General features: G+C 40.5%; 6 protein-coding genes across 13 annotated transcripts in view; 3 read left to right on the forward strand and 3 right to left on the reverse strand.

Annotated features, from left to right (window-relative positions):
* Positions 1-29,031: 29,031 nt before the first annotated feature.
* On the forward strand, positions 29,032-154,030 carry sema6cb (semaphorin 6Cb). Of its 2 annotated transcripts, XM_088998845.1 has the most exons (21): positions 29,032-29,240; positions 50,627-50,706; positions 92,043-92,121; positions 113,434-113,671; positions 118,719-118,833; positions 120,787-120,844; positions 121,633-121,689; positions 121,779-121,880; positions 122,188-122,278; positions 123,834-123,956; positions 124,037-124,125; positions 125,274-125,491; positions 126,586-126,717; positions 126,848-127,003; positions 129,234-129,410; positions 130,211-130,348; positions 134,844-134,921; positions 138,099-138,157; positions 138,784-138,834; positions 141,706-141,846; positions 150,663-154,030. In XM_088998845.1, the coding sequence occupies exons 4-21, from the start codon at positions 113,500-113,502 to the stop codon at positions 151,865-151,867; spliced, it is 3,162 nt and encodes a 1,053-aa protein (XP_088854971.1). In that variant the 5' UTR covers positions 29,032-29,240; positions 50,627-50,706; positions 92,043-92,121; positions 113,434-113,499; the 3' UTR covers positions 151,868-154,030. The 2 variants fall into 2 exon arrangements, with proteins under 2 accessions (XP_088854971.1, XP_088854972.1); XM_088998846.1 differs by lacking the exon at positions 141,706-141,846.
* Positions 154,031-155,402: 1,372 nt separating this feature from the next.
* LOC148896906 (cortexin-3) lies at positions 155,403-162,645 on the forward strand. 2 transcript variants are annotated; one of them, XM_088999488.1, is made up of 3 exons: positions 155,403-155,588; positions 158,421-158,675; positions 160,850-162,645. In XM_088999488.1, exon 3 carries the CDS (start codon positions 160,956-160,958, stop codon positions 161,205-161,207), a length of 252 nt encoding a protein of 83 aa, XP_088855614.1. In that variant the 5' UTR covers positions 155,403-155,588; positions 158,421-158,675; positions 160,850-160,955; the 3' UTR covers positions 161,208-162,645. The 2 variants fall into 2 exon arrangements, with proteins under 2 accessions (XP_088855614.1, XP_088855613.1); XM_088999487.1 differs by lacking the exon at positions 155,403-155,588 and having other exon boundaries at positions 156,733-158,675.
* Positions 162,646-169,678: 7,033 nt separating this feature from the next.
* Positions 169,679-182,861, forward strand: ptpn23a (protein tyrosine phosphatase, non-receptor type 23, a). The gene is made up of 24 exons (XM_088999058.1): positions 169,679-169,885; positions 171,886-171,960; positions 172,043-172,170; positions 173,005-173,081; positions 174,186-174,235; positions 174,398-174,529; positions 174,596-174,676; positions 174,755-174,886; positions 174,957-175,004; positions 175,900-175,956; positions 176,019-176,077; positions 176,160-176,239; positions 176,602-176,716; positions 176,788-176,853; positions 176,926-177,071; positions 177,243-177,554; positions 177,635-177,789; positions 177,920-178,251; positions 178,330-180,850; positions 180,962-181,146; positions 181,223-181,327; positions 181,859-181,997; positions 182,062-182,175; positions 182,317-182,861. Exons 1-24 carry the CDS (start codon positions 169,802-169,804, stop codon positions 182,842-182,844), a joined length of 5,721 nt encoding a protein of 1,906 aa, XP_088855184.1. The 5' UTR covers positions 169,679-169,801; the 3' UTR covers positions 182,845-182,861.
* A 17,094-nt stretch (positions 182,862-199,955) lies between these two features.
* Positions 199,956-224,379, reverse strand: scap (SREBF chaperone). Its single transcript, XM_088998787.1, has 23 exons — positions 224,220-224,379; positions 218,124-218,324; positions 217,898-218,018; positions 215,990-216,147; positions 215,266-215,486; positions 214,122-214,227; positions 212,815-212,987; positions 211,482-211,608; positions 210,795-210,907; positions 208,752-208,846; positions 208,573-208,671; positions 208,295-208,504; positions 207,857-208,227; positions 207,635-207,784; positions 206,192-206,384; positions 205,992-206,107; positions 204,949-205,408; positions 204,787-204,875; positions 204,640-204,722; positions 204,189-204,355; positions 204,024-204,104; positions 203,730-203,936; positions 199,956-202,297 (listed from the first exon to the last, which is right to left on the reverse strand). Exons 2-23 carry the CDS (start codon positions 218,240-218,242, stop codon positions 202,052-202,054), a joined length of 3,705 nt encoding a protein of 1,234 aa, XP_088854913.1. The 5' UTR covers positions 218,243-218,324; positions 224,220-224,379; the 3' UTR covers positions 199,956-202,051.
* A 141-nt stretch (positions 224,380-224,520) lies between these two features.
* On the reverse strand, positions 224,521-229,940 carry elp6 (elongator acetyltransferase complex subunit 6). Its single transcript, XM_088998788.1, has 7 exons — positions 229,665-229,940; positions 229,271-229,349; positions 229,084-229,154; positions 228,767-228,891; positions 227,955-228,156; positions 227,725-227,892; positions 224,521-225,679 (listed from the first exon to the last, which is right to left on the reverse strand). The coding sequence occupies exons 1-7, from the start codon at positions 229,716-229,718 to the stop codon at positions 225,557-225,559; spliced, it is 822 nt and encodes a 273-aa protein (XP_088854914.1). The 5' UTR covers positions 229,719-229,940; the 3' UTR covers positions 224,521-225,556.
* Positions 229,941-233,564: 3,624 nt separating this feature from the next.
* LOC148896910 (chondroitin sulfate proteoglycan 5-like) overlaps positions 233,565-247,500 on the reverse strand; it is a 22,416-nt gene continuing 8,480 nt past the window's right edge. Inside the window, exons 4-7 of one of the 6 annotated variants that reach the window (XM_088998926.1) lie at positions 242,486-242,561; positions 238,766-238,822; positions 237,376-237,465; positions 234,147-234,286 (exon numbers count right to left, since the gene is read on the reverse strand). In XM_088998926.1, coding sequence (XP_088855052.1) covers positions 237,379-237,465; positions 238,766-238,822; positions 242,486-242,561 — 220 coding nt within the window. In that variant the 3' untranslated portion in view covers positions 234,147-234,286; positions 237,376-237,378. Of the gene's footprint in view, positions 234,287-237,375; positions 237,466-238,765; positions 238,823-242,407; positions 242,562-247,500 lie in introns of all 6 variants that reach the window. The other 5 variants (XM_088998924.1, XM_088998923.1, XM_088998921.1 and 2 more) reach the window with 5 other exon arrangements.

Below are 247,500 nucleotides of genomic sequence, written 5' to 3' on the forward strand. Positions count from 1 at the left end.
AATACACAAGGGAGAGAGGGTGAGAGATAGAGAGAGAGAGAGGAAGGGGAGAGAGATGGGAGTGGGATCCTGGAACAGATTAATAGCATTTGAATTCATGTCAATAGAAAAAGATGATTTGGTTTTGGTAACGATGAAATTATGTTTTTTAACCTAAGAAATCACATGAAATAGTCAAAAATAGTGGGTGGGGGGAGAGAGGGGAGAAATAGAGAGAGACAAACAGAGAGAGAGAGAAAGAGAGAGAGCGCGAGAGAGAGCGGGAGAAATAGAGTGAGAGACAAATAGAGAGAGAGAATCCACGATTCTTCCCACGTGCATCTGAACTTGACATTTCTCGACAAAGTCACACTTCTTCCTGACAACAAAAATGCACACTAAACACACACACACACACTACACTCGCGATGAGTTTGGGCACATCTGCGATGAGCAATTATCATGGTGATCTTAATGTGTGTGTATTTATCTTGCTCTAATGAATGTTGTGCTGTGTGCTGATTAATGGCGCATCGAGGAAAACACACGCACACACACACACATAAGAGAGCACACATGCGCACACAATTCATGGACGCTGAGCACAGAGCATTCAGAGCATTCTTGACTAATTTGATTTATTTTCAGCTTGAAAAAGTCTCTCTTGTGTACAGCTAACACATTTCAAAACCGGTTTTGTCACATCCTGTCGACTGAAAATGACATCAGGAATTAGGTAGCAACCCATGACAGTTCATGCGATGTCCGCAAGCTGAGCCGAGATTGGTACCGCAAGAAATTTCTTGACTAGGAAATGTTGTAAGTCAAGACATGTTTTCCATGTAAATGCTCTAATCCGTTCCAAGCCTTCCAGAAATTCAGATATAAATGTTTTCTAAAGCATAAAAATCTCTCAAAATATGCAACAGACACCGTATTTTCCGGTGTATAAGGCATACCCAAAAGCCTTGATTTTCTTCCAAAGATGACCCTGCGTCTTATATGCGGGTGCGCCTTATATGTGAAGTGATATTGAGCCACAACAGGTCTTGCAAATACAGCTAGTACTCCGTTTCTCCCTGTAGAAGTCATGCATAACCCCAGGTTCGACTCTAGTGCCTTAGAATCAGGGTTGTCTTATATATCGAAAACTTTCATACAATAAGTTTGGAAATTTATTTTCAATCATTGAAGGTCCTTGAGAGTTTTGAAAGGCGCTTATGAATTAAATGTATTATTATTATTATTATTATAGCCCGGTGCACCTTATATATTAAAAACTTTAAAAATACACCATTTGTTGGGGGTGCGCCTTGTTCTCCGGTGTGCCTTATACATCGGAAAATACGGTACAGTAAAGTCTCGTTATATCGATATTCATGGGAGTCCGAAAAAATATCGATATAACCGGGACTATCGATATATCCGACCCTGTTTGCATGTAATTTTCTCCGTGCGTGCATAGAAATAGTATCGATATAACCGGGACTATCGATATATCCGATATCGATATAACGAGACTTTACTGTATATGTATTGTCTTTCTCATTGGAAAACAATTAATAAAATGACTTTCAAAAGGTTTTCATAGTTCTTGAACGTTTCGTGACAGACAAAATAATAACTTTTGACAGCTGAAAAATTAGCAACATCCCTTTAGCAACAGTGATACCTTCAGGTGCACCACGGAAAATTAAGATATTGTTTATTTGTGCATTTATATATCAATTATATTCTTGACTTCTGAGATTAGACAGAATAGAAGTTATCATATTTAAAAGTTTCATGCTGTTATAATATAACAGTGTTATATGCTTAGTGTGACTCAAATACACAATTGAAGGACAGACAACCTGGGGTCAATCTGAGGTCAACAGACACAGCAAGTTAAACTGTCATCTTCATCTAGGAGATCTGGCCTTGGACAGAATTTAGGACTTGGGAAACTCCTTTTTCACCGAAGTTATTTATGACTTGAAACTCCTTCACAGGAAGAGCTCATTAGCCAGGTTACAAATTTATCAGCTCATGGAAAAAGACAAAATACCTATATGTTAATGCTTATAGCTGTTGTAGCTCAAAACGTTCCATGGGCGTGGTATTCTAATCAAGGAAACTGTTTTACTAATGTATGACTTAAATTAGCATATACTCTCAATTAATAGCTTCGCAGAGGGCTGCAGAATTCGGGCGTCTGTCATGAATGACTACGTTCCCTGCCGGCAATAAAGACAATCTTCCTGGGTTCGAGTCTTTGTCCATAGTGTCCGATCGACCATCTCTAACAACTTCCTGGTTGAGTCATATGCCCGCACTCTTACCCTAACATTCGCATGAAAGATAGCTAGCGTGCACGATATATATCCTTATGTTAGCATGCTAGTTGGCTACTTGTTTCCCGCCGCGTACAAAAAAACTTTTTGAAGTCCAGGCGCAGAGTAATTGCCACTGCTAATAGTCGCTAACTGCCGCTGCAATTTGCTGAGTCATGCTTTCAGCTGCTGACTCGCTCCACGGCGCCCCGCTGAGGCTGTGGGCGGGGGAGCATCTGTACTCAGCAGGTCACACTGATCTAAAAAAAAAAAAAAAGCCTAATTGCTTTTTGTGTGTGTGTGTGTGTGTGTGTGTGTGTGTGTGTGTGTGTGTGTGTGTGTGTGTGTGTGTGTGTGTGTGTGTGTGTGTGTGTGTGTGTGTGTGTGTGTGTGTGTGTGTGTGTGTGTGTGTGTGTGTGTGTGTGTTCGTTGTTTGATAAAGGCTAATTTACTGTATGACCGTCACTTTGTTCTTCACTGCTGTTTTTTGTTCATGAAGTAAAAATAAAATAAAACAAAAATATGATTTACATTAGAGCACATTCCCATTCCAACACCCACTTGTGATTGTAGATGAGAATATTGAAAAACATGTTCGCCCTCCCAAATACTGTTAAACAAACTCAGATGGAAGATTTGAGTAGCATTTAAACTATCTTAGCAATCAATCACATTCCAAATCAATCCTCACGGGTTCTTCAATGATCAATGTCATAATTTTTGGATTTTATTATTGGTCAACTTTTTAACTCTTACTGCCAGACGATGTACAATAGCTATGTAGCTATCTGGCTAGCTATCTAATAGCTATAAAGCTATCTATCTAGCTATCTAATAGCTATCTAGCTATCAAGCTGGCTCTCTGTTAGCTAGCTCTCTAGCTTTCTTTCTATTTGAGTTACTTCTGGGTTGAGTGAACGCTAGCGCCTGTTGCTGCCGCTGCTCACCCGCAGGAAATGTTATCCTGTGATTGTAAAGTGACCTTGAGAGTTTTGAAAGGCGCTTGTAAATGAAATGTATTATTATTAATACAATACAATACAATACAATAAATACATCCGAACAAAGCGCTTCACATAATAGTCAACACAAAGCAAAATAACAAACACAACAGGAACATATAAACATGGACTGTTGTGCAATCTTAACAACTCTCCCCATGTGCTCTATGATGTTTGAGTACAAGAGAAACACTTTATGACATGAAGCAGTTCTGGAGGAACTTTTTGTGTGCAAAATTGTGTCCATTCCAGTGCAAGGTTTGTTGTCATTTTGACTCAAATTGCAGGACCCACAAAACATTGCGTGTTCGGACTACATAACACTTTCAATTCAGCATAAGAAACCTTAGACTCTTCTTTCATCTGAAGAAAAAGAATTAATTCCCAAGTTACATTGATCTGGAGTTATCTGAGTTTGAAATGGGGGTGACTGTCCAAAATACAATACAATATTGATTTATATAGCGCTTTAACAACAGCGGAAGCTGTAACAAAGCGCTAACATGGACAAAATGCTGCCCCCTTTGTGGAAAAGAAAAAACATTGCCAGAGGCCTTGGCCAGTGCTTTATCGGCACCCAAGCATGAAAAAACAAAACTGGAAATAATTCGGGAATGGCGCTTTATGTCATATTTTTAATTCCCGAATAAATTTGTGAATGGTAGTGACTGAGTTAAATTAAAGGTGCTGGCCATGACATCTGGCCAGCGCTTTATCGGCACCCAAGCATGAAAAAAACAAAACCCGAACAAATTTGAGAATGGCGCTTTACGTCATATTTTCAATTCCCGAATAAATTTGTGAATGGCATTGACTGAGTTAAATAAAGGTTCTGGCCAGTGCTTTATCGACACCCAAGCATGAAAAAACAAAACCCAAACAAATTGAATGAGTTAATGGGAACCAAGACCACTCGCGATAGGCGAAAATCAGGCCAGAGGTCTAACCACCCCCTGAATAATACTACTACTACTACTACTACTACTACTACTACTAATAATAATAATAATAATACATTTCAAGGCCTTCTCTACTGGCCTAAAAATATCTGAATCACAGACTGATGTTAATAATAATAATAATAATAATAATAATAAGAATAATACATTTCATTTATAAGCACCTTTCAAAACTCTCACGGTCACTTTACAGTCACCTGATGAGTTTTTCTGTGGGTGAGTAGCGGCAGCCAGGCGCGCCAGCCACGCTCGCCAGCGTTCACTCAACCCGCAAGTAACTCAAATAGATGGAAAGCTAGCTAACTAGCTAATAAATAGCCAGCTATCTATCCAACCAGCCAGCTAAATAGCCATATAGCTAGACAGCTAATAGATAGCAAGCTATCCATCCAGCGCAAAAAAAACAAAACAAAACAAAACCCGAACAAATTCAGGAATGGCACGACACGTCATGCTTTTGAATTCCCCAATAAAATCGGGAATGACAGTGAATCAATTAATGTTTTGGTACGTTATTAGCTCAATATTGATTTTTGAACGTGCTGTTATATTGAGTTGTCATGTAGCATTGACGTTTTTGAGACTCACGATTTGATAATCGCGGTCGTAAGAGGCGTAAAAGTTCAGATAAGGCCAAACACACACCTCGCCATTGAAAAATCGGAACATAATTCCGACAATGAACCACTTGTTGAGCGTCAAGCTAAATGTCCGGACGATGACATTTATTTCCTCTTCATCTCGCCAGTCTGGTCACATGACGTCTCATTTGTTGAATATCGAGCGGCGTCGCGCATGGAGCGAGACGCAATGAAGTCGCCATCCAATAATTATAATAAGCAACGGCACTTGCTCGACGGAGAATAAATGAACATCTGACAAATTGCCGCAAGTGAAAACAATGCGATCGATGGGCGGAGAGTCCTTCATTCCAGAGAGAGCGCACTATTCGATGTTTTGGTGGTGGGAAACAATGACGTATAAATCATTATTTTTATATTTTAAAAAATATTTTTAGTTATTTATTTTTTGACTACAGCGGTTCCTTAAAGGACAACCGACGCCCCGGACAAGTGGTGTCCATAATTTGTAAAATGGCTTCAAATGTCTTCTACTGAGCATATTTTACAAAGATTCCACCACATATAGCTATAGTTTACATTTTAAGACTCGCGCTGAATATTCCGGAAGTCTTGTTTTTGAGTTGGTGACGAGTCCTCACGTCACGTCACTGAAGGAACGCCCCTAACCGAGAAAGGACACATTGAAGCAGTCCTTTCATCACGTCAATGCATTTTGGGGTACTTTGTTTCGTCTGAAAACTTCATGTTTATCCGTGTTGATGGCGAAATTAGAAGGAAAACACATACATAACGCGGTGGTGAATTGTTGTGTGTTGCACCCAGCATCTATTTGATATTCACTGACAAAAATTCTAAGGAAACAAATCAGCCGGTTTCCGCGGAGCTTTGTCGCCATCTTCTGCCTCTTTTAGGTGCGACATTTCCCCCTAATGTTGCCTCAAAATGACACGGAATAAATTCTTTAATCGATTGCAAACATGTATGCTTTCCTCTTCAGAACTATTTGAATCATATTCATAACTGGATGAGTAACAAGAAAGCATGTTCTCTGAATCTGAACCCATTGTTTTGATTTTCGAGCAAGGCAAGACGTCTTGGCGTGACGAAGAAGGGGGCGTGACCTTCTGAAACTGGCCACTTCCTGTTTCAATTTTATTTGCAGTTACAGCACACTTTAAGTCATTTTTATTGGTGTTTTGCATTTGACTAAAAATATCATACTGCGTGTGTTGGGTATTTTAGATGCTATCAAACCATTTTCTGATGTCAGTTAGGAAACAAAAAAAAGTGATGTCGGTTGTCCTTTAATATGAGCGAATCATTTACCATAAGCAGCAGTGGGGAAATGGTGGCTTCGGTCTTTTTAATGCCACTCTCGGTTCAAGTTTGCTGTCAAACTAAACATCAAACAAAGAGGATTACGTCTCATGTTTACTTGGGTATTTATTCTCCCGGTGGCTTTTTAATTGGATGCCAAGACGGCAGCAAAGTCAACAAAAATCAGTTTTATTTTAGTGTGTTTATATGTGTGTGTGTTTGTATGACTAGTCTTGTGAGGACCACTAATATTTTATACCATACGTAGTGAGGACATTTTTGACAAGTGAGGACCTTTTGGCCGGTCCTCACTAGTTTTTCATTCTAAAGGCTTCTAGAGGGTCTATATATGCATCTGTTAGAGTTTCAGATAGGTTGATGAGTGTGTGTGCGTGGTTAATGAGAGGAAAAAGTTCATACCACAATAAAGTAAAACGATATGTTAACCAAATTCACAATAGGGGTGAGGACTTTGAATGTACCCATTCAGAAACCTCACTCCTGCTATTATTTCAGTATCAAGTCCACTTTTTATTTCTTTGTTTTTAAAGAAGTTGAAGTGGGAAATGGGGTGAGTTTTAGTGTTCAAATATAACACTTCTAAACTTATCAGCAACGGTGATCCTTACATCTTATCTGGAGTTATCCGGACCTCACAAAACCATTGAACCAGGAATATGTGTGTGTGCGTGTGTGTGTGTGTGTGTTTGTGTGTGTGCGCGTGTGTCTGTGTGTGTGTGTGTATATTTCCTAATCTGCACTTTATTGAAGTAATCACATCGGCCTTTTCATATACATTCGTCTTCTGTACTTTGATTCAAGTACTGAGCATGAGCGGGTTTTCTCACCTCCGCGCGGCCACCGCAATCGAACACGCGTAGCACATGTCACATGACCACTTTGATTGACGGATGTCACGTCCACGTACGTGCGAATGTGACACCTGCCGATGACAAAGTGACAACTTCAGCTGACGGGTTAGGACATCGAACTGAGACTTCTTTTCGTTGTCTTAAAAGATGCTATTCTATCATTTTTCAAAAAATGTGTCCAATGTGTGGAGACAATCAACAAATGTCCACCTGTTTGGAACATGTCCCCCTTTGCCACAAACAGCGATGCACTCTTTAAAGCAACTTGTGATGCTAATTGCTAACAATTAGCGACATGTTTATTGAGTCATTAGTGAGGAAGGTGATGAGGTTTTGCTTCCAATTAGCTATCGGCGCAAAAGAGCTGCCCACTAATGACTGCGCCCCCCAGAGGACGATTAAGGCATTGATTGTCTTTTCCTCATTTCAGAAAATACGTGGCTGTTTTTTTTGTGCTTGTTTTTTTTTTTTTTTTTGATAACCAGCTATAGCTTTGACTCTATCCTCCAAGCTCCTTCCATAAAAGTCCACGTAGCCACCTAGCATATTAACATCAGGATATATATTTTGTATGCTAGCCATCTCTCATGCTAATGTTAGGGTTAAGAGTGGAGAGTTGCATATGACTCAACCAGGAAGTCATGATTATAATATATAAATAAATATACAAATAAATAATATCTTAATTTTCCTAGGTGCACCTGAAGGTATCACTGGCGCTAAGGGGTACTGCTAATTTTGTCATTTTTCAGCAGTCAATAGTTATTATTTTGATTGTCATGAAACTTTCAAGAACGATTAAAACCTTCCAAAATTCTTTTTGTCAATATCTGTCAAATGAGAAAGAAAACATGTACACTGTATTTTTCGGTGTATAAGGCACACCGGAGTATAAGGTGCACCCAAAATGAAAAATGTATTTTCAAACGTTTTCCATATATAAGTCACACCGGAGTACAAGGTGCACCTTCAATGAATGATAAAGGTTTTCCAAATATAAGATAGAAATATCTAAAAGTTTCCCATATAAGGCACCGGACTATCAGGCGCATCTTCAATGAATTATTTTTTTCCCCAAATATCTACATACATAAATGTTTTCCAAATATAAGGCACACCACGTTATAAGGCGCTAAAGTCGAAGCTGGAGTTATGCACAACTTCTTCTACAGGGGGAAATGGAGTCGGGGTCTGCTGACAGTAGTTGCAAGACCTGTTGTGGCTTAAAATTACTTCACATATAAGGCGCTGGGTAATCTTCTGAAGAAAATCAAGGCTTTTAGGTGCACCTTATACAGTATAATAGGAAATACGGTATTTATTACATATTTTTGAGAGATTTGTATGCTTTAGAAAACATTTATATCTGAATTTCTGGGGAGCTTGGAACGGATTAGAGCATTTACATGGAAAACACGTCTTGACTTACACATTTTTCTAGTCAAGAAATTTCTAGCAGAATCAATTTTATGAGTCGAGGTACGAATGTATTTTGAATTATGAAACCTGCCACAGAACAATTTAAACTAATATTCGAAGACGCCGTTGTTTACCAACTTGATTAGTTACACCATGTCATGACATCAGCATCAAACATAATTGAGTGAAGATTTAATTGAACAACATTTAAAAGTGTGCTCGTAAAACGACTCTGACCTCACGGAAGGACATGAACCACATCCAAACATTATTAAATGCAATTTTTATTTTTTAATGATTATTAAATGAGTGAGCAGGTGTTCCGAGTAAAGTGCCTGATGTGCGCTTGTGTCTTCACGATTAGCTATTTAGCCTGCGGGGGTGAACTTTTTACAAATATGAAGACTCAGCAGCTAATTATTTGTTAGCGTGATGATGAAGACGCTTCCTCGGGAGAGTTTTCCTTGGGGCCGACAGCGTCCTCGTCGTCTCCGTCGCCGCTGCCGCCTGCATACGAAACAGCCGCCGCCGCCGCCTGAATAATCACATCAGATCATAGCTCACTTTTTATTGCCGCAAATATTAACACCTGCGGGCAACCACATGGAATATTCAAGTACGAGGCGACTGAGGAGAAGCAGGGGGGGGGAGGGGAGGAAAAGGAAAAGTGAACGGGGATAAGAGGGAATAAATTGAAGATGGCGGGGTAGAAAAAAAGTAGCGAAGGAGTGACAAAGAATAAATTACAGACAAGGATCGGAGTGGGGGGGGGGGTTTAACGTATTCACTGCCATTCACTAATTTATTCGAGAATTGAAAATATGACATGGAGCGCCATTCCCCAATTTGTCTGGGTTTTGTTTTTTTAATGCTTGGGTGCTGATAAAGCACTGGCCATGGCCTCTGGCAATGTTTTTTTTCTTTTCCACAAGTGGGCAGCATTTCACTTTTCTCCATGTTCACACTTTGTTACAGCTTCATCAGTTGTTAAAGCGCTATATAAACCAATATGTAAGTATTGCATTGTATTTTGGACAGCCGTCCTCATTTCAAGCTCATATAACTCCAGACCCATATATTTCAGAATCAGAATCAGAATCATCTTTATTGCCAAGTATGTAGAACACACAAGGAATTTGTTTCCGGTAGAACACGCTGCACTAGTATCGTCGTCAAAAAAAAACTGCTAAGTGGCACTATATACTATATACTATATACTATATACTATATACTATATATATACTATATATTTTAGGAATTAACTCTTTTTTCTGATGAAAGAAGAGAGTCTAAGGTTTCTAAGGCTGTATTGAATATTTATGTAGTCCGAAAACTCAACATTGTGTGGGTCCTGGAATTCAAGTGACAATGACAAAACCCCACATTTTTGCTCATCGTCTGGCATTGAATGGGTTAATTTTAATTTTAATTTTAATTTTAATTTTAATTTTAATTTTAATTTTAATTTTAATACATTATTATTTAATTAATTAGTTAATTATTTGTTATTTTAAATAATTGTTGTTTTTTATATTGTTTTATTTCTTGATTTTTTTTTTTTTAGTTCATGAACATAGAAGGGTTCGGAGGATGAGGAATAGAACGACGAGGCGCAGTGGGAGAAGGCAGAAGAACATCAAGATTGATATGAGGAAGAAGGTCAGAGTAGGATGAAGATGTTTGAAGTTGTAAATGTCAAGTCGATTTGAACAAATCATTGTTTGTCTTTGTCAAGTAAAACAAATATTGATCAATAACGCACACTCAGACACATATACACACACACACACACACAGAGACATACACTATGCTGTGATTTCGAACGGATTTTGGTATTTACATGGAAAATGTGTCTCAATTTACAAACATTTCTAATTAAGTCTGTGTAAGCTCTCAGTCGAACAGGAGCGGTCCATTGATAAAAAGGTTTCTTCAGCCGTCATTTGTACAGTGAGACCTTGGCTTACAAACTTAATTGGTTCCCAGACAGAGTGTGTAAGGCGCAAAGTGTGTATCCCAAAAACTGTTTTCCCATAGGAAACCATTAAAATGAGAATAATCCGTTCCCAGGTCTCCGTAAAATATAATTTTCAACTAAATAAGCCTTAAAACTACACACAACATACCTTATTCTGTGTATAATAAATGTGCTATTGTATTGTAATGAAAGAAATACACTGCACTGTATAATAAAGTCACTTTATTTACATTTGTGATGGTCGTTGATGGCTCTTAATTGACACCTGTTGCTTTCTGACTTGAAACTGAGGCATCGCATTATCATTCATCATGTTGATGATTCTCATAGCCACAGTGTTTTCTGGATGGAACTGTTCAATAAAAGCCGGCACATCATTCCACTTAGCAAATCAAATCATGTGTGTTGAGGACCTCATTATGGTCAGCCACAAGCTCCTCGATGTCATCTGGATCCACTTCGCGTCCCATGTTCTGTCCAATGGAAACAATGTCGTCCAAAACAATAGAGTCATGAGGATCAAATCCTTCAAAGTCCCTCGCAAGGATCTATGCGGGCCACAAATTCTTCCATGCTGCTTTCAGGTAACATCCAATTTACGACCGGCTCGACTTGCGACCATTTTTAGACTTTTAATTATACGTATACGAAGAGCTCATTATCCAGGTTACAAATTTATCAGCTCACGGAGAAAGACAAAATACCAGTTTTATTGCTTACAGCTGTTGGGGCTCAGAACGTTCCAGGGGCGTGGCATTCTCATCAAGAAAACTATGTTTTACTAATGTATCACTTACATTTGCATATACAGTGAGACCTCAACTTACAAACACCTTAACTTACAAACTTCGTCTTACAAACGTCACATTTATGAAAATAAAACCTTATAATAAGCACTATTTTCATAATACACACCCACCACGGCTGGCGGAGTGATCTTCGGCCGAAGCACACGACCGAACAGCACCAGAGGTTAAGTTACCAACAGTCCTTATGGAAGGTGACTCTCCTTCCATAAGACATCAACGACCATCAAAAAGGTAAATAAAACTTTATTTTACAGCACAGTTTATTTCTTTAATTACAGTCCTCGTGCAATTCCCTTTGACCTTTGATCTCCAACGCCATTCCATCAAGCCATAAATGACCATCACAAATGTAAATAAAGTGACTTTATGATACAATGCAGTGTATTTCTTTCATTGCAATACAATAGCACATTTATTATAAATAGAATAAGGTATGTTGTGTGTAATTTTAAGGCTTATTTAGTTGAAAAGTATATTTTATGGAAACCCGGGAACGGATTATTCCCATTTTAATGGTTTCCTATGGGGATTTTTTTTTCGAGATACACACTTTTCGCCTTACACACTGTCCGGGAACCAATTAAGTTCGTAAGTTGAGGTCTCACTGTACTCTCAATAAATAGTTTGGCAGATGGCAGCAGAATGCAGGCGTCTGTCATGAATGGCTGCGTCTCCTGCTGGCAGTAAAGACAATCTTTCTGGGTCCGAATCTTCATCCACAGTGTCCGATCGAACATCTCTGACAGGGAGTTTGCGGGTCATTTAGCCTCCGAGTCTCTATTCAACATTTTAAATGGATTTCGACCTACGACCATTTTGACTTACGACTGTTTGGTCGTAACGGAACTCGGCCGTAAGTCGAATGTTATCTGTGCATAGAGCCATAGCTACCGGCACTATTTTTAGTTCGCTGACGAAGCTCCTCGGATGAGGAGCGAAATGTCCGACACCTTCAGAGAATTACAGATGACGGCTGAAGAAACCTTTTTATCGATTTCTAATTCAGGAATTTCTTCTAGAATCAATAAATGTCATCCATCGAGGTACTATTGTCAAGTTGTTGCGGTGGTCTCTTGTTTGCTGCATTCTTTGTCCATTCCAACGAAAGCTGAAGTCATCATGCGATCTTCAGACGCAAGAAAGGCAGTTTGATGTTTGTCCTCGCCGGTCTCATGTCAGTGCAGCACTTTTCCGAGGCAACATCTGATAGCGCCCGCGAGGTTTCTACCCTTCCCCGCTTAATTAAAAGTATGAAGGGTAGATTGAAGGGGTGTGGGGGCGCTATGCTTGGAGTCGGTGGTGGAGGAGGAGGAGGGGAGGGAAGATGGTTTCGCGGCGAGGGGCTGGTTTGGTTTTGTGATGAGAACAACTTTGACTCCCACATTGCCTCACGCCTTTTGACATTCACACAGCCCAGAGAGGACGCGGCGGTGGAACTTCTCAGCAAGCCGTCGCGGCCCGCCCCTGGAGACTCACAAGCACACACACGGGCATACACACGGGCATACACACGAGTTCATTACACCGAGCTTCTCTCTGGTGAGGTAGAGGCTGATCTCTTACCTCCTTTCGCCTCCCTCCTCTCTCATTAATGGGATGCTCAGAGTATTTGGGGGAGTGTGTGTTGAAACGAAAAGAAAAAAAAAACACTCCAAGCAACAAAGATGTCTGCAGAAAAGACCCCTGAGCACAACGGGTGTGTGTGTTGTGTGTACGTATGTGAGCGTGTGCCAAGGTGACCTTCATTTTCCCATGATGATCAACACTGTACTATGCCTGTTACATATGTATGGAGAACTATCAAAATTGTTTCTTTTAAAATCAATAAGTGCATATTTGCAAACATTTCATAACCAATATTTCTTTTTTTTTGCGGGGGGGGGGGGGGTCATTGAAATATTTTTAGATATATATGTGTGTGTGCTCCTTAAATGTTCTTTTGCTCGTGATATATAAATCAATATGTATTGCTATATAGGTATATAGGTGGCTTGCTATCAAGCTTGCTATCTATTAACTGGCTATTAGCGAGCTGGCTTTTCTCTCTATTTGAGTTATTCCGGGTTGTTGGCTATCTATTAGCTATCTACTAGCTGGATAGCTAGCTTTCTGTCTATTTACTTCCGGGTTGAGTGAACGCTGGCGCGTGTGGCTGCCGCTGCTCACCCACAGAATAAAGGTCATACTGTGACTGTAAAGTGACCTTGAAAGTTTTGAAAGGCGCTTATAAATGAAATGTATTATTATTATTGTGTGGTATTGTACTATTAGAATTCAAAAATGCACACCCCGAAAATACATGCTTTGAATGATAAAGTCAAACCTTGCATTGAAATACGAACTTGAAACCCCAATCATGGCATAAAAACAGGGCCCGACCAAAATAATCAATTGTTTTCCCCCAAAAAACAAATAACTAAAAATATAAAAATAAAAATGTTTTCCTCTTATCGTTTACAGCAGTTGTACACACATTTCATTATTTACTACGCATATATTCACAATTTTAAAGGTAATGGTTAATGCTAATATTAGCCTGTAATATTGTAACCTAACAATATATATCTATCTATCTAGCTATCTAGCTGCCTAGCTACCTATTTACCTATTTAGCTAGTTACCTATTTACCTATTTACATATCTACCTAGCTACCTATCTACCTAGCTATCTACCTATCTCGCTGGCTGGCCAGCTACCTCGCAAGCTAGCTAACTATCTAGCTAGCCAGCTAGCTACCTAGGTACCGATTTACCTATTCATCTATTTACCCATTTACCTATGTACCTTCTTACCTAGCTACCTATCTATTTACCTATCTAGCTAGCTGGCTAGATAGCAAGCTAGATAGCTATCTACCTATGTACCTATCAACCTATCTACCTATTTACTTATATTTACTTATACCTAGCTACCTCGCTACCTATTTACCTATCTACCTAGGTACGTAGAGCTACCTATCTATCTTCATATCTTCCTATCTACCTATCTACTTAGCTATCTACCCATCTACCTATTTACTTATATACATATCCATCTATCCATCAATCCAACAATACACACACAATATATGTAAGCTCATTTGTTGATTCTATAGACTTATTATGCAAAACAAAGCATTTTATTTTTATTTTAAATGATCATTTTTCTTCCAATGTCACACAAGTGAGGACAAAGGACAATCTAGATAGAACATGCACCTTAACAAGAAGAATGTCAATGTTGTAAAAAAAAAAAGCTCAAACACCTTTCCAGAGGGCTCTCACTTATTTGACAAGCAGTTGCTAATGCTAGCTTTTTAGCGTTTTGAAGGTGGGCTCACTATTCGGCAAACTAGGTAACTCTTGACTATATGATCATGTCAAGGTGGTTGCTGTTTACTTTGGTGACTCATCAATAGCTTTTGTAAAAGTCTGTTTTGCAACAAATAATTATGATGTTGAAATTGCTTGACGATGCCGCTTGGAATCATACTCCGACATGAGGTGCTGACGTGGCAAATTGTGGACTCATTTCGCTCGCTCGGATTCACACGCCACGAAAACATCGTCAGCTTCAAGGTCGCGTGACATTCACTTGTTTTTTTGTGTGTGTGTCTGTTTGTTTATTCTGTCGTGTCGCCGTGGAGCAGACGGATGAATGGTCGCACCTGGAGAAAAACGGCAACGTAGTGCGCACTGATGTCATTTCACCGCCGTTATGATGCCGAAACTCCCGTCTCTTGTGTGTTATCTTAATTAGTCCTTTCAGTTCATGTGTGTGCAAGTGTGAGGTTTGAGGCTTTCATAAAAGTGCACGTAAGCATGAAGGGCGGCGTGTGACACTGGGCCACAAATGGGGTAGATTAAAATGCTCTGATGAGTTATGGGTCATTAAAGGCTTCTCGGGCTGCTAATCAGCGCCGTATTTCCTCCCACTCACATACACACGAGTGCGCACACCACACACACACACACACACACACACACACACACACACACACATACAGATTCTCACCTCATGACAGCTTCCTTCCACCACCTGTGCTCCCAGTGTCACCTTGTGATTGAAAGACTAGAGTCTCTTTCACGCACAGATCAGCCTAAATTACCACTGCAAGTTGAATAATACCAACTGCTTGCCATAAAGTGAGATCACACTCTCAGATAGGATAAGATACTGTTTGATACTGACTGCCAAATAGTGATCCTAGATGCGAAAATATATTAAAAGTTACTACTTGCAGATTGTTAGGCCCTCTCAACCATGTCATGCAGAAGTTAGCAACTCTGGGAAATAAAAGTCCTCACTCTCAAGTAATAAGAATAAGACGTAAGCGCCTTTCAAAACTCTCAAGGTCACTTTACAGTCACTGGATCCGTTTTTCTATGGGGGAGCAGCGGCAGCCACATGGGCCAGCGTTCACTCAACCTAGCTAGCTAGCTAGCCAGCTAGCTAGCTTTCCTCAATGATAAGACAAGCAAGCCTTCCCAACTGCTAGCTCTCCTGTTAGCTCAAATATAAGTCAGTGAGTTACATCTTTACAAATCGTGGGCCAGCTCTCAAACACAAGACATTCAAAAGATAACTTCTACTTGCCAAATAGTGAGCCAATACTCAAATGTCAGATAAGCAAGTCTTACCGTTTTCCAGATAGTGAGCATACACTCAAAGACAAGACAAGAGAGTCTTATTTACACGCTTGCCAGATAGTGAGCATACACTCAATGATAAGACAAACGAGCCCTAAGGACTATTTGCCAAATAGTGAGTTGGAAATCAAAGATAGAACATGCAAGACATTTTTTCCTATACAAAAATAACTTTTAACGAAAGACTAGAATTTTGCTTCTTATGCTGGAAAAAATCAAATGAGAGGTTTTGTGGCCCGTTTTTTATATACATATACAGTGATACCTTGGCTTACGAACTTAATTGGTTCCCAGACAGAGTGTGTAAGGCGAAAACTGTGTATCCCAAAAATTAATTTCCCATAGAAAACCATTAAAATGAGAAAAATCTGTTCCCATATCCCCATAAAACATCATTTTCTACTTTCTAATTTTCTAAGCCTTAAAACTACACAAAATATACCTTATTTTATGTAGAATAAATGTGATATGGTATTATAATTAAAGAAATAAACTGTACTGTGTAATAAAGTTGTTTTATTTACCTTTGTGATGGTCGTTGATGGCTTGATGGAATGGAGTGGATTTAGTCTTCATCAGCATTAAACACTTGATGAGGAACGTGGCCTTCTTCTTTCACTATCCCTTGTAGGTGCTTTCTCGGCGATAATTGTACCTAGTTCCTCATCAATTGTGTTCTATTTAGCTGGGTTGATAGCTTTTTGCATCAAGTGTACAGATGGCTTGTGCGAGTTATTTATGGAGCCTGATTGATGAGAATTTTAACCTTGCAGTCTACACTCTGCCTTTGAACTATCAAAGTTCAAACAAGTCAAAATTTCATTGTTTTCTATCCATATCGGCACTCTCTCTCTCTGTCGTCTGCCTGTCTCTTTAATGTTTAAACCACCTCCCCTCCCTGCTGCGTTCTTGACCAATCACGTGGCTCTAAACGAAGACTAGGGGCGGGGAATAGAGGACAAAAAATGTTGGCAACCATTTTCTTTTTTGGAGAATGGCTTCACTCGCACTTTGTCTGTAAACCCCCATCCCTCACTGCAGCGTTCTTGACCAATGACGTGGCTTGAACCGACAAATGGGGGCGGGCAATAGAGGACCCAAACAAGTCGGCTGCCATATTCTTTTAGGATAACGGGCTCTTTCGCGAATGACACATCACTCATTGTGGCAGCTCAGTGTGTATCCCGAAAAATAGTTTGTATGCCAAGGTAAAATGTATGTCAATGTCATAAATTTAACGTTCGTAAACCGAAAAGTTCGTAAGCCAAGGGGTTTGTAAACCGAGGTATCACTGTATTTTAGTTATCCAATGCTAGGATGCAGCAAGGTGTACAAAACAGGAGTTTGGCACTTAAATGCTCTTCAGCGGCAGCGATGAATTTCTTTTAGCAGCCGGCAGTGACTTGGAGCTGAATTTTTGGATGTTCGAGGTCATCCCAACGTGAGCTGGCACAAAAAAAAACACGTGGGCGAGGGGGCTAAGGGACCGTTTAGTCAGGCTGCTTTGGCAAATGTACACCAGCCGAAAAAAATCTCCCGCTGTTGCTTTTGTTGCAGACGCAGCCAACAGGGCCGACGTGGGCGTCTTGCTTCACCTTTACACGTATAATTTTGGAGTTTGAACTACACTTCCACAGTAAACGCAGACGTACACAACCCATCGACAACCTGCAGGTGTGCCAAATGCTAGGTTGAGGACTTCAGGCTTGGATGGACAAGGTTGCCTTTGAGTGGGGGTTCAGTTTTTGGCAACTTGTCTTGGAGTCCATTCTTAACTCTCTGGCAAGTGTGGCTTCATATTTAGAAAGCAACTGTTTTTATCTTGAGCGAAGACTCACTATTTGGCAAGTGACGGATAACTCGCTTCATGTTTGAGTACGGGTTCACTATTTGGTAAGCAGGTGTCTTTGCTTTGAGCGTGAGCGCACTTATTGGCAACTACAGTAAAGTCTCGTTATATCGATATTCTCGGGAGTCCGAAAAATATCGATATAACCGGGACTATCGATATATCCGACCCTGCGCGCATGTAATTTTCTCCGTGCGTGCATAGAAATAGTATCGTAATAAGCGGGACTATCGATATAACCGATATCGATATAACAAGACTTTACTGTAATTGTCTTATTGTTCACTCATTCACTGCCAGATGATGTGCACAAATGTGGTCACTCCAGTGCCAGGGTTTTTGTCATTATCACTTGAATTCCAGTAAACACAAAATATTGAGTTTTAGGACTACAGAAACATTCAATAGAGCGTTAGAAACCTTAGACTCTCTTTTTTCAGAGAGTTAATCCCTAAATTATATGGTAATGGAGTTGTATGACCTAGAAATGAGGGCGGATGTCCAAAATACAATTCAACACATACATATTGGTTTATACAGTGAGACCTCAACTTACGAACTTAATTGGTTCCCAGAGAGAGTGTGTAAGTCTAAAAGTGTGTCTCTCAAAAAAGAAAATTCATAGGAAACCATTAAAATGGGAATAATCCGTTCCCGGGTTTCCATAAAATATACTTTTCAACTGAATAAGCCTTAAAACTACACACAACATACCTTATTCTATGTATAATAAATGTGCTATTGTATTGTAATGAAAGAAATACACTGCATTGTATCATAAAGTCACTTTATTTACATTTGTGATGGTCATTTATGGCTTGATGGAATGGCGTTGGAGTTCGAAGGTCAAAGGGAATTGCTGTTTGGAAAGAAAGGCGCATTACATGAGGACTGTAATTAAAGAAATGAACTGTGCTGTAAAATAAAGTTTTATTTACCTTTTTGATGGTCGTTGATGGCTTATGGAAGGAGAGTCACCTTCCATAAGGACTGTTGGTAACTTAACCTCTGGTGCTGTTCGGTCGTGTGCTTCCGCCGAAGGTCACTCCGCCAGCCGTGGTGGGTGTGTATTATGAAAATAGTGCTTATTATAAGGTTTAATTTTCATAAATTTGACGTTTGTAAGACAAAAAGTTTGTAAATTGAGGTGTTTGTAAATTGAGGTCTCACTGTATAGCGCTTTAACAACAGCTGGAGCTGGAACAAAGCGCTAACATGGTAAAGAAGGGAAATGCTCCCCCCTTGTGGAAAAGAAAAACATTACCAGAAGCCATAGCCAGCACTTTATCAGCACCCAAGCATGCAACAAAAAAAAAAACGACAAAATTTGGGAATGGCGCTCTACGTCATATTTTCAATTCCCGAATAAATTCCTGAATGGCAGTGATTGAGTTTATGTTTTCAGTATTTGGCAACTTCACCATTTGGCAATATTTAGCATGTTCTCCTGTTTAAGTGTCGGCTCACTATTTTGCAAGCAGTACATCATTATTACTCTCTTTTTCTTTTAAGTATGGGGCCCTTGTGGCAAAAATTTATTTTACTTGAACGTGGACTCTATTGTGCCCGTGAGCTCACTATTTGGCAAACAACAGTTTATTCTCACTTGACTTTCCTTCAATTGTACATACGCTCACTATTTGGCAATAACTCACTTGCCGTATCATTGAATGTGGGCTTACAAATGCAAGTGTGCACTTCCATTTTTTTTGCAAGCAGTACCTAAAAAAATGCTTATTTTACCCATGATTGTGGGCTCACTTTTTGGCAAGCAGTGGCATTATTGTACACACTTTTTCAAAATTCGTTCATGCGCGAGGCAGCCAGATGTATTGCGAGTTAACGTGATGACTCCGTAAATTTGACTGCGAGCGCCAGAAGTCATCTGAGTGCGATGTGAGCAGCTAGAACGACAATGACTGACAAGCACATGAGCAGCACATCCTCATCGGTGTGAAGGAGTGTCTTTGTTTTATTGTATTTTTTTGCTTTCATCATTGTCAGAATCAACTGACGATATTTTTTTGGTGTTTTTTTTTAGTACAGGGGCTGTGCGCTCGCCGGCAGGAAATTGAGAAAATTGTTCAATGCCTTGAGAGAATTGCTGGGTTAGCCATCCTGGAAAAAAAATATGAAAAATATTGTTCTTTATCGTGAAAAGTAAAAAAAAATACTTGATGGAAGTTGAAAAAGACTCCAGGTACGACAGAGTGGGGTCATTGTTTGTTTCACCCTGTCATGGTTTTGTTTGCTACTTTGGACCTTTCTGTTCTGATGACTTTTTTTTTTGCGATTTTGTTCCTGCTGACGTTATTTAATACAATTTGTCAATTTCACTCTGCTCCTTCCTTCTGCCTTCTTTTTTTTTTAGTACGCCACCACCACGGCCTTGCAAATCGTGACAGCCCTTAGTCAATCTTCAGCCACTTTAGATGTGTTCGGACTCAACAACGAGGCGTTCTAAGGCTAACAAATGCATAATGCCGTTTAAGGGTGACAGTTCACTAAATTGCAAATGGTAATTTCCTTGGTAACTGAGACATTCAAGTTTTTACATAACAGGTGTACCAGTCCAGGGTACAGAGTGAGTCCAACGCACCTGCGTCGAGAACATCTTTGAAGGGGGGGAGGCTTGTCATGCGCCCACCTAAAAGAAAATACATTGATTTTTTTTTTCCAATTTGATGTAAAAAAGCGAATTTTCAAACGGTTTACAGTGCTCGACTTAACGCATTCACTGCCAGACATGTGCAAAAATGTGTCCACTCCCGTGCCAGGGTTTTTGTCATGGTCACTCGAATTCCTGGACCCACAGAATATTTAATTTTAGGACAACATCAATATTCATTCATCTATCTATTTTCTATGTATTTGCTATTTATTAGCTAGCTTCTTAGCTATCTAGCTATTAGCTATCTATTATCTAGCTAGCTTTCTATCTATTTGATTTACTTCCGGGTTGAGTGAACGCTGGCGCGTGTGGCTGCCGCTGCTCACCAACAGGAAAACGTATCCTGTGACTGTAAAGTGACCTTGAGAGTTTTGAAAGGCACTTATAAATGAAATTTATTATTATGATTACTATTTTTATTATTATTATTATTATTATTATTATTATTATTGGATTTGCCTTTATTAGTCTAGCAGTGGAGAAATTTACATTTCACAGCAGCAAAGTTATGAAAGGAATGAAAGTAGAAAAACAAAATACATGAGCTGCTGGAAAGGTATTATTATTTTTAGTATTAGTATTAGTATTAGTAGTAGTATTCGGAGTAGTAGTAGTATTAACAGGAGTATTAGCATTAGTATTAGCATTAGTCTTAGTATTAGTATTAGTGTTAGTGTTAGTATTAGTAGTAGTAATAGTAGTAGTAGTAGTATTCGGAGTAGTAGTAGTAGTAGTAGTATTAGCATTAGTCTTAGCATTAGTATTAGCATTAGTATTAGCGTTAGTGTTAGTGTTAGTATTAGTAGTAGTAGTAGTATTCGGAGTAGTAGTAGTAGTAGTAGTAGTAGTATTAACAGGAGTATTAGCATTAGCATTAGTCTTAGCATTAGTATTATTAGTAGTAGTATTCGGAGTAGTAGTAGTATTAACAGGAGTATTAGCATTAGTCTTAGCATTAGTCTTAGCATTAGTATTAGCATTAGTATTAGTATTAGTATTAGTAGTAGTAGTAGTAGTATTAACAGGAGTATTAGCATTAGTATTAGCATTAGTATTAGTATTAGTATTAGTAGTAGTAGTAGTAGTAGTATTAGCATTAGTCTTAGCATTAGTATTAGCATTAGTATTAGCGTTAGTGTTAGTATTAGTATTAGTAGTAGTAGTAGTAGTAGTATTCGGAGTAGTAGTAGTAGTAGTAGTAGTAGTATTAACAGGAGTATTAGCATTAGCATTAGTCTTAGCATTAGTATTATTAGTAGTAGTATTCGGAGTAGTAGTAGTATTAACAGGAGTATTAGCATTAGTCTTAGCATTAGTCTTAGCATTAGTATTAGCATTAGTATTAGTATTAGTAGTAATAGTAGTAGTATTAACAGGAGTATTAGCATTCGTATTAGCATTAGTATTAGTATTAGTAGTAGTAGTAGTATTAGCATTAGTCTTAGCATTAGTATTAGCATTAGTATTAGCGTTAGTGTTAGTGTTAGTATTAGTATTAGTAGTAGTAGTAGTAGTAGTATTCGAAGTAGTAGTAGTAGTAGTAGTAGTAGTATTAACAGGAGTATTAGCATTAGCATTAGTCTTAGCATTAGTATTATTAGTAGTAGTATTCGGAGTAGTAGTAGTATTAACAGGAGTATTAGCATTAGTCTTAGCATTAGTCTTAGCATTAGTATTAGCATTAGTATTAGTATTAGTAGTAATAGTAGTAGTATTAACAGGAGTATTAGCATTAGTATTAGCATTAGTATTAGTATTAGTAGTAGTAGTAGTATTAGCATTAGTCTTAGCATTAGTATTAGCATTAGTATTAGCGTTAGTGTTAGTGTTAGTATTAGTATTAGTAGTAGTAGTAGTAGTAGTAGTAGTATTCGGAGTAGTAGTAGTAGTAGTAGTATTAACAGGAGTATTAGCATTAGTCTTAGCATTAGTATTATTAGTAGTAGTATTCGGAGTAGTAGTAGTATTAACAGGAGTATTAGCATTAGACTTAGCATTAGGATTCACATTAGTATTAGTATTAGTATTAGTATTAGTATTAGTATTAGTATTAGTATTAGTGCCCGAAGAAAGCTCGGGTAGGCGCCGGCACACCCGCGACCCTCTTGAGGATAAGCTGATTAGAAAATGGTTGGATGAATTCATTTTACAGATCCTCAAGTACATTTCAGAACTCTCAACTCTCAACTTGAGCACAGTGTGAGTACTTTTACAGCCTTTTCTTGTAAACGCATCACTGATGATGAACGGCGCTGTGCAATTTGCGGGTCGACTTCAAACCCCATTTCTTGCTGTTAGCACAACAGCAACCGGGTAAGAAAATGGAAAATTCTGCGTTTCCATCGGCGGTGTGAAAAGGTGGGGGGCGGGGGAGGGGGTTGCGATTAAAAGACTTTCTGCTTGGGCCCTTTTTGAAGGCTTCGCGTCTGTGTGTATATACGGACTGAAGGCATATAAAAAGAAATGCGTTCATGTGGAAGCATCCTGCGGCGTTACACAGCTTTTATTTTAAAAAGTGGACGCATCTGAGCAGAACTTAAAATTCTTCAGGCCCGGTCTGCTGAGCGCAGACACTCACTAAGTCAAACTGTGACTCACTGGATCCGGTCCCAGCTGAGCACTCCGCTAGCTTATTACCATAGCCGTGTCTTTGTGTAGCGTGTGTCGTGTATGTGTATGCGTGAGTGTGTTAAAGTGGCGCCCAAACAAGTGTTGCTAGCGCTGAGCCGCTCCAACAATCTGCTGCGGTAATCGCCTCACTTGTCATTTGGACGACGGCCTTCTCTTTCCCGGAGAGCTTCTAGAGAACACTCTGGTTGCAGATTAGCACACTTTAAGCGGACATCATCTCGGTCCACTTTCACCTTCTTCTCCTCTTCAGCCTGGCTAGCCGCGTAGATGGACACGGTCATCGGTAGCGGAAGGGGACTCGTGAAAAAATCCACGCGTTTGCACAATTATCATTTATTGGACGAAAATCTAATTGTAACATGTATGTCTTAATGTATTTTGATGCTTTTTTTTAAGCTTCGGGAAATATTTATGTCTGAATTTTTGAGGCCCTTTGGAACGGATTAAGGCACTGACATGGAAAACGCGTCTCAACGTACACATTTTCTACCAGAAAACTCATTCGCAAATTTATTCGGGAATTGAAAAGTGTGACATGGAGAGCCATTCACGAATTTGTTCGATTTTTTTTCTTGCGTGGGGTGCCGATCAAGTGTTGGTCAGAGCTTTGGCAATTTACCTTTTGTCTTGGCGCATTGTTGCAAGTTCAGCTGTTAAAGCACTATATAATTCAATATGTATGTATTGCATTGTATTTTGTACAGCCGGCCCGATTTCAACCTCAGATAACTCCAGACGCATATAATTTAGGAATTAACTATTTTTTTAGATAAACGAAGAGAGTAAGGCTTGTAATTCCATAATGAATGTTTATGTCATCCTAAAACTCAATATTCTGTGGGTCCTGCAATTGGAGTGAAAATGACAAAAACCCTGGCACTGGAGTGAACACGTTTGCACATCGTCTGGCAGTGATTGAGTTACATATGTACAGGTCCCAGTGTAATGTACATTATTTCCAGGTTATTATAAAATAAACAACTTATGATTGGTGACTGATATTAATACAGAACTCTTTGTCTGTATTTAAAAAATAAATGTGTTCATTCATATTTATTAATTATTAATTATTTATCAATTATTATTTGATATGTATGTATTACTTATTTGTTATTCAAACTTGCATTCATGGTCTAGTTTAATCTGCTATTTTATTTTATTATTTATAATTGTATTCATGGTTTTATTGTTCTATGTATTGTTTTATTGTAAAGTGTCCTTGGGTCTTCAGAAAGGCGCTTGTAAATTAAATGTATGATGATGATGATTTATTATTATTAATTATTATTAATGACTTAATATTATTAATTATGCATTAGAATAATAGCAATAACTGTAATAATAACAACAACCTTATTATTATTATTAATATTATTATTATTATTATTATTTTTTTTTTTATTAATGACTTAATATTATTATTAATGACTTAATATTATTAATTATGTATAATAATAATAGCAATAATTGTAAGAATAACATTATTATTACTATTATTATTATTATTGTTATTATTATTATTATTATTATTATTATTATTATTATTATTAATTATTATTAGTAGTAGTAGTAGTAGTCATAGTAGTATTATACCCACCCCAGGTCTCTTTGGGCAATAGGCAGGGTACACCCTGAACCGGTTGCCTGCCAAATGGAAAGCACAATAATTTCAATTAGTTTCAATTGCAAAATGTACTTGACGTGAATAACAAATGAAACATGTAAGTCGATGTACCACTCTGTTGGCTGTTTCCCAATGTGTCAATGTTACCACCTTCTCTGCTTCATTCTACTTTCAATGCACCGTTGACAGCTCTTAAATTCATCTTATCCGAGTACACAACACCCGACCGCTCTAACCTTTTATTTGGCGGCGTGACCCATCCGTCCGACCGACATCGATCCGTCTGCCCGCCGTCCCGGAATTGACCTTCATCTTAAGAGAAGGAAGCAAGCTTCCTAATATTGAATCACTTCCTCCCCTCCATTCAATTCTCTTCACCTCTTCCATCACGTCGTTTCCATCACGTCGGATTTTCGATGCTCGGTCTTGATCTCCACGAGTGACACCGACGTCTGTAGATCATCATCACTCATGAAGGTCGGGTAGGGTGTGACTGGGGCGGTTGGCGCTTGCCGATGCGTCACAGTGACAGATGCAGCAAAGTGAAGCATGTCTGCTTTCTAATGCATTGGAGAAATTAAACTAATGGAATGTTTGTCATTCTAATGGACTCCAGCCATTGCATCCAGATATTAGTCAGTGTCCAAATGTGGCCACAGCCAGGCTTTATCTTGACTCTTAAACAGACTTTTTTAAAGGACAACCGACGTCACTTTTTTGTTTTTTAACTGATACCAGAAAAACGTTTTATAGCATCTAAAATACCCAAAAGACGCAGTATGATATTTTTAGTCAAATGCAAAACACCAATAAAAATGACTTAGTGTCCAAAATCTGCAAAAAATTGAGCTGCGAATTGGGCATTTTCAGAAAGTCCCGCCCCCAGTTCGTGACGTCACGCCAAGACGTCTTGCATTGCTGGAGAATCAAAACAATGGCTTCACATTCGGATAATATGCTTTCTTGTTACACATCCAGTTATGAATATGATTCAAATACTTCTGAAGAGGAAAGCATACATGTTTGCAATCGATTAAAGAATGTATTTGTGCCATTTTGAGGCAACATTGGTGGAAAATCTCTCACCCAAAAAAAGAGGCACAAAATGACGACATCCTGTGGCCACCTCCGTTTACACAGGCTGATAAATTCCTTATATGGCGCTTGGACGGCCTCTTCTGGCCTTCTGGCGGCTTTTGGGTGCAACACGAGGTCCCCAGACCAAACAAGTACAGCAAAATACATTGACGTGATGGAAGGACCGCTACAATGCGTCTTTTTTACGGTCAAGGGAGGTCCTTTAGTGACGTCACGTACGGACTCGTCACCAACTCAAAAACAAGACTTCCTGAATATTCAGCGCAAGTCTTAAAACGTAAAATATAGCTATATGCGGTGGAGTATTTGTAAAATACGCTCAGTAGAAGTCATTTGAAGTCATTTTACAAATTATGGACACAACTTGTCCGGAGACGTCGGTTGTCCTTTAAACCTCAATGAGAAGTTACATTAGCCACATCATCCTGAACCCCTGTCCCCCCTAAAAAAATGTACCAAATATTAAATTAAATCATAGAGGGCTTGTGTCTTGTATCGAGACATTTCTTGGGTGACATACCGATTGTGACTGTCGTGATAGTATGGCGTACAATTTGAAAAAAAAATAGTTTACTCATCTCTTCAAGTTTTTTTCTGTTTTATTTTTTTTAACTCATTCACTGACATACAATATGCAAAAATGTGTCTACTCCAGTGCCAGGGTTTTTGTCATTTTCACTCAAATTCCAAGACCCAGAGATTATTGAATTTTAGGACATAATGATTCAATGCAGTGTCAGAAACCTTCAACTCTCTTCTTTCCTCAGAAAAAAAAGTGTTAAGTCCTAAGTTATATGGGTCTGGAGTTATCTGAGCTTGAAATGGGGGTTGCTGTACAAAATAAAATGAAATGCATAGGTATTGGTTTATATAGCACTTTAACAACAGCTGAAGCCCCCTTGTGGAAGGGAAAAACATTGCCAAAGGTCTGACCAGCGCTTTATTGGCACCCCCCGCAAGAAAAAAAAACGAACAAATCCGTGAATGGCACTCCACGTCACACTTTTCAATTCCTGAATAAATTTCGGAATTGCTGCGAAAGAGTTAATTGGTTCTGGAAGAAAATGTGTAAGTTGAGACGCGTTTTCCATGTCAATGCCTTAATCTGTTCCAAATTCCCCAAAAATTCAGGTTGGTTTATATAGCGCTTTAGCAACCGATGAAGCTGTAACAAAACGCGAACATGGACAAAAGGGAAATGTTGACCCCTCGTAGAAGGAGAAAAAAAAACATTGCCAGAGGTCTGACCAGTGCTTTATCGCCACCCAAGCAAGAAAAAACAAACCCGAACAAATTCGGGAATGGCGCTCTAACTCATATTTTCAATTCTCAAATAAAATCTTGAATTTGTAATGTAACCCTTTGAGGAACAAAGGTTAATACATAGGATAGCTTATCACGTTTATCGCTTTACAGGGTGCATAAAATGATTGAAATCAGATGTAAAGCCAACGAGACAGACGTGTGACATTAAATTTGGAAAATTATGAGTTATTGTCATGGATTGATGACTCGCCGCAAAGTCGGAAACTCAAACTCAACCATAAATTAAATTTATTATTACTATTATTATTATGATGATGATGATGATGATGATTATTATTATTATTAGCTATCTATCAGCTAGCTAGCTTGCTATCTATTTGAGTTACTTCCGGGTTGAGTGAACGCTGGCGCCTGTGACTGCCGCTGCTCACCCACAGAAAAACTGATCCTGTGACTGTAAAGAGACATTGAGAGTTTTGAAAGGCGCTTCAAAATGAAATGGATTATTATTACTGTATTATATGAAATTTTACAAAGAGTCACTGGGAACAAATACGATCGTCCCTGTGAGTTTGCAATCAAGTCATTAGAGTGGAAGGTTTGTGTTTTCTTTTTTGTGTACAGAATGACGCGGTGTACCTTTTTTGAGGGGGTGTAGGGGCGATGTGGAAAAAGCTGCAAGCACAAATGACTCCCAGCGTAGCAATATTTCTAAAGTGCGCGCTCCCTTCTCCTCTTGTAATACCAATATTGTTTGTAGTAGCATCCCATAATAACATCCCCATGGCGCGCGCTGCTCTCCAGAGAAGACTGGCAAAGAGAAGCTATGAATACGTTGAAGGAATGAAAGTGGTTTTGTTCTAATGGAGACAAGATCAAATCGAATAAAGTGTTGTATCAATTTGCGTGTTGTGTTTTTCTCCATTTTTTTTTCTCATCTAACGACGGACTGAGTTTTAAAATTAGCGTCTTAGGCTCATTCACATAGAAATGAAATTAGCTTCAAGTGGCGCTTTTCGTAGCTCCATTTACGTCACGAATAGTAGTAGTAACGACGATCTGTAACGCGCGACCAATGGCGTGAACACATAAATGCGAACTGCGACAAATTGGCACGCTTGAACCAATGTGGAAAATGTGCTTTACTGGCATGTATGATGGACAAGACATGTTAGTGATTATGCTAATTCAATTAGATGGAGCTGTAAAAAAAGCGCTTAACATGGACAACTATCATATACAGGAGATAAATCAGTCACAAAGCTAGTGACAGTATTTTTAATAATCCAATCCATCTAATTGTATGTATTTATTTACTTTTTCAAAACAAACCTTATCACATGTTAAGTTTCAGAAATTATAAATCGAAAGATTTTCGTACTCTCGACTCAGTGGTGCGTATTAAAAGAATATGAATATTCCAAAAGTGTAAATTGGAAGTAAATAAAACATAAAAATGCTTTCATTGTTTATTATATATTCAATTACTATAAACAATGTATTTTGTTTTTTACATTTTCTTTTGTTTCACTTTCCAAATTATTGTGGATATTGTGGTCAAAATCCGAAGTCTCCCGACCAAATCGTGAGTCTTTACATGTATGTTATCACGTGACTCAGCTCGTCGGTTCAGGTGTTCGGTCTGAATTTAAAATGTGGCATGCCTTGTCATGTCCCAATGAGTTAAATCTACTGTAATAAAGTTGTGTCGGTTAATTTAATGAGGCATTGACGGTTTTTTAACATGGAGGACCTTAAAAAAACATTTTTAATTCAGGTGTTGTTTTCAAATTTATATCTAGCCGTCCTTGCGCTCTGATTGGCTGGCGTCAATTCAAAAAAAGGCCGACACGTTCCGACATTTAACATCTGGACGTAAAATGAGCGGCGCTAATAAGAACGTGAGGGAGAAACAACTTTAACCAATCAGAAAGGAGAAATTCTATTACCTTCACCACAATTGGCCGTCCCACCTGTCACTCATATGGAAAGGCGTGTTCTCAATGCTTCTTGGTCTTGTCTCAGCCTCGTTCAGCTCGAGTCTCGTCAGAGCGCGAGGACACTTTATGGGATACGCAAGCACCCGTGGAGCACAAACTCAACGAAAGAGCAACAACAAGATAATATAACAGTTCAACGTGACATCACAGCATTTAAAATTGACCAAGTGAGGAGCTAGCGAACAGTTGAATTTTTTACGTGGTCGTCGCGAGCCTCACCGTCACCTACCTCAAGGAAGAAGGTAAGACAAACAGTCCCCACTTCTTCTCTCGTGTCTGTTTCTACTTCAGCTTTGGCTTTATTGTTTTTATTTGGAGCGTGGGGGGTAAGTGGGGGGTGTCTGTGGTCTTCTCAGCTCGTTGGCGTCCACGTCCGCGCTCCGCAACTTTGCGCTCAGAGAGTGTGACGCTAATGAAAAACATCTGACTCGAAAATTTGACCCGCTCTGCATGCCTAATAAGCTTGTAAGACCCCCCCCCCCCCCCGCCCCTTCTTCGAGCGCCCCCCACCCTCCTTCACGTTTATGAATGTTTTCGTGTTTAGCTTCCTGGACCTTACCAGGTCCGGGCGTCTCGATGAGAGCTCATTGTTCCTCACAGCATTGTTATGCTGCTTGCCACACACATAAACACACACGCAGACGATGCTGAGAACACAGGTCAACCAACGAGTCTTTGTGCACTCGCAGTGCGCGTGCACGTCAAGTCACTGTTGATGTCGTTTTAAGTTGTCACCTCATCCCCCCTTGGAGAAATCGTCTGACCTGGCTTCGCTGCCGTCTGCTGCTGCAGTGACATCACGGCGACGACGTTGGCGAACTCGGGTTCTGATCCGAGAGTCCAGTTTTGTTGGCTTGACTGGAAGCGATTTGCGTTTGGCTTTTATCCCATATGTGTCCATCAAGTTGGTTTTTATCGGAGGACGGATCGTGGATTTAGAACCTGGGTTTTCAGTGGGCATCTCATATGATTTAATCTAGCTTTTAAGAACGCCATTATCACGTCACGGTTCTATCTACAAAGCATCGTTATTCAACTAAAAAAAAAAAAAACGCACATATCATGGCACACATACTTTGCTTGGAGAATTTGACAATGATAATCCGATCATCTGTCTAATATAACAGCCGTTTCATCCAAATACATCACCCAATACAATACATATTGATTAATATAGCGCTTTAACAACATCTGAAGCTGTAACAAAGCGCTTAGACGTGCAGGTTTTGTTTAGCTGATCGAAATTTGGCTGTCACAAGTTTTGCTCTGAGCAACCGATCAGAGGAAAGACAAAGGATGACAATGTCGAGGGTCAGCGCTTTGGTTTTGTGAGGGGAAAAACAAATAATTGGATTATTTACGGAACTAGTTGAATTGGTCAGGCAATGAATGAATCCCCACATATTTTAAAATGGGCATTTGTCAATTCATATTTTTGTATTTTAAAAATAATCCTTTGTCGACGTGAGGCAGCGAGTTTAAAAAAATGTCATCCATTTGTTCAAAAAAATATATAAATTTGGCTAAACAATTTATTCATTTACAATAATAATACATTTCATTTTAAGCGCCTTTCAAAGCTCTCAATGACACCTTACAGTCACAGACAAGCATAGGTACTATACTAAATAAAATACAATCACAAATAGAATACAATAAGTAAAAGTCAGTTATAAATAGAAACAAGAGAAAGAGCTGCACAGAAAATGCGATTTTAAATAGGTTGGGTTTTGAGATGGGATTTGAAGGTGGGAAGAGAATCGATAATTGTTATGATTTGCGAGGTGATGGTGGCGGACCCCAAAAAAAGCAGACAGGCGGAGGGCGTATTGGACAAATTGTATGAAATAAAGTCAGCAGGAAAAAAATCACGAACGGAAAGGTCCAAAGTAGCAAACAAAACCATAAGTTAAAATATGACAAGATGAAACAAACCTGATAGGGTGAAACAAACAATGACCCGCCACTGAATAGTCGTGCCGGTAGTCCTTTTAACTGCCACTGATTGAAACGAACAACACCTGAGCAGCAGCAGGCAGGGTGATATAGTGCCACCCGTTGGCCGCAAACCAAAACATGCCAATAATTTTTCCGCTCTCTGAATTATATTAGTGACAAAATCATGTAATTTTATACCAAAAGTATTTCAATTTTGATTGTAAATATATTTTTGGTGGTGTATAGGACTGCAGGAAAAAATGTCCTGACCGTGACTGCTCACCGCTTTGTTGACATGCCATCGGCAATTTTTATTTAACTCATTCACTGCCATTCTCGAATTTTTTCGGTAATTGAAAAGCATGACGTGTAGCACCATTCCCGAATTAGTTCCGGTTGTTTCTTTCAGTTAGTGCGTTTCACGCTTCAGTCAAACCTCTGGCAATGTTTTCCATTCTCACAAGAGGGCAGTATTTACCTTTTGTACAGCCGGAGCCATTTCAAACTCAGATAACTCCAGACCTATATAACTTAGGAATTATTTTTTTTTACTGATGAAAGAAGCAAGTCTAAGGTTTTTACGATGAATTAAATGTTTACGTAGTCCTGAAAGTCACTATTCTGTGGGTCCTGGAATTTGAATGAAAATGACAAAATCCCTGGCACTGAAGTGGACACATTTTTGCACAGCGGCGGGCCGATGATTGGTCGCTATTCTGGCCGGCGCGACCACTGTAGTGTTAATCGCCATGAGTCATTTTAGTTTCCATTTCCATCCCTGGTGTTGTTGTTATTTTCATGAATCAACAGGGTGCGGGGTTAGAACCGGGCGACAGCAATACTGTATGATGATGATGATGGTGAGCTCAGGTTTCACTATCAGCCTTCAGTTTTTGTCCGTTTGACTGAAAGTATCTTTGACCTGCGGTCAGCATCCATTCAGCATTCATCCATGAGGTTGTTTTGCTTTCCAGGATTTTGCTCGCAATGGCTGACAAAAGTGAGCATAGCCCTCGCGTATATGTAAATATTTTCTTTTTTTTTCGTGGAATGAGACTGACAAAACCACACTTTGCTTCAAGGTGGAATGGTTACTGTACTGCTTGTATAACGGAGAGGAGTTACTGTCCTCGTAAAATTCCTCAGTCAAGAGCCATTTAGGTTGAAACATCAAGTAACAAAAGTGAGTGGACGCTTCAGTGAAAAAGGCCCAAATGGTTTTTGTTTGTTTTTTTCTGCCTGGTGTCATACGAGTCAATTGCAGTCCAAAATGTTTTATCGAGGACAGTGGAAGATACAGATGCTCCCCAACTTATGAACGAGATACGTTCCAAAGAGTCGTTCGTAAATTGAATTCGTTTGTAAGTTGAATTCGTTCGTAAGTTGAATTTGTTCGTAAATTCCTTTAGTGCTATAGTTGGTATGGAATGTATGTTTAAGGCTTATATAAGTATGTTTAAGATTGATAGAAGAATGTTTAAGGCTTGTATCAGGTTGTTTGTAAGGTGAATTCGTTCGTAAGTTACTTCAGTGCTATAGTTTGTGTGGATTGTATGTTAGAGGCTTATATAAGTATGTTTAAAGCACAACCGACACCATTTTTTTTGTTTCCTAACTGACATCAGAAAAACGTTTTAGATCATCTAAAATACCCAAAACGCGCAAGCTGACATTTTTCGTCAAATGCAGAACACCAATAAAAATGACTTAAAGTGTGCTAAAACTGCAACAACGTCTTGCCTTGCTCCAGAATCAAAACAAAGGTTTCAGAGAGTTCAGACTTGGAGGAGATGCTTTCTTGCTACTCATCCAGTTATGAATATGATTCAAATAGTTCTGAAGAGGAAAGCATAAATGTTTGCAATAGATGAAAGAAGTTCTTCCGTATCAATTCGAGCACTTTGGACTCCAATATAGTGCCCAGAAAATGCACAAGATGGCGCCCAAGCTCCGTTGGAAAGGGGCTGATTTCTCTGCTGGGAATTTGTGTCAACTTCTGTATGGTGTGACCGCAATTTGTAGTCTTGGTGCAACACACAACGATTCACTACCGCATTATTTATGTGTTTTCCTTCTAATTTCGCCATCAACACGATGTTTTCAGACAAAGTGCTGTCATGTGACTTTCCCCGTTTTTGATTGGTCGGTGTCCAAATCGGCGCAACGAATGGAGTGTTAATCCCTGAATGTAATTTTAGTCTCCATTTGCATTCTCAATGGGGCGGGTAGAGTGTGTGTGTGGGGGTCCTGCGCTACAGATGGCACCCCCTTAACGGCCCTTGGGGTAATGGTGGTTGAAATGAGGCTTCGAAACTGGGAAGACGATTCGGGGAAGGATGTGTATGTCGGGAGTTGGGATCGGATGAAGTAGCATCCAGGTAGGCGTGTGCCGCCTAAACATGGAAGCATTTCAAGCTCGGTAAAACGGGAAGTTGTCGAGCGGCTTTTAAAGGCGCGAGTAAAAATAAACAAAACAGGTTGTTCCGCTAACAGCCCGCCGAGGCGACCAATCAGAGCACATCCGATTTTCAAATTGGTCAAATCCAGGACAAGAAAAGTTGACATATCTTTTTGTGTATTTGACGATTGACGATTCAATTCTATTTTCGCATTGTGCTAGCAGCATTTCATAACCAAGCTACCAAATTACAACATTTGTGTATGTGTCACCAATCTGCAGTTCTTCTTGCGCTTTGCATTTGTCATAACAGTCCGGATGTAATCCCGATCAACTTCTTTTGACCGCTTGTTAGCTCGCGCTCGCTTGGAGTTCAATTAATGGCAGAGCAGGACAAAAGGTCGGCCGGCTTTGCGATTCTAGAACCGAGCCAACTGAACTCTTCTTACTTATTGACGACAGTTGACATTGAAACTGTTGTTTTTGTGGTAACACGCTGATTTTTCGGTAACAATTCTGTTTTTCGGAAGCGGTTTAAAAAATTAAAATGTATAGATGTGATTTTTGGAAGAACAGTGAAATGTCATTGGAAAACAGGAAGTATATGCAATTCAGCCTTTGTTGATGACAATGACTCTGATGTATTTTTTTTTTTTTTTTTTTTTTTTGTGAAATCATTTAAAGGACAACCGACGCCCCGGACAAGTTGTTTCCATAATTTGTAAAATCACTTCAAATGACTTCTACTGAGCGTATTTTACAAAGATTCCACTGCATATAGCTATATTTTACATTTTAAGACTCACGCTGAATATTCAGGAAGTCTTGTTTTCGATTTGATGACGATGCCTGACGTAACGTCACGTCTGCAACACTCCTGACCGAGAAAGCGACACACAATGCATTTTGGGTACTTTGTTTGGTCTGAAAACTACGTGTTGATGGCGACAAGCTTCTTACCCCAAGCCATTAACTCTTTGAACTCTTTCAACAGTAGCCAAAATGGAACTGTATAGTGCCACTTAGCAGTTTTTTTTGACAACGATACTAGTGCAGCGTGTTCTACCGGAAACAAATTCCTTGTGTGTTCTACATACTTGGCAATAAAGATGATTCTGATTCTGAAATTAGAAGTAAAAAACATAAATAACGCGATGGTGAATCGTTGTGTGTTGCACCAACACTACTATTTGATACTAGTTGACACAAATCAGCCCATTTCCAACTGAGCTTGGGCGCCATCTTGTGCATTTTCTGGGACGCTACATTGGAGTGCAGATGGCTCAAAATGAGACGCAAGGACTTCTTTAATCGATTGCAACCATTTACGCTTTCCTCTTCAGAACTGTTTGAATCATATTCATAACTGGATGAGTAACAATTGAAAAGCATGACGTCGAACGCCATTCCCAAATTTGTCCGGGTTTTAGTTTTTCTTGCAGCAGTTGCCTATAAAGCGCTGCTCAGACCTCTGGCAATGTTTTTCCCATTCCACGGGGGGCAGCATTTGCCTTTTGGTCATGTTAATGCTTTTTTACAGCTTCAGCTGTTGTTAAAGCGATATATAAATCCATCTGTATGCATTGCATTGTATTTTGGACAGCCGACCCCATTTCAAGCTCAGATAACTTCAAACCCATATAGCTTAGGAATTAACTCATTTTTTTCTGATGAAACGAGAGTCCAAGGTTTCTTACGACGTATTGAATGTTTAGTAGTCCTAAAACGCAATATTTTGTGGGTCCTGCAATTTGAGTGAAAATGACAAAAACCCTGGCACTGACTTAAAATGGTGGTATATTAAAAATTGTGTTGCTATCTGTTTTTTTTTAAACCAAAAGGAATCACTCGTTGTCAGATTATCAAAGCAACAACATTCTTTCTCTGATATCTGTGAAATTTGAAGCAAGTTGATGCTGACAAAAAACGGCTTTCAAAGCTTGTTTGATTTCAGGATAAAAAAAACACAGAAGGCGGAAAAAAATGTAACAAAACGAATCCATCCATCAGAATTTTCATTTTCACATCGTCGTCAGTCAAAGGTGAAATGCAGCGGCCAAGAATACGACCTTGATATGTCCTCTCGCTCCACCGCTCGTTCTCCTCTCGGCGATTAACGGGAGACGCGGCGTTAGCCAAACGAAAGTCAGCGTGTGAGGAAATAGCCGGCGGCGTGCATACTTGCTTATTGATTTGCTTTGTTGCGCCACATCAAGTTTCCTACTTTGTGCCGCTTTGTCCGCAATACTGAACGGGGGAAAAAAAAATATCCGAAAGGAAAAACCCTCAATAGATTTTGAGGATTTGTTTTCTGAAACTGAACCTTCTTAGGGGTAACTTGGAAGATGGCTGACAGTCTGTCTCGTTGTTTACTTTGTATTAATAATAATGATGCTAATAATAATAATAATAGGGCGGCCCGGTAGCCGAGTGGTTAGCACACCGGCTTCACAGTGCAGAGGTCGCCCTGTGTGAAGTTTGCATGTTCTCCCCGGGCCCGCGTGGGCCCTCTCCGGGTCCTCCGGTTTCCTCCCACACTCCAAAAACATGCATGGCAGGCAGATTGACCACTCCAAATTGTCCTAGGTGTGAGTGTGAGAGTGACTGTTGTACGTCTTTGTGTGCCCTGCCATTGGCTGGCAACCAATTCAGGGTGTCCCCCGCCTCGTGCCCGAAGATAGCTGAGATAGGCTCCAGCACCCCCCGCGACCCTAATGAGGCATAAATATAAATGTGTTGTATTGTATTTATTATTTTTTTTAGATTGATTTAACTCATTCACTGCCATGACTGAATTTATTCGGGAATTGAAAAGCGTGATGTAGAGCGCCATTCTCGAATTTGTTCAGGTTTTTGTTTATTGTTTTTGCGGGAGGTGCTGATAGAGTGCTGGTCAGACCTCTGGCAATGTTTTTACCTCCTACCTACAAAGGGGCAGCACTTGATTTTTGTTCAGCCACCTTCATTTCAAGCTCAAATAACTCCAGATCCATATAACTCCAAATCCAATTAACTGTTGTTTTCTAATGAATGAAGAGAGTCTAGACTTTTTTAGGCTGCATTGAATGTTTATGGCGTCCTAAAATTCAATATTCTATGGGTCCTGCAATTTGAGTGAAAATGACAAAAACCCTGGCACTGGAAACACATTCACATATTCTATGATCCATCCATCCATCCATCCATCTGCCGCTTATCTGGGGTCAAGTCGCGGGAGCAGCAGCTTCAGCAGGGAAGCCCAGACTTCTCTCTCCCCAGCTAGCTAGCTTTCTATCTATTTGAGTTACTTTCAGGTTGAGTGAACGCTGGTGCTTGTGGTTGCCACTGCTCACCTACAGAAAAATTGTAAAGTGACCTTGAGAGTTTCGAAAGACTGTTACAAATGAAATGTATTATTATTATTATTATTATTATTATTATGTTGCTGGCTATCTAGCTGGCTATTTATGAGCTAGCTATCTATTAGCTCGCTAGCTAGCTTTCTATAAATTTAAGTTATTTGGGGTTGAGTGAACGCTGGCGCGTGTGGCTGCCGCTGCTCACCCACAGAATAACTGATCCTGTGATTGCAAAGTGACCTTGAGAGTATTGAAAAACACTTAGAAATCAAATGTATTATTCTTCTAGCACATCCTGGCGGATCCCGAGGCGTTTCCAGGTCAGCTGTGAGACATAGTCTCTCCAGCATGCCCAGAACACCTCACGTCCAGGAGGCGTCCTAATCAGATGCCCAAGCCACTTCACCTGGCTCCTTTCATTGTATGGCAGTGAATTATTTTTTTTTCCTGAAAGTACCTCTCATGAGCTATCCTTCAATATTTGAACAGAAGTGGATTGTGCATATTTTTCCAATTCTGGGCTTTATGACCGCCAAATCATAACAGATCCCTGTGTGATGTCATTCATAAACTATATCCATAAATCGTCATACCCGCCAAAAGGTCATAGCGCACCAGCAGGAATCTTTGGATTCGGTTGATTTGGTTGACAGTTGTCGTGATGGAAGGGGGGGGGGGTGAATTTGTGTGAAAAGCCAGTCGGAAAAGAAAGTTTGAACGTTTGATGAAGACAAAAGCAGTCGTCACATATCTGCTAAAGCAATTAGCATAACAGCGTGAAGGGGAGGAGCCACCATGCCGTCTCGCAAAATGAAGCTTTTTATGGCCCGCAGATGTGAAACCAAGCAAGAAATTAAAAGTCTAAAATGACTTTTCTTTTCTCTGCGCCCCCCTCCCCCGCTCAATCGCCCCCACAACACCCCCTCGGAGCCCAGCCAGCGCTTCCTTGGTCACGTCGTTTTAATGTCATTTTTCACAGATGGCCGCCTTCATGAGGTCTCCTTCCACAAATAGATGCTTTTTTACCTTTGACCTTGACAGTCGTTCATCTTGTTGCATATTTAAAGGAGACATTTAACGATGTTTTCACAATTCGAAACAGATCCCAGGTGTCTTCGTGTCATGTCTTTTGGTATGCTTTTGACCAAAGGGTCGACATTTGTTGACATATTTACAGCATATTTTCCTGCGATGGCCAAAATGACCTATTTTGAGGGCGGGCCTTGGGTGAGTCTGACTTACATTTGATTGGCAAGCAGTGGGCTGGATCCGTCTGTGTAAGCTCTCAGTTGTACAAGAGTGGTCCATCGATGAAAAGGTTTCTTCAGCCGTCATCTGTACTTCTTTGGAGGTGTCGGACGTTTCGCTTCGTCAGCGAACTAAAGTCTTACTGGAAATTAAATTATAGTTATAGGTAGTTAAATATATAGGGCCGAAACTACCAGTATGACTTTAGTTCGCTTACGAAGCTTCTCGCATAAGAAGCGAAACGTCCGACACCTACAAAGAAGTACAGATGACTGGCTGAAGAAACCTTTTCATCAGTGGGCTGGATCGTTCCGAATTCTATCAGTTCAGCTTTCAATTTCCGTTGTTTATTTTGTTGAGTGACAGAAAAAAGCAACTGAACAGGCATAAAGCAAGACTAATAATAATAATACATTTCATTTAAAAGCGCCTTTCAAAACCCTCAAGGTCACTTTACAGTCACACTACCAGCCTTTTGGAACCCGAATCAGTTGGCACATTGTCTTTCAAAATAAAAGCAGATGTTTGCCAATGTCGCATTTCGATGCCCCACATAAGATGAATCGGCCTGCTTTCACGACGGAGGACAGAAATCAGAAGATTATTACTAGTAAAAGGCTAACATCGGAAGATTTTGTCGATTTAATTTGAGAATTGATTAGGTGATTAACTCATTCGCTGCTATTACCGAATTTATTCAGGAAGTGAAAAGCATGATGTGGAGCGCCATTCCCGAATTTGTTCGGGTTTTGGTTTTTCGTGCGGTGGTGCTGATAAAGCGCTGGTCAGACGTCTAGCGATGTTTTTTTCTTTTCCACAAGGGGCAGCATTTCCTTTTATTCATGTTATCGCTTTGTTACAGCTTCAGCTGTTGTTAAAGCGCTATATAAATATTAATATATCATAAATATATATATAATATAAATGTGTTGTATTGTATTTTCTACAGCCGCCCTCATTTCAAGTTCACATAACTCCAGACCCATTTAACATAGGAATTAACTCTTTTTTTTTTAATGAAAAAAGGCAGTTTAAGGTATTTTACGCTGCATTGAATGTTTATGTAGTCCTAAAACTCAATATTCTGTGGGTCCTGGAATTCGCATGACAATGACAAAAACCCTGGCACTGGAGTTAACGCATTTTTGCACATCGTCTGGCAGTGAATGAGTTAACATAAAAGTAGCTAAAAATATAAGAAACACGGCACTCTGATTGTATTAGTTGGGATATATTTTAGGTGTTATATGGTGTGTTTTAACATATGCGGCGAGTGCAAAGTCACCCTCGGCTAATATAACAGCAACCCTCCCACACACGTGCTAAAAGTGGACACGCGTTACCATTAACATGCTGCTTTTCTGAGATGCTAAAACACGCTTATGAATTAATGGAGCGTTGTGGCGAAAAACTTTAAACATGAAAAATACATTAAACAGGCGCCCACATCAACAACATTGAAAATGATTTTTCTCTGAAGCTAATGCTAATTTGTGCTAACAATACTTCAGCTGCCGCATCCAAGTGGTTCTTTTGTTCTGGAATTTTGGACAGCCCATTTTTAAAGCTGTGTGAGGTTCCTTATTCTATTCATAAGCCGAATTGCGACGTCCCCATTGGTCAAAAGAGGGAACGTTCGCTCACAAAAGCATTTTTCGAGCCAATGAGAAAAGCAACGGTCTTACATGATTCTTTAATTTCACCGCCACTCTAGACATGAAGCTAACGGTATAAAATGCATGAAGTAAATTTTATAGTTCGTCCCTTTCTTAAGACGAGCCGCCTTGCCAAAGCGTGGTCGGTGTTGAGAGCGTGTTGTGTGTCATGCTTCATTTTTTTTCATTATACCCGTATTTCTTTAACGCTTGCCATATGTGCGCAATATTTGCCTTGGAAAGCTAGCACGCCCCTTCTCAGTATTCCTGGCTGCTTTCCATACGTCTTGGTCTATTTTTAAACGGATATTTGAAAAGAGGGAGGGACAGTGAGTGTTATGGGGTAGGTGGGCATTGTCTGTGAGAGGGGCAGGGGGTGTCTACGTTCGTTGATGTCACATAATTTCTAAGTAGGCAGTCGTCCAATGAGGTGAAAACAACCCACGCAGATCGCCTTCGCCAACATGTATGACAAAAGTGACAGTGAGAGTCAAATGAACACGAATAACAAAGACTTTTATTTCACTCCTTCACTGCCAGACGATGTGCGAAAATGCGTCCACTCCAGTGCCAGGGTTATTGTCATTGTCAATCAAATTGCAGGACCAACAGAATATTGAGTTTTTAGGACTACATAAACATTCAATACAGCGTTAGAAACTACACTCTCGTATTTCATCAGACAAAAAAGAGTTAATTCCCGAGTTATACGGGTCTGGTGTTATATGAGCTTGAAATGGGGGCAGCTGTACAAAATACAATACAATGCATACAGATGGATTTATATATCGCTTTAACAATAGCAGAAACTAACAAAGCTCTAACATGGACAAAAGGCAAATACTGCAAACTCGTGGAAGGGAAAAACATTGCTAGAGGTCGGGCCAAAACCCGAACAACATTTGGGAATGGCAGCGAATGAGTTAATATTCATCTTCTCTGGATGATTTCCACAGTCATTACTTCTATCTTCGTCGTATTTAGACACATTTTTGTATCCCACAATTGTATTTTAACTGCATTCCGTTTTTTTTTTTTTTTTTTTTTTGTCCATCCTAATATGACGTAGTCCGTACCAGTCAAACATAAGGCGTGTGCGCCAGATCTGGTCCGACGGATCATTTAATGTGGCCCCGGAAAAGCAAATCAACCGGGTCAACTTCTATGACGCAATGGTAAAACATGTACCAAAATTTCAAGTTCTCATGTAAAAAAAAACAGGTTGAACTATAATAAATAATAATAATAATAATAATACATTTCATTTACAAGTACATTTCAAAATTCTCAAGGTCACTTTACAGCGACAGGATATGTTTTTCTGTGGTTGAGCAGCGACAGCCGCATGCGCCAGCGTTCATCCAACCCGGAATAACTCAAACAGATAGAACGTCAGCTAGCTTGCTAATAGATAACTAATATCTATTAGATTACACTAATAGCTATCTATTAGATTGCAACACGAGCATGATAGATTACAACACGACATGCTTTCACTCAACCCGGAATAACCTAAATACAGTAAAGTCTCGTTATATCGATATTCTCGGGAGTCCGAAAAATATCGATATAACCGGGACTATCGATATATCCGACCCTGCGCGCATGTAATTTTCTCAGTGCGTGCATAGAAATAGTATCGTAATAAGCGGGACTATCGATATAACCGATATCGATATAACGAGACTTTACTGTAGATAGAAAGTTAGCTAGCTAACTACCGTATTTTCTGCACTATAAGGCGTACCTAAAAGAAAATATTTTTTTTCAAAAGCTGACCATGTGCCTCATAATGCGGTTCACCTTATGTATGGAAACATTTTTAAATATGTCATTTGTTTGAAGGTGCGCCTTATAGTCCAGAAAATACTGCAATACATAAATTATTATAGCTAGCTAGCGAGATAGCTAATAGTGCAACCATTTTCTTCTTTTAGTTGTAAGTAATAGAGTTTAGATAGTCATGTAATCCAAAACTCACATCAGGATTGAACTCATCTGAAGTGAAATGATCCGCAAAGTGGATCATTCATTTTGTTGACAAAACAATCTGCATTTTAGCATTAGCAACCTGAACACGTTGCTCGGGCGTCTTTTGCTTTGATGAAAGTTAATTCTATCTGCGTGACTCATCTGTTGTTATTTTACATTCATGCATTTGCACACATCAAATATTTGCTGTCAACAATGGAATCACATTATCTTCCCGGCGATTGATTGCCTATTGATTATTTGGCCGTGCGAGGGTCCAGATGACTTTTTTTTTGTCTTCCCCAGGTCGTACCTTCACATTGTAGCGTCTGCCGTCTCCTCCGTTGAATGCAATCACAAAGTGATATCATCGCCCGCTTGTCTTTCTTTGTCTAATCAGCACGTGATTTCCTTACAATTTCATATAAAAGAGCGCATTATTGTTTTTGATAATTGCGGTTTGCTTTGTTGTTGCTCGATGGATTTGATGTCACGAGCGACGTTTGCGCACATGCTGTTACGAGCCTAATTCCTTCCTTCCGATGAAAGGCAGCAAATGCCCAATTGCCGGATGTCTCTCAAGATTAGGGCTGAGCGATTTCGAAAGATAATTTAATTGCAGGAGACTTATTCTCCCCCTTCATCATTGCTATTGTGAGGACCTATTTTGAAAATGATTATATTATTTTTTGGGTTACAGAAAAACAATGAGTGAATCTCTATAACAATAAAGAATATAAGATTGCATTCAAAAAACAATATTAGGGCCGTGCATGCCACTCCTAGGCCTTCAGTTGTACTCCATCTAAATCAATCCACTAGAGGGTGCTGATGGCCAGGAACTAACTTGTGACTTGAAGAAAATTAAGAAATACTGTTATTAAACTGCTCGTATTTTTACTATGAACGTGTGGATTCATGATAACCTCATAAAATTGCAAAGGTTATTTGATATTTTTGCTAGCTTCGGAGCTGTCCAACCTTAATAATGTCCATCTATTATTAAAAAAGTCTGTATTGAAAATGGCTTTATAATCATAATAAATGATAATACATTTCATTTATAAGCACCTTTTAAAACTCTCAAGGACACTTTAAGTCACAGGATATTTTATCTGCAGGTGAGAAGCGGCAGCCACACGCGCCGGCTTTAAGACTATATCTACAACCAAATCAATTTCTTCTCCTACAGCCATTCTGTGTTGACAAAATCGGTATTAAATCAATACAAAAATATATTTGCTTATGCAACTCGTTACAGATACAGTGTGCTAGCTCTGGCCAGTATGCGCTTAACAGGCGGCTAGTGAAACCATAATGGGCCAGTAACTAGCCATTCATGTGACTAGCCATTCATCGTTTGCGAAAACTCTGATGTTTCCAGCGCCTTCCGGCAGGCCTTGGGTTGCCAACTCGAACTCTGATTGGTTAAAGTACCAGTTTGACTGACACATTTGATGCAACAGGCTCTGCAGAAGTGATTGTGAAGGCGTCCAGGTAGATTTCTGACCCATGGCTGAAATGTGTTTGGTTAAATGCTTAAATACGAAAACACGTCGAGAAGCAGCGCAACAGGGGAAAAGTAATGAAAGGAAGCTGAAATGCAATTTGGAATTATGTAATCCGAATTCATGGACAAAATATAATGCACATTAGTCTGTGATTCAGATATTTTTAGGCCATCAGAGAAGGCCCTGACAGCCAAATACGTAAAAAGAATCTATATCCGTCATCATTGTCACAAATGTGTAACATGAATCAAATCCGTGACTGAAACACGGTGATTGGCTGTATTCTCACCCAGTAGTTTTTGCGCCAGTCCTTCCATACATGACTATTCAATCACCGGGACCGTTATCCGTTTTGACGTCATTGAACAATGATGAATCCTGACCGACCCTGATCACATTGACTCATCGTCAAGTTTCATCATCAACTCCTCTAATATCGTCGAAACGATAGTCCACTGGCGCTTCTTTTAACCGAATGACATGAGCAAAGAGGCACAGGTCGCTCATTGACCGACCAGATCTTTTTAATCAGGCGCTGTTCTCTTAATGAACCGAATGTCCGAGTCCATTTGTCTCCCCGCCTGCGAGGTCAACGGCGGGCGGGCCAGCGAGTAATCGGCTAGTCTCTTTGTCTCCACTCCTTTCTCAACCATTTTTTTGTTACTTTGCTCACATTAGCATGATAATGCTCTCCGAAAAGTGTCGGCGAGCCGCCCGTGCTTATTACCACCCCAAACGCACCATCAGTTAAACTAACAGCCTGAATTCCGACATTCATCTTGGCTATCATGGTAGAGGCCGTCACCAGCACGGAATGGGGAAGCTCTGGGCCAAATGACGGTCGGCGTCTTGTAATTACGCTATGCTAATTCTGACCGCCCCCCCACCACCACCCCGCACTCCCTCTCTTACACTTTTCGTGGCGGGAACAAGGCTTCCGACACCTCCTGTGTCACAGCTTACTGAAGGGGAAATGAATAAATGGGTTAGCGCCGCGCCGCTGGGAGGAGGGGAGAGAGTGAGGGAGGGAGGGAGAGGGGTACTGGGGGACTGTTGACGGGATGTCGAGGTTCAGCTGGAGAGACTTCCTGCGAGGTGGTGAATGATCGGGGATGGTGTGGAGGGGCCATCTCGAAACAACTCAAAAAGAAGATTGGTTGTCGCGGGTGGCACAAAATGATGGCTCTGTTAGCTTAGCTAGACTTCTCGATTAGCCAGAGCGAGGGATGCGAAACGTTTGTTTGGACGTTTCCTGGACATCGCCAGGTGATGACATGGTCCGTTGGCTTTATGCCACACACGCTTTTCTGTCGGGTTTTTACGAGCCGACGTTTACAAGAATTCCGCTGACTGGCGTTCTTGGGAAGTGGAACGAAGGGAAGGAACATGAACTAAAAAGACAATAAACTAGAATTTCACGGATTTCCTCTTGTTTTCAACTGCTCACCTCAGTGAACTTTTTTGGAAATTGATTGAAAGGGTGCGGAAAATCCTACTGGACCCTCCGCACCCTGCCCACCACCTTTTCCAGGCGCTAACGATCCATGCGCACCAAATCCACCAGACATTTAAATAGCTTCTTCCCCCGTTTCCATGAACTCTCTCAACAGTAACCCAAATATAACTGTATAGTGCCTCTTTGCAATTTTTTTATGATGATACTAGTGCAGCGTGTTCTACCGGAGACAAATTCCTTGTGTGTTTTTCATACTTGGCCAATGATTCTGATTCTGAGATATTTTTGCAATGGGGATTTCATTGGGGAGGGGGGTCTGGAATGAAATTTGTCATCCGATGGAGAAAGACGTTGTCATTGAATATAAGCGATGTCAAACAAATTCCAGAACTATTGTCAAAAAAGAGATATTTTAATTCCAAACTATCATAGTTTTTGAACCATCAGACTTACCGTATTATCGGGTGAAACATCATTGAATGATTCTATTTTAATACAGTTTTATACACAAGTGTATGAGTCCGTTTTTTTCTGCGAAGCATTTTATGTTAAATAGTTTATTCTAATTGCCCCATATGGTTTATTTGATATGCGCTATTATACTAATTTCAGAGACCGGACATAAAATATCAGGCAGCGCCACACGTCTCACTTGATTTTGTTAGCTGCGCTTGTAGCATCAGAGACGAAGAGAAAAAAATGTTTGAACATTACTTGATTTTTCAGAATCTGAATCATCTTCATTGGCCAAGTGTGTAGAACACACAAGGAATTTGTCTCCGGTAGAACACGCTGCACTAGTATCATCAAAAAATTGCAAAGAGGCACTATGCAGTTGTATGTGGGTTACTTTTTAGAGAGTTAATGGCGACGGGGGAAGATGTTTAAATGTCTGCTGGATTTGGGTGCGCATGGATCGGTAGCGCCCACCTGAAGGGAGTCGCTGGAAAAGGTGGTGGGCAGGGTGCAGAGGGTCCAGTAGGATTTTCCATGCCCTTGTTTGTCTTGGTTCTTACAGTAAGCAAGTCCTCGTGGATGCTAGGGCAGTGCCAATGATTTTTGTCCGCAGTCCTAACTGTCCGTTAGTCGTATTTTGACCATTTTTAGCTAATTTTTGATTGACAGTTTAAAAAATGCTAACAAGTCAACGCGTTCCACACATGTTTTTTGTTTTTCATAAAATGTCATGATTTTAAATGCGCCTTATGGTCTGAATAGCATGATACTAAAGTCCTTCTGTCAGAAGTAAATGTTGCTAGCGTGTAGCGTACGTGTCTCGCAAATGGGTTTCCAACATATCGCTTACAAATTAATGGGATTCACTGTATTCGGTCTGCGATTAAGTAAAAGGCATTAGTGGAATAATGGAATTGTCTCCACAAGGTCCGCCATCAGACCTGCTGCGGGGTTGATCTCACACGATTGTCTTCTAACCGCGATCGCATTTTCGACTACGGATAGCGTGGGAAAGGATTGCGGTAGAAACTGCCTTTTTTCGTACGAGGGACTCCAGCGGGTCCACCGATCAATAGCTGCATTCGTAAAAGTCAGCTGACGAGACCAGGTCACATGACCACAAGCTTCAGAGTAAAACATCCGGATTCAATCAAGCAAATCTCTGCTCCAATTCCACCCTCCTTTGCTACGCTTCCAAGTTGCGGTTTTAGAAGCTTTCTGGCGGGGAATCGGTGGGGGTTGTTGGGGTGGGGGTGTCGACATGACATAGAGCCGAGCCGTGATGGATGAAGAGTGGGAGCGAATCCCCGTGGGTCCGACTCGGCGAAGCGCTTCTTGGTTCAGCTACAAAAGATCCAACGTGTAAAATCGTCTCCATGTGCTTCGTTGTTGCGTGCAAAGTCAAGTCGCCATATCCAGAAGCTTCTTGTCGTTTGGAGGTTGATCCTTGCCACGTTTTTGTCTTCCGATCAATCATCCAACAATAAAATCTTTGAAGACGTTTCATTGGACTATGAGTTTTTTTTTTTTTAGTTAGTTAGGTAGTTAGCTGGTTAACTTGTTAGTTAGCTACTTATCTCACTATTTGGACATTGACCTGGTTAACAAGTTGTTAGTTGGCTAGTCAGAGAGTGTGTGAGTTGGTTAGTTAGTTGGCTAGTTAGTGGGCGGGTGAGTGAATGAGTGAGTGGGTCTATGGGTTGGGTCGGTCGGTCAGCTGGTTAGTCAGTTAGCTGGTTAGCTAGTGTGTCCAAGGGCTTTTTTTCTTGTGGCGTTTCTCCTCTGACATGATTTAATCTTACTTCATAGTGAACCGTAGCCATCTTGATTAAAGTCAAAGCTTCAACGGGACAGAAAAAAAACCTTCTATGCGACGAAATCTAAACACAGTTTATCCAGATTTATTTGAAAACATCAAATACTTAAAAAAAAAAATCAACCCTGACAACCGTGATTGGTTATCATTCGAGTCCCGTGATGTCATTTTCAGTCCACAGCGAAATGGCCGCCTCCTGAGATGTACAAAAAATGGCTGGCTTTGAAACGCAATATTCATCAGAATGGCGTGTTTGGACAAGTCGGGGTGCATGGAAAATAATATTGAAAGAAAAATGTTTGATTTGACTTCTCTTTTAATACCTCGGCTTCATTTTTTTTTGGTCCCTTCTCGACTGCTGCTGCTGCTGCTGCTGTGTTTGCACTGCATGTGCGAAAGCTTGTGGAGCTTTATTCATTTGATGTTTTGTAATGTGGTTCATTCCCTCCAATCAAGCGCCTCTCCTGACCTTTGGACTGATAGATCACATTTTCTAATGAGACTAACACTGTGTTATTTTTTGTTTTTTTATTTTTATTACGAAGATTTGTAATGTCATTAACTCATTCATGATGTGCAAAAATGTGTCCACTCCAGTGCCAGGGTTTTTGTCATTGTCTCTCAAATTCCAGGACCCACAGAATATTGAGTTTTAAGACTACATAAACATTCAATGCAGCGTAAGAAACCTCAGACTCTCTTCTTTCATCAGAAAAAAAGAGTTACTTCCTAAATTATAAGGTGCTGGAGTTATATAAGATTGAAATAAGGGTGGCTATCCAAAATAAAATACAATACTTACGTATTTATGTATATAGCGCTTTAACAACAGCTGAAGCTGTAACAAAGTGCTAATGTGCACAAAAGGCAAATGCTGCCCCCTTGTGGAAGGAAAAAAAAACATTGTCAGAGGCCATGGCCTGCGCTTTATCGGCACCCAAGCAAGAAAAAAACAAAACCCGAACTAATTCGGGAATGGCGCTCTACGCCATATTCTCAATTCCGAATACATTCTTGAATGGCAGTGAATGAGTTAGAGTAAAATACCTTAGGTAGTGAAAGTATCATATTTTCCGGAAGCATTCTGCTTGTAGAAATCAGGCCATGTCGGTTTATAAAAATCTTGCTAAAAAAAAAAAAGAGAGTGCCAACAACTACCGATAACAATGTTCTTTTCTCTGAGAAAGACTCCTTTCAGTAGAAAAAGACGCTACAGCACAGCGGAGTCAGGACGAATAGGCGCAGCAGCAAAATATTTTTTTACAACACCGTTCTTTAAACTATTAAAATAGAGGTTTTATATTTTGTTTCATTCTGTAGTGTGTACAGTTTTGCATTGTGTAAAAAAAAAAAACCTGACGCAATTCACGGATTTCACCTATTGCGGGCTATTTTTGGAATGTATCTCCTGCAATATACGTGGGTTCACTGTATTTTCAAAGGTTTTCCATATATGAGGTGCACCTAACTATAAGGCGCACCTTTAATGAATGAAAAAACGTTTTCCTAATATATAAACATATTAATATGTTCCAAATATAAGGCAAACCACATTCTAAGGTGCTCCAGTTGACGCTGGCGTTCTGCACCACTTCTTCTAAAAGGGGAAATGGAGTAGCGGCTGCTGACAGTAGTTGAGAGACATATTACTTCACATATAAGGCGCACCTGCGTATAAAGCACATCGTCCTCTTTTGAAGAAAATTTTAGTGTGCCTTATACACCGGAAAATACCATAGCCATTTAGGTTAGAAAATGCAACCGTACTTGACAAAATATGGCCTTTTTTAGTTGATGTGTTTTTCTTTTTCCCCCACCATAAAAATACTTTTTTTCTTCAAGGGGAAAAAGGGACTTTAATTGATTTTTTTAATGACTAAAACTGCCCCCCCCCCCCCATATATAGCCCAACCATATTTTGCGGAAGCTACTCCCATCCCCCGTATTGTATAATTGACGTTGCTGTGGTGGCAACTGTAATGTGTTTGTGCGTTTGATGTTCTTATTTATGTTTTCCTCATGTGTGGTTTAGTGATATTTTATAAGCTGTCCGCCCTCCAATCACACATCCCAGCAGGTTGGGCTTTGTCGTTATTTTTCTTTTCTTTATTTTCCCCATCATGAAGCGCGAGTAGCCGGCGCTTGCTAATCGGGACAATGGCGCTCTTCCGGCCGCCGCTACTTGAAATTGGCTCCTGTTGAGGTCAGAACCTCCGAGTGACTCGCTGCTCCCGTCGTCGTTTCCCTCCAAAAGGTTAATGGAAGTTTGTCACCCATGTGTGCCTCCGCTATGGCTGCTGCTCGCATTTTTCAAATGTAACTCCCACCGCTACCCCAAGAAAAAAAAGGAGGAAATAACAGTTGCTCTTAGGGTCTGCAATTTGATTCAAGTACTGTCCATCCATCCATCCATTTTCCGAACCGCTTATTCCTCATTAGAGTGGCGGGGGGTGCTGGAGCCAATCCCAGCTGCCTTCGGGCACGAGGTGGGGGACACCCTGAATTGGTTGCCAGCCAATCACAGATTTAAGTACTGAAATAAAAAAATAAAAACCATTAAAGCAATCGTTTTTTTTATTTTTTCAACAAAATACTAAATTATTGGATTAAATGAAATGTATGCCATGTTAATAATACATAAAATAAACGTTACAGTGCCCCGAAACTGACACCGGGTCGCTTATGTTCTCCTTGGGGCTAATTAGCACTCAGGTGGGACCATTTATTTAGGTATCTATTTATTCATTTCGAACAAAAAAAGACATTTGGTGTCATAGAGGCGGCTTTTTGACTCAACTCTACAAGCGCTCAATTGTATTGAATCCTGCTTCGATTTGCCCTTGAATAAAAAAAAAAAAAACAATGGAGGTGAAAGTCAGTGAGCGATGATTGAAATGTGACTTTTTAAGACCACCGTAAACCAGACAACCAATCCTATAAATAAATAAACAATCAAATAAATACATAAGAATGAATAAATGAACACAATTAACAAATTTGTTTTTTACCTCATTCACTGTCACATAAACATCCAATGCAGCGTTAGAAACCGTAGACTCTCTTCTATCATCAGAAAAAAAATAGTTAATACCTAAATTATAAGGGTCTGGAGTTAGATGAGCTTGAAATGAGGACGGTTGTCCAAAATACAATGCAATACATACATATTGGTTTGTATCGCGCTTTAACAACAGCTGACACTGTAACGAAGCGTTAATATGCACAGAAGGTAAATGCTACCCCCTTGTGGAAGGGAAAAAAATTGACAGAGGTCTGACCAGCGCTTTATCGGCACCCCCGCAAGGAAAAAAAGCAAAGAAAACCCAAACAAATTCTGCAATGGCGCTCCACGTCGCACTTTTCAATTTCCGTATACATTCGGGAATGGCAGCGAATGAGTTAAAGAAAAAAGAACAATTAAAATTAACTAACGGTATTTTTATTTATCTATTCTTTGCTCAGCATTTAAGCCATTGTGATCTGAAAATTTCATTCTAGTATTCCGTGATGTTGATTTGAATTCGATTAATTGTCCAGCCATTGTGTGTGACCAAGAGAAGCCAAATGTATTTGAATTTTATGTATGTATGTGTGTATATGGGTCATATGTATCATTATTATCATTATCATTATTATTATTATTATTATTATTATTATTATTATTAGTATTATTATTAGTATTAGTGTTATTATTAGTGTTTGTGTTTGTTTTTGTAATGGTCACTAAGCTCTTTTCCTACTTCCTGCTTTGCTGTTTCTGTCGATTGACACAACAATAACCACCACAACATCCTCCTGGCAAAGGACACGTTGACCTGAAGTTGTTGTTGTTCCTCCACAGGGTCATTGGAGCTCTTCGTCGCGGAGCCTCTTCACGACGAGACCCACTCAGAGGATGGATGGATGGTGAGGCGAGCTAAGGTACGCTGTGATTGCGTTTTAAAAGCGGATTTTTCAGTCATTAGCGCTGGTGGAATGTTTGATTTGCTGAGCTCGTCTGATCCTCTTTGGGCTCACTAACTAAAATCCATTAAAAAGAAGAGGGGGGACAAAAACAACTCATGTTGCTTTGGAGACACACGATTTGCTGGATGTTTGAATCTGATTAAAAATAAATACATTAAAAAAAACGGGGGAAATTAAAAGGACGCTGAACTCAAAAGAGAAGATCAGCAGAGCCTGATTTGTACTTTTTAACTCATTCGCCGCCATTCCCGAATTTATTTAGGAATTGAAAAGCATGACGTGGACAAATATTTTCGATATGGTTTTTTTTTCTTGGGGGAGGTGCCGATAAAGCGCTGGTCAGACTTCTGGAAATGTTTTTCCCTCCCATGAGGGATGTTAGCGCGTTGTTACAGCTTCAGCTTTTGTTAATGCGCTATATAAATTAATATGTCTATATTGTATTGTATTTTGTACAGCCGCCCCCATTTCAAGCTCAGATAACTCCAGACCCATTTAACTTAGGAATTAACTTTTTTTCTAATGAAAGAAGAGAGTCTAAGGATTCTAACGCTGAATTTAATGTTTATGTAGTCCTAGAACTCAATATTCTCTAAGTCCTGCAATTTAAGTGAAAATGACAAAAACCCTGGCACTGGAGTGGACACATTTTTTGCACATCGTCTTGTAGTGAATGAGTTTAAAAAAACATTATTTTTTTTTCAGTTTGAGTATGTTTGTCCTGGTTTCCTTGTTATCCAGCTCAAAATGGGACTAATACACCATAATTGGTACTATGTCTTACTGGGTAGGGGTACTTGGGGTAATAGCCCACTCGTCCGCGATCCTTAGGATGCATGCCAACAAAGTAGCAACGACCGGCCGGTCCTTACGGCCCATTGACGGGTCAGTGAGCGCCAATGACAGGCCGCCCTGCGGGATGACGGAAAGCAGATGGCAGGGCTGCATACCGCCTGCTGTAACCTTCAGCTTCATTCTGATAACGGGGTCTCACACACACACTCACACAAAACATACACACATGTAAGTAGACGTCCATCTACATACATTTCTGCAACTGGAAGCGAACCGTTATTTTCTGATATAAGGCGCACTGGAGTATAAGGCGCACCCCCAAACCTTTTCTATATACAGGTAGTATCCGACTTCCAGCCGAGTTCCTTACCGACCAAACGGTCGTAAGTCAAAATGGTCTTAAGTCGAAATCCATTCAAAATCTTCAACAGAGACTCAGAGGCTAAATGGCTCGCAAACTCCCCCCTCTGATGCCATCACACGGTCGATTGCTATGCGAGAGTGAGATGCTGGCTGGCTGGTTGGCAAAAATTGTCGGACACGTTACTGGCCTACTAGTGCGTTGCGGTGTCAGTCATATAATTAAAATTTAGAAAATAGGCTCTGGTGGTCGTGGTTGTAAGTACGGGTGGTTGTAAGTTGAGCTGGTCGTAAGTTGGATGTTACCTGAATAAGACGCACCGGACTATAAGGCGCACTTTCAATGAATGAAAAACATTTATACATATACAGGTAACATCCTACTTACGACCAGCTTGCCTTACGACCACCCGTACTTACGACCATGACCTCCAGACCCAATTTTTTATTTTAATTCTATGCCTGTCAAGCCGGCAACGCGTACTACAATTTTGGACAGCCATCATCACACACTTGCACAGCAATGGACCGTGTGATGGCACCAGAGGGGGTGGTTTGGGAGTCATTTAGCCTCCGAGTCTCTATTCAGCATTTTGTATGGATTTCTACTTACGACCATTTCAACTTAGGACCGTTTGGTCGGAACGGACCTAGGTCGTTAGACGGATGTTACCTGTATATAAATATAATATATACAGGTTAGTATATAAAGGTTTTCCAAATATAAAGCACACCAGATTATAAAGCACTACAGTAGAGGCTGGGGCTACGCATGACTTCTTCTACAGGGGAAAATTGAGTCAGTGACTGATGACAGTAGTTGCCAGACCGTACCATGTTTCGATTCCTAGACACATCTTTTGAAGTTGTGCGGGAATGGAAGAGACTACTGAAAATGACATCAAAGCCTAATGGCCAATCATAGTTCAGTGTTTTTCTAGGTTTGGTCATGTGACATTCGCAGTTTGTACTCGCGAGGAGGTTCCTTTGGGAAATCATACTTCAGAATCAGGTGGAGCTGTGATGTTTACGTTTTCATCTCAGAGGTTTCATGTGAATTCGGACACCACGCACTGGAGGTGATATAATACGATACAAAAATGTCGCTTTTGAAGGACCCGGGCGATGAATTTGGATCCGGTCACAGTCTCGTGACTGATTTGGGTACACCTTCGGATTAAGAGCCGGACTCGGTGACTGGTGAGAAGGAAGCCTGGGCGGCTACATAGAAGGAAACGCCTGGATGGATGCGTGTGGCATTTTAATAACGGACTTAAAGATTAAGTGTCGCTCTGCGGGTAATTGAGGCTCTCACTCTCATTTTATAGGATCGGTGGATACCCTGCTCAAAGTTGATACTGCTCACTTTTGACGGACGCTGTCACACAGCTATTAATTAATCTTTTAATTATTGTGACACAATAGCGATGGTGGTGGTGTTGAACTGATGATGATGATCGGAGTTGGGAAGTGGACAGCTGGAAGGAGGATATTGTAGCGGGAGTGACACAGAAGGAGGTGTCACATGTGTAATTGGGGTGAGGCGTATGGCTGGGGGCTTTTTTAAGAAGAGTTGGTTGTTGAGAAGTCACGTGAGCTTTATAACTGCTCATAGTCGTCGTCGTCGTCCTCCCCCTCGAGGTTTGGACTTTGGTGCCCCTTGTTGTGCTCAAAGCTTGTTTACACACAAAACTCGTTTAAAAAGAAACAGTCGCTGAATTTTAAACGGCGAGGTGGTCTTATTTCACCTCAAAAAAAAAGTCCATAGCTCTAGCAGAATTGTTTGTTCCTTTCTTGAGTGCAACACAATCCAAGTGGATGACAATCACGGAGTCGGTGGTGATGAATATGGGTAAACATTAGATTTGGTGTTTGTTAATCTGATCAGAATAATTTGAAGATGTTTTGCTTATGACTCAAAATTCTATATAAATGTTCTATACATTTTATACACATTTCATATAAATTTATATACATTTTGTACAAATTTCGTATAATTTCTGTAGACATTTTGTATACTTTTTATATAAAATGTATATACATTTTATATATATTTTATATGTATTTGATATAAATTTGGTGTCAATTATGTATACATTTCATATAATGTTTGTATACATTTTTAAATAAATTTTATATAAATTTACTATAATTTTTGTATACATTTTGTATCCATTTTATATACATATATATATATATATATATATATATATATATCTAAATTTCATAACATTTTTTGTAAAATTTTGTATAAAATTGATTTTACATAGGTGTTATATACATTTTATATAAATTTAATATACATTTAATATACATTTTTATACATTTGATATCAATTTTGTATGAATTTCACATAATTTTGGTATATTTTTTCTTATAAATTGTATATGAATTTAGTGTAGTTTTTTTATACATTTTGTATAAATTTTATATAAATTTTGAACATATTTTTGGACACATTTTGTACAAAATATATAATTTTAGATGGATGTTATATTCATTTTATATAAATGCAATACATTTGATATACATTTTAAATATATTAAAAATATATACATTTCATATAGTGTACATGATCAAATGTATATCAAATTTGTACTCAAACATCGTAGAGTACGTGGGGAAAGTCGTTAAGATTGCACAACCTTCCATGTTTTTATGTTCCTGTTGTGTTCATTATTTTGCCTTGTGTTGACTACTATGTGAAGTGCTTAGTTACAGCTGCAGCTGTTGTGAAAGCGTGAAATAAATTAGGATGTATTGTTTTCTAAATGTAATATCAATTTTGTATAAATGTCACTTTTTTTTAATAAATGTCATAATTTTTGGATACATTTATATACATTTTGTATGAATTTTCTATACATATTATATACATTTTGTATGTGTTTTGGACACATTTTGTTTAAATTTTATATAAATTTTACACCTGAATGTTGTGGATAAAATTTATTTGTTGGTGGAAAATTCGATTACAATGATTTTTTTTTTGGCACAAAAAATTACTAAAGTAGTTTGGTGTCATGTCAAAGACGACCGCCTTCACATAGTGAGCTACCTTTTTTGGGGGGAGTGGGGTGGTTTCGTGTTTTCAGCAAGGTATAGTAAAGTAAAAGTAAAGGTATAGTAAATGTCTGTGGTGGGGTGATGAAAAAAAAAAGAAAGAAAAAATCGTCTTAATCCGCCGGGCTCGTGACCGCAGCATGACTGCTGACACATTCAAAAACGCTTGTGAAAATGGCGCCCGTCGTCGCGATTCTCTAGAGATGGCGGGGTAGCTGGGCTAATCCAGCGCCGGTCACGGCGGCGAGATTGCGGCGCGCTCAAAAAAACCTCGCCGGGACCACTTCAAAGTGACGCCAAGGACGCGTCTTTGTGAGCTGGATGCTAATGAAGCTTGGAAACGCCACACCGCCGTTCACCTCAGTCCTCCTCCTCTTCCTCTTCTTCTTCTTTTCAAAGGTGACTTTTTGGGGAGAGCTTTTGTGCTCTCTTGAGCTTTATTGACTACGCCGATTGACATGATAGCGCCCTTTGTTCCTCTCAAGATATTGTCTACAAGATATTTCGCAAATCTATGATACCGTCTCCCCCGAACTTTCATTTCCACTTCTTACATTCTCAAACTGAAGGGGAAAAGATGCAAGAATGGACACAAGCATGTATGGAAGTCCCACCTGGACTTCCCATGTACAAAATGACCCCAATGGCGAATTAAAATGAAGTGAAACCTCCACCAAGAATGTGACCTCAGAACTCCTGAGCTACATGCGCTAACGCTAGCCACGCCACCTCATTGTCATCGCACTTTGTGACTCCTATTTAACTTTCACAAATCTTGACTGAAGCAGCAGCTGCGTGGCCAACCTGTCCCGTGTCATATCACAGCTGCGGTTCTTAGCGTTCATTAGCGGCGGCGCTAACTCGAGATGCTTTTAAGATGTCATCGCCGCGCTTTTCTCTCGCAACAACTATTTTTGTTGCTTCAAGTAGCAAAAGAGGCACGGAGCTGGCAGGCAGCGCGGCGCCGAAAAGTGTGTAGGTGGTTAGCAGAGATTGGTTTCTTTCTTTTTAAATCACTCATTGATATTGAGTGTCAACAATTCGCCAGCCTAATGTGATAATTGCCAAAGTTGTTTTTGACTTACTGTTTCCAAATCAACAACAAAAGACTCAATAGAAAGTTAGCTAGCTATCTTATGGATAGCTAATAGATAGCCAGTGAGCCAACAGCTATCCAGCTAGACATCTAATAGCAAGCCAGATAGATAGCAAATAGCTATCCAGACAGATAACTAGCTCGATAGCCAGATAGCTCACTTCATAGTGAACATATTCACTCAAACCAGCAAGACCGAAGCCGAAATTCCGCCTTCCCGATACAAGAACTGTGTGTCAAACATACAATCTACTATCTTACCGCGTTTACTGGTATGGTGATCGCATTTATGTAAAAAAAAAAGCAGCACACGACCACAATGCTGCCAGACAGTCGCTAACGATCGTTAGCGTAGTCTAGTCAAATCCGCGATTGAGTGTTTGCGGTATCCATCGACGCCAGCCCCCCTCCCATAATTCAACCGTCCGCCATGATTGCGAGCGGTCATAAACGGTGTTTACCGTTTCCCCCGGTGAGGCGTTAAAGCCGATTGCCGTGTTAATTGTCCATTTGGAAGCACTAAAATGCAGCGAGAAGACCGATGATGAAATGTGCTCGCTTTGTTTCATTGCAACAACAAACGGAATCCAAAACCAACACGTTTCTGTCGTTGTTTATCCAGAAATTCAGCAAATGTCAATTCATTCAATTCTTTAATCAGATACGAGTTAATTCCTAAAATGTATGGGTCTGGAGTTATATGAGCTTGAAATGGGGGTGGCTGTACAAAATACAGGACAATATATACATGCAGTGATACCTTGGCTTACGAACTTAATTGGTTCCCAGACAGAGTGTGTAAGGCGAAAAGTGTGTATCGCAAACATTAATTTCCTATAGGAAACCATTAATATGAGAATAATCCGTTCCCAGGTCCCCATAAAACCTAATTTTCTACTTTATACTTTTATAAGCCTAAAAACGACACAAAATATACCTTATTTTATGGATAATAAATGTGCTATGGTGTTGTAGTTAAGGAAATAAACTGTACTGTATAATAACGTTGTTTTATTTACCCTTATGATGGTCGTTGATGGCTTGATGGAATGGAGTGGCCAGTTTCTTCAGCATTAAACACTTGATGAGGAACGTAGACTTCTTCCACCATCTTCAGGAATGATTCCTTGTAAGCTTTGGCAGCTTTATCGTCAGAACTGCCTGCCTCACAATGACGAATGACACTATGAATCCCTGTACGACGCTTAAAGTTCTCGAACCATCCGTGGCTAACCTTGAAATTATCAATGGATGATGAAATTCCAGGCTGCCTCTTGGCGATATCCAAGTGATTGATTGATGTGGTTTGATTTATTTTATTTTTCAATAGATTGCATTACCAGAAAACAATTTTACTAACACAAATGTGCCATCGACCAATCCGCGAGCTAGCGATCGATTGTGATCGACGTGATGAGAACAGCGAGAGAAGGTGTGAATTAAAGGCAAAACATTTGATTGTTTGTCAAATACTTTTTCCTTCAGAATTTGTTGAGTAAAAATGGCTAAAATCATGCTGAGCCAGTTGGGCAATTTGATACCAATATCACTCGACAGCAAGGGGCCATCTACCAAAAATGAAAAACCAGTGGGATGGATTGTACTGTTGCATTATTTTTCCAAAAAATGCTATATGAAATTATAATACTATATTCCGACTAGTGGGCATACATTGATCTTTTTTTAATTTTACATCCACTAAATAAGTGGGTCACTTTTTATCTTTCCATGAAGATCCGTATCCGTTCCACATGATGCACAACAACACAAAGTGACAAAAACCTTGCTAGCTATCTGGCTGGCTACCTAGCTAGTTATACAGCTGGCTACCTATCAAGCTGTCTATTTGCTATATTTTAGCTATCTAACTGGCTACCTAGCTATTGATTAGTTATCTTTTAGCTAGCTAGCTAACTTTCTATCTATTTGACTTATTCCGGGTTGAGTGAACGCTGGCGCATGTGGCTGCCCTTGCTCACCCACAGAAAAACTGATCCTGTCACTGTTAAGTGACCATGACACTTTTGAAAGGCGCTTATAAATGAAATGTATTCTTTTTCTTCTTCTTCTTATTGTTATTATTATTAATAAAAATTGCAAATAATATCAACGGCAATCAAATAACAACCTGTAACAAATAGAGCCCTCCATTTTTCCAATAGGCACACTTGTCAAAAGAGATTTGTGCTCCTCATGGTAACGTCGCAGACGACAACGAGAATACAGAACGGCTGGATGGGAAGGGCGGAAACGTTCCTCTTGGGGAAGCTGTCGGACATCAGCTTTGATTTCACGTGGCGTCAGAGATGGCGGCTGGCGAAAAACCTCCAATTTGCACACCGCTCTTCTCCTCTGTCATCTCCTCCTCCTTCCCCCACCCATTGCCAATCACAGCGGCTTAGCCGCAGCAGGATAACGATGCAAGATTGTCAGTAATGACGCTTCCGCCAAACTTTTCGGAGCGTCTTGTTTCGCCGGTAATTATGAGGACGGTGGCGTGAGTACCTGAAAAGAGCCGCTGAGCGGGCTTCTTCTCCTCTGACGGTGACCTTTTCAATGGGAAGGACTTGAAAAGGCGGACGCGAACTGAAGTGAAAGATGAACAAAGGCGAGGTGGAAAAATGGGAGGAGTTGCTAGCAAGGTGAACAGTCGGAGGAAAGGACAAATGATGAGCGCTGATAACAATTAATAATAATAATAATAATAATAATACATGTCATTCATAAGCGCCTTTCAAAACTCTCAAGGTCACTTTGCCGTCACAGTTTTTCTGTGGGTGAGCAGCGGTAGCCACACGCGCCAGCGTTCACTCAACCCAGAAGTAACTCAAATAGATAGAAAGCTAGCTGGCTAGCTAATATACAAAAATAATAATAATACATTTGATTTATAAGCATCTTTCAAAACTCTTCAAGGTCACTTTACAGTCACAGGATACAGTCGGTGACAGCTACCTAGCCAGCTAGATAGCTCGATGGCTAAACGATAGCTAGCTAGATAGCTAGCTATACAGCTAATAGCAAATTGATAGCTAGGTAGATAACTTGATAGCTAGCTAGACTGTCAGAAGTCTTCTCTCATAAGGAATTATGTCAAACGGAAATTCCTTAATCCGAAACAAATTCCTGTGTATGAATTTTTTTACCACGAAATGATATAATGATTATAATCTATTTTCAACAAAAAAAGATATATACTGTATAATTAAATAAATGAATAAAATAATTAAATGATAATTAGTTAATTAATTAATTAATGATCATTAATGATAATTAATAATAAATACAAATAAATATATACATACATAAACCCAGAGAAAAGAATGCCTTAAAAATTCGAGTGACAATGACTAAAATCCTGGCATCAGAGTGGACACATTTTTGCACGTCTGGCAGTGAATGAGTTAAAATTAATTGCACGATTAATCAGTAATCATAACTTTATTCTGCCAGATATCAGTGTTGGTATCAGGCTATTAACAAACAAAAAAACTAAACAAAAAAGACCCAGATAAAAGAATGCCTTAAAAATCTGTGCTACAGCAAATGCTAAATGACAACATCACAATGGTTCTCTGTATTCTTATCAAATTTCCCATCAGGCACCCCTCCTATTTTCCGTCCGCCCTTTGTGACTTTGTTGGATGGTGTAAGGGGGGGGGGGGGGGGGGGGGTCGGTGCTTGGGCCCTGTTCAGCGCATCTCTAATGATTATTATTGACTGCTGTGCGTGTGCATGCGCAGCAGCCTAGTGTTACCCTCAAGGTGAAAAAAACGCCACCAAACGTCAGTGCTTTGACCACAAACGCACTTGAACAAATCAGCTGCCCCCATTCGCCAACCCCCCCAGGCAACACCACCACCCCACCCGCCCCGTTTTTCAAATGCTAATGCAGCAGAAGGTTGCTGCCGCCGGAGCTTGTGATCCGGAGGTGAACTCGCATCTCTGGAAGGACAATTTATGGAAGCTCACGTGGCGTCGGAGACTTTAGCACAGCGGGAAAGCGCCAGCTTCGTCCTTGTGGTCCACTCCTGGAACACATCCTGGAACCTTATCCAATTTTTTAGCCCCCCCCCCCCCCCCCTCCAACTCCCCTCAGTCCAAAACGTCTTCTTAATCATAACAATGATAATAATACAGCAGCTGCCTGGCACGTTACTTTCACGTCTGAGACCCACAAATGGGGGCGTGCACGTTGATGTGCGCGCGTGCGGTCGCCGTGGCGTTCAAGTTGGCTCACGCCGTCTAAAACATTCATCAAAGCGGTGTGACACACATTCACGCAGTGCTTAATCCATTTTTTTCACCCCCCCTCTTCCCCTTCCATCAAATCCCACGAAGCCGCTTAGGAAAACAAAGCAATGATTCTTACTTGGCAGCAGCACCGCGTCTTGGTTAACTGAGCGCTAACTACTTATTTTTTTTATTTTTTTGACATTCCAGTGAAGGGAAAAATAAAGGGCGAAATGCAAGATTAATTCATGCCTTTGCAAATGGCGATTGTCACGGTTTGCGAGGTGGTGATGGCGGGTGCGGATCCCAAAAAGCAGGCAGGAGGGAGCTGGAGGTTGTTTGACAAGTTGTCTTAAAATAAAGGTCAGCAGGAACAAAATGTAAAACATCAAAATCATCTGAACAGAAAAAATACAAAGTATCAAAAGAAAAACAAGTGTTAAAGTCCGCCAAGGTTAAACAAACACATACACAATGCATGCAGCAAACAAGCAGCAAACAATGAACCGACACCGGATGGTCGTGCCGTGAGTCCTTTTAAGTGTCACTGATTAAAACGACCAGCACCTGCGAGGCTGCAGGCAGGACTGACGTCACTACCCGTTGGTCGCCAATCCGAACGTGGCAGTCCGCCACTGATCAGGACGACCAGCACCTGTGCAGGCGGGGCCGACAGCGCCACCCGTTGGCCGCCAACCAGATCATGACAGCGTTGGGTGCGTTCCACCTGTTGGAACAGGATTTCAAAGATTTGATCATTCTTGTACAGTGATACCTTGGTTTACAAAATTAATTGGTTCCCAGACAGTGTGTAAGGCGAAAAGTGTGTATCCCAAAAAATAATTTCGCATAGGAAACCATTGAAATGAGAATAATCCGTTCCCAGGTCCCCATAAAATATAATTTTCTCCAGTCTAATTTTCTAAGCCTCAAAACTACATGACAAATCCCCTATTTTATGTAGAATAAATGTGCTCTGGTATTATAATTAAGGAAATAAACTGTACTGGATAATAAAGTCGTTTTATTTACCGCTGTGATGGTCTTTGATGGATTTGTTAAAAAAATCATCATGATTTTCAATCTGCTAGGTCGGATGAATCTTTACGCTTCTCAGTTTCACTTTTCAAATGCAACGATTGACATCAACGAATGTTTCCTTTCTCCGAGATTGAAATTGAAATGAGATACACCTGTATGTCGGCTTGTAAAATGATCACGTATGTCTGACAAGTGCACAAATTAATCATCCAACAGGAGTATGCGCTACAACGGGTTGATTAGCGCAGCTGCACACTTAAGCATTGCATGTTGATGAGTGGACGTGTATGTGCGAGTAGACACTCGCACATAATCTGCTTCTGCTGCTTCTGCCCAATAATCCGTTCCCAGGTCCATATAAAACATAATTTTCTACTTTCTAATAATTAATCTATTAATTTTCTACTTTCTAATTTTCTAAGCCTTAAAACAACACAAAATATACCTCATTAAATGTGTAATAAATGTGCTATGGTATTGTAAGAAATAAACTGTACTGTATAATTAAGTCATTTTATTTACATTTGTGATGTCGTTGATGGCTTGATCGAATGGAGTGGCCGGTTTCATCAGCATTAAACACTTGATGAGGAACGTAACCTTCTTTCACCATCTTGAGGAATGATCCCTTGTAGGTGCTTTCTCTGTGATAATTTTATCTTGTTCCTCATCAATTGTGTTCTGTTTAGCTGAGTTGATAGCTTTTTGCATCAAGTGTATCGCTTGTGCGGGTTGTTTGTGGAGTGTGATTGATGGGATATTTTAACCTTGCAGTCTACACTCTGCCTTTGAACTATCAAAGTTAAAACTCGCTCACTGTCGTCTGTCTGTCTATTTAATGTTTAAACAACCCCCCCACTGCTGCGTTCTGTGCGTACATCACATGGCTTTAACCGAAGACTGGGGATGGGAAATAGAGGACAAAAACAGACGGCTGCCGTTTTGTTGTTAGAAGGATGGGCTCGTTCGCGAACGACACATCACTCACTGAGGCAGCTCCGTGTATATCCCGAAAAAAGTTTGTATGCCAAGGTAAAATGTTCATAAATTTAACGTTCGTAAACCGAAAGTTTCGTAAGCCAAGGGGTTTGTAAACCAAGGTATCACTGTACAATGCAATGCATACAGATTGGTTTATATAGCGCTTTAATAACAGTTGAAGCTGTAACAAAACGTTCTTTAGTTCATGTTCTCGCTCAGAAGTGGTTTTTGCCCGCCGTTATGGAAAGAACTGATTTTAAGGTTTTCTTTTGTCAGTTTATAACAATCCTTCAAAAATGTCCAAGGTAAACATCGGCATCGTGAGTGATCATCCGTCTGGTGAGCATCTTTTCTGTGTGATTCATTGTGAAGTAAAACTATTGCTCCATTTTTTTCCAGTAAAATTCAGTGCTACCCTGAATCGACTCGACTTAAATCTAAAAGAAATAATCCCCATCCTCCCAAAATTTTTTTGCAATTTAGTAGATGTTCAAAAGATAAGCAGCAATGTCATGTAAGTCCAAAGAATAGAGGGGTGGGGGTCACTGTTGCATCTTATTTCTTTTACTGGATACTGGGTGGGGAATGCTGTACCTAATGATGTGAGCTCCGAGAGTGACCCGGTGGTGCGTCAGTCAGGTTGAGTGACAGGTTGAGTATGAGATGGCATAAACGGTGATTAGGAGCCAATTAGAGCAGGCCAAGATGACGAGTCAATTAGGCCCGATGTGGTTGGAGTGGGAGAAGATGAAAGACGGATTGGAGATTTCCGTGGACGGAAACGTCGTCATGAATTATTCACGAGCTCCGAGGCGGCATTCACGCTGAGGTCACGGCCAATGGGAATTTAGAAGCTTTCCCAACAAACTTTCAAGGAAAGCCATCAAGTCCAGACTGCAAAACAACCACCTAGAGGCTGACAAACCCAAGAATGAGGCTACCTTGTTTGCTGATTGTGAGGCAGTTCTGTCACACCAAGTCGTAAAATGGCCGCCGCTCCTCTGACGGGTAAAATCAGGTGCATTTCCCTGCTTAACACTCATATCCAGTGGTACCTTTACTTTATTTTTTGCTTTTAAAACATTTATCTGTATTTTGGGGGGGCTTGGAACGGATTAGGGCATTTACATGGAAAACACGTCTTGACGTACAACATTTTCTACTTTTTTTCCAAGAACCAATTTTGTAAGTAGAGGCTCCACTGTATTCAAATCAATGCCTCAAGTAATGTCAGAGACGTTTGTTCGGACACTGTGAACAAAGGCTCGAACACAGGAAGATTGTCCTTTACTGCCGGCAGGGCACCCAGCCATTCGTGATCGACGCCCAACTTTTGCAGCCCTCTGCCAAGCTATTTATTGAGCGTATATCCAAATTTAAGTGATACATTAGTAAAACATGGTCTTCTTGATTTTAATACCACATCCCTGGACGTCCCAAGCACCAACATCCATAAATCAACAAAATGTAGACATTTTAATGGGTTGTCTTTCCATGAACTGATAGATTTGTAATTCGCCTAATGAACTCTTCCTGTGAAGGAGTTTACGAAGGCCTAAATTAGTCGAAGGCCAGATCTCCTACATGAAGATGATAGTTTAACAGGCTGTCTGTTCACCTCAGATTGACCCCTAGATTTTTCTGTGCTTCCATTGTGGGCCTTGTGTTACGCCAAGTAAGCATACAACAGCATGAAACTTTTAAATATGATAACTTCTATTCTGTCTATTCTCTATCAAGTGTGAGCATTTCCTCGAACATAAAGACAATTCTTCAATAAGTCAGCAAGCCACCATTTCGCACACTTTTGTAGTTCCCACGCTCTCTTTCGCTTTGTCAGAAAGATGGCTTCTCCCTCGCATTTCTCCCTCGTTTTGTTCCCGCCGGCGTCCCAGACCTGACGTGTCGAATCCCTCGACACTTCCCTTCCACACCCGTAGCGCCTTTCGAAGCGGGATTAGCATGCGCTTCCTGGCGCTTATCAGCTTTCTTTCACGGCTCTCGTCACTTCTTTTTCTGTCTCTTGGAAGACTTCCCGAGTGCCTTCTTGTTGCCTCGCCGGCCTCCCCGCCGCGTTGAATGATGGCGAGCGACCGGCGAGGCCAATCTCCCACACAAAGAAATGTGAAGTAGATGTTACAGTGGCGTAAAAGCCACTTCACTGCCTGCCTTCCCTTCTCGCATGCCTTTTTATAGGTAAAAAACAAATCTGAAATATTTGAACATTTGTAGATGACAAAAAGAAAAACTGTTTTCAACCATTATGATGAAGTCTTTACAACATCTGGCAAACGTCCTTGCGACCTTGACCCAACCCTGTCGAAAAATACACATTATTACCGACGCCGACACTAGCGATGCCTTCCCCCCTTCTTTTGCACACAAGCGGACAATTTGATGTGGCGGAAAGGAAAAATCGAATAAATGTGTGAAATTTGTGGAAAAATACATTGTTTGAAAATGTCCTTTGCATTTATGCGAATATATGCAAAATATTTTTTTTTCGTTCAGAACAGAATTATAATTTTGAAAAAAAACCTGAAACCTCTTTAAAGACACATTAAAAATTGAATCCTATGTGAAAAAAAAAATCACATTTTAGTCAAAATTAGGAATTCGACAAAGTATTTACTGACTCTCCCCTACTTACGAACATTCGAGTTACGAACAACGGTGCATATGAACCTTTTTGTCATAACATATGTAGTATTCTATCCAGTTGTACATGTACATATTTTTATATAGCATATTTTATTAAATGCTTATTTTCCAGTACGAACCAATACAGATTACTTATACAAGTCTTATACATACTTATATCAATATTAAGCTTACTTATATAAGCCTTAAACATACATTCTATACAAAATATCGCACTAAAGCAACTTACGAAACAAATTCACCTGACGAACGACCGTTCGGAACGTATCTTGTTTGTAAGTTGGCGAGCGTCTCTAAAATGCATTGGGAAAAAAAGCATATTTAGAATAATCATAATAATACATTTCATTTCTAAGCGCCTTTCAAAATTCTCAAGGACACTTTACAGTCACAGGATTTGTTTGTGCGGGTGAGCAGCGGCAATTGGATATACAGTAAAGTCTCGTTATATCGATATTCTCGGGAGTCGGAAAAAACATCGATATAACCGGACTATCGATATATCCGATCCTGCGGCATGTAAATTTTCTCCTTGCGTTTATAGAAATAGTATCGTAATAAGCAGTACTATCGATATAACCGAAATCGATGTAACGAGACTTTACTGTAATTGTTGGGGGGACATGAAAAAAAGAAATCAATTTAAAAACTGAATGACCTGGAAGATGTTCATCTTTTTTTGTGGAAAAATACTCATTTAAATAACCCAAGATAATGTTTCACATTGAAAAGAATGGAAATGTGATTAATCTGTTCCACGCTCAAAATTAATCACACGAAAATAGTTTCTAAACAGAGTTAATTTTTCTACAAAAAATGATGTAGTCCTAAAACCCAATTTTCTGTGAGTCCTGAAATTCTAGTGACAATGACAAAAACCCTGGCACTGAATTGGACACATTTGTGCACATCTGGCAATGAATGAGTTCAAAGTGTAATAGTTCAACTATGTGCATCTTAATATTTTTTTGGGGTAGTTGTTACATGATCAGAAGGTAAACGCCCACCATTTAACAGCCAAAACAAAAAAAAAATCTCCTTGAAACTAAAGGAAAAAAAATCAGAAGAGTGATGACTCCTATCTCAAAGCTCTTACGTCAAATCACTCAAAGTAAGATAGCATTACCTTCTAAAATGTATCCCATTTCTGTCAAATAATTATAAAGGTAACGCCACTTTTCACTTTGCCATCACAAAGCAGCACTTTGGACCAAAACAGAAAGCACTCGTCTTATTCCCCCCCGTCCCCTCCCCTTCTCTTCCCATGTTTCCTCCCCCCAACACACTACAACATTATTGCTGTTTGTTTTGACATGTTCCCGCTGAAACGCATTAAAAAAAAAAAAGACAAAGTGGAATCATTCATCACAGACCGAACTCACCGGAGAGATGAGAAAACGCTTGCCAAAAGCAAATGACTACACGGGAAAGGCAATCAAACGTGCACTGCCTCTCCCGGGTTGCCCCTTCATATTTTCTAATCAAGAATCCTATTGATTTTTTTGCAACGTTATTGCCATCTGACACAGATGTTGTTGTGCTGCGAGGTGCAATAAGTTAATTTTCCTCACATCGCACCTCACTATCATTCATCGTTCTCATTCCCGTGTCCGAGCAAAAATTACGATCGCTTTTGAAACGAAACGCTTCCAAGATGGACAGTGGTTGCGGCTTGTTCGCTGCCACTCATCGGCCTTTTCGTTTTGTACACAACCTGGCATACAAATACAGTAAAACCTTGGTTTTCGAACGTCTCAGTTCACCAATTCGGTTTTCGCAACCAAAAATTGGTTCTCGACCAAACTTTATCGCCCCCTCCCTCGTCCCCTGCAAGAAAAACCAAAACCCAGGAATGGCGCTCCACGTCTTATTTTCAATTCCCAAATGAATTCGGGAATGGCAGTGAATGAGAAATTTCTTCAATAGAAAATGTAAGTAGAGACGCAGTTTCCATGTAAATGCCTTAATCCGTTCCAACAGCACCTAAATTTCAGACATACATCTTCCCTAAATCCTAAAAATACATCAAAATATATAACTAATACATTTTACAATTACATTAATAAGGTTTTTTTTTACTAAGAAGAGACATGTTTTGCTGAGATCTCCGCAAATGCTGTAAAATAGTTAAAAGGGCTTTAAAAACTTTTTTTCTAGAATTGGAACGGATTAAAATGTTTTACATTGATTATAATGGGAAGTGCTGTCTCAGTTTTTCAACAAATCTGTTTTCGAACAGGTTTCTGGAACGGATTATGGTCGAGAACCCAGGTTTGGCCGTAGAGCCAAGATGGTGGTTGGCTACTGATCTGTATTCTTTGGCCACCAGGGGCAGTATAATACATGCATGCATACATACATTCACCAAAGAAGAGTTTCATAACTAATAATAATGATAATAATACATTTTATTTTAGGCGCCTTTCAAACTAAGTGACTTAGGAAGCTCTACTTTTATATTCGAAACTACTCATGAGCTACCAACCCCCCCAAAATGGCTGACTAATAAGCATATATGCTAGCAAGAACTGTATATTAAGTGTTTTATGGTTGTTCCTATGTTGGCGATGCAATTGCTGCTCACGTTTTGTTTAGTCAAATGCTGACTCCGCACTTTGCACGTTGTCGATAAAGCAGCCGCCAAGCGGGGAGGGAGTTTAGGGCTTGTTTCTTTTGATCTAAAGTCAAGTCATGGCGGTGTCAGTGATCCTCCCTCCCTCTGGCGGTAAATTCCGGTGACATTTGCTCCTCTTTGATGCTCCTGATGATATTCCCGCCTCAGCCCCAGAAAGAAAAAAAAAAAAAAAAAGCCTCGCTTCTCTGCTGAGCTTTCTGATCTGCGGTGCCGGGAGGGAGTCTTCATCACTCCTTCTCCTCTTCCTCCTCATCCCTAACGAGAAGCTGGGTTCAGCTCACGCCAACCTTCCTCATCCTCCCACGTGGACTTTGAGGCGAGTGATGATGTCACGCCCGCCCACGCCGCAGAGCGATCGCCTTCATCAGCATTTTGCGACTCGCTCGCTGACTCTTGATGGACGCTGGAACACACCTTGGCCCCTTGAAGACGGTTACGCTGAGCGACATGAAATCCGGCACGTGAATGAATCACAATGAGAAAATATCGCAAAGCCATGCCTGACAAAGTCTGCCAGTTTGTTTTGAAGTAAATATTTTGGCCAGCTAGGACCATCTTTATTTTATTGTTTTTTTTTTTTTATTCTGGTCCATTTTTGAGTAGACTCACATCTCAACAACCTGTAAAGACACATAGTCTGTCATTTTCTTTTGAAATTGCCATTTTCGGAACATGTTGACCATTTTAAGCTTTCTCAAAGCCATGCTTGAGAAGACTTGGTCGTCCATTTTGTTTTGAAGCAGATACTTTGGCCACCTTTACTGTATTTATTTATTTGTTCTGGTCCATTTTTGAGTAGACTTGCATCTCAACAGCCTGTAAAGACACAAAGTAATCCATTTTTTGTTTGAAATTGCCAATTTTGGAACATGTTGACCATTTTAAGCTTTCTCAAAGCCATGCTTGAGAAGACTAGGTCATCCATTTTGTTTTGAAGTAGATATTTTGGCCTGCTACAACCACATCTATCTATCTATCTATCTATCTATCTATCTATCTATCTATCTATCTATCTATCTATCTATCTATCTATCTATCTATCTATCTATCTATCTATCTATCTATCTATCTATCTATCTATCTATCTATCTATCTATCTATCTATCTATCTATCTATCCATCTGAGTCCATTTTTGAGTAGACTCACATCTCAACAGCCTGCAAGGACACAAAGTCTGCCATTTTCTTTTGAAATTCCCATCTTCAGAACATCTTGACCATTTCCAGCTGTCCTTTTTGTGAATTTTGTCAGATCGCAAACAAATTTGAACAGCACAAACGAGGACAATCCTTCGCTTGAAACATGAGTCCGTTGATCGAGCATAGCCTTGAAGTTGTATATGATGGGTCCCATCAGAAGGAGCTATTCATCTCGGCTCGTGGAGTGAATTGTTCTCATGAAAGATTCCATGGTTACAAACAAAGGGATTGTCTTTTAAAAGAGGAGAAAAAAGGGAAATTTACGTTACCCTGGGCATAACAAGCTGCGCTTCTGCTTCATGTTGTTTTCCTCAGTTGAAATCATGAATCATCCTTCAAATGTCTCGTAACCGCAAAGCAGCCATTCATTACATCAACTGAACAGCGTTGCAACATTTTCTTTGGAATGGTTTACTAAATACATCAATCAATCAATCAATAAATAAATAAATAAATCTCTGCCAATGTATTTTGTAATTAAAAATATGGCATAGAGCGCGATTCCCAAATTTCTTCGAGTTGTGGTTTTTCTTGCGGGAGTGCGAATAAAGCGCTGACCACACCACTCACAATGTTTTTCCCTTCCACAAGGGGCAGCATTTCCCTTTTTCATGTTAGCGCTTTGTTCCAGCTTCAACTGTTGTTACAGCGCAATATAAACCAATGTGTTGCATTGTATTTTGGACAGTCAGCCTTATTTCAAGCTCATATAACTCCAGAACAATATAATTTAGGAATTAAGTCATTTTTTTCTGATGAAAGAAGTGAGTCTATGGTTTCTTATGCTGCATTGAATGTTTATATAGTCCTAAAACTCAATATTCTGTGAGTCCTGGAATTTGAGTGAAAATGACCAAAACCTTGGCACTGAAGTGGACATATTTTTGCACATCGGCTGGCGGTGAATGAGTTAATCAAGACAAATCAGACAAAACAGTCAAATATAGTAAACATATTGTAGTTTGGCCACCTTTATTTTATACCTTGTCAATTGAAGCAAAGGACTAATATTGTTATTGTCGGTTTACATGTCTTGCCTCACCGAAAGTGCTCAAATATCCATTGCTTTAAGGAATATACATATCGCAAGATGGCTGTGGTTGTTTTTTTGTTAGCGTGTTGTTTTTGTATGATTGTTAGCTTTAAGCTAGCTAGTTGTACATAAATTGTGTGTTTTGGTTAAATACACAATTATCAGTGGTTAATTTCATAAGTCAATCAGTGAGTAAATAAAACCTCACAGTGCCCTCGCAAATGAATGTTACATAAGATCAATAAAGTACACAAAGTATATGAAATACTTTAAAATGTAATTGAATTTTAAATCAAAATGTTCCTAACCTGAGGTAATGTTTCACATTTAAAAAAGAATGGAAATGTGATTAATCAGTTCCAGGCTCGAAACTAATCACATGATAGTTTGTAAATCGATGGAATTTTTTTATATATATAAAAAAATCATAAATAATGGTCCTATGACAAGCTGAGATAGCAATCTCGTATCAATCGATACACAAATTCACTTGAAACACATGCACCGCGAACGCACTTGAAGTGACTTCAAAGCAAGCCAAGGCCTGAGCAATTAGTGAAAAATTTTCGCTCCTTTAAGTTTAACTTGACACAGCATGGTTGGTTACGTGTTAGATTCAAATATTGCAAATTGATAAATATTTGATTAAACACGAGAGCAATGGCCTGAAATGTCTTTGTTCACCCCGCAGATATACTTGCATGTCACACAATGTTTTTCCCCCTTCAGTTTTTTTATGTATTTATTTTTGCATAGTCTAATTTAGCTTTTAGCGACAACAGATTTGGAATTCTAATCAAACCTTGGAACATTTTTACATCTCCGCAGTCTTGATTTTCATATGCGAAGAGTCAGTACGTGTCAGCCTCGTAGCGTCGATGCCAACGCCATCACCGCCGCGGGGGCACAGGGGAGCCGTTGTGTGGCCGCGAGCTGGCCCGTTGGCGCTTGCATGTCAATGATGCCGAGGGGGCATCACGGTGCCAAGAGCAAGCGGGCGTGTTAAAGAAAGACGTGTTTGCTAGCTGTGCTTGTTATTCTGAGGATGAACTGAACACACATTTCGATTGCGACATGCATTCAGATCTCCCTTTTTTATATCCCTGATCGATCCAATGATATGGCCGGCATTGTTGATGAATAGCTGTGTAAATCGAGGGTGTTAGCCAGGGGTCATTTGTGGCCTGTTATCAGGGACCAACTCCAAGTGTTTCAAGTTTGAGGAGCCCTTCACTGTCTTGCAAGAAGTCCCTGGGGAGTTCATCTACTGAAAAAAAATCCCACCCCGGGAGGGAAATCAAAAACCATCATTGTACAACTCTAGCTGGCTATCTAGCTTGCTATCTATTAGCTATTAATACCTGTTAATCTACCTATCTATATAGCTAGCTATCATCTGGCTAGATAAATATCTATCTATCTATTAACTAGCTATTAGCTAGCTAACCAGCTAGCTTTCTATCTATTTGAGTTATTCCGGGTTGAGTGAACGCTGGCGCGTGTGGCTGCCGCTGCTCACCCACAGAGAAAAAACATCCTCTGACTGTAAAGTGACCTTAAGAGTTTTGAAAGGCGCTTATAAATGAAATGATATTGACATAGACCATAATTTTGTCAACCTGATCATTTATTCACGTGCCTGTTGAAACCTAATCCCATGGAACGTTTGTCTGTAATGATTAATCCTAGCAAATGCGAACCTGGAAATTTAATTAAATTCGTCGCAACTCTGCTTACCCTTTTTTCTTTGACCTGCTCGTTTTTCCCACGGTGGTGTCCAGATGTGGCTTGAAAATGGCTGATCTTCACCCAGTCGACCCGTCATAAGCAATGAAATTGTTTTGGGATAGTCAGCGCGTCAATTTCACAGCCTATGTGGGACTGTCGCGGCTTGGAATTGAAGCGGATTTACGTGGGACAGGAGATGTGAGACAATCTCTTTTTATCAATGCTTGGTGTTTGCTTTCAACATTTAGCTTGTGGTAGTCGTGCACATTCGACCATGATGTCCCTGATCCACTGGTGAAAAGGATGCTTTCCTCTTTCATTTATAACTGCTTCATACAACAAAGAGGATTCAGAAAGTGCTTAAGATTGAATGGATGTCTGTGTCTTTTGTGTTAAGTCACATTATTTGTTATTTTTTACTTCAAGATGGCGCCGCTAGAGTGGCTGCCTTTACAGCAGCTCCTTTATTTTTTTTGTATTCTTCCTTTCCTTTGCTATTACTATCATCACTTTGCTACTGTGAAATGTAAATATCTCCAATGCGAGACTATGAAAGGCTAATCCAATCCACAGTGCAGCGGTCATCGGTTCGATCCTCCTTGAAGTTTGCATGTTTGTTGTGGGTTTTCTCTGGGTGCTCCGGTTATAAAGGAGAGTAAAAGAGGCAATTTTTGTTAAACAGCAAAACCCTTCACTCAATCACCATGATGGTTTGTGGGTGGATCGTGCTTGCAACAGACTTCTTAGATCGCTACCACATACCCTTAATCATGATGATGAAGTGATACCAGAGCGAATGGGGCAATCAGAGCCAGTCCTAGAGCATAATCAGACAGAACTAAAGAAATAATCAGATTAGCTTCAGGGAGTAGTCCACTGCTCTCTCTAACATTAGAGCAGGGACATATCAAATGTTTGTTGTGGACCTATCAAATGTTTGTTGTGGGTTTTCTCTGGGTGCTCCGGTTTCCTCCCGCATTTCAAAAATCTGCATGTAAGGCTGCTTGCCTACCCCAAAATTGTGCTGAGGAGTGAGTGTGAGTGCAGATGGTAGCTCGGATCTGTGTGACCTGCAATTGGCTGGGGATCGGTTCAGGGTGCCCCTGCCTACTTCCCAAAAGTAGCGGGAATAGGCCCCAACACCCCCTGTGACTCTTGGGATTTCATGGCAAATTGGAAAATGTATGGATGATTTAAATTCATTGCAGTATTTTGTGTTTTTTTTTTCTCTATGACATCATACAAATGTCTGCATGTATATTTATTACGGTCCCACGGGCCGTCTGTTTGCCCGAGTAGGAAATCCCACTTTTGGGACGTGTGATGATGTATTTTAAAGTTGAGGATGGGAGTCACATGGGAAACTTCTGCTAAAGTTGACAGTTCAATCGTCATTAATGTGAAAATATTCCCGCTGGGAAGCGTCCGTCATTCCGCCATCCGTTCCCTTTGGTAGAGACAGGCGCTCAACAGCGGTGTGTTTGTGAACTTTGAACCGCGTCTCGGCGAGATGAATGCAGTGAGATGATAAATCGTGACGCGTTGGTTCGATTTTTGTGAACGCACCTCACATCCGTCGTCACCAGTAGAGCTCTGTATGGTTTCAATGAAAACAAACTCATCATAAAAGCAGACAATGAAAACTGTACATATCATTCTCACGTCAACAAACGTGGCATCCAACGAACCATCGATGAAAAGGTTTCTTCAGCCGTCGTCTGTACTTTTTTGAACGTGTCCGACGTTTCACTCCTCATCCGAAGAGCTTCGTCAGTCAACTAAATGTAAAATCTTAGCGAAAGAAAATAGATGGTTATAAAGGGGCGTAAAAGAAGCAATTTTTGTTAAACAGCAAAACCACCTTCACTAAATCACCACGGTGGTTTGAGGTTCAATTTGGATCGTGCTTACAACAGACTTCTTAGATCATTACCACATAGGCTTAATTATGATGATGAGGTGATACCAGAGCTTCCTCTTTTCCTTTCGACTTTTCCCTTCGAGGGCTCATCACAGCGAATCAGTGTCCTCTATCTTCAGAGGTTTGATTCGTATGTTTGTTTTGGCCAAGCTTTTACATCGTGTACACTTTCTGACACAACCCTGTGCATTTATCCGGACATGGGACCGGCACAAGAAGACACTCGTTTATGTCCCCTTGTGGCTACAGAACAAGCAACTCTATGAACTTAATAAAGTTGAAGATGCTCAGTAAAAGGCTATGCTATATCTGTTTGAAATAAGTTCACAAAATCTTTATTTGTGCCACAATGGAGAAATTCTCAATTTACAGGTGATACCAGAGCGAATGGGGCAATCAGAGCCGGTAATAGATCATAATATGACAGAACTAAAGAAGTAATCAGATTAGCTTCAGGGAGTAGTCCACTGCTCTCTCTAACCTTAGAGCAGGGACCTATCAAAGCAGAGGTCTGGCACCGCCACCTCTGGACAATAGCAACATTTTAGTTCGCTGACAAAGCTTCTTGGATGAGGAGCGAAACGTCCGACACCTTCAAAGAAGTACAGATGACGGCTGAAGAAACCTTTTCATCGATGAACCGCTCCTGTACGACTGAGAGCTTACACAGACGTAACCAAACAAAACCCTTCACGACATAATTTTGGACACATTTCCATCCTTGGATTACAAAACATGACATTATTTCAAATTGACAGGACAGAAATTCGCATAAATTGTATCCTGCGCAATCAATGCTTTTTTTTCCCCCTGACGAATTTCTGAGCTTTGAAAGTGAACAAACAAACTCTGTAGTTGTTTTTGTGAGTTACATAGCCGTTTGGATGCTAGTAGTGGTGCTAGTTGGCGCTTTTCTGAATTTTCGACCCACCGTTGATCCTCCGCCTGCAGGCCTTTTTGGACAAACCCACACCGCCTGCCTCACCTCGCTCTCGCCACATCTCCATCTGGCCTCGCCCTCCGGGACTTAACCCGTTCTCTCCGGCTAGAAGAACTGCTTTGTTTCTGTTCTTAATAATAATAATAATAATAATAATAATAATAATAATAATAATAATAATAATAATAATAATAGTTTGTGGAGAAGTTTCTGAGGGACACCAAAGAGAAGTGAATTGCAATAGTCAATCCGGGCAGTGACAAGACTATGAACGAGGATAGCAGTGGTGTGAGGAGTGAGAGACGGGCGAAGACGATTGATATTGCGTAGGTGGAAGTACGCAGACCGGGTTAAGTTATTTATATGCGAGTGGAAAGACAGTGTGCTGTCAAGAATGACACCTAGGCTTTTCACCTGATGGGAAGGAGAAACGGTCGAATTGTCAATAGCGAGAGAGAAACTTTTAGCTTTGCTCAAGGTGGATTTGGTACCAACGAGGAGAATGTTAGTGTTTTCACTGTTAAGTTTGAGGAAGTTATGGGTAAACCAAGATTTAATTTCAGAAAGGCAGAGTGAAAAGGAAGAAGGTGGAAGAGAGGCATCGGGTTTGCTGGAGAGATAGAGCTGGTGTCATCCGCAAAGCAATGACATTTCGTTTTCGCGTCATCCATAAAAATGCTAACGAATAAAACAAGTAGCAGCAGGTGCTCTTCAGATCACCAATTCACAAGAGTATTAACATTAGCAACAAATGTGACATTTATTCTATTTTCCTGGTTCTAGAAAAAATGTTTTGGACTGAAGTTGAGTGTCAGCATGCGAATTGTTTTGTATGCCTCATAGTGTTATGAAGGCTAATAGCAAGATAGCAAATCCCCCGAAAAAAAAAAAAAATCAGGGCATCAACATAGCAAAATCTTCTCCTGCCAGAACAACAGCCTTTTATTTTCACCGATATAACTAAACAAAAGCAGATGCAGCCTGAATATTGAGTAGCTTGTGGCTTAGCAATGGTGGCTGTCGTTGTGATGTGGTGTCACGAAGCGGCGGCGACCAAAAGCGAATCCGTTGTCACAGAATGTTTTTTTTTTCCTTTTGTTCTTTCCGTTTTGTCTCCTTTGACTTCACCCTGCCCACTAAGATGGATGACAGAGGGAGTTTGAGGCTAATGGCAGCGGCATCAATCAAGCAGACAAATGACACGAGCAGACTCCGAAAGTCATTAGCGGGACTTACGCTATGGCCGCTTCTTTCCCAAAAATAAAACTTGCTGCCGGGCGTCCATCTTTTGCCGACATCATATATATTTTCTTCATTGATCATTGGACGAATCGGTTGTTTTTAGCTTTAATTAGCATTAGAAATATGTGCTTGTGTTGCCATGAACAAGATTTGGGTCAATATTTAATCATTTCATTTTTGTTTTTCAAGCCCACAGCTTAGTTAGCATTAGCATCGTGTGCTCGTGTTAACATTGAGAGAATGGAGAAACGTTCAAATACAAAGAGGGAACGATATAAACAAGCAAATTTATTTGTAGCAAAAAAGCTAGCATTCCTAATGATAGAAAAAAAGCAAACACATATATAAGTTTCAAAAATCATAAATTGGGACATTTTCGTACTCGCAACTCTGTAGTGCGTGTTAAAATAATGTGTGTTATAAAAGTGTAAATTAGTATGAAATAAAACAGAAAAATGCTTTCATTGTTTATTTATACATTCAATCAGTATACAATTGATTATTATTATTTATTTTTTTTACATTTAGTTTTGTTTCACCTAACAAATTATTGTATTGTGGTCAAAATCGCGAGTTTCCAAATCGTGAGACTATGCGAAAATGTGTTTCTTACAAAGCGAGTTTGAAACAGGCAAAGAAATATGAATGTAGCATTTAGCATTAGCATGATCTACTTGTAGTTAAAAATAAGAAATAAACAACAACAACAAAAACCATAATTCGTTAAATGGGCAAATTAGCTAGCTATCTAGCTAGCTAGCTATTAATTAGTTATTAGCTAGCAGGCTGGCTTTCTATATATTTGAGTTATTCCGGGTTAAGTGAACGCTGGCGCGTGTGGCTGTCGCTGCTCACCCACAGAAAAAAAACATGTCCTTTGACTGTAAAGTGACCTTGAGAGTTTTGAAAGGCACTTATGAAATTAAATGTATTATTATTATTATTATTAAATTATGAACAAGTGTCTGAAATGTTAGCATTAGCATTCTAAGGCCAGCAGCGGAAAGCCGAATCGCTTATTAGCTAGGGCTAACAAAAAGAAAAGATGTATGTATTTTGAATTCTTGTTTGAAATATGTTGTGTTCAACATTTTATTATTCAAAAGGGAGGACACAAGTCTAATGTGTTCAAAAATGGATCATATAAAGACGGCGGGAGGAATGAAAAAATTGCTTATTAAACGCCAATAATCAATCTGTCTCTCAGACGTACTCTTTTAAAAATGGCCGAAGGTGTTTTCAAATCACATTATCATTCAAAATGATCTCAGAGCAGATGTTCACATCATGTTTTGGTGATGTGTGAAAAGAAAAATAAAGGACATTAAATTATGTTGTGGGCCCCTTCTGTTTCCCTCATTACCAAGTAAACATTGTGTGTAAGTGTATGTAGGTGTAATATGACCTACACACATGATGTGTATAATCACATACCGTATGCTAATCGGCTGTTAACCTCGCACCCATGCATCACTGTCCTACTGATTTATTGGCTTTTTTTGCTCACCAGACTTGACGTAGTATCGGCAAATGCGTGTTTCTATTGAAAGTATCAGTGACACGAGTTGCCCTTGGAAGAACCGTTGTCTGTCTCAAACCAATCAGAAAAATCACCTCACTCAAGATGGTAAACAAACCGAGCGTGCGACATGAAGTTCAACACACACAATTGGCACCGGGGGGATGCGACCCGACTCTTTTGAAAATACAGTGATACCTTGGCTTACGAACTTAATTGGTTGCCAGACAGAGTGTGTAAGGTGAAAAATGTGAATCCCAAAAATTAATTTCTCATAGGAAACCATTGAAATGAGAATAATCCGTTCCCAGGTCCCCATAAAACATTATTTTCTATGTTCTAATTTTTTAAGCCTTAAAACTACACAAAATATACCTTATTTTATGTATAATAAATGTGTTATGGGATTATAATTAAATAAATAAACTGTACTTTGTGATAGTCGTTGATGGCTGGATGGAATGGAGTGGCAGGTTTCCTCAGCATTAAACATTTGATGAATGTTACCTTCTTCTTTCACCATCTTGAGGAATGATCCCTTGAAAGTGATTTCTTTGTGATAATTTTATCTAGTTCCTCATCAATTGTGTTCTGTTTAGCTGGGTTGATAGCTTTTTGCATCAAGTGTACAGATCGCTTGTGCGGGTTGTTTGTGGAGCCTGATTGATGGGATTATTTTAACCTTGCAGTCGACACTCTGCCTTTGAACTATCAAAGTTGAAACTCTCTTTCTGTCGTCTGCCTGTCTCTTTAATGTTTAAACCACCTCCCCCTCACTGCTGCGTTCTTGACCAATCACGTGGCTATAACCGAAGACTGGAGGCGGGGAATAGAGGACCAAAACAGTTGGCTGCCATTTTGTCATTCGAAGAACAGGCTAGTTCGCGAATGACTCAATCACTCATTGAGGCAGCTCCGTTTGTATCCCGAAAAAAGTTCGTATGCCAAGGTAAAATTTTCATCAATTTAACGTTCGTAAACCAAGGGGTTCGTAAACCGGGGTATCACTGTATTGCTTCGTGTTTATTCATGAAACTTGAAAATGTGAATGTGAAACATGGGAATACGCCCAGAAAGCCACAAAGCTTTTCAGTTGTTTTTCATCATTTGGACAGTTGCCGTGGCAACGTTGCCTTTTCAAGATGCGAGAACGCTCACACGTACGGGGGCTGGGGGTGGAGGGTGGAGAACCTCTGGTGCTCCCTGGAGGAAAAAAAAACTAATTTCATTTGTAGTTGAGGTAATCATAATAACGCGCATGTATTATGTCAACTTTTGCGTTGTTCATTAACCCAAGCAATATTTGTTCCCAAAATGAGTTTGCAAACATTTTGTTCACTTTGGATAGCATGTAATTCATTCGGAACTCCTCTTTTGAAATAACATTTCGGGGTCTGGCCCACAAAAGCAAATCAAAAACTCTGTGTACGAAGCCGGAAGCCATGTCCGCATGTAATGGATATATATTTTTCAAAAAGTATGTCTTCCTAGCTCCGGGGTCAAAAAAAAGATCTACGACCGCTCACAATGGGATTGAAATAAATAAATAAATAAAATAAGAATATGTACGCAGAAAAAATATCATTTGTCATGTCTGGGTAAAGGAGAAAAAAATTCAGCTGGCTTTCTCGTTGCCATTCTGTTTAAAGGACAACTGACATCACTTTTTTGTTTCCTAACTGACATCAGAAAAACCTTTTATCGCATCTAAAATACCCAAAACACGCAGTATGATATTTTTAGTCAAATGCAAATCACCAATAAAAATGACTTAAAGTGGCCAAAATCGGCAACAAATTGAGCTGTGAATTGGTTATTTTCAGAAAGTCCCGCCCCCTTGTTCGTGGTGTCACCCCAAGACGTCTTGCCTTGCTGGAGAATCAAAACATTGGCTTCATTGGCTTGGAAATGGGGTGATTTGTCTGCTGGGAATTTGTGTCAACTATTATCAAATAGTAGTCTTGGTGCAACACACAACGATTCACCATCGCATTACTTGTGTCTTCCTTCTAATTTCGCCATCAACACGAAATTTTCAGACCAAACAAAGTACCCAAAGTGCATTGTGTCACTTTCTCGGTCATGGGCGTTCCAGATGTCACGTCAGGCATTGTCAGCAAGTCTTTAATTATAATACAATAGCACATTGATTATACATAAAATAAGGTATACTTTGTGTAGAATAAATGTAATAAATAAATAAGGTATATTTTGTGTATAATAAATTAGCTATTGTATTATAATTATATATATATATATATATATATATATATATATATATATATATATATATATATATATATATATATATATATATATATATATATAGTAAAGTCTTGTTATATCGATATTCTCGGGAGTCGGAAAAAAATATCGATATAACCGTACTATCGATATATCCGATCCTGCGGCATGTAAATTTTCTCCTTTCGTTCATAGAAATACAGTAAAGTCTGGTTATATCGATATCGGATATATCGATAGTCCTGGTTATATCGATACTATTTCTATGCATGCACGGAGAAAATTACATGCAAACAGGGTCGGATATATCGATAGTCCCGGTTATATCGATATTTTTTCGGACTCCCTTGAATATCGATATAACGAGACTTTACTGTAGTATCGTAATAACCAGTACTATCGATATAACCGATATCGATGTAACGAGACTTTACTATATATATATATATATATATATATATATATATATATATATATATATATATATATATATATATATATATATATATATTATAATAATTATAATACAATAGCACATTTATTAGACACAAAATATACCTTATTTATTATACATTTATTATATAATTAAAAGTACTATATAATAAAGTTCTTGACCAATTAGGTGGCTTTAACCGACAACTGAGGGCATGGAAACGAGGACTAAAACAAGCCTGCTGCCATTTTGTAGTTAGGAGAACGGGCTCGTTCGCGCATGACACATCACTCATTGTGGCACCTCCGTGTGTATCCCAAAAAATAGTTTGTTAGTTGAATTTAATGTTCATAAACCGAATAGTTTGTAAGCCAAGGGTTTCGTAAACCGAGGTATCACTGTACGAACGGATGGATTTTCCTGTGCTTTGTTTCATATTCGGCAATGTTAATCAGAATGGGTGTGGCCTAGTTGGTGATGTCATGAGACAGCCAGGTTGACCCATTAGAGGAAAAAAAATAATTTCGAAAAATGAAAAAAACAATAGGCTGATTGTGGTTTAAGCATACTGTAAATGTTCGTTTTCTCTTGGCGATGCGTCAAATCTTCCCAGATGAACGCTGAGGGACCGGAACAGACGGCACCTTAAGCGACGGATTGTCACACAAGATGGTCGGGGGGTGGGCGGGGGCTCTGTCTGGCGTTGACACGGCAACGGGATCTGATTATGCGGCGGGCGCTCCATGCCGACGCACGGCTCCTGTAGGAGGCCGGTTGAACGGGAAATGACACGTCAGTCTGGTAATCCCGGATTACCTGCGTGTCCTCGCTCCCCTGCGTTTGTCACACGGATGGCAAAGGACGCCACGCCGCCGCGACCTCGCCTGCTGACTTTGATTTGTCAGGAGACAAATGTCACATACTGTGCCTCCAGACCCCCGACACCTCCCATCGGCGTTCACCCCTCCTCCCCCGTCGCTGAGGCGTCATGTGACTTTTTTTTTGTCGGTTATTGCATTGCTGTCATTGTTCTTACACAATGTCAGAAAATGGCTGAATGGATGAATCAAAGGGTACTTGATGAATTGGCCAGTGAAAATATAGATCTCAATTTTTTAGACATACACACACATGGTCGGTGTGTGTGTTTCATTCTAAAGCACAGGTGTCAAAGTCAAGGCCCGCGGGCCTAATCCGGCCCGCCACATCATTTTTTTTCGGCCCGCGAAAACAAATCAAACTTGTTAAATTCCATGATGATTGCTAAAATCTGAGCCAAAATTTCATATTTTTGGATGTCAACCACAATAAAAGTCATTATTCTTGAGTTCAGATTTGAAAACGAGTTATTCATTAATTTGCTGTGTGCTCTATATGTAATATTTGAAGGGATTTAAACATCCTAATGGGATCCCCAAATTCATAACGGCCCTCGAGAGGAAACCATTACAATGTGGCCCGCGGCAAAAAAAGACATCCCTGTTCTAAAGGCTTCGAGAGCGTCTATGTATGCATCTGTTAAAGTTTCAGAGAGGTCCTCACAAATTCACCGAAAATATATTTTTTGGGGTATTTTAATTTCACTTGGATACACACACTTTTTACTCACTGTGTGTGTTTATGTGTGTGTGTTCGTGTTTAATGTGAGGAAAAAGTTCATGCCACATAAATTAAACCAATATTTTAACCAAATTCACTAAAGGGGTGAGGACTTTGAATGTACCCATTCAGAAACCTCACTCCTGCTGTTATTTCAGTTTCAAGTCCACTTTTGATTGTTTTGTTCTTAAAGAAGTTGACATGGGAAATGGGGTGAAATTTAGTGTTCAAATATAGCACTAGTTGTACTCTAAACTTATCAGCAACGGTGGTCCTCACTCCTTATCTGGATTTATCCGGACCTCACAAAACCTTTGAAACAGGAATCTGTGTGTGTTTGTGTTCTCTATGATTTATGAGCTTTGTTCAGATCTTACACTGTGGGCCAGAGTGCTTCTCTTTCTCCATTACCAAAACAAAGACGCTGTGTGCTTGCGCGGTCGCGTTTATTTGTGTGTGGGGCACGTGCACTCCACAAATTTTTATTGGACGTCACGTGTTAACCAAAAGCAAAATTGTGTTTGTGCTGTTGACTTTATTTTAACTCATGCAGAAATGTGTCCCACTCCAATGCCAGGGTTTTTGGCATCGTCACTCAAATTGCAGATCTTCCTGACAATTGTGCATTTAACCAAAACATTTATGAAATTAGCCACGAACAATTACATGTGCATTTAACCAAAACACACAACTTATGTAGAACTACCTAGCTTAAAGCTGCTTACTGTAATACTATCGGTGAGGCAAGATATGTAAACCGACAATTACAACATTTGTCCTGTGCTTCGATTGACAAGGTCTACAGGTCAAACCGTACAATATTTTACTATACTTGACTTTATAGTCTGATTTGTCTTGATTTACTCATTCACTGCCAGGTGACGTGCAAAAATGTGTCCATTCCTGTGCCAGGGTTTTTGTCATTGTCACTCGAATTCCAAGACCCACAGAATATTGTGTTTTAGGACTACATCAACATTCAATGCAGTGTAAGAAACCTTAGACTATCTTCTTTTCTCAGAAAAAAAAGAGTTAATTCCTAAATTATATGGGTCTGGAGTTATCTGAACTTGAATTGGGGGCAGCTGTACAAAATAAAATGCATATTGGTTTATATAGCGCGTGGAAGGGGGAAAAAAAAACATTGTCAGAGGTCTGACCAGCGCTTTATCGGCACCCAAACATGCAAAAAAAAAAAAAAAAAAAAAATCAGGAATCCACGTCATATTTTCAATTCCCGAACAATTTTTTTAATTGTGGAAAAGAAAAAAAAAAACATTGCCAGAGGTATGACCAGCGCTTTATCAGCACCCCCGCAAAAAAAAAAACACAACCCGAACAAATTCGTAAATGCCGCTTTATGTCATATTTTCAATTCCTGAATAAATTTGTGAATGGCAGTGAATGAGTTAAAAAATTATTTGTGATCTTTCTTGTTGCTTCAGACTACCTTGTCACCAACCCTTTCTCAACCTCGCATTGTTTATATGCCAACGCATCCCCGAGAATGCCACTCCAACAAAAGCCACATTTGTTTTGTATGTTCGTCCTCCCCCGGTTGCACGGAGGAGTCGCAGCCAATGAACCCGATACTGCAACCTACGTCTTTATCCCCGACTCCCTCTTTGTCACATTCCGACATGGAGACTCTGAAGGAGTTGTTGTGCTCATCACGGTGGCGTGACGGAAACATTAACGGCTCGTTTCATTTGGTACGTTGTTTAATCCCAACAAATCTTTTATCACGTTAACACGCATGCGTTGTTGTATTTTACAAGCCTTTTTAGCTACTTTGTGGCCGTTTTCTAGCAGATGATATCGTCACCCGTCCATTCAGCCATTTTTTGATCGGCTTTATCCACACAAGGGTCGCACGGTTCCATCCAAAATGTCTTCCGGGGACATCCTGAACTGGTTGCCGGACAATCGCAGCACACACAGAGACAAACAACCATCCACACGTACACCTCGGGACAACTTTGAGTGTTCAATCAGCCTCCCATGCATGTTTTTGGAATGTGGGAAGAAACCGGAGTACCCGCAAAAAACCCACACAGGCACAGGGAGATCATACAAACTACAGACAGGAAGTTAGAATCGAACCCGATCCGAATTGTGATGTCGACATGCTAAAAGTACTCGATCACCTGGCCACCTGATTTATTCATTACAACTCATTCACAGCCATTCCGGAATTTATTTGGGAATTGAAAAGCATGATGTGCATCATTTACCTTTTGTCCAGCCGCCACCACTTTCAATGCAGATAACTCCAGACCCATATAACTTAGGAATTAACTCTTTTTTTTCCTGATGAAAGAAGAGAGTCTAAGGTTTCTTACACTGCATGTTACGCTGTATGTACTGTATTGTATTTTGTACAGCGGCCCCCACTTTCAATGCAGATAACTCCAGACCCATACAACTTATGAATAAACTATTTTTTTTTTAATGAAAGAAGACAGTCAAAGGTTTCTAATGCCGCATTGAATATTTATGCTGTCCGAACACTCAATATTATATGGGTGAAGTTGTTAATTATCAGCCAATTAATCGATCATCAGAATTTTATTCGTCCAAATATCGGAATGAGCATTTGATGAGAAAAAAAATCTGTCGGTTGGGCGGAGGTTCCAATGTGCTTGCATTACAGTGTGTGTGTGTGTGCGTGTGTGTGTGTGTGTGTGTGTGTGTGTGTGTGTGTGTGTGTGCGTGTGTGCGTGTGTGCGTGTGTGTGTGTGCGTGTGTGTGCGTGTGTGTGTGTGTGTGTGTGTGTGTGTGTGTGTGTGTGTGTGTGTGTGTGTGTGTGTGTGTGTGTGTATGTGTGTTGTGACCCACTTTGGAAACGTTCCAGAGCACTTACAGGATGACAAACAGCAAAAGTACAGCAGCTTCCTGTTCCGACACAAGTCTATTTGTGTACACGTGTGGGCGTCTTCGAGCGACGAGCATGTACATGTATGCCCCCCCCCCCCTCCCTTTCACCTCGTCCAGCTGCCCGCCCGCCTCGCCACTTATTGTCAATTTGGACCTAATCAAGGACACCGCGAGATCATTCCTGTTGGTCTTGTTGTTGTTGCACGAAAGATTTGTCGCGGGCAAATGAGACCACGGTGCCGATCAATATTTTCTTTGTGACCATTTTCATATTCCTGCTTTACATTCATTACAAAGCATGATCGTAATGCTCGCTAATTGATTCTTAAGCTACAAGAAAGGTGTCGTCATCCCCAAAATAAAGCATCCGAGCCCACACTGAGTCACGTCTGGAACGTTCAAGTTGTTTATCTTTGATTTTAAATCCACATCAGTGAAAATAAGCTCACTAGCGCTTCTCGTCCAGGTGGATCCTTCAAAAAGATTCATCACTTTTCGTCTTTATGACAACTGATTAATGTTTGGTAATTAATCTTTCAAATGGGATATATAAAGTGATACCTCGGTTTACGAACCCTTTGGCTTACGAACTTGTCAGTTTACGAACGATACATTTATGAAAAATTTACCTTGGCATACGAACTTTTTTCGTACACGGAGCTGCCTCAATGAGCGATGTGTCGTTCTCGAACGAGCCCGTTCTTCTAACAACAAAATGGCAGCCGACTGTTTTTGTCCTCTATTCCCCGCCCCAGTCTTTGGTTAAATCCACGTGATTGGTCAAGACCCCAGCGGTGAGGGGGGGTGGTTTGAACATTAAAGAGACAGGCAGACGACAGTGAGAGAATTTCAACTGTGATAGTTCAAAGGCAGAGTGTAGACTGCAAGGTTAAAATATCCCATCAATCAGGCTCCACAAACAACCCGCACAAGCCATGTGTACACTTGATGCAAAAAGCTATCAAACCAGCTAAACAGAACACAATTGATGAGTAACTAGATAAAATTAGCACAGAGAAAGCACCTACAAGGGATCATTCCTCAAGATGGTGAAAGAAGGTTACGTTCCTCATCAAGTGTTTAATGCTGATGAAACCGACCACTCCATTCCATCAAGCCATCAACGACCATCACAAAGGTCAATAAAACGACGTTATTATACATACATACATACATATACAGTTTTTTTCTTTAATTATAATATCATAGCACATTTATTATACATGAAATAAGGTATATTTTGTGTAGTTTTAAGGCTTAGAAAAATTAGAAAGTAGAAAATTATGTTTTATCGGGACCTGGGAACGGATTACTCTCATTTTAATGGTTTCCTATGGGAAATTCATTTTTGGGATACACACTTTTCGCCTGACACCAACCAATTAAGTTCGTAAGCTAATGTATCACTGTACTGTATTTAGTGCATACTGTACTGTATTTAGTGCATAGATTCTGTTCCAAGTTTATTGTTTTAAAGTAAAGTTTCAAACCAGGTTTCGGGTTTTTAGGGGTTTCAAGCAAATGTTCGTTTTTTAACTCATTCACTGCCATTCACCAATTTAGTCGGGAATTGAAAATATGACATAGAGCGCCATTCCCGAATGTGTTCGGGTTTTGTTTTTTAATGCTTTAGTGCCGATGAAGCGCTGGCCATGGCCTCTGGCAATGTTTTTCTTTTCCACAAGGGGGCAGGATTTGCCATTTTTTTCCATGTCAGTGCTTTGTTCCAGCTCCAACTGTTGTTAAGGTGCTATATAAACTAATATGGTATTGCATTGGATTTTGGACAGCCGCCCTCATTTCAAGCACATATAACTCCAGACCCATATAATTTAGGAATTAACTATTTTTTTTATGATGACAAAAGAGAGTCGAAGGTTTCTTACGCTGCATTGAATGTTTATGTAGTCCGAAAACTCAACATTGTGTGGGTCCTGGAATTCAAGTGACAATGACAAAAACCCTGGCAGTGGAGTGGACACATTTTTGAACATCTGGCAGTGAATGAGTGAAATAACGTCAGTTATTTGCTTTTTCTATCATACACAAAAAAAAAATGATATAACATAGAAAACCTGTGATTATTGAAGTCACACTGCCAAGTCTGATTTTTTTAGCTGTAAAATAATGAAAATTGTGTGAGTAACAATAGTAACGCAAGAAAATCGGTACAAAAAAAAAAACGTTTTTTTTCTGCCTACACTTTTGATCCAAATATGTAAATGATTGTGCCCTGAAAAGCTTTGGCTGGCCATAGAAAATGTAGCGGAAAAGCAAGAAAATTTCTGATAGCGTTGACTGGGTAATTTTCTAAATGAGAGTTAGCGACATAGCAATTTGACTTAGCGGCAGTGTGGCATATTGATTTTTACCATGCCGAAGAGCGGGTGGGCTTTTCATTGGAAATAATGTCGCATCTTTGCCTGTTTTTTTTTATAACTGTCACTGCCAGCTTTCTAAATGACCAATTGACTGTTTGATGTCAAGGTTGACCAGTGAGGCTTTTAAAGGCATTTCAACGTCAATGAAGTAAGGGGAAAGGGGGATAAAAACAGCAATTGTTTTGGAGACGTTGTTCAACTGTCAATCAAAAACATTCAAAAGTTCCCATTAACGACACAAAGCGCAATCATCACAGTGACCACCCCATCGGACGAAACAACAATTTTATTTATCAGCACCCCAGCAAGAAAAATCCAAATCCCAAACAAATTCAGAAATGGCACTGTACGTCATATTTTTCATTCCAAAATCAATTTGAGAGTGGCAATGAATGTTTTACTTTTTGGTTGTTCTGATGACAAATTTGACACTTTTTGGATCATAGTTTGAAAAAAGGCAGTTTGTAAATTGAGTGAATTGGGAGGTGTCACACATGGCCTTTTTGTGCATGAGGGTAGAGTCCAGTATGGCAAAAAAAAAGTTAATGCATCAGTTACATCTTGACTGATGTCGATTAATCGTCCCACCATTTTAAAGGACAACCGACGTCTCCGGTCAAGTTGTGTCCATAATTTGTAAAATGGCTTGAAATGACTTCGAGTGAGCGTATTTTACAAAGATTCCACCGCATGTAGCTATATTTTACGTTTTAAGACTCACGCTGAATATTCAGGAAGTCTTGTTTTTGAGTTGGTGACGAGTCCGTACGTGACGTCACTAAAGGACCGCCCCATGACCGTAAAAAAGACGCATGGTAGCGGTCCTTCCATCACGTCAATGTATTTTGCTGTACTTGTTTGGTCTGGGGACCTCGTGTTGCACCCAAAAGCCGCCAGAAGGCCAGAAGAGGGCATCCAAGCGCCATATAAGGAATTTCTCAGCCTGTGGAAACGGAGGTGGCCACAGGAGATCGCCATTTTGTGCCTCTTTTTTTTGGGTGAGAGATTTTCCCCCAATGGTGCCTCAAAATGACACAAAATAAATTATTTAATCGGTTACAAAATTGTATACTTTCCTTTTCAGAACTGTTTAAATCATATTTATAACTAGATGTGTAACAAGAAAGCATCTCCGAATCTGAAGCCATTGTTTTGATTCACAAGCAATGCAAGACGTCTTGGCGTGACATCACGAACTGGGGGCGGGACTTTCTGAAAATGCCCAAGTCGCAGCCCATTTTTGTGCAGATTTTGGACACTTTAAGTCATTTTTATTGGTGTTTTGCATTTCACTAAAAATATCATACTGTGTGTTTTGGGTATTTTAGATGCTATAAAACGTTTTTCTGATGTCAGTTAAAAAACAAAAAAGTGACGTCGGTTGTCCTTTGAATGCGTCGGAAAAGTCGCTCAACTAAACTCGCACTTTTCTTTTCACGGCCAAATTGTAAGTGTAAGGACCTCACTTTTACTCTTCGGCATTCAACTCAGCTTGGTTTTACTCCCTCGTCCTTTCTACTATCTTTATGACTGCTTTATTTTTCCTGTACATGATAACTTTCCATGTTAATTGTTTTGTTACCGCTTCAACTGTTCTGAAAGCGCTGAATAAATCAATGTGTTGTAAAATGATACCTCATCTAACAAACCTAATTGGTTCCCAGAAAGTGTGTGTAAGGTGAAAACTTTGTCTTCCAAACATTTATTACCAATAAGAAACCATTAAAAGTAGAATAATCCGTTCCCTGGTCCCCACTACTAACTAAACCTTAAAACTACACAGAATATATTTTATGGATTGGATTGGATTGGATTGGATTTGCCTTTATTAGTCTCACAGTGGAGAAATTTACATTATACCCTATATATATATCCCTACTGTCCAGACATGGCGGTAGGGATATATATATATAGGGCCTAAACTACCAGTAAGACTTTAGTTCGCTGACAGTAACAAACCATGTCTGCACTCAACGAAAGTGGGTGTGGAAAACCAGTCCTGTTCAACCGTGTGGTTTACTGTTCATCCGCCGAAAACTAGTTCGTCAACCAAGAGTTTATGCTCGCGAATTTACTGTTCGTGAGCTAAAGCGTTGGTAAGCTAAGGTATCACTGTATTGTATTGCATGGAAATCCTTGTTAGAGATACCAAATCAGTTCATATGCACGTTCACCAAACTTTTCATTCGTGAAAATCTAGAAATATCCTATGAAAATCGCTTGTGAGCGATCTTAGTTTCCCACACCGATTGGCCCAGCGATGTCATGTGATCATCTCCAGCCAACGAGCACATAACTAATTGACATGTTGATTCAGGGCGGTGTCTTAGCTTCCATGGCGGAGACTCCATTGAATCCCTGAGACTGATTCAATGACCGCCCGAGGGTTCGATCGAACCCATGTTAAGATCGTTTAAAAAAAAAAAACAGCCCGATCAATAAACCAAAATTAAAAGATCATTCCTTGTAAAAAGTGTCCCTTGAACTAAATTGCGTTAATTTCGCTACCTCTCTCAGCACCCCCCCCCCACTATACCCCTCACACCCCCACACACAAAGACTTTAATTAATCTAACTAGTTAATTAATCAACTGTGGACCACCCGCCTTACCCGCGCTAATTCAAGCTATGACAGGTGCAAACCCTGCATTATTAATACCTCAATTCCCAGAGACAGTGCCCGCCTCTAGTTGTACCACCCCTAGCCGTCACACCCCCCACACCAACGGCCAGGGTCCATCGATCAGCCAACGCAGCAAGGCCTTATGGGAAATCTCCAGCAGCGGGAGTGCAAATGGCAAAATGGATCTTGTAGATAGCTCGGAGGTCAATGAATCGAGAAGTTCTGTAAATGGGGGACGCTGGGGGGAGGTCGTTTTTTTTTTTTTTTCCTTCGCAGACTCAGTTGTGATGTGTTCTTAGCCAATCGCCTCTGTATGCCCTCTGCCCGTCTCACCACGATGGGGTGCTGAGCTTTCAGCCACTCTGCTCCCAAACTCTGGAACTCACTTCCACCCAACATCCGTAATATTGACTCCCTTCCTACTTTCAAATCTCACCTCAAAACCCACCTGTTTAAACTTGCTTTCATGGTCTAGTTTATCTAGTTTAATCTGCTATTTTATTATTTATTGTTTTATTCATGCTTTTATTGTTTTATGTATTGTTGTTTTTTATTGTAAAGTGTCCTTGGTTGTTCAGAAAGGCGCTTGTAAATTAAAATTATTATTATTATTATTATCATTATTATTATTATTATTATTATTATTATTACTCGGCTTGCTGCTGTTAAAGCGTTTCATCGGCTTGTTAAATCAACTTGCAGTCGGGGCCTGAATAAGTCCTGTTATCAATCAATGAGCACCGTCAGTCAATTTCCTGCCTGTTTTATAAAAATGTCCATCACTGCACAAAAATACACGATCGGATTAAATGTAGGTTGAAAAATGTATACGATAAAACTGCAGTTTCAACATAAATTTGCTATGGGGAATTAAAAAAATATATACAGTAAAGTCTCGTTATATCGATATCGGATATATCGATAGTCCCGGTTATATCGATACTATTTCTATGCACGCACGGAGAAAATTACATGCAAACAGGGTCGGATATATCGATAGTCCCGGTTATATCGATATTTTTTCGGACTCCCTTGAATATAGATATAACGAGACTTTACTGTATATTCTAAAATGATATCGTCATGACAGAAATGTACATTCATACATTGAAATGAATTTTTAAAAAATGCAGATTAACTCAATCACTGCCATTCAGGGATTTTATTCGGGAATTGAAAATATGACGTAGCGCGCCATTCCCAAATTTATTCGGGTTTTGGTTTTTCATGCTTGGGTGTCGATAAAGTGCTGGAGTGGCATTTTCGGGAATGACTTGGCATATAATCAATGCAAGGTTGAGAAAGGGTCGGTGAGAAGGAAGTCCAAACCAACAAGGATCATCCTCACAAGTCATCTTTTAACTCCTTCACTGCCATTCACTGCCACAATTTTATTCGGGAATTGAAAATATGACTGAGTGCCATTCCTGAATTTATTTGGGTTTTGTTGTTCATTTGCTTTTTTTGTTTTGTTGTTGTTTTTTTGCGGGGGTGCCGATAAAGTGCTGGTCAGACCTCTGGCAATATTTTTTTCCCTTCCACAAGGGGGCAGCATTTCAATTTTTCCCATGTTCGTGCTTTTTTTCCAGCTTTAGTTGTTGTTAAAGCGTGATAGAAACCAATATGTATGTATTGCATTGTATTTTGGACAGCCACCCCCTCATTTCATCCTCATATAACAACAGACCCATATAATTTAGGAATCAATTCTTTTTTTCTGATGAAAGAAGAGAGTCTGATGTTTCTTACACTGCATTGAATGTTTATGTAGTCCTAAGACTCAATATTGGATTGGATTGGATTGGATTGGATTGGATATGCCTTTATTAGTCTCACAGTGGAGAAATTTACATTTCACAGCAGCAAAGTGATGAAAGGAATGAAAGTAGAAAAACAAAATACATGAGCTGCTGGAAAGGCAGCCACTCTCGCGGCGCCGTCTTGAAGTCAAAAGAACAAAAAAAAATAACAAATAATATGACAGCATAGAGACAATATGACAAAACAAAGACACAGAGAGACATTCATTCTTCAGGACTTGCTGTACCCTCTTTGTGATGACATGAAGCAGTCCTAGATGAAAGAGGAGAGGATCAAAGCGTCATATTCTGTGGTTCCTGGAATTTGAGGGACAATGACAAAAACCCTAGCATTGCAATGGACACAAATTTAAATTTTGAAGTGAAATACATACAATGAAACAAAAAAAAATGAAGAAAAATGCATGTTAAACGACTTCAAAATGTACTTTATATTATCTTCCCTCCTTTTTGGCTAATGAGTAAACTTTACTGTAGATTTCCTCTGGCCCTTTGTTGTTTTTTGCAAGCGTGGGCAAAGCTGTGTGAGCACGACGTTAGCACGGCATGGCGGCGGCGTATGTTCGCCGCAAAGATGGCGCAAAACCGGTGTGCACGCCACGCGAAGACAAATTATGTGTGGGCGCAAGATCAGACCCAACGAAACAAAACGATTCCTTTTAACTGCAATATTTTCAACGCTGCTTTTGTTTTGACAGAATTAGTTTTTTTGTGTGTTTTGGGGGCGTGTTGTGACAGCTGAGGTCCCATGGAGGGAGGAGGAAGAGGGGGGGGGGGTTCAAAGAGCCCCTCAGAGCGACTGTCTTTTCCTTTTTACCCGGGTCATGTGTAGTCCTCACACTTATTTTGTTGCTGTTCTTTCTTAGGAAATTTGAAGAGAGGCATCAGCGGCAGATTTGATTTGACGCCGTTGTCATCAGTGAGTGCGTCCAGCCCAACTTGACGGTAAATGATATAATTTTTTTTTGGAACATATTTGATCTTGTTCTGTAGCCACAAAGGGACATAAGTCTTCTTGTGCCGGTCCCAAGCCCGGATAAACACAGAGGGTTGTGTCTGGAAGGGCATCCGACGTAAAAGCTTGGCCAAAACAAACATGCAGATCAAACCTCTAAAGATGGAGGACACTGATTTGCTGCGGCGACCCCTTGAAGGGAAAAGCCGAAAGGAAAAGAAGAGGATTTGATTTTGAGCCTCTTTGAGTCCATACCTGTCAACGTATACGTTTTCCCCGTATTTGATACGTTTTTTTCATCATTTTGAATTGTGTACGCTGTATAACAACTTTTATACGATAAAAGAGAAAAACTCCAGGATCGGGTCGCCGCCAAACAAAATGAGAGACTCCAAGGTGAATACGCTGGATGGATAAGATCGTTGACAAAAGGTCCTTAGTTTTCGTTCGACGTTCCGTGTAAAAAGGACGTAAAAGTTGCTGCAAGTGGATTTAACGATCTACAGAGCCACTTTAAAACTGCCGGACACATGGAAAATGTAGCCAAAAGCAAGAAAAAAAATTACCTCGTTGATCTTGACCTTAAAGGACAACCGACGTCTCTGGACAAGTTGTGTCCATAATTTGTAAAATAGCTTCAAATGACCTCTACTGGGCGTATTTTAATACGATTCCACCGCATATAGCTATATTTTACGTTTTAAGACTCACACTAAATATTCAGGAAGTTTTGTTTTTGAGTTGGTGACGAGTCCATACGTGACGTCACTAAAGGACCGCCCCTGACCGTAAAAAAAGACGCATTGTAGCGGTCCTTCCATCACGTCAATGTATTTTGCTGTACTGTAAACTAAATGTTTGGTCTGGGGACATCATGTTGCACCCAATAGGCGCCAGAAGGCCAGAAGAGGGCGTCCAAGCGCCATATAAGGAAGTTATCAGTAATGGAGGTGGCCACAGGAGGTCGCCATTTTGTGCCTCTTTTTTTGGGTGAGATTTCACCCCAATGTTGCCTCAAAATGGCACAAATAAATTCTTTAATCGATTGCAAACATGTATGCTTTCCTCTTCAGAACTATTTGAATCATATTCATAACTGGATGCGTAACAAGAAAGCATATTCTCCGGATCTGAAGCCATTGTTTTGATTCACTAGCAATGCAAGACTTCTTGGCGTGACGTCACGAACTGGAGGCGGGACCTTCTGAAACTCGCCATTTCCGAGGTCATTTTGAAGTAGTTTTGGGACACTTTCAGTCATTTTATTGGTGTTTTGCATTTGACTAAAAATATAATACTGCGTGTTTTGGGTATTTTAGATGCTATAAAACGTTTTTCTGATGTCAGTTAAAAAACAAAAAAGTGACGTTGGTTGTCCTTTAAATTGCCTTTCAGCATCTTCGACAGTTAAACTCCTGCGACCAAACTTTATGTTCACGCTCAACTTCTTTTTGGCAATGGAACCCCTTCCGACCCGACTGTTAAAACGAATTTTGATACCCGCGATGTTCAACCGCTTAAATCCCGGCTGTAAATTGACATTGAAACTCTTTGATAAAAATGGAAGCGAATGCTTGCTCGGCCATATTGACGATAAATCAGTCGATTGATTGGTGGATGCATAGCGGTGCTCTGCCAGCGGCGTTACCCCACAGAATTCAAAATGTCAACAACGCGAGCGGAGCGATCCTGGCTGCATTCCAAACGCTAATCAATAATCAATTTTCCACCTGGCAGCGCAAATTCCCACTTTTTCACCTTTTCATTGAGAACACAAAAAAAATGTCCATGATTCTCACAACAGATGGCAATCGGTGATTGATTTCGTTTGCATTCCACATGCCAGGAAATATGATTAGATTTGGTAGAATTTCGAAATATAAACTGAAGCAAACATTGCGGCGCCATCGCTTGTCAATCCACTTGAATGCGAAACATGGCTCGCGTGAAGAATGGCAAAACAAAATGGAGTCAAGAATGAAGTAAACGGAATCTAAAGAAGCATAGAGCGGGTCCTAAAGGAAGGAAGACAGAAAAGGAATTGAGGCAGAGGAAGGATTTCTTTTTGTCTCTCAAAAGCATTTTTCACAATGTGTTAGCATTAATCTTGTTGACTTTCGTTTGGAAAAGTGACATTGTTTGTTTTTGTTTTTTTCTAGATACATGTTTGAAAGTACACACTAAAGACTGAGAACTACATAGCTAGCTAGCTAAAACAGATGGCTAAACTGATGTACATGGCAGACGGGCATGAGTCACATTTTTTTATAAATCCATGATATATGTTTGAAAATACATGCTAAAGACTGAGAACTACATAGCGAGCTGTCAGTTAGGAAACAAAAAAATGGTGTCGGTTGTCCTTTAAGCGGCAGGACCAAAGATGCTTGAGTAAAAACAGGTGTGATGGAACGAATAAGAGGACGATGGCGGAAAAAGGAGATTGCAACAAAAGCAGCGTGGAAGCGCGTTTCGGGCTTTCACGCTGGACTTGCCGCTCCATTCACCGCAACTCCCCTCCAATCCCACACGATTGTACAGTCGCCCCTCTTCACGTGTCACTCAAAATGAATAGAAGCCTGGCGTAAGCCTCGACTGGAATGTACCGAGTAGGCTTGGCATGTGTGAAGGCAGAGTTCAGCGCACATGATGACAAAACGGCTCAGAACTAGCCGCTAAGCGTAAACACGAGCGCGAGCGGCGACGAGGACAAAGGTGTCCTTTGCGGGGTTGTTTGTTCAAGTGTAAAACCAGAAGGAGGGTCGCCGTGTCGCTTTTTTTCATTCATTATTATTGTTTGCTCTCCTTGAGACAGAGACGAGGCATTCAAGGCATTTAAAATACACACTTGATATGGTTAAGTGTTAATTACCCCGCTCAGCCCCCGCTAAGGTTTGTTAGGATTCATAGACTAAAATAATAAAAGAAAATAATTGACTTGTCTGTAATGTTGTTGATAAAGCTAATATGTATTTAATATTTACAATGTTACACCTGTTATACACTGTGTAGCTATTAACTTATTCACTGCCAGATGATGTGTAAAAATGTGTCCAATACAGTGCCAGGGTTTTTGTCATTTTCACTCAAATTGCAGGACCCGCAGAATATTGAGTTGTAAGACTACATAAACATTCAATTCAGCGTAAGAAACCCTAGACTCGCCTTGGTGGATGCCCTGATCTTTCCACCCGTACCCACCACCAAAAGCGAACTCATGGCCCGGGCACTCGCACTGGCCTGTGCTCTGACAAATTAGCGGTGGCAAAGAGGTAGATGGCGACAGCGAGGAGACGGCTTGTCAAAGTGTTTTTCGCAAGGCGCCGTCGACACATGTCGTCAATTCTTCTAACTCTGTGCCGAAACACCGGTGACCCCCAACGCATACGGCACCCAGCAGAAAGGCCACATTGACATGAAGCTCACGCCCAACCGTGTCTGCACGTCAAACACGACGCTCGGCTACGTGAGCTTGAATTGTTGACAGTTCTGCTCATTAGGATGCGTCCTCAGAATGTAAACAAGCTCCTTCAAAAAAAAAAAAAATTTAAAATCTTGTTTAGGTTTTAAAAATTCCACTCAAGCACTGTTCTGCTCTCTGTTGTCTCCAGAGGAAGGGAGTGGTAATGCACAGAAAGTTTCACCAACTGAAAAATACCCATGACTAAAAGGTAATTGGGGCAAATTCGAGACCGATTTGTCTTCTTCCATTCCAAGTTCGCAATGTCCCAGTTGTCATATGTCTTTAAAAACTATCCTGAGTCATCATCCTGAGGTGCGGAGATGTCTTGAATCAATTTTCCTCCCCAATCTTCTCAGAGAACAAAAAGACGCATACACACCGATACTGACATTCGGGAATGAATTGACGTTTTTTTCACTTCTTTCTTTGCGGTTAAAGCCGGTAAAACCCCGATTGTCAAATTGTGACTGATTTTGTGACAGACTTCTCAACTCTATTCAAAATTAACTCATTCACAGCTCCTGTATGTATTTTTTTCTACTTATTTCTTTCCTTTCATCTTCCTTTCATACCTTAACTGCTGTGAAATGTAAATTTCTCCACTGCGAAACTAAATCATCCAATCCAATTAACAAATATATTCGGGAATTGAAAATATGACGTAGAGCGCCATTCCCGAATTTGTTCTGGTTTTGTTTTTTCATGCTTGGGTGCCGATAAAGCGCTGGCCATGGCCTATGGTACTGTTTTTACCGTCCACAAGTAATGGGTTAAAAGTGATCGTTCGTTCCTGGTCCATCGCTTCTCAGGGTGTTGATAGCAGAGGATGGTTAAAGGACAACCAACGTCACTTTTTTGTTTCCTAACTGACATCAGAAAAACGTTTTATAGCATCTAAAATACCCAAAACACGCAATATGATAATTTTAGTCAAATGCAAAACACCAATAAAAATGACTTCAAGTGTCCAAAATCTGCCAAAAATTGAGCTGTGAATTGGGCATTTTCAGAAAGTCCCGCCCCCAGTTCATGATGTCATTCCAAGACGTCTTGCATTGCTGGAGAATAAAAACAATGGCTTTAGATTCGGAGAATATGCTTTCTTGTTACACATCCAGTTATGAATATGACTCAAATAGTTCTGAAGAGGAAAGCATACATGTTTGCAATCGATTAAAGAATTTCTTCTGTGTCATTTTGTGGCATCTGGACTGCAATGTAGCGTCCCCGAAAAGAGGCACACAATGGCGACATCCAGTGGCCACCTCCGTTTCCACAAGCTGATAAATTCCTTTTATGGAGTCTGGACGCCCTCTTCTGGCGGCTTTTGGGTGCAACACGAGGTCCCCAGACCAAACAAGTACAGCAAAATACATTGACTTGATGGAAGGACTGCTACAATGTGTCTTTTTTTTCGGTCAGGGGCATTCCTTTCGTGACGTCATGTACGGACCCGTCACCAACTCAAAAACAAGACTTCCTGAATATTCAGCGCGAGTCTTCCGAGGAGGGGCAGAAAGGGGAAAAAAGGGTGAAAGGCATACTAGGAGAGCATTTTATAAGACAAGACAGGGTGCGACGCGAGAGGATGTGACGTAATGGGATGTGACATCATGTAAAGGCAGGCATGATGACGTATCAGGAAGTCACATTTTTGCACATTTTCTGGCAGTGAATGAGTTAAAAATTCTATTCATACATGTATTTGTGTTATTATTGTATCAATGCTTGTATGTGACTGTATTATTATTATTATTATTATTATTATTATTATTATTATTATTATTATTATTATAAAATGCACATTTTACATTTTAGAATGATCTCATCATTGCACAAATTTACATTTTGAAGCGAAATACATACAATAATTTGGACAAAACAATTATTTAGAAAATGCATGTTAAACGACTTTAAAAGGCACTTTACAGTATCTTCCTTCCTTTTCTGGCGATTGAGTAAATCGGCAGTGAAATAGTTAATTGTACAATTTTTTTTTTTCCTCCCTGATCTTCACGAAAAATGTGTAGCTGGCTTTATACATCCCAACCAACCAAGCCAAGTTTAATCATTTACGCCCCCCCCCCCCCCCCCCCCCCCCCCCCCCCCCCCCCCCCCCCCCCCCCCCCCCCCCCCCCCCCCCCCCCTCTCTTTACTTCGGATCAAAGCCAGCAATGGCCCAAATGTCAAATGTCTAAAAAGATAAATCCAAAGTAATTATCCCGTGGTGTCGAGTGTGTTAAGAGTCATCAACCAAGAATCAGGTCTTAACCTGATTCCTCTGTTTTGGTCAGCCAAGGCCCAATTCCCTGACCTCTCTTAAAGGACAACCGACACCTTCGGATAAGTTGAGTCCATAATTTGTAAAATCACTTCAAATTACTTCTACTGAGCGTATTTTACAAAGATTCCACGGCATATAGCTATATTTTACGTTTTAAGACTTGCGCTGAATATTCAGGAAGTCTTGTTTTCGAGTTGATGACAATTCCTGAGTGATGTCACTAAAGGAACGCCCCTGACCGAGAAAGCGACACACAATGCATTTTGGGTACTTTGTTTGGTCTGAAAACTTCGTGGGGATGGCGAAATTAGAAGGAAAACACATAAGTAACGCGATGGTGAATTGTGTGTGGCACCAAGACTACTATTTTGACTAGTTGACACAAATTCCCAGCCGACAATTCAGCCCATTTCCAACGGAGCTTGGGCGCCATCTTGTACATTTTCTGGGCGCTACATTGGAGTCCAGACGCCTCAAAATGATCCGGAAGGACTTCTTTAATTGATTGCAAACATTTACGCTTTCCTCTTCAGAACTATTTGAATCATATCCATAACTGGATGAGTAACAAGAAAGCATCTTCTCCAAATCTGAAGCCATTGTTTTGATTCTAGAGCAAGGCAAAACGTCCTGGCGCGACGTCATGAACAAGGGGGCGGGACCTTCTGAAACTCTGCATCTCCGAGGTCATTTTGAAGTAGTTTTGCGTCACTAACTCATTTTTATTAGTGTTTTGGATTTGACTAAAATATCAGCCTGCGTGTTTTGGGTATTTGAGATGCTATAAAACATTTTTCTGAAGTCAGTCAGGAAACGAAAAAATGGTGTCGGTTGTCCTTTAAGGTTTTCCTGACTGATTATCGTGTGGTGTGGGCTGTATTAACTACATACAAATAATCGAGCTGATTTTAAGCGCCCAACCCTCCAGTTCTGATCAAATTCAGCAAAGTCGCAGTTGTCAGATGTCTCCATCGATGATCCTGAGTGATTATTCTTTGGTGTGCGATCACCGTGGTGTCAAACGGCATCTTAAGGTGTGACATGTAGCTTATCTTGGAATCTTCCAAACACTCCAAGAGCAGTAACAGCACACGCTGTTACTGCGTTTTATATATTTTATTTTTGTTTTTTTTTATCCCATGGCTACGTCATCTCAATAATCACTTAAAAGTGGAAAATTGATGTGCTCCATTGCATCTTGTCATTATTGGGAACTCACTGAACAGTTAGTTAGTTACCTTGGATATTTTGTTTTGTTTGCGTTCGTATTCAGTCGGTTAATGAACTGATGTTTTTGGATTGATATTGTAAGTATTTTGGTATATTTGCAGACTATGAAATGTGTTTGTGAGGGGGAGGGTTACTTTCCCAGGGTGCTTTGACATTTAGTGCAGCAGCAGGAATCCACTTCCTGCCAAATTTCTTGTAAATAACCCAAAAAATAAACATCCTTGGAATTTAAAAAAATGCAGTGAAAGCAAAAAAAAAAAAAGTGAAGAATTGCAACTGAATGTGTCGGTGTTGCCGATCCTGCTCACAATGATGCAACATCGGTCACACCTATTATGGGATGTCGCCATGAGTGGTTGGATGCTGGTTTGTTTGTCAGAGTGCGTAGTACACACTTGATGACACATATAAAAACATATATATATATATATATATATATATATATATATATATATATATATATATATATATATATATTATCCGAGGATATATTGGATGTGCCTTTATTAGTCTCACAGTGGAGAAATTTACATTTCACAGCAGCAAAGTGATGAAAGGAATGAAAGTAGAAAAACAAATACATGAGCTGCTGGAAAGGCACCGTCTTGAAGTCAAAAGAACAATATATATATATACAGTAAAGTCTCGTTATATCGATATTCAAGGGAGTCCGAAAAAATATCGATATAACCGGGACTATCGATATATCCGACCCTGTTTGCATGTAATTTTCTCCGTGCGTGCATCGAAATAGTATCGATATAACCGGGACTATCGATATATCCGATATCGATATAACGAGACTTTACTGTATATATATATATATATATATATATATATATATATATATATGCGTCTCTGTCCGTGAATATGTGTACACGTGTATATGTGTGTGTGTGTGTGTGTGTGTGTGTGTGTGTGTGTGTGTGTGTGTGTGTGTGTGTGTGTGTGTGTGTGTGTGTGTGTGTGTGTGTGTGTGTGTCTGTGTGTATGTATGTATGTGTATTTTTACGTGTTTTTTTTTCCACTGACTACACTTTTACGAGTGGTCATGTTTATTCAAATAAAGTTGTGGCCACTGTTGAGGACATTTTGAGCCAAACCTCAAGCCTGTGTTGTTTTTTTTTTTTTTTGTTTTTTTTTTTCGGTGAGAATCTTCCAGGTCGCCGGTTTTCATCTAAATGTATTTTTTTCCGATGATGTCGACTTTTTGGCAAGACTAGGAGCTGTGCTTTCTGCTTTAATTAACGAGTGCAAGCTCGTCACTGAAAAGTCCCAATTAAACGTCCCCCCGGTCTCTGCTGGAGGGCCGAGACATCTGCAGCCTCACTTCACCAAAGGTTGTGAGACGTCCATTCTGGTTTTTTCATGTCATTCTGAACAATTATTTTGATGAAAATGGTCTTTTACAATCTGTGGTTTGTTTGAAAGCAAACACAGCAGAGCTTCTGCTGCACTTCCATAAACAGATCCAGACTTGAAATGCAAGCGACGATTGGATTGAACAATTTTGAAAAATAACCTCATTATGTCCCCTCCCCCTGCCCCCCCCCCCCATTCAATATTGCGATGGCGGTTAGATGTGCGATTGTTTTTATTGGTCCTCTTTCCATATATTTTCTTTTAAACAAAAACAAACAATAAATTTGTCTGCATTTCAATAAACTGAGATCTATTATCCATAAATGTTTTGCTCGAGTGAGCAGACAATTTCAACGGTACACATCGGCATATATTCTTTGTCCTCCATGAAACATGGAAGAATTCATTTTGATGCACAACGTGCTTAAATCTTTTTGATTAAAGAAACTGGTCCACTATTTTATTTTTATAACATCAAATATTGGCGAGTTTGAGGCGGGGCGTTTTTATTAAGTGGAAGGGGGTGAAAATGAATCAGCGACTGGCTGTCCTTTCCAACATTGCAATGGCATTACAGCATCTAAATTTGTGACGATTTAAGCATTAGTTCAGTCCAACACTCAATGACCACGGTGTGGTTCTTTCGGTCCCCGTCTGATCTTTTAATCTTCTCGCCTTTTGAGCCCCCCCCCCAAAAAAAATATATATCTTGTCACCCACTGGATGTGAGAGACCGTCATTTTCTCCACTGTCAGTCAAGCTCCTCCCACTGGGGGCTTTCTTTTAATGACATTGTTCAAGGTCCTTCCGACGGACACAGAAGAGTCCAAAATTCTTACATGACGAGTCTGCACTGAGTCGCCAAACTTGAAGGTAACAGGAGAGAACAGAAGCTCGTGACACCCTATTGATCACTATTGATCTACTCCGGGGTTCAGAGACGGCTAGAACCGAGCAGCCTGGCTACCTCATCCAGCTCAGTCTCTTCATTCCCATCCGTCCTTTTCATCCTCCATGAAGCAGTTGTCAGCAGAAAAAAATACAAATCTGTTGACAAAAGTAAAGTACAAAAGTACACGCACCGAGGGAATCATGGCATGCAACAGCAAGTTGTATTCGGTGTCTGGTTGGTCTCGTACAAATGGTGCAGTTGTAGTTCCAGTTGCTGGGTCATAACTTCTTTTGGCAGAAACAAGACTTCTTGGTCAGTGGTTCTATATCTTATTGGAGGCATCGAACCCCACCAGTTTCATATGCTCATTCACCAAACTCTTCTTTCAATGACTGTGCCCACTAACTGCAAATGAGACTGAGGGGTGGACCTCTGCGGCGCAGGATCCACCGAACCCCTGAAACCGACTCACCGAACCCCTAGAGTTCGATCGAGAACCACTGGTCTTGGTCATACTTTAGTCTGTTGTGGTCCGTTTCCATCTGGTCCAGTTGTGGTCTTTTTGGAACTTGTGCAATCCGGTGTTGTTTGATTGAGTGGTCCTTGTCTTGTCCGGTTTTGTCCGATTCATCTGTTCTTCGGGTGGTTCAATCTTGTTCGATCCATTCTAGTGTGAGTGTAGTTCAGGCTGGGTTCTGTTTGCGTCTTGTCCCTTCATCTCCACTAGGCTGTAGTCCAATCTGGGTTGTCCCAATCTCACCTGGTAAAGTGCTGTCTGGTTTGATCAAGTCTGCTTCTGTCTTGCGTGATCCAGTATAGGCCAGATGTAGGTCAGTCACCCTTTTTCCAGTTCAGTCTGATCTGTTTTTTTGTGGTCTGACCTGATATTGTCCGTTCTGGTGGGCTTCCGTCTCATTTGGTCACGTCTTATTTTTAGTCTGGTTGTGTTCCGTCCGTGGTTCTCCGTGGCGACTTCATGTTCATTCTGGTCTGGTGTTTATCTTGACTAGTCTGATTTGGTCCAGAGTTGTCCACACTGATTTGGTCCCGCTCTGTCCTGTCTTTCTAAGTACGTTTGGTACCATTTAGAGGGGTCTTTGCTTACATACCGCAAACACAGAAAAAAAATATATCCTCTGACTGTAAATCGATGAAAAGGTTTCTTCAGCCGTCATCTGTACTTCTTTGAAGGTGTCGTACGTTTTGCTTCTTATCCAAGAGTCTTCTTCAGCGAACTAAAGTCTTGCTGGTAGTTTCGGCCCTATATATATCCCTACTGTCCAGCCGTGGCGGTGCCCGACTCTGCTATGATTGGTCCCTGCTCTCAGGTTGGGGGGAGCAGAGGACTACTCCCTGCGGCTTCACTGATTACTTCTATTGTCCTGCCTGAGTATGAGGTCTGTGACTGTCAACTTGAGAGTTTTGAAAAGGTGCTTATAAATGAAATGTAGTATTATTATTAGTATTATTATTATTATTATTATTATTAGTAGTATTATTATTATTATTATTATTATTATTATTATTATTATTATTATTATTATTATGTGATCAATTTCAATCTGTTATTCACTCATGACTGAAATGTTGTGAATGCTTTGATGTGAATTGCCATGGCTAGCCTCACATCCTAACTGCTACATGCTAACAGTTGTTTCCCAAAATAATTTGCGATCAGCGTGAAATTGATTGGTGTGGATTTTTCATCTGTGCCAAATCTGAACTCTTATAAAAGTCAAATGAAAGGCATAATGAGCATCTTTGACAGTCACAATCTCGTTAGCTTGTGGCAGATGCTCATTAACTGCTGGTGTTAACAAGTTACTTGATGAGTGTGTCCGGAAGCAGCAGGCCTTTTAAAGTGGGTATGTAGTAAAGCATCATCAAGTCCCATCTTATTTTTGGACTTAATTAAAGTAACTGACTCCTCACCCACTACATCTTTGGATGATTGGCTGGCCAATTCCATGCCAGAAAAGCTACTGGATGTTGTCCTTCACCACCCTAGTCCCTCCTTGATGTCCCCATTCCTCATTTATCCACACTGCTGCCTGGTGATGTCATCAGCTGGATGCGCGAGAAGGTCATCTTCCGCGGAGCGTCCCTCAAGGAAAATCTGTCCCCTGTTAGACGCCTTCATCCTTCCTCCCGGAACACCGCATGATGCGAGGATGTCTCGTCGGAGCATAATTGGAAGCTTTCGCTGTGTATCGCGGCAGTATGGTGCCCACAGTGCGGCCCTCAGAACAATGATGAAGTGTTCATTCTGAGCAGGGGAGCGCACGCTCGTCATGCCACTGCCGTTATCTTAACGAGGCCTCTTTTACCGCCAAATTGTGCTCTTAGCGTCCACTTGTCTTCTGGACCCAAATTGTTTGTATGTAAGAACAGCATTTTGTCAAATTAGTTCATGCCCGAAAGCTTCTGTGGTGTTGTCATGACAATCGCACCGTTTCTCGGCATTGGCAAGAGCGGCTAAAGATACAAAGTCATTATGTAGTTTTAAGGTTAATGATGGCTTGTGCTTCTTAAAACATGATTCAAGTAATAATAATCATAATAATAATAATAGTAATAATACATTTCATTTACAAGCGCCTTTCAAAACTCTCAAGGTCACCTCACAGTCACAGGGCAAATTTTACTGTGGGTGAGCAGTGGTAGCCATACGCGCCAGCGTTCACTCAACCCGGAAGTAAATCAAATAGAAAGAAAGCTAGCTAGCTAGTTAAGAGATAGCTAGGTGGCCAGCTAGATAGCTAATGGATAGCCAATAGTTAGGTAATAGCTAGCTAGCTAAATAGCCAGACAGCCAATGTCTCCTGGAGGTATAAAAAAATCACAAAGTTGATGATATTCGAGCCAAATTTGATTTGTTTATGCCATAAACAAATACCATACCTTACCATAAACTTTATGGTATGAGGCAAAAGATGGACCTGAGTTGTTATTTCTGTACGTCGTCATGGACATTTGTAGGGTTCTTTTCCCGTTATATGGTCGAAAAACACAAATTGTGGTCAAAACTTCCCGCCAGATTTCAATATTTTCACTTTTTGGAGTACCAGCAGAACCAGAATCACTCTGGTGGTCCGATGGAATCTAACATCACGTCCGGACAATACGTTTGACGTAAATTTCCCAAAACATCAGAAACACATGACGACATGGGATACCACCTGGGCGGCCCTGAACTTTACTTGACTGTCGGCCCAGACACAAATAGAAACTCAGAGAAAGCAATACAAGAAAACATCGATCGCGGTATGACGCCCTTCGGGGGAACATGGCTGCCAAGATTCTCGTGCTTGATACAAGCAAACGGACATATGAGAGGTATCAGGTGGTGCTTTTCACTTGCGGACTGAATTATTAATATGGTGAAGCTAGGGAGGAGGGGTGGGTCGGTAGGTGCAAAAGCAGAGGGAGTAGGGGGGCGAGATGGTCACTGGATGGCGCCCTGAATATTTTAAAGTCTGAGCATTACCAATGGACCAGTACGGATTATGAGTGACGGCGAGCGCGGCAGGTCAGGAATTTTCGGCCCTCTCTTGAGTTCAAACTGAATAATTAACGTGCAATTGTGGGATGAATATGCGTGAAAGGCTTCATCTATCCTGAGCCTCTGATTTTTTTTTTCTTCTTCTGACAAGTAGACCAAAATGATGGATGATGCCTTCACGCTCCATCGCGAAGGCACAATGTTCTGAGAGCCCAGCTCGTACTACGCTATGCTATGCTTCGCTATGCTATGATTCACTATGCTATGATTCGCTATGCTATGATTTGCTATGCTATTGGATTGGATTGGATTTACCTTTATTTGACTCGCAGTGGAGAAATTTAAATTTCATAGAAGCAAAGTTATGAAGGGAAGAGGAAAGGAAAGAAAAAAGTAGAAAAACAAAATGCAGGAGCTGCTGGAAAGGCAGCCACTCACGCGGCGCCATCTTGAAGTCAAAAGAACCAAAAAAAATCTAAATGAAAAATAATATGACATGAAGACACAGAGTTAATCATTCTATGCTTCCCTATGCTATGCTACGATATTCTATGCTACGCCTTGCTACATTACGATATGCTATGCTAAGCGATGCTACATTACGATATGCTAAGCTATGCTATGCATTTCACAGCAGCAAAGTTATGAAAGGAAGAGAAAAGGGAAAGAAAGAAGCAGAAAAACAAAATAGAGGAGCTGCTGGTAAGGCCGTCACTCTTGCGGCGTCATCTTGATGTTTAAAATGAGTTTTGAAAGGCACTTATAAATGAAATGTATTATTATTATTATTATTAATATTATTATTAATAATAATAATAATAATATTAAAAGAACAAAAATGTAAATGACAAATATGACAACATTAGGACACAGGCATTCATTCTATGCTATGCTTCGCTATGCGATGCTATGATATTCTCTGCTACGCTATACTACATTACGATATGCTATGCTAAGCAATGCTACATTTCCATATGCTACGCTAAGTTATGCTATGCATTTCACAGCAGCAAAGTTATGGAAGGAAGAGAAAAGGGAAAGAAAGAAGCAGAAAAACAAAATACAAGAGCTTCTGGAAAGGCAGACACTCTCGCGGCGCCATCTTGATGTTTAAAGTGTCCTTGAGAGTTTTGAAAGGCACTTATAAATGAAATGTATTATTATTATTATAAAAGAACAAAAAATGTAAATGACAACAAAGACACAAAGTCATTCATTGTATGCTATGCTACGCTACGCTATGCTACATTACGATATGCTATGCTAAGCGATGCTACATTATGCTAATCTATGCTATGCTAGCCACAGTGCCTGATGATTCATGTTAGGCGTGATTGCGAAAAATCAGGGGATATGATCACATAAGGATCTCATTTTTGGGATGTCAACAGTGTTTAAAATATCTAAAATAATTCATGTTTAGAGCCCTTATTTTTGTTACAGTGGCAGGCGAATCGGGGCCTATCCCAGTTGACTTTCAGCGACCAAAGTGAATCACATCCTGGACTGCTCGCCACGCAATCGCAGGAACACGTGTAGACAATTAGGGTTTATGTTCGTACCGAAGGACGATTTTGTCTCTTCATTGAAGCGGACATGTTGGAAGGCCAAAACAGACATTATAACCCGTAACCTCTTGACTACATAGCAGACGTGTAAACGAGGCAATGACACCAAGATTCATTTTCATGTTCTGGTGACCTATGATCACGACTTGACGGTCCGGCGTATTAATGTGTGGTTAGCAATAAAAATAATAAGTCAGCGGGAAATTTTATCGTCCACTCTTGGCCAGTAGAACGCAGCCATTAAGACTGCAATCAGAAGCACATTTCATCTGTTTTGTCTTCGATCAGCAATGAACCTCTCCACACAGAACGCGACCCTTTCCGGCTGCGTGACATTAGCATTATGCTAGACTCTTAGCATTTTGGCCCCGCGTTCTTTTACTGATTTGGTTTCATAAAATGCATATGCACCTTAACCTATGAGTTAGTTACATTATTTTCCATGAATAAGCTTGCAAATCAGCTTATTCGTAACATTAACTCATTTTTCTTCCATGCCAACTTGAAAACATTAAAACAAAAACAAAAGGCACCTTAACTCATTCACTGCCAGACGTGCAAAAATGTGTCCACTCCAGTGCCAAGGTTTTTGTCATTGTCACTTGAATTCCAAGACCCGCAGAATATTGAGTTTTAGGTCTACATAAACATTCAATTTGGCGTTTGAAACCTGGGACTCTCTTCTTTCATCAGGAAAAAAAGGTTAATTCTTAAGTTACATGGGTCTGGAGTTATATGAGCTTGAAATGAGGGTGGCTGTCCAAAATACAAAACAATACATACATATTTGTTTATATAGCACTTTAACAACAGCTGAAGCTGGAGCATAGCGCTAACATGGGAAAAAAGGGAAATGCTGCCCCCTTGTGGAAAAGAAAAAACAACATTGCCAGAGGCCATTGCCAGAGGCCATGGCCAGCGCTTTATCGGCACGCAAGCATGAAAAAAAACTGAAATGAAAAAATCAGAAATGGCGCTCTGTCATATTTTCAATTCCCGAATAAATTCGTAAATGAGTTAACTGAAATGCCATTTCAGCCTTTAAAAATGTATTTATTAGCACATTTAATTTTAACTCATCCAAAATCACGTATCTATTGTTATTGTATGCTCAGTCCGACACAATAAAAATGTTTCCAATCGGACCATCTTGGGCCTAGCAAATAATAATAATAATAATAATAATAATACATTTTATTTATAAGCGTCTTTCAAAACTCTCAAGGTCACCTTACAGTCACATGATAAGTTTTTCTGTGGGTGAGCAGCGGCTGCCACACGAGCCAGCGTTCACTCAACCCGGAACTCAAATAGATAGAAAGCTAGCTAGCTAATAGATACATAGCGAAGAGATAGCTCACTAGACAGCTACCAAGCTAGATAGCTTCTTTTTTTCTTTAAATATACATTAGGGAGTATAAATACATACATACATACATACATACATACATACATACATACATACATACATACATACATACATACATACATACATACATACATACATACATACATAGTGTTGAAAGAAATTGAAGAATGTAAAATCCTAATAAATAAATAATAAATAAATAAGTTGTGCTTGGCCACCATCCTATGACATGTTGGGATCATAGTACTAACTTGAAGTGAGATGAGGAGCTTTGTTTAGATAAAAAGTGTTGTTTTGGCAATTCTAAACCTAAGATGACGTCAGTTAATGCACTTTGTGACTTTATGATATGCACCACAGGGCTCTGTCCCGATCCCCCTTGATCCCTTGAATGATGCTGTATGTGACACTTACTCACAATTCAAATTGTGAATCAATAAAAATTGACCCGGAGACGGTTTGCAACTTGAAAAATGCGTAAACGGTATCAGGGTATGTGGAAATTTTATCTTGAGTTTTTAGTTATTCAAATAGCATGTTAGAAAGCGTTTTTTTCTGAAATTCCACATTATTTTTGCTTATTTTGTCACCAACACAAAAATGAACTTGTCTTTCGCCATGACACAGCAGAAAGTCAAAAGTTGCCAGAGGCAGAAAAACAAGCTCATGTGGACGCTAATACCTCAGCAGGAAAACAACCCATGACGAGAACATGGACCATGATGGGACAAACGGTTCATTGTGAGCGCAGCCTTGCGGCGTTCCCTCACAATGGCGTCCGGTGACAGCCGTTCGCCGGCTGCTTGTGTCCGTTAGCTTCCCCTTTCCACCTGCGACGGGAGAAAAGTTTGCTAATTAGATTTCCAGAGGCTGACCACGCTGAGGTCCTTGGAGCAAATTGGAAGTGGGATCAGGGAAGCGGCGGCCAATAATTGGGAGCACAAATCCCTCGCGGGCCACAACGGCGGACCAAAGGGTGTCAGACAGGGGTGTCGCACTTCCAGTCAAGCTCCAATTACCAGGCTTTGAAGGCAGCTGCCGCATATCGACACCTGCAGACTTGCCCGGACTGGGATAACGTTGAACAGTGGGAGCGTTGAAGGTCTTTCAAGCACAATAGCTCAGGGAGTGAGTTGCTCACCTGACTGGTGCTTTTGAAGGCATTGTTGAACCCCAACATCTTCCGGGCCAAGTGTGAAATGGGGAACGCACCGGACGGCCACGGTTTTAACATTGAATTAAAAAATATCCCTTCGGTCCTCCATTTTTTTCCTACTGTTTATATTCATTAGACTAGAGGCATGGAACACACTGACTTTTGATAGGTACAGACACTCCATAACTTAAGAACGAGATACGTTCCGAACGGTCGTTCGTAAGGTGAATTTTTATTCGTAAGTAGCTTCAGTGCTATATTTTGAATCATGAAGATGTGTAAGCGTCAAATTGTCTAAAATTGAATTTGAAAGTGCCGTATCAGATTTCGGCATGCTCTCAACAAATGAACCAGCTGGCGCGAAAAGCTATGCAAGCGCTTCCAAATACAGACACTCCACAACTTAAGAAGGTGATACGTTCTGAACGGTCGTTTGTAAGGTGAATTTGTTCGTAAGTTGCTTCAGTGCTATAACTTGTATGGAATATATAAGGCTTCTAGAAGCCTAAGGTTTATATAAGTATGTTTAAAGGACAACCGACGTCACTTTTTTGTTTTTTAACTGACATCAGAAAAACTTTTTATAGCATCAAAAATACCCAAAACACACACTATGATATTTTTATTCAAATGCAAAACGCCAATAACAATTACAGTAAAGTGTCCAAAATCTGCAAAAAATTGAGCTGCGAATTGGGCATTTTCAGAAAGTCCCGCCCCCAGTTCGTGACGTCACTCCAAGACGTCTTGCCTTTCTAGAATCAAAACAATGGCTTCAGATTTGGAGAATATGCTTTCTTGTTACACATCCAGTTATGAATATGATTCAAATAGTTCTGAAGAGGAAAGCATACATGTTTGCAATCGATTAAAGAATTTATTCCGTGTCATTGAGGGGGTCACCAGATGGTGACCAAGATGACAAGGGTGAGGTTGGGACCCCGCTCGCCATCAGTGCCACTCATGCGGCACTCACGGGAATGTCGCTTAACCTCAAGCTGGCGTGACTGACAGTTGGTCCCGTCTTCATAGAGCTTACGCCGGCCCGAGGTCCCTGTAGCCTTGAGCTCCCGTTTTAAGATCTTACCATGAAAAGCTAAATTTCCTTCCGTGGGAAGTTCAATAAAACGTCAACCTAACGTCGCCGTAACATTAATTCGGGAGAGCCTTGTGACAACGAGAGCTCATTAGTTTGACATTAAATATGTGCCGACTAATCAAATGATGGATTTTGTATTGGGAGCTTGCATGGTGGTGTAGCGGTTCACCTTGTATGGCTTGAAAATTTAATGACAGCCTGCAAAAAAAAACGCTGTGCATAATCAATGGAACAACTACCGTTGACGTTTTTGGGTTTCTTGGTGTGATTATGCCTTTACAATGCAAAAATGAAAAGGGCTTAAATTTGTTGTACAGAGATACCGCGACGTACGAACGCTTTAGCTAACGAACGTTTCGCCTTACGAACGTTAAAGTCACGTCAATATAATCTTGGCATTGGAACTATTTTTCGGGAAACACACGGAACGCCACAATGAGTGATGTGTCATTCGCGAACGACAAGGAGCTAAAAATGGCAGCTGACTTTTTTCCCTCTATTTCCCACCCCCAGTCTTCGGTTAAAGCCACACGTGATTGGTCAAGATCCGTGGTAGAGGAGGGAGGGGACACACGCAGCAGGATACACACAGCAGTGAGCGGGGGGAGGTGTTAGAGTGCTCACAGCGTGCTGTTTTCACGCTGTGAGCACGCTGTGAGCACACGACACAGAAAAGGCAGACGACAGAGCTTAAAACAAAAAAAAACAAAAGTGAAAAAAAATCAAGGGTGAAAGGTGAGGAAATTGATAGAAAACAGTGAAATTTTGACTTGTTTCAACTTTATTGATAGTTCAAAGGCAGAGTGTAGACTGCAAGGTTCAAATATCCCATCAGTCAGGCTCCACAAATAACCCGCAAAAGCCATCAGTTCAATTTGAAATGAAAAGACAAGCAAGGGAACCAGCTGTTAATGAAGTTTGTAGTGTGTCTGCCTGCATCTGTTGCTGTTGCAATATCACAACTTCCAAGATGTACAACCCAGAGCTCCTTGAGACACTTTGCAAAAAGCTATCCATTCCATCAAGCCATCAACGACCATCACAAAGGTAAATAAAATGACTTTATTGTACAGTACAATTTATTTCTTTAATTACAATACCATATACATAAAATAAAGTATATTGGATGTACTTTTAAGCCTATTTTTAAGCGTCCATTTAGTTGAAAATTATGTTTTATGGGGACCTGGGAACGGATTATTCTCATTTTAATGGTTTCTTATGGGAAATTAATGTTTGGAATACACACTTCGCCTTACACACACTTTCTGGGAACCAATTAAGTTCGTAAGCCAAGGTATCACTGTATAAATATCCAGCCTTCACAGTATTCATTCCTTGTACCCTTGTCTTTTTCTGCACATTGACATTTTATATTTGTCTGCAAGCAGCGCAAAGTCGTCTTTTTTTTGGCATGAATTCAACAAAGCAGAATATATCCGACAAAATCTCTTTTGTGGTCTCAAGCTGAAGCGTTTTTGTCTCGTGGGCAGTGAGCAACGTCGGCGGAACAAGCGTGTGCGCCCATGTCAGCACAAGATAAACATTTCTGACAACAGGACAATATCTCAGACGTTTTTTTTTCTTCTTCTTTTTTCTTCCTGAGGGCGAGTTGAAAACATTCCACAAGCACAACATAAAGGTGCCTGTACAGCATCTGCAGCAGTTCCAACTAATGATTGTGTTATTCCGGGCCAGACATTTTCTTGGAAAAGTCATCATGATTTATTTATTTCTTCATTTCTTCATTTGTTTATTTATTTATCTGTTTATTTATCTCACCGATATCCCTAAACGAACAGAACATAGCTATTTATTGAGAGTATATGCAAATTTAAAGGACAACCGACACCATTTTTTTTGTTTCCTAACTGACATCAAAAAAACGTTTTATAGCATCTAAAATACCCAAAACACGCAGGCTGATATTTTTCGTCAAATGCAAAACACCAATAAAAATGACTTAAAGTGTCCCTGAACTACTTCAAAATGACCGCAGAAAGTTTCAGTTTCAGAAAGTCCCGCCTCCTTGTTCGTAACGTCATGCCAGGACGTCTTCGCCTTGCTCTAGAATCAAAACAATGGCTTCAGATTCGGAGAATACGCTTTCTTGTTACTCATCCAGTTATGAATATGATTCAAATAGTTCACACAATCGATTAAAGAAGTCCTTCCATATCATTTTGAGGCGTCTGGACTCCAATATAGCTCCCCGAAAATGCACAAAATGGCGCCCAAGCGCCATTGGAAATGGGCTGATTTGTCTGCTGGGAATTTGTGTCAACTAGTATCAAATAGTAGTCTTGGTGCAACACACAACGATTCACCATCGTGTTATTGATGTGTTTTCCTTCTAATTTCATCATCAACACGACGTTTTTAGACCAAACAAAGTACCCAAAATGCATTCTGTGTCGCTTTCTCGGTCAGGCACCGCCATCAACTCAAAAACAAGACTTGCTGAATATTCAGCACGATTCTTAAAACGTAAAATATAGCTATATGCCGTGGAATCTTTGTAAAATACAAGTCATTTGAAGTGATTTTACAAATTATGGACACAACTTGTCCGGAGACGTCGGTTGTCCTTTAAGTGATATCTTAGTAAAACATAGTCTTCTTGTTTGAATACCACACCCCTGGTCGTCCCAAGCACCAACATCCATAAACCAACATAACATCTACATTTTAATGGATTGTCTTTCTATGAACTGATAGATTTGTAAACTGGCTAATGAGCTCTTCCTGTGAAGCAGTTTACCAAGTCCTAAATTTTGCCCAAGGCCAGATCTCCTACATGAGCATGAGAGTTTAACAGGCTGTGTCTGTTCACCTCAGATTGACCCCAGATTTTTTTGTGCTTCCCTTGTGGGCCTTGTGTTCGTCCAACTAAGCATACAACAGCATGAAACTTTTTAATATGATAATTTCTATCCTGTCTATTCTCATTGGCACCGCCCTACCCACTCTCGAGGACTTGCACACTGCAAGAATCCAAAGTAGGGCGCGGAAAATCCTACTGGACCCTCCGCACCCTGCCCACCACCTTTTCCAGCTACTCCCCTCAGGCAGGCGCTACCGATCCATGCGCACCAAATCCAGCAGACATTTAAACAGCTTCTTCCCCCAAGCCATTAACTCTTTGAACTCTTTCAACAGTAGCCAAAATGGAACTGTATAGTGCCACTTAGCAGTTTTTTTTGACAACGATACTAGTGCAGCGTGTTCTACCGGAAACAAATTCCTTGTGTGTCCTACATACTTGGCAATAAAGATGATTCTGATTCTGATTCTCTATTGTGTATTTATTGTGTTGTTTATTTATTGCAAATTATACAATTTAATATGCATTGTTTGTGTGTGTCTGTGTCTGTCAGGTTGGAGGTGAACAGTGGTGGGCTGAGGTCATGTGTAGCTACTGAGTCGTCACTTGGGGGGCCACCATGAGGCGGACACCGCCTCCTCTCCACTCGCCCAGTTTGCCCCCTTCAGCCCTCCCCTTCTTGCTGCTGCCGCTATTGCTATTGGGCACCGCCGCCTCTTTGCCACCACCCACCGGTGGCTCCGCCCCTTTTCCTCAGGACCTGGAGCCCATCAGCGTGGTCGGAAGAGACTGTGAGTATAGCTTTACTTCCTCGTTTTGAACCATTGACTTATTTGCTGCCATTCCCGAACTTAATCGGGAATGCCATTTTCTTGCGGGAGGGTGCCGATAAAGCGTTGGTCAGACCTCTGGCAATTGTTCTCCCTTTCCATATATATATATATATATATATATATATATATATATATATATAGTAAAGTCTCGTTATATCGATATTCTCGGGAGTCGGAAAAAGATGGACTATCGATATATCCGATCCTGCGGCATGTAAATTTTCTCCTTGCGTTCATAGAAATAGTATCGTAATAAGCAGTACTATCGATATAACCAATATCGATATAACGAGACTTTACTGTATGTGTTTTAAATTGCATTCGCGCATTATTTTCGTATATATTCAATTTTGTCCACTCAATGATAAGTTGGAAGGAGGTAAAAGAAAATGCTGAACCTGCGTTACAGTCATTCAAAACCTTTGGTCATCGAACCCCCATCGCTGCCTGAGGAAGTGATGGGACCTAATGGATGGGTGAGAGATGTCATTCCGGGCGCTCTAATGGATCTCGGTGTAGACGAGGGCCGGACATTAGCGGAAGTAGCCGTGTCGGCACTAATAAAGGCGGCCGACATAATGACAGCCATTTGTCAGCCGAGGGTCCGGCAGGTGATGGCGTTACACCGGCTCCGCCCGATATGGACTCCATAAAAGTGCTCATGGAGTCACTTAAGAGTCAGAGAGGCAATGTTGAGACTGTTTAGTAGATTTGTCTACTTGTAGGGAAAGGAATTGAAACGGCACTCCAGTTGAATGAATAATTACAAAATATGGATGTGAGGAACCCAAACAGTCTTGTGAGTTTAATAGATTCTGTTGGGCAATTTGAATGTTTCTTAGGACTTTTATTTGAATTGACGTGACTCCACCTTAAACAAAATGGCTGTGAAGCGAGAGACGCTAGTTTACAAAAGTAGAGTCAAGTCGATACTACTCACTTAAAGGACAACTGATACCTCCGGACAAGTTGCGTCGATAATTTGTAAAATCACTTCAAATGACTTCTCCTGAGCGCATTTTAGAAAGATTCCACTGCATATGGCTATAGTTTACCTTTTAAGACTTGCGCTGAATATTCAGGAAGTCTTGTTTTGGAGTTGATGACGATGCCCTAAGTGACGTCACGGAGGGAATGCCTGTGACCGAGAAAGCGGCACACAATGCATTTTGGGTACTTTTTTTAGGTCTGACAACATCGTGTTAATCCGTGTTGACGGCGAAATTAGAAGCAAAAAAAACATAAATAATGCGATGGTCAATCGTTATGTGTTGCACCAAGACTACTATTTGATACTAGTTGACACAAATTCCCAGCAGACTAATCAGCCCATTTCCAATGTAGCTTGGGTGCCATCTTGTGCATTTTCTGGGATGCTACATTTCAGTCCAGATGCCTCAAAATGACACAGAATGACTTTTTTAATTGATTGCAAACATTTATGCTTTCCTCTTCAGAACTATTTGAATCATATTCATAACTGGATGTGTAACAAGAAAGCCTCTTCTCCGAATCTGAAGGCATTGTTTTGAGTCTAGAGCAAGGCAAGACGTCCTGGCATGACGTCTCGAACAAGGTGGCGGGACCTTCTGAAAGTCTGCATCTCCGAGGTCATTTTGAAGTAGTTTTGGGACAGTTTAAGTTATTTTTACTGGTGTTTTGCATTTGACTAAAAATATCAGCCTGCGTGTTTTGGATATTTTAGGTCAGGGGTGTCAAAGTCATTTTTTGCCGTGGGCCGTTATGAATTTGGGGAACCCATTAGAATGTTTAAATCCCTTGAAATATTACATATAGAGCACATAGCAAATTAATGAATAACTCGTTTTCAAATCTAAAGTCAAGAATAATGACTTTTATTGTGGTTGACATCCAAAAATGTGAAATTTTGGCTCAGATTTTAGCAATCATCATGGAATTTAACAAGTTTGATTTGCTTTCGCGGGCCGAAAAAAATGATGTGGTGGGCCGGATTTGGCCCGCGGGCCTTGACTTTGACACCTGTGTTTTAGGTGAAACGTCTGTTTTAGATGATATAAAACATTTTTATGATATCAGTTAGGAAACAAAAAAAATATTTCGAATCTAAGTAAAATACGCTCAATTGAAGTCATTTGAAGTGATTTTACAGATTATGGACACAACTTGTCCGCAGGCGTCGGTGGTCCTTTAAATGAGTATGGAGGATTCCCCCCAAAAAGCAAACATGAAAATGTTCGCTTCTCCTAATTACTCTTTGTCATCATGCAGATGAAGAAGTAAAGTTGCACTTCTCATGTTTGTTGCGCTTTGATCAGTCGGAGCGGCATAGCAGGTTCAGGAAAAGGACTCAGGAGGGATTAAAATCCGGATTCAAAAAGCGCCCGAGGAGGGGGAGATGGGGAACACTCGGTGGGTGAGGGTCCGGGGCTTTGGAATGACTTCAATCTTTCCGCAGTCGATTTCAGACGAGCATTTGAACTGAAATCCCTACTGGGACGATCATTTGCGTTGATTCTGTTGTGTTCCCTTTTATGGATCCGCTCGCTCGGGCCCCGATGTGAACGTTTGCAACTTTTGGTACTTTAGGCTTTTCCTCTTCCTGCCAAAAAACACACACACAGGAAATGTGTCCACAAGTTCTAGGACACGTTTGTCCCCTTGATGCTGAAAATTGAATACGGCATCCTAACATGCTGCCCTGGGAATAAGTCAAATAGTGTACTTTTTTTTCCCCTACTTCTTCTTGTTTGTAAATTTTCATTTGGTCCTCAATCGTTCTCCTTGATTTTTGTGTTTTTCTTTGTGCTCTTGGTCTCCTCTCGCCTTTGTGTGTGTTTTTTTTAAAGGACAACCGACGCCGCCGGACAAGTTGTGTCCATAATTTGTAAAATCACTTCAAATGACTTCTACTGAGCGTATTTTACAAAGATTCAGGTTGATGACGATGCCTGATGTGACGTCGCGTCTGGAACGCCCCTGACCGAGAAAGCGACACACAATGCATTTTGGGTACTTTGTTTGGTCTAAAAACTTCGTGTTGATGATGAAATTAGAAGGAAAATCAGAATCAGAATCAGAATACCTTTATTCGTCCCGCAATGGGGAAATTTGCAGTCCACAGCAGCAATTGAAGAGGGATGGGGTTGGGGTGGGAGTGAAAGGATAGAAAACAAGATATTCTAAGCATAACAAAATAAAAATGTCAACTGTATACTGTGCAAATGTAGATGTGCAAAAACCGTTCTATTAACAAGACTGTACATAGTGCAGAATCAAGAAATGCATTACACATAAATAACGCGATGGTGAATCGTGTGTTGCACCAAGACTACTATTTGATACTAGTTGACACAAATTCCCAGCAGACAAATCAGCCCATTTCCAACGGATTTTCTAGGACGCTACATTTGGAGTCCTGGCGGCTCGAATTGATGCAAAAGGACTTCTTTAATCAATTGCAAACATTTATGCTTTCCTCTTCAGAACTATTTGAATCATATTCATAACTGGATGCATAACAAGAAAGAAGACCTTCTGAAACTCGCCATCTCCGAGGTCATTTTGAAGTAGTTTTGGGACACTTTAACTCATTTTTATTGGTGTTTTGCATTTGACTAAAAATATCAGCCTGCGTGTTTTGGGTATTTTAGATGCTATAAAACGTTTTTCTGATGTCAGTTAGGAAACAAAAAAATGTGTCGGTTGTCCTTTAAGTCTTCTTTCTCTGACAGTAATTCCTTGTCTTCTTTGTCGTCGTCTTTTTATTCTTTTTTGTTTTTGTCTTTGTGGGTCATCTCTGTCACTTTTCAGTTTTTTTCTTTTCTGCAATTTCTTGTTCTACAACATTTTTCATGTTTTTATGTGACCATTTCATCTTTAGTTTCCTTCAAAAGTCACTTGTTTCTTTTTCTTCTCTCTGCAGAACGAATGTTACCCCCCCCCCCCCTTTTTTTATTACGAACTAATCCGTGACCCGTTTCTTCTACAATTAAAAAGAAAAACAAATAATAATAATAATAATAACCCATTTCATTTCTCAGGGCCTTTCAAAACTCTCAAGGCCACTTTACAGTCACAAAATCGTTTTTTCTGCGGGTGAGCAGCAGCAGCCACATGCGCCAGCGTTCACTCAACCTGGAAGTACCTCAAATAGATAGAACGCTAGCTAGCAAATAGATAGCCAGATAGACAGTTAGCTAACTAGCTAGATAGCCATATAGCTAATAAATAGCCAGCTACATAGCTAGCTGGCTAGACAGATAGCAAATAGATGGAAAATTGATAAATAGCCAGCTACGTCGCTAGCTAGCTAGACAGATAGCAAATGGATAAATAGCCAGCTACATAGCTAGCTAGCTAGACAGATAGCAAATAGATAGCAAATTGATAAATAGCTAGCTACATAACTAGCTAGCTAGACAGATAACAAGTATATAGCAAATGGATAAATAGCCAGCTACATAGCTAGCTAGCTAGACAGATAGCAAATGGATAAATAGCCAGCTAGATAGCTAGCTAGCTAGCTGCGAGGACGTTCTTTCCGGCGTTCTTCTTGCGAGCTCTCTTCTTGCTTCTTCACCTGCGGCGGGCCATCTCGCCTTCTTCCCCTTTTCCTTTTATTTTAACTCATCTTACTTGTTTAATAAATGCACTTGGAAATTAAAAAAAAAATCTCAGAAAAAAATGGGGATGTACCTTTATTCATCTCGCATTGGAGAAATGTACATTTCACAGCAGCAAAGTTATGAAAGGAAGAGGAAAGGAAAGAAAGAAGTGCTGGAAAGGGAGCCACTCTCACGGCCCCATCTTGCAGTAAAAAAAAAAACTAAATAACATTCATTCTTCAGCAATTGTTGTAACCTCTTTGTGACATGAAGCAGTTCTAGATGAAAGAGGAGTGGATCAAAGTGTCCTTTTCAGCAGTGGATCAAGGACGTCATGGTGGAATGTGCATATAATGTTTTTTTTCAGAGTTGATTACAAATATAAATATACATATTATTTTTTTTTGTCCCCTTCCTAGCTTCCTACTTGTTCCCCAGTTTCCAAGGCTTGACGGAAGACAATGACACGGAGCGTTTGGGTCTGGATTTTCAAAGGATGCTAAGGATCAACCACATGCTCTACGTTGCCGCACGGTCAGTCCATCCTTGAGGGGGATCTGGGGGGGCGGGGTTCTCTTAGTAATGGGCAAAGTCTCTGTTGTTTATCTGCTCGTCGTCGGATCAGATTTCCTCACCACAAATTTTTCCTCAGGTGTTGGCTTATGTTCCCGATTATACCACTTTGGTTACAGATTGCTGCATTGAAAATGCGAGGGCATGGATGTCCCTCCTTTAACCCACTCCCAAAAAAACAATTCCTATATCCAATTAAATGTTTCAAAGCATTTTTAACTCATTTCGCGCCGTTCACAAATTTATTCGGGAATTGAAGATATGAGCGCCATTCCCGAATCTGTTCGGGTTTTGTTTTTTTTTTCTTGTTTGGGTGCCGATAAAGCGCTGGTCAGACCTCAGGCAATGTTTTTCCCTCCCAAAAGGGGCAGCATTTCCCATTTCTCCATGTTAGCGCTTTGTTCCAGCTTTAGCTGTTGTTAAAGCGCTATATTAATCAATGTGTATGTATTACATTGTATTTTGCACAGACGCCCCCATTTCAAGCTCAGATAACTCCAGACCATTATAATTTAGGAATTAACTCTTTTTTTCTGATAAAAGAAGAGAGTCTAAGGCAGGGGTGTCAAAGTCATTTTTTGCGGCGGGCCACATTGTAGTTATGGTTTCCTCTCGAGGGCCGTTATGAATTTGGGGAACCCATTAGAATGTTTAAATCCCTTCAAATATTACATAAAAGACACATAGCAAATTAATGAATAACTCGTTTTCAAATCTGAAGTCAAGATTAATGACTTTTATTGTGGTTGACATCCAAAAATATGAAATTTTGGCTCAGACTTTAGCAATCATCATGGAATTTAACAAGTTTGATTTGCTTTCGCGGGCCGAAAAAAATGATGTGGTGGGCCGGATTTGGCCCGCGGGCCTTGACTTTGACACCTGTGGTCTAAGGTTTCTAAGGCTGCATTAAATGTTTATGTAGTCCTAAAACTCAATATTCTGTGGGTCCTGGAATTCGAGTGACAATGACAAAAACCCTGGCACTTGAGTGCACACATTTTTGCACATCGTCTGGCAGTGAATGAGTTAAGTTAGTCATGCATTTTTTGTTCAGTTTTTTTTTTGTTTGTTTGTTTTGTTTAACTCATTCACTGCCATACCCGAATTTATTCGGGAATTGAAAAGCGACATGGAGCCCCATTCCCAAATTTGTTCGGGTTTTGTTTTTTTTTCTTGCTGGAGGTTGCCGATAAAGGACTGGTTTTCCCTCCCACAAGGAGGCAGCATTTGCCTTTTGTACAGCCGCCCCATTTTAAGATCAAATGACTCCAGACCAATATAATTTAGGAATTAACTATTTTTTTCTGATGGAAGAAGATAGTCTAAGGTTTCTTATGCTGCATTGAATGTTTATGTAGTCCTAAAACTCAATATTTTGTGGGTCCTGCAATTTGAGTGAAAAACCCTGACCCTGGAGTGGACATGTTTTTGCACATTGTCTGACAGTGAATGAGTTAATTTGTTCCTTGGCCAAACTTGTCACCCACATTGCTCAAATCTGTTTTTTGGATTGAAATAACAGCAACACTTCTAGTGCTTCATTGTTTCACGAAGCATTATCACACGTACGGTAAAGAAAAATCACAACTTCTTATGTGATATTGTTTTACACCACTGCTCTACAAGCATTGCTAATTAGCTCACTGTAATGAGAAGTCATGGTTGTAACGTAATATATTATAAGTGTACTGAACCAGGAGTGTCCTTAACAGCCACCTGACCTTATCTCAAAAACCTTCGTGACTCACCAGGAGTGAGCATATTTTTCAAAATGACAAATTCAGCATGTCTGCTTTGCCATTTTATTTTTGATTATGGAACACTCGGAGAACAGAGAATGTCCCGAAACAGATGAATGAGGAACCTATATTCCGCGCTAAGCTAACAGCTAGCATCTCCTCCCCCTTTCAGGGATCATGTTTTTGCCATCAATCTGGCGGCGTCCTCCAAGCAAATCTTCCCGCAGCAGGTAAGAGCGTTGGCCACGCGTCGTCGCGTGATCCCGCCGCACTTGTTTTCCCGATCAACCGTCAGCGTCAGCATGTCGTTATTCCGTCACGGGAGAATTGAAGTGTTTTCCAATCACGGATCCAATCGGCTCGGGGACCCAGGAAACCGGCCTCATTTGTCAAACATGATTGGACTTAAATAAAACCCCGCAAGCGGCGCGCCAACGCTACGCTACGTCTTTGTGTTGCGATGAGCAAGCAAGATGGATGCCACCACCGATTAGTCCGCCTGATCGCATGCGCACGAGTGCCTAATGTTAGGTAGAACTAATCCATCTCACGACGCCCCTGTCTGAAACGTTATGTGGGCTTTTCAGATTGTGCAAATCTTTTGTCTTTCGTCACACATTTGCTAGCTTAGCTTCACGTTCTCCTTTTCTGTTTGCTGTAGTTCTTATAATTTCAGTTTAGCGTCCTTGTTTTTTTTTTTAATAGACCTTTGTTAGTGCCCTCTTCGCTTCGTCTTAGCGTGGCTTCTTCTCAGTTGAGTTTCTTTGTTTAGCTTCATCTGAGCTCAGCGTTTTGCTAGCACCTTCTCAATTTAATGTATTTTTATCTTTTTACTTTTCGTTTTCTCAGCGGCTTTTTATCTGAGCTTCACCTTTGCGGATTAGCTTAGCTGCCTCTAGCATCTCTTTCGTCAAGTCTGTTTTTTTTTTATCTTAGCTTCGTCTTAGCTTGGCTTCTTCCCAGCTTAGCTACTTCGCTTTTCCCCCTCTCACATTTGACGTGTTGTTTATTTCTCCAGAAGCTGACGTGGAAGACGAAGGATGTGGACAAGTGCACGGTGCGAGGGAAGAACAGCGTATGTATCCCATGCCCCCCCTCGCAAACACGTACTCTCGCGCGCATAAACTGACAACAGATTTAGTTTATTTTTTTTGTCTCCGGCAGGATGAATGTTACAATTATATCAAAGTTTTAGTGCCCCGCAACGATGAGACGCTGTTTGCATGCGGTACTAACGCCTTCAACCCCACGTGCCGCAACTACAAGGTACCACCGCGTCATTCTATGAAGATGAGACTAATAGTCTTTCAAAGAGACTATTGGGTAAAATTTGTGTAAATGTTATGATAGAACAATTTGAAATTGAAACTTTGAATTTACAGTATGTACCAATACTTTGTGTTTTTTGAAGATTAGTAATAATCAACTTAAATTCACCTGTTAAGCAGCATCTTGGAGGTTCATCTTGAAAATCATCAAAAAATACATTTTACTTTTTGGTAGTAGCGTACAGTGATTACCTCAATGTAAACAAGGAATTATAGAGTCAGTTTTTGTCGTATGATGTCACCAGATGTCGACTTTGGAGCAGGACGGCGAGGAGATGGTCGGTCAGGCTCGTTGTCCCTTCGAGTCGCATCATTCCAACGTTGGGCTCTTTGCAGGTGCGTTATGTTGACAAGTGTGCCTGTTTTATCCTGGCAAATCCCAGACTGGTACGAAGAATCGCTCAAAAGAACGCTGCAAAGTACTGCAGACATGAGGTTAAAGGGTATCTTAAATACAGATTCTCCCCAACTTGCAAACGGGATATGTTCCGAACGGTCGTTTGTTAGGTGAATTTGTTCATAAATTGATTCAGTGCTATATTTTGTATGGAATGTATGCTTAGGGCTTATATAAGTATGTTTAAGGTTTATATAAATATGTTGTATAAGTAACCTGTCTTGGTTTAGACTGAAAAATAAACATTTAATAAAATATATTGCTCTATAAAGATATACAGTAAAGTCTCGTTATATCGATATTCTCGGGAGTCGGAAAAAATATCGATATAACCGGACTATCGATATATCCGATCCTGCGGCATGTAAATTTTCTCCTTGCGTTCATAGAAATAGTATCGTAATAAGCAGTACTATCGATATAACCGATATCGATATAACGAGACATTACTGTATATATACAGGTAACATCCGACTTACGTTCCGTTCCGAGCAAACGGACGTTTTTCAAAATGGTCGTAAGTGGAAATCCTTTCAAAATGTTGAATAGAGAGTCGGTGGCTAAATTTCTCGCAAACTCCCCCCTCTGGTGCCTTCACACGGTCGATTGCTGTGCGAAAGTGAAATGCTGGCTGGCTGGGCAAAATTGTCATACACGTTGCTGGCCTGCGAGCGTGTTGGGTTGCCAGGCATAGAATTAAAATTTAAAAATGGAAGTCGTGGTCGTAAGTGTGGGTGATCGTAAATCGAGTTGGTCGTAAGTCGGATGTTACCTGTACACCGGGAGAGAATACAAGAATATGTTACCACAAAAATGTTCGTATGTACTGTTGTTTGGAACTCAAATGTTCGTAAGTAGGGGAGCGTCTGTAACAAGATTGATTTTTGAACGAAGGGATAACCGGGAAAAGTTATCAACACAGTCGCATATCGTGGCCCCAAACTCAGTGTTCCCGGAACAAATGATTTTCCATAGGTTCCCAAAAATATATGCCGCTCTGAATTTGTGAGTAGTGAATCACAAAAAGGTGGTGGAACCCTTTATTTTCATAATGTTGTGTTGTACAGTGGTACCTCTATTTACGAAATTAACAGGTTCTGGAAGAAATTTCTTAACTCAACAAGTTTGGAAGCCAAGACGCGTTTTCCATGTAAATGGATTAATCCGTTCTAAATCCCCCTAAAATCCGATGTAAATCTTCTGCAAAGCATCTTTATTGAAAATGACCTATTTAGAGATGTTGTTAGATTAGATTAGATTAGCCTTTATTAAACTCACACTGGAGAATTTTACCTTTCATAGTAGCAAAGTGATGAAAGGAAGAGGGAAAGAAAAGAAGTACAAAAACAAAATACAGGAGCTGCTGTCAAGGCAGCCACTCTCGCTGCGCCATCTTGTAGTAAAACAAAAACAAAATAAATAATATGACAACACAAAAACACAGTAATTCCTAAGTAGATGCACCACAGAATTATGTTTTGTCTTATCCCCCAGGGGGTGACTTCTACTCAGCCACCATGACCGACTTCTTAGCGAGCGACGCGGTGATTTACCGCAGTTTGGGTGAGAGCCGCCCCGTACTACGAACTGTCAAGTATGATTCAAAATGGCTGCGAGGTAAGCACATATAGTCGCTTTTGTTATTTTGTCCACCGCCATGATCAACGTAGCCATGTGTGTTCTTTCCACAATACCAGAACCTCACTTCCTGCACGCCATTGAGTATGGCAACTTTGTGTACTTCTTCTTCAGCGAGATCGCTGTGGAGTACACGTCACTGGGCAAGGTGAGAGGGAAGCTTACCAAAATTGTCTCGTGGCGTGTCGCATGACCTCGAAAAAAAATGTCTCCACTGCGAGCCTAATAAAGGCAAATCCAAAACACAAATACCCATCCAACAATTTCACCAAGCAATCGAGTGCCATTAACTCATTCACTGCCATTCATAAATGTATTCCGGAATTCAAAATATGACATAAAACGGCATTCCCAAATTTTGGGAGGTTTTGTTTTTTTTGTTTGGGTACCTCGTGCCCGAAGACAGCTGAGATAGGCTCCAGCACCCCCCGCGACCCTAATCAGGAATAAGCGATACGGAAAATGGATGGATGTATGCATGGGTACCTATAAAGCGCTGACCAGACCTCTGGCAATGTATTTCCCTTCCACAAGGAGGCACCATTTCCATTTTTTCATTTTAGCGCTTTGTTCCAGCTTCAGCTGTTGTTAAAGTGCTATATAAACCAATATGAATGTATTGCAACCGCCCCCATTTCAAGCTCAGATAACTCCAGACCCATATCATTTAGGAATTAACTTTTTTTCCTCAGTCCAAGATTTATTATGCTGAATTTAATGTTTATGTCGTCCTTTCTGTTGGTTCTGGAATACAAAAACCCTGGCACTAGAGTGGACACATTTTCACACGTCTGACAGTGAATGAGTTAAGAAGCTAATAATGTTATCTCACTTAACGTGGGTATTCATCATGGTTCAATGTTGTCATTGCAGCAGCATTTAATCACCGATCCATCAAATATTTTTCAGGAGAACTCAATTCCACTAACACGCTGAGCAAATCTTTGCTAACACTGCAGGTCTGCTTACCTCCGGGGCTTTGCCATGATAGTTTTTCAACGTAGTTATAGTGCCATGGAGGTTTGTCCAGCCGAGCTAAAATTTTCACAGGTAGAAGAACTACAAATTTAAGGAGGGATTGTTTAATTTAGCTTGCATAGATAGATCACAGTGGTGCAATATTGAGTGTCTCGCTCACAGACCCATTTTCAGTAGCGACCAGCGAACCAAAAGATGAGTTGGCCATCCAATTTCACACATCGGGCAGCTACACCAGACACATAACTATTTGGAACAAGATATTAAAAAGCGTTTGTCATTAACGTAGCATGTCCTGGCTCTCCGGTGCCCTTTTAGGTGGTTTTCTCCAGAGTGGCGCGTGTGTGTAAGAACGACAACGGCGGTTCGCCTCGGGTTCTGGAGCGCTACTGGACATCTTTCCTGAAGGCCCGTCTCAACTGCTCTGTACCCGGAGACTCCTTCTTTTATTTTGACGTTCTGCAGTCGCTCACTAACGTGCTACAGATCAACCGCCGGCCTGCCGTGCTTGGTGTCTTCACTACACAGGCAAACAGGTCAGTACCAACTCATCCATGTTGTGCCCTCCACCAGGTTTCTCTTTCCAAAAGTTAACAGGCATAGACGGCGTCTTAAATGTGACTTATTTTTCGATTTGCGTCTCTATTTGGTCTCGATGTGCCCTGAGTGATGACCAATTCGGATATCTAATAACAGTGATACCTCAGTTTACGAACTTAATTGGTTCACAGAAAGTGTGTGTAAGGCAAAAAGTTCATCTTCCAAACATTTATTTCCCATAAGAAACCATTAAAAATGACAATAATCCGTTTCAAGGTCCCCATAAAACATAATTTTATACTAAATAAGCCTTAAAACTACACAAAATATATCTTATTTTATGGATAATAAATGTGCTATTGGATTGTAATTAAAGAAATAAACTGTACTGTATAATAGTCGTTTTATTTACCTTTGCGATGGTCGTTGATGTAGTTGCCACTTGATGATGTCTGAGTGAAGTTGCCGTGCTTTCTCGGCGATAATACCCTCACTCACACTGTCCCCTGCTACCTGCTTTTCGTTAATCCAAATCAACAGAAGCTTTTCAACCTCTTCTATATATAGACCGTTGCTTAGACATCACAGAAACACCCTTAGCCACACGTAGCAATGGTCGACTTAGCATACTGGTACTGGGACGCTAAGTCACACAAATGCACACCATATTTTTCAATGATCTCCTTCTTCTGCTCGACCGTAATTTTCTTTTGTCCTCTTTGGCTTACCACTAGCCTGTAGTGGTGTCTTTTTCGGTCCCAAAAAACGAAAAGTACTCCACTCAACAAACCATGTTTGCACTGAGTGCACTCAAAAAAGTGGGTGTGGAAAACTAGTCTGCCAGCCACCGTGGCATTGTTCGACCGTATCGTTTAGTGTTCATCTGCTGAAAACTAGTCCACCGGCCACCGTGGCGCTGTGTGGTTTGGTTCGTCAGCCAAAAACTAGTTTGTATGCCAAGATTATATTCTCGCGAATTTAATGTTTGTAAAGTGAAAGGTTCATGGGCTGAAGCGTTCGTAAGTCAAGGTATCACTGTATTTAAATGGCGACTGGTCTCTCCACTGGTCTCTCTGTGATTTACCTGCAGCATCACTGGCTCGGCCGTGTGCGCTTTCTACATGGACGACATCGAGAGGGCCTTTAGCGGGAAGTTCAAGGAACAGAAGAACAGCGAGGCAGCCTGGACGCCTGTCCCTGATGAGCAAGTCCCCAAACCAAGGTGATGCTACTTCTTAGCTCAGCGTCTTCTACACTTAGCTATTTTGTCATTACCTAGCTTTTCCTTAGTTTAGCATAGTCTCTTCTTACATTAGCTTAGCTTCCCCTATCCATGCTTTGTGTTCGCCCAGGCCCGGCTGCTGCGCCGGCGAAGGTTCAGCTGCCGACCTGAAGTCATCCACCGCTTTCCCCGACGAAATGCTGACATTCATCAAGTCCTACCCGCTCATGGATGAGGCCGTACCCTCGGCCAATAACAGGCCGCTCTTCACCAGGACCACCAGCAGGTACACACAGACCCAGAACAAACCCATGAGTTCTTACGTGTGTATTTCAGGCACTTAAACCATCAATGTGGTTGACAGCACATGACATGTATCTGAATGGGCCAATTTAAAATAACTACCCGATCGTACCAGTTAATGTCATACTCACAATAATCAATGCTTTAAACTAGCACTAAGCTAAAATGGCATATTTTATCGTATTTTTCACACTGTGAGGCACTTTGGGGTAGAAGGCAGACCTTCAATGAATGGTGTATCTACTTTTTTCATATACAGGTAACATCTGACATTACGACCACCCGTACTTGCGACCACGACCTCCATTTTTAAAATTCTCCACCTGGCACTGCAATGCGCTATCAGGCCGGCAACGTATTCCACAATTTTCTCCAGCCAGCCAGCATCTCACTCTCGCACAGCAATCGACTGTGTGATGGCACCAGAGGGGGGAGTTTGAGAGTCATTTAGCCTGCGAGTCTCTATTTAACATTTTGAATGGATTTCAATTTACGACCATTTTGACTTACGACCGTTTGGTCGGAACGGAACTCGATCGTAAGGTGGATGTTACCTGTATAGGGCGCACTGCATTACAAGGCGCATAGAACAGACGTTACAATGGTGGCTGCAGTTATGTCACGCATCCACTAGATGGAGCTGCACTCAAGTGAATACAATACAATATACAGTAAAGTCTCGTTATATCGATATTCAAGGGAGTCCGAAAAAATATCGATATAACCGGGACTATCGATATATCCGACCCTGTTTGCATGTAATTTTTTCCGTGCGTGCATAGAAATAGTATCGATATAACCGGGATATCGATATATCCGATATCGATATAACGAGACTTTACTGTAATACAGCTTTATTTATATTGAGCTTTCATAACCGGTTGCAGCTCAAACAAAGCGCTTTACAGAACTTTTAAAATATTATGTGCAATGATTAGAATTTTCACCCATAAATAAGGTGTATCGCGCTTTGAAAAAAAAAGATACCGGTAATGCTAATAATAGAAAACATGGTAATTCTTCGATTGTTTGTTTTATTGGCGACATTGTTTATTTTTAGTTATATTGTTGATTCAAGGACCCCAATTTGAGACCTATTGCTAAAAAACTCCCTTCAACAGAAATGTAGCCCACTCACCAAAGTCGTTGCAGTGTATTCTGGGTAAACACACCAGTAACTGTAGGGCGGGTGATGGCCTGACATTCGTGAAAGCTTTTAAAAACATACCAAAAGAGCATTAAAAGGCTCTCACTTTTCAGCCTCTCACTTCCAAACATGCAGAAGCTGATATTCAAAGGAGTCGCGATCGATGTCGAGTCCTGGAGCGGAGGCATGGATGGATTAACAGGTGAAGGTGAACGAGGGCGTGCTGGTGAGGCGGGGAGATCAGATGATTGATTTCTTCAAGTTAGCGTGGGAATAATCACAATAACAAGATAACAAGAACAAGCCCAACAGGAACAATCCCCGGAAGAAAAACAATCCCAAAAGTGCGAACGATCTGAAGGAAAAAGGATCGATCCCAAGAGCAATCCTCAAACTCACACTGCAAAGGTCACGAGAGCAAGCCTCAGAATTTACAACAATCACCACAACAGTTTTCAAGACCGGCTTTGCAGACAACTAAAACAATCCCACAATGTTTCCAGGAGTAATGTCTAGTGCTGGAACAAGAACACAAATAACACCAAGAATAACTCATTCACTGCCAGACATGTGCAAAAATGTGTCCACTCCGGTGCCAGGGTTTTTGTCATTGTCACTTAAATTCCAAGACCCACAGAATATTGAGTTGTAGGACTACATAAACATGCAATACAGCGTTAGAAACCTTAGACTCTCTTCTTTCATCAGAAAAAAAGAGTTTATTCCTAAATTATATGTGTCTGGAGTTATCTGAGGTTAAAATGGGGATATATGTTCAAAATAAAATATAATACATATCATGTCTGTGTAAGCTCTCAGTCGTACAGGAGTGGTCCATCGATGAAAAGGTTTCTTCAGCCGTCATCTGTACTTCTTTGAAGGTGTCGGACGTTTCGCTTCTTATCCAAGAGGCTTTTTCAGCAAACTAAAGTCTTTTGCTGGTAGTTTCGGCCCTATATATATCCCTACTGTCCAGACGTGGCGGTGCCAGATGATCTCAGTAACAGGAACAAACCTACTCCTGTTTCATCCACGTTGCTGATGGGGACATTTTTTGTCATGGCAGGTTCAAGCTAACTCAGATCGTAGTGGACACGTCTGCAGGTCCAAACAGGAACTTCACAGTGATCTTTTTGGGTTCGGAGGACGGCCGAGTTCTGAAAGTTCTCACCAGCACGGATGGAAATAATCAGACGCTAAGCACCACGCTCCTGGAGGACATCAGTGTCTACAACCATAATAGGTAACAACCATCTGTGCGACTGTGCTTTGAGTGTCTCTTCACTTCCTGTCTTACAAAATTTTCATAGCTTCAATATTATCATTATTTTACACTTCTGTTATTATAAAGAAAAATGTAGCTAAAATATTAAAGTCTGAACCAGCTACAGCGGGTCATTCTATACAATACAATACAATACAATACATATTGATCTATATAAGGCTTTAGCTGAAGCTGTAACAAAGGGCTTAACATGGACAACTGTCATGTACAGGAAATAAAGCAGTCACAAAGATAGTAAAAAAACACCAGGGAGTGAAACCAAGTGTTTTGACCCAAGTGTTCACTGGCATTTCATTCCAGAGAGTGGGACTAACAATGGAAAATCCCCTCTGAGCCTCCGTTTAGATTTTTCTGGCACATCTAGTAATGTCTGGTCAGGAGACCTGAGGCGCGGCAGAGGTAAGGAGGAGCGAGGCCATTTAAAGATTTGAAGACAAATAATAAAATCTTGAAAAGAAATGTATAGGGAGCCAGTAAAGGGATGTCATAGGTGGAGTTATATGCTCCCTCTTATGGGTACCTGTCAAAAGACGAGCAGCAGCATTCTGGACCAGCTGAAGACACTTCATGGAGGATTGGCAGACTGCAAAGTAAAGCGCATTACAGTAATTGAGCCAAGATGTGACAAAAGCATGAATTATTATTATTATTAGTAGTAGTAGTATTATTAGTAGTAGTAGTAGTATTATTATTAGTAGTAGTAGTATTATCTTGTTTTAGTGTAGTTTGTTCAGTCTTTTTGCTGTGTCATCTCCCAGGTGCAACGTGAGGGGTGAGGCGCGTCGGGTTTTGGCAATGGAACTCGATCGAGACCACCACGCCCTCTTCGTGGCCTTCTCCGGGTGCATCATCCGCGTACCCCTCAGCCGCTGCGACGACTACAGCGATTGCAAGACGTGAGTGACATCCCGTCGTGTCCCTGTTACTGTTGCCGATCGGAAAATAGTCATGAGTGGAAAAGACTAAATAACAATGCTGAATAGAATTAGAATCAGAATCATCTTTATTGGCCAAGTATGTAGAACACACAAGGAATTTGTCTCCGGTTGAACACGCTGCTCTAGTATCAATACAGAAAAATTGCATAGAGGCACTATACAGTTATATTTGGATTACTGTTTAGAGAGTTAATGGCGATGGGGGAAGAAGCTGTTTAAATAGCTGTTTTTATTTTTTGTGATTGTATTTTATTTATTATAATACCCATGCTTGTCTATTATGGGTTAAAGGACAACCGACATCTCCGGACAAGTTGTGTCCATAATTTGTAAAATGGATTCAAATGACTTCTACTGAGCGTATTTTACAAAGATTCCACCACATACAGCTATATTTTACGTTGTAAGACTCGTGCTGAATATTCAGGAAGTCTTGTTCTTGAGTTGGTGACGAGTCCGTACGTGACGTCACTAAAGAACCTCCCTTGACCGTAAAAAAGACACATTGTCGCGGTCCTTCCATCACGTCAATGTATTTTGCTGTACATGTTGGTCTGGGGACATCGTGTTGCACCCAAAAGCCGCCAGAAGGCCAGAAGAGGGCGTCCAAGCGCCATACAAGGAATTTATCAGCCTGTGGAAACGGAGGTGGCCACAGGATTTCGCCATTTTGTGCCTCTTTTTTGGGTGAGAGATTTTCCCCCAATGTTGCCTCAAAATGTGCACAAATAAATTCTTTAATCGATTGCAAACATGTATGCTTTCCTCTTCAGAACTATTTGAATCATATTCATAACTGGATGTGTAACAAGAAAGCATCTCCGAATCTGAAGCCATTGTTTTGATTCACTAGCAATGCAAGACGTCTTGGCGTGACGTCACGAACTGGGGGCGGGACTTTCTGAAAATCCCAATTCGCAGCCCATTTTTTTGCAGATTTTGGACACTTTAAGTCATTTTTATTGGTGTTTTGCATTTGACTAAAAATATCATACTGCGTGTTTTGGGTATTTTAGATGCTATAAAACGTTTTTCTGGTGTCAGTTAAAAAACAAAAAAGTGACGTCGGTTGTCCTTTAAGTAATTTATATTATATGCTTGTCTGTGACTGTAAAGTGTCATTGAGAGCTTTCAAAGACGCTTAAAATAAAATGTATTATTATTATTATTATTATTACAAAGAAAACAGATGATTCCTTGACAACAGCCAACAACAAAGCATTTTTTTGCAGAACGTTTTTTGGCGGAGCGGGAAAGTCAAACACAATTAATTTTATTTTAAAATCTGATCAGGAAGCGATTCAATTCCGATCTTTGTTTTTGTTTCTCTTTGCTCCTTTCCACGTTCTCAGCGTCACTTTCTATTTTGGGGAAGGAATGTTCAACTCAGTCACCCCCTATGAGCCCCTTTTTATCCCCCCACACTCCTCCTACCTCCCCACTCCGAGTATGTAAGGGGAAAAATAAGTTTGCCCCTCCTTCCTGGGAATTGATAAAGTCCCATTGCATGCAAACGTCTCGGCAGTGCTCACACTTTCACTGCGAGATTGGATCCAGCTGATTGACCAGAAGCCAGTGTTGGAGGATGTATAGGTGGGGGAGTACAGAGGGGGGTGATAATGGGGTGTTTTTGGATGGGATTCAGGGGGAGGGTAAAATGCATGGAAGCGAGTCATACTTAAGATCCGCAAGCGCTGACTGTAGAGCTAAGACACGTGTCATTTACTCCTTAAATGTCCATTGAGACTACCGCGTTTTACTCAGCCTTGCACGTACCATATATGGACAAAAAATAAAGAGTAATACACACAACACATTCAGTAAATACAGTGAGTTCCAGTCGATTTAAATCAAAGTCAAAGCAGCTTTATTGTCAAATATGCTAATATGCATGACATACAGCACAGATGAAATTACTGTCCTCTCGGACCCAGCATGCAAGGCACTTATGACTTGAACAAACATAATAAACACGAAAACGCCAATTTGCCAGGAGAGAGAGGGGAGCCGCTGCATGTTCACGCGCCGCCATCTTAGGAAAAACAAAAAAATAACAAATAATATCACAACAAAGACATAGAGAGTCATTCATTCTTCAGGACTTGCTGTACCCTCTTTGTGATGACATGAAGCAGTTCTATATGAAAGAGGAGAGGTTCAAAGCATCCTTTTTAGCAGTGGATCAGGGGCATCATGGTGGAATGTGCACGTCTACTACAAGTTAAATGTTGAAAGCAAACCCAAACCTGTAGCATCTATTGATGAAAAAACATTGTCTCACATCTCCTGTCCCACATAAATCCGCTTCAATTCCAAGCCGCGACAGTTGCACATACGCATCGGCGCTCTGCGCTGACGCTCCTTTCTTCTTATCGCGGGCTCCTCAAGCCATGCGTCCATCCAACAGCAGACTGTCCAACAGCACCGACCTTTCTGCTGAACAAAGTGGGGCTGTGAAGATGTGTGTAAATGCAGTTCAAGTTAACAAAACACTGAAACAAACAAACCAAATAACTTCATTTTGTTAGCTTATTGCTAATATACAATTATGTGAAATGCCATAGACAGGCTAATAGGAATTTGAAAATGTACTCAGGGAGTCATCAGCATTTACCAGTTGTTACTTCAATGCATACAGAGCAGCAATGTGTATATTCATAACCATAAATTTGCTACATTCTTTTGGGAATGACTCCTATTTCCCACGTTTTAATTGTGGACCTTCTTTGCCTTTTTTTATTGCTCTTAACTCATTCGCTGCCATTCTCGGATTTATTTAGGAATTGAAAAGTGTGATGTAGAGTTCCATTCGTGCTGTAAAATAGTTAAAAAGTGATTTTAAAGGACAAACGACACCTCCGGGCAATTTGTGTCCATAATTTGTAAAATTGCTTCAAATGGCTTCTACTGAGCGCATTTTACAAAGATTCCACCGCATACAGCTATATTTTACGTTTTAAGACTCGCACTGAATATTCATGAAGTCTTGTTTTCGAGTTGACGACGATGCCCTATGTGACGTCACGGAGGGAACGCCCCTGACCGAGAAAGTGAAACACAATGCATTTTGGGTCCTTTTTTTCATCTGAAAACTCAGTGTTGATTGCGAAATTAGAAGGAAAACTACATGAATAACGCAATGATGAATCGTTGTGTGTCGCAGCCAATTGAGGTAACACGCATAAAGAAGGTGTAATTCCCAGCAGACAAATCAGCCCATTTCCAACGGAGCTTGTGCGCCATCTTGTGCATTTTCTGGGCGCTACAATGGAGTCTTGATGGCTCGAATTGATACGGAAGGACTTCTTTAATCGATTGCAAACATTTATGCTTTCCTCTTCAGAACTATTTGAATCATTCATAACTGGATGAGTAAAAAGAAAGCATCTTCTCCGAATCTGAACTCTCTGGAGCCATTGTTTTGATTCTGGAGCAAGGCAGTGTGTGACCAATAGTGACGTCACGAACAATGGGGCGGGACTTTCTGAATCTCCCCAATTTTCGAGCTCATTTTGTGGCAGTTTTGGGACACTAAGTCATTTTTATTGGCGTTTTGCATTTGACTAAAAATATCAGCCTGTGTGTTTTGTGTATTTCAAATGCTATAAAACGCTTTTCTGATGTCAGTTAGGAAACAAAAAAATGGTGTCGGTTGTCCTTTAAAATTTGTTTTCTAGACTTGGTATGGATTAAACATTTTTACATTGATTATAATAGAAAGTGGTGTTTCGGTTTTCAAACAAATCGTTTTTTGAACAGGTTTCTGGAACAGATTATGGTCAAAAACCAAGGTATCACTGTATTTAACTCATTCACTGCCATTCACACATTTATTCGGGAATTGAAAATATGATCTAGAGCGCCATTCCCGAATTTTTTCGGGTTTTGGTTTTTGTTGCGGGGGGTGCAGACAAAGCACTGGTCAGACCTCTAGCAATGTTTTTCCCTTCCATGAGGGGGCAGCATTTGCCTTTTGTCCATGTTAGCGCTTTGCATCAGCATCAGCTGTTGTTAAAGCGCTATGCAAATCAATATGTATTGTATTGTATTTTGTACAGCTGCCCCCATTTCAAGCTCATATAACGACAGACCCATATAACTTGGGAATTAACTCTTGTTTTCCTGATGAAAGAAGAGAGTTTAAGGTTTCTTACGCTGAATTGAATGTTTATGTAGTCCTAAAACGCAATATTCTCTGGGTCCTGGAATTTGAGTGAAAATGACAAAAACCCTGGCACTGGAATGGACACATTTTTGCACATCGTCTGACGGTGAATGAGTGAATATACGTTGCATCCCTACTGGGAGACCTGTGTGCTACCTGCAAAGTTGACTTGAAAATATACATAGGCCCTAACGGAGCCACAAAGGACGAACTGTGCGTTCGCAGAAGGAACAACGAAGACTCAAATATGTAAAAATGAAATTTACGGTCATTTCTCTTGCCTTGCAGACGTTGCCTATCCTCGAGGGACCCGTACTGCGTGTGGATAAAGACTGGAAAGTGTGTCGCCACCGCACCGGGATTCAAGTAAGTCTCTATAACGTGTCGTCGCCGTTAAGATGTCACAATGACATCGTCGAAAACAAGACGTGGTTAGCAGATAGTTGAAAAAGGCGGGACTAAGAGCTGTTGAGTGACAGGCAAAGGACATGCTTGTGTGTTTGCTACCCTACTGAATTTTCCACTTCATTTCTCAGAAGGCCCCCTTTTTGGAATGGAAAGAGACGAACATTCTGATCCTACATTCCCGAGAAGTTCGCTGAGGTTTTTGATTTACGGGCCGCCGTCCAATGTGCGAGCAGTTAGGAGTGTGGTAGAACCGGGGCCAGAATCTTCATTCCGCAATCCAGAGCAAAAGATCAAGAAAACAAAAAGAGGGTTGAAATTTTGGGAACGTCGGAAAAAATCAGCAAAGACGACGATATGAATTTGATCAGGACATCTGTTTTGGATCGTTTTTTCATTCTTGCCGCTTGTGAGATCCTCAGACAGAGGAGGCGTCCGTCACGTTCTAGTAAATAGATGGATGGAATCCATTTGTTTAATTGTTTGAACTTATTTTCAAATTGTTCCTGAAGGCAAAACCTTTTGGAGATCGGTTCAGATACAGATCGCTTCATAACTTCATCTCATGCGACAAATTCGTTTTGATAGGTTCAAACAATTCCACATGACCATTTTTTTTGTTGTTGTGACGATTGAAAAATACAAAAAGACACCTTAGCCTAGCTTAAATCCCTCCATTTCATCGGGCTATCTATCTATCCATCTATCTATCCATCTATCCATCTATCTATCTATCTATCTATCTATCTATCTATCTATCTATCTATCTATCTATCTATCTATCTATCTATCTAGCTATCTATCTAGCTAGCTAGCTAGCTAGCTAGCTATCCAGCTAGCTAGCTATCCAGATAGATTGATAGCTGGAGCTAGCGTGCACTCTGTACAGCTAGATAGCTAGATAGATACCGAGCTAGCTATCTGTCTAGATTGCTAGCTCGCTCTATCTATTTATTTTTTTGTGTTTGTTTGTTTAGTTTTCTGTTTATTCATTTATTTATCTGGGTGTTTATTTTGTGATATAGTTATTTGTTTGTTTGGTTGGTTGTTTATTTATTTTGGAGGTGATGTCCTCAGATACCTAAACGTAACATGTGGTATGACTCGGGTAATGTTATGTGAAATCGGTGACGCACCTCAAGTGACATCACATCATGTGACCGAGGTGACATGATTTGCAGCATATTGTGACACAGCTAGAAATATTTAACATGTGGCAGCACGGGACATGGGACGCAGGTGTCATCTTGTCAAAGTCAGTTTCCTGAGAAGAGGCGCTCATGTTTACCACGCAAGCTTGATGACAGCTTCTATTGTTTTATTTCGCCTCTTCTTTTTTTTTCAAAGATGTCACACCGAGAGGGAGAAAAACTCAAATGCTTTATTTTTTTGTGAAGGAGGGCGAGCAGGTTGTTGCGATATCAAGATGTGACCGTGACGAAATCTCATCTTTGTCGTGTTCCGCACACGCTGTTCTCATTCACAGCACCTAACAAAAAAAAAAAAGTTTTTTTTTCTTTCCCAGAAACTTTTACCTTGTAGCAGCAGGAACTTTCAACAACAACAACAAAAGACAATGCGTCCTGGTGTCGTGCTTTGGTTTTCATTCCCTACTGGGATGAAATGTGATTTTAGCTGAGCTCATATGATACTAATGAGACCTAAGACGTGTGACATTGCAATCTAACAGGTGACTTTGGTTGTATAATGTAACACGAACATGATTCTTGGCATCATGTGTCATATGCAGACATCCCATGAGGCATCCTGTAACTCATTCACTGCAAGACAATGTGCAAATATATGTCCACTCCAGTGCCAGGGTTTTTGTCATTTTTACTCAAATTGCAGGACCCACAGAATATTGAGTTTTTGGACTATTGATGAACAGATTTCTTCAGCCGTCATCTTTGAAATTGTTGGACGTTTCGCTTCTCATCCGAGAAGCAAAACGTCCGACACCTTCAAAGAAGTGCAGATGATGGCTTAAGAAACCTTTTCATCGATGGACCACTCCTGTACGACTGTATTTTTATTTATTTATTTATTTACTCATGTATTTATATATTTGTGTTTATAAATTATTATTACTCACTGCCAGACGTGCAAAAATGTGTCTACTCCAGTGCCAGGGGTTTTGTCATTGTCACTCGATTTCCAGGACCCACAGAAGATTGAGTTTTAGGACTACATAAACATTCAATTCAGTGTAAGAAACCATAGACTCTCTTTTTTCATCAGAAGAAACAGTTAATTCCTAAATTATATGTGTGTGGAGTTATCTGATCTTAAAATGCGGGCAGCTGTACAAAAGGGAGGGAAAATCATGGCCAGAGGTCTGACCGAAGCTTGAAACGCACCCCCCAGCAAGAAAAAAAACACTAAATCTGGGAATGGCAGTGAATGAGTTCAGCATCTTTGAGCGCTGCATTTATTATTTATAATGTCACATGACTTACACGTATGACATGAGCGACATATGACAGGTGGCATCCTGGAAAATATCTTACATGTGACACACCGTAGGTGTTAGCTAGCGTCACAGATGCCACATGAGACATCACATGCGATGTGGGTGACCAGACACGGGCGGCGGCATCTCACACAGGTGACACGTGGCAACATTTAAGCATCTTTGAGCACCGACACAGCAGTTGTCACATGACTTGAGTGGTACCATGTGACTTCCAACATCATGTGAACTGACATCATAGCATCACATGACATAACTTGGTCTTATTTCACGTGGTATGCTAGTTGCTGGGCAGCCCGGTAGTCAAGTGGTTAGCACAGTGCAGTGGTCGTGAGTTCAAGACCTGGTCCGGCCTCCCTGTGTGGGGTTTGCATGTTCTGCCCGGACCCACGTGGGTTTTCTGCGGGTCCTCCGGTTTCCTCCCACATTCCACAAACGTGGATGGCAGGCTGATTGAACACTCAAAATTGTCTCTGTGTCATTGAGAGAGCCCTGTGATTGGCTGGCAACTAATTCAGGGTGTCCCCCGCCTAGTGCCCGAAGTCACCTGGGATAGTCTCTAGCACCCCCCGTGACCCTATTGAGGATAAAGCGGTCTGGAAAATGGATGAACGGATAGGTGGATGCTAATTGCTAATACTAATTTTCTTTGTGTATGCACCCAGAAGCGCCTTTGAGCAAGACGTGGAGAACGCCGCTCCTCTCCGCCCGAACGCCTGTCACGGTGAGTCCACCACGTTGTCTTCTCACAACATAAACAAAGAAGGCTCGAATCTATCGCCTCCTGTACTATCTCTCATGCTAGCTAGTTAGCACGTACTTGTCTACTGCACCGATGTTGATCTCCTCGTTGAATCCGGGAGTTTATCTTTTTAATTGAGTGAAGCTGACAGACAATCAGTTTGTCGTCAGTCGGCCGTGAAGACAAGATGCTAATTATTCCGTCCGGTGCTCGCACACGTTAAAAAAAAAAAAAACGTGAACAATGTCGGTTTCCTCTGGCAGCTAAAGAGAAAAACAAATGTCAGTCATGCCAGGTTCGCCCCCCCTCCAAATATAAACATTACCATGAAACATTAGCATGTTCCAGTCGTGTCGGGAGAATGCAGAAGAAAATTTATTCCTAACCCCTCCTCTGATCCCCCTCTAGGAAGTGCTTTTAATCTTCCCCGGTTTGGTGAGACGTTTCACGGTTGCCGTTTTTAACCGCTCGTTTGCATAACGCAGACAGCAACAACAAAGGCGACAGACAGCAAGGATATCTCATTGGAGATTAATCACAGTCCAGACGAGGGAATCCTTGACAGGAAAATGTAATTCCAAATATTTTCTTTTGTTTTCCATCTTCAGATATCCCGGCGACCACTCGCAAGCATAACACACCTCTGGACTCGTCATACGGTCAGTTCACACATTTCCCCCCAACCCCCATACTACTTTCTGTCCACAAATGACCACTTGCACCTCTGAATGCCGCCCGGAAGCTTCCGGACTCTTTCATTCAGGCTGTTCGATGACAGCTTAAACATGGCGGCCTTTGTCTTTAATGGTCTTTATCCCGGGGGGAATGCCATCCCTGTCATGTCTCATTTGGCTCACCATCGCCTGTGGCGTGCTGGGAATGAGGTACCGGGACACGGCCGAGCTGGCCGGCACTCCGATACAACCCAGGAGGCCCTGAAGGGGAAAAAAAAGTGTGAACGTTTGTCACCGCCTGCCTTGGCAGACGCTAAGCCACTCTGTGGGCATCCATTTTGTATCTCTCGACTGACCGCCAACAAGACTGAATGGCCGCTAACGCTACTGACCTCTGTAACACGACTGACTCACCGAGCACAAGTGTGGCTAACCGCTAACACAACTGAACAGAACATGACTGGTTGACGGGTAACATGATTGACTGCTAACACGGCTGACTCATTAGGACAACTGGCTAACTACTAACCCAACTGAAGACTAGTACAGACGATCCTCAATTTTTGATCAAGTTACGTTCCGAACGGTCGTTCGTCAGGTGAATTTGTTCGTAAGTTGCTTCAGTGCTATGAAGACTAGTACAGACGCTCCCCAACTTACGAACAAGATACGTTCCGAATGGTCGCTCGTAAGGTGAATTTGTTCGTAAGTTGCTTCAGTGCTATTTTTTTGTACGCAATGTATGTTTAAGGCTTATATAAGTATGTTGAAGGTTTATATAAGTATGTTGAAGGTTTATATAAGTATGTTGAAGGTTTATATAAGTATGTTTAAGGATTGTATCAGTAACCTGTATTGGTTTGTACCGAAAAATAAACATTTAATAAAATGTGCTCTTTAAAGGTATATACATGTACAACTGGAGAGAATACTACATGTTACGACAAAAATGTTCGTATGTATCGTTGTTTGTAACTCTCATCTTTGTAACTGGCGAAGTGTCTGTACTCCCATCAAACAACTAACCGCTATTACAACTCTTAAGACCACTTACTAATTACTAACTCACTAAACGTCAACACGATTGACCGCTAACACAATTATCCAATAACACGACAGATTGCTAGCAGGACAGACAACTAAAACAACTAAACGCCACTCTTTGACCGTTAAACGGATTGACCGACCGCTAACAAGACTGACCTCAAACAAAGGCGACTGACCGTGAACGTGGCTTGACTGCTAACAGCTAACTTCTAACATGGCTGATTGACGACTGACATGACTGACTGTAACCTACACGTGACTGACCAAAGACCACTCAATGACCGACTAAATGACCACTAACAAAGCTTATCAGGGGCACAACTTATTAGCAAACCACCAAACCGAACCAACCAATCATCCAACAAAATAACAGACGACCTACCAAATTGACGAACCGCTAATGCGACTGACTGAGTGACTGTCTGTCTGTCTGACTGACTGACTGACTACTAATAAAACCCAAGATGTTTTTGGAATGACCAATTTGTAGTTCTGTACCGAATGTGTCAGTCTCGGTTGTCGGTGTTCTCAATGAGTATTGTAATGAAATAACTACCATAACTTCACTTCCTTGGGAGTGGGCGGGGGGGCGGAGTAAGCACAAAGCTGATGACTCTTAGTTGAGTATTTGATAACCGGATGCACTCTCATGCTTTCCAATCTTTTGTCCGGTGAAATATTTATCACACTAACAAAGCTGATGCATCGCTAAGCCCCGGACGCCATCTTTCTTCCACTTCCTGTCATCTCAACAATGGTTGCCCGCGGGGAGAAAGGCGGACGATAAACACCCGCCGGCATATCCAATCATATTATCCTCCATCTTTTGCGTTGTAGCCATAGAAACAAAAACTTTCACAATAAATCAAAGAGAGAGGACAGATGGTGACGTGGCAGGGCGCCGTCATCTGGCACGCCACCGGGAAAATGACAAACGGAGGCTATTTTTCCTCCCTTTTAGGGCCATTTAGCATGCTGCTAACAGGAGGGCGCTAATGATGCTATCAAGCATATACTGTGTCAGCAGGATGATATGTCTGCCAATTGATAAACATTCCACGCGCCATCATTTAACTTCCTTTCAGAAACTTAGTGCGAGTGTGACAGACCACCGACACAACTGATGTACCGGTTAGCAAGATAGTGGTAGTTGTGGACCCCCCCCCCCCCCCCCCCCCCCCCCAAAAAAAAAAAAAGCACGCAAGTGGGAGGAGCAGGGTTGATTTGACAAATTGTATTAAATAAAGTCAGCAGAAACAAAATCTCAAACAATAAAGTCATCGGAACAAAAAGGTCCAAAGTGGCAAACAAAACCATGAGTAAAACATGACAAGACAAAACTGACAAGGTCAAACAAACAATGACAACTAATAGCTAACACGACTGACTCAAGCAGCCGACCACTCTTGAAACTGATAGCTAACATGACAGATGAAAATGACCGACTGCTAACACACGCCAATACAACTAACCACTCGCATGACAAACACAATCTGCTATACAAATCAATCATTCACACATTAAACATTCTACTCATTGTAGTTTAGCTTTCTGTCAGTTAGCGACGTCGCTAACGTGAGCCTTTCAACACCTGTGTCACCAATGCAAATTTTTAGATTTTTTTTCTTCTAATCATCACGTCAATCATCCATTCTTGATTGACAGATGACTGCTCACGTTTCACAATGAGGCGTGCGCTGCAGTGATTTTTTTTTTTTCCTTCCCAATCCAGAAGTTGATTGACCGGTCACTAATCAATCACTGTGTTACCCCTCCCCCTCCTCTTCCTTCCTTCCGATGCAACCACAGGGAAGGCCATACCTACAAGTGCCGGCCCATCCAATCATAAGGAGGCAGGTGACCCTGAAAGAGGTCCAGGTCCAGAGGGCCCTCCCTACGAGGGGGATCAAGGGTCACCTGACTCGGAGCCAATCATTGTGGAGATGGAGGGTAAGGGGGAGGAGCTTGTGTCTTCCTTGCACTGCAACCTCTTAAGGATTTGCGCTGCTAGGTCCAATATAGCTGACTAACAAAAGTGACTGCTAACGCAAGTGACCGCTAATGCAAGTGACTACTAACAGGGCTAACGAACATAACTAACTGACTAAACAGAAGACCAACGCAACAAAATAACCACAAATTAATCAACCGCTAACATGACAACAGTAAGAGAGAGCTAATCAGAAATCTCCTCGCCGTGTACGCAGCAATTTAGCGTTAGCTTGCTAACCATTGCGCTAACAGCACAAACCACAACAACACACTAAGCCCAAGTTATCTTCTTGGTAGATGGAGGTCATAAGAACGGGTTTTGGAGGATTTAGCAGGGTGGATAGATGTTAAGGAAGTGGTTTTCCTCGACAACCACCTCACCTTCTCGCTGACGGGAGCTGTCAGAGCAGCGTAAATCCTCGTCAAAGGGCATCGAGATGTGCAGCACATACAATGAGGAAAAGAAATAAAACGACAAGGAAGAAGAATTGTCTCTCACGCGCGTCCACATACACACATCTTTGACCGTGTTAGCATCTAAGTATTGTTACCATTAGCATTGTGATTTTTATTATGGTGAAAGAAGGTTACGTTCTTCATCAAGTGTTTAATGCTGAGGAAACCGGACACTCCATTCCATCAAGTTTTTGTACTTTACAGTTTATTTCTTTAATCATAATACTATAGCACATTTATTATACATAAAATAAGGTCTATTTTGTGTAGATTTAAGGCTTAGAAAATTAGAAAGTAGAAAATTATGTTTTATGGGGACCTGGGAATGGATTATTCTCATTTTAATGATTTCCTATGGGAAATTAATTTTGGGATACACACTTTTCGCCTTACACACTCTGTCTGGGAACCAATTAAGTTCATAAGCCAAGGTCTCACTGTAACTCAAATAGATAGAAAGCTAACTACCCAGCTAATAGATAGCTACTACTATAATACATTGTATTTGTTAGCGCCTTTCAAAACTCTCAAGGACATAGCTAATAGATAACTAGCTAGCTAGATAGCAAATAGCTAGCTAGCTTTATGTGGGAGAGGAGTTGTGAGACAATCTCTTTTCCTCAATGGATGCTCCAGCTGCGTGTTTGCTTTCAACATTTCGCTTGTAGTAGACGTGCACATTCCACCATGCCGTTCCTGATCCACTGCTGAAAAGGACGCTTTGATCATCTCCTCTTTCATCTAGAACTGCTTGTCAATGTTTTCTTGTTTACAAAACCATAGCAATCAACTATCCGGCTAAATTTTGTTGTACTGCAGAGACTAAAAGTCCAGAGAAGTTTGCTATTTGTTCCCAGCAGATGGCCTTCCGACAAAGAAATACTTGTAGAATATTTCATCTTATCTATAAATATTTATAAGTTGAGCGGGTCATAACGTGCACCGCGCAGAAGCGCTGACTTCAGTCTTTAATATGCAAATGTCCATATGGAGTGGATTTCTATTAAATATGACCAATCAGCAATGACGGAACTAGGTCACACTACACCAAAACAACACGGAATATTTGAAGATGTGAGATTTTTTTTATTCAGAAGCCAGCATACTTTGACTTTGAATAACACTGCTGATGATGAGATGTCTCTGTGTTATGTGACCATCAGGCATAGTCAAGAAAATGATCCCAAACACTACACAATATAAGTTTTTTTAAGGATTGTATTGGTCTTTGATTAATCTTGCAGTGGAGACATTTACATTTCACAGTAGCAAAATTATGAAAGGAAGAAGTAAAAAAACAAAATACAGGAGCTGCTGTAAAGGCAGCCACTGTTTCCATGTTGAAGTCATAAGAACAAAAATCTAAATAACAAATAATATAGCAACAAAGACCCAGACAGTCATTCAATCTTAAACACTTTCCTCACCCTCGTTGTTTCATGAAGCAGTTCTAGATGAAAGAGGAGAGGATCAAAATGTCCTTTGCACCAGTGGATCAGGGACGTCATGGTGGAATGTGCATGTCTTGCTACGAGCTAAATGTTGAAAGCAAACGTGAAGCTGTAGCATCCATTGACAAAAAGTCTTACGCCTCCTGTCACACGTAAATCCGCTTCAATTCCAAGCCGCGGCAGTTGCACATCAAAAACAGTGCTGCCATATTGGTGGTTGAAAAACAAAATATGGAGCTGCTGTAAAGGCAGCCACTCTCGCTGTGCCATCTTGAAGTCAAAAAAACAAAATATGACAACACAAAGACAGTCATTCAATATTAAGCACTTTCTGCAACATCTTTGTTGCATGAAGCAGTTCTAGATGAAAGAGGAGAGGATGAAAATGTCCTTTTCACCAGTGGATCAGGGACGTCATGCTACAAAGTAAATGTTGAAAGCAAACACAAAGCTGTAGCATCCAATGACGAAAAGAGATTGTCTCACATCTCCTGTCCCACGTAAATCCGCTTCAATTCCTAGCCGCGGCAGTGCCACATCAAAAACAGTGCTGCCATATTGGTGGTAGAAAAACAAAATACAGAGCTGCTGTAAAGGCAGCCGCTCTCGCTGCGCCATCTTGAAGTAAAAAAAAACAACAAAATATGACAACACAAAGACACAATCATTCTATCTTAAGCACTTTCTGCAACATCTTTGTTGCATGAAGCAGTTCTAAATGAAAGAGGAGAGGATCAAACGGTCCTTTTCGCCAGTGGATCTCATGGATGTCATGGTGGAATTTAGCTACAAGGCAAATGTTGAAAGCAAACACAAAGCTGCCGCATCCATTGACAAAAAGCGATTGTCTCATATCTCCTATCCCACGTAAATCCGTTTCAATTCCAAGCCGCGGCAGTTCCACAGATGCATCAGCGCTTTATTTTGACAACTATGACTGACTGGTCCCCGCGACCAATGTCCCACCTTATGTAGTCTTTCCTGCCTGACTCGCTTGCTTCCTCTTAACACCTATCCCTGAAATGTAATACCCCACCATGAGCCCCCAACAGTCAGAAACCAGTAATTAATGTTCTGGATCTGCTGTTGTAGCGGCGTTGTTGCGCTACGATTGCATGTGCGCATAAACAACGCCTGAGGCGGCGCTGCTGTCAGGATGAAGAAGTCATTACGGAACAATTACACGCCCTCTTGAGCTCACATTCACTCCCGCTAATTACTGAACTCCTTTGAATTTGTTAAAAAGAGCAACTCTTGACTAAAACTTGAAACCATTTTTTTTTTGTGGTATTGTTGCCGGACTTCACACAACATTCCCGCCTTTTAACGTGAAATGTTGATACTTATATAGTGCTCACGGTCTCATGTGAGACCATTTCTTGTTGGCGAGTATTGGATTGTGGTGCTAACAAGCTACTGTCAGGCTACCATTGTATTTTTTGCCTTTTTTTGTTGACACTTGAGCCTTTGTTGTTCGCTATTTGAAGCCTCCTAGGGAAAAAGCAATTGGTGTTACGTTAGCGCCCTCTAGTGGAATCGTGGTGTTGGATTAGTCTTTATTAGTCTCGCAGTAGAGAAATTTACATTTCAAAAAGTAATGAAAGTAAAAGGAAAGAAAAGGAAGAAATAGAAAAACAAAATACAAGACCTGCTTTAAAGGCAGCCATTCTTGCGGCGCCATCTTGGAGTCAAAACAACAACAAAAACCAGAATAACAAGTAGTGTGACACAACACAAAAGACAGTCATTGAATCAAACACTTTCTGCACCCTCTTTGTTGTATGAAGCAGTTCTAGATGAAAGAGGAGAGGATCAAAGCGTCTTTTTCTCAAGTGGATCAGGGACGTCATGGTGAAATGTGCATGTCTGCTAAAAGTTAAATGTTGAAAGCAAACACAAAGTTGTAGCATAATGTAGCTGTGGCCAAAAATGGTGAAAAACTATCCGCATATGTTCTACATGACGCACAACAAGTAGCTATCTATTTGCTTTCTATTCGCTGTCTAACTGGCTGGCTAGCTAGCTATCTATTTGTTATCTGTTAGCTAGCTAGCTAACCTGATCTATTTGAGTTATTCCTAGTTGAACGGGGTCACCGTTGCTGGCTACCTAGCTGGCTATCTATTTGCTATCTAATAGCTGTCTAGCTAGCTATCTATCAGTTATCTATTAGCTAGCTAGCCAACTTGATGTATTTGAGTTATTCCAGGTTGAGTGAACGCTGGCGCGTGTGGCTGCCGCTGCTCACCCACAGAAAAATTATTATTATAACAACTCAAAATGTTGAATAGAGACTCGGAGGCTTAATGACTCGCAAGTATATGTATATATATATATATATATATGTATGTATTTTTTTATATATTATATATATATATATATATATATATATATATACTCCCTTGAATATCGATATAACGAGACTTTACTGTATATATACAGTAAAGTCTCGTTATATTGATATTGATATGACCGGACTATCGATATATCCGATCCTGCGGCATGTAAATTTTCTCCTTGCGTTCATAGAAATAGTATCGTAATAAGCAGTACTATCGATATTACCGATATCGATATAACGAGACTTTACTGTGTATATATATAGATAGATAGATAGATTCATACTGTATATACATTATATACATACACACACGTACATATACAGTATCTATGCATACAGTAAAGTCTCGTTATATCGATATTCAAGGGAGTCCAAAAAAATATCGATATAACCGGGACTATCGATATAGCCGACCCTGTTTGCATGTAATTTTCTCTGTGCGTGCATAGAAATAGTATCGATATAACCGGGACTATCGATATATCCGATATCGATATAACGAGACTTTACTGTATATATACGTCCCCGCATACCTGAAACAGGCTAATTTCTGGGATGATCGCAAGCGCCTCAGTGTCAATTTGTCTCATGAATGGGTGGAAATATGAAATTTTTGTATGGCTGTGTGGTCATTTGACTAATTAATTCATCGAACCTGTCTCGGAAGGATAGAGTGAGGAAGAGGAGGCTTAATAAATAAATAACTCAAAGCGGCTGATGCAGTTCGCTCCGATGTTGCTCTTCCTCGCGCTGTCTTTATCTGTCAGCAGACGTCTGACACTTTGAGGCCTGCAAAGCCTCCTGGGAGTCGACGTCGTCGTTGTCTGCCACGGTTGCCATGACGACTACGTTTTCCTCACACGCGTTACAAACGAGTTACACACGTTTGTCTGTGCACTTTTGGAAAATAGACTTGTGTCTGTCCCTAATTTCTTCGCCACCACACCTTGCTCACTGGTTGAGCGAAAATATTGGGACACAGCTCTCAATCATTTATCACTCAGCGACATATTTTGAACTCATTCACTGCTATCCCCAAATTTATTTGGGAATTGAATATATGAGGTGAAGCGCCATTTCCCTAATTTGTTCGGGGTTTATTTTTTGTCTTGTTTGGGTGCCGATTAATAATAATAATAATACATTTCATTTCTGAGCGCCTTTCAAAACTGTCAGTCACTTTACAGTCACAGGATAAATTTTTGTCTGTGGGTGAGCAGCGGCAGCCATACGCGCCAGCGTTCACTCAACCCTCAAATAGCTACTCAATAGCTGTTTGATTAATTAATTTTTCATATTAATATTAAATAAAATATAAAATTACATAAATTAAATAAATACAATAAAATATAAAATTAATGATCATCATATGAATCGCTATAACTTAAATAGATAGAAAGCTAGATTGGATTGGATTTGCCTTTATTAGTCTTACAGTGGAGAAATTTACATTTCACAGCAGCAAAGTGATGAGAGGAATGAAAGTAGAAAAACATAATACATGAGCTGCCACTTTTGCGGCGCCATCTTGAAATCAAAAGAGAAAAAAAAACGACATAGCAAATAACATGACAACACAAAGACACAGAGAGTAATTCATTCTTAGCCACTTTCTGTACCCTCTTTGTTACACGAAGCAGTTCCAGATAAAAGAGGATAGATAGCTAGCTAGATAACAAGCTAGCTATCTGGCTTCACTCAACCCGGAAGTTACTCAAATAGATCGAAAACTAGCTAGCTAGCATAGTTAGCTAGATAAAAAGCTAGCTAGATGGCTAATAGATAGCTAGCTAGGTAGCCAGCTGGACACCATAAGGCAGGGTCCAAGGACTACTTTGTGGACATGAAGCTCCTCAGCTAATAAAAAAAAAAACCTTCGACTCTCGTCTGTCATCCGAAATAAAGAGTTAAGCGCTGGCCAGACCTCTGGCAATATCCACGTGGGGGCAGCATTTCCCTTTTTTCCATGTTAGCGCTTTTTTTTTCCTGCTTCAGCTATATGAACCAATATGTATGTATTAGGTTGTATTTTGAACAGCTGCCCTCATTTCAAGCTCATATAACTCCAGACCGATATAACTTGGGAATTAACTCTTTTTTTTCTGATGGAAGGAGAGAGGCTAAGGTTTCTTACGCCGCATTCTATGTTTATGTAGTCCTAAAACTCAATATTCTGTTGGTCCTAGAATTCGAGTGAACATGACAAAAACCCTGGCACTGGTTGGACACATTTTTCCACATCGTCTGGCAGTGAATGAGTTAATTGGCCTCAAAGAGATTTTATTTTTTTTGTAAATTGAAGATCTTCTGATGTTAATTTCAGCCCCCCCCCCCCCCCCCCCCCCCCCCAAAAAAATGAAAGTTGTGCTCCGCTGCGTATTGTTAATTATTGATCAGTGAGTGTGATGAGTCATCATCTTAACGATCATCATCCCATTATGATCATTAACATCAGTTGGACGTCATCATTTTCAATCCTCAGCGCAAATTGTAGCCGCATTTCGGTTGCTTTGCACCACCTGCACGTTTACATGTGATTATAAACACACGCACACACACACACACACACACATACGGGGACATATGCTAATGAGGCTAACACACACTTAGCGATGTCTCATGTGGGCTTTTGGGGGGGGCGTAGAGGAGGCGTGACACTACAGATGGTCGACAGTGTGGACCAAGGTCATTTACACACACACACACACACACACAATCACATGTGCATGACACTACACAGACACACACTGTCAATTAACTCCATATTGAATCTTTTGAGTGGCGGCCATTTTCCGTGTTGCTGGGGCTTAAAGGTGTGAAAACAAGAATGATTGACAGGTGTGGATGACTCAATTGTGCTTCCCTCACCGCTCCTTTTTTACCCTCCAGTCATTAGGTTGGTTTTTATCAAGAGCTTTAATTCTCATTTACATCTCAGCGTGGATGAAAATCACTTAAAAGTGCGACCTCAAAGTTGAAAGGTCATGGGGTCAAATGTAGGCTGCTTTTTTTTCCATGTTCTTTTTCTAGAATTCTCATGTTGTATTGTGGCCAAAGGTGGGGATTGCGCTTTTTTTTTAAATCTCTAAATCCTGACTGTGGCGAACTATGACACACGTTTGTTGTCATGACGACCCCTACCATTTATTCTCCTTCCATATCTTCTTCAAGTCATTTTTCTTTATTATCTGTTCTTTCTACTTTCTTTTGATAGTTATTATATTATTATTATATTAATATTGGCACAACCCTGCCATCTCCTGGCCAGCTACCAAAATAAAGTAAAAAATATATATAGTATTCGGGGATGGTGACACTTTAATTTTAACTCATTCACTGCCAGACGATGTGCAAAAATGTGTCCACTCCAGTGCCAGGGTTTTTGTCATTTTCACTTAAATTGCAGGACCCACAGAATATTGATTTTAGGACTACATAAATATTCAATGAAGCGTTAGAAACATAAGACTATTCTTCTTTTCCTTTCGGCTTTTCCCTTCAAGCGTTTGAAGCTTTGGTCAGACCTCTGACAATGGTCTGACCGAAGTGAATGTTTATGTAGTCCTAAAACTCAATATTCTGTGGGTCCTGCAATTTAAGTGAAAATGACAAAAACCCTGGCACTGGAAGACTCTCTTCTTTCATTAAAAAAGTTAATTCCAAAGTTATATGGGTCTGGAGTTATATGAGCTTGAAATGGGGGTGGCTGTACAAAATACAATGCAATACATTGATTTATATGAAAGGCGCTTATAAATGAAATGTATTATTATTATTATTATTATTATTATTATTATTGAGTCAGGAAACATGTTATACACGTTAGCTATCTAACTAGCTATTGGCTAGCTAGCTTTCTATCTATTTGAGTTACTTCCGGGTTGCGTGAACGCTGGCGCGTGTGGTTGCCGCTGCTCACCCACAGAAAAAAAAAAGACTGTTAAGTGACCTTGAGAGTTTTGAAAGGCGCTTAGAAATGAAAAGAATTATTATTATTATTATTTAGTAAGGAAACATGTTAGCTATCTAACTAGCTATTAGCTATCTATTGGCGAGCTAGCTAGCTTTCTATCTATTTGAGTTACTTCCGGGTTGCGTGAACGCTGGCGCGTGTGGCTGCCGCTGCTCACCCACAGAAAAAAAAACTTATCCTGTGACTGTAAGTGACCTTGAGAGTTTTGAAAGGTGCTTAGAAATGAAATTTATTATTATTATTATTATAGCGCTTTAACAACAGCTGAAGCTGTAACAACGTGCTAATATAGAGAAAAGGGGAAATGCTGCCCCCATGTGGAAGGGAAGAAACATTGCCAGAGGTCTGGCCAGCTCTTCATCAGCACCCAATTAAAAAAAAAATCGGGAATGGCGTTCTACGTCATATTTTCAATTCCCGAATAAATGTGTTAATGGCGGTGAATGAGTTTATTGCGTTGCTTTGTCATATTTTTACTTCTTTAATTATTTTTTTTGTTTTTGGTCAATTGCAAAAGAGAAGTAAGTAAGCAATCATTTTGCCTTTCTTCCAGGCGTCCGCCGTCCTTCCGAAGCGGACAAGAGCAACCACAGCGTCCACTACACGCTTCTGATCGCATGCGTCCTGGTGGCCTTTGCGCTGGGCGCCTTCCTGTCGGGTTTTCTTGTATCCTGCTACTGCAACCGGACAGGACACAAGAGCCGCAAGCTCTCCAAGGACCCCGAGGTCCAGATCCCTCACGCGCTGTCCCTGCGCAGCCTGGCCAAGCTCAACGGCCTCCTGGAGGGCGGCGCCGGCAAGGAGGACAAGATGGAGGCCTCTTCCCCGAAGATCTACAGTTCTTTGTTCTCCAAGGAGGCGCCCAGGAGGAGCGCCCACCACGCCATGTCGATGGGGGACCTGGTGCTCCCCCACCACTTACGCTCGTCCTCGGAACTCTCCGGACTCCCCACGCCGGACTCCACGCCCGAGCTGCCCATCAAGAGCATGAAGGCCTTCCGAAACCAGTGGGAGAAGAACCACAACTGCAACAACGCCTCGCGGCCTCCCTCGGCCCACGCGTTCCCTTACGGAGCGTCGCGCCACGCCGACGAGCGCAAAGTCCACAACGCCGATCGCCTCCTGCCGCAACACCCCGGCTACGCCCGCAAGGTGATGGAAGTCACCTCATTGGACGAGCTCCTCAAGCACATCCACGAGGGGGGCGGGACCAAGACGCCGCAGCTCATCAGTCCGTCGGGGGGGCACCACGGCGGCGGGGCGGCGGCCTACGCCGGTCGCGTCCAGCCTCACATTCCCGAAACGGAATCGGCGCCGTATTACAGTTCGTCCACGCTGCCTCGCGACAGCCTCACCCGTCGCATGGACGTCCCCCCGGACCCGCCGCCGCCCCCGCCGCACACGTCCACGCTAGAACGCCGCCAGTCGGCGTCCCAGAGGCATTCGTCGACGGGTGCCGCCGCCTCCGGGGGGGCGGCGCTCCCTCGCCATCACAGCTTCAGCCAACGTTTAGGAGTCGCCGCCCACCAACCGCCGCCGCTCTTGGCGCGCATGAACTCCACAGGAAGTTGCGACGGGCATTTTCCCCTCCTGCCGCCCGGCTACTTGGCACGCTACAACGCCGCCCAGCAGGAAGGCCCTCTCAGGGGCGGCGGAGGGATGCGAAGGGGGCCCCCCCTAAAATCCGACGCCCCGCCCAAGCCGCTCTTTATTCCCGCCTCCTCGCCCGTTAGCCCGCATGCCAACTTCAACTACTGACGCCGTTTCTGACCCGCAGCGGCGACTCAAAGTTGACGTGGGGAATTATCTTTGTACCATATTGGTATTGTTCTCTTGTACGTGACACACTACATTAACCTTGCAACGCGGCGCAGGACGGCTGATGGCGTCCCTCAAAGTGCAACCGCAACGACGTCAGCCGCCAAAAAGCCGCCAAAAACTGAATCGATAATGACAACCTCACTATGTCAACAATTACACCAACCACTACATAGATACTCACCTCGACTGCGTGAATGACTACGACGACATAAACGACTCAAGGCCGCGACTACATTGCAACGACAATGATGACATGTCTACACAACAACTACATTTAAAACTACATTGATTTGCTGTCTATTCGCTATATAACTAATAATAATGATAGTACATTTTATTTCTAAGCGTCTTTCAAAACTCTCATGGGCACTTTACAGTCACGGGATATTTTTCTGCGGGTGAGCAGTGGCAGCTATTCGCGCCAGCCTTCACTCAACCCGGAAGTAACGGTTTTTCAAACTTCTCAAGATGGAAGACACTGAACGAGCTATCTATCTAGCCAGCCAGCTATTTTCTGTTTTTTAGCTATTTAACTAGCTGGCTATCTAGCGAGCTAGCTATTTGCTGTCTATCAGCTGTCTAACTAACTAGCTGGCTATCTATCTCGCTCGCTATTTTCTGTCTATTAGCTATCTAACTAACTAGCCGCTATCTAGCTATCTATCTATCAAGATAGTGATCTATTACCTAGCTAGCTAGCTAGCTATTAACTAGCTATTAGCTAGATAGCTATCTATCTATTTGAGTTATTCAGGGTTGAGTGAACGCTGGCGCGTGTGGCTGTCGCTGCTCACCCACAGAAAAAAGAAGTTATCTTGTGACTGAAAAGTGACCTTGAAAGTTTTGAAAACCAATTATAAATGAAATGTATTATTATTATTATTATTATTATTTCATTGCTAACCACATATCTACAGGAACGACTACCTTAACCACTACATCATCATCATAAACAATGACAACTTCCGTGACCACCTCATCTACAGTATTTCTTCAATGACCGCAACTACGTGGCGTGACCTCCACAAAAATCACAACATCAATTTCAACATGAACAACTACAATAACAATAACTGCTAATAACCACTGAACATCACACAGACACTAATAACACCGTCAACAACTTAAAACAATAACTGCATCTACTTTAACAACTACATCAACAACGACCAGCTCAACGTCTTCTCGCTACATCGCTAGCTACATCGACAAATACAGATTATCTACACAACTATATCAATAACAACAAAAATAAGTGTACATCACATTGTCGACTTTGACAATAACTACATACCAGCTATATGGACGACAAAATTGACAACTACATCGATCGTAACTACGGCAGTGACTCAATTGACGACATCATCGGCGACATTACCCTCAATAACTACTACGTCAGCGAATCTGCAGCAATTGCATTAACGGTGACGCCAAAGTTGCAGTCGAGACTTGGAAACGGCGCAAGGCGCCACGACGCTTGGTTCTTGTTTTCTTTGCGATGTCGTTGTTGCTAACAGAATGTGTTTCTATTATGCATGTGCGCGCGTGTGCGAGCGTGCGTACACCGTATACTGTATGTGTGTGTAGAGACACATACAGTATATACTATCTGCAGTATATATAAATATAGATATATATATATACATATGTGTGCGTCGAGTTGTGATGACATTAGCAAGAAAGTAACTTTTGTCTTTGCCTTATTATACTCAAAAAACACAAAATTCCCTAACCCCGCCCCCCACACCCCCCAAAAAAACTAAAAAATACATTTGAGCCTTATTACAAAAAAAATGTTCCTGAAAGACTGCATTGTCGTTTGGCTGCCCCCCCCCAAAAAAAAAACTGCAATTTTATTGTTGTGTTTCCTATTTTTGCTTTGAGATGAGATTTTTATTTTTGGGCAGGAGGGCAGTGACGTCTTTTTGTTTTTTTCCTGGGAAGAATGTTTTGATTGTTGCTGACATGGACATTTCTCCAGTGGGAAAATTTTGGACCACCAGAGGCCGACATTCCCATACAAACTACGACAATGGAGAAAGCTGCACTTCTTATCGACACATTTTGAGGTTAATGCTTGTAAATAAAAACATACTGACTACACAAGTGTACGTATGTGCCTTATTTCATACTCATGGCAGCGCGGATCAGTAATGGTAGTTAAATCTGCCTCACAGTCGAGTGGTTCTGGGTTACTCAGTCTTAGTCTCAGTATACCTTCATAGGCTCTAATTCTCACGACAAATTGTCAGTTTGTGTGTTTAGTCTATTTTTGGGGGGGTGCTACAACCACCCCTAAAGTGAATCCATGCACCCAGAAAATTTTAGATCTCTGAAGATATTTTCCCCCCATTTTGTCCTTATTGAGTATGCTAGACCAGTGGTCCCCAACCTTTTTTGCGCCACGGACCGTATTAATGTCAGACAATATTTTCACGGACCGGCGGATAAAGAAACTGTCCCAAGATGTTTGTTTTTTTACTCATTTTGCTAGCTTACGATGGGCTAATTTTAGCGGTATGTATCACGTGACATAGACAAGCGTTGTGACATGCGTCAAGAGTAAGTCATAGACGGATGTAATCTGGTAATTTTTCATTTTATGTAAATTATTCATTCTTTTTGCGCGGCCCGGTACCAAATGACCCACGGACTGGTACCGGTCCGCGGCCCGGGGGTTGGGGCCCTCTGTGCTAAACAACGGTTCAAACCATGCGGTACTGGGTTCAAATATAGTATTTTAACACAAAACAACGCTCGTTTTGCTAAAACATGACTTATAAAGGGAAATGCAACACATTTCTTTGCTTTTCGTATTTGTTGTAATTATCATTTATAATAATAATAATACATTTTATTTTATTCGCCTTTCAAAGCTCTCAAGGACATTTCCATGTTTAAATAGGGAAACATTACAGGTGGCCAAACATAGTCCTTTTAGAAATGTCCATGTGTGGGGATTCAACCCAGGATGCTACAAGCTAACTGAGTGCTCACTGCCATCCGATCATGTATTTTTGTGTCTCCTACTTTGCTAAATTGTAATGCAAAGGAACCAAAAATGTAATATAATATTTAAACTATAATTATAAATGTTTTAAATGAGTAGAATAATTCGAAAAGAGTTTATGGCTGAGTAAAATGTACATTGTTTATCTGGCCATTGACAGGAAAGAACCACATCCAAGATGGCCGTCACATCGATGTGAAGGCCGACGTGGTGGCCATATTGAACGTGGCACTCCTAATTATTTTTTGTTAATTTATATTGTATTTATACATGTAAGCGCCTTTCAAAACTCCCAAGGACACTTTACACTCACAAGATAATAATTTTCTCTGCGGGTGAGCAGCGGTACCCTGACGCGCCAGCGGTCACTCAACCCGGAAGTAATGCACACTCACAACAGTTAATCAAACAGCGGAATTTTTGTCGGGGAACACAATGTTTTTGCGAGGGAACACATTTTTTTACCCTTCCATGTCACTTACACACATCTTCTCTTCGCAAGTCGTGTAGTTTTTTTTCGTGTAGCTAGGCCCGTGTCTTCCGATTGCATACGAGTAAGACAACACTAGCGTTAGCATTAAAGCTAACGGCGTCGCTGGATGGAGTTGAATGGATTGACAGATGATTGATTGATCGACACCGTTGCTGGTAAGTGCTTAATGAAGGGAAAATTTTTGAATAACACTTCACATACTGAAGACGTGTGTGTTTTACTTGATCGAGTGGTCGTTTCGGATTGCGCGTGTGTTTTAACTGTCCATTGTTTTGCGTATTTTTGAAGTGCATTACGGCTTTCACAAACACATACAGGAAGACGCAAGAACCGAACCGAATAATAATTAATGTGCATCTAGTACAGCATTAAAAGTGGAAAAATTAGAACTAATTTAAAAACAAACAATAAGTACGTTTTATGCATGTTTTTACTTTTCTCCTGGTGGAACCTTTACCAATCGTCATTATCTATCGTATTCAAAAGCCCCATAAACTGTTATTGTTCGTCTTAATTTTTCTCAATGGCACAATTTCACTTTTGTTTAGATTTAAATTATGTTCGTTATGATTGATTGATGCATGAATACTGACATCTTGTGGTCGTGTATGTGTGATGCCGGAAGTACCATCAGGCACACATTAATAACGTCTATAAATGTATATAAAATGGTACGGACGGCTTTAAAAGAATCATCTTTTTTTTGTCAGGAAGCAACAAAGATTACCAGAATATTTTTTGAGGTGGTGACCATTAATAAAACATTTTTATTTATATTTATTAAGAAACTGCATGTCGTTAATTTGTAAAAAAAAAAAAAAAAAAAAAAAACGGTTTCAATATGAAAAAAAATCGATACAAAGTTTTTTTTTTTCATTAAAAGACAACATTTTCAAGACAGGAATGTTTTTGTCTGAGTAAACCATTTAATAACGTTTTAAAATGGAAATAATATAACTTCTATTATTTCAGAAATCACTTGTGAGAAATAAGTCATTTTTTTACATTTTTAAGTATTTTTTATGGATTTATCTATTTATTTATTTATCCATTTATTTCTTTGTTTATTTTTATGAAGGAAGCATACAACCTTGTTGACTCAGTATCATTTCATTGGCTGAAAAAAATGATGCAATACTCACTGCATACCACCAGAGGGAGACGCAGTACACCACTCACATGGTACTACAACTCTGACTTCAGAGGAAGTCCATAAGTGTGTCATGTCATAATTTCTTCGACATATATATTCTATATATATATTATATATATCATATCATGTGTTAAATATTATATGTGTGTGCATGCTTTGCCCTAACTGCAATTGCAATTAAGACCAATGAAAGATGCATCAGAGGCCATGTCATGCCATAAACCTGCTAAAGTGACATTAACGACACCCCACGTAGCCATCAAAATACATAAACACACTAGGCACCTTAAAGTCAAATGTGAAAGAAAAAAATGTATATCATTTGAAAATGAAAAAAAATCAGATACAATGATACCTTGGCTTATGAACTTCAATGGTTCCTAGACAGTGTGTCTGGCGAAAAGTGTGTATCCCAAAATTTAATTTCCCATAGGAAACCATTAAAATGAGAATAATCCATTCCCAGGTCCCTATAAAACATAATTTTCTACTTTTTAATTTTCCTAACCTTAAAACTACACAAACTATACCTTATTTTATGTATTATAAATGCACTATGGTATTATAATTAAAGAAATAAACTATACAGTATAATAAAGTCGTTTTATTTACCTTTGTGATGGTCATTGATGACTTGATGGAATGGACAGCTTTTTGCATAAAGTGTCTCAAGGAGCTCTGGGTTGTACATCTTGGAAGTTGTGATATTGCAACAACAACAGATGCAGGCAGACACACTAGAAACTTCATTAATAGCTGGTTCCCTAGCTTCTCTTTTCATTTCAAACTGATGGCTAGTGCGGGTTATTTGTGGAGCCTGATGGATGGGAATTTTAACCTTGCAGTTTCCACTCTGCCTTTGAACTATCAAAGTTGAAACGAGTCCAAATTTCACTGTTTTCTATCAATTTTGTCAATCCCTCTCTGTCGTCTGCCTGTCTCTTGAATGTTTAACCCCCCCCCCCCCCCCTCACTGCTGCGTTCTTGACCAATCACGTGGCTTTAACCAAAGACTGGGGGCGGGGAATAGAGGACAAAAACAGTCAGCTGCCATTTTGTTGTTAGAAGAACGGGCTAGTTCGTGAACGACACGTCACTCATTGTGGCAGCTCCGTGTGTATCCCGAAAAATAGTCCGTATGCCAAGGTAAAATTTTCATACATTTAATGTTCGTAAACCGAAAAGTTCATAAGCCAAGGGGTTCGTAAACCGAGGTATCACTGTATGTCAAAAAGCCGTTATTAATCGCAATGACGACCCAGAGATAAATCAAAAAACACATTAAGATTTCATGCTGTGCTTAGCTGTCATTCTATTGAGTTGATCCTGCCTGGATCAAAAACAAATAAAAGCAAAAGACAATGTGATGTGTCTTAACAACATCACAAACACAAAGAAGACAACACCAAAAAGATACAAAAATACATGACAAATGAAAAACATGTCATCTCATGTTACTCTCTGTAGCGGCGCCCGCTTGTATAAAAAACATCCAAGAGACATCAGAAACAAAAAAATAAAGTAAAATAAAAGGCGGAGCAGCGATTATTTGAGTGGTCTGATGTGTCAAGGACCAATTCTAAATCCTTCAAAGTTGTCAATTATTGATATTTACACCATGTGATATTTAGAATGTCATGCTACGTTACGCTAATATATGACTTCATGTTGCAAAAAATAAAATGAAAGACCAAAACACAGATTGATAAATAGATATCTTACATTTACGTAGACGATTCTATCAAATCAAAGATAACTCAGTTGATAGAAAAAAAGTGATTTTACGTGGCCGCACCCTTCCCTCATTGACTTGCGCCACATCAACTTGCTGGAGGATCGCCATGGCAACAAGTTGCCCATAGCGACCGGGTACCGCTCCATCGCCGACAGACAACCGGCGAGCGCGGGGGCGCGCGAAGAGATTCGAGCACGCGGCAGGGTGAGGTCCGCACGCAAACACACTCAGACGCGGCGGCGGCGGCGGCGGCGGCGTCCAGCTCACGCGGACTCTGGGAACGAAGCGGCGGCTGCAGCGGCGGCAGGATGGCAGGCTGACGTGACAACGAAACAACAACCAGAGCAGGAGCAGGTCAGTGACATTCACACTTGACTCTTGATACCAGTGTTGAGAATAGGGATTGAGATACAGTATTTAAAATCACTATTGTTTACAAGGTATATATATATATATATATATATATATATATATATATATATATATATATATATAGTAAAGTCTCGTTATATCGATATTCAAGGGAGTCCGCAAAAATATCGATATAACCGGGACTATCGATATATCCGACCCTGTTTGCATGTAATTTTCTCCGTGCGTGCATAGAAATAGTATCGATATAACCGGGACTATTGATATATCCGATATCGATATAACGAGACTTTACTGTATATACAGTATATAGATATTGGATTGGATTGGATTGGATTTGCCTTTATTAGTCTCGCAGTGGAGAAATTTACATTTCACAGCAGCAAAGTGATGAAAGGAATGAAAGTAGAAAAAAGAAATACATGATATACAGATCGATGAGAAGGTTTCTTCAGCCGTCATCTGTACAAAAGTGAAGGTTTCGGACGTTTCGCCTCCTATCCAAGAGGCTTCGTCAGCGAACTAAAGTCTGACTGGTCGTATCGGCCCCATTTATATATCCCTAATGTCCAGACATGGTGGCGCCGGACACAGCTATGATAGGTCCCTACTCTCAGGTTGGGGGGGGGGGCGGGGGACCCCTCCCTGTGGCCCCACTGATTGTTCCTACATTCCTGACTAACGACTGGCCTATTACCCCCACTGCCCCCGGTATCACCTCATCAGCATAACGACCCTCGTCAGCATTGCGAAAGTTGCCTAACCTGTTTTGCCTAAGCAGGCTATTGTATGAACGATCCAAATTGAACCTCACCCCAACCGATAAACACGTTAAGGCAAAAATTAGTGCATCCAAAAGATAGGCTACCAAATGAAAAACAAAGTAATGTAGTTTATTCCATACATTGTAAGAATGAAAATTGTAAAGAGCAGTACATTGGGGAGACTCAACAAATTCTCAAAAAAAGACTTTATCAACATCGCAGGGATAATACTAGTGGGCCTCAATCGGCAGTACATTTGCACCTAAAAGCTAGCAACCACTCATTTGACGACAATGAGGTTAAAATCTTAGCGAAAGAACATAGATGGTTTGAAAGGGGCGTAAAAGAAGCGATTCTTATAAAACAACTAAATCCTTCATTAAACCGGACTGGTGGGGTGAGGTTCAATTTGGATCGTTCATACAATAGCCTGCTTAGGCAAAACAGGTTAGGCAACTTTCGCAATGCTGACGAGGGTCGTTATGCTGATGAGGTGATACCGGGGGCAGTGGGGGTAATAGGCCAGTCGTTAGTCAGGAATGTAGGAACAATCAGTGGGGCCACAGGGAGGGGTCCCCCGCCCCCCCCCCCCAACCTGAGAGTAGGGACCTATCATAGCTGTGTCCGGCGCCACCATGTCTGGACATTAGGGATATATAAATGGGGCCGATACGACCAGTCAGACTTTAGTTCGCTGACGAAGCCTCTTGGATAGGAGGCGAAACGTCCGAAACCTTCACTTTTGTACAGATGACGGCTGAAGAAACCTTCTCATCGATGGACCACTCCTGTACGACTGAGAGCTTACACAGATGATATACAGATATACAGTGTATATATACAGTCTATCTATATTTATATATATATATATATATATATATATATATATATATATATATATATATATATATATATATATATATATATATATATATATATATATATGTGTGTGTGTGTGTGTATAATATATGTATATATATGTGTATATGTATATATATATTTATATATATATATATATATATGTGTGTGTGTGTGTATATATATATATACATATACATATATATATACACAATATATATATACACATTATATATATATATATATATATATATACAGTAAAGTCTCGTTATATCGATATCCAAGGGAGTCCGAAAAAATATCGATATAACCGGGACTATCGATATATCCGATATCGATATAACGAGACTTTACTGTATATATATATATATATATATATATTATGAGTACTTTCCAATGGACGATCTCAAGCTGTTCTTGTTTACCCAATCATCAAGGCATCCTATATTTTTTTGCATCTCGCTTTCAGTGAATATTTTTAGCTGTGACATTTGTGACCCGCATGCACAAATGATTGATTTGTCTGCTTTGCAGGCGTCTGGCCGCCACCTGCCCCCCCGGACCCCCACTTCCAGCGCCCCTTTGTTCCGTGCGTGGTTACCAAGCGCCGGCCACAGCGCTGGAGCCGCGACGCTCCAGCATGGACGTGCCCAGGATGGCCGAGGGCCTCTTCAGCAGCACGTTGTCGTCATCGGGCGGCGGCTCCCACGCCGCGTCTTACCTGACGCTGGAGCAGAAGGCGGCCTTCGTCTTCGTGCTGCTGCTCTTCATCTTCCTGGCGCTCCTCATCGTGCGCTGTTTCCGCATCCTGCTGGACCCTTACCGCAGCATGCCATCATCCAACTGGACTGACCACACCGAGAAGGACACCTTTGACTATCGCATCGTCTAACCCGGTTCTCAAACTTTGGGGTCCGGTGATGAAATTCGTCCAAATGCATCCAAACCCCAACAACACCCGACTACCATGTATAGCCCGAATAGCCAAGAGATTTAAAGTAAGTGATGAATCAGTTAATCATGGGGGATATGTTACAAAACCACCCGCAGTCAATAAACACATTAAAAAAATCATTCTACCCCCTCCCGCATGCATTAAATCCACATAAAAGTCTTGAGAGGAAAAAAATTCCTTATATTACATTTACATATACTTTTATTTTGTAGGAGCCGGTGGGATGAGAATACATTTTTGAGGCGATTTTAGGAATAAAATCGTACGGGAATAAAATTTTGTGAAATCTAATAAGGCATGATTTTATGGGAATTGTGTAATATTAACAAGATAAAAAGTTTGTATTTTACAAGAAGGATGAGATCGCCAATTGGGGGGGGGGGGGATATGTCATGATATCGTAAGAAAATTCAATTGGATTTGGGGGATAAAAATGTGTTATTTTAGGAGATTTGAATAAGATTTTAACAGGATAAAAAAATGACACTTTTAGAAGACTAAAGTCAGATTGTGAGAAGGTTTTTTTTTATTGCAACAAAACAAGATCAAGTCCAACTTAGTTCGGATAAAAAGTTGCAAAATTAAGTTAGGTCTTGTCAGAATAATGAAATGTATTATTATTATTATTATTATCATCATCATTATTATTATTATTATTATCATCATCATTATTATTATTATAATTATATCTGCCTGGCTATCTATTGGCTATCTATTAGTTAGCTAGCTTTCTATCTATTTAAATTTCGTGTTGAGTGAACGCTGACGCGTGTGGCTGCCGCTGCTCACCCACAGAAAAGCTTATCCTGTGACTATAAAGTGACCTTGAGAGCTTTGAAAGGCGCTTATAAATGAAATGTATTATTATTATTATTTTATGATTATAAAAATTATATATATAAATAAATCACAATAGTTCTTGAATTAAATTGGATTGTATCTGCACGAAGCAAAAAAAGATATTGAGATTAAAATATGTTTTTTTTTTAATAAAAAAAGTTAGAATTATATGATAATTCAGATTTTATCAAGATTTAAAAAAAAAAAAAAAAACATAACATTATGATATTCGCATTTAATGATTTTAACAAAAAAATCCACCTTCATTATCTTGCTCAAAATCATGTTTTTTTTTTAATCATCATAAACCAATGTTGAGAACGGATTCATGCAGACTATACACAATATATTTACATGCTTTGGCATCCTCTTGGTACCAAGGAACTATGTACACATAGGATGAGGCGCTTCATTTCGCCTTTGCCCAAACAAAAAGTCTTTTTTCATGCTTTCAACTGGTGAGCTTTGACTTTTAAAATATTTCTAATGACATCATTGATTGGAAAAAATATTCAGTCAACTGCCCCCCCCCCCCCCCCCCCCCCCCCGCCTTCCTCCCAATTGCAGATTTCGGACCCCCGGTTTGAGAACCCCCGGTCTAAGATCCTGCGATTGTGTGGCGAAAATGGCTTCTCTGAGTGACCCTGAATGAACCCCCCCCCCAGCCTCTGACCCCGCCCCTTCCCCCTTTCTAGTCATCCATTTGTGGACTACCTCGTACCGCCATATTGTGTGTGGACGTCTCAACAGGGTCAAACAGAGTTTACATGCCAGCGTCTTTGCTAGTTTTAGACAATCAATGTTGTTTTGTCCACCTGCGTAGTTGACCTCCTCCAAGGCTTCTTTGCCTTCTTCTTCTTCTTCTTGGAGCGTTCCCTTTAACGTAAACCCTTTGAACATTGGCGTCGGCCACGTGGGACCCAAAGTTGACAGTGCTGTACCGTGTGCCTCCACATGTTGTCCCGTGTGGTTTTTTTCGTCACGTGACATCCGTGTTCCTCAAGCAGGGTCACTGCCGGCCGGCATTTGGTTGGGGGACGGCGGCCGGCGGCTTCTCCGTCCTCCCACCAAAGCCTTCGCCAACCGTCGCCGTGGCTTTTCGCCAATCTGTGCGCCTTACAGCAGAGGTGGGGGAATCGAGTCACATGACTTTGAGTCGAGTCGGTTTTAAGTTAGCGATTTTTTTGGACTTTTAGACGTACAAATCAAGTTTTGACTGTGAGTCTTGACTTCACTTTCACTACAGAGTCACTTAGACTACACTAGCCTTCCTGTTTGGAGTCTTCATGTTCTCTAAATCATTGACGTTAGCTTTTATTTTAAGTTACATTGTTTTTTAAGTGTGAAGGTGAGTGAGAATGATTGTCTAATTGTCAGTGGCTAATGGTTAGCTAAAAAAAGTTAGCTTTCAGTCTCATAAAACCCACAAACACGTTTAAGCTAAGCTGACTTTTCTGTTTAGCTTGCTCTGATATTATCTATTCATTTATTATATTATCTATTTATTATATTATCTGTTTGGCTTTCAGTCTCATGAACACGTTTAAGCTAAGCTAACTTTTCTGTTTAGCTTGCTATTATATTATCTATATTAACAGTTAGCTTTCAGTCTCATAAAACCCACAAACATGTTTAAGTTAAGCTAACTTTTCTGTTTGGCTTGCAATTATACATTCGTCAGTGGCTAATGGTTAGCTTTAAAAAGTTAGCTTTCAGTCTCTGAAAGACGGTTAAGCGAAGCTAACTTTTCTGTTTAGCTTGCTAATATATTATCTATTAGTCAATGGCTAAGGGTTCGCTAAAGAAAAGTTAGCTTTCAGTCTCATAAAACCCACAAACATCTTTAAGTTAAGCTAACTTTTCTGTTTGGCTTGCTATTATACATTCATCAGTGGCTAATGGTTAGCTTTAAAAAGTTAGCTTTCAGTCTCAGAAAGACGGTTAAGCTAAGCTAACTTTTCTGTTTATCTTGCTAATATATTATCTATTCGTCAATGGCTCCTCTTTTCCTTTCGGCTTTTCCCTTCAAGGGGTCGCCACAGCAAATCAGTGTCCTCCATCTTTAGAGGTTTGCTAATGGTTCGCTAAAAAAAAGTTAGCTTTCAGTCTCATAAAACCCACAAACACGTTTAAGTTAAGCTAACTTTTCTGTTTAGCTTGCTATTATATTATCTATTCATCAGTGGCTAATGGTTAAGCTAAAAAAGTTAGCTTTCAGTCTCATAAAACACACAAATACATTTAAGCTAAGATAACTTTTCTGTTTATCTTGATGTTATCTATTCGCTAGTGGCTGATGGTTAGCTAAGAAAAAGTTAGCTTTCAGTCTCAAAACACAAACACGTTTAAGCTAAGCTAACTTTTCTGTTCAGCTTGCGCTAGCTAGTCTAACATCGTGTCTGTTACACACCAAAATAAAATACGCATTTTAGTGAACCACTTCACAAGCTTAACCAAATCTAAATGTTTGTACAGCTAACAAACACGAGTATGGATATCAAGTGCAAAGTGGCTAATGTCCGAACGGCTAAACAAAATTGTTTGAATTCATTCAAAAATCCTGACTTGACTCATGGTGACTTTGAATTAGCTTGAAATGTCGACGTTAAGCCTCGAGACTTTGGAGCCGCACAGATGTGACTTCCTCCCACCTCTGCCTTATAGTGTAGATTGTTTACAGACTTTTCTTGCTGGTGATGTCATGAAAAGAGACATTCCCCTCATCCCCCCCTCCTCTTTCTACTACATGTGCACTTCCTGTTGCAAGAGGAAGTGGACCGCTTGAGCCTTTTTTGCGCCGTACACGGCCAGTCGCACAAGTTTCTTCTCTGGCTTGTTTGTGTGCATGTCGCTGGCCTCTCTGTGCATGTTCTGCGCATTCCCAATGTTTCCTTACAGAGCCTTTACGGTCCTTTTTTATGGTTGTATTTTATTTCCTTCTTTTTTTTAATTAAAAGGTCAGATTGCTCAGCGTCCTTCTTCTTATAATTTATTTTTTACGCCATTTTGGTGCCATGGTGTTTGAGGCGTTACGTGTTGGGATCCGAAATGAAAAATGGATTCCTTCGAGCCATCCGGCAGGTTCTCAGGAGGAGGCGGCGGCGTTTTTGGAGCCCTGAAAACATTTCAATTTCACCTTATCAGCGGCCGCCAGTCCACACCCGCTGGGGGCTCGATTGCTTCTCTTGCGAAGCCAGACAGGAGGGTGAACATCGACACGCGCACAGACACACACATACTTATACATAGACATCCGCACATACTTTGCTGCTGTGAAATGTACATTTCTCCACTGCGAGACTAATAAAGGCAAATCCAATCCAAACAAACACACGCATACACACACACACGCACACATATCCCTGTACATACACGCAAACAAACAAAGACATTCACATAGACGGGCATACAAATGTATCCTTACACATACACTGTCACAGAAATATACACAACATACACACACACAAATATCCACAATCAGTTATACCGAAATATGTAGTACACAAGCATACACACATAAACTCATTGGGGTGGGGGGTGACATAAAAACAGGCGCAAATTTACTGCATCCGTCAAAACATACAGTACATCCTGTACATATCTACACAAACATTTGCATAATACACACGCAGTATCATATACACACAAATATTCACATGGACACACACACGAACGCAGTGGCTCCAGGTTGTTCTTGAGCATCGATTTGGTGTCAATGAAGTTTCATGATAATTACATGTTTTAATAATTTGCCACGACCAACGGATGGCACTGTCGAGCCACGCCTGCAACTGCACAGGTGTTGGGTCGTTTTAATCAGTGGCAGTTAAAAGGACTCCCGGCACGACCATTCAGTGTCGGGTAATTGTTTGTATCACCCTGTCAGGTTTGTTTCATCGTGTCATGGTTTTGTTTACTACTTTGGACCTTTCTGCTCTGATGAGTTTATTTGAGATTTTGTTTAATACAATTTTTCAATTACACACTGCTGCTCCTTCCTGCCTGCTTTGTTGGGGTCCAACACTACCTCCACTTTGCAAATCGTGACATAATTCACCAAGTTATATTTATAAGAATCAAATTACACGACGAGGAATTTCAAAATAAACCTTTTTTTTTACATTCCTATGCACTGGTGAGATGTCAATTAGGCTAATGAATCGATCATACGTCTGCTAATCGACCAAAGTGGATGAGGTGTCGCTCAGTAGTCTGAAACGATACTCCCAAAGAGGTGTTGATTCGAACCGTGAATAAATCAAGGGTGTTGTGAAAGTGTCAATTAGAGCTGGTAATGGATCACGAATGTTGTTGATGTGAGCAACAGGCCTGTTAATCAAGCAGGAGTTTGGATGAAAGCTTTGATCGAGCGTTTGAGTCGTCATGAGGCGTGAAATGAGTCTACGAACAAGCAGGAATCGGCACGTGATTTCTAATTCCTGTCACAATCGGGATGTGCAATGACCAGGAAAACCAAGCGAGGGCAGATTGCACCTATCAGGATCTCACATCTGCGAAAACAGGTCACCTTGGACCAGAGCCAAGCTAATGCTGAGAGATGTTCCTCCAGGCAAAAAACAAGCTAACAACACACATACACACTCAGGTACACACTCATGGAGGGGTTATATAATAAGATCAATACAAAGATGGTTTACATCATGAGAATAAAAATGATGTAAGATCAACTTCCCACAGAAGAGCAAAATGTTCCTCTGCAACATCAGGCTGCGTATCCACGGTAACCAATCACACTCATGCTTGCCTTGCACCACTGACATTCCACGCTCATTTTTCTTATCACAAAAGCCACACATGAACTAGCTGCATGACTTATTCACTGGTACTAATCGGATTACAGATTTGTCATAAATGGTGATTTTTTTTAATGTGGGTAGTCTTCTTCTCGTTGGATTTTTAAAGAGATGATTTAGATTTCAGATGAATTGCTCAACGTTTTAAGAACATGTATGATAATGTAGCATTTTCATACATCTACCGTGAACATTTGTCTATTGTGAAATACAATTCAGAAAGCACAACTGTGTCCGACGTCACCCGACGTCAAAAAAACGTTCATTTTCTACAAAATAACATCAAAATTCAATATCATAATTCAATATCAATTTTAATCAGTCTCTCAAACTCGAATTTTTAAGGCAACAAACCTTCAAGTTAAGACAATTAAACAAAATATTTTAACTTTTGGTTGTGTCAAAATAAAGAACTAGGAGTTAAAAAAATAATTCATTTATCTTGGCCTCCAGTTTAAAGATAGGTTTTTTTGAAAAATAAATCTTTGGGAGGAAACAACTTGCGAGCTTTGTTGGGTAAGAGAAAATACTTTTATTTATTAGCACAATAATTTAGAGGAGACACTCTTGATTCTATTAAAAAATGACCTAAAATAAAGCAATTAAATTATGTTCTATTTTATCCGTGATATGTTTATGGTAGCCTGGAAATATTGGCTCCGTGGCGCTGAGTATCAAGAAAATACCATGATCAAATGTGAATACAGTAAAAGATATGCAATTGTCACTAGGTTACTCTATAAAATACACGGCGGTAGATAGAGTAGAGCGATACATAGATAGCTCTTTAAAGAGTCCGGTAGCTAACTCAATAGATCGCTAGATAGATAGCTAGCAAGAATAGCTATATAGATAGCTAGCAAGAATAGCGAGAGAGATAGATAGATAGCAAGAATAGCCAGATAGATAGCTAGCAAGAATAGTGAGGTTGCAAGCTAGCAAGAATAGTTAGATAGATAGCTATCAGGAATATGTAGATAGCTAGCAAGAATAGCTAGATAGATAGATAGATAGATAGATAGCAATAATAGCTAGATAGATAGATAGCAAGAATGGCTAGAAAGCTAGCTAGCCAGAATAACTAGATAGCTTACAAGCAAGTATAGCTAGTAAGAATGGCTAGATAGACAGCTAACAAGAATAGCTAGAAAGATAGATCGCAGTTAGCCAGGCAGAATAGCTAGATACCTAGCCAGCAAGAATAACTAGATAGCTAGTGAGCAAGAATAACGAGATAGCTAGCTAGCAAGAATTGTTAGATAGCTAGCTTGCATCAATAGCTAAATAGCTAGCTAGCAAGAATAGCTAGATCGCTAGGTAGACAACCCTAAGTGGCTAGGTAAGGTAGGTAGGGAACTGCAATATAAAAAAATGAATAGTATGTTGAAGTGGCCGATATATAATATATACTAATATACTACTATATATATAAATATATACTAAAGTGTCATACATAATATACTATAATTTAATGGTGTGCACTATAATATAGTGTCAATAAAAAGACGAGTGCTTGATCATGTTTTGGTTTATGGGATGCTGTAAATTATCTAGGAAAAAAAACCTTCCAATGCAACATATGCAAATATGAATGAAACACAAATGAATTATGAATGAACTATAAAATAATATTGCAATGGGAAAGGTGCTGTTTGTCTGCGATGATACTGTGAAGAGAATACGTAAACGTCAGTGTGACAGCCAGGAGATCAAGTAACCATGGCAACTGCCCTTTGAAGCATTTCTGCAATGGCTCTTCCTCCATTTTACTCCTTGTCTCTCCTTATCATCTGCAATATTATGAACTGCCTGATTATGAAAAGTCGTTTTGTGTGTCTACCCCCCCCCCCCCACACACACACACTTTTCTTCGTTGTTTTTGTCTCCCTCCATCGTGTGTCTTCCAACTCAGCTGGCCTTCTTCCTCCTACTCTTCAGTCTGTACTGTTTGTGTGTGTGCGCGCGCGCGTGTGCGTTTTTGTGCGCGCGCGTGTCCACCTGTGGCTATATCAGCATCCTGAGCTGTGGTCGCCATGGTGACGTGTCTAATAACGTCTGCCACTGCCTGTACGTCAACACAGCGCACAGCGCCCTCACATTGTAAAGAGAGGATGTAGCTGGCTAATATTTCTTGAGCTCAAGATTAAAAAAAACGTAAAAAATAGACGGGTGGCATAGATGAACGAAGTGCAATTTTGTTTGGGTATTGACACCGAATGATTCAGGTTAGCCATACACAAAAAAATTAATCTCGCCTAAATTTATAAAATTCAAGATTCTGATTGTTTTGTGCGTGTATGTACTGTATCTAATTTTAAAAATACATTTACATACGTTTCCCCCCAATATTAATATTACTTATGGTAACATTACGATTTTTTTTTTAAATTTGGCCCAAAAAATATGCAATTTATTAATCTGTGATTTTTAGTTGACGTAATTTGTTTGAATCGTCATGGCGGGGCAATGGAAAAATGTCAATTTCCTAGTTATGATAAAACATCACGACACACGTCACAGTTATTTCTGAACGACACAGGATGCCTTTTTGAATACTTTAAAAAATAATATAGGAATAAAAATGAGGCTTTCGTATTTGCTTGGCATTCGTGAGCCATTTGCAAATGAATTAATCAGCCAGTGTCATATCGATATGACGCGATGTGGACGCCAGCCGTCATCCGGACAACATATTCCACAATGCAATGGGTGACATGCTCCTCGTGACGTAGTGCCTACGTATTTCCGGTTCAAGCGGGGACGGATCCATGACACTGTCGTTTGGGGAAAAGAACATAGTGCGTTTTACCGAGCCGCCTACTCCCGATACCTCAAGCCGACCCCAAGTGACATCCTCGCGGGCTTGAAGGCGCCGCGATGGAGGCGGTCCCCCGCATGCCGATGATATGGCTGGACCTGAAGGAAGCGGGAGACTTCCAGTTTAACTCGGCCGTCAGGCAGGTGAGCTGGGCGGGGACGCGTAGCAACCAAGTGAGGGGGCAGCAACTCGACCCAAAAGTGACCGTAAACAAGACACCTTTGACCGGAACCGAGCCAAGCACCGCAGCATGTCAAGCTAACCATCCGGGAGAAGTTACCAGAAGGCCGAACTGCTTGGCTAGCATCAGCCTGTCTTTTCTTTGCTATAGTTAGCATCATTTTAGCTCAGCGCTTCGACGGAGCCTTTGGTGTAAATAGCTGACAGTAAACGTAAAAGCTAACGAGCCTAATTAGCGGACACAAGTGGACCGGGTCTAAATCAGGCCTAAAAAACGTCATATGACTTCAAGCCTCGACGCCATGACAGCAGCTAACAAGTGGGCATGAAAATCCAAATTCTCTATGATTTTTTTTGGTGATCAGACCGTGGCAAAAAGTCACTCGCGTCAGAAACAAAAATATTATGAATTCAGCATTTATCTCCGTTCTTTTTCTATTTGTAGGTAGTTCTTTATCTTTTGCTTGCCTCGTTTTGATGATACGCATCAACACGTCATCAGAACTTTTTGAAAATTGACCAAAAGACTGTTAATAATAATAATACATTTTATTTTAAGTGCCTTTCAAAGCTGTCAAGGACACAGACGAGCATAGGTACAATAGTAAATAAAATACAATCACAAATAGAATACAATAAATACAATACAGTTATGAATAGAAACAAGAGAAAGAGCTACACAGAAAATGCGATTTTAAATAGGTGGGTATTGAGATGGGATTTGAAGGTGGGAAGAGAATCGATGTTATGAATGTTGGGAGGAAGTGAGTTCCAGAGTTTCGGGGGCTGAGCAGCTGAAAGCCCTGTCCCCAATCGTGCTTAGACGGGCAGGGGGGCATACAAGAGGGAATAGAAATTTCGTCAGAGCTCATCGTTGCGTTGTAAAAAAAATGTAAACATTGATTTAATTGACCCATCAATCAACCCCAAAGACATTTAATGAGAGTCAGACGAATGAAATGCCCTTCCACTCGATGTCTACTTTTAGTTTTCCTGATATAAAATGTGACTGCGCTATAGAGGTTGTGAAACACTGATTAAGTCAAATGTTGACTGTCAGGGATGTGCAGCTCTTTAATCAAGGACCATTTGATACATATGCATGTCCATGTGTCATATGAAGGATGGTTTGAGTTTGATATTAAAGTGCAAGGGGAAAAAACGTAAAAAATCAAATTTGTTCAAAATTTGGGATCATGTCATTTCCAGAAGATCAAAAAGTACACGGTGTCTACTTCGAAGCATGTTGTTTAATATAAAATAAAATATATTATTATTATTATTAGATAGTTATGTATATTGTGGTAAGACATCTTTCTAATAATTAGTAATAACTCAAGCTGTTGTTTTGATCTGATTTATCGATTTTTCTGTGACATTATTATGAGAATGTCCTGTGAAGTGTTAGTGTGGTGAACTGAGCAGTGCCACAGACTGATATCATCCAAGCCACGCCGCATTGAAGCAGTTATTCAAGCAAATGGGGGCCCAACCAAGTTCTAAGTACACAAAACGATTAAACTTTTATGATGGCTGACATTTTAATTTATTTAAACTCATTTTTCTGTTTATGTCATGTGATATTCTAATTTTTTGAGACTCTGATTTTGTGGTTTTCATAAGCTGTAAGCCATAATCAACATTCTAACAAATAAAATCTTGAAATACAGTAAAGTCTCGTTATATCGATATTCAAGGGAGTCCGAAAAAATATCGATATAACCGGGACTATCGATATATCCGACCCTGTTTGCATGTAATTTTCTTTGTGCGTGCATAGAAATAGTATCGATATAACCGGGACTATCGATATATCCGATATCGATATAACGAGACTTTACTGTAATAGTCTAAATAATATATTTAACCTTTTCAGTTGAATTACTTAAATGAATGAACTTCTCCACAATATTCTAATTTTCTGAGTATTACCTGTATATTGCCTGTGTTATGTGTCTTCTAGTACATCCTCAAAAACTACAATGAGAATCCTGACAACTACAACGAGCAGCTGAAGAAACTCGAGACGCTGCGGCAGGTCGGTTCAAGTTGCCACGTGACGTGCTCATGTATAATGGCGATTGAAAAGACCGATCGAAACGTGTTTGTGTGTTCGTCAGAGTGCCGTGAACGTGACCAGAGACTTTGAAGGCTGCAGCACGTTGAGGAAGTACTTCGGTCAGCTTCATTACCTCCAAAGTCGCATTCCCATGACAACAGGGCAGGAGGCAGCTGTGCCCATTTCATGGTATACACATACCCACATTTTTTTTCTATTTTCCTTTCCGCCCGAGACAACAAGAGACTGTTTCAGTTATAATAATAATAACAATAATAATAATAATAATAATAATAATAATAATAATAATAATAATACATTTCATTTATAAGCGCCTCACAAAACTCGAGGTCAGTTTACAGTCACAGGATATGTTTTTCTGACATTTAATTTATTTAAACATATTTTTGAGTGGGTGAGCAGTGGCAGCTACATATGCCAGCGTTCACTTAAACCAGAATAAGTCAAATAGATAGAAAGCTAGCTAGATGATAGATAGATAGATAGATAGATAGATAGATAGATAGATAGATAGATAGATAGATAGATAGATAGATAGATAGATAGATAGATAGATAGATAGATAGATAGATAGATAGATAGATAGATAGATAGATAGATAGATAGATAGATATCTAATAAATAGGTAGGTCGGTAGCTAGGCAGCGAATAGATAGCTAGCGAATTGGTAGGGAATAGGTAGCAATAGATAGCTAGCGAATTGGTAGCGAATAGGTAGCTAGCAAATAGATAGCTAGCGAATAGGTAGGGAATAGGTAGCGAATAGATAGCAAATAGCTAGGTAGTCAGCTAGATAGCTAATAGATAGCTAGCTAGGTAGTTAGCTAAATAGCCAGATAGATAGCCAGCTAGATAAATAAAAAGAAGTGGAGAGAGGAAACTTTTCAACATACGCACCACTGTTATTTCAGTAAACCAACGCAACAACAGTTGAGTCATTGATAAAACAATGTGAAACATTTCTGTGTGTGTGTCTGTGCGTTCATGGGTGCGTGTGTGCAGGACTGAGATCTTCTCTGGTAAAACAGTGACCCATGATGACATCTGCTATGAGCAGGCGTGTATTTTGTATAATCTAGGTGAGTGAAATACATTTTGGTTGGTTACTTTATATACATTAGATTAAATTAGTTTAGAGGAGCCTTTATTTGTCTCAGAGTGGAGAAATTTACATTTCACAGCAGCAGCAAAAACAAAACAAGGAGCTGCTGTATAGCAGCCACCCTTGCGGTGCCATCTTGAAGTAAACAAGGAATACGTTTTTCAGGAAATGATTGCTAATTTTTGGGTAGTTACATTGAGAATAGCGTCAAAATACTATTTTTTTTTTAAAGATAAGTGTTTTCTTTATTGAAATACTGCATATGAAGTAACTGATTCTTTATATTATAATTATATCATTTTAAAATGCCTGTATCAAATTTGATTGTCCAGTTTTAAAATATGATTTCCCCAAAATTGTCATTTCAAATATAATCTACATTATGCTTACTAAAATACCAACACACACAGGTTTGATGACTCATTCCATCTAATTAATCACTGAAATGCCACCTTAAAAAAAGTGGCCAAAAGTGCCCATGATATCAAATGTGATACTAAAAATATTTCATAAACAACATGATAGACTAAAAAATGTGGATTTTTAAATAACAGTTAATAATAATAATACATTTCATTTACAAGCGCCTTTCAAAACAATAAAGTTCACTTTAAAGTCACAGAATAGGTTTTTGTGTGGGTGAGCAGCGGCAGCCACACACGCCAGCGTTCACTCAACCCCGAAGTAATTCAAATAGATAGAAAGTTAGCTAGCTAGCTAATAGATAGCCAATAGCTAGCTAGCCAGATAGTTAGCCAGCTAGCTATATATAAATATATATAGCTAGATAGCTATATATATTTACCTAATAGATAGCTAGATAGCTAATAGCTAACTAACTAGATAGCTAGCCAGCCAGCTAATAGATAGCAAATAATGTTAAATAACATCTCAGCTGCCAAAAAGATGAATTTTCTGGCTATTCTTTGATGGTTCAGGTCTTAAAGGGTTACTATGGACAGCTATCATATACAAGAAATAAAGCAGTCACAAAGATAGGAGAAAGCACCAGAGAGTAAAATCAAGTCTGAATCATGTTGAGTCATTTAAATAAAAAAACGTCACATGTGTTACCTTGTAGGCGCTTTGCATTCTATGTTGGGAGCCATGGACAACCGCGTGTCGGAGGAGGTATGATGCATCGAAGCACATTCACCACACATGCACACACACACACACACACACACACACACACACACACACACACACACACACACACACACACACACACACACACACACACACGCACACACACACACGTGCGCACACTCATGCACTTTGTTATGATTCCAGGGCATGAAAGTGTCATGCACACACTTCCAGTGCTCGGCGGGCGCCTTCTCCTACCTGAGTGACCATTTCAGTCACAATTTCAGCGTCGACATGTGTCACCAGATTCTCAACCTCAACATCAACCTCATGCTGGTAAGTATACACGTGTGCGTGCACAAGTCCACACGCTCAAGTTTTGTGTGTGAATGTGAATGTCAGGGTCAAGCTCAGGAGTGTCTTCTGGAGAAATCCATGCTGGACAACAGGAAGTGCTACCTGGTGGCCCGTATCAGCGCTCAGGTGAGTGCATCCACCTTCCCTTGGTCACATCATTCCAATATTATGACATCACGGCTAACCGTGACGACCCACCGCCAGGTAGTGGATTACTACAAGGAGGCCTGCAGGGCTCTGGAGAACTCTGAGACGGCCTCCATGCTGGGAAAGATCCAGAAAGACTGGAAAAAACTGGTGCAGATGAAGATCTACTACTTTGCTTCCATCGCGCACGTGAGTGTGAATTGTATTTGCGTGAGACTTCCCGACCTATACGCCAGCTCACTGTTAACTCCTCACACAGTTCCACATGGGCAAACAAGCTGAGGAGCAGCAAAAGTATGGCGAGCAGGTAATCACGCGCACCCACGACACAGTTGAATACCTGCCAACTACTCCGGTTTTGCCGGAATTGGATTGGGTTAGATGTACCCTAATTTGTCTCGCAGTGGAGAAATTTACATTTCACAGCAGCAGTTATAATAATAATAATAATAATAATAATAATAATAATAATAATACGTCTGTGTAAGCTGTCAGTCGTACAGGAGTGGTCCATCGATGAGAAGGTTTCTTCAGCCGTCATCTGTACAAATTTGATTATTGAATAATAATAATAATAATCATAATAATACATTTCATTTATAAGCGCCTCTCAAGGACACTTTACATTCACAGGATATTTGTGTTCACTCAACCCGGAAGTAACAAAGTAAAAAAATAACAAAAAAAATACATAACATTACCTATATGACAACACAAAGACACAGCGAGTCAGTCATTCATTCTTCAGCACTTTCTGTACTCTCTTTATGACATGAAGAAGTCAACCGCTGTCAACTCGCAAGTGACAGGAGCAAAAAGGTGGTTTTCGGTGTTTGAAAAAAATCGCTTTTCGAACAGGGTCCTGGAACGAATTATGTTCGAGAAACGAGGTACCACTGTAGTCCGGAAATTACGGTGTACATATGACCGAACCGGGGCCTGCACCCTCTGGATCCCGGCATGTTACTAGCTAGGCTTTTCTGGTTTCAAAAGTTGGCAGGTATGCAGTTCCAAAGCAAAAACCTTCATCAATTGGTGTTTTCATGTTTATTATGTTTTGTCAAAGTCATTATAAGTGCCTTGCACGCTGGGTCCGAGAGGACAGTAATTTCATATGTTCTGTATGTCATGCATATTCGCATATTTGACAATCAAGCTGACTTTGGCTTTCATATCCTTATTGTGTGCTTGTTTGTGCGCAGCTAGCATACCTTCAGAGCGCCTTGGACAAGCTGACCGAGGCTATCAAGCTGGCAAAGGTACAGAATTTCTCAGACCAGAATCCCGACGTTGGTTTTACAAAACATTTCCGTGTACCCAGGGTCAGCCTGATACCGTGCAGGAAGCTCTGCATTTTACCATGGATGTCATTGGTGGCAAGTAAGAAAAGACGCTTTCCCCAAACTAGTTTTGTCTTATGTTTTTTTTTTCTCCCAGTTTACTTTGACTTCCTTATTTGTAGATACAACTCTGCCAAAAAGGAAAATGACTTCATCTATCACGAGACCATTCCTTCCTTGGAATCGTTGGCATCCGTCAAAGGTAGTAGTAGTCACTTAGCATCACGCGCTAATAGGGCTGGCCGACAAATTGATTTTGTATGCTTTTTCTGTGAAGTGGCAACATTCTGAAGATCAAAAATCTGATTTTTCTGTGAAAAAAGACATTTTCGTTTGATACAATACAATACACAGTGTCTGAAATAACGTCTGCCCGGATTCCGGGGGCGTGCAACTTTTACGTCGCGTACAACTTACAAAACGTCTCCGCCTGGGTGGCCGACAACTTCTTCCAGAAAAAAAAACACATTTTTTTTTTTCAAATCAAACGTTTGCTTTATTCAATCCTCCAAGGTCATTCCAATTGATATTGTCAAACGTGATGAAGTCATTTAACCTGTGCAGGTGCCCCCCTGGTCAAAGCTCTGCCCGTCAATCCCACGGACCCCAGTGTCACCGGACCGGATCTCTTTGCCAAACTGGTCCCCATGGCAGCCCATGAAACTGCCTCCCTCTATAGGTACACAGTGTATCTGTTAGCATACCAGCAGGTTAGCACTCTAGCTAACAACACTGTGTTTGTGTTTACAGCGAGGAGAAAGCGAAGCTGCTGCGAGACGTCATGGCCAAGATCGAAAGCAAGAACGACGTACTGGAGTGAGCAGCATGCACGTGGAAAAAAACTAGAGTGTTGCTAATTGCTAAGCTAACATCTTCCTTCCCCCGCAGACAGTTCATGGACTCTCTGGACGTGGAGGCAGAGTCAGTTGACAATCTCGACATGTACAATCACATTCCGCAGGTCGTGATGGCAAAGTGCGCTGCTCTTAGCGTGCGTCCTGACACCGTCAAAAGTCTTATCCAGTCCATGCAAGGTCCGTTTTGAGCCAGTAAACCAGACGAATAGTGTTTAACAGTGGTTCTCGGAATGGGTCCAGGGGTTTGTAAAGTTTTTAAACCTGACAAAAACAATTTTGTATCGTAAAGCGTTTTTAAACGAAAAAAAAAACCCGACCATATCGAGTTTTCTGTGCTCTATGCCTCAGTCCTCTCAGGCATCTTTACCGAAGTGGAGTCGTCTCTGCGTGAGATCAGAGACATTCTGGAGTCCGACGATGTGGCCGAACGGACCCTTTCGGAATCCGGCGCCCCAGTTGAGGCCCACCCAGCAGCGCATGTTCAGCTTCTAGCAGAGTTCCGTAGGGATCTAGAGAAATATATGGAGGCCCATGAGAAGGCCAGCTTCACCAACACGGAACTCCACCGGGCCATGAACTTGCACATTAGCAACCTCCGTCTGTTGGGGGGACCACTAGAGAGTCTGAGAGACACCCTGCCTCGCCCGCAACTTAGTGAAGGTATCAGTTGTAGTATCGTTTTTTTGGTTTGCGCTTCTTTCTGATCAAAATAAGGAACTCTGTTGTGCTGTGATGAGCAGAGGATATGACCGGGCTGCAGTGCATGAAGCGCATCTTGGGGAAGGTTCAAGAAATGAGGGACCAGAGAGCCACTTTGGAGAAACAACTCCGGGACCTCATAGAGCAGGACGACATCACTTGCACTCTGGTCACCACCGAGAAAGCCGACATAAGGGTATGTATTATAGGGACAATGTTCTCTGAACTGCTGAACCAGAAACAAGGTGTGTGAACCCAGTAGTAAAGTTTCAAATCTCACAGTAACTCCTTACTACAACTTTGCACTTTGCACTTTGTACATTCAGGGTGTGTTTGAGGACCACCTTAAGAAGTATGAACCGTTGAAGGTCTACATTGACCAGAACCTTTCAGCCCAAGAAAACATCTTGAAGGCTCTGACTGAGACCTACGTTCAGTATGCAACGGTTCGTAAAAGCCTGAGTGAGACGGAGCAGCAGTGGACCAGCATGGTCGAGGGCCTGGTGGGCTCATACGAGGCTTATGAGGATCTGATGAAGAAGTCGCAAGAGGGCAAGGACTTCTACGATGACTTAGAGGCCAAAGCCTCACGTCTGCTGGAGAGGGTCAAGACTTTGTGTCAGAGCAGGTTGAAGGCGAGGAAGCACTTCCTTGAAAAGTAGGTTTTCAGTTTTCTCCTTTTCTGTATAGGTTGAAACAATTCAAACTAACATTCTTATCTCTGGTCTCCTTGTAGAGAGATCCACAAGAATCCACCATCTAGACCCACAGCAGCAAAGCCTTCTTTGAAACCAAAATCTCAGGATGAAGACTCCAGTTTGGAGGATCCGGAGCTGGCCCAAATTAATGCCGCCATTCTCGCCTTATCAGAGGACAAGCCGGAGGAGCTTCGCAGCCTCCCACCAGACATTCCTTCTCTCGCCACTTCTGCAGCTCGTCATCTCGGTCCAGAAGCATTCCTTCCCGCGGGTGCCAACATTGGCGCCAGGAGCTCATTGCCCTGGCCTGGTCACTCAGCTGTTGGTCTTCCTCGCTTCCCAGCCAATCTCCCCCCACCGGAACTTCTGGCACGGATTGCCAATTTTCCAACATCTAGCACACTTCCCGTACCAGGACCTTCGGCATGTCGACCTCAGATAGCCCCCCAGATGCCTCCACAACAGGCGGCTTACAGACATCATGCCCCCCAGGTGGGCCCAGTCTGTCCTGCCACAGTCCGGCCCTCCACCACCACCACCGTGAACACCATTGAAGCACCTATACCCAGCTACACGCCAACACCTCACTACCCTATCCCACCCTCTGTTTCTGCTGCCTACACAGGAGCCCCCGTCCCACCTTCAGTTTCTCCTGCCTACACCGGACCTTCACAGATGGGCGCCGCGACCTACCCCCAGTTTGTGCCTCAAATGACACAACAGAAGCAGTTGCAACATCAGTACCCACCCCACTTGGGGCAGCCCCTGTCCTCAGGCTACCAAGCTGGACCGAGAACCCTTCCGACCCCTCAACTTCCCATGCAGCGGTACCCACATGGATACAACACTCCACCGCTAGGTCCCCCTCCCCAGCCTGGCGCACCGCCCCAGCTTGTCACCCCTCCACAGCTTTGCCGCCCTCCACAACTTGGCGGTCCAACGCAGCTTGTTCCCCCTGCACACCCTGGTGCCCCTCCGCAGCAGATTGTTGCTCCTAGGCCCGTCACACCTCCACAGTACCCCCAAATGTTCCCTGGTCATAGGCAACCACAACAAAATGGCTACACAGCTCCCCCACAGCTCCCCCAAGGTTACCAAGCCCAGAACTACGCCCCCCAGCAGCACCCTCAGGTGATGCCAGGCTCCACGCAGAGTCCACCTCAGGGCCTGATGCAACCCAGTAATGCTCCTCTCCAGCTCCCACCTGCATGTCAGATCATCCCACCTGTTTCTCAAGCTTACCTCCCTCACCAACACCTTCCAATGTCCCCCAGTGCCCAGCCACTGGGACCCCATCCACAAATGCAAGGTGGCCCTCGAGGGCCTATTCCTCCGACCAGCCAGACAATCCACCCCGCACATCACCCACAGATGCCTCCTGTGTCACAAGCTCATCTGCTTCCTGGTCCTCAGGGTCATCTTCAAATGGCTCCCATAGGCAACACCCCTACTAACCCTCTTGCCCCGCGGCACCACCTCCACCCTGGACATCCTCCCATTCAAAACATGCCTCAACCGCCCATCTCCATGCCCAGTCACAGCTATCCTGGAGGACCACCCATGATGCCTCTGCAGCCCCTGGCATCACAGTCCGTCACACCCCAACAGCCTCAACCCTCTCATGGTGTTGCCCACTCGCAGCCTTCAATGTACCCATCAACTCCTGGGATTAATGTGCCCACAAGTGCCCCACTACCAGCACCTGCCCTTGGCCCACACAGTTTACACCCTCTCATGCCTCCCCAGCACATGCTCCAACCCTGTCCTGGAGGTCCTCCGGTAGGTCAACCAGGACGGCCAAGCCATCCTCCCTCCCCGTCACCTGCACAGTCTACATCTCCCACACCTGGACCTTCTGCTCTGACACCCCAGCAGATACCCACTGTTTCCCCCAACATGGGTGCAACGCTTCCACCAACGCTTTCATGTCTCTCTGCCATCTGTCCTCCCTCCACTTCTCTTTTCCAACATCAGAGCTCTAGTAACCACGACCTTCTATCTTCCAGTCCGGAAAGCCAACCGGGCGGCACCAAGTCCCCCACCAATGTCCTCCAGCCCACGAAAGCGGACCCCCAGGAAGGGGAGCGTCGCAAGAAAGACTCCCAGGGCATTCTTCTGATCCAAGGTGATCCGTACGAATCGCCGGAGGTCGTTGCTCGCCTCAACACTGAGTTGGAAGACTTCCGAGCGCAGTTCGAGTACCTCGAGGAACCTTCAGACGGTGAAATGGGGATATCAGTTCTCGATGCACACTGGAAAGAGCTCCAGGAGCAGCAGGAGAAGGATGCCCGGCAGCTGTCAATTGCCATCGCCCGCTGCTACACCATGAAGAACCGACATCAGGACGTCATGCCCTACGATCTCAACCGTGTGCTGCTGAAGTCGGGCAAAGACGACTACATCAACGCCAGCTACATCAAAGACTTGTCACCGTTTTGCCCACAAATCATCGCCACGCAGGCACCACTCACCGGCACCGCCGCCGACTTCTGGTTAATGGTCTATGAGCAGAAGGTCTCCTTGGTGATCATGCTGGTTTCGGAACAAGAAGTGGAGAAGGTAACTGCCATAATTACTTCTTAGTTTGCGTTAGTTAGCATCTGGTGGAATCTTGGTGCCAAACATCTCACATGCAAGTTTTGTTTGACAACATGACTTCTGCCCTGGTAGGGAAAAGTGGCACGCTACTTCCCAACCGAGCGTGGCCAACAGTTATCTCAGGGTCCCATCAAGATCAGTCTGACCACACAAAAGACCACGGCGACCCACATAGAGCGGATGATCTGCCTCCAGTACCACGAGCAAAGCCTGAAGCGTACCGTGGTCCACCTGCAGTTTACTTCCTGGCCAGAACTGTGCGAGCACTCAACTTCATTTCCTGTCTTGTTTTAGTTGTTTCTTTTTTACATACTTGTCTTTCATGTCCACTAGGGGACTTCCTGATAGCAAGAGCAACCTACTGCACTTCCTCCAAGAGGTCCATGGACACTACCTGCACCAGAGACCCATGCACATGCCTGTAGTGGTCCACTGCAGGTCAGATTACAAATCTAGTCCAGAACAATAACTCATTTATAGACATACATGATCTTCTAGAGTTGACCCAAGAGCGGAAGGTTTTAGTTCCTAGATGGAAAGTACAAGTCCAGAGTGTCCCGAGTGTCCCGAGTGTCCCGAGTCCCTAGAGCGAAGGCAGCAAGCCAAAGTATGGTTTTGGTCAGTGAATGTGCTCATCCCAAGTCCAGTAATGATGGTTGTCCTCCCAAGAGAACACATTTATATTCCCAAGAGCCTCCAAGACCTAGTAGAGGTTAATAGTACTACCAATGTTCTAGTCTAGTGAATGTAAGTCAGTTTCTAGTCATGAGCAAAACTGTTTGCTGAACAACTACTGCTCTTGAGAAAAGGTATGTGTCCACCGTTTAATGTTCGAGTACCCAGGAATGATCTTGGTCCCAAATTTGATCACATCACTGTTTGTAAACAGGCTACTGGTTTTACTTGAGCAGTCATTACCCAATGTTATCCAGAACCTGCTTTCTTTGTCTGTATCTCACCGTTCTGTAGTTCTGGCGTGGGTCGCACTGGGGCCTTCTGTCTTTTGTATGCCGCGGTTCAGGAGCTGGAGGCTGGGAACGGCATTGCCGACCTACGTGCCCTAGTCAGGAAAATGCGGCAGCAGAGAAAGAACATGCTACAAGAGAAGGTGTGATGCCAACGCCACTGCCCGCTGGCTGCAGTTACCCTTAAGCACCTTTCTTGTCTTTCAGTTGCATCTCAAGTTCTGCTATGAGGCTGTGGCGAAACACGCCGAGCAGATCTTGCTCCAACATGGTGTCTCCGTGGCCACCTTCAGCAGGAATACCGCTTCGACTGTCTCCAAGGTGACCACGATTAAACATTGAGACGAGCAAAATGTCTTACACGGTGATGTTTGTCATGATCTATTCCAAAAAGGAGGTTCTTGTCTGGGTGGCGTGTTTCCAACAATCGTTGCCATGTTGACCCTTGGTCTTTGTTTGCAGTCATACTCCCGCCAGGAGTCCCAACAGGACTTAGTTCTCGGTGGTGACCTGCCCATCAGTTCCATCCAGGCTACCATCGCCAAGCTCAGCGTACCAACCCCAGGTGACCTGGACCTAGATGATGACGATGACCCACCCCTCTCCTTTTCGCCGTCCATCCACTCGCCCACAGATCCCCTCCCTACCATGGAGCCAGTCGCTTTCGCGGCCTCACCCGGGTCACCCTCGTCAGTCCCCAGTTCGCCCACTACCATTCCGTCCCCTCCGCCGCCCAACAGCCTTGATGCGGCCTCACTGCCACCTGAGACGCCCACCCCGCCGCCGACCTCATCTTTGGAGCTGCTTGCCTCGCTGGCCCCTGAAGCCTTCTCCATGGATGGCGGTGGAGGCGGTGGTGCCAAACAACGGGTGACCAAGCAGAGCTTTCTGCAGCCAGTGGAGGGCCAGGGTCTCCATGGGACTTTGGGGGCTGAGAGCACCGACCCACTTAGCGGTCTGGACCCTCTGTGGAGCCTCAACAAACCCTAAAACAAGGACCCCCCCCCCCCCCAAAAAAAAAATGCATGCACCACCATCATTATCCACATGGGGGCGCTTTAATGTGACTAATCACGTGACTGTAAATATTTAAAGGTTTGACTAATAATTATAAATAAACTGATTTAGATGTCATGTCTCATCCAAGCGACTCAGATAATAAATAAAACAGAAATTATGTCATTTATTCTTTCTGCGCGGCCCGGTACCAAATGGCTCACGGACCGGTACCGGTCCGCGGCCCGGGGGTTGGGGACCTCTGGTTTAAAACACCTCTCCTCACTGCTGCGTTCTTGACCAATAGTAAGGCGTTTTTAGCCGAAAAAACGACCATGTATAGTAAGGCGTTTTTAACCGAAAAAAAAACGACGATGTATAGTAAGGCGTTTTTAACCGAAAAAAACCGACCATGTATAGTAAGGCGTTTTTAGCCAAAAAAAACGACCATGTATAGTAAGGCGTTTTTAGCCAAAAAAACGACCATGTATAGTAAGGCGTTTTTAGCCAAAAAAACGACCATGTATAGTAAGGCCTTTTTAGCCGAAAAAACGGCATGTATAGTAAGGCCTTTTTTAGCCGAAAAAACGACCATGTATAATAAGGCGTTTTTAACCGAAATAACGACCATGTATAGTAAGGCGTTTTTAGCCGAAAAAAAAGCATGGGTCGTAAGGCGTTTTTAGGTTAAAAAAACGACCATGTATAGTAAGGCGTTTTTAAGCGGAAAAAACGACCATGTATAGTAAGGCGTTTTTAGCCGAAAAACAACCATCTATAGTGAGGCGTTTTTTGCGCAAAAAATGACGATGTATTTATTGTAAGGTGTTTTTAGCCGAAAAAAAACCGACCATGTATATTAAGGCGTTTTTAACCGAAAGAACGACCATGTATAGTAAGGCCTTTTTAAGCCGAAAAAACCGACCATGTATAGTAAGGCCTTTTTTAGCCGAAAAAACAACCATGTATAGTAAGGTGTTTTTAGCCCAAAAAACGACCATGTATAGTAAGGCGTTTTAGCCGAAAAAACGACCAGGCGTTTTTAGCGCAAAAAACAACCAGGCGTTTTTAGCGCAAAAAATGACGATGTATTTATAGTAAGGCGTTTTTAGCCGAAAAACAACCATGTATAGTAAGGCGTTTTTAGCGCAAAAAATGACTATTTATTGTAAGGTGTTTTTAGCCGAACAAACGACGATGTATAGTAAGGCGTTTTTAACCGAAAAAAAAAGACCATGTATAGTAAGGCCTTTTTAAGCCGAAAAAACCGACCATGTATAGTAAGGCCTTTTTAGACGAAAAAACGACCATGTATAGTAAGGTGTTTTTAACCGAAAAAAACGACCATGTATAGTAAGGCGTTTTTAGCCGAAAAAACGACCATGTATAGTAAGGCGTTTTTAGCCGAAAAAAAAGCATGGGTCGTAAGGCGTTTTTAGCGCAAAAAATGACGATGTATTTATAGTAAGGTGTTTTTAACCGAAAGAACGACCATGTATAGTAAGGCGTTTTTAGCCGAAAAAAACGACCATGTATAGTAAGGCGTTTTTAGCCGAAAAAACGACCATATATAGTAAGGCGTTTTTAGCCGAAAAAAACGACCATGTATAGTAAGGCGTTTTTAGCCGAAAAAACGACCATGTATAGTAAGGCATTTTTAAGCCGAAAAAAACGACCATGTATAGTAAGGCGTTTTTAAGCCGAAAAAAACGACCATGTATAGTAAGGCGTTTTTAAGCCGAAAAAAACGACCATGTATAGTAAGGCGTTTTTAAGCCGAAAAAACGACCATATATAGTAAGGCGTTTTTAGGCTAAAAAAACGACCATGTAGTAAGGCGTTTTTAGCGGAAAACACGACCATGTATAGTAAGGCGTTTTTAGCCGAAAAAAAGCATGGGTCGTAAGGCGTTTTTAGGTTAAAAAAACGACCATGTATAGTAAGGCGTTTTTAAGCCGAAAAAAACGACCATGTATAGTAAGGTGTTTTTAGCCCAAAAAACGACCATGTATAGAAAGGTGTTTTTAGCCGAAAAAAACGACCATGTATAGTAAGGCGTTTTTAGCCGAAAAAACGACCATGTATAGTAAGGTGTTTTTAACCGAAAAAAAATGTATAGAAAGGTGTTTTTAGCACCATGTATAGTAAGGCGTTTTTAGCCGAAAAACAACCATGTATAGTAAGGCGTTTGTGCCGAAAAAACGACCATATATAGTAAGGCGTTTTTAGGCTAAAAAAATGACCATGTATAGTAAGGCGTTTTTAGCCCATGTAAGTAAGGCGTTTTTAGCCGAAAAAACAACCATGTATAGTAAGGCGTTTTAGCCGAAAAAACGACCATGTATAGTAAGGCATTTTTAGGCTAAAAAAACGACCATGTATAGTAAGGTGTTTTAAGCCCAAAAAACGACCATGTATAGTAAGGTGTTTTTAGCCGAAAAACAACCATGTATAGTAAGGCGTTTGTGCCGAAAAAACGACCATATATAGTAAGGCGTTTTTGCCGAGGCTAAAAAAAACGACCATGTATAGTAAGGCGTTTTTAGCCGAAAAAACGACCATGTATAGTAAGGCATTTTTAAGCCGAAAAAAACGACCATGTATAGTAAGGCGTTTTTAAGCCGAAAAAAACGACCATGTATAGTAAGGCGTTTTTAAGCCGAAAAAAACGACCATGTTTATAGTAAGGCGTTTTTAAGCCGAAAAAAACGACCATGTATAGTAAGGCGTTTTTAGGCTAAAAAAACGACCATGTATAGTAAGGTGTTTTTAGCCGAAAAAACGACCATGTATAGTAAGGCGTTTTTAGCCGAAAAAACGCCATGTATAGTAAGGTGTTTTTAACCGAAAAAAAACGACCATGTATAGTAAGGTGTTTTTAGCGGAAAAAAAACGACCATGTATAGTAAGGCGTTTTTAGCTGAAAAAACGACCATGTATAGTAAGGCGTTTTTAAGCTGAAAAAAACGACCATGTATAGTAAGGCGTTTTTAGGCTAAAAAAACGACCATGTATAGTAAGGTGTTTTTAGCCCAAAAAACGAAATAAACGACCATGTATAGTAAGGCGTTTTTAGCCGAAAAAAACGACCATGTATAGTAAGGTGTTTTTAACCGAAAAAAAACGAAAAAAGGTGTTTTTAGCGGAAAAAAAACGACCATGTATAGTAAGGTGTTTTTAGCCCAAAAAACGACCATGTATAGTAAGGTGTTTTTAGCGGAAAAAAAACGACCATGTATAGTAAGGCGTTTTTAGCCGAAAAACAACCATGTATAGTAAGGCGTTTGTGCCGAAAAAACGACCATATATAGTAAGGCGTTTTTAGGCTAAAAAAACGACCATGTATAGTAAGGCGTTTTTAGCCGAAAAACAACCATGTATAGTAAGGTGTTTTAGCCGAAAAAAACGACCATGTATAGTAAGGCATTTTTAGGCTAAAAAAAACGACCATGTATAGTAAGGTGTTTTAAGCCCAAAAAACGACCATGTATAGTAAGGTGTTTTTAGCCCAAAAACGACCATGGAAAGTAAGGTGTTTTTAACCCAAAAAACGACCATGTATAGTAAGGCGTTTTTAGCCGAAAAAAACGACCATGTATAGTAAGGCGTTTTTAAGCCGAAAAAAACAACCATGTATAGTAAGGCGTTTTTAGGCTAAAAAAGCGACCATGTATAGTAAGGTGTTTTTAGCCCAAAAAACGACCATGTATAGTAAGGCGTTTTTAAGCCGAAAAAAACGACCATGTATAGTAAGGTGTTTTTAGCCCAAAAAACGACCATGTATAGAAAGGTGTTTTTAGCCGAAAAAAACGACCATGTATAGTAAGGCGTTTTTAGCCGAAAAAACGACCATGTATAGTAAGGTGTTTTTAACCGAAAAAAAAACACCATGTATAGTAAGGCGTTTTTAGCCGAAAAACAACCATGTATAGTAAGGCGTTTGTGCCGAAAAAACGACCATATATAGTAAGGCGTTTTTAGGCTAAAAAAATGACCATGTATAGTAAGGCGTTTTTAGCCGAAAAACAACCATGTATAGTAAGGCGTTTTAGCCGAAAAAACGACCATGTATAGTAAGGCATTTTTAGGCTAAAAAAACGACCATGTATAGTAAGGTGTTTTAAGCCCAAAAAACGACCATGTATAGTAAGGCCTTTTTAGCCGAAAAAAACGACCATGTATAGTAAGGTGTTTTTAGCCCAAAAAACGACCATGTATCGTAAGGTGTTTTTAACCGAAAGAACGACCATGTATAGTAAGGCGTTTTTAGCCGAAAAAAAACCATGTATAGTAAGGCGTTTGTGCCGAAAAAACGACCATATATAGTAAGGCGTTTTTAGGCTAAAAAAACGACCATGTATAGTAAGGCGTTTTTAGCCGAAAAAACGACCATGTATAGTAAGGCATTTTTAAGCCGAAAAAAACGACCATGTATAGTAAGGCGTTTTTAAGCCGAAAAAAACGACCATGTATAGTAAGGCGTTTTTAAGCCGAAAAAAACGACCATGTATATAGTAAGGCGTTTTTAAGCCGAAAAAAACGACCATGTATAGTAAGGCGTTTTTAAGCCGAAAAAAACGACCATGTATAGTAAGGCATTTTTAGCCGAAAAAACGACCATGTATAGTAAGGTGTTTTTAGCCTAAAAAACGACCATGTATAGTAAGGCGTTTTTAAGCCGAAAAAAACGACCATGTATAGTAAGGCGTTTTTAGGCTAAAAAAACGACCATGTATAGTAAGGTGTTTTTAGCCCAAAAAACGACCATGTATAGAAAGGTGATTTTAGCCGAAAAAAACGACCATGTATAGTAAGGCGTTTTTAGCCGAAAAAACGACCATGTATAGTAAGGTGTTTTTAACCGAAAAAAAACGACCATGTATAGTAAGGTGTTTTTAGCGGAAAAAAAACGACCATGTATAGTAAGGCGTTTTTAGCTGAAAAAAACGACCATGTATAGTAAGGCGTTTTTAGCCGAAAAAACGACCATGTATAGTAAGGTGTTTTTAAGCCAAAAAAAACGACCATGTATAGTAAGGCCTTTTTAGCCGAAAAAAACGACCATGTATAGTAAGGTGTTTTTAGCCCAAAAAACGACCATGTATAGTAAGGTGTTTTTAACCGAAAGAACGACCATGTATAGTAAGGCGTTTTTAGCCGAAAAACAACCATGTATAGTAAGGCGTTTGTGCCGAAAAAACGACCATATATAGTAAGGCGTTTTTAGGCTAAAAAAACGACCATGTATAGTAAGGCGTTTTTAGCCGAAAAACAACCATGTATAGTAAGGTGTTTTAGCCGAAAAAAACGACCATGTATAGTAAGGCATTTTTAGGCTAAAAAAACGACCATGTATAGTAAGGTGTTTTTAGCCCAAAAAACGACCATGTATAGTAAGGTGTTTTTAGCCCAAAAACGACCATGGAAAGTAAGGTGTTTTTAACCCAAAAAACGACCATGTATAGTAAGGCGTTTTTAAGCCGAAAAAAACGACCATGTATAGTAAGGCGTTTTTAAGCCGAAAAAAACGACCATGTATAGTAAGGCGTTTTTAGCCGAAAAAACGACCATGTATAGTAAGGCGTTTTTAAGCCGAAAAAAACGACCATGTATAGTAAGGCGTTTTTAGCCGAAAAAACGACCATGTATAGTAAGGCGTTTTTAGCCCAAAAAACGACCATGTATAGTAAGGCGTTTTTAAGCCGAAAAAACGACCATGTATAGTAAGGCGTTTTTAAGCCGAAAAAAACGACCATGTATAGTAAGGCGTTTTTAGCCGAAAAAACGACCATGTATAGTAAGGTGTTTTTAGCCCAAAAAACGACCATGTATAGTAAGGCGTTTTTAAGCCGAAAAAAACGACCATGTATAGTAAGGCGTTTTTAAGCCGAAAAAAACGACCATGTATAGTAAGGCGTTTTTAAGCCGAAAAAAACGACCATGTATAGTAAGGTGTTTTTAGCCCAAAAACGACCATGTATAGTAAGGCGTTTTTAAGCCGAAAAAAACGACCGTGTATAGTAAGGCGTTTTTAGCCGAAAAAACGACCATGTATAGTAAGGTGTTTTTAGCCCAAAAAAAGACCATGTAAGTAAGAACGACCATGTATAGTAAGGCGTTTTTAAGCCGAAAAAACGACCATGTATAGTAAGCCGAAAAAAACGACCGTTTTTAGGCTATAAAAAACGACCATGTATAGTAAGGCGTTTTTAAGCCGAAAAAAACGACCATGTATAGTAAGGCCTTTTTAGCCGAAAAAAACGACCATGTATAGTAAGGTGTTTTTAACCGAAAGAACGACCATGTATAGTAAGGCGTTTTTAAGCCGAAAAAAACGACCATGTATAGTAAGGCGTTTTTAGGCTAAAAAAACGACCATGTATAGTAAGGTGTTTTTAGCCCAAAAAACGACCATGTATAGAAAGGTGTTTTTAGCCGAAAAAACGACCATGTATAGTAAGGCGTTTTTAGCCGAAAAAACGACCATGTATAGAAAGGTGTTTTTAACCGAAAAAAAACGACCATGTATACTAAGGCGTTTTTAGCCGAAAAACAACCATGTATAGTAAGGCGTTTGTGCCGAAAAAACGACCATATATAGTAAGGCGTTTTTAGGCTAAAAAAACGACCATGTATAGTAAGGTGTTTTTAGCCCAAAAAACGACCATGTATAGAAAGGTGTTTTTAGCCGAAAAAACGACCATGTATAGTAAGGCGTTTTTAGCCGAAAAAACGACCATGTATAGAAAGGTGTTTTTAACCGAAAAAAAAACGACCATGTATAGTAAGGTGTTTTAAGCCCAAAAAACGACCATGTATAGTAAGGCATTTTTAGCCGAAAAAACGACCATGGATAGTAAGGCGTTTTTAAGCCGAAAAAAACGACCATGTATAGTAAGGCGTTTTTAGCCGAAAAAACGACCATGTATAGTAAGGCCTTTTTAACCGAAAAAACGACCATGTATAGTAAGGCGTTTTTAAGCCGAAAAAAACGACCATGTATAGTAAGGCGTTTTTAGGCCGAAAAAAACGACCATGTATAGTAAGGTGTTTTTAGCCCAAAAAACGACCAATAGAAAGGTGTTTTTAGCGACCCATGTATATAGTAAGGCGTTTTTAAGCCGAAAAAAAACGACCATGCATAGTAAGGCATTTTTAAGCCGAAAAAAACGACCATGTATAGTAAGGCGTTTTTAAGCCGAAAAAAACGACCATGTATAGTAAGGTGTTTTTAGCCCAAAAAACGACCATGTATAGTAAGCCGTTTTTAAGCCGAAAAAAACGACCATGTATAGTAAGGCGTTTTTAGCCGAAAAAACGACCATGTATAGTAAGGTGTTTTTAGCCCAAAAAAAGACCATGTATAGTAAGGCGTTTTTAAGCCGAAAAAACGACCATGTATAGTAAGGCGTTTTTAAGCCGAAAAAAACGACCTTGTATAGTAACGTGTTTTTATCCGAAAGAACGACCATGTATAGTAAGGCGTTTTTAAGCCGAAAAAAACGACCATGTATAGTAAGGCGTTTTTAACCGAAAGAACGACCATGTATAGTAAGGCGTTTTTAAGCCGAAAAAAACGACCATGTATAGTAAGGCGTTTTTAGGCTAAAAAAACGACCATGTATAGTAAGGTGTTTTTAGCGGAAAAAAAACGACCATGTATAGTAAGGCGTTTTTAGCTGAAAAAAACGACCATGTATAGTAAGGCGTTTTTAGCTGAAAAAAACGACCATGTATAGTAAGGCGTTTTTAGCCGAAAAAACGACCATGTATAGTAAGGCCTTTTTAGCCGAAAAAAACGACCATGTATAGTAAGGTGTTTTTAGCCCAAAAAACAACCATGTATAGTAAGGTGTTTTTAACCGAAAGAACGACCATGTATAGTAAGGCGTTTTTAGCCGAAAAACAACCATGTATAGTAAGGCGTTTGTGCCGAAAAAACGACCATGTATAGTAAGGCGTTTTTAGGCTAAAAAAACGACCATGTATAGTAAGGCGTTTTTAAGCCGAAAAAAACGACCATGTATAGTAAGGCCTTTTTAGCCGAAAAAACGACCATGTATAGTAAGGTGTTTTTAACCGAAAGAACGACCATGTATAGTAAGGCGTTTTTAGCCGAAAAAACGACCATGTATAGTAAGGCGTTTTTAAGCCGAAAAAAACGACCATGTATAGTAAGGCGTTTTTAGCCGAAAAAACGACCATGTATGTAAGGTGTTTTTAGCCCAAAAAACAACCATGTATATAGTAAGGCGTTTTTAAGCCGAAAAAAACAACCATGTATAGTAAGGCGTTTTTAAGCCGAAAAAAACGACCATGTATAGTAAGGCGTTTTTAAGCCGAAAAAAACGACCATGTATAGTAAGGTGTTTTTAGCCCAAAAACCGACCATGTATAGTAAGGCGTTTTTAGCTGAAAAAAACGACCATGTATAGTAAGGCGTTTTTAAGCCGAAAAAAAACGACCATGTATAGTAAGGCGTTTTTAGGCTAAAAAAACGACCATGTATAGTAAGGTGTTTTTAGCCCAAAAAACGACCATGTATAGAAAGGTGTTTTTAGCCGAAAAAACGACCATGTATAGTAAGGTGTTTTTAGCCGAAAAAACGACCATGTATAGTAAGGTGTTTTTAACCGAAAAAAAACGACCATGTATAGTAAGGTGTTTTTAGCGGAAAAAAAACGACCATGTATAGTAAGGCGTTTTTAGCTGAAAAAAACGACCATGTATAGTAAGGCGTTTTTAAGCCGAAAAAAACGACCATGTATAGTAAGGCGTTTTTAAGCCGAAAAAAACGACCATGTATAGTAAGGTGTTTTTAGCCCAAAAAACGACCATGTATAGTAAGGCGTTTTTAAGCCGAAAAAAACGACCATGTATAGTAAGGTGTTTTTAGCCCAAAAAACGACCATGTATAGTAAGGTGTTTTTAACCGAAAGAACGACCATGTATAGTAAGGCGTTTTTAGCCGAAAAACAACCATGTATAGTAAGGCGTTTGTGCCGAAAAAAAAACGACCATATATAGTAAGGCGTTTTTAGGCTAAAAAAACGACCATGTATAGTAAGGCGTTTTTAGCCGAAAAACAACCATGTATAGTAAGGCATTTTTAGGCTAAAAAAACGACCATGTATAGTAAGGTGTTTTAAGCCCAAAAAACGACCATGTATAGTAAGGTGTTTTTAGCCCAAAAACGACCATGTATAGTAAGGTGTTTTTAACCCAAAAAAGACCATGTATAGTAAGGTGTTTTAAGCCCAAAAAACGACCATGTATAGTAAGGTGTTTTTAGCCCAAAAACGACCATGTATAGTAAGGCGTTTTTAAGCCGAAAAAAACGACCATGTATAGTAAGGCGTTTTTAGCCGAAAAAACGACCATGTATAGTAAGGTATTTTGAAGCCGAAAAAAACGACCATGTATAGTAAGGCGTTTTTAGCCGAAAAAACGACCATGTATAGTAAGGCGTTTTTAGCTGAAAAAAACGACCATGTATAGTAAGGTGTTTTTAGCCCAAAAAACGACCATGTATAGTAAGGTGTTTTTAACCGAAAGAACGACCATGTATAGTAAGGTGTTTTTAGCCCAAAAAACGACCATGTATAGTAAGGCGTTTTTAAGCCGAAAAAAACGACCATGTATAGTAAGGCCTTTTTAGCCGAAAAAACGACCATGTATAGTAAGGCGTTTTTAAGCCGAAAAAAACCACCATGTATAGTAAGGCGTTTTTAGCCGAAAAAACGACCATGTATAGTAAGGTGTTTTTAGCCCAAAAAACGACCATGTATATAGTAAGGCGTTTTTAAGCCGAAAAAAACGACCATGCATAGTAAGGCATTTTTAAGCCGAAAAAAACGACCATGTATAGTAAGGCGTTTTTAAGCCGAAAAAAACGACCATGTATAGTAAGGTGTTTTTAGCCCAAAAAACGACCATGTATAGTAAGCCGTTTTTAAGCTGAAAAAAACGACCATGTATAGTAAGGCGTTTTTAAGCCGAAAAAACGACCATGTATAGTAAGGCGTTTTTAAGCCGAAAAAAACGACCTTGTATAGTAACGTGTTTTTAACCGAAAGAACGACCATGTATAGTAAGGCCTTTTTAGCCGAAAAAACGACCATGTATAGTAAGGCGTTTTTAAGCGGAAAAAACGACCATGTATAGTAAGGCGTTTTTATCCGAAAAACAACCATCTATACTAAGGTGTTTTTAGCCCAAAAAACGACCATGTATAGTAAGGTGTTTTTAACCGAAAGAACGACCATGTATAGTAAGGCGTTTTTAAGCCGAAAAAAACGACCATGTATAGTAAGGCCTTTTTTAGCCGAAAAAACGACCATATATAGTAAGCCGTTTTTAGGCTAAAAAAACGACCATGTATAGTAAGGCGTTTTTTGCCGAAAAACAACCATGTATAGTAAGGCGTTTTAGCCGAAAAAACGACCATGTATAGTAAGGCGTTTTTAGGCTAAAAAAACGACCATGTATAGTAAGGCGTTTTTAAGCCGAAAAAAACGACCATGTATAGTAAGGCCTTTTTAGCCGAAAAAACGACCATGTATAGTAAGGTGTTTTTAACCGAAAGAACGACCATGTATAGTAAGGCGTTTTTAAGCCGAAAAAAACGACCATGTATAGTAAGGCGTTTTTAGGCTAAAAAAACGACCATGTATAGTAAGGTGTTTTTAGCGGAAAAAAAACGACCATGTATAGTAAGGCGTTTTTAGCTGAAAAAAACGACCATGTATAGTAAGGCGTTTTTAGCTGAAAAAAACGACCATGTATAGTAAGGCGTTTTTAGCCGAAAAAACGACCATGTATAGTAAGGCCTTTTTAGCCGAAAAAAACGACCATGTATAGTAAGGTGTTTTTAGCCCAAAAAACAACCATGTATAGTAAGGTGTTTTTAACCGAAAGAACGACCATGTATAGTAAGGCGTTTTTAGCCGAAAAACAACCATGTATAGTAAGGCGTTTGTGCCGAAAAAACGACCATATATAGTAAGGCGTTTTTAGGCTAAAAAAACGACCATGTATAGTAAGGCGTTTTTAGCCGAAAAACAACCATGTATAGTAAGGTGTTTTAGCCGAAAAAACGACCATGTATAGTAAGGCATTTTTAGGCTAAAAAAACGACCATGTATAGTAAGGTGTTTTTAGCCCAAAAACGACCATGTATAGTAAGGTGTTTTTAGCCCAAAAACGACCATGTATAGTAAGGTGTTTTTAACCCAAAAAACGACCATGTATAGTAAGGTGTTTTAAGCCCAAAAAACGACCATGTATAGTGAGGTGTTTTTAGCCCAAAAACGACCATGTATAGTAAGGCGTTTTTAAGCCGAAAAAAACGACCATGTATAGTAAGGCGTTTTTAGCCGAACAAACGACCATGTATAGTAAGGTATTTTTAAGCCGAAAAAAACGACCATGTATAGTAAGGCGTTTTTAGCCGAAAAAACGACCATGTATAGTAAGGCGTTTTTAATCCGAAAAAAACGACCATGTATAGTAAGGCATTTTTAGCCGAAAAAACGACCATGGATAGTAAGGCGTTTTTAAGCCGAAAAAAACGACCATGTATAGTAAGGCGTTTTTAGCCGAAAAAACGACCATGTATAGTAAGGCGTTTTTAAGCCGAAAAAAACGACCATGTATAGTAAGGCGTTTTTAGCCGAAAAAACGACCATGTATAGTAAGGTGTTTTTAGCCCAAAAAACGACCATGTATAGTAAGGCGTTTTTAAGCCGAAAAAAACGACCGTGTATAGTAAGGCGTTTTTAGCCGAAAAAACGACCATGTATAGTAAGGTGTTTTTAGCCCAAAAAAAGACCATGTATAGTAAGGCGTTTTTAAGCCGAAAAAAACGACCATGTATAGTAAGGCGTTTTTAAGCCGAAAAAAACGACCTTGTATAGTAACGTGTTTTTAACCGAAAGAACGACCATGTATAGTAAGGCCTTTTTAGCCGAAAAAACGACCATGTATAGTAAGGCGTTTTTAAGCGGAAAAAACGACCATGTATAGTAAGGCGTTTTTAGCCGAAAAACAACCATCTATACTAAGGTGTTTTTAGCCCAAAAAAACGACCATGTATAGTACGGTGTTTTAACCGAAAGAACGACCATGTATAGTAAGGCGTTTTTAAGCCGAAAAAAACGACCATGTATAGTAAGGCCTTTTTTAGCCGAAAAAACGACCATATATAGTAAGCAGTTTTTAGGCTAAAAAAACGACCATGTATAGTAAGGCGTTTTTAGCCGAAAAACAACCATGTATAGTAAGGCGTTTTAGCCGAAAAAACGACCATGTATAGTAAGGCGTTTTTAGGCTAAAAAAACGACCATGTATAGTAAGGCGTTTTTAAGCCGAAAAAAACGACCATGTATAGTAAGGCCTTTTTAGCCGAAAAAACGACCATGTATAGTAAGGTGTTTTTAACCAAAAGAACGACCATGTATAGTAAGGCGTTTTTAAGCCGAAAAAAAACGACCATGTATAGTAAGGCGTTTTTAGGCTAAAAAAACGACCATGTATAGTAAGGTGTTTTTAGCCCAAAAAACGACCATGTATAGAAAGGTGTTTTTAGCCGAAAAAACGACCATGTATAGTAAGGTGTTTTTAGCCGAAAAAACGACCATGTATAGTAAGGTGTTTTTAACCGAAAAAAAACGACCATGTATAGTAAGGTGTTTTTAGCGGAAAAAAAACGACCATGTATAGTAAGGCGTTTTTAGCTGAAAAAAACGACCATGTATAGTAAGGCGTTTTTAAGCCGAAAAAAACGACCATGTATAGTAAGGTGTTTTTAGCCCAAAAAACGACCATGTATAGTAAGGCGTTTTTAGCTGAAAAAAACGACCATGTATAGTAAGGCGTTTTTAAGCCGAAAAAAACGACCATGTATAGTAAGGTGTTTTTAGCCCAAAAAACGACCATGTATAGTAAGCCGTTTTTAAGCTGAAAAAAACGACCATGTATAGTAAGGCGTTTTTAAGCCGAAAAAACGACCATGTATAGTAAGGCGTTTTTAAGCCGAAAAAAACGACCTTGTATAGTAACGTGTTTTTAACCGAAAGAACGACCATGTATAGTAAGGCCTTTTTAGCCGAAAAAACGACCATGTATAGTAAGGCGTTTTTAAGCGGAAAAAACGACCATGTATAGTAAGGCGTTTTTATCCGAAAAACAACCATCTATACTAAGGTGTTTTTAGCCCAAAAAACGACCATGTATAGTAAGGTGTTTTTAACCGAAAGAACGACCATGTATAGTAAGGCGTTTTTAAGCCGAAAAAAACGACCATGTATAGTAAGGCCTTTTTTAGCCGAAAAAACGACCATATATAGTAAGCCGTTTTTAGGCTAAAAAAACGACCATGTATAGTAAGGCGTTTTTTGCCGAAAAACAACCATGTATAGTAAGGCGTTTTAGCCGAAAAAACGACCATGTATAGTAAGGCGTTTTTAGGCTAAAAAAACGACCATGTATAGTAAGGCGTTTTTAAGCCGAAAAAAACGACCATGTATAGTAAGGCCTTTTTAGCCGAAAAAACGACCATGTATAGTAAGGTGTTTTTAACCGAAAGAACGACCATGTATAGTAAGGCGTTTTTAAGCCGAAAAAAACGACCATGTATAGTAAGGCGTTTTTAGGCTAAAAAAACGACCATGTATAGTAAGGTGTTTTTAGCGGAAAAAAAACGACCATGTATAGTAAGGCGTTTTTAGCTGAAAAAAACGACCATGTATAGTAAGGCGTTTTTAGCTGAAAAAAACGACCATGTATAGTAAGGCGTTTTTAGCCGAAAAAACGACCATGTATAGTAAGGCCTTTTTAGCCGAAAAAAACGACCATGTATAGTAAGGTGTTTTTAGCCCAAAAAACGACCATGTATAGTAAGGTGTTTTTAACCGAAAGAACGACCATGTATAGTAAGGCGTTTTTAGCCGAAAAACAACCATGTATAGTAAGGCGTTTGTGCCGAAAAAAACGACCATATATAGTAAGGCGTTTTTAGGCTAAAAAAACGACCATGTATAGTAAGGCGTTTTTAGCCGAAAAACAACCATGTATAGTAAGGTGTTTTAGCCCAAAAAACGACCATGTATAGTAAGGCATTTTTAGGCTAAAAAAACGACCATGTATAGTAAGGTGTTTTTAGCCCAAAAACGACCATGTATAGTAAGGTGTTTTTAGCCCAAAAACGACCATGTATAGTAAGGTGTTTTTAACCCAAAAAACGACCATGTATAGTAAGGTGTTTTAAGCCCAAAAAACGACCATGTATAGTAAGGTGTTTTTAGCCCAAAAACGACCATGTATAGTAAGGCGTTTTTAAGCCGAAAAAAACGACCATGTATAGTAAGGCGTTTTTAGCCGAACAAACGACCATGTATAGTAAGGTATTTTTAAGCCGAAAAAAACGACCATGTATAGTAAGGCGTTTTTAGCCGAAAAAACGACCATGTATAGTAAGGCGTTTTTAATCCGAAAAAAACGACCATGTATAGTAAGGCATTTTTAGCCGAAAAAACGACCATGGATAGTAAGGCGTTTTTAAGCCGAAAAAAACGACCATGTATAGTAAGGCGTTTTTAGCCGAAAAAAACGACCATGTATAGTAAGGCGTTTTTAAGCCGAAAAAAACGACCATGTATAGTAAGGCGTTTTTAGCCGAAAAAACGACCATGTATAGTAAGGTGTTTTTAGCCCAAAAAACGACCATGTATAGTAAGGCGTTTTTAAGCCGAAAAAAACGACCGTGTATAGTAAGGCGTTTTTAGCCGAAAAAACGACCATGTATAGTAAGGTGTTTTTAGCCCAAAAAAAGACCATGTATAGTAAGGCGTTTTTAAGCCGAAAAAAACGACCATGTATAGTAAGGCGTTTTTAAGCCGAAAAAAACGACCTTGTATAGTAACGTGTTTTTAACCGAAAGAACGACCATGTATAGTAAGGCCTTTTTAGCCGAAAAAACGACCATGTATAGTAAGGCGTTTTTAAGCGGAAAAAACGACCATGTATAGTAAGGCGTTTTTAGCCGAAAAACAACCATCTATACTAAGGTGTTTTTAGCCCAAAAAAACGACCATGTATAGTACGGTGTTTTAACCGAAAGAACGACCATGTATAGTAAGGCGTTTTTAAGCCGAAAAAAACGACCATGTATAGTAAGGCCTTTTTTAGCCGAAAAAACGACCATATATAGTAAGCAGTTTTTAGGCTAAAAAAACGACCATGTATAGTAAGGCGTTTTTAGCCGAAAAACAACCATGTATAGTAAGGCGTTTTAGCCGAAAAAACGACCATGTATAGTAAGGCGTTTTTAGGCTAAAAAAACGACCATGTATAGTAAGGCGTTTTTAAGCCGAAAAAAACGACCATGTATAGTAAGGCCTTTTTAGCCGAAAAAACGACCATGTATAGTAAGGTGTTTTTAACCAAAAGAACGACCATGTATAGTAAGGCGTTTTTAAGCCGAAAAAAAACGACCATGTATAGTAAGGCGTTTTTAGGCTAAAAAAACGACCATGTATAGTAAGGTGTTTTTAGCCCAAAAAACGACCATGTATAGAAAGGTGTTTTTAGCCGAAAAAACGACCATGTATAGTAAGGTGTTTTTAGCCGAAAAAACGACCATGTATAGTAAGGTGTTTTTAACCGAAAAAAAACGACCATGTATAGTAAGGTGTTTTTAGCGGAAAAAAAACGACCATGTATAGTAAGGCGTTTTTAGCTGAAAAAAACGACCATGTATAGTAAGGCGTTTTTAAGCCGAAAAAAACGACCATGTATAGTAAGGCGTTTTTAAGCCGAAAAAAACGACCATGTATAGTAAGGTGTTTTTAGCCCAAAAAACGACCATGTATAGTAAGGCGTTTTTAAGCCGAAAAAAACGACCATGTATAGTAAGGTGTTTTTAGCCCAAAAAACGACCATGTATAGTAAGGTGTTTTTAACCGAAAGAACGACCATGTATAGTAAGGCGTTTTTAGCCGAAAAACAACCATGTATAGTAAGGCGTTTGTGCCGAAAAAAAACGACCATATATAGTAAGGCGTTTTTAGGCTAAAAAAACGACCATGTATAGTAAGGCGTTTTTAGCCGAAAAACAACCATGTATAGTAAGGCATTTTTAGGCTAAAAAAACGACCATGTATAGTAAGGTGTTTTAAGCCCAAAAAACGACCATGTATAGTAAGGTGTTTTTAGCCCAAAAACGACCATGTATAGTAAGGTGTTTTTAACCCAAAAAAGACCATGTATAGTAAGGTGTTTTAAGCCCAAAAAACGACCATGTATAGTAAGGTGTTTTTAGCCCAAAAACGACCATGTATAGTAAGGCGTTTTTAAGCCGAAAAAAACGACCATGTATAGTAAGGCGTTTTTAGCCGAAAAAACGACCATGTATAGTAAGGTATTTTGAAGCCGAAAAAAACGACCATGTATAGTAAGGCGTTTTTAGCCGAAAAAACGACCATGTATAGTAAGGCGTTTTTAGCTGAAAAAAACGACCATGTATAGTAAGGCGTTTTTAGCCGAAAAAACGACCATGTATAGTAAGGCGTTTTTAAGCCGAAAAAAACTACCATGTATAGTAAGGCGTTTTTAAGCGGAAAAAAACGACCATGTATAGTAAGGCGTTTTTAAGCGGAAAAAACGACCATGTATAGTAAGGCGTTTTTAGCCGAAAAACAACCATCTATACTAAGGTGTTTTTAGCCCAAAAAACGACCATGTATAGTAAGGTGTTTTTAACCGAAAGAACGACCATGTATTGTAAGGCGTTTTTAAGCCGAAAAAAACGACCATGTATAGTAAGGCGTTTTTAGGCCAAAAAAACGACCATGTATAGTAAGGCGTTTTTAGCCGAAAAACAACCATGTATAGTAAGGCGTTTTAACCGAAAAAACGACCATGTATAGTAAGGCGTTTTTAGGCTAAAAAAACGACCATGTATAGTAAGGCGTTTTAGCCGAAAAAAACCCGCCATGTATAGTAAGGCGTTTTTAGCCATAAAACAACCATGTTTTGTAAGGTGTTTTTAACCGAACGAACAACCTTGTATAGTAAGGCGTTTTTAACTGAAAAAAACAAGAAAATGAAGTGATCAATCTCATTGTCATATCAAAGTGTCTTTTTTGGAAAATTAGTACAAAGCTTTTCTTACAAAACAGGTCAATAAATTATGTCACTAAGCCAGCCAATGGGGAGGTTTAATGGGTTGGGGGTTTGCTGCCTCTAAACAAACAGTATTTGTTTTCTCTGGTCCCTTCACATGTACAATGGAAGCAAGAAAACAAAAATATTGACAAAATTTGCTAACACAAAAGTGCCTAAAAAGCCAAAAGTTAGCGTGTGACACAAGACCATAAAAATACATTCCTGTTATTCTACATTTGCTTCGTTTGGTCCAAACCACACACTTCAAACAACTTCAGCTGTGTAAATCTTAACGCAGGGGTGGGCAAGTAATTTTTGAAAAGGACATTATGGACTGTCCCATTTTAGTGACATCCATTTAATAAATTATTTAGTTTAAAAATACATAAATGATGAAAAGAAACATTAAAATTGGACTTTAATGCAATAAATACAAAAGAACTTTGCCCACGCCTGCGCTAAAGGGATGAAGAAGCGCAGCGGCCGGTTGGTCTTAGTCATGTGACCTCCCAAGTTTCAACCGCACGTCATTGTCACGTAAACGTTATGTGTGCACTGCAACTTTCAGTTCAGCAACATCCTGTCCTGTCACACCCGCACATTTTGTATCTTCTCCCCAGTTTGTTCTATCATGCAGGCTCATTTTGTGCGTGATACAAAAGATATCCATATTGTCGCTGTTTACGTTCATGGAATACCAAAACACGGTTATCCTATTCATGTAAAAATGTAAAAAAAAATGACAACACCAACATACACCTTTGGTATCTCGGGGTTGCACCTTGCATAGTAAGTTACAGTCCCAAAGACCGAAAGGCATGTGTGAGAGACCCTGCAGGTTTCACACAAGATTCATAAGGTGCAACTTCGAAAGTTGCCTGTGTGCCTCGGCAAATTGCACTTTATGCAATTCCCGAGTAAGTCAAAATGACACTTTTGATATCTCCGACGTTTAACTTGGTAAGCTGCACTGCAAATTCATATCATGCACATACAAGGTTGTAAGTCATTCACCTTATACTTGACTTGGATGTGTAACAAGAAAGCCAACACGTCTTGTATTGCCGGAGAATCAAAACAATGGCTTCAGATTGTGAGAATATGATTTCTTGTTACACACCCAGTTATGAATATGATTCAAATAGTTCTGAAGAAGAATTAAAAAATGTATTCCGTGCCATTTTGAGGCAACATTGGGGGCGGGGGGGGAATGTCTCACCCAAAAAGAGGCAGAAAATGGCCGCCGAGCTCCTGTGAGGAACGAATCAGCCCATTTCCACAGGCTGATAAATTCCTTGCATGGAGCTTGGACGCCCTCGTCTCGCTGTTTCTGGTGCAACACGAGGTTGTCAGACCAAACAAGCATTGATGTCATGGAAGGACTGCTACAATGTGTCCTTTTTTTTGGTCAGGGGCGTTCCTTCAGTGACGTCACGTACGGACTCGTCACCAACTCAAAAACAAGACTTCCGGAATATTCAGCGCGCGTCTTAAAACGTAAAATCTAGCTATATGCGGTGGAATCTTATTAAAATACGCTCAGTAGAAGTCATTTGAAGCCATTTTACAAATTATGGACTTGTCCGGAGACGTCTGTTGTCCTTTAAGTAACGAAGTGCGGAGAGTAAAACCTGTACCGGAAGTGACAACAAAGCAATGTAATGAACGCCGAGAAAATAAAGCACAGCCATCTGCTGGTCAACTATGGGATAGCAGTTATAAACAAATGCATTAGCAACATTTACACCGCATGTATAAGAAAAATTGTCGCCGGTGTGAAAATCGAAGCTTTTAGTTGTGCATGTGTGTATTATTTACACACTTGCACAAGTCTAAGAAGAAAACAAAATATGACGTTCATGTCTCCCAAGTTCCATATAAAGATCTCAAGTACCGCTAATAATGATGTCTACATAAGAGCGCCCCCATGAGGTGTAGATAGTTGGCAGCAGGTCATACGTTCGCACATGATGCGAACAGGCAGCAGGCAGCATAACAGGGCGCGAAATATGAAATCAAAAAGTTCATCACTCAGACTTCAATCCAATTTCTCAAGAACCGACGGAACGAAAACCAGACTGAGCTCGCTGCCAAAGTCGCATACGATGGCGGCATTGTTTAGGACAAGGAGCTGCCTCACGGCTTGACCGTCGCTACTTGGACCCAAGTAGACCGTCTGGATTAAGTCTCCGTAGTTCAAATCCCAGAAGGAGACGCAGCCCAGACCGCCGGTCACCAGAAGGGAATCCGAGATGAGACCCAGGCTGGAACCGCAACCGGCCTCCTGCGATATGAGAGGATGTCAAAAAAAGGAATAGAGATACAGTGATACCTTGGCTTACGAACTCAATTGGTTTCCAGACAGAGTGTGTAAGGCGAAAAGTGTGGATCCCAAAAAATATTTTCCCATAGGAAAGCATTAAAATGAGAATAATCCGTTCACATGTCCCCATAAAACATAATTTTCTACTTTCTAATTTTTTAAGCCTTAAAACTACACACAATACACCTTATTTTATGTATAATTAATGTGCTATGGTATTATAAATAAACAAATAAACTGTACGGTATCATAAAGTCATTTTATTTACCTTTGTGATGGTCGTTGATGGCTTGATGGAATGGAGTGGCCGGTTTCATCAGCATTAAACACTTGATGAGGAACGTAACCTTCTTCTTTCACCATCTTGAGGAATGATGCCTTGTAGGTGCTTTCTCTGCGATAATTTTACCTTGTTCCTCATCAATTGTGTTCTGTTGGCTTTTTGCATCAAGTGTACAGATGGCTTGTGCGGGTTGTTTGTGGAGCCTGATTGATGGGATATTTTAACCTTGCAGTCTACACTCTGCCTTTGAGCTATCAATAAAGTTGAAACGAGATTGAAACAATTGATGAGGAACTCGGTAAAATTATCACAGAGAAAGCATGGCAACTTCAATCGGATATCATCCAATAATAATAATAATACATTTAATTTACAAGCGCCTTTCTGAACACTCAAGGACACTTTACAACAAAGACAACACACAAAACAGTAAAATCATGCATAAAGCAATAAATAATAAAACAGCATAATAAATTAGACCATGTAAGCAAGTTTAAAGAGGTGGGTTTTCAGGTGAGATTTGAAAGTAGGAAGGGAGTCAATGTTGCGGATGTTGGGTGGAAGTGAGTTCCAGAGTTTAGGAGCGGAGCGGCTGAAAGCTCTGCACCCCATCGTTGTGAGACGGGCAGAGGGCGTGTAGAGGTGGAGGGAGGAAGAGGATCTGAGGGCCCGAGTAGGAACGGAGATTTGAATTAGGTCAGACAGATAGGGGGGGGCAAGGTTATGGATGGCTTTAAATGTAAACAGAAGTATCTTCAGAGGCAACCTGGAAGTTTGTCATGCAATGACAACTACCATCACAAAGGTAAATAAAACGACTTTATTATACAGTACAGTTTATTTCTTTAATTACAATACATTAGCACATTTATTATACATAAAATAAGGTATATTTTGTGTAGTTTTAAGGCTTATTTCGTAGAAAATTATGTTTTATGGGGATCTGGTAACGGATTATTCTCATTTTAATGGTTTCTTATGTGAAATAAATGTTTGGAAGATGAACTTTTCACCTCAGACACTTTCTGGGAACCAATTAAGTTCATAAACTGAGGTATCACTGTACAAAGAAAAGTCATAATTCCAACATGGCCACCAGATGACACCTACCTGTTGTATGGAGTACAATTTGATTCCGGTACTGCGATCCCAAACGCAGATGAGTTCATCCAAACCGGAGCTGATGATGCAAAGCGGCGTGCAAACCAGGGAAGTGACGTCGCCGCGGTGACCGTTAACGTGACTGACGCGATTTCCCGTTAAGACGTCCCATAGGAAGATGACGCCGTCCTGGCCGCCGCTCGCCAGGACCATCGTCTGAGGGAACACCAGACAGGTTGAACGCAATCTGAGATGATTAAAAAAACGGTCAAGCACGTGCGTTACAGATAAACAGGAAGTGACCTCATCGATGTAAACAGCGGTGATGCCTGCCGAGTGACCCTGTAGCGTAAAGAGGCAGCAGGAGTCCTCCAGACGGTAAACCTGAACATGTCGAAATAGGTTTCTGCCATCTTTGCGCATTCAGCACATTCTGCCATCTCTGCCTGGTGGGTGGGCGGGGCTTACCCGCACGGTGTGATCATGGCTACCGGTAATCACCCTGCCGGCGGCGGCTTTTAAGACTGTGATGGGCTTCTGGTGGGCACACTGCACCGAGCGTGTTAGATGGCAGCTGATGGCGTCCTCGCTACTGTAGCAGTGCGAAATGGGGACGCCGCCGCGGCATGGCGTGCCTAAAACCAGAAGATGGACAAATCAATAAATCGATCAATCAAATCAATCAATCAATCAATCAATCAATCAATCGCATTTCGTCATGTCTAAAGGCTAAATAGTACTCATAAGCAATTTTTAGGAAATCTATGAAAAGGTTTCTTCAGCCGTCGTCTGTACTTTTGTGAAGGTGTCGGATGTTTCGCTCCTCATCCGAAAAGATTCATCAGTGAACTAATTATTATTATGATTCTTATTATTAACAAAGAGCATTCTTAACAAAATTACCCCTCCGTGCTCTCACCTCGGTACTGAAGAAGCGCGAGAGGTTTGTTGACGTCCACGCTGAAGAAGTCCAGAGAGCCGTTCAGACGCGCCGCCACGATTCTGAGACGAAACGCGAACGACACGTCAGCCGACGGCGCGTTTCAAAAACCGCCACGCCACGCACCTGTTATTGAGGAAGGCCAACGCCGTGATGCCGGATGCACCCGCAGACTCGCTACTGCAGCGCAGCCGCCCGTCGCTGGCGTCCCACAGCTACAAACACACACATGATAACTACACGTGTGTACACACTCGGGGCAAATACAGACGTAGTACACACAAACACCTCCAGTTTCCCGTTGCTCCGCCCGGCAGCGATAAGATTCCCTCTGAGCTCCAGCGCCCACACTGAACCGTCGCCCAAATCCGGGGGGGTCGCGTCAAAAGCGTCCACAAAGTGTCTATGGGACGGCGTGGCAGAGGGCGGCGAGGACGAAGAAGGGGAGAAAAAGTTGGACGGCGAGGGCGGTTTGTGCGCCATGTAGGCGTCCGCCACCAGGTCGCCGTAGTCGAAAGCGTCCCCGGTGGGTTTGGCGGCGCAGGCGCAGGTCGGCGTTGAGGCGAAGTTGGTTTCGATGAGCGGCGTCAGGTCCGGCTGGTCTTTGAAGAGGGGCGGGCGGCTAGGGGTGGTCCGCTGCCTCACCTGGTAGCCCTCGTCCTCCGACAGGCTGTCGCCGCTCAGGGAGGGGTCGGGACCCTCGGAGCTCAGGTTTTCCCAGCAGTCCCTGCTGCTGGTTCGCCTCCGCCTGGAAGTGATACAACTCGCATGTTCAAGCGGCGTTAGCTAAGGCGGCGTTAGCTTAGGCGGCGTTAGCTAAGGCGGTGTTAGCTTAGGCGGCATTAGCTTAGGCGGCGTTAGCTTAGGCGGCGTTAGCTTAGGCGGCGTTAGCTCAGGCGATGTTAGCTCCAGCGGCGTTAGCTCAAGCGATGTTACCTCAAGCGGCGTTAGCCAAAATGGCGTCAGCTCAAGCGGCGTTAGCTCAGGTGGCGTTAGCTCAGGTGGCGTTAGCTCAGGGGCCGTTAGCTCAAGCGGCGTCAGCTCAGGCGGCGTCAGCTCAGGTGGCGTTAGCTCAAGCGGCGTTAGCTCAAGCGGCGTTAGCTCAAGCGATGTTACGTCAAGCAGCGTTAGCCAAAGTGGCGTCAGCTCAAGCGGCGTTAGCTCAGGTGGCGTTAGCTCAGGCGGCGTTAGCTAAAGCGGCGTTAGCTCACGTGGCGTCAGCTCAAGCGGCGTCAGCTAAAGCGGCGTCAGCTAAAGCGGCGTCAGCTCAGGCGGCGTTAGCTCAGGCGCCATTAGCTGAAGCATCGTTAGCTCAAGCGGTCTAGGCTTACCCGTCCTTGGGAATGACGGTCAGGCAGTCTCCCGTTTGGGCGTCCCAAACACGAATCTGTCCGGCCAAGCAGCAGCTGGCCAGAAGCATCCCGTCGTTAGCCAGACACTCGATGTCCTGCGAGGCATTAAAGGGATCAAATCAAACTCGCCAGGGGTGGTTAACGAACGACTTGCCGAGGAAATTCTATTCTTCCCCCACCATGCAGTGACCCCGTAACAAGAGCGGCGAGATTTCGCTGACGGGCGGCCAGTATCCGTAGCCGTCGCATGGCCGGTCCCCTCGGCGGCGTCGCCCGCCGTTTTGGCCGTAGTTTCGTGGGCACAGAAGTCGGTAGAGGCAAAGAAGGAGCAGCACCAAGAGCACGCCGGCCGCTAGGCCCAACGCCGCCACCCTGACGGAAACAAGCCACAAAATGAATTGGTTGTGAAAGAAATTTCTTAACTAGATAGGTTTGTAAGTCAAGATGCGTTTTGCATGTTAATGTCTTAATCTGTTCCAAGACACTGAGTCGACGATTAACTCATTCACAAATGTATTGGGAATTAAACATACGACATAGAGCGCCATTCCAGAATTTGTTCTGTTTTTTTTTTTTTTTTTTCATGCTTGCTTGGGTGCCGAGAAAGCACTGGCCTTTGACAATGTTTTTTTTCTTTTCCACAAGGGGGAAGCATTTTACTTTTGTCAAAGTTAGCGCTATGTTACAACTTCAGCTGTTGTTAAAGCGCAATATCAACCAATATGTACTGCGTTTATTGCATTGTACTTTGTACACCCGTCCCCATTTCAAGCTCATATAACTCCAGACCCATATCATTTAGGAATTAACTATTTGTTTCTGATGCAAGAAGAGAGTGTAAGGTTTCTTACACCGCATTGAATGTTTATGTAGTCCTAAAACTCAATATTCTGTAGGTCCTGGAATTTGAGTGACAATGACAAAAACCCTGGCACTGGAGTGGACACATTTTTACACTTGTGGCAGTGAATCCTCCCTCCATTTCTGTATGCCCCCCCCCCCCCCTGCCCGTCTCGGCACGATAGGGAACAGGGCTTTCAGCTGCTCTGCCCCCAAACTCTGGAACTCACTTCCTCCCAAGATTTGTAACATCGATTCTCTTCCCACCTTCAAATCACATCTCATAACCCACCTATTTAAAATCGCATTTTCTGTGCAGCTCTTTCTCTTGTTTCTATTTACAACTGTATTTTATTTATTGTATTCTATTTGTGATTGTATTTTATTTATTGTAGTACCTGTGCTTGTCTGTGACTGTCAAGTGTCCTTGAGAGCTTTGAAAGGCGCTTAAAATGTTTTAATTATTATTATATATAATATATTTTAAATGTATTATTATTATTATTATTATTATTATTATTATTATTATTATTATTATTATTATTAGTTAATGTGGCAAGAAACAACATTAATGTGATGCAGTGAACTAATTTTAACGTATATTTGTGACATCTTTTCATGCATTTCTATGCTTTATAAAATATTGATGTCTGAATTTTGGGAAGCTTGGAACGGATTAAGACATTAACATGGAAAAGGTGACTTGACTCACAAATATGTTCATGAGGAAGATGCAAGTTGAGTGTGTGTTTTGTGTCGGTTGTGTCAGCGTCATAACTGACTTGTAAAGTGTGAGGTCTGTTTGGAGATCCGCTGCCACCTTGGGAATGGGGGGCAACGGGTGCTGAGTGTCCTGTGGGTGGCGCCCCTCGATGGCTTCTTGAGGGCTCAGGTGAAGGGCAACGGGGATGACGGGCAAGATGCTGATGTACCTGAAACGGGGACCACAGTGAGCTCTGTCGCCCCAAACGAAAGGGGGATGGCATCGGCGCCGAGGTGCACACCTCTTAGCTAACGTGATGTTGTAGTAGCTGAAGAGCGAAGGCCAATGTCTGAATGAGAGTCTCCTCCAACCTTCCTCGTCGTCCGCCCCCCAGGTGATCTGGGGCGGTTCAGGCAAGGAACGGGGCGGCGGTTCCGCCTTGGAGCCCGGCGGGCCTTGCGGTTGGTTGTAAGGTAAAGTCGTCGGGTCCGGCGTCAGGGTGCTGCTCAGATCTCCTCGGCGGAAGACGGGCGCCGCTTCCAGGTGGGGGGTCAGACTTCCAACCCCGTCGTCCCCCAAGGGACTTTGTTCCGAAACTTGGGCGGCCAAGTAGGTGCGCACGCCGGCCGGGTCGGTGTAGACCAGAATGCCGATCCAGATCACCGTGCTGACCTGCAAACCAGGCGGTTAAACGCTTGACCGCGGACTAGAGGTTTGGATTCTGGACCGGTGGTCTTACCATTATGATGCGCTGGGCCAGGCGTCTGCGTGCCAGGAAGTAGACCAGTCGAAGCCTCTTAGGGGGGCGCAGGTTCCTGGCGGAGGTCTGCAACGTGATGGTGTGAGGAAGGGGACGCGGCGGAGGAGGCGCCGAACGCGTTCGCAAAGGGGACGGCTTGGTTGACGGTAGGCTGTCCTCGGTTCGCATGTGACCGTGCAGGTCCGTCAGCTGCAACAGATATTTTTGGAGCCATCACCGATTTGTAACCGCAGACTTCCAGGAAGCGGTCGGCGCACCTCCATGCGGCGGATGTCGATGGACAGCACGGTGGTGAAGAAGAACATCTGAAGGAAGAAGTCGGATACCAAGCCCACCACAGCAAACAGGCAAAACTCCTACGAATATTCCGCACGGTGGGTCACACAAAAATCTCCCATAATTTTGCCGCCGGTTAAATTGTAAAAGGCGGCAAAACCTGAATAGCTGGTACGAGCGTGAAGTATCCGATGAGGATGATGCACAGTTCGGTGGCCATGTTCTTCATGATGGACCAGCTCTCGTTACTCAGGCCTGTACAGAGAAAAAGGTCAAAAAGGTCAAAACTAAGTACAGTTGAAGTATAGTCATTTTTTAAAGGCAATTTTAAAACTAACCTGCAAAAAAAATCTTTAACTTATTCGCTGTCATTTCCTAGCACTGGTAGACCTCTGGCAATGTTTTTCCCTTCCACGAGGGGGAGGGATTTGCATTTTGTCCTTGTTAGCACTTTGGTACAGCTCCAGCTGTTGTTAAAGCCTTATGTAAATCAATTGTGTCGTGCACAGGTGTCAAAGTCAAGGCCCGCGGGCCAAATCCGGCCCGCCACATCATTTTTTTCGGCCCGCGAAAGCAAATCAAACTTGTTAAATTCCATGATGATTGCTAAAATCTGAGCCAAAATTTCATATTTTCGGATGTCAACCACAATAAAAGTCATTATTCTTGACGTCAGATTTGAAAACGAGTTATTCATTAATTTGCTGTGTGCTCTATATGTAATATTTGAAGGGATTTAAACATTCTAATGGGCCCTCGAGAGGAAACCATAACTACAGTGTGGCCCGCGGCAAAAATGACTTTGACACCCCTGGTGTAGTGTATTGTATTTTGTGCATCCACCCCCATTTCAAGCTCAGACAACTCCAAACCCATATAATTTAGGAAAGATCTTTTTTTTTTACAAAAGAGAGTCTGAGGTTTCGGACGCTGTATTGATTGTTTATGTAGTCCTAAAACTCAATATTCTGTAGATTCTGTAATTCAAGTGACAATGACAAAAACCCTGGCACAGGAGTGGACACATTTTTGCATGCAATCGTCTGGAAGCGAATAATAATAATACATTTATTTTTAAAATAATAAATAAATAAACACAAATATATACATAAATCAGTAAAAAAACTACAAATAAATATACAAATAATAAATGTATTTTTAAATCTGTCCAAATTATTTATTTATTAATCCAGTTATCGACTTATTTATTTTATTTATTCATTATATTTTATTTATCTATTTATTCATTCAGTGAAACATTTATTCAATATATTTTATTTATTTATTCATTTTCAGTAGACCTGCTCAAATAAAATGTATTTTAAAAATAAAAAATAAATAAACACATCAATATACATCAATAGATCGATAAATAAATAAAAATACAAATAAAAATAATAATAAATGTATTTTAAAATCCGGCCTATTTATTTATTCATCCAGTTATATACTTATTTATTGTATATATTTATTATATGTTATTGATCTATTTATTCATTATGTTATTGATCTATTTATTTATTTATTCATTCATTCGTTCGTTCGTTCGTTCATTCATTCATTCATTCATTCATGCATTCATTCATTCATGTATTTATTTATTTATTTATTTATTCATGTATTTATTTATTCATTCATTCATGATATTTATTCATTATATTTATTTTCATTTTCAATAGAACTGGTCAAATAAAAAAATATTTTAATAATAAATAAACACAAATATACAAATAGATAAGCATATAAATAAAAAAATATATAAATTAAAATAAAATATAAATAAGTAACCAAGGATTTTGAAGCCGCACATATTTTTATCTTGCCTCATACACGACAAAAAAGACCACAAGAGTGACAGAGGCTTCAGTGCTACTCCTGCACAATCAATATTATTGGATTTTAAATTATTTGCTGGAAAAAAATAATAATAAACGAATGAATACAAAAATACACAAATATTTGTAAATGAAATTAAAATGTATTATTATGATTATGATCATTATTATTATTATTATTATTAGAAATATTGTAATAATAATATTTATTATTATTATAATATTTATTATTATATTTATTATTATTATATAAACGGATAGTACTATAAAATGCTTTCACCTTAAACAAAATAAACAAAAAGAATCAAAATCGAAAAAATAATCGAAATAGATTTGATATTGCGGGTTTATAGCCCAGCCATTCGTACCCTGAGCGATGCGCAGCTTGACTTCCAGATCAACCGGCGTGGACACCACAGACTGGGTGAGGACCAAGACGTTCTCCACACCAATCACCACCACCAGGTATGGAAAAATTTCCCTGTAGGAACAAAAGACACGTTAAGACCAGGCGGCAACTACGTGAGGCTTAATTGTGTGAACCGTTTCAGGGATTGCGGTTACTACAGTCAACAATTATAATCATTTTTTTAAAATTATTTTTTTAATCAGATGTATACAAATTCATTCATTTATGTAAATTTGTTAACATTATTTTTATGCATCAGTGGGGGAAAAATGCGCAAATGGGGCAGAGTTAACGTGATCTGTTATGCATATGATTCAGCGAGAAAGCATTTTAGGGCGGTATAAAAGAGCACAAATGGGTCAATAGTGGTGATATCAAACGCACACGCCCTTTAGCGAGCTTCCCGTGTGCGTGTCGTGGCGTGTGTGTGCATTTGGGCCAATTGTTGGTAGAAGCCCGTCACGCCATGCCATCTGCTTTCGGGGTATTGTCACATGATTGGACGGATGGGCAGCGTCAACATCGGGATAGCAATTACTTCACAGACCGCTAGTAAACATTGACACAAATTACTGGAAGGAGGCCACTGATAAGCGGGTGTGTGTGTGTGTGTGCGCATGTGTACATATGTGTGTGTGCGGCGTACCCTCCGTTGAGAGTGGGCGTGAGGCCAAAGAGCGTGCACAGGCCGACTGACATGAGCAGCGAGCTCAGCACGGTAACCACAGCGGCCAGAGCGAGACCCCACTTGGACTTGACCATGTCGATCTTCCCTGTAGGGGGGAATTTGGTGGTGGTGGAGGGGTTAGGGATGAGGGGTGGTGGGTAAAATAGACTTTTTAAAGGACAACCGACACCATTTTTTTTGTTTCCTAATTGACATCAGAAAAACGTTTTATAGCATCTAAAATACCCAAAACACGCATGCTGTTAATTTTAGTCAAATGGAGAACACCAATAAAAATGACCGAAAGTGTCCAAAGACTACTTCAAAATGACCTTCTGAATCAGTTTCAGAAGGTCCCGCCCCCTTGTTCGTGACGTCACGCCAAGACGTCTTGCCATGCTCGAGAATCAAAACAATGGCTTCAGATTCGGAGAAGATGCTTTCTTGTTACTCATACACTTATGAATATGATTCAAATAGTTCTGAAGAGGAAAGCATAAATGTTAGCAATCGATTAAAGAAGTCCTTCCGTGTCATTTTGAGGCGTCTGGAGTCCAATGTAGCTCCCAGAAAATGCACAAGAAGGCGCCCAAGCTCCGTTGGAAAAGGGCTGATTTGTATGCTGGGAATTTGTGTCAGCTAGTATTCATCATCGCATTATTTATGTTTTTCCTTCTAATTTCTCCATCAACACGACGTTTTCAGACCAAACAAAGTACCCAAAATGCATTGTGTGTCGCGTTCTCTGGTCAGGGGCGTTCCTTCTGTGACGTCAGGAATCATCACCAACTCAAAAACAAGACTTCCTGAATATTCAGCGCGAGTCTTAAAGCGTAAAATATAGCTAGATGCCGTGGAATGTTTGTAAAATACGCTCAGTAGAAGTTATTTGAAGTGATTTTACAAATAATGGACACAACTTGTCGGAAGGCGTCAGTTGTCCTTTAACATACAGTAGTTTTCAGTTGAGAGTGCAAGTCCACCGACAAAAAATTTATCTGGAGTGATTTGTATTCGTCCAGGTCTATTTAAAACAAATAAATAAATAGATGAGGCAATCTGGTATTAAATGCATTTACATTTTTCATCCTTGAGCATTTACTGAGATGGGTATGAAAAGGTTAAATGGTGTGAAAATATCTTTCAAACAATGAAGTTTTCTTTACATCTCTATTCAAACGCTACCATAGTTAATCAGCGACATGTCGTGTACTTTGGCAACCGAGCCAACGTTTGCACACGGCCTGGGCAATTTGGCACACAAAAAGCGATTTAAGAAGCTTCCGAGATGAAGAAGAAAGTAGATACTGACGCGTGGAGAAGTAGATGTAGGCGAAAAGGATGATATAGGTGGTGACCAACGGGATGAGCTCTGCCACGCCGATCTCCTCCTTGAAGTGCACGTGTACCAGGCGCTCGTTTTTTAGGCTGCAGTTGGTGGACGGGTGCAGCTGCTTCAGGCGAGCGCGCAGGCTACCCAGGAAACTACAACATACAACACGGCCATTTTTTATTTTGTTTTTGGGCAATAGTACAAGCGGTATTCAGTTAACCGAGGGCTTACGCCAGATTTGGAAGAAATTTGTATGCCAGGATATATAAAACATCATTTCATTTCGGTAATCTCGTAAAATTGTCGCTTTCCCGGTCAGGGGCGTTCCTTCCGTGACGTCAGGTGGATTTTTTTTCCGTGACGTCAGATGGATTTTTTTTTCGCAATTGCACTTTAATTGTCCATTTTCGGCACATTTTTGGCTTGTTTTTAGTGCCTTTTTAGTGTCTGAAATAAATAAATCAATGAAAAGGTTTCTTCAGCCGTCATCTCTACTTCTTTGAAGGTGTCGGATGTTTCGCTCCTCATCCAAGAGGCTTCGTCAGCGAACTAAAATTTGCTGGATGGAGCACACCTGTACGACTGAGAGTTTATACAGACGTAAATAAATAAATAAACAGATAATGCAAAAACCGAAATAAATAAATAAATGGAAAATTAGCTAAATATTTTGTTTATTTCGGAAAATTTTAAGGTTAAAATATTTAATGAAAAACCCTAAGGAACATAAAACCTTTAAAGGAATAAGATTAGTAAAAATTATATTTACTATATTACTGTGATAAACTGGAATGTATTTGAGCTCATAAAAAATGCATAAAGCTATACAGTAAAGTCTCGTTATATCGATATTCTCGGGAGTCCGAAATAATATCGATATAACCGGGACTATCGATATATCCGACCCTGCGCGCATGTAATTTTCTCCTTGCGTTCATAGAAATAGTATCGTAATAAGCGGTACTATTGATATACAGTAAAGTCTCGTTATATCGATATTCAAGGGAGTCCGAAAAAATATCGATATAACCGGGACTATCGATATATCCGACCCTGTTTGCATGTAATTTTCTCCATGCGTGCATAGAAATAGTATCGATATAACCGGGACTATCGATATATCCGATATCGATATAACGAGACTTTACTGTAACCGATATCGATATAACGAGACTTTACTGTATTTGGAAAATGTTTTAAAATGTCATTCATTGACTCCACTGCGCCTTGTAATGCGGAAAATACGGTAACCGAACGCAGAACCGACATAGTACAGCAAACGTCACCTTGCGTCGTAGCTGGACAGCACGATGCTAATGGTGTACGTCACCAGCCTCTTCCTGTTGTAGTGACTGACGCCGGTGAGCTTCCCCGGAACACCGAACAGGAGGTCTGGAAAATTAATGGGCGGCAAAATGACTTTTTTTTTCAGGCAATGTTAATGTTTGTCAAGTGAGTCAGCGAAGGTGCACTCAATTTGTCTACGCTCTTGTCCAATAACTACTAACAGTGGAACTATTTTGTGTGGGGGTTGTAACATCATATCACAGGACTGAAAAGAATACATGTATGTATTTGGCTATCTAATAGCTATCTATTAGCTAGCTCGCTAGCTATTAGCTGTAGGCTATCTGGCTATCTATTAGCTATTTAATTGCTAGCTAGCTGGATTTCTATCTATTTGAGTTACTTTGGAGTTGAGTGAACGCTGGCGCGTCTGGCTGACGCTGCTCACCCACAGAAAAACTTTATCCTGTGACTGTAAAGTAACCTTGAGAGTTTTGAAAGGCGCTTATAAATGAAATGTATTATTATTATTATTATTATTATTATTATTATTATTATTAAAAAGTAATATTTGGTGCACGTCATATACAGTGGTAATCGGTTCACCTGAAAGACTAATTAGCATCCTCAAATAAGTAGTTTGTGTGCACTATATATATATATATATATATATATATATATATATATATATATATATATATATATATATATATATATATATATATATATCACTCGCAAGAAAAACCAAAACCCGGAATGGCGCCCCACGTCATATTTTCAATTCCAGAATAAATTCAGGAATGGCACTGAATGAGTTAAATATAAAATACACAAAACAGCACTCGCAAAAACCACACGTGTAAGGATAAAAAAAAAATACACTTCAAACACATAAAACAACATAACACACATTCCAAAAACACACTGATTATGAAAACAAACACACAAAATTATAAAACAAAAAACATAACACTAACAACAAAACACATAGCCATACAAAACATACACACGCACACAACAACACCATAACTCATGACACACACACACACACACACACACACACACACACACACACACACACACACACACACACACACACACACACACACACACACACACACACACACACACACACACACACACCTCTGAGCGTGGCCGAGGCGTGAAGGCCTTTAGGCTCGTGCTTCTGGACGGTCTTCAAGGGGTTCGGGTCGGCGTCAAAGAGCTCGCGTTGGTTCTGCCAGTAGTTGGCGGGCGAGACCAGCAGGCAGCCATGTTCCGGCAGCACCGATTGCATCCGCCGCAAACCCGGCAGCAAGTCCGCCACTTGCAGGCACAGCGACTCCAGACTGCGAACGCCCGAGCTGCCAACCAGGACAAAAACAACATCTTAGTTCTTTCTTGAGTTATGTTCTTGAGTAATTGAAACACAAAGTTCCTAATTAGTCGAAAGTTGGAAAAAAATTGGAAGGTTAAAAGCAAAAAAAAAAAAAAAAAAAAAAAAAACAATCAATCAACCCAGAGTCGGCTCCCTGCCACCTGCGTCACTTATGAGTCACAGGACTGGTTTTGTGTCGGTGTGCAATGTATGTTGCCAACTATTTGGAAAATATCAAGTATGCAGAAAGATTTGCTGAGACACACCTCAGATGTACTTTTAGAAGCTCCACAAGCTATTCAAAACCAATGGTTTTGTTTGTGTTTGGTTTGCAGTGTGTTTGTCTGTTTGTTTTGGTTCTGTTGCTTTGTATGTTTGCATGCCATTTGAATTAATAAAAAAAATAAAAGTGAAAAAAAAAAAAAAAAAAAAAAAAAAAAAAAAAAACGGCACCGGCAAAAAAAAAAAAAAAAAAAAAAAAAAAAAAACCTGTCGGTGTGCACGTGGTTGCGGATCTCGTCCAGCAGGCTGAAGACTCGGCCGAGCGGCGAGCGAAAAACGTCCACGGGCACCAGGCTGTTGTCCCATGGCACCACCGCCGCCTTCACCAACACTTGCTGAATGTACGCCACCGGGGCTCCGTAGTACTGCGCAGCAAAACGGCGAGGACAAATACGCTTTATATTCTTCTTCCTGACAATTCAAACCGACCGATAGTTATTGCGCCTGCAACTCTGCTTTTTAAAAAAAAGTTGAATTCATATTCAAAATGAAAATGAGACGAAAGAGTGTTAAGACATTCCACCCTACGCCCACATATTTTTTTTTACATTCGATGAGTAATAAAATAGCACTGGATAAAATAAAAAATATATATAATAAGAAACGGAGCTGGCCATTAGCTCCCTTTTTTTGGGAGATGTTCCCCCAATGTTGCCTCAAAATGGCACATATAATTCTTTAATGATTGTAAACATGTATGCTTTAATCTTCAGAACTACAGTGTATTTGAAACATATTCATAACTGGATGTGTAACAAGAAAGCATATTATCCGAATCTGAAGCCATTGTTTGGATTCACAAGCAATGCAAGACGTCTTGGCGTGACGTCATTTTTATTTGCATTTGAATAAAAAGTGACATCGGCTGTCCTTTAATACACAGTATGGAATGTTAATAATTTTCAAAATCATCGCGCTTCAGCAGACAAAACAAGAAACATTGTTGCAAAAAACGATTGCATTCATATACAATACAGTGGGCATGTACATAAGACAACAGGGAAACTGCAACGCTTACATCTTACTGTATTATGTATACAATTTAAAAAAGTCATCAATCTTCTTCTGCTTCCCATTTTTACCTTTTAACACAAACTATCGTACTAGAACATACACTCCTAAAAAAATTAAATACTTTTTAACTCATTCACTGGCAAACAAATAAATAAACACATAAATAAATAAATACATAAATACATAAAATACAGCGAATAAATAAAATAAATAAATAAATAAATAAATGTATAACTGAATGAATATATAAATATAAATAATAAATAAATAAATAAAATATAATGGATAAATAAAATAAATAAATAAGTCGATAACTGGATGAATAAACAAATAAAAAAATTAGACAGATTTAAAAATAAATGTATTATTTTTATTCACCTATTCATATATTTATGTGTTTATTATTAAAAAAAAAGATTTATTATTATCTGTATAATAAGAATAAGAATAATAATTATTATTATTATTAGTAGTAGTAGTAGTAGTAGTAGTATTATAGCAATTATTATTATTATTATTATTATTATTATTATTTTTATTGACTGCCAGACGATGTGCAAAAATGTGTCCACTCCAGTGCCAGAGTTTTTGTCATTGTCGCTCAAATATCGGGACCCACAGAATATTGAGTTTACACACTACATAAACATTCAATGCAGCGTAAGAAACCTTAGACTATCTTCTTTCATCAGAAAAAAAGAGTTAATTCCTAAATGATATGGGTCTGGAGTTATTTGAGCTTGAAATGGGGTCGGCTGTACAAAATACAATATACATATTGATCTATATAGCGCTTTAACAACAGTTGAAGTTGTAATAAAGCGCTAACGTGAACAAAAGGCTAAGGCTGTCCACGCGTGGAAGGGAAAAAACATTGCCAGAGGTCTGACCAGCGCTTTATCGGCGCTCCATGTTCTATTTTCAATGTCATATTTTCAATTCCCGAATACATTCAGGAATGGTAGTGAATGAGTTCATAAAGAAAATGTGACATTTTCTCCTTCAATGCACTTTGTCATAATTCCACAGCAGTAACATTTGTCATTCTTTGCAGAGGATAAAGAACGCAGTCATGTGAAATAAAAAAAAAAGTACAAATACCCAGTCAGGCTGTTCTCCGAAATCTCCTTGAGGCTCGCGGGAAGGAACGCTGTAGTCCCGCACGCTTGTGCTGAACTCCACGGGACCTGTGCCGGGGAGGGGCAGCCTCAGTAACGGATAACTGGCGGAAAAAAAAGTGTGGGGGAGGGGCAAGAAGTGGTGGGAAATACATTTTGGATGAGTTCATGCCTTCTCAAAGAAATTCCTCCCTCCAAAAAATACACACCAGCAGGTTAGGATGCTGACTGAAGTGAAGAGGATGATGGGCACCGGGTAGGTGGCACACAACAGTCCGTGGCGGTAGAAGGCCGCCGAGATCTTGTCCCTAAGCTGCTCACGCAGCATCGTCGCGGATGGCGGCGTCAACCTCCGGCCATTGGGGAGGGTGTGGCAGCCGCCGGGCACACGCCGCGGGACATTGGAGTTCCTGCAAAAAATAAGATTCATTTCAAATTTGCCGCTGCTCACCCACAGAAAAATGTATCTTGTGACTGTGAACTGACCTTGACAGTTTTGAAAGGCGCTTATAAATGAATATTATTATTAAAATTGGGATTGATTTCATTTCGGTTTGTTGCCTCAGGTTGAGTATCGAGCGACAGTTGCGCATCGCCTATTTATGGAGCAAAAAATTCCAGGGGGCGGAAATGTTTTTTTTAATTCGCAGTGATTTGCATGTCAGGACACTCATAATGTTGCGCTAGCAAGTCAAACAAGCTAAAGTAACCGTCGGGTAACAAAAGTGAAAATGACTCATCATTGAAAAGTGTTTCGTGCCAAATGCAGCGTTTAGAGAAATAAACAAAGAATTATTAAACAAACAAACTGACAGAAGTCAAACATACTTTGATACAAATTCACCTGCTGAGAAATAAAATAAATAACAACAATAAATAGTAAATAAATAAACAAACCAGTATATAGATAGCTATATAGATAGGTAGCCAACTAGATAGAATGATACATGTATCCATTTCTCCACTGTGAGACTAATAAAGGCATATCCAATCCAATCCAATGTATGTCTAGAATGATAGCTAGCTAGAATGATAGATACATGTAGCTAGAATGATAGCTAGCTAGAATGATAGCTGCATGTAGCTAGACTGATAGTGAGCTAGAATGATAGATACATGTAGCAAGAATGATAGATAGCTAGAACGATAGCTAGCTAGATTTTGTTGCTAGATAGATAGATAGATAGCTAGCTAGATTTTGTTGCTAGATAGATAGATAGATAGATAGATAGATAGATAGATAGATAGATAGATAGATAGATAGATAGATAGATAGATAGATAGATAGATAGATAGATAGATAGATAGATAGATAGATAGATAGATAGATAGATAGATAGATAGATAGAGTAAAACATTTCAGGAGGCGGAAATATTTTTTTTAATTGACGATGATCAGCAGGACGCTCATAATGTTGCGCTAGCAAGTCTAACAAGCTAAAGTAACCGTAAGGTGACAAAAGTGAAAATGACTCATCATTGAAAGGTGGTTCGTGCCAAATGCAGCGTTTAGAGAAATAAACAAAGAATAAACAAACTGAGAGAAGGCAAACATACTTTGATACAAATTCACCTGCTGAGAAATAAAATAAATAACAATAAATAGTAAATAAATAAACCAGTAGATAGCTAGAAAGGTAGGGAGCCAACTAGATAGCTAGAATGATAGATACATGTAGCGAGAATGACAGCTAGCTAGAATGATATATACATATAGCTAGAATGATTGCTAGCTAGAATGAAAGATGCATGTAGCTAGAATGATAGATACATGTAGCTAGAATGATAGCTAGCTAGAATGATAGATAGCAAGAATGCTAGATAGCTAGCTAGATTTTGTTGCTAGATAGCTAGCTAGCTAAATAGCTAGCAAGACAAATAGACAGCTAGATAGATAGCTAGATAGCCTGATAGCTAGACAGATAGAGTAAAACATTTCAGGAGGCGGAAATATTATTTTTTTATTGACGATGATTAGCTGGACGTCAGGACGTTCATAATGTTGAGCGAGCAAGTCTAACAAGCGAAAGTAGCCGCAGTGAAAATGACAAAAGTGAAAATGACTCATCGTTGAAAGTTGTGTCATGCCAAAGGTAGCGTTTGGAGAAATAAACAAAGAATAATTTAACAAACAAACTGACAGAAGTCAAACATACTTTGATACAAATTCACCTGCTGAGAAATAAAATTAGTAATAATAATAAATAGTAAACAAATCAACCAGTAAATAGATAGACAGATAGATAGGTAGCTAACTACATAGATAGCTAGAATGATATATACATGTAGCTAGAATGATCGATAGCTAGAATGATAGATAGCTAGCTAGATAGCTAGCTTGAGAGCTAGCTAGCAAGATAAATAGATAGCTAGATATCTAGCTAGATAGCCTAATAGCTAGATCGTAAAAAAAAATTCAGGAGGCGGAAATATTTTTTTTAATTGAAGGTGATTAGCAGGACGTCAGGACGTTCATAATGTTGTGCTAGCGAGTCTAATAAGCTAAAGTAACCGCAGGGTGACAAAAGCGTAGCATTTGGAGAAATAAACAAAGAATAAGTAAACAAAAAAACTGACAGAAGAAGTCAAACATAATTTAAAGGTACACTAAACTTATTTTTCATCATGGTTCATCTTAATTTCTTTTTTAATTAGTTTTTGTCACCCCGATACATGGAGGTGTTTGTTGAGTGTGAGATTAGACAACTTTTAATTCATTTTCCTTTTCATTTTAGTTTTTGTGACTATTAGTTTTTGTGAACTAGACAACACGCCTACTAGCTAACACGTGGGCTAACATTCTGCTAACGCAATATATTTCCGAACAACACACTGACACAATATATCCGCTATCACAACTAACTAAAGTATTGGCTAAAAAAATAGAAATGTTAACTCATTCCCTGCCAGCCAATGTACAAAAAAAATGCGTCCACTCCTGTGCCAGGGTTTTTGTCATTTTCACTCAAATTGTGGAACCCACAGAATATTGAGTTTTAGGACAACATAAACATTCAATGCAGCGTAACAAACTTTAGACTCTCTTCATTCATCGGGATAAAAAGGTTAATTCGTAAGTTATATGGGTCTGGAGTTATCTGAGCTTGAAATCAGGGCGGCTGTACAAAATACAATACATACATATTGATTTATAACATAAAGCGCTAAAATGGACAAAAGGCAAATGCTGCCCTCTCGTGCAAGGGAAAAACATTGCCAGAGGTCTGACCAGCACTTTTTCGGCATGAATAAAAAAACGAACAAATTTGGGAATGGCGCTTTACATCACACTTTTTAATTCCAAAATAAATTGGGGAATGGCAGCGAGTGAGTTAAACTAAATGCTAGCACAACACAATTATTGTCATTTGTCGAGTGAATCATGGCAATAGAAAAATTGCTTCTCTAAATTCAACGTCAACCCCGAGCCGATTGGGTCGTCCAGGGTCACTCCAACAGTGCAGCATGTCATCACGCAGAGTGCCAGTCTCACATCAGGTTGCGTAGTTGCGTGTCTCGTCAACAGAAACTCTGCAGGGACTTCCCTTCAGGAGCATTAAGCAGGCACGTTGCTATTAATAGCTGACACAGTAATGACAACATGGCCGCCTCAATGTCCTTCTTTGAGATGTATCTACTTGGCGTGCACATGGAACGCGGCGCGCTGCGCTATCCGCATTCCTGATTCGTCAAAAGACCGTGAGAATGAGCGTTCCCCACCGGAATGCATTTAAACGCCTGCTTGGGGGGGGACTCATAGGGGGGGGGGGGTCGTTCAAAGTGCATCCAGATTGACATTCACGTGTTAATTCTGTTAATAACGCAGTTGCCGATACAAAGGGGGCTCTTTCATAAGAAGTCACCCAACTTTTAACTGATCGCAAAATGTTTTTGGGGAAGTGGCGGATAATTAATTAGCGGCAGATTCCACATTTGGAAGAAGCTACGAAAATAAATAGTGATAAATCAGCTTATGAGCTTAATTGGTTCCTAGAAAGTGTGTGTAATGCGAAAAGTTCGTCTGCCAAACATTAATTTCGGATCATAAACCATTAAAAATGAGAATAATCTGTTTCCCATGTCTCCATAAAAATACTTTTCTACTAAATAAGCCTTAAAACTACACAAACTATACATTATTTTATGTATAATAAACGTGCTATTGGATTGTAATTAAATAAACTGTACTATATAATAAAGTCGTTTTATTTACCTTTGTGATGGTTGTTGATGTAGTTGCCTCTTCATAATATCCGAGTGAAGTTGCCGTGCTTTCTCAACGATAATACCTTCACTTACACAGTCCCCTGCTAGCTGCTTTTCGTTAATCCAAATCAACTGTTTTTCAACCTTTTATTGCCTCAGACCGTTGCTGAGACAACACAAACAACCTTAGCCACAAGTAGCAATGGTCAACTTAGCATACTTGTATTGGGACGCTAAGTCACACAAACGTACACCTCGTTCGTGTTTTTCGATGATCTCCTTTCTTCTGCTCGATTGTAATTGGTGTCGTCTTCGGCTTAACTAGCCTGTGGTGGGGTCTTTTTCGGTCCCATAATAGCAAAAGTACTCCACTCAATAGCAAACCACATCTGCACTCAATGGGGGTGTGGAAAACGAGTCCGCTAGCCACTGTGGCGCTGTTCGACCGTGTGATTTGGTGTCCATCCGCCGAAAACTAGTTTGAATGCCAAGATTATATTCTCGCAAATTTAATGTTCATAAAGTGAAAAGTTCGTTAGCCAAAGCGTTCGTAAGCTGAGGTATCACTGTACAATACTGCAAAAATCACATCGCTACTGAAATCTCAATTATTTAAGACGATTGTCAACATGCTGAAATAAACAAACACTTACTATAAATCGCTGTGGAATGGCGACCATCTTACCTCTTGTCAAAAGCATTTCCTAAAACGGCAGCCCTCAAGTCATATCCAGGTTTCAGCAACATGACCATTCATGTGGTCACCAGAAGTATTTTAAGGGTGTTGTGCATGTGAATGTGATCCCCCAACTGTCATCGGATGTGCTGCCGCAAGTGAGGCTACACTTGACAGGGACTTCCTTCCCCCCTATCAATCATTTATTGTATCATGCGTAACATACTGTACACACACGTAAGTGCGCAAACATGTACACACACATTCTGATTCTCTCTCTCTCTCTATTTACATCTCCTTATAACTAAACCAACCCCCCCCCCACACACACACACACACACTACAGTATATCTCCACATAGACATTTGATCGGATTAGCCTTTATTAGTCTCGCAGTGATTGCATGTCACTCACATTCCTCTTTCTCACAACTTTCACATTCTCACTTCCAAGTCCTCTCTCACTCGTAGTTTCACTCTGTCACACCACTCTCACGCACAAACTTGTAAAGATACCATATCTCAAACAGTCACCGATATACATTTTAGTTTTACACACACATTCAATATGTCACACCATTCCCACACGTGCTCATATACAAATATTCACTGGCACATATACAGTATTCTCTCACTCACGTACACACACAAATTCTCAAGCAGGAGGCTGATGCTAATGCTAAAGTTCTAACCAAATCAAACATCGCAATTTATTCCGTGTCTAAGATCGTGTAATATTGTGTATACAACGTCACCACCCACGCCTTCTTGCTAAGTTTGTGGAACATTTTTACAAAAAAAAGAATAACATATCAGAGGCTAAAGTTTGTCTCCTGTCATGGGTTAGCATTAGCCCGTTAGCTCATCATGGTGCACCGTAAAATCCCTTGACGTCATATGAAGAACTCCAACCTGACAGGCAAATCTAATTCACGAATATTGATGGTGCAAATAAAGCTGTCTATCGATCTGAGAGCTAGGTTAGCAAAAAAAAAAAAAAAATAGGTAATGTTTGCATCCTCTGCATCATCTCATCACACGGACGAATGCTACACAACACAATGAAATTTACAAACACCTTTCATGAAATACACCGATATGTTTGAATAAAACCACGCGGATGAATGAGTAGTTCAATGGGTTACTATATCTACTAAGTTGTTTTGTCATAAGTCTTACGCACGCGTTAAATTGCTTCAATTTCGCATCAATAAATTGCCTTTCAATTTTTGCACTATGCAAATAAATAGACGCAACGGTGAAAGTTATGACAGAGTGTATTTTTCAAGTTAAGTAGTTCAATATAAATCATAATTTCAGAAATATAAGAGACATTTGAGAGTTTGTGGATAAATATAAGTTTCAATGGATTCTTTGTGTCCTCTGAATCATCACGGCAAACAGCTCGAAACTTCACTACTTGCCTGGATAAACGTCACGTTCACCCCGCAGCGGTTCCGCCGTGCTCCTCCTTCTTTCTCCTCCTTTTTCATGCCCGGAATAGTGTCAAATCGTCGGGGAATGCGGCTAAATGTTCCTTGGCATGTTTTTTTTCTTTTTACGTGGTCCGCAAGGGTGACCCGTCCAACCTGAGATTCCACAAAAGCTTGATGCTCTGAATGCTTCTTCGCGGAATCAATGACAAGACCGTTGATGACAACAGCGCTCTCTGTGAGGCCGATCGATGTTACTACAACTTTGTCCAAGACGTTTATAAAAAAAATATGCAACACAATACATCCGAATTTTTTTATAGCGCTTTCATTTCACAAAATGTAACAACGCGCTTCACAAAATAGTCAATATAAAACAAAATATAAAAAGCAACAGTCAGAAAAACATGGAGAGTTTTGCAATCTTAACTTTCCCCATATACTCTTTGTTGTTGAAGTACTTCTAGATGAAAGAGGAATTAACATTTCCGTTCACTTTATACTTAAAGGACAACCGACGTCTCCGGACAAGTTGTGTCCATAATTTGTAAAATGGCTTCAAATGACTTCTACTAAGCGTATTTTACAAAGATTCCACCTCATATAGCTATATTTAACGTTTTAAGACTCGCACTGAATATTCTGGAAATCTTGTTTTTGAGTTGGTGGCGAGTCCGTACGTGACGTCACTGAAGGAACGCCCCTGACCGAAAAAAAAGGACACATTGTAGCAGTCCTTCCATCACGTCAATGCATTTTGCTGTGGATGTTTGGTCTGAAAACGTCATGTTGCACCAAAAAGAGCCAGAATAGGGCGACCAAGCTCCAGATAAGGAATTTATCAGCCTATGGAAACAGGCTGATTAATTCCTCACAGGAGCTCGGTGGCCATTTTCTGCCCATTTTTGGGTGATACATTTCCGCCCAATGTTGCCTCAAAATGGCACCAAATAAATTCTTTATTCGATTGCAAACATGTATGCTTTCCTCTTCAGAACTATTTGAATCATATTCATAACTGGATGTGTAACAAGAAAGCATATTCTCCGAATCTGAAGCCATTGTTTTGATTCTTCAGATATGCAAGACGTCTTGGCGTGACGTCACGAACTGGGGGCGGGACTTTCTGAAAATGCACAATTCGCAGCTCAATTTTTTGCAGATTTTGGACACTTTAAGTCATTTTTATTGGTGTTTTGCATTTGAGTAAAAATATCATACTGCGTGTTTTGGGTATTTTAGATGCTATAAAACGTTTTTCTGATGTCAGTTAGGAAACAAAAAAGTGATGTTGGTTGTCCTTTAAGTAAAAAAAAAAAAAGTGGAATTTAGAGAACAGCGCTGGATGTCCCGGGAGCGAAGAAGGAAGCCCCTTTGTCGTGGACTTTATACTGAAAAGTCATTTTCTTCTGTTGGCCGACAGCTTGTCTCCTCCTGTCGCACATTTCCACCTAAACAGGTACACAAACATATTATTTTTTACTTAGGTGTGATTTTTGAGAGCGGTTATGAGATTAGCACGTTAACTGGACAACTTCGATAAGCTGCAATGTCAATCAATACAGTGATACATCAGCTCACGCACTTAATTGGTTACCACAAAGTGTGTGTAAGGCGAAAAGTTCGTCTGCCAAACATTTATTTCTCATTTGAAACCATTAAAAATGAGAATAATCCGTTTCCAGGTCCCCTTAAAACATAAATTTCTACTAAATAAGCCTTAAAACTACACAAAATATACCTTATTTTATGTATAATAAATGTGCTCTTGTATTCTAATTAAAGAAATAAACCATACTAAAGTAGTTTTATTTACCTTTGTGATGGTAGTTGTCAATGGATAACAAACTTCCAGGTTGCCTCTTGGTGATATCTGAGTGAAGTTGCCGTACTTTCATGACGATAATACCCTCACCCACAGTTTCCCCTGCTAGCTGCTTTCCGTTAATCCAAATCAACAGAAGTTTTTCAATCTCTTCTATTGCCTGGGACTGTTGCTTAGACAACACAGAAACACCCGTAGCTACACGTAGCAATGGTCGACTTAGCATACGGCTACTGGGACGCTAAGTCACACAAACGCACACTTGGTTCGTGTTTTTCGATGATCTCCTTCTGCTCGATTGTAATTTTGTTTTGTGTCCTCTTCAGCTGAACATTAGCCTGTGTGGTGGTGTCTTTTTCGGGCCCATAAGAGCAAAAGTATCCTTGATAACAAACCACGAATGCACTCAAGGAAAGGGGTGATGAAAACTAGTTCGCCAGCCACCGTGGCACTCCGTGTGGTTTGGTTCGTTTGCCGAAAACTAGTTTGTACCAAGATTTTACCAAGATTATGCTGTGAAATGTAAATTTCTCCACTGCGAGACGAACAAAGGTACAGTGATACCTCGGTTTACGAACCCCTTGGCTTACGACCTGTTCGGTTTACGAACGTTAAATGTATGAAAATTGTACCTTGGCATACAAACTATTTTTCGGGATACACATGGAACTGCCATAATGAGTGACGTGTCGTTCGCAAACGAGCCCGTTCTCCTAAAAGAAAATGGCAGCCGGCTTGTTTGGGTCCTCTATTCCCCACCCCCAGTTGTCGGTTAAAGCCACGTGATTGGTCAAGAACGCAGCAGTGAGGGCGTGGGGGTTACAGACAGACAGAGAGTGAAGCCATTCTCCCAAAAAGAAAATGGCTGCCAATTTTTTTTTTTTGTCCTCTATTCCCCGCACCCAGTCTTCGGTTAAAGCTACGTGATTGGTCAAGAAAGCAGCAGTGAAGGGAGGTGGTTGAAACATTAAAGAGAAAAGCAGACAACAGAGAAGAGAGAGAGTGACAAAATGGATAGAAACCAGTGAACTTTGGACTCGTTTCAACTTTGATAGTTCAAAAGTAGAGTGTAGACTGCAAGGTTAAAATTCCCATCAATCAGGCTCTACAAATAACCCACACAAGCCATCTGTACACTTGATGCAAAAAGCTATCAACCCAGCTAAACAGAACACAATTGATGAGGAACAAGGTAAAATTATCGTAGAGAAAGCACCTACAAGGGATCATTCCTCAAGATGGTGAAAGAAGAAGGCTACGTTCCTCATCAAGTGTTTAATGCACTCCATTCCATCAAGCCATCAACGACCATCACAAAGGTAAATAAAACAACTTTATTATACAGTATAGTTTATTTCTTTAATTATATACCATAGCACATTTATTATACATAAAATAAGGTATATCTTGTGTAGTTTTAAGGCATAGAAAATTACAAAGTAGAAAATTATGTTTTATGGGGACCTGGGAACGGATTAATCTCATTTTAATGGTTTCCTATGGGAAATTGTTTTTGGGATACACACTTTCCGCCTTACACACTCTGTCAGGGAACCAATTAAGTTCATAAGCATAGGTATCACTGTACATCCAATACAATCCAATTATAGTTTCGCAAATTTAATGTTCGTAAGGCCAAAAGTTCGTAAGCAAAAGCGTATAACTCCTCACCTGACCATGAATATCCCTGCAATATCCCGTCGGGAGACTTTGCACATGAAGAGCGAGGTTACACTGGTGTATCAAACCCCTCAGCAGCTTCTCCGAACTATCATCACTTCCAACATCATCGTCGCGGTCATCTTCTGCGTCGCAGCGCAGCAGCATCACCATATTGCCCTTGTCACCAAAATCAAGTCAAGGTCACATCTGGAATCTTCTCCTGGGAGGCATCAGCTCACCTTCAGTTGTGAGCAGATGGCGGCGCGGCAGTAATGGCTAAAATCCAACACGGCATCCACGCCGATGCCGAGACTCAGGAACATGCTTACGTCATCAACCAACAGTACGGGGGGCCCGTGTCCACCATGTTCTGCGCCCTTGGAATGATTGACAGCGGAGGAAATAAAGCGGAAGAGACTTTGCAGGCCTGCTTCGGGATTCCTGGACAAAATGAGAGATCAGATAAGACACTTTATCGCTCAAGACATTTTTTTTAAAACATGTTTTTCACAATAATGTGAATTAACTCATTCACAGCCATTCACAAATTCATTCGAGAATTGAAAATATGACATAGAGCGCCATTCTCGAATTAGTTCGGGTTTTGTTTTTTTTAACCTTAATTGGGTGACGATAAAGCGCTGGCCAGACCTCTGGCAATGTTTTTCCCTTTTCACAGGGGGGCAGCATTTCCCTTTTTTTTGTTCCAGCTTCCCCTGTTGTTAAAGCGCTATACAAACCAATATGGATATACATATGGCATCGTATTTTGGACAGCTGCCCTCATTTCAAGCTCATATAACTCAAGACCCAAATAATTTAGGAATTAACTTTTTTTTCTGATGAAAGAAGAGAGTCTTAGGTTCCCAATGCAGTATTGAATGTTTAGGTAGTCCTAAAACTCAATAATCTGTGGGTCCTGGAATTCAAGTGACAATGACAAAAACCCTTGCACTGTAGTGGACGACACATTTTTGCACATCTGGCAGTGCATGAGTTAAACATGTTCCAATACTTTTGGAATTCAAATCTGACTCTGGAGATTTTTCACCTGAGAAAATCCATAGCCTCACTTCCTGATCTTTCATCGTGAGGATTAAGGATGGACAATGATTCTTGAAGTCCTTCAAGGAACACCAGCTGACCTTTCTCCATGGCCTGAGACAGATTCACACCCTGAACAAACAGGAGACAAGATATTAGATTTATTTCTCCTTTATACCAAGAGCTGCAGCCTATATTTTAGCTAACACATTTGAAATCAGCATGTTCCCGTGAAACAGTATCATCCCAATTAGCTCGCTTAATGTTGAACAGTGTTCACAATGACATTTAATTTAAAAAAATGTATTGTGTCGTGTGATATACCAGTCTTTGGCTAATTGCACTGTAGTGATTGAATGACTGCGCCAGAGCCACGAAGCACACTTGACAGCCAGCTGAAACAAGACACTTTAGTGAATTATCAGTGAGGCTTATTATTCATATGTTGGTTTTGTCACTTCACATCACATTATATAATATTAGTCACATGTACAGTATGTGTCGTGTTTACCTCTGAGGTAGAATCCAAGGAAGTGGTGGAGGAGAAATGAGGCATCACTTTGCCTGTCGGACAGTAGCACAAACTCTCCCTGACGATAACAAAACAAGAAAGAGCATGTTTAGCAGCTTTTTTCATAAATAATAAAAACAGAAATCTAATTTTTGTGTTAATCTTTGACTACATTGTTATGTTATGTTGTTAATTTGACGTTCATGATCTGATTGAAGAAATGTAAAAGAAATTTGCTACTTTTTCACTTGATGTTGTTTGAAGTAATTATCTAGAAGGCTACGTGTTACTTTTACAAGAGCCATATTTTTGAAAATTAAAAGTGGATTTTTTTTCTCTTTTACTCACAGTCTTAAAAATTGAAGACTTGGCGACTGCTGCTTTGGCATCTTACCGTGTTGAAGTGTTCCGGGCTGACGTTCAAGATGCTGTTGAGCTCAGCAAACATCGTTAGCCAAAGTAGCAGCTAACCAGCTAGCAGCAGCTACACTTTATCAACACACAAAAATAGCTTCAATCTCACACCATTACAGTTGTCAATACTACGAATCGGGCCATCAGCGTTTCATTGAAAAATTCGATATGATCATAGAAACCATTAACAGAAGCCTCGCGATGCTAACTGACAAGCTAATTTGAGCTAGCGGCGTTCATCCAAAGATCCAATTGAGAGGTATGACAGCTCACTCTGCTTATTATATACTGGCTGATTTATTCTCTTCGATTTTACAAAGGCTGCACTCTAATGAACTTGCTTTTCGTCTAAGTGAAATGACACAAAATAAGCACACTTTAAAAACACACCAGTTAAAACAAGTCTGTTCTAGACGGTGGATGAAGACTCACGCATCAGTATGGATAAGGATCTTTGTAGTGCTTGTAAACCGCTGTTAACAGCACTGGTATTTGGCGTGCTTTTTTAAATAAGATAAATAAGATGACAGGTATGATATATAAAATATTACTTTTCAAATAGCGAGCAGTGTCATCCTTGTACAATGTGCACAAGCAATACAGGGTCAGCAGGGAGCAGTGTTGGGCTCTCATATACCTCAAACACGCACGCACGTCAAGCTTTTTGCATGTACACTGTATAAGATGTGGATCAAACCTCTAAAGATGGAGGACTCTGATTTGCTGTGGCGACCCCTTGAAGGGAAAAGCCGAAAGGAAAAGAAGTATAACGTTGATTTAAAAAAAATGCTAATTCACTTATTCTTCCTTGAGGAGTTTTTTTTCTCGTCAATGATTTCATTTGTAACAATCTAACAAGACAAATTCACAAAAGTTCGCCTGCTCTATGTTCACATATAAGTGAAACAGCATAGACGAGCAAATGTAAATGAATAGGGTTGTTGGGATGGTATTTAAACTTCCCAAAACGTTTACCTTAACACAGATGGACATACTAACATATCATATAGCAATACTCACAGTCAGACTTTATATTTTAGTGTGTTTAAAGAGGAACACTTTATTTCATCTCTTCTTTTTGTTGTTAATTACAGCAGCTCCCTGAATATGAGTGAATACTGTTCACAGTATTTAAAAAATACTACAGTACATGTACAGTACGTATAGTTCAAATAGCGACATAGCGTGTGCACGTGTGTATTTACGTGTTCCAGACAGACACTCCCCCACCCTACGTGTTGTGCTGGTCACGTGATTCCCACTTGTTGCCATGGCAGCAGGACTACTTCACTTGTTTCAACTCACATCCTCAGCCGTGTGTGTGCGTGTGTGCGTGCGTGTTTGTGTGTGTTTGATTAACCGTTGTGTTTGTTTCCTTCGCGCTACAAAAACCTTTTCTTCTTCGTCAGACAAAAGTGTTACTAACACACCCCCATCTAGACCCCCCATCCCCTTTATTTATTTTTGGGGACACACTACACCCCATCTCCCTCTAACCCCCACAAGGCCCCCTCTTGAAGTAGCAGCGACAATGTGTGTGTTTTAACTCTTTCAATTCTCTTTCATCCCACAAGACACCACACAACGAAAGTTGCCCTTGAATTTGATTAGCTATAGTTTCAAACTCTAGTTTCATATTCTGTTAAAAAAATGTTTCCGAAAAAAAATCTGCGATATACGTAATGTGTGTTTGTGTGTGTGTGTGTGTGTGTGTGTGTGTGTGTGTGTGTGTGTGTGTGTGTGTGTGTGTGTGTGTGTGTGTAAGTGCGCTTGTGAATGTGTTATTGTATGGTTTGAAAGCGTGTGAACTGTGAGATTCTTTGTGTAGCACAATGATACCACCTGAATGGCGCTTTATATACACTGTGTGTGTGTGTGTGTGTGTGTGTGTGTGTGTGTGTGTGTGTGTGTGTGTGTGTGTGTAGGGGTGGCCATATGCAAATATGTTGAGAAAAAAGCTAAGGACGTCATGAAATGTGTGCGTGTGTATGTGTGTGTGTTACACCCATTTCTTCTGAATCCAGTCGACATCTTTTTAAAACGAGTAAATTTGTCGACTTGTACATGTCACAATTTGCAAGCTGCTGGTGGTGGTAATGGACCCCAAAATTGCAAACAGGAGGGAGGAGAATTTGACAAATGGTATTAAATAAAGTCAGCAAGAACAACATCTCAAACCACAAAGTTATCAGAACAGAAATGTCCAAAGTAGCAAACAAAACCACGACAAGATGAAACAACCCCGACAGGGTGAAACAAACTTCAATCTCTCAAAATTCTGACTTGAAAGTGAGAATTCTGATTTTATTCTCAGAATTCTCACTTTAAAGTGAGAATTCTGACTTTATATTCAGAATTGTCACTTTAAAGTGTGGCTTTATTCTCAAAATTCTGACTTCAAAATGAGAATTCCTACTTTAAAGTGAGAATTCTGACTTTAAAGTGAGAATTCTGACTTTATTCTCAGAATTCCCACTTTAAAGTCTGGCTTTATTCTCAAAATTCTGACTTAAAAGTGAGAATTCTGATTTTAAAGTGAAAATTCTGACTATAAAGTGAATATTCTCACTTTAATCTCAGAATTCTGACTTTAAAGTGAGAATTCTGACTTTATTCTCAGAATTCTCACTTTAAAGTCTGGCTTTATTCTCAAAATTCTGACTTAAAAGTGAGAATTCTGACTATAAAGTGAGAATTCTGACTTCATTCTCAGAATTCTGAGTATCAAGTGAAAATTCTGACTTTAAAGTGAGAATTCTGACTTTAAATTGAGAATTCTGACTATAAAGTGAGAATTCTGACTTTATTCTCAGAATTCTGACTATAAAGTGAAAATTCTGACTTTAAAGTGAGAATTCTGACTTTATTCTCAGAATTCCCACTTTAAAGTCTGGCTTTATTCTCAAAATTCTGACTTAAAAGTGAGAATTCTGACTTGAAAGTGAAAATTCTGACTTCATTCTCAGAATTCTGACTATAAAGTGAAAATTCTCACTTTAATCTCAGAATTCTAACTTTAAAGTCTGGCTTTATTCTCAAAATTCTGACTTAAAAGTGAGAATTCTGACTTTAAAGTGAAAATTCTGACGATAAAGTGAAAATTCTGACTTTATTCTCAGAATTCTAACTTTAAAGTCTGGCTTTATTCTCAAAATTCTGACTTAAAAGTGAGAATTCCTACTTTAAAGTGAGAATTCTGACTTCATTCTCAGAATTCTGAGTATCAAGTGAAAATTCAGACTTTAAAGTGAGAATTCTGACTTTAAATTGAGAATTCTGACTATAAAGTGAGAATTCTGACTTTATTCTCAGAATTCTGACTATAAAGTGAAAATTCTGACTTTAAAGTGAAAATTCTGACTTTATTCTCAGAATTCTACTTTAAAGTCTGGCTTTATTCTCAAAATTCTGACTTAAAAATGAGAATTCCTACTTTAAAGTGAGAATTCTGACTACAAAGTGAGAATTCTCACTTTAATCTCAGAATTCTGACTTTAAAGTGAGAATTCTGACTTTATTCTCAGAATTCTCACTTTAAAGTCTGGCTTTATTCTCAAAATTCTGACTTAAAAGTGAGAATTCTGACTATAAAGTGAGAATTCTGACTTTAAATTGAGAATTCTGACTATAAAGTGAGAATTCTGACTTTATTCTCAGAATTCTGACTATAAAGTGAAAATTCTGACTTTAAAGCCCGAATTCTGAGAATAAAGTCAGAATTCTCACTTGAAAGTCAGAATTCTGAGAATAAAGTCAGAATTTTGTCAACCTTATTTTATTTTATTTCTTCCGTGGACCAAATCTTCTTCCGTATGATGAACAAGACAATTATGAAAGGGCTCACATGTGTAGATGTGAATAAACCATAAGACAACAACCGTCATGTTAAAAAGGTTTTATTTAATTCAACAAGTGTCGGAATCTTGTTTGTTGTTCTCATTGGTTTAAAAGAGTAGAAAATAAAAACAGTCAAAGTACATCAAAGGATTAGAAATCACATGAAAGAAAAAAAAACAAGACACGTCGTGTTTTGAAGTCGATCCATCGATCTGATTTCTTTGCAATATTTAGAAACACTCACTGGATTAGTCAACAAACATCAAAACCTTTCAGTAGCTCTTTTGTTTTTTTCTCTTTTGAGCACGTTTACACACGCTGGAATTCTGGAATCTTTTTTTTTTTTTACAAAATACAACGATGCAGGCAGGGGAAGTGTGTATGTGTTTGTGTGTGTGTAGTGAAAGAGGTCAGGGGTCAGTTAAGTGACAGCAACAAGATAGTGAAATGATGACGGAGGGGCAACAGGAAGAAAATCGAGTTCGGACGGCAGTGTTGGCGCGGCTGCTCGAGGAACCCGTAAAGGGAGCGACGTGACGGGCGCGAGTGAATCGATGGATATCATCGGCCAGTGTGTTGGTGAAAAAAAGGTCTTTTTTTTCACATCATGTTGTTCTGCAGGGAATTGACCTCCGAATCGTCGTCGCCCAGCAACTTATGGTTGTCATGTTTGGGCGTCAGCGCGTTGTGGATGTTCAGGGCGTCGTCTTCCTTGGGCGGGGCCTTCACCGGCTCCTCCAGTTTATTCTGGGAATTAGGATCATCCTGATATGTTGGAGGAGAAGGATGAAGTGGGGAAGGTGGTGGAAAGTAGAATTAGTACCTGAGAACCAATACCGAGATCGTAACAAATCAATCATGCAATATCATGTTACTAATTATGCCTTGTAACGTAGACGCTATGAAACACATGTAACGTCCTAAATCTTGTAATGTCATATGTGTGGCTGCCGCTGCTCACCCACAGAAAAAAAGCATATCCTCTGACTGTAAAGTGACCTTGAGAGTTTTGAAAGGCGCTTATAAATGAAATGTATGATGATGATATGACATGAAAGATCTGGTACGTTACGTCATAACATGAAATCTCACCTGTAGGTCCTTCAATATGTAACACTATGTTTGTAACGCTGTCATGTTCTTGTAACAACAGGACTTGTAACAGAATTCTTACATGATATTATTTGGGTTCAATACCAATACTGTAATATCCAATGTAACACATTTAATTGTCATGATCCTCTCCATTTTTGTATTGGGAGGTTGCACCTGAACACTCCCTATACAATGTGTAACACTATGGAATGTCTGTAACATTGTCATGGTCTTGTTACGACAAGACTTGTAGCATAATTGTTACATATTATTTGCGTTAAATACCTAAACTGTAATTTCCAATGTAATACATTTAATTGTCATGATCCTCTACATGTGTTTTTGATTGGGAGGTCGCACCTGTACATTCCTATACAATGTGTAACACTATGGAATGTCTGTAACGTTGTCATGTTCTTGTTACAACAGAATTGTTACATTATAACAGAATTGTTACATTATATTATTTATGCTCAATACCTAAATTGTAATATACAATGTAACATATTTAATTGTTATGATTCTGTTATGAGCCCGTAACAAGTCATGTAACATGTATAGCATCATGTAATGCATGAATCCTGTTGTCATGTTACCCATAATAATGTAACCTGCAACACATGAAGGTCATGAAATGTGTATGATATCATTTTATACAAGTCGCATACATGTGTAACGAGTATCAGTCATAAAAAGCGTGTCATGTAATGCTTGTAACGCCATCATGCTGCCAAACGTCACTGAGTAATTGTCTGTGGAACCCATACCGGTATGTTACAAGTGTGATATTGCGTAACATCATGTGAAATCAGTGGCATGCGTGTAAAGTCATGTCATACATGTAACACATGTAACCAGAAAGTGGTATGTAACAAGTCAGCGGTGTGTAACATCTGTAACGATTTTGAATGACAGTATTGTTGTGTAAGATTTGTAACGTCATGTGACACGTCTCGTCATTAGGTAAGTTGCGCAATGACACGTCGCGCATCTGGCTGGGATGCATGTTAACGCACTGTGTCTTGTACATGTAGATACAGTATCTGGTGTTCCAGTGATGGAAAAGGTGAACTGTATAAATCACATCCCAACTCACCTTACCCCACCCATCAACCTCCCTCAGCCCATTCTGACAAACCAGGAAGCACATGCACATCCACATGCAACAGGTTTGCCACCCCCCCCCCCCCCAACCCGAAGAATATTTCCCATTTTTTAAATATTGACTCATGCACAACCCCGCGCTCCACTTTCATCCCTAACACTGTTTACCCCCCCCCCCCCCCAAGTGAACACTTATATTGGCTATGGGGGTCTTCTTTGGGTACCACCATTAAAATATTTGAAAGACAGGTTTTTTTTATTCACTTTTGTGAGCGGCATCATCTCTCTCGCATACGCACACACACACACACAGACACACACGCACACCCACACACACCTGTGTTCATGCGTTTTCAGGACAGATGTCGTCTTTTCCCAAAACTGCATGGACAACTTTTTTACACGTACAAACACACACACGCACACATGCAAACACACACATTACCTGTTTTCATACGTTTTCAGGACAGATGTCATTTTTTTCCCCAGAAATGCATGTACAACTTTTTTAGACGCACAAACACACACACACATTCCTGTTTCAATGGTTTTGCGAGGTCCGGATAACTCCAGATAAGGAGTGAGAACCACCGTTGCTGATAAGTTTTGAGAAGAACTAGTGTTACATTTGAAGACTAAATGTCACCCCATTTCCTACTTCAACTTCTTTAAAAACAAAGAAATAAAAAGTGGACTTTAAACTGAAATAACAGCAAGAGTGAGGTTTCTGAATGGGTACATTCAAAGTCCTCACCCCTGTTGTGAATTTGCATAAAATATCGTTTTACTTTTTGTGGCATGAACTATTTTCCTCTCAATAACCATGCACACACACACACACACACACACACACATAAACATACACAGTGAGTAAAAAGTGTTTGTGTCCAAGTGAAATAAAAATACACACCAAAAAATAATTTGGGGTGAATTTGTGAGGACCTCTGAAACTTTAACAGATGCATACAGTATATAGACCCTCTAGATCAGAGGTCCCCAACCTACGGGTCATTTGGTACCGGGCCGCGCATAAAGACTAAATAATTTACATAATTTCAGTTTTATTTATCATCTGAGTCCGAACTACGTTTTATTTTGAAAAATGAAAAATTACCAGATTACATCCGTCGATGACTTACTCTTGAACCATGTCAAAATGCTTGTCTAGGTCACGTGATACATGATACGTGCCTGTCGTATCATTTTATTTTGTAGTATTCATCCGCCGGTCCGTGAAAATATTGTCTGACATTAAACCAGTCCGTGGTGCAAAAAATGTTGAGGATCACTGCTCTAGAAGCCTTTAGAATGAAAAACCTGTGAGGACCGGCCTCACAAGACTAGCCATACAAACACACACACGCATACCTGTTTTCATGCGTTTTCAGGACATATGTCGTTTTTCCCAAAAATGCATGTACAACTTGTTTTACACACACAAAGACACACACACACACACACACACACACACACACACACACACACACACACACACACACACACACACACGCACGCACGCACACACACACACACACGCGCACACACACACACACACACACACACACACCCACACACTCAGATTACATACACTGAAGAGAAGAAAAATTGTTCATGTGAGTAGTACGTTTGTGTCATGTGACAAAAAGTGGATTTACCAGCTAGATCGTAACTTCGGGCAGGACGTGCGGGTACGTGACTTCCATGGTTACTGGGTACGGGCCTTCTTTCCTCCCGTCGGCGTGAAACTGGAAAACGTTTTGGGGGGTGTTTGTTTTGACTTGTTGGGTTTTGGTGGCGGTGCATGTGGGTGGTGGTAGTGGCGGTTGCGGGTCGCTGGGTTTGGTGGTAAGGGTGGAAGGCACAGAATCACGAGGGGTTTGGAGCGTTTTGTTTTTTGTTTTTTTGCAAGGGGAGGTGGGGAACAGAGATAAAAAAAACGTTTTGATGGTGATGATGACGGTACACGGACAATCTGGGTAGACCAACGACTCCCCACCACCCCCACTCCCAAGTTTCATGTTCAATTTATGCTCGATTGGATGCCGACTAATATATTAAACAAAAATGATTGATTGGCATAGTCCTGCTTACTTTTTTTGAAGTTCCTGTGCATTTCCGTAGTTTCCAGCTAAATTCTTGCTAAAATCCAGCTTGGTTTGCACTTTATGCTCACTTTCTTCTGATATCCTCCATTTTCTCTACTCACATCCTGCTTACCTCACATTTCCTAATCACTTCCTGGTTATCTACGTCTTGTTTTCGTCACATTTATTTTCATTTTACCTTCTGCTTATGTCTTTCTCCCTTGCCAACTTTACTCAAGTACCTTTTTTATTTCTTGCTCATTTCTACGGACGACTAAGAATAACCTGGACTCACAATGGGCTTCTTGTGGGTGAAGTCGGAGGGCAGCCATCTTGCGTTGCCATTGTTTATTAGACTAGTTCGTTTTGTTTTTCACCAAAAACATGGAAATCATTATGATTGTTCGATTTAGTTCATTTTAATTGTATTTTCTGACTATATGATGAAAATATCACAACAAAAACAATCTAGAATTGTGTAAGGTACACATAGAAGTGGCAACACAAGATGGCTGCTGCTGAATTAAGTTGCCGCGATGGCCAGTCGGCGACATTACATGTGCGGGTTATTTTTAGACCGCGCTTACTTTTTATTTACTCCTTTGCTCATGTACATTTCATGTCCATTCCCAGATCTTCCATCTCGCTTCTTTCTCATTTCACGCTCACTTTTTTTCCCCTTTCAGATAACTTACTTTTAATTACTTTTCTCTTCCTTTGCTTGGTTCGTGATCATTTCCTTCTTTCCATATTTGGTCAATGATAGTGTATGAAGGTATTTCAGGTACATGTACTGGTGCAGGGACAGTTGAGGTGATTGATTGATTGATTGATTGATTGATTGATTGATTGATTGATTGACAGGTCTGTTTAGAAAGGTGTGGCTGGGAAGGGCTTACTGACAGCGTGGTGGGACGTGGGGAGGTTACGGAGGGGTTTACGGAGGGGTTTATGGTCTTACCTCGCAGTCGGACTCCTCTTTGGTCTTACACTCCCACGTGTATCTGCTCATGGTTTTCTGAGGGGGTGGGAGTGGGGTTCAAAGGTTACACTCCTCAAAGGCGGAACGGCATTGTTGTCATGACAACGGCGCAGGAGACAAAAGATTCGGCGCTTAGAGCCAGAAGAATGAGGCAGATAGGAAGTGAAGAAAGAGGTGCTAATGGTATGCTAATTAGGTTAATGTTAGCTAATGTTAATTGATTAGTTTTTATGTCTCACTTGCGTTTTAGTTGTGATTATATTTATTGTATACACAGATGGCTTTTTAGCTTCCGATGCTATCATCATCAATACATTATTTTATTTTTTTTACTAATTACACAAAAGTAATGTCCGTCTGATCAGGTGAATTAGCTATAGCATCACTAGCTGGGCTCTATTTTCATTTTTCAATGAAAAAGACCTGAGCGAAATCTATTTGAAATGGAAAATGAACATGTTTGTAAGCAATGACGTTCAATCAATATTATTTTTCGCGGTTGAGGGAGTAAGTGTAGTTTTTATTTGACGCTTATGTTAATTTTTTTGGAAGTGTTGTGAGGTAAAAATATTTTAAGGGCGATATGATGTTTTTTTTGTGTGGGAGTTGTGAAAATGTTATTTGCTTGGAGTGTAAGCAGGAAACAAATGTACCCACCCAACACACCCTGTGACCATTGCAAAGAGAACATGTGATCATGCTAGCGTGACTTTTTTTTTGACATAATGATCCAATTACGTGAAGCTAATGCTAATGTAGCATCTAACCCTGCAATTGCGGTTTTCACGCGTGGAAGCAAAGTTAGGAAAATGTTCTTTGTTGAGTTTGCTTTGAAAAGTTAGCACAGCGCAAAAGTAGTGATGAGCTGTTAGAGGTGGTACCACTTTGACCAAAATGCAGACAAAAAATACCCCCGCCCCCACCCACACAGAATAATTGTAGCGGAACGCTAAGCTAACCCAAGCGGCCAACTAGTAAACTCACTGAATGGCGTAAAAACATTCCAAACATAACACAAGAACATATTAGCATGACTTTTTGCCGCCATCCTGCGGTTACATCATGCTAAGCTAATGTTATGCTAACGTCTAACCATGCTAGTGTTAGTGGAATCTCAGAGTGGGCTTGCATCTCAGATGTTTATCCTGATAGATTCATACTGGATACTAGATTCATACCCATTTGTGACACCCCACTATCAGGATAAACAAGACAAGTTTGTTAACGTAGCAGAGCGCCATTGCGCCGAGCATGGCCACCAGGTGGCGCATGTCGAGCTTTGACTTACCGAGCAGAAAGGCAAACAGAGACCGCAGGAAAGATGGAGAGAAAATTGGATGCGGCAGTGAGGAGTGGGGGGTGGGGGGAGAAGGCGGGGCTTGACTGTAAATGCTGTTGATACGTTTGTCTATAACTGGTATCCCATAGTTGACCAGCAGATGGCAGTGTTTTATTTTTCTTGACATTACGTTGGGTTGTTGTCACTTGCGGTACAGGTTTTACTTTCCGCGCATTTTCACTGAGAATACAGCGAGAATGGACATGCTTTATCGCTGTACTGTTTAGTAAGGAAAAGATAAAAACGACGAAGATCAAAACTTCCATTTTGGGCGGAAAGCGGGCAAAGTGGTTTGTACGATTTTATTGAATACGTTGATGTAAAGTCCAAATGTTTATGTGTAAATAATAGCGATATTTTTATACTTGTTTGTAGTTCTACAGTGTGTGAAATCATATGAAAGAATTAACCATCAGTACAAAGAACCGGAGTCCTCTATTTCGAATGGGAGCACATTGACTGTGATATGATTGTTTGTGATGCTATGCTAACTATTTTAAAGATAGTCGTGATCGATTTTTGGGACGGGAGGGCTGATATTTTTGAAATGTCACCACCAAATTAACAAATTACATTTGTCAATTAACTTATGTGTGATGAATTTCATGGCCAAACATTACTTTCAGACTAGTAGCATGCTAGTAACACTGTCAGATGCTAATCCATGAGAACACTGTAGCTTACCTTTTAGCGCTAACCTGACAGTGGTTTGAGGCCAAATTGAGTCTTTCTTTCTCAAACTTTTGTCTCGGAAGAATGATCATGTTAATAGCAAAGAAGCCTGTTATGGGTGCTGAATTATGTAAATTGCCCACACTGTGATGTCACAATGTGAAAAAAATTCAAAATGGCTTGCTGACAGACATATTGGGAGAAATGTTTATTTTAACTGCTGCTGTGCAATGTAAATGTCTCCACTGCTAGACTAATAAAGGTAAATCCAATACAACCCAACTGGTTTACATTGTTCACACTGCGCAGTGACTATTTGTGTTGTTTATTTCGTTTTAATAAAAGACGTAAGACAATATTCACAAAAATGGGTGAGGTGTTCTCACCTTTGTGAAATATGTATATAAAATGCATTTATTTATTTATCCATCATCTATTTATTTATAAAAATGGTTGTTTATGTATTTATTTATTTATTATTAGCTATTTAGATGGTTATCTAATAGCTATATAGCTATATAGCTATCTGGCTATCTGGCTGGCTGGCTATCTAGCTAGCTAGCTATTAGCTAGATAGCTAGCTTTCTATCTATTTGGGTTACTTCCGGATTGAGTGAACACTGGCGCATGTAGGTACCGCTGCTCACCCGCAGAAAAACTTACCCTGTGACTGTAAAGTGACCTTCAGAGTTTTGAAAGGTGCTTAGAAATTAAATGCATTATTATTATTATTATTATTATTATTATTATTATTATTATTATTATTATTATTATTATGAACAGTCTATGTAGGCTCTCAGAAGTGGTCCATCAATGAAAAGGTTTCTTCAGCCGTCATCTGTACTTCTTTAAAGGTGTTGGACAACTTATGAAATTAATTAGTTCTGAAGAAATTTTTAACTACAAAAGTGTGTAAGTCAAGACGCGTTTTCCATGTTAAAATCTAAATCCGTTCTGAGCTTCCCAAAATTCAGACATAAATGTTTTATGAAGCATAGAAATGCACGTCAATATGTAACAAATATATTAGCAATCTATCTAGCTAGCTAGCTAGCTCTCTATTAGCTGTCTAGCTATCTATTTTTTCAGTTATTCCAGGTTGAGTGAACGCTGGCGTGTGTGGCTGCCGCTGCTCACCCACAGAAAAACTTATCCTGTGACTGTAAAGTGACCTAGAGAGTTTCTAAAGGCGCTTCTAAATGAAATGTATTGTTGTTATTATTATTATAAATATACATTACAATTAGTTGATTGCTCAACTAACTACTCTGGCCCGAATTATAAGCACTACTTTAGTTCACTGACGAAGCTCTTCGGATGAGGAGCGAAATGTCCAACACCTTCAAAGAAGTACAGATGATGGCTGAAGAAACCTTTCCGATTTCTTCATTCAACAGTCAGGCGCCGTACTCCCAGGGCAAACTTGGTCCCGTAGGCCCCGCCCCTCCCCCTCCTCGCCATCCATCACCACCTTCTCCCGCATTCCCCGCTGGCCTCAGCCCGAGTCTCTCTACTCGGGGGTACTCATGCCCATGCGTCGGGAAGGGGTAAGCAAAGGGGAGGAGTCAGATGCAGAAAAAGGGAAGAAGAGAGCGGCGGGGGCACGTTACCTGACAGATAATGTTATCATAGTAAGCCAATGCACGGGCATGGGGGGCGTTAGGAGGGGTGTCGCACAGTTTCCTTACGTTTGGGTGGGAGCCCTCAGCGATGGTGGACAGCGAGAAATTATCATTGTGAGCCTCCGACGTGGGCCGGTACTTACTGCAGGGCGACACAAACACCATCCAGAGGGAGAAGGAGAGGAAGAAGAAAAAAGTGGAAGGAAAGAGAGCAAGAAAGAAGAAGGAAGAAGCAAACTTTTCATCTGGGATGCAAACATCAATATTCAAAGAACCAACTTTTTTTTTTTAAATAAGCCCTACAGGTGATCATAATGCAGTTGTGTCGTAGCATGTCGTAGCATCCTGATCTTGAAAATAATATTGTTGGACGTCAAGGTGATATTACGCAAAGTTTAAAGGACAATCGACACCATTTGTTTGTTTCCTAACTAACATCAGAAAAACGTTTTGTAGCATCTAAAATACCCAAAACACGCAGGCTGATATTTTTTGTCAAAATGCAAAACACCAATAAAAATGACTTAAAGTGTCCCAAAACTACTTCAAAATGACCTCGGAGATGGTGAGTTTCAGAAGGTCCCGCCTCCTTGTTCGTGATGTCACGCCAGGACGTCTTGCCTTGCATTTGAAACAAAACAATGGCTTCAGAGACGGAGAAGATGCTTTCTTGTTACTCATCCAGTTATGAATATGATTGAAATAGTTCTGAAGAAGAAAGCATAAATGTTTGCAATCGATTAAAGAAGTCCTTCCGCCTCATTTTGAGGCGTCTGGACCCCAATGTAGCGTCCCAGAAAATGCGTCCATAATTTGTAAAATCACTTCAAATGACTTATACTGAGCATATTTTACAAAGATTCCACGGCATATAGCTATATTTTACATTTTAAGACTCGCACTGAATATTCAGGAAGTCTTGTTTTCGAGTTGATGACAATTCCTGACGTGACATCACGTCAGAAACGCCCCTGACCGAGAAAGCGACACACAATGCATTTCGGGTACATTGTTTGATCTGAAAAGTTCGTGTTGATCCGTGTTGATGGCAAACTTAGAAGGAAAACACACAACTCACGCGATGGTGAATCGTCGTGTGTTGCACCAAGACTACTATTTGATACTAGTTGACACAAATTCCCAGCAGACAAATCAGCCCATTTCCAACAGAGCTTGGGCGCCATCTTATGCATTTTCTGGGATGCTACATTGGAGTCCAGACGGCCCGAATTGATACGGGAGGACTTCTTTAATCGATTGCAAACATTTATGCTTTCCTCTTCAGAACTATTTGAATCATATTCATAACTGGATGAGTAACAAAAAAGCATCTTTTCCAAATCTGAAGCCATTGTTTTGATTCTCGAGCAAGGCAAGACGTCCTGGCGTGACGTCACGAACAAGGGGGCGGCGGGATTGCAGTGAATGAATGAATTTCTAAGTTATATGGGTCTGGAGTTATCTGAGCTTGACATGGGGGCGGCTGTACAAAATACAATACATACATATTGATTTATAATATAACAAAGAACTCGCCATCTCCGAGGTCATTTTGAAGTAGTTTTGGGACACTTTAACTCATTTTTATTGGTGTTTTGCATTTAACTAAAAATATCAGCCTGCGTGTTTTGGGTCTTTTAGATGCTATAAAACGTTTTTCTGACATTAGTTAGGAAACAAAAAAATGGTGTCGGTTGTCCTTTAAACCAACACCATAACCAATTGGTGCTATCTGTTAGCCTCATCAATTGCTTTTTCCAGTACGTGTTAGCATTAAGCTAGCAGGGGGGGGCGTTCCTGGGGCAAATTTGTTTAGTTGTTTAAATCAGATATTTTCCTGCAAAACTGTTGTTATCAAACGAGACAGGTTGAGTTGTCACCTCACTTCCTCCCTGCTGGCTTCCTTCTAAATCGTCCTACTTACTTCCTTACTTCCATCTTCTCTTTCTCTACCTTCCCGTTACTCCTCTTCCTCCACCCTCCTTCTTCTGAATCTCCGATGAGGGTGTCATTCCTCCATCCACCTCGCCTTCCCTCCCGCATCGCCCGCCCCTCCCTCGCTTAAAGTTGCACAGCTGCATGTAGGTCAGCCCCTCCTCTCTTTCCCCCTCTTCGACTGCCCTACTTTCAGTTGGATGCGGCGAAGCCATGACATCATCTTTTCTCTTTGTCAAAATCTCTTTCCTGGCTCGCGGCATCTCATCATCATCATCATCATCATCGTCACATTAGCGCCCCCACCCCCCGCAAAGGCCACCCCCCCGCCCCCCACCGCTCCCTCCAAAATGTCCCCCCGAGCGTGGGAGCCGGCAACCGAGCGCTTCGCCACTTCACATTTGCATGTTCGATTCCAAAGAGCCGCTGCCCGGTTGCCATGGAGACGGCTGATAAAACACTCGTCCAAAGCATCCGCCATCGCCTGCATAGACGAATGCCCCCCACCCCACCCGTGCACCCCCTCCCGACCGCCTCAACCCGCACGCCCCCAATCTCACTGTCACCTCACTGCATTTTACATTCAGTCCACTTCCTCCATCCTCCTCCTCCTCACTTTGCCATCTTCCTCTCACATCTCACCAACGGGAATTTGGAAGAAGAAGAAGAAGAAGAAGAAGGGGGAGACGCCATGTTCGCATCTGGACCTCATCCGACATTTATAGAGGATACACAGCGTATATTAAGTTGGACATCTTAATGGCAACGACAATGTTATTTGCTTTGGGGATGACTATAAACAGTGGACAGTGAGCAATGCTAGAATCGAGATCTGTTTCCCAATACAGTGATACATTGGCTTACAAACTTAATTGGTTCCCATACAGTGTGTAAGGCGAAAAGTGTGTATCCCAAAAATTTATTTCCCATAGGAAACCATTAAAATGAGAATAATCCGTTCCCAGGTCGCCATAAAACATCATTTTCTAATTTTCTAAGCCTTAAAACTAGACAAAATATACCTTATTTTAAGTATAATAAATGTGCTATTGTATTATAATTAAAGAAAAAAACTGTACAGTATAATAAAGTTGTTTTATTTACCTTTGTGATGGTCGTTGGCTTGATGGAATGGAGTGTCCGTTTTCCGCAGCATTAAACACTTGATGAGGAACGTAACCTTCTTCTTTCACCATCTTGAGGAATGATCCCTTGTAGGTGCTTTCTCTGAGATAATTCTACCTTGTTCCTCATCAATTGTGTTCTGTTTAGCTGGGTTGATAGCGTTTTGCATCAAGTGTACAGATGGCTTGTGCGGGTTGTTTGTGGAGCCTGATTGATGGGATATTTTAACCTTCCAGTCTACACTCTGCCTTTGAACAATCAAAGTTGAAACTTTCTCACTGTTGTCTGCCTGTCTCTTTAAGGTTTAAACCACACCCCCTCACTGCTGCGTTCTTGACCAATCACGTGGCTTTAACCGAAGACTGGGGGCGGGGAATAGAGGACAAAAACAGTCAGCTGCCATTTTGTTGTTAGAAGAACGGGCTCGTTCGCGAACGAACGACACATCACTCATTGAGGCAGCTCCGTGTACGAAAAAACTTCGTATGCCAAGGTAAAATTTTCATCAATGTAACGTTTGTAAAACGAAAAGTTCGTAAGCCAAGGGGTTCGTAAACCGAGGTGAAAAGGAGAAATTAAAAAGTACAATTTATTTAAAGCTGTACTCAATTCCCATGGGTATCTGTACTTTACTTCAGGGTTTATTTTTGTGATGATATTTTTATTTTTAATCCCAACATAGCAACCTACATACAACTAAGGTGTATTCATTCAGTTGTTGACATGAGCTAATTCTGTTTTTTAAGGGGTTGGTGGGGTACCCATCCAAACTATCATAATGCATTTAAAGGATAACCGACGTCTCCGGACAAGTTGTGTCCATAATTTGCAAAATGGCTTCAAATGACTTCTACTGAGCGTATTTTAATAAGATTCCAACGCATAGAGCTATATTTTACGTTTTAAGACTCGCTCTGAATATTCAGGAAGTCTTGTTTTTGAGTTGGTGACAAGTGAAGTCACTAAAGGAATGCCCCTAACCGAAAAAAAGACACATTGTAGCAGTCCTTCCATCGCGTCAATGTATTTTGCTGTATATGTTTGGTCTGAAAACCGTGTTGCACCCAAAGGCCGCCAGAAGAGGCCGTGCAAGCTCCATATCAGGAATTTATAAGCCTGTGGAAACGGAGGTGGCCACAGGAAGTAGCAATTTTGTGCCTCTTTTTTTGTGTGAGACAGTTCCCCCCAATGCTGCCTCAAAATGGCACGGAATGAATTATTTAATCGAAAAAATGTATGCTTTCCTCTTCAGAACTATTTCAATCATATTCATAACTGGATGTGTAGAAAGCATATTCTCCGAATCTGAAGCCATTGTTTGGATTCTCCAGCAATGCAAGACGTCTTGGCATGACGTCACGAACTGGGGGCGGGACTTTCTGAAAATGCCCAATTCGCAGTTCAATTTTTTTGCAGGTTTTGGACACTTTAAGTCATTTTTATTGGTGTTTTGCATTTGACTAAAAATATCATACTGCGTGTTTTGTGTATTTTAGATGCTATAAAACGTTTTCCTGATGTCAGTTAAGAAACAAAAAAATGATGTCGGTTGTCCTTTAAAACTTTGCTGCTGTGTTACTTCCGGGTAGAGTGAACACTGGCGCGAATGGCTGCAGCTGCTCACCCGCACAAAAAGTTTTTATCACGTGACTATATAGTGTCCTTGAGAGTTTTGAAAGGCGCTTAGAAATTAAATGTATTATTATTATTATTATTATTATTATTAAGATAATAACATTACTGTAAAATAATGTTATTATCTTAATAATTATTATTATTGTAAAATAATAAATAAATAAACAAATACATATCTAAATAAATACGCAAACAAATAAATAAAAATACAAAATAAATAAGTATATAAGGGTTTTGAGCCGCATATATTTTTACCTTTTGTGTTCTGGTTTTGCAATTCCATAACATTCCACAAGAGGTTGCTAAAGAACTGGTTAATAACAAAGTAGTAGTGATTTCATAAATTGTCAAACAAACAAACACACACACCCACACAGCGCCCAACA

This window comes from Hippocampus bargibanti, linkage group LG06, assembly GCF_051943395.1.
Source record: "Hippocampus bargibanti isolate YZ-2025 linkage group LG06, ASM5194339v1, whole genome shotgun sequence".
Lineage (NCBI taxonomy): Eukaryota > Metazoa > Chordata > Actinopteri > Syngnathiformes > Syngnathidae > Hippocampus > Hippocampus bargibanti.

Bases quoted from the DNA above. Each gene is read 5' to 3' on its own strand.
- sema6cb (XM_088998845.1), top strand. From the start codon at position 113,500: ATGAGGCGGACACCGCCTCCTCTCCACTCGCCCAGTTTGCCCCCTTCA. The intron at 129,411-130,210 runs GTAACAACCATC...GTCATCTCCCAG, and splicing joins AGTGTCTACAACCATAATAG to GTGCAACGTGAGGGGTGAGG. The intron at 141,847-150,662 runs GTAAGGGGGAGG...CCTTTCTTCCAG, and splicing joins AATCATTGTGGAGATGGAGG to GCGTCCGCCGTCCTTCCGAA.
- LOC148896906 (XM_088999488.1), top strand. From the start codon at position 160,956: ATGGACGTGCCCAGGATGGCCGAGGGCCTCTTCAGCAGCACGTTGTCG.
- ptpn23a (XM_088999058.1), top strand. From the start codon at position 169,802: ATGGAGGCGGTCCCCCGCATGCCGATGATATGGCTGGACCTGAAGGAA. The intron at 177,072-177,242 runs GTCCGTTTTGAG...TCTATGCCTCAG, and splicing joins TCTTATCCAGTCCATGCAAG to TCCTCTCAGGCATCTTTACC. The intron at 177,555-177,634 runs GTATCAGTTGTA...TGTGATGAGCAG, and splicing joins TCGCCCGCAACTTAGTGAAG to AGGATATGACCGGGCTGCAG.
- scap (XM_088998787.1), bottom strand. From the start codon at position 218,242: ATGCTGCGTGAGCAGCTTAGGGACAAGATCTCGGCGGCCTTCTACCGC. The intron at 212,988-214,121 runs GTGACGTTTGCT...TGTATGTTGTAG, and splicing joins CTGTCCAGCTACGACGCAAG to TTTCCTGGGTAGCCTGCGCG. The intron at 208,847-210,794 runs GTACGAATGGCT...TTCTCTGTACAG, and splicing joins CAAGCTGCGCATCGCTCAGG to GCCTGAGTAACGAGAGCTGG.
- elp6 (XM_088998788.1), bottom strand. From the start codon at position 229,718: ATGTTTGCTGAGCTCAACAGCATCTTGAACGTCAGCCCGGAACACTTC. The intron at 228,892-229,083 runs GTATATCACACG...CTGTTTGTTCAG, and splicing joins GTGCAATTAGCCAAAGACTG to GGTGTGAATCTGTCTCAGGC. The intron at 227,893-227,954 runs GTGAGCTGATGC...TTTGGTGACAAG, and splicing joins CCATCTGCTCACAACTGAAG to GGCAATATGGTGATGCTGCT.